This window comes from Carassius auratus, chromosome 11 (assembly GCF_003368295.1).
Source record: "Carassius auratus strain Wakin chromosome 11, ASM336829v1, whole genome shotgun sequence".
NCBI lineage: Eukaryota > Metazoa > Chordata > Actinopteri > Cypriniformes > Cyprinidae > Carassius > Carassius auratus.
This window is the reverse complement of record NC_039253.1, coordinates 12355004-12643361: the sequence shown is the minus strand read 5'-3', so window position 1 is coordinate 12643361 and position 288358 is coordinate 12355004. Positions and strand designations below refer to the sequence as shown.

The window sequence follows — 288358 nt, the reverse complement described above, 5'->3', positions numbered from 1 at the left end:
TTAATGCCTACAAAAACGGCTCATAGGGACTACAACAAGCTACTTCCTGCATATGTGACATCACAAACCCAGAAATTTACATAAACTTCACCCCTTGGAACATGTAACAAAGGGGACAAGGCCATGCTGTGCTGCTTTAGAGTAGAGGAAGAGTTATTGCCATGCCATCAAAACTAGGGGTGCACGAAAACATCTATTCATATATGAATCATGATTCTGTCTTCTAATGATTCTAATGGATTCACAAATTTCTAAATCAATGTTCTTTAATCATGTTCCTCGCATCCCTGCGCTGCAAATCTCTTTCTTTCTCTCTCTCTCTCATTCAGATCATCAGCTCATCACAGCTCCATCAAAGAACTGTGTTTCAATTATACACTGTTTATAGACAGACAGATATTTTTCACATCGCTATGAGAAGTGTTAAACATGGTTACCACGCGGTATTAAAGATTTAATCGTGATAAAACATCAAAAAACATTTTAGGAGCGGTGCTTTCACAGGTTCTGTGCGATCTTCTTCACTGATATTGTTTATAATACAGCCGGAGTGCATGTCACTGAGGTAAGGGGCGTGACGTTTAGACGCACACTAAAGGTGGTTAAGCCAATCACAGCACACTGGGCTAGCTAACCAATCTGAGCCCATCACATATTTCTAATGGAGGGGCTTCATAAAAACTGAGAAGGGACAGAGTCGTGTAGAATAAAGGTAAATTATGTGAAAAATAATGCGTATAAAAAATAATTAAAAAGATCCTCATGATGACACCTTGTTTTCTAATGTAGTTTCTCTGTTTTTGTATTACTCAGGAAAAGACCAACCCCGTGAAGAGAGAGCGGTTATCAGAAACCAGTCCTGCTCACCACATTCTCTCCAAAGAGCCAACGTAATGATCAAACACCTTATATTTAATTCACCCGATGGCTATTTGATATTAATATCCCGGTCACTCTTTTTTTTAAGGTCCAATTCTTGCTACAACTATTAATTATGGATTTTGTTTCAATAAAGCCCTAATTTGCTGCTTATTAATAGCTAGTAAGGAAGTTAAGTTTAGGTATTGGGTAGGATTGGGGATGTAGAATATGATCATACAGAATATTTGATACAAGTACAAATAAACAGCCAGTATGTTAAAAAGCAACTAGTTAAAGGTGCACCAAGCAAGTTTTGCCATTGACATCTGAAAGCACCAAAACATACACACCTATACCCTTACAGGACCTCACCCCTATTTTGTTTTCTCCAACCCCACATGTACGTACACAATCCTAGCAAGGACAGTGGCGGAATTTGCTATGCTGCCGGCCTGTAAAAAAAAAAAAAAAAAAAGTTACTCACTTATAAATAAGAAACAAAGCAATCTCAGGATCCGAGGCCTTCCCAATCCTTGAGTTCTAACTGCAGATTGGCTGCAAGTGTTGTTTTGGGATATTTATAAATATATATAAATATACTATAGCTTAGTAGTGCACTTTTTAATAGTGAGAATTGGTCCCTATACTAGTGTTACCAAAATCCCTGTTGTGTATGTTGCTGTACCTTTTTGATTAGTTTAAATGCAGTTTAATAAAAATTCAACTTTATTACCATTAACCTTCATATTCTCTCATTTAGTCTTCAAGCCTGCTTTGAAATCAGAGAAGATGCGAACCCTCAATCACGAAAACGGCACCTCACACGTTTCCAGGAGAACCCACAGGCCAACTGGGGACCCAAAGCACGTGCCAAAGCTGGGTGGGTCACACTTCTAATGTTTTTTTGTTAAATCATAAGCAGAGTCTTCAAACAGATTTTAAAAGATTTAAATCATCGTTTCTTGTATTTAGTGGAAGAATCTCCTCTGAGCTGGAGGACAAAAGGAAACAGTTTCAGGGTAAAAGAAAGAAACCGATCACAGACTCTTCTCAACTCAAGACCTTCCCCTGTAAGAAGTTTCGGAAAGTAAGTCCACTTGACTACAATATTAAATTAAAATTAAATTAAACTTATGCATTTAGCAGACGCTTTTATCCAAAGCGACTTGCAGTGCATTCAGGCTATCAATTTTTACATATCAGTATATAGTGATTTCAGAATCATTTGAACACTGAGAGTTGTCTTATTAGTTGTTGTTACCAAACTAGTCTGTATCTGAGAATTTAAATTTAAACAAGCAATTTCATTTTCATTAAATTTTTATTCCCATACATAAATGTTTAATGTATAAAATTAATTAATTAGGTTTAGTAGTCATAAATGTCCTTCATTTATAAATGATTCTAGCAATAACGCATACATAATAAATCACAACAGCTGGTTTACCTAAAAAAAGCTATTTTATTTTCTTTCTTTCCTAGGGAACATGTACATATGGAGATAAATGCTGTTATTCGCATGAACTTGAGAAAGAAACTGAGGAAAAGATGGACTAAGTGGTTTTCTCACCCCTGAATAATGCATGCGTCCAAATGTGTACAGATTTGCAACTAACGTTTATGTTAATTGGGGCGATGCAAGTTTAATTTTTCTGGCGATGCATTGGTGGGACACATTCTATTCTTTGCAGTCATTTTATATTTTGAATGTTTTAGTTTTGCCTGGCAAATAAATACTAAGTGAATGGTTGTGTATTTCTTATTCAGCATGAGCGGGACACATTGAAAAACAATTTATTACTGGTTATTAAATTTATTCCGCAGTTCATTCTATAAAAATTTCAATTTCATATGAAAGGCACAATAGAAAAATACAATAAAATTATTGCACAAATGAATATTAGAAGAAACACTGTCTATTTGGCCAGTAGCTAAACAAAGTGTGAGATTAATGCAGAAGAAATAAAGACTAGATCATATACAGCTTCATGAACATTTGGCACAGTGAAGTGTGAAGAAAATCCATACTCAAGTTTTACAAAATTAAAAACACTAGAACCAGTTTTAATTGAACGATGCAGTGTAGTTCAGTTCTTCCTGAATCAGTGCCAGGTTTGGATACTCCAATACTACACTCTGATTGGCTCGTACAGTGATCTGTGGGTTGTGGGTTCTACAGCTGTCATACTCCCAACAAGAAGGTGCGGATCGCCATTGGGTTTAGTGTAACTTCCCATGGTGAGGGGTCTTTGGCACTGTGTGAAACTGAAAGACAAACATGTTAAACACTTAATTTCTGGAAGCTAATTTGTTCAAAACTTAGAGAAATGAAGAATTGGCTAACTGTGTTCCATCCACTGCAGGCGGTTCATGTCCTCTTTCCAGTAATTTGCCCCCAGACCCCTAGATCTCAGACGCTCCGAGCAACTCCAGAGTAGAAAAAAAAGCTTTTGCACATGCATAAAGATGAAGTTTATCATTATTTTTTTATTATGTACTATAAGCAATAATGCACTCAAGATTGAGTTGACTACACAATAAGTGTTGCATTAATTCAAGTATCTTACTGTGTTTTATAAAAATATAAGCATTCATACATTTTTATTAAAATATAGCCAAATCCTGTATCCTTTGGACCCCAAATATATTCCTGAGCTTCCTATTTAGAAAGTTAACAGATTAGCCATCTATCTTAAAATATTCCTGAATGCATAAGAAAGATATTTTAAAACTATGTATCAGGATTCAGCAGGGCAAATCTTGGTTAACACCAGAACTATTATATTTATTAAGGAGAATTGTTTTGGGTGTTTGTTCTGAGAATTTATATACAGCTCTTAGTCCCTGTGAAACACAATCAGTGACTGCAGCAGGATTTACTTGTACTGTACTGTGTAAATATGAATGAAAATGTGTGTTACCTGTTAGTTGACTGTAACAGGCTGCGAGTGTGTTTCTCTCTCTTTGGCCTGGTACTGATGTTCCAGCCTAATCAGAACAGAGACTTTATCCCACTGAGACAATATCACAGGCGAACAGCAGGGGGCAGAGCAGCATGAAGCCCAGAGAACTATGGGAAGGAAGGAATGATCAGTCAGATATTCAGTCATCTACTAGCCCTACCCTGTTCCTGGAGATCTACCTTCCTGCAGATTTTAGTTCCAACCCTGATAAAACACACTTGATCAGGGTTGGAGCTGAACTCTGCAGGAATGAGGAGCAACCTATTCAGTTCATCCATCCATTGATGCTCTACAAACCTCCAGTTTTGAAATAAAATTTCTCTTAAATATGCATATGTGTGTATTTATATATACATAATGAATACACACACACATATTAAGTACATAAAACGTATAATTTGGATGCAATTAATTACAATTAATTGTTGTCCAGCACTAATAAAAATACATAATTTAATTTATAATCACACTCATTTTTATGTACATTTATAATCAATTAGTTTATTTTTTGTTCTCCTCTGAATTTTATTTCTTGAAAATGCTCCATACCTTCTGTATGTTATGCCAACAAAGCACTTTTAACTTATAATAACTAAACTGAGGGAGAGTTTGACAGACAAGGAAAGGTGATTATATATTACCATTATTTCCTGCGAGCCGTTATAGATGCCGCTGGCCCATTGAGAGCGATCAGTCACTACTGTCACTTCTGTCAGCTGATGCTCGTCATCCTAAATGACCACAAACATATTAGATTCCCTGACAGGATAGGCCCAAGACGGTTTATGAAAATCTAAGCGACGAGAAATCAAGGATGAAAACAACATAAAAAGAAAAAAAAATGTCAGTGTAATTCTAATAAATGGAGTCTAAAATATATAAACAAAATAATAAAAACAGATGCAGGATCAATAAAAAAAAAAGACAAGAAAACTGACATAATTGGCTGAACGACACTTGCCTTGATGTAAGCGCGAAAAATTGATTGGATAGTAGTTTTCAGCGATTGGCTCGATCTGCTTCAAATCCCATATCTTTTTATATATATTAAAATGGACATAAAAACTTCTGTAATCAATCGTTCTATTTCCTTTTATCTCCTCATCGCCATTCTAGATCTCTCTGCCATTGGAATCAGTGTAGAAATAGTCAGAGGACTCAATGTCTGTATCCAAATGAGTGATCACTTCTTTCCCTAAACCATCTCTGAAAAGAGAAAGAGAGCAGATAGTTAGAAAGGAAGAGCTATTAAGCAATACTTTCATTTTCGCAACATATCTACAATCCAGAGGAATCTGTGATTGTGTGTGTTTACTCACGCAATAGGCAAAGGTCCCCCGGTCCACTCCAGCTCCCTGTGGCCCTCATACAAACGGACAACCTGTGACACCCAGGGGCTGAACCACTGCGTCACCTCTTGAAACGTGCTGGGCACTGTAACTATCTGTATTTCAGCAGTTTTGTTGATGACGAAGGGGTCTGAGGAATTTGGTCTGAAAATGTAAGCCCCTGACGTCTGCCGGCTCTCCTTGTTATTTCCAGCACTTGCATTATACCTGCAATTGTCAAAAAGCACAAGAAACACACATTACTTTTTTATTGGGGGGTGCTATGATTCACTTTTTTTTATATCATCAAACATGAAAACTAAATACTGCATACCATTGTATTTACTTCAAGGTATATCCAATCACATAAAAAACTCAAAAAACCCAAAGATAATACTATGGTAGAAAGAAACTGGACAGCACAGACTGAATCAGCCTAAACGAACCAGTAGAAGTTCTGAGTGAGTCGAAGAGTTGAATGGTTTGATTCATTTCCAGGTTTGTCAGGGTTCTCAACAGACCGGTTATGTTGTCAAGTCACCTTCAAGAACTTCAACACATACATAAGAACAGATTTATTATTTATGCTTACTGAAACATGAAATAAGTCCAAATATGCAATTTTAGTGAAATTTTACACTAGCCAGTCCATTCAGTAATCAGAATCTTTTTTGTGATCCTGAATAATTTTGCATTTAACTGCAAAATAATCACAAAAAGTCCAGTACTACTTAGTTACTGACAAATTTGTGTGAATAAGGAAAATAAAGCACAGAACAGATTTGATATTAAAAAGAGTTATTAAACACAATGTGTTATTAAACACAATTATTACAAAATACCCATTTTGGTGAGTATTCACATAAACATAATTGATTAGGTCTTATTTTCTCATGTTATTATTTTTAATTCCAAAAATAAAAACTACCGGTACTTGTTTAAAAGTCAGAATTTAGTAAGACAAATGTATTCAGTGAATTTAATATATAACTATTATACATTTAGTGACATAATATCTTAAGTGCAGTTTCCTACCAATGAAAGATTTTGGGTTGTTTCTTGAGCTCTTGATTCTTTGATTCTTGCATCAAAAAATAGTCATGACCGTTTACATCCTCTTTTTCACCCAAAAGTTTGCTAAAGTCATGCAAAAATCATGTACTGTACCTTTAAGTTCTGTGAAAACTTGTAAATGCCATCTGTTTTCATTTAGTTAACCACTTTGCATATAAAATCCACCAGCTAAGTTCACACAAGGTCATGTGGGAGTACAAAGTTGCTAAATACAGAAGTGGGTGTCAATATACTATCACTCAAAAGTTAAGGGTCAGTAAGATTTTTTTTAAATGAATAATTTTATTAAGAAATTAAGGATGCAAATATTGATCATAATTCTTTTGCGCTACTACCAAAGATTTCCATTTCGCATAAATACTGTTCTTTTGAACTTTCTATTCATCAAAGGTGAAAATTCAGTTTTGCGATCCCAGGACTAAATAATTTTTTTTTAAATATATTTAAAAATGTAAAATGTTTTATAGCATTTTTGATCAAATAAAGCCTTGCAGCCCAAATTATTTCAAAATAACAAACAAAATCTGTTTTCTATGGATGTTTTATTTATTTTCATCTTTCCTATGGATTTTACATATTTGTCTTGAGTTGCTTAGATTAGTGAGTTTAGATTAGTGATTTTAACCAGATGCTGCTGCATGTACCTTGTTCTGAATGGAGCGAGTGGCTTTGAGCTTGGCACTGGAAGCTGGAGACTCATCCTTTAGCATAGAGATGATATACGTAGTGTAGGCAAGAGGAGGAGCTTCAACCTGGAAAAAACCAGCTCACCTTTAGCATAGCCCCTGTTCTGTCTCACTTGCTGTGTGGATTTAGATAGTGGAACCACCTGACAGACAGCAGGGAAAAGCAGAGATGATGATTTCATATCATAAATGTTACAAATACTCTTAAATGACATAAACACATAGTTTCCAACCTGACTGTCCACTATTGTTGGGTGATATGGTGATTTTTCAGATAGTTATATCGTAAGCCCTTGAGATCGATGATAGACGATATTATCGTGAGTGGGCGGAGCCAGAGAGAGACTCTTCTACTTGTAATAGCATAACTATTTGGTGTTTTAAACCATGCAGGTGCGTGAGAGAGCCTATGGAATCACCAATAATAGAAAAAAAAAATACTTTCAAACATACTGATGAACTAACGTTAAATATAAAAATACTGTATTTAAAACAGCTAGTTCATATATAGTTGGAAGCAACTGTCATATCGCGCGTCCTGTGACAAATTTGCCACATCTGCTCATGGAAGTTATCAGTCTAAATGTTCTGCAAAATCATACAACGGTGAAAATCAATAGTAAATTTAATTTAAAGTCCAACAGTTTAACACTTATATTGGACATAAATGAACACGTTAAATATAAAGTATATATATTTGGAAAAAAGTTTAATTGACTTGATGCATCAGTCGCGCCGCATGACGAGACAGACGCACCACCACAGAAACAAGTGCGTTCTAACATAACTGTGGCATTAAACTTTGTTAGTGAGGACTCATTTAAAATATTGCACATATATACAGTAGTATGGAGTGAGTTTTGGTTCTTTATTACATGCGAGAAAATAAAAGATCTGAGAGAAAAAAAAAAGTTTGAGAGAAAAAGTTATCACACTGATAGCAAAAAAACATTTCATGAGAGAAAAAAGAATATTTGAGAGAAAAAGTTTTCATGCCAATAGCAAAAAATAATAATATTTGAGACTAAAAAAAGTTTTGAGATAAAGTATTTTGTCATAGAACATAAAAAAATATATATTTGAAATTACTTCTGAGAAAAAAAATCTCTCTCAAAATACTTTGAAAAAAACTCTCAAATATATATGTTTTGCTATCAGTGTGAAAATATTTTCTCTAAAAAAAAAAAGTGTTTCTCTCGAAACGCTTTTCTTTGCTCTTGATGCAATTTCTTGCTCTCGTGTCAGGATTTTGCTTTCACTGTGAGAATTGTGTCATGGGCGGGGCCACGTTCCTATTGGCCAGTCGGGTGAGCATCGTCTTGTCTTGGGAGTCGAACTGAATCATTACACCATTGTTCGGTTCACCTGCATAGATGCCGTATCTGCCTTATGGCTAGTTAAGTTGAGCAGTGAGCACGGACACTCCAATGTTTGGGTAAGATGATGACACACAGCTGGCTGAGCAAGTTCAGTATCACTGAAGATTAAACATTAAAAAATAGCACTCATATTCATGAATGAACGTGTATTATATTATTTGCTTGCTAATCGCTAGTAAAGCTAACCAGCCATCATGCTAGGTAAACTTGCAAACTCACCTGGTTTATACTATGTTTAAATCAAATGCCAAATTAATGTTTTGATTTAGATAGTTTCACGCCTTATTTAGTGAGTAGTGAGCTAGTTTCTACCTTTGCACTTGTCTGCTAGCCTCAAAGCACCTGAAGAGTAACTGCTTGTTCTTACAACCTCCCGCACAACTTTCAACTAACGTTAGTATGCATGGAAAGTGGCAACCCTACAACTAGCTAACGTTAGACAGTGATTGACATACCGTTTGAAAGATTTAAAAGAAAAAATAATTACCATGACAGTACAGGCACAAACATATTTGTGGGTTGCTAATGTAAGAGTTAGTCCTAGACCTGCAATTTACCTTGTCAGCTCTAGACCTCAGCTAGATGGTAAAAAAAATTTAGAATAAGCCCCGTGTAGCTGAGTTTGTGAGCTATACATGCAGTGTAGCTAAACATCTGCAACAACCATACAAAGACTATTTTAAACAAAACTAGGTGGGACACTTTCAAACGGTATATCAATCACTGCTCACTACTCACTAAATAAGGCGTGAAACTATCTAAATCAAAACATTAATTTGGCATTTGATTTAAACATAGTATAAACCAGGTGAGTTTGCAAGTTTACCTAGCATGATGGCTGGTAAGCTTTACTAGCAATTAGCAAGCAAATAATATAATACACATTCATTCATGAATATGAGTGCTATTTTTTAATGTTTAATCTTCAGTGATACTGAACTTGCTCAGCCAGCTGTGTGTCATCATCTTACCCAAACATTGGAGTGTCCGTGCTCACTGCTCAACTTAACTAGCCATAAGGCAGATACGGCATCTATGCAGGTGAACCGAACAATGGTGTAATGATTCAGTTCGACTCCCAAGACAAGACGATGCTCACCCGGCTGGCCAATAGGAACGTGGCCCCGCCCATGACACAATTCTCACAGTGAAAGCAAAATCCTGACACCAGAGCAAGAAATTGCATCAAGAGCAAAGAAAAGCGTTTCGAGAGAAACACTTTTTTTTTTTTTTTTTGAGAAAATATTTTCACACTGATAGCAAAAAATATATATTTGAGAGTTTTTTTTCAAAGTATTTTGAGAGAGATTTTTTTCTCAGAAGTAATTTTTAAAATTTCAAATGTATATTTTTTATGTTCTATGAGAAAATACTTTCTCTCAAAACTTTTTTTAGTCTCAAATATTATTATTTTTTGCTATTGGCATGAAAACTTTTTCTCTCAAATATTCTTTTTTCTCTCATGAAATGTTTTTTTGCTATCAGTGTGATAACTTTTTCTCTCAAACTTTTTTTTTTCTCTCAGATCTTTTATTTTCTCGCATGTAATAAAGACACATTTCTAACTCCATACAGTAGGCCGTTCAGATTACTTGTTAAAGTGTAAAGAAATACGATGTACGTCTGTTTGTGGATGGAGACTTTGTAACGGACAAGACTATGTATTTTGCATGCATCACATTATAGTACGGTGTGCATGAAAATAATAACAGGCGCCAGAGCGAACTTATCAACCATAGTGATTCTCACATAGTCCTTCTACATCATCACCACATAGTGAGTGTTATAAGTTAAGTGATCAGTCTTTAAGAGAAGGACTACGTGAGATGTTATTATTTTGTCTTTACTTTATTTGTAACTCCATGAAAGAGTTAATCTCTCATGAATGAGAAGAGCGGTTGCAGTGTGTCCGCCATTAAATGTGTGGGACAAAAACTCCTAGTTTTCTCTCTCTTTAATTTCATGGATTTAACGAGTTATCCGAGTCAAAGCGTTACAATTTAAGCGACTAACATTACAGGCTCTAATCTTCTAGTGCGCGCGCGGTGTGTGTGAATGTGTGTGAGAGAAAGAGAAATTCAGTGCTGAAGTGAAATAGCTGGGCAGTTTGATAGCCGAATTATAATAGGCTACCTAATAAAATAAAAAATTATCATTATTATTTAATACATTAATAGGAGAAAGAGCCTGATATCGTCTTGGCTATCGACAGAGAAATCTGCTAATGTCTAATGACTATCGTCGATACATGATACTATCATCTATCGGCACAACCCTACTGTCCACTGCTTTTCAGTTGTATCAGTAACACTGAACAAGGAACCACTGACGGGCAAACGAACAGGCCAGCTTACAGTCCTGCCCAGAGGATTGTACACATTCATAGAGAACTGAGAGAGAATAAAAAAAGAGAAAGATCATAATTTAAAAGTGAATGTACCGTATTTTTCTGACTATAAGTCGCACCTAAGTATAAGTTGCATCAGTCCAAAAATACATCATGACGAGGAAAAAAAACATATATAAGTCGCACTGGACTATAAGTTGCATTTATTTAGTACCAAGAGAAAACATTACCGTCTACAGCCGCGAGAGGGCGCTCTATGTTTTCAGTGTAGACTACAGGAACACTGAGCAGCATAGAGCGCCCTCTCGCAGCTGGAGACAGGTAATGTTTTCTCTTGGTTAATTTCTCTCAGTTCATGAAAATTAATTTTGATAAATAAGTCACACCTGACTATTAGTTGCAAGACCAGCCAAACTATGAAAAAAAAGTGTGACTTATAGTCTGGAAAATACGGTACTTTTATTGTATGAATGCATTTACTGAAATCTGCGTATAGTGCCTTTTATATGAGCTGGACATCCCTACAAAAACATTACAGTTTATGTATTTGTACCTCACAATGTGCCCATCCTGTAGCCAGTCTCCTGGCATAGTCATATGCCACATGCTGTTTTTCTGTCCCAGACACAGCATCGTGATGTTGGGCTACACCCATCGCCCTCTCTGAGCGACAAAAAAAGACATCAAACAGACCAATCTATTAAAGCCAACAGAAGTGATACATTTACAACGGACATAGACTTACTCTTAATATCAATATCCCCTTCACCAAAGGGTCCAGATGTGGACTTGAGCCCACCAAGCACCTTCAACTAGTTGCATGTCTAGAAGATCAAAACCAAAAAATACAGATTACGCCCCAATAAATAAATTAATAAATAAATAAACACTGTAGATGTGATTTTGTATGTGTGTGTGTGTGTGTGCATTACCTGTAGTCAGCTATTGCTCAGTCTCTCGTATAACTTCAATGCTGGTCGGCTGGTAAAATAACCTGTCCAGAAATCATGAGCATCATCAGCATAGGGAAAAAATCATCTGTCTTCAGAGGCCTAAGATGAATGTCCAGGACAGGAAAAAAAATAAAAGAGAATCACAGGAAACACTTGAAAGAGATCCCTTTTATGCTAGTATCAAAGGATAGCTTAAAGTGCCCCTATTATGGATTTTTTAAAATGACCTTTCATGCAGTGTGTAACAAAGTGAAGGAAAACACCCTGCAAAGTTTTAAATCTGAAAGTGCACCATATATAAAGTTACTGTATCTCAAAAGAAAGAGTCAACTCTGAATCATTGAAACGAGCCGTTTTTAAAACTAATCTCAAGCCTTTTTATGTTGATGTCAACATGAAACATTAGCATACTGCCTGTCCGCTTGGTCTTTTTGCGTTGGTCTGAATGATTATGCAAATTCATTCTTTGCCATTAGGTGCCACTTTGGAGGGTAAAAATTGCGGTTTCCCAGGTAACAGCTGTAAACAAAGCAGCACTGTACTTACAAACGCTGCTTTATCAGGCATTATTTACATGCAAAATGGAATGAAAATAAGATCAATCGGACCAACCACCACAGATTAGCATCACGCAAAGGAGGGGGTTACATGTTTTTTATCGTTGAGAGAATCATTTGGGAGTCGTTAAACAAGTAAAGTAAAAAATAAATACATATTATAAGACAATGAAAGTGTTTTTGACCTTGCATGCATTCCAACCTGTTATTGTGGACACCCAAAACCAAAATATGAACCTTTCATTACCCATATAGCGGGCTATATTTAAATGTATTAGATATGTATGCACACAAACCAGGTGAGGTTGGCTAGGTTGAGTTCCTGTAGGTAGCAGGACGGTGTAGAGTAAACCACATTCACCTAGCTTCCTTTAGCTTGCAGGGCATTTACATACTTGATCAGCGTATCCATGTTCTTGTACCAGACTTTGGTAGTACTGATCCAGTCTTGAGCCAGCCAATATCATCATGTGTGTGAGGAAGCAGATGGACATTCAGCATGGAAGGATTTGTGGCTGGACATGCCTGCAGAGATACATTGTCCATTATCAGTGGAAAGATACAATAATATTGAGTTTTACTTCCTCCTTTTTACTCACTTTTAACATCTACTTTGATACATGCACATAAACAGGCTATAAAACACTATGGTAATGAAGTGACATCAAGTGCAAAAATGATAAATACCAAGGTATTTTGGTAAGTTTAGTGCATTTTTTTTTTTTTTACATTTAGTCAAACCTCGTCGTACAACAAAGAACTAAAAAAAGTAATTAAATCAAAACAAAATTCACCTTATAACCGCATACAGAGTTTCTACCCGTGGGTAAAGAAAACACAAGACAGAAGAGCAGCTGGAACAGAAAACTGATGTAGCGCTCAGCCATGGTGAAAATTAAACTCATATTAATCATATGACATATATACATTATCATATGACAGCTGGATTGTGATATGTCACGTGACTTCTCCCGTAGTTTACGAATAAACCAAACTAAAAGTCCTTAAATATCAAAATAAAACCATCGATAAAAATGCAAGACAATATATTTTATTTTATTTTATTTTATTTTATTTTATTTTATTTTATTTTATTTTATTAGATTGCTTCCATAACAAGTATCTCTACCCCTAGTAAAGTTGCTTTTTAAGTGTACCTAACAGCGTCCCTTGACAACAATGTAACTATGACTTTAATTGCCACTTGTTAACTGCTAGTGTCTAATGAACATGAAACATTTTTGATAAACTTTTTATTTTTTTCTGCTTCAATCAGTAGCCTTTCCTGCTCACAAAGACACAACGTTATGTATACTTATTAAGGGAGGAAGCTTTTACAGATGTGGTTTACTGCCTCACTGTCTGCAGCTGGGATCATGATGACCTCACCGTTTATCTACTTCATTCTCTTGCACTCCTTTTTCCTTCCCCCTCCTTTTCATGGGTTTGCAAGAGTCACGTACCCCCCATCAATCTTCTGTCTGACTCCCATAACAAATAGCGAACATTCCCCAGATCCTAAAATTAATTTACAGTGGAATTTTTTTTTTAAACATAATGTATGTCATGATGTATTTTTATTGTACTTTATTAGTACTTCATGTTAAACAGATTACTTTTTCTTTTTTAAGCTATACACCTTATTAAAGGGCTTATCATGATAAAAGTTGAAGAACTGACTCTGATCTTTAAAGCATTATGTCATATAGTTAGACCATTAGAAGTCATTCATCATCATCTCAAATGTCAGATTATTGCACAATCAAAGGATTTACCAATCAAAATATTCAATTTCATATTCCCTACAGAATGACTCCCCCTGTGGTTATCCCTCCATAATTAATCATGCAACTTTGACTTTATATTGTAAGAAGAAAACCCAAGAGAAGCATAAAAGGCAGTCCAGCATGAGCCCAAAGAAAGATGATTCTCATGGAGCCCCTGTGACTAAAGTCTTTGTTCACACTTTAGTCTCTTCATGAAAAGACAAGCTATAGGATGAGCCACATTGAAAGGAATCCAAGATCATGTTGCTGCATAGATTTTTACTCAAAGGCTTTGTGAGGAATCTCTGTTCTCTGTTCAACAATGTACAATTAGTACAGTTAATTTTAGGTATATACAAGCAGTAACATTACCTATTGGCCTGTCTGTTTGTTTGTAGTCATTGTTTTGTTGTTGTTGTTGTTGTTTTTGCCATTTTAAAATGTTGCTGTTCATTTCCCCTTTAATTTTTTTTTTTAATGAATGAATGAATTTTATTCGCAAGATAGACAATTTTTTGGGGGGGAAACTGCTCCTTTAAATTGCTTGGCAATCATAAACATTTTATATTATATCATTGTAGATTATATATTGGTCTCTTGTAGCCCATTAACTGTCACTCACATTTTTGAACATCTTTATAGTGAACGATCCAAACTTACATTTTTATAATTCATGAAAGAAAACATTTTGTCACATGATATTGATGTACCATTTACATGGTAATGCAATGTCTGATTTTAAAATGGGTTTTAAAGGATGAATTTGAGATTTTAAGTTTTCAGTTGATATATAATTTCTGATGATTTCTAAAATGTGATAGAGAAACAGGCAACTAAGAAATCTTTTTTTTTTTTTTAACATAGGTCAAAACTCCTGTTATAATGTTGATCTTTTAGGGTGCACTCTTGTCATGTACACTCTTGTTTTGTGTAAACAAAATAAAATTGGTAAAATATATATTTGGGAGTCTTAGACCTTTCCAACAATACATAGTTTGTCAAGATTAGATTAGATTTAATTGTAATATAGTGAAGTAAATGTAGGCATCCCGTATAAGGGACGGGGTGACAGTTAAAGGGGTAGCTGCCACAATAACGTGTTATGAACATATAATGAACCTTTAAGTCTGCTTAAGTAAACTTCAAACAAATAACAAAATAAATTCTTTTTTAAATTACGATCAGGATTTTGAGATAAAACCGATCCTTACAGACAAATGCTACAGTAGCTTATTCCAACACACTGCACTAAAACACCTGGTTTAAATCAGAGGAGGGCCACAGCCAGAATGTGCAATGCTTTCCCTTGTTGCTGCTCTGTAAACATTTAGATAGTATGAGGCTACCATCCTCTAAACCACTTACAGCCTCCTGCATCTACTCACCTAGTATTTATGTTTATTTTATTGCAGGAAGCATCCGAGCACATGTATTTTTAGTTCAACCAAATATTCTGTAACATAAATGGATCTGTGAATTGTATTCACACTACATGAAATCTGACAAAAATACTGCATGAGAAAAAAAAGGGGAACAGCTGAGGAAAAATATATGACATCATTGTCGAGAAGCAAGGCCTTAGAGAGGGCTCGACTTTGTGGTTCTGATTCTTATCTGCCCACAACTTCTTACTTTGGGAGGAAGCTTTTACAGCTTGGGTTTACAGCCCTCTCTCCCTCCAAATGAGTGTGATGACCTCACCCTGTTTCTGCTAACTCTCTCTCTTACTTCTCTCCTCCCTCAACCCACTCTCGCTTTCTCGTAGTCTGTGCGGGAGTGAGGCTGGAGTCACGTTCTCCACAGTTCCTGCAGTCTGCATCTCAAAAGTCTCTCTGCTGTGCCCCAGACGACTTCAGAGTGGACCATTTTAGCTTTTTTGACTGACTCGGTGGACTTCAGACTTATAAATTGATTGGATTTACCAGAAGAAGGATTCTTTTGATGTTTTATTGTGTTATGTGTATTTGTTCCTCAATCAGATGCAAGAACAGCAATGAAGAGGATCCAGCCTTTTACTATTGGGACCAAGTTATCTGTCCCCTCCGAAAACAAATGTCTGGATTATGTTGGCAACAACCTTCCTGTACCGGTTCTGGACTGCTGTGAACTAAAAAACAACTCTAACAATGACAATTCTCCTTTCCATGAAGAGATATTGTCCACATCTGCACCTGTGGAAGGACTTTCTGATGATATTAAAGAGGAAGATGACAGGGACTCTGTGTCCCCGTCAGCATCTTCCAGATCTATCAGGAAGATTGCTATGTGTGCAAATGTTGAAAGCCAGACTGTCAGTGACTTTGATGTGACAAACCATGAGACAAACAAGCCAAGTATTTCTACTGAAAAGCTGTTTCTGGTTGAGGAAAGATTGAGTGACAAGTCCGGTGCACAGCTGGAGGTGAGCAAGACTGCACTGCTTTCATGTGTTGGACATTATTTTCCTTAGCTGGAAAATATTTGCACATAGAGACCTACGGTACAAATCATTTGTTACATTATTTTACTTTTATTATATAAATCTATGATAATTATAGATTATATAGAAAACTTTAGCATGTACAATTTATATTTAGAATTTTATTCAAATGTTTAAGGAAGATTTATGATTGAATTAGATAAAGTATCAAACCAAGTGGCATTTAATTTTCAAGAAAGATTATTGCCAAGAGGTTTATTGGGTTATAAGTAATGTATATGAAACTATTTGTATTAATTTTTAATTAATTAAAATTGTTGGTAATTTTTATGATACATTAAATTAATGTTAAATTATATTAATATTACATTTTAATGATAATGTGTGTGTGTGTGAGAGAGAGAGAGTGTTTATACTATATACAATAAACTTTATAATAAATAATAAATATACTTAATTATATATATAGCAATATCGATTAAGCATTAATTTTTTATCATTTTTACATCTTATAATTTTTTTTTTATAATTAGTATTTTATTAAGTTTTTAAACATCACTATTACAAAAAAATCAACATTGTAGTCCACTTCACAATTAACATCTTGACATGTATCCCATAGTGATGATACATTTTAAATGTACACAAATAAATAAAAATAAACAAAAATAAATAATAAAAATCAAATAAGACTACAAAAAAAACACACAAAAAAATAAAATAAAATAAATAAATAAATAAATAAAACAAATATACATTTTTCAACAGGCACCACATTCTCATCTAGTTTATATCTTATAATTTATAATATACATCCCACTGTAATATTTAAATAATTGTAATTGAAAGCAATTTTAGACTCAATAAAAATAAAAACAGACAAAAGCAAACCAACAGCACACACACCAGCTCCATATTTATTATTCACTCCGTCTCTCGCTGTTTTTTTATGAGCTGTTTGTTCAATTGTTATGCCCATGCACACTCTTCACAAATGCCTGCAAAGAGTTTCCCACTGCATAACCAGAAATGCAACTTCTCATTGCACAAATGAGCACAACGAGAACACATTGTCTTATTGTGAGAGGAAGAAAAAAGAAGAAAAAACGTGTGTGGATTATTACAGTTTTGCACACTGTGCTCATTGAGATGAGGTCATAGCCAGGCCCCTCATTACACAAGCCCACATCCGAGACGGACTGGTAATTTCCACAAAAAAATGGAACGTAGTTCCAAACTGGAACATACGAGGAAGTATCTAAGTCTAAACTGATGATAATGTTGAAACCATTGGTTGTGATGCACTTTGTGGCTAAAAAAGTACCAAATTATGTTAGTTTTCCTTTTTTTGTGATAAGTGGTAAAACAACACTATAAATGCTAAAGGGCAGAAGGTGTGGTTTGCACACTCTTAAAGACTTTTAACACCATGTGCTGAAGATGCAGTCATCGCAGTGGTGCAGAAGACGGTTAAGCAATGCAAGATCAGCAACATAAAACACCAGCACCGCTAGATGAGATCATTATTTGGAATTACCACACCTTGCTGCAGGCTCATGTATTGTGGGTGGGCCAACAGACTCAGATCCTGCTATTATTGTGTTTTACGCTATAAAATACATCATAAAAATCCCCCGGGTGTCCCAAACACAGGTGCATAATCGTGAGGTGTTCGCTGTGGAGAAATCTGATACCTCTGAAGAGAATGTTTTGGCATATCATCTTGAAAGCAATCTTCTTGAATTAATTTGGTACTTAATCTGTACTTCATGTACCCAAACAAACAACATGATTTTATTGCCTAACAGCTGAGAAACTGCAAAAGAACCAGAACTTGGCGCACAAACCAAATTAGTTGCAGCAACATAGAATGATGTAAGACATTTTGGGAGATTTACAAAATGAGAAATAGTCTGTCGGTCAAGAGTCTGAAGGCACTGGCCAAGAGAGCTTAATGAAAACCATAACTGGTAGAACATTATTGCTATAAAAAGATAAATTTAGAATATTTTAAAATAAAAAATTAAAGAAATAGAAACATTTAAAATTAGTAAACCAAAAAACGTTCGTAATCCACATATACTGGGACTAGAAAATAGGTGTAGAATCTGTATCTTCAATCAAATTGCAAGCAGCACATTGAATTAAATGTCAAATTTAAATGTACAAACTAAAAACATTAATAATGGTACTTTTTGTCATTCGTACTCTATTAATCTTTACAACTTTGGCACTCATTTTCTATTCGGTATTTGTCTTAGACTGATCCATGGACTAAAGGAAGGAAGATAAGGAACCTTCATTACAACTACAGCATGCCAACTTTCCCACATGATCAACCAGAGGACGCATCTCAGAGCCAACGGAGAGACCTTAAAGACTTTGAGAACTCTCTCATCCAACTGACAACAAGTCTGGACTTGATGCAGGTTAAATGCATCATAAAGAGGTTTCTGTTTTGTTTATTAATATGTCTTCTTGTACCATTACCTCATGTACTCTTTATTCATCTCCTATGCCAGGAGGAACCAAAAAGACCTCTTCAGAAGAAGACAGATGCTGTAGATTTAGGATTGGAAATGTTTAGAAGACAAAGCCCGGGGGACAACGTTGACAAATCGTAAGATTTCCTGGCACAATAGAGCGTAGAGCATTATGACATTTTTGTTAGTGATATAAACTGTTAGGTTTCTCTGCAGGTGGCTAAAGTTGAGGTCACTCCTGAGGGACTATCATCAGGATCTCATGTTGGCTCTAGACGTCTCATCATTTTACCAACAAGCCGACAGCATTATTGGCACCATCAACAGCAAGGTTGAGAAAACAAGGGTTGATTTGTTTCGGCATTTAGAGATGACCTCAAACAGTCGTTATTAATCATTATTCCACATATAATACAAGCCCTTATTCAGTATACATTTTGTTGCAGAGAAACCGTGTACTGGCGGGCGACATCCCAAAAAGTGACAAAGAGACCAGAGAAATCGCCTGTCAGATAAGTGTAAGTCAATCAATGATCTCATTAGAGGAAATACTGTCTCCTGAATTTGAGAACATGAAAACAGTGTCGCAGTGTCACAGTCACTTTGTTTTTTTTATGTATGATTTCTCACTTGACCAAATAGTAGCCCATTGCATTGGTCTCACACTGGTCTCTGGACTGTAGCAAATGAACTCCAAATGAATGATGTCATTTCCTTCCATGACCCCACCCCTCCCTGGACAACTCTCTTTCCAGATGCTGAATGAGTCTGCGTCTCGGCTGTCAACTCTCCACCCAACGCTGGCCAGAAGAGTTACATGCAAACAGGCCGAGGTGAAGGAGAACTGGGCACTTCTCCAGGAGTTTCTCCGGTAAACGAAAGTCCACCTACTCCCATTGTCCTCCTGTGAACAAAACACTATAGTAAACAAAGGATTGGAGAGCAGTGATGCCATATTTAAGACTTGGAATAGTACATGACATCATGCTAAGATGGAATCCATAATTGTCCACATGCAGGAGTGAAGCTGACATGTGGTTTGGTGATGTAATGTTATGGTCTTTTATTTTGATATTGACCTATTGCAGAGTCTTAGATCATAAATGGTAGATGTTGTTTTGACGCAATTGCTCCGTATTTAGTTTCACACATTCATTCCGAGTTTAAGCATTTGCCGGTTTATGTAATGTTTTGTGCCCTTTTGAAGTTTGACTCCGTATCCAGGAAGATAAATATCACTTAGAGCTTACAAAAATATTATTTTGATTTTTAGATCATTTTTCTATTAAACCATGCATGTCTGGTTTAAAACATTGCCACTACCATTACAGAAAGCTGTGATTAGTGGCTTAGCTAACGTCACCCTTTTAAGTTACAAAATATTACACTGATTGTATCATAGGTCTTTATCACAGAGCAATCAACAGCTTTAAACACAGAATTCCACAGATACTCACACCATTATGGATACTCGGATTTGGAACATGACTTCTGCTAAACTGTATGACTTCTGAAAATGTCAGAGAATGAACGACAGAAACAGAGAAAGGGTGGTACAGATGTGAGGAATAGCTCATATGGTATAAAGATATAGTGATGGGAGACAGGTACTCTGAGAAAATACATCTGGAGGAATGTTCCCATGCAGTGAGGAAGGAACTGATAAAAATAACTGTCTAAATGATTGTCATAAATCACACTAAAGTAACTACTTCAGACTAATAAAGCACGATTTAACAAAAATATAGAGTAAAATAAGCCCCACTTATAACCTACAATACTTACACCTACCTACTTACAACCTATTTTGAAATCAATTAGAGTTTTGTGTTAGAGTTAGAGAGAAATCACTTTTTTCAGGTATACACATTCATTAATTAAAAAAAGAAAAAGTTTTAATAAATGTTATGTTTTGTTCTGGGAAAACAGAACAAAAACATTTATTACTCTTGTGGTGATGGCTTGCACTACACAGACTTTTGTACATATGATATCTTATACATATATATTCTGACTTGAATATGCAGCAGCCTAGATCTCTCTCTCTCTCTCTCTCTCTCTAGACAGACAGACAGACAGATAGATAACAATTGTTATTCGCTAACAAAACATGTTTATCAAGAAATTTTTCTTTTTTTATGTCCATGGCAAAATTATCGCAATATAAACATTATTTTATATCTGTCTTTTCAACAACAACAAAAAAAGCTGTTGCAGACATTACCCAATTTTTCGAAGTAAAGTCAACAAGCAATGGTTACATTCCTTTTTGGCTCTCTCATCAAATCCTCTATCACTAGCTCTGCGAACACACCTTTCCTGAAACTATGAGCTAACCCGACCAGAGGGAAAAGCCTGCCAAAAATAATATCTTCCCAACGCCAAAACAATTGCTGCAAAACCTTGTCCAGGATTACATAACCTGCAAAGATAATGATGCAAGGGTTCTGTAGATATTTTTATATGTTTAATCTGCAAGTTGTTAGCTTTAAAGATTTAAAATCTACTGACTTGTATAGTCAAAAATGATGATGAAACATGATGATATGTTTGAAATGTTTTGAAGAGTAATGCTGCCCAGCGGTGTCATTAGAGGTAACATTTTGTTCCACTTCTACAGGAACCAGAAGACAGATGTTTCTTCAAAACGCCCGTCAGCGTTACCCGCCGATCCTCTAACCACATGCCCTGACTCACAGAGCTTTGCTAGAAATGAGGGTCACAGCATAATGGGAAAAGACGTCAAAGAAGAGCAAAACCGTCTCCGAGGATTTGAGGTTAGCTGCAGTGCATCCAAAAACATCTGCAAGCATATGATTATAAATGACCAGTCATGACCACATCGAAAAATCAACTGGCCTGAAATTTCTGTTTGGTGAAACAGTCTTTTACACAGAGGCTTTAAATGTATCACACTCGCCAGATGACCTTCTCTAGACAGTGATATTACTTGACAATAGTCTCTTTCCTACGAGTACTCATTTTGTGATTTCTGTTTAGGCATGTTTCCATCTGAGAGTGAAAAAAATTGATATCAATATGGATATAGATACAAATATGAATCAAAAGATGCCATCCCATGTGTCTGCGATATTCTGGTGTAAATTATCTATGATTAAACTTCTATGCCTGAACATGTATTTCTGCAGTGCTCTCAAGGCCTGTGGACCCATAGGATGTGGAGTCCAGTTGAGGAATGTTCTATAGGGAGTCAAATCTCACTGTTGGAAAGCAGCTGTTCCAAGCTGGACAATATCTCAGAAAAGCAGGACTTAAAGAGGTGCAATTAGTGATTTATTTCACAATGAAGCTGTTGTTGACTAAAGAAGTAAATGATTCATAAATGTGAATGTGTCAATTCATACAAAGGAATTCAAGATGCAGTTGTTGAGTAAAGTTTGATTAACACTTAATATTTTCCCAGCTGTATCGACCAGATGGCTCAAACAACCCCTGCTTCCTCTCAAGAATGTCTCATAACCAATAAGCTGCTGAAAGAGTTGACGACATCCACTGGAATGGTAATGCATTTTCAAGATTTTTTTTTTCATTACAGTGCATTAAATTCGTATATAAATGATCTCACTTATCTCTTTTCATCTCCTTTTTAAAGAATGAAGAGCATGACTGCTCGAAGCAAAGACAAGACCACAAAATAGAGGAGCTCCTAAGCCAGGTGGAGGTCCTTTGGGATGCTCTGCAAAATAAATATGGAGATAACAATAAGACTAAACCAGCGGAAAAAGAACTATCTGGAGATGAAGCTGCACAGATGGTATCAGATCTCACAGGTTCAAACAATCTCCCGGAAAAAGCAGAGGAAGGCAGTTCAGGAATGCTTGAAAAGTTCCTTGAACTTCTTGACCCCAGTGCTTATCACAAAATAAGTCAGGTAAACCAACCATCATAACCTTCACCAAGCTGTAGTTGTAGGTGACTATGATGATACCAAAACATGAACATGAATATTAAACTAGCATACTCGATTTCAAACTCCTTACTTGGTGTGTTTGTGAATGATTTAAGAAAATATAAATGTTGTAAATCTGCTTTAGGATGTTCCTGGATCTCTGCATAGGCAAGAAATGGCTGAGGCTCCAGAAATGTCACTAAATCTACTGAGTCAACAAACTGAACAAGAAAGATCCCAGAAGCAGGACCAGATCACTAATGAGCTACAAAGCTCGGTAAAATATGAGCTTGGTTCACAAAGTGATGTCCAACAGATAAATGAATTAAAAAAGCCATATTTCACTCATTTATATCACACAAATGACTTTAAACTTCTCTCAAAATGTGTCACTGTGATTGAATTAGATGATGAAATATCAAGCCAAGAGACACCTAATTTGAAAGATTTATCTTTCCTCAGCTATCTACTCTAACACTGCGGATAAACCAGCACCTCTGCCGCTGTGCTGAGCTCAGTATGGACCTCCTGGACATGGAAACAGATATGACTGTGCTTTGTGACTCCGACCTCAGTGGTCTGGAGGGGCTACAGGAGCAGCAGGATGACCTAGAGGTCAGATAATGAAAATAAAAATTTGTACTAACTGAATATAAATAGATGTTAATCACTATGTATGTGAACGATTTTCGAGCAGAAATTAAGCTTTTAAAGATGGGCCCAGCTTCTTTGGTATTAAAAAGTTGCTAAGATTAAACATAAAAAAATGTATAGGTTCCTTTATAAGGGAAATGGTTTTAATGAGCTTCAGTTTGACATTTAAGGTCATGCTAATGAATAAATATTTTGTCCCACAAAGGCACATTATAATATCATTGAGGGAGAGGTGAAAGAAATGGAGAGACTAGAAAGTCAGCTGAAGGTTCCTTCCCCAGAGCAGAGAGCCCTTCTCAGGGAAGAGGTTCAGGCGATCCTGCAGGCTTGGGAGGAAGTAGGCCGCAACATGGCTGAAAACCGAGGCCGCTTGGAGAAGTTCCACCAGATCCAGGACTACTTCGAAAACTATCTTGCCATGATGTAAGAAGTCTGACTAATTTGGATAATTATACATAAGAAATATTTCATATTTAATGTCAACAACTTTAGCAAGACATACTTTCCCATGTGTGGTTTTGTTATATTATAGCCTATTAGTTTGGGACTGATGTGATATTTTGATACAGTCTTTTCTTTCTGTGTCCTGTAGTACGTGGACAGAGAACACCAGATCCTGTATCCTCGCTGGCGGCTCTGCTTGGAGAGAGAGTGAAGTTGCAGAGATTGATCACAGCATTGAAACAAAGCTGGATGAGTTTAGCAAACTGGCTGCAGCTGGTCAAATGCTTATGCAAGATGAGAGTCGGTTTAAAGACATTGTGAGTGTGTGATTGATTTACTTACAGTTGCCACATGGTCATCTAAAAGCGATCTCAGCTGTCTAAATATGCGCCATCCATCTGCAGAGTGTTCGTTATGATGTTTTCTTGATTATAATCTTCCTGTCTGTAGATCAAGGAGAGAACAGATGAGTTGCAAAGCATGCTGGGATGGATCCAGGTGAACTGGCACGTTCAAAGAGAGCAGCTTAAAAGAAACCAGAATGGGAGACCGGAGTTAACAAACGATCCTGCTCAACAGCAGGTTATTAGAATTTTTTCATCATCATTTAAAAATGTTATGATTTTAAATATGAAATGGCTTATGTAGAGTCATGTGATCATAATGGCAAAATTAACCCCATCAGGATCTTGTGTCACCCTGAAGTTTATTGTGCAATGATGGCAATCTGAATGCACATGCTCATCCTTAATATACAAATGTTTAACAAATAAACTAAAATAAGCCTTAATATTTTAGAGGAAAGAGTGATGCAAGAGATATGAAACACAATCATGCACAGCTACAGTGCCATGCAAAAATTTGGGATCCCCTTGCAGAATCTGTGAAAATGTGAATAATTTTAACAAAATAAGAGGGATCATACAAAATGCATGTTATTTCTTATTTAGTACTGTCCTGAGTAAGCTATTTTACATAAACATTGTTTACATGTAGTCCACAAGACAAAAAATAGCTAAAATAATTAAAATAACCAAATGCAATGGTTTCTTAATAATGTGTGTGGTTACCTGGATGATCTATGACAGTTTTTTTGGTTTTGTGATGGTTGTTTGTTATGAACTGTTAAACTAAGCAGAGTTCTTCAGAAAAATCCACCATGTCATCCAGATTCTTCAGTTTTCCAGCATCTTTTGCATATTTGAACTCTTTCCAGCAGTGACTGTATGATTTAGAGATTCATTTTTTCACACTGAGGAAAATTGAGGCACTCAAACACAACTATTACAAAAGGTCCAAACATTCGCTGATGCTCCAGAAGAAAAAAAAAAATGCATTAAGAGCCGGGGGGGGGGGGGGGGATGGGGGGGGTGAAAACTGTCAGATCATCCAGGTAACAACACACAGTATTAAGAGCTAAGGGTTCACAAACTTTTGAAGGGGGTTATTTTAATAAATTCAGCTATTTTATTTTTTATTTTTTATGTGTTGCCTTGTGGACTATTATTTTTGTTCTTATTTTTTAAGTTATGTTTTCCTTGTTTAGGCTATACCTTTCAAAAACCCTTCTGATGGTCTTTGCACAATAAATGGAGAGGTCAAAGGAACTGCTGAAACACAGCCCTCTCAAAACAACTTTGATCAACAGAATGGGAGGCATGATGTGTCCAGTGTTGTTAATCAGGAGTCATGCCTTTCAAAGACATCCCTAGGCTCTAGCATCTGTCTCATTTTGAGTTTTGACGACCAGTCTTCAGGCATTAACCAAGTGACAAAGCAATGGTCCCCCAACAATAATGCAATATTTGAAGAGTCAGCAAGCTGCATTCAGGCAGACAGCTGCCAATCACAGGACAAAAACTCAATGCAAATGCAACAGCCACAAGAAATGCTCCAGGAGAGATGGCCGAATGAATCAGTTAAGAGTAAAGACACCAGACCCAAATCTTCTTGTGTGAATCTAGCACTGTTGCAAATCAAAAACCAAGGAGAACCAGACCAGTCACCAAGCAAAGAAGAAATATCCAGCCAACTGTCCACATGTAACATTGAATCTTCATTTTGCAATCACCAACCAGAGAATCTGCAGGCCAACAACAACCAAACATATCTGCAACTATCACCAGAAGTCGATCAGATGCTAAATTCAGAGAATCAAGCGCAAACAACTCAGTCACAGAGCCACAGCCTGAACCGGATGCAGAAATCTGCACGCAACAATCTAGAATCAAATCAAAACAAAAATGATGACCACCTGCGGGTTGAAGTGGCAGCTGAAGTCACTCATAGAGTAAGTATGACTTCAAATAGTGTGTTAACTTCAGACACATTCCAAACTGAAATCAAAGCACACACAAAAACCAGACATGCATGTGCTTATTATTCTCTGGGCTCTGTACATCCTTGTCCCATGTGGTGAAACAATGACCTCATGATTAATTTTCCATGGCGTGGCTTTGAAATGCCTCCTGGTGGTGTGTATTGTAATAATTCGCTATGAAGCCTGCTCATGCCATATAGGATTTATTAACTTGGCATGCAATCGTATTAGTCATGCTTAGGCTATTGCCATCACAGCTGTGTATGTATGCATTCAAGAGCCATACAATTTTTTAAAGCTTACAGAGTGTGTGTGGGCCATTATCAACTGGGTGTGAGTTTAGTTTTATGATATTATAAATTATGTCTCAGCTTATCTAAAGCTTATCTGCATTCCATTCTTTTTTGCAGGTGTTCACATATTTGCACGTCTCGGATAGTTACAGATCAACAGGGCAAGTCTTGGAGGTCGTATCCCCAACACATGCAGCAGAAAACATCACACCTGAGAGGAGAACGGTTTATAATCACAACAGATTCAAGCCAAGCTCTATGTTCAAGCTGAAAGAGCCAACCACAAATAAGGAAGAAAACCAGCGAAGGAACTCTCTGCTTGGATCTGTAGGATCGGAAAGGTCTGGCAAGCCTTCAAGCATTTTCAGGCGAAGGTGTAACACTTGGCCAGAAGGAGAAGGGAGAGTGAAAGAAAGTCAATCAAACTCCAAACTTCAGGTTTTTATTAAAAAAGACATGTTGCCGGTGAATTCTGTCATCGATAACAAGTCCAACTCTTTTCCAGAAGACAATTTGCCTAATGCTGTCAAGACTTCAAGTGGACCGGTTAAAAACATCTGCTCTTATTTGTCTCTAGGATCCACTCTTAGTTTCAGTCTTCCCAAGTGTTTTCACAACAGTGTCTTGGACATGGAAAATAAAGAGGAGAATCAACCTTTCCAGATTTATGATGACTCAAACAACCAAAAAATACCCTCAGCTCGAACGCCACAGTCAGAAATGGGGTTAGAACCAGTGTTACATACTAAACAAACTGAAATAAACCTTCATACAGCAGATACGGAAGATTGGGACGATACAGAAGAACCAACCACTGAGGTCGAGACCCAACAGTTAAACCAAGTTTATGAGAGCACAGAACCTGTCTTAAGGGTTTTCACGTCGGTTGAATATGAAGAACCTGATAATGTTTCCTCCAGCCATCACAAAGCCTCTTCTCCAGTGGTCAATGACTCTGCCTTGGTCACTCACTGCAGGTCTCTGTGTCCTTCTTCATCAGGTTCTCACAGTTGCTTAAGTGTTTACACTAAAATAAAAGACCTGAACAGCCACTTATATTACACATCCAAATACATGAAGATAAACCCCTCAAAACAATCATTCCCTAATGGCCCAGGCTCTCGTAAGAGCGGCCGTGTCATAAACTGTGGTGTGAGAGACTGTGCAGTGTGTTTCAGTGATACAGTGAAAGAGACAGGTGTGAATTGGGCAGAGAAACCTGACATTAGCGTGGAGGAGCTTCTTAAGCCAGGCCACTGGTTATTCCAGCAGGAGGAAGAGGAACTGGAAGATATCTGGAGAGGAAGAGTGGGTGATCTTACTTCAAATTGTACTGTGGAAACAAATACGGATGAAGAAACAGGTAGGAAAAGACTCTCACAACTGAATTAAGAAATGAATACTTTTATCAGGGACATATTAAATTGACCAAAAGAGATTTATAATAAATAAATGCTTTTTAATGAACACTAAACATAAATATTAAGCAGCACAACTACTGTATTATTGTGGTCATTCTTTAATTCAGACTGGAAGTTTCTCCATTATAATAATAAATAATATAATTATAAATACATATGATCATTATATGCATTACAGTTCAAACATTTGAGGTCAGTAAGTTTTTTAACACATTAAATTGATAAAAAGTGACAGTAAATAATGTTGACATTTATAATGTTACAAAACATTTATATTTCAATTAAATTTTTATTTTATATCATCACAGCATCCTTAAAAACGCATCAATGTTTCTACAAATATATTAGGCAGAGCAACTGTTTTCAACACTGATTATAATAATAATAGTAATAATAATAATAATAATAATAAATGTTTCTTAAACACAAAATCGGCATATTAAAATGATTTCTTCTTATTATATATCTTATGTTATTATAATAATATTTCATAAAAATACTGTTTTACTACTTTTTGGGTCAAATAAATGCAGACTAGGTGAGCATAACAACACATGCATAAAACACATATATATTGTATAATTACTTGGCCATCACTGAATATTATTTGATAAAATATAAAACAATAGAGTAGTGCTGTTCTTAGGAGAGCTTGGTATGCCTTCGTATGATTAAGTACTGCAATATTCATATTAGTGGCCAGACTATGTGACCTGCCGAAGTGTGATGAGATTAGCAAAAAGCTCCATCTGTTGGGCATGTACAAATGAGGGGAAAATACTGTTTTTATTTCAAAAGATTTTGAGCTACAGATATGAATGAAAACATTTCTAATAAAATGTGATATTTGCAACACAGAAGTACAGGCTATGCATAAATATGGATAAAGAGCTTCTGTGCGTTTATTGGAGGGATGTCTGCATTTCTGGATGAAGAGAAAGAAAAGACGGTGTCTGTAATTGCATTAGATATTTTTATGCTCCAGTTATTAATCATGAAATGATATCGCCTTTATTACACCGACAAATACTCCAGGCTGTAATAATGAAATATCTCATGAGGATAACAATGAAATTGATTGCCATGTTTGACAGCTGTGTTGGGCCCAAAACACAGCTTTCAAAATTAGGCCAGTATTTCCCTTTAGACTTAAAATGTGCTTAAAATTGAGTATGTGAATGAGTATATGATATGACACATGCAAATTTATAATGAAAAACAAATGAACAATTATTTCTCCTTTTTAATGGCAGGTTAATTGCTTTTTTTAATTGCAGGGCTATCGATCAAAACCAAGAGGGGACAGGTAGCCCACCCACTCCATGGATGAGAAGGCGGTTTCTGGACATGTAACCGGTCACATCAATGACAAGATGGATTAATGGATCCATTTATCTGCTGTACATGCAATATGCTGTATGTGTATTATTGTATTTCAGTTGTTTTCTTCTCTATATCAACAAGGTAAATTTAACTCTTAAGGTTGATCTAAGATCATGTCATTTACAAAGTTTAAAATTTAATTGCCAAACTCCAGATGGCGCCCTTGTCACGCTAATGCGTACTTTGCAGTTTTAGGTAAGTACAGAAAAATGGTCAGCCCAAGTACAATAAAAAGACACTTCTGTGCACACCCATTTAGAGCTAACAACAAATTCAGCATGCCCAGAGACCTCATCCTGCTTGTTCACTGTGGAAATTATAACAACACTCCTATGAGAAAGGCCTTGCATATGAATTAAAGTCAGTGCAGTAAGCTGTACATCTGAGAAAACATTTTGTAAATCACTATTGTGAAGCATGTATGCAATTGAAGGGATTATTACTGTTTGTGTGTTCATGCTGTTTTGTCATTCGCACACTTATGTCATCCTATTTTGCACAAAATAAAGCTGAAACCGCATTGTAAGTGTGATTAACATGCAGATTGCTTCAACTTAAAGATAACATGCATCATAATAAATTTAGGTCAATGTAAAGGCACTTCACAGTGTTGGAAACAGGACTCTTGATAGGTTATAAGATGACACATGTCACAGGGTAGCTCCCATCAGAGCTAAAAATAACTTGACATTTTACTAGAGTGTGTAAGATTTTCATGCCAACAATATGAGGCATAAATTTGATCATTAATGACAAATTAGCTCTCTCTTGCACACATTACGAAAGCAATGTTGTTAAAAATGTTTTAGAAATTTTAAAATCACATTTTGAAAAGGTATGTTTTGGAGTTGATGTTTTATATGACAATGGTGTGTGTGTGGGGGGGGGGTATCAAAGATGACAAATATTTTGTGTAAATAAATATATGTTGTGAAGTTGAGTGATTATACAATCTGTTAGTAAAGTGACAAATGACAAAATGACAAATAATAGTAAAATGACTTTACATGATAGTACATTGCTTTTATTTAGTTTACTACTTTTTACTTTTACTTAGGTATTAAGTAAATGCTCAAAATGCAGTATTTTATAAATACTCACTAATGAATAACACAAAATGCATTCCATCCACTTTCCACTGTATTTACATCAGTTCCACCATTGCATAATTGCACATCCTCATTAAAACTGTTTATAACTTTAAACGTCACTAAAAATGTGTAGTATAGTTTTTGATGTGTGAAAATCAAAACAAAAAACAAACAAACAAAAAAAGCCCTGGGGGCAGAAATGTCTCTTCCACATAACGAAAAAGTTTTCAAATTGACCATCAGGATGTAGTGTGACCAAAAATTTTACTTGTTTATTCAACGTCTTCATTATTAATTGCTATCTAATATGCGTTACGTGCTTATAAAATGGGTTTATTGCCCTGAAGCAATTTCGTTGATCAAATGAGTGTTTACAGCTTACAAATGCATACATTAAAAATGTCATTTAAGAAGTGGTTTTTTTTTTTTACTTATTCACCCATGAAATCTGTATTATGGAATTGCCTTTCACACAGTAAATGTAACTCTATCGCCGTCAGACATAAATGAATCTCACAACATTATCCCAGACAGCCCCTTTAAAGTTAAAAGGCAAGATTGACAGGCCAGAGAGCAAATGATACGGCTCTATCACTGGAGGCGGGGCTCTGTCTACGCCACGACGAATCAGCGCGCAGAAGAGGCGGGGCTTGTGCTGGTCGTGTTGTCAGTCAGCCGCTCGCTGTGTCCTGAGGTCTGGTGAGTTGTTGCGCTTCTATTGTGGAAGGCGCGTCTCTTTGGGAAATAACGCGTGCATTGACATCAAGGAATCGTTGCGTTGTATCATCTTCACATACAATGGGATTGTCGTCTCATGCCTAGCGAGGTAAGATGACAAACGATTAAATCTGTTTCTTGTATTTGAACTTGTTCCGAAAGAAACTTTTCTTAAAGGTGAACTCCACGGAGCTTAGTGGGTTGTGTTCATACAGATCCATCCGGCTTCCACAGCGTGTCTTTTGGTTTTAACAATGGGTTCTATCAACAACAACAACAAAAACAAAAAAGTAGGGGAACATATTACAGTGATTTAGAAAAATATATTTTATTTGGTTTAAAATAAATGTGCAGTCGCTGATGCACATAGCAGTGGGCAGTTTAGTAGCGTTATTCAATTCAGTGTTTGGGAATTGGGGGAATTAACAACAAAACATTCTACAATACATTTGTTTTCACTCTAGTTGTTGTAGCCTACGATTTGTGTGATGAATATTCGCTCTGTCGTTTTCTTTTCACTTTAAAACTCGCTAGATCGAACTTGGTTCACCCAAAATTAAAATGGTCTTAATTTACTCACCCGAATTTTCAAACGCTTTTGACTTTCTTTGTTCTGTTGAAAACAAGTCGAGTCGTTACATATATTTTTTAAAGCCTTCTGATGCCATGCGATAGCTTTTTGTGAGGAAAAGGCCGAAATGTAAGTCGCTATATATTTATTCGTCTGATTCGCTTCAGTTAAAGGCTGCTACTCAATTGTTCAAGTCAGTGAATTGAACTCCAGAATCGGATCAGTCTGTTTAGTTCGGATTCGTGTCCGAATTTGCATACTTCCCTACTCTATAGTAAGCAGAAATTCCTAGTATGACGGTTTCATGAAACAGTATGTTACCGATACCTGCATGACTTACTACATACTATGTGAATTACCAGTCAATTGCGTCACGACATTAACAACATGACAAGTGTGGTTTGGATTATATTCATACTATATAGAACATACTTTTCCAATGGTCGCGAAGCAAGTTTTCAAATTAAGTAGGCTAACTTTTCAAAGAGTATGTTGTTTTGGAAACAGCCTTTGATTCAAAGTGGTAACAAGTGGTAAGTTTTTCTATCCCCAAATGCCAAGAAATTATTAGATACAATAATAATAATATTATAATTATGTAATATTATTAATATAAAATAAATAATATTATTAAAATGTAATTATACTGCACATTCGCTAATATAAAAAAGGCACTTAATCAGTTTGGGATAAAGCAAGTAAGAATTGCAATTTCAGATATCTGCAAATTAATTAATATAACAAACTAAAAAAAAAAAAGGTTTGGAATTTCTGCTTTTCCCATGAACTTGCCAAGAAGTACTGGGGCATATAACACAATCTTTAGTGAATAATGACTTACATTTTTTTCCTCATACAAAGGTATTGTATGGCTTCAGGCAACACGTCATGTGGACTATTTTTTATGTTAATTTTGTGTCACAGAATTTATCTCCACAGAAGTGCGGAAGTCATGCAGGCTTGAAATGACAGTATTGTTGATCATTTTTCGTGAGAACTATTCCTTCAAAGCCCTTCAGTCTACAACGGATCCAATACATTTTCAATATAAAAACAAGGGATTTTTTGCGAAGACTTGGTCTGTACCGTTTTAGCACAAATGATAATCTTCAGTCTTATAGCGGTAACGCTCATTCTGTCACTGGTCGTCATACTAAGAGAGATCATCTGAAAGTACTCATTACTCACTGGTGTTGAAAACCCTGCAACGGTCCGAAATGGATTAGTCTCGCTTAATTTGTAACGCTTTTAAGAGAAATAGTTTTTTTGTTGTTGTTCCTTCAGCAGTAACCTTGGCAGCCAGCTGTTGCTTCGAACATCTTGGCAGTCTACCCAGTAAATCTGCGGTTTTATTCTCTCTCCTGGGGTTGGAGTTTTTGATGCCCAAATTGGAGGGGTTTGTGTGCTTTGCAGGCTTGAAACCCTTTGTACCTCCGCTGTCTTTGTTTTAGGCACATCCATTATTCAAATTCAGGCAAATACTTTGTTCTCATCTGTTAGAAACTGAGTGGCATGTAAATGAAATGTCTTCATCAATTGGAGACTACAGATATCCGCCCAAATGCCTTGTTGCATGTCAATTGAGGTGCAGATGGCTCTGAATGCTCATCTAATGACTGTTCATATATTTTATTGTTAATTTAATTATCAAAACTCCAATCTAATTATGTTCAGCCTAGCTATATTGAGTCAGAAACACTTCTCTTGAGAGCGGGGATTGGTGCCAACCAAGAAACACATCTGTGTCCTGTTGTTTAGGGCTAGAATAATGTTGTGGTCTTTCTAAATGTTCATATTCTCACTTAAATGGTGATACACTGCTTTAAACTTCTGAATGAATAGTCATGCTGCTTTGTGTGGTCATTTGAAACCCCCTCTGGGTGGATTAGAAGTCAAATACCCCAAATGTTTGACAGCAGGGAACCCATCAAAAACACTTTCCTTGCGCTCAGAGGGTTCAAATCAATGGCCTTTGTGTCGCTAGCACTGACAGAAAACAGGCCTGAGGGCGATTTGTTTGTGTTAGCGGATTAATTTCCCCTCTCTCTGTGTCATGGAGGGCACCTGTCAGCACTGAGGGACTCTTCGCGTGAACCCTGTGGGAATTTTTCAGCTGTCCCGACATAGTGCGGTCAGGCTAATTAAGTCTCTGTTCTTTTCTTTGCGATTCCCTGATCTCATCCCTCGGGTCTTAGACCAACGGTGAGATCGTAGAGAAAGATCAGCAGATGTTTTTCAAGTGGTTTAAAGAAATGTGATTTAGGGAAATTATACTAGATGCAGCTGAGTTTGAATTAGCCCTCCACTGACCGTTGATTGAGTTATCTAATTCTTGCAAGACCCCGTTGACCCTAGTGAACAAATCAGAAGACTCCTCCCCCTTTTCATTGTTCATAGGCGACTGTGTGAGTCCGGTTAGAGTAGTTGTGAATGTTTGTATGTCTGGCTCCATGGGAGGACTCCTCGGTATGAGAGTTGTTTCCTCTGTGCATGTCTGGTTCCCTAGGGATGGAAAACAATCAGAGCATATTTAAGCGCCCAGATCCTGCACGGTGGAGCAGATTATGTACATAGTTTGCATAATTTGTAGATAATGGAAAGGAAATAAGTTCGGATATGTTTCAAGTTTACCAAATCGAGGTCAGGAGTTGAGAACACCTCAGGGAACAAGATCCAAATGGCTTAATTTGAAGACTAAACAGCCCCTGCTCTAAGTGTGACCTCTTTCTGAAAGGGTTTGTCTTTTGCTTCTCTTGGAAAGGAAGTATTTCATTATCTCGAGACTCAGAACGGATGCTTTAGTTCATAATCTGTTTGCCCCTTTCTGAACTCCTTAAATAGTCACTCAAGTCCATGCAAGACCCTGTTTGTTCATTGATTTATTTTAAGATCATGTTCTCAGAAAAAAATGGTTGAGTAGTCCGCTGGAGATCATGAAAAAGCTTTTGAAATTGCTGATGGTAGTGAAATTTGTGCTCTTTAAGTGGAGTCTCAGCAGACAATGACAAAGGATACATTTGCTGGTAGTATTGCAGTAATGCATTTTTGTTACCGATGGAAAGCATGAGGAGAATAAATGGATACAGACGGGGATTAGCTATGGCCATCTGTTGGCCGAGGAATCAATAGCCAGACCTTTCTGAGCTTCCCTGCATGGGTACAGGAAAGGATCACTGCACCACTCCATCAATGGCACTCCAGTTTGGCTGAGAGTGACCTTGGATACTCCATTTATAATGAGTGTTCGATCATGCACCTTTGTGAGCAAGAGAGTGACGTCTTGCATGGGACCACGACTTCCCACGTTTCATCCACCATCCCTGGCACTCTTCCAGCACCCTGCATGACCTCAAAACCTCTTGTTAAGATGAACGATATAATTGTTTTAAAGTAGTCAGCGGTACTGTATATTCAGCAGTGGTTGCCAACTGCTGATGTTAATTTTAAAACTTTCCAAAGGGCTTTTTCCAAAGCTACCGTATCATGAGGACACTCATTTGCTAATGTGTTCCTGAATTTTCTGTTAAGATTAGTCTTCTGACGTATCTGGATTTCATTTGGTTGTCCCAAGGGACGCTTCTATTGCAAGAAAAGATTTCTATTTAGTTGGCCATTGAGTTCCCAGCTATTTTCTTTCTTTTCCCATTCTTTTTCATGGCTCTTTTTGAAGGTGTCGACACAATGGAGTGTCTTCCTATGACACTTCCACAGCCTGGAGGCTTGAGGGTTCGGTTTTCAGGTCGATATAGAGTAGACCATTTCATCCTTATTACAGACAAGCCTAAAGAGGTGACGCCAACTCAGACCACCCTTCTCACTTATGCCTGAGAGACTTTCCTGACATTCCTGGCAGAATCACCTGGCCTTAGCACCCTGCATATCTGAATCCAAGACATTGTGTGGTCAGTAGACTAGAAAAAAAAGCTTATGAGCATTGGATTGTTTATGTTGTGTCATTCCGGGGTTTGCTTTGAAGCATGGATGTGTTATCTCAGAAAATAAAGGTCTGGCTGTAGGTGTTGTATTGCAGTTATGTGATGGCAAAACTGTTTAAGATCATTGGAGATGGAGGGAACTGCCTGCTATGAGTGCTGACAATTTGAAGGAAGACAAAGGCTTGTACTGTAAACCTGAATGGACCTCAATGGTTTCGTTAATATATTATCAAATTACTTCTCATTAGTTTCGCATATTGCTCTTCAATGTTAAAGGGGTAGTTCACCCAAAAGTTTACCCAGCCTCATGTTGTTACAAATCTGTATGACTTACTTTAAGACTTTGTATATAACTTGTTTGTATAGACCAACATTTTTTTTTTTGCTGCTTTACGTAGAGGACAATTAATCATACAGGTTTTATATGAGACAACATAAAGTAATTCATGACATAATTAAATTTTTTAGATCAATCTATCTATTTAATTGTCAATCTGTAAAAAAAAAAAAATTAAGCAAGACAATGGTGTTTTTATTATTTATTACTTCTTTTATTTATTTTTAACATCCTTGTCATGATTTATAGCCTACAGCCCCAGCTTCATAATAACTCAGAGCCATCTTGAACCATTCCCTCTTTTCTGCCTAATGCAGTAGCCCATGGGAAAGAGAGCGAGGCTGCTGGCAAACCCAATCAGATGCATGGAGCCATCTGCCTCTACACCTGACACTGTAACACTCACTTCCATCCTTCCAAATGGGTCTCAACCCCACCAAATGCCTTTTCCTGATTAACAATAGTTTCATTTCAAACCCTTTTGCTCATACGTTTCCGCTATCCTTTGAGATCTTCCCTCTTCCTTTCAACATGTTCCCTGAGCGTAACCTTGGATGACAAGCTGCTCAATATTTAAAATGGCAAACGCTACAAAAAAACTAGAGCACTGGAGTGCAGCGTCTGCATTGGTTTCTGCACGGTTTGTTTTCATGTGGGGCTTTTGTTTCGAGTTGGGGACGAGGATTGAAATATCAGCAGATAGATTTCCACATTTCCACTTTGGCTGAACCGACTCTCATTCAAGTATCTATGCTGATTGTGAGAGGGAGATATTTCAGGAGGCTGGCTCACGCACACAGGGCCGTCTCCTTCTGGCTTCACTCTCTCTCTTTGAACCAGATCTCTCTTCTCAGCGGGACTAATATGACTCTCTTGCGCTTGCTAAGTGGACTCTTTGGAGGTTTCCGCCACAAAGAGGGACTTCAGATGGGGACAGGCAGATTTACGTGAAGTGTTCAAAGACATGAGTATCCCCATCTCTCCGTTGTTAGGTGGGTGGAAAGATCAAACCTTGAGCCTTTCATTAACACCAGCAGACACATTCACAATTAGATTTTATATTTTTATTTCATAAAGTGCAGGGGAATTGTGCACAAGCCTTCAGGGTGAAAATTTGAGGAATGTCACCTCTTAACAAGTTTATAATTGGTTCTCAGCTTTCTTCGCTTCCACCTGGAGAAACATGGTATGACTAATCAGATGATTGACAGGGAGCTGAAAAAATGAATTATGTGCACAATAAGGCCTTGCATAAGGTTAACAGCTCCTGCCAAGTGTTGAGAGAACAGTGGCTGTGTTGTACCTGTGTCGGTTGTCATGGAGGCGTGTCCCAAAGCGAAGAAAGTGATAAAGACTGCTCAGTATCTGTGAAATCTTTGTTTTGCAGTGTTTACCCTTCAACAGGCATGAATCACCACATCATTAGCTTGTATTGACTGCTATGTACAGTTGCTTTCATTCGGATTCTGCTCAACGTTATCGTGCTCTTCATGATTGACAGTAAAGATGTATAGTAGAGCAATTGCGAGGTGGAAGATGGCGCAACTGTCTTGTTCACTTTCCATCATTGTTGTGGCTCATTAGCCGTTAGCTTTTTCCACTGTATTTGCGCAAAGATTAAACGCATTGTATGCTAGACAGCACCACCTTCACAATGCAAGTCAAGTGGAAACTTATTATTTTTGCCCTACATTTCCTCATTGCCAGGCCTGGATGTGTTATTCCCATAACATTAGGGTTGTTTGTTAGTCATGCGTGTTCAAGGATGATTAAATGCATGTAATCCTCAGGACTCCTCATGTTAAGAGTCTATTTTACTCGAATTGCACTTAAATACACATATTTCAGGTCTTCGTCCTTGGCTGCATTGTAGTGAATGTTACTGTTTGAGGCAGTCCTACCTATGCTATGACCAGAGTCTGTCCCTGGTATATTCCTCATATGAGTATAATATGTACCATAGAGATTTAGTATGACACTGCTGGATGTAATTTACATATGTTGGTCATAATCAGCAAGGCTATTTGTAGCAGAAACAGCTGTTGTTTGTTGCGGCGGTGGTATAGCTGCTGCTATTCTGCACACACAGCAAACCCTCACAGCCCTTTAATAAATCATAACCATTTTGTCTAAGAAGGTAATAACTCAACTTGCTCCAGTCTATTCACTTTTATACATGTTTTTTTTTCATACTTAAAGGCAAAGTCCATTTTTATGATGTGTAAATACTTTCTATCCCAGTTAAATGGAAAGAGTTAACTTCATTTTTACCGGGGTTTTTAATTAATTATTTTTTTTTTTATGAAAAAATAACCTGAAAACTGTGAGTTTAGGCCTTTTGGAAATATATTTTCAGTTCTGTTTGGTGCCTCTGTTGGTGTAGAAATTTAACCCTTAAAATATCAACTGAAGCAGCTTTTCTTGCCCCTGATGTGGTGAAGATTGTGGTGAAGATCCTTTGACCTTCTACTGGCCACTTCAGCAGGGACAGATGGACAGGTTTATTTTTGAGGTCAAGGTGCCTCTTGCCCCAGGGTTTCCTGTTGTTCTGTCTTATTGATCTCATCCCATAAATGGACGTGTCCACATTGGTTTGGAATGTGGACTGTTGCATATGCTTCAGTCAGTGAGCTAAATGTCAGCAAGGTCACCTTTAAACCCTTCTTGTTTGTATGGGTGGCACAAAGGTTTAACTGGTGAAGGTCTTGGGAGAGACCACCTAATATTATATTTAAAACAGTTTTAACAACATATTAGTATTACATCTAAGTCTAGGGGTGTCACGATTTCGTCGAAATTAAGTCACAGTCTCGAACTTCGAATTAAAAAATGGAATCGTCGATGCTGCCACGCCCCCATGTTGTATGACGGCAAATCAATGACAAAAATAACTGAGCATTCAACTGATGCTGGCGCGCGCTATATGGCTTCCGCGAGAGGAAAACTGAATCGGATGCGAAGAAACTGGAGCCCGCGAGCTCATTTCAAACTCTCGCGCGCGCGTGACATGTACTCTGCGCGCAATAAAAGCCCTCGCGCGCGTGCGCGCGCATTCCCCACATCCTCGCGCTCGATCATCTCACCTCTGCTCGCGCGAACAATTTTATTTTTGTCAGTCGTGGGGCGGGGCTTGCTGTTTTAGTTGTTATCTCAAATGTCATTGGTTATTCCCCTTTTCCTAAAGTCAGTATTCGACGCCTGTTAGAAAATGAGTAATAATTCACTTGACTTGACCCATGACTTCATCAGTGGACCAGATACATGCGAGTAATCATTTATTTTGCTTGTTTAATTTATTTTTGTCTTTAATGTAATTTAATGCATTGTTTATAGAGTAGATCTTTTGTAGATACTTGATTAACTGGAATTCTTCTGATTGCTAGTGATTGCAGTCTTGTAATAAGAGATACACATATTTTACAGACTGTAATGATGCACACACACACACACACACTGTTCATACATACAAAATATATATATATATATATATATATATATATATATATATATATATATATATATATATATATATTAGTGCTGTCAATCGATTAAAAAAAATTAACTAATTAATCGCACAATTTTTTTAAATTAATCGCGATTAATCGCGATTAATCGCAATTAAAAGACTGAAACTTTTGGGATATGTAAATGTAAAATGTAAATAATTAATGTAAACTCAAGACAAAGAAACTATTTAAATTCAAAATATGATTGTTTATTGGAATTTTTGTTTAACTTGTAACACAGATTTTCTCATGTAAACAACATACCTGCAATAAACCATCAATATCCTCCAAATTAACTGTTGGCTTGAAAGCCATATTTATTACAGAAATAAAAACACAGGCATGTAAGTACCATTTGAATTTCAAAACAATCAATGCCAATAAAAAACAAAAATGATTTCCATGTTGAATTCTAAGTGGACTGCAAAAAAATTCCATTGCCAGTGCTTTAAGTAGGCCGGTATGCACCGGTACTCAGTACCGCCACTTCCAAATATAGCTCTTGAGCGTACCGCCACCTCTCCGTGCGCCCAGAACGTGCTTGTATCGTACCGGTACGCTCATTTGGACATCTGTTTTAATAGAGGTTTTAATCTTTTACCTGCACTGCCGATTTTCAGAGCACCCTTCACAATGCAAGCTTCCTAATTCATCCCACCCAGAGCAGAAACTACATTACCCATTCACCCTTAAGTTATACAAGTGAATAGCGCATGTGTCGCTTTTCCCACTGTTAAGTGTCAACAACTCAACGTGGCCGGAGAAGGTGTGTGAAACTCGTTGTGAGTTATACTAAAGCAAAATCTTGAGTATTTATTGTCTGATAAACATTAAAAACTGTCTGCGGAGGTTGAGTCGTCCTGCAGCCCTCGCTGGCTGTTCATTGGCTGCAGCATCTTTTTTCTAAGTTCTAAAAAAATACCGTAGACGGCAAGGCACAAATTTAGATATTCATTTATCTAATTAATCTATAGCCTATGCACAAAGACAATATGATCTTTTTGTCCCCTTTTTGTTTTAAAGCTTGATGAAGAGAGAGAGCGCAAGTTGCTGCAGCTGAGGAGGACAGTGATGCACGCGTACAGGAGTGATTGACAGTTCGCGGCACTGTGTACAAAAAATACTCCGCTACACAATTATTTCGTCATTTTCGTTTAAGCTTATTAACGTTAGCGTTACAGAGAGGTCTGATTTACGCACTGTTACAGTCATTGTTTTTTTTTTTTTTTAACAATGACATTTGAGTTCATGATTTTAATGTTGCTGTTTCTTGTGGCAGACTAAATGAAGAGTAGCCTAATGTTTCTTGTGGCAGACTGAAGAGTAATCCGGCAGAGTTTTATACTGAAACTTTCCGTCTAAAAGTCCTTCCTTGGTCTTATCCATATTTCTTTGCACGTAGAACACACATAGGCCACAACTGGAAAAAAAAAAAAAAAAACTGCAACCGCGTTAATTGCGTTATTTTTTTTTAACGCGTTAAATATTTCAAATTAATCGAATGCGTTAACGCGCTAATTTTGACAGCACTAATATATATATATATATAAATAAATCTAAATGAATGACAGTGAAGTGTTTAACAAGTGTTTTATCTTTAATCTTTTAAATAGATACATTGTAATATTTGAAGGTTAGTTTAGTCATTTTTTACAGTTTTGTTATGAACTTGAATGTCATCTTTTGTGACTGCACTTACAAAAGAGAAACTGGATGGCAGTTTATTTTAAGTTTTCAATTGACTAAAGATATAAGTTATTGTTACATTATGTTGTTAATAAAAGTTTTAAATTTGACAGTGTAATGTGGTACATTGCAAACAAAGGTCAGATATTATATTACATAAAAGTCTAGTTTGAAAAATGACAATCTGTGCTTTAAAGAGAATAAATGTAAAAATCGAGAATCGAATCGAACCGTGACCTTAGAATCGAAAATGCAATCGAATCGAGGATTTGGAGAATCGGGACACCCCTACATCTAACAATGTATTTAAAATGTTCAGCAACAAAGAGTTGTTACCACCAGCTTGTGAAAGCAATAAGCCGTTTGAGACCGTGGTCTTCACTGGATTACCAAGGTTAAGGGTGTTTTCGGCACATTGCTTCTTCAAGTTTATTTTATTTGTAAAGTGCTTTTTAAAATACAAATCATAACAAAGCAACTTTACAGCAAATTATGTTTATACAATATTTAGTAGCAGCTTATAAGTGGTGACTGTCAGTTTGTGCACGTATGACAGGATTTTTAGAAAAATGAATACAAGACATTGTCAGCCAGATGATGAACATTATTAATATTATTAAGAGTTAATAATTATTATATGATGCAGTCACACTTGTAGCAATATTTGTTAGTTCTGTTTGTTGATTCATGGTTGGCATCATCTCTTCTCAGGTGTTCTGGATCCAGACTGGAGCTTGTGTAAATCCCAGTTCCGTGGCAAATCATAGAAAACAAATAGAGACATCTTGCATGCCTCGTGGCTTATTACTTTATTGTGCATGCGCCATTATGTGCACCATTGACCCATTTAACATAAGGCAAAGCCAGATTATTCTTGTGAATCTAATCTATATGTCGTGACATTTAGGGACAAATATGGAGAACCAAAGGGATTAACTCAAGAAGGCATAGTGGTTCACAATCTGATGACCTGTGTTTGCTTTTGGTTAAGTCCCCCAGATCCATAAGCCAGACCCCAGACAATGTTTTTTTTTTTGTGGGGTTAGATGGATGACCTGTTATCCCCCAGAGCCGAAGGCCAGATAAGAGGAGCGGATTAGTATCTCTCCCAGCATTCCTTCTTCCCACTGTAGCGAAAGTGATGTCTCAATAGGAAGCCTAGAGGAATTTCAAGTGGTGACACTATAGACAATTTCTTTTCCAATGTTTATCTGGATTCTTTTTTTTTTTTTCTTTATCTCATCCTTCCTTTCCCACCTTTACCACTGAAATAAGATGTTAGGCTTGATCATTTTCTGGAAGCCCCTATGACCTGGAAGATTAGAGACATTTGTGCAGGAAATTATAGGTGTGATTATGGTGGCAGGAAATGGCTGTTGGCAATTAAAAAAGATGAGGAGAAAACACGTCTTGCCTTGAGACGCAGGTGGAGCTTCCGTCAGCTCTCCTCGCATGAAAATCAACATAAGAAACTCTGTGTTTTTTCGGAAAGGCTTGTGGGTGATCAAAGACCAGATCCATTTTCGGACACCTAAATGTCATCTAATGCACCAGATTAGCCGTTTCAGTTGTGGATTAAAATGTGTAAGTAATGACAGATGTTCAATAAGTGTTGATTTGCCATGCTTTGTCTGCTTACAAACAAAATATAAGATTTTTATAAGCTGTCGATGAGAATTTCTGTTGTTAGGTTTTATTTTCTCGTTCTAGGGAATAATTCAATTCAGATTTTGTCATGTTCTTCTGTAATTGTGGGATTAAGTTCATGGAATTTGAGGCCTTTTCTCTGTTAAGCCCCTTTCACACTGCACGTCGGACCCGCAATATTCCCGTAACATTGCCTGGTCGCCTTCTGTGTGAAAGCAACCACGTCCCGGAATTGATTACCGAATCGAACCCGGGTCGGGGACATAGTAACATTGCGGTAATCGATCCGGAACGAGCGCTGTGTGAACAAAAGCCAGATCTAATTCCGTATCGAAGTGATGACGCGCGTTATCGCGCGACTCTTTTACCGGCTGTTTTGAAGGAAGATCAACATTCGCGACGAAAACATATGTGCAAACTGTAATGAAGCAGAGATCAGTTAGTTCCTCACTTTCCGCGCTGACTCAGAGATCGTTTGCTTGCTTCAGTTAAAGTATAATGGGCCAAGCCTTGTCGGCTCGTACATTACACGTCACGCGCTTATGTCACATGTCGTTACGGGATCTTCAAGGGTTGTGTGTGAAAGCACGCACATATACCGGGTCATCACTGGCAGTGTGAAAGTGCCAAATCGAGCGACCAGGGAACAATTACAGGAACACTTTACCCCTGTATTTGCATCTCTCTAGTTTTAAAAGAACATGGACACATGGCCACCTTAGGTGAACCTGGCTGTATTTTTAGAAATCCCTCTGTACATGTTGTGATTTTTAATGATGAACTTGGTTCAGCGTCGTTTCCAGGTGTCTTTGTTTATGTCCTATCACGGTACCAATCACACATCTGCATGAAAGGGCAGCTGTTATCCTCGACCTTTTGCTTGTTCTACAATCTTCACGCTCTTATTGACTCCCATCAGTTCAGTTGACTATGTTTCAATAACGTAATTATCGCTATAAAATCTTTAGTCATGGGCATGATGAGATTTTTACGAGCCAGACGTGTCACATGTGTACAGATGAGTGTGTATTTGGCTGCCTGTGTCCTATCTTTGGGATTGATTAGCTGGTAAGTGACCTGCTTGGTTCAAGGTTAATTGGTTTATTGTAGCAGAACATGTTGTGAGATGGAGATTGAGCGGAGACGAGTTCGACACGGCTATAATGTGCATGAATGTGCAGCTTTTAGGCTCTAATGAGCTGCTGAGCTTGCAGCCAATCAGGCGTTGCGGTTCAGCCAGTTCAGCCTGTTTTATGTATTTAATGAGCTTTTTAGGGATATTTTAGAGAATCGTGTATTGTTTCTTGTGCTCAAAAGGAGGATGAGGTTATTGTTAGATTAATAACACGGTTAGACGTTTTGCTTCAGGGTGCTGATGCCTTGTGTGTTTTGGTGTGAATATGTGTTTGCTTGAATCTAATGCCTTTTCCTTACTCAGCAAGCAGAGTGCTGCTTCAGCTCACTGGAGCCTATAGATGCTCAAACACACACACACACACACACACACTCACACACACACACACTCACACAGCCTTAGCATTCACCCCAGCCTGACTTCATACATCCTATTCAAGCACCAGACATTCCTTTATCAGTGATTCACAGCTGGGTTCATTTAAGCTTGCTTTAAGCCTATTTCTTAGAATTCATTTTATTTTGCATTTTACACATATATAATATTTTTGTAATAATCATAAATTTTTATGATTTTGTTCTATATTATATATTTTTTTTAAATATTGGACATTTTATTTATTTTCCATTTCCATTTTTATTACTATGTAGTTCAGTTATAAAAAATTTAAGTTGCATCTGACATTTGGAGTTTTTGTCTTCCCTTGAAGACAAAAATAACACCACCTGTATGACAATGCAGTAGTAATATTTTTTATTGTGTTATATAATTCTTTTTTTTTTGTGCTATAGGTTTATGTATTTATTTTTATTTTTTTAATAATTCATTACTGTTGTATGGCACTTTTTAGGTATGTCTGGTATGTTACTAATGCAAGTGTCTGACCATATATGAAGCCACATTTAGTACATTTGAAATTGTCCAAAATTGGATTCAGAAAAATCCTATCTTTTATTGTTTTTTTTTTTATTGTTTACATGGAAAAACATCCTGAACAAAATTGGCAGGCAAAATGCAGGCACTCAATAAGATTCAGTCTCTGCCTCTCCTCCTGTTCAGCCTTTCACATGCACCGAGGCTCATGAGATCGTTAGCCGAACTCCGTCGCAGTGGATTTCAACAGTCAGAGGTCAGTTGCCTTCAGAGACGTCGCTCACTGGGCCTGGAGTTTTTGTTCCCATGTGTAAGGAAAGACCTTATCCATGCAGTTTTATTTCCCTGAATGCCAAGGAGAAGCAGGAGTGAGGAACGGATGGAGAGAGAGAAAGGGACAGGCAAGCACAGCTGGGCAGCCAAGGCAGGACAGTTTTATTTCAGAGAGTCAGTTTGCTTTGTAATGTGAAGAAAAGAGCCAGGGGAATACTTCACAACACCCAACAGACCATTCCTCTGTCTGGCTCTCTTTTTCATCCTCTCTCTCTCTCTCTCTCTCTCTCATTTCGGTTCCTTACTTATCATTTTAAAAGGGATAATTCACTCAAAAAAGAACATTTTGTCATAATTTACTCACCTTCATGTCACTTCAAACCTGTATGACTGACTTTCTTATGTAAAACATAACAGAAGGTTAAATTTGCTTGGACCCTGACGTTCCTCAAAACTTTTTGTTGTTGTTGGTCTCCAAAATGACCAAAAAGTACCATAAAACTGGTCCATGTGTTTTTTACTTTGGGTCTTCTAAAGCCAAACAATATCTCTGTGAGGAGATAAGGTTTTCAATGACTAATGATCATATGGAGCACTTTTTATGGTGCTTTTTTGTCATTTTTTGACTCTTCATTCACTTTCTTACATTTTTCAAAAATTCACTTTGTGTTTCATGGAAGAAAGACTGGTTTAGATTGAAATAAAGGTAAATAAATATTAGCAGTTTTAATATTTTTCAAGTTTCAAGTAATCCATTTTTTTTCCATTTCCATTTGGTAGTGCAAAAATTACACTTAAAGGGTTAGTTCACCCCAAAATGATAATTCTGTCATTAATTACTCACCTTCATGTTGTTCCAAATGCATTAGACTTTCGTTCATCTTTGGAACACAAATTAAGGTATTTTGGTGAAATTGGACAGCTGATTAGTTTCAGGAAATAGTGCGTGCATGCGTCCTGGTACTTGCCAAAATGGCGGAAGATGGAAACTCCAGAAGAAAAATGGGTGAAATTCTTATTTATTTTTTTTCATTTTGTTTTCTTTGTGTTCAAAAAAAAAATAACTTTGCAAAATTTAAGTTAAGCCTCTGATGTCGCATGGGCAGTTTAACCGATGTCCTTGCTACATTTCTGGGTCTGGGAACATTTCAGTTGTGTTGTTGTCTAGGCAGGGTCAGAGAGCTCTCAGATTTCAACAAAAATATCTTTATTTGTGTTCTGAAGATGAACAGAGGTCTTACAGGTTTGGAACGACATGAGGGTAAGTAATTAATGACAGAATTTTAGAACCTATATTCAGTCTTTTTGTCTTTCTCAAATACATAATTTCTTCGCCGGCAATGCAGCGGAATAAAAAAAGTGAATTTGTTTGAGTCTGACTGACATGAGATTGTGAATGAGAAACAGCTGTTTCCATCCCCCTCTGTGTCTCTGAGTGCTCGTCCCACAGCAGGAGTGAGTCGAGTGGAAAGCAGCACCCAACAGCTGCACACAGACACAGCAAGGAGCTAAAACGGACAGGTTTTTTATGTCTTCGTTTTGGAGGAACAACAGGAAGGGAACCGTGTATCTGAAGGTTTCTAGCCTATAGCTGAGCAGCGTAAACATGGCCAGGCGATAGAGTCATAAACGACGAGTGGGTCTACGTCAATACAAACAACACAAGTGTTTCAGATCTGTTGACTTGACCCAAAGTGCTTGGGCAAAGGGGCGGTCTGTTGTTAAGAATTCACACCTCTACCTCAGGAGCAGCTGTTGCCCATCTCTCTCCTCCTCAATGAGGGGGGAGGGAGGAATGCTGAAGGTATTTTCCGGGTTTATTGCGACCTGACGTCTATGTGCCGCATTTGCGGAGTGCCGACGATTCTCAGACAATAAATGTGTACTTAGTGTAAACGCGTGTTTAGTGTGTTTATAAACGGAGAGGGGCGTGTTGAAATTATTGCCTAAGGTGGCTGAGAGCATGCTAATAGTGATAGATAAACTCGGAATATTCCTTTTAAGGTGAACTGTCATTTTTTTATGATAAAATACTTTCTTTTGCCAGTTCAATGCAGAGAGACATAAATAAGCAAGCCATCGGTAGGTTGATTTCCTGAAACGTTTTTAGAACATAAGCTGCATTCCAAAGGATCGGTTATGATATACAATGCATTATGTATTCTGCTATCTAGATCCTTAATTTTTTAAGAGTAGTGTCATCTCAAATGTATATGGGGTTTAGTGTTTTTTAAATTTAGTAATCTTGTTCTTTCTTCATTCAATGAGGATCTAAAACAGTATACAGATGTCAATGTGAAAATGTTCATTAAAAGTATAAAGAGAGTGTTGAGGCTTGTATTTGAAGCCCTTTGTGGAAATGGTTATTATTTTTCAGACTGGTGCTACAAGTGGCACAGAAATTTCATTTTTCATCTGCTTTGTTTATTCGTAGTCTGTGTGGAGGAGGGGCGATTTCATACCCTACAAAGACTTTAAACCTGTTACCTGATACAGAATGGTACAATTCCAAACTAAATTTAAACAGTGCTTTCTAATAAACTTGACAGCAAAGATAAAGACACAAAGGCCCATTAGAGTGAGAGAGAGAGAGAAGGAATGAGAATAATTCACAGCCTCTCCCTCCTGCGCTTCATCACTGGGGCTTTATGAGGCCACAGGCAGCTATAAACTTCTCCTTTTTAATAAAAGCAGCTATTCACACATTTCTCATTCTCATTGTTTGTATACAAGAGAGAAAAGGAGAATTGCCTTCCTACGCGGTTTTCATTTTAAACACGTATATGGATGTATGCAGTTCACACTATTTAAACAGACATAAACACACAAGCACCTCAGCTGTGTTTCTCCTCAGGGTGAATGAGTTTTATCCTGTCTGCTGCTGATCCAGAAGGCATCTGGGCTCCTATCAACACATTTAATACCTCCCAATAAATGAAAACATACACAAACACACCTCAGAGAGTTATAGAGAGGGTCAAAGTGTTTGTGTTGAAACTCTGATCAAGTGCAGGTCAAGTGAAGGTCCATTCGATGAATGTCAAGGATCAGAAGTCTGTGAGTCAGGAAAACTGTTGATTTTAAAATCAACATGAAAAAACTGGCATTATTTATTTTTATTAATTCAGTTTGCTGGTCTTATTGTGCACAGTTGATCTGTGCAAGTTTGCCCCACTAAGAATTTTTGTTGTTGTTTGATCGATTGTAAAATTTCATTTAAAGGGTTAGTTTACCAATGAAAATTAGGCGATAAATTATACACCCTCAAGTTGTATTTGAGTTTCTTATTTCAGACGAATCCAGTTGGAGTAAAAAAAAAAAATGTCTTTGATCTTTCTGTTTTAATGGTACTCAGCGGGTGTTGCAGTGCATCAGTCCAAAAGAAGTAAAATAAAAAGGCCATCCTTAATAAAAGAGTGTCACACTGCTCCAGGGGTGAACCAAGTCCTCCTGTAGTGAATCAATGCATTTTTGTAAAAAAAGAAAAAAAGACAATAATCTATTTAATCTAGCTTGTGCTTACTGTTGTACATGGAAGCAGCTCTGGGCCGATGATGTTTGAGGTCAGCTTTTGATATGGAACACGTATCATAAGAACCCAGTTCTTACAGTCCTTATATAGTCTATTCTGTAAAACTTTGCAATATGGTTAAATTTGTTAACAAGTTAATGCATTAGATCACATGAACTAACACTTAATTCATAAATACACTGTTGTCCATTGGGAATTTATGGTTGCATTTGTTTGATCAAAAATGCAGTAAAAATGATATTGTAAAATATTCTTAAAATTTACAATGATTTTTTCTTTAAAAAAAAAAATTCAAATGTAGTTTATGGAAGAAACTATGGAACTTAATTAGAATAATAAAATTATCAATCCAAGATTCAGTCTATTCCTGCTAAATAAATGTATCAAATTATGTTTAAGAAAATCTTGTTGGCTGTGTATAATGGGTTTAAAATTAGCCTAGATTAATAAATGTTATAAAAGCATTGTGCATTAATTAATATTAATATATAGAACCTTATTATAAAGTGTTACCATCTTCCTTATGGAGTTTTTTTTTTTCCCGTTAAATATCCTGTTTTGCACTGAAATACTTTAGATTGTGGAAATAAAAAAGGATTTTGCATACCTTTTTGCAGGTTAAATGTAATATCTATACACATACTGTGGCCGTATGTTTTATGGTTGTGCCACATCCTGGTATGCTCCATCAGAAAGTGATAGGCCAGAAAAACCGAACCAGAGAAAGTGATAGTAGGAAGTAGTCCATAAATATGTGATGCTGTCTTTACATGCTCTCTCCCATCTCTAGCCATCTCTGTCTTTTATCTTTTCTCTTTGGTTTGACATATTGCAAACCTGCTTTCTCCACCATAGTAACCCAGCCGAGGGGGAAATGTGCTGTCAATCAAAAAGTCATGAGATCAGAGGTTGCTAGGTAACAAGGTAAAACAGCCTCCAAACCCCTAACTAACAACAACAAACTGTGCAAGGGCACATTTTAGAAAACAGCTAATAACATGTTCAGGAAGCCGATGCGTCTGGCATCTCGCTGGCATGTGGCCACTGTATCCCACAGCAGCTGTGAGGAGTTTTCACACTAAACTACACTGCTACTTCCAAGACTTAACTCGTACTGACTGACCTTTTCCCTTGTGTGTGTGTGTGAGTGTGTGTGTGCGTTGGGGGGGGGGGTTATCTCTTCAACTCCCTACCATTTTTCACCACTGCATAACCATCGCATCCAAAATAAAAGTTTTTGTTTACATCATATATTTGTGTGTACTGTGTATATTTGTTAAGTATATAACAATACACAAACATGCATGTATTTAAGAATTTTTATAATTCTATATTAAATAAATTTATATATGATATAAATTATATAAATATATACATGTAAATATTTTGAAAATATATTCTGTGTGTGTGTGTATTTGTATATACATGATAAATTTACACAGTACACACAAATATATTGCATAAACACAAACTTTTATTTTGGATGCAATTAATCGTGACAGCACTATTTAAAAGAGTAGTTCACCCAAAAACGATACCTTCTTTTAAGTTGTTAGTCACTTTCATTATGTGTAAAAAATCACTTTTTGTGTTCAATACAAGAAAGTAAGTCATTCAAGCTTCTAAGCTTTGGCTTGGAACAAGATGAAGGCAAGTGTGAAGACAGGATATCCAGTACAAGAGCTTGATTGTATCTCTAAAAACAAGAATTCTTTCTTTTAATGACGATTATTGACTTGCCAAATTAGAAGTAAAACCAGACCAGTTTCCGGGACTTCAGGAGTCTTAAAATTGCTCTTGTCCAATCTAATTATAGCAGTGGAATGAAGTGTAAAGTTTTGAAATGCACTCACATAGTAGCTCCAGTTCACTTAGTCTAACTTGCTCTGGGCTGTCTGTTAGAAACTTTGCAGTGGAGCATGTACACAGGCGGTTGCAGTGATCCATGAGCACATTAGCCAGGCTGTGGGGAGAATGAAGATGGGTGAGTTAGGGAGAAAGAAAGAAAGAGCCTTGACAGAACAGTGCAGCCTGAAAGAGAAAGACATGGACCCTAACAAGCAGCAAGGCCCTGGAGACCTAGAGACCACCTCAGTGCACAGAAGCAGCTTCAAATGTGCCACTGATTCGGCTGACATGGTAGAGAGAGAGAGAGAGAGAGAGAGAGAGGGAGAAGGAAGTTTGGACTGTGTGTCCTTTCCTTACATTTAGACTTGTATAAACAGACTGGGTTAGCCTGACAGAGCGATGTGTAAATATTCCCCTGGAGACTTGGCGCAGCTGTAGGCAGAGCGAGGCAAGGCATCTTGGGTATTTGTTGCCGTGGTACGATCACACTGCATTACCGTCCAGCACTGTGTTCAACTTCTCAGGGTTTCAGTCCAACTGCCCCAGAGGTTCGTTCCCATCATTAATGTCTGTTTAGATGCATTTTAATGACAAGCAGCCCATACTGACAGGAAGTTTGAGCTTTTCAGTGTTTTAATGTGTTTTGGTGTGTATGTGTGTACAGAGCTGACACTGCAATATGTGTGTATGGGTCCATCGATCAAACTTTGTATAGTACATTTCCTGTAAACAGAGGAAAACAGATGCAGCATAGTAAATATTATCACTTAGAAGTTTGGCTTCTGGACAACAGATCCAAAGCTGGGACAGTAATAAGATATGAGAATGTGATTGTTTTTATATTATTTGTATTTATAGTTTATATAATTCATTATAAAGGGATTGCAAATTTGTTCCGAATGTCATGTTGTTCTGAACCTGTAAGACTTTTGTACGGAAACTTTTAATGATTATTATTATTATTGTTTTTAGATCTATGTTTCTCCATTGACATGTCTATGCAACTACTACTTTGACGCTTCAAAAATGTAAGTAGAAAAGTTCAAACTGAATTGAGCCGTATAGTCCACATTTTTGCTTTATATGATGAACAGATTTCATTTAAGCTTTTATTTACATTGATCAGCGAACATAAACAGAAGATCAACCATTCTTGCTTGACGGACGAGAACAACCCTCATTTTGCAACACTACTTGCATAATATGTACTATTGGTTAATGTAACCTATAACCCATCCCCAAACTTGCACCATTGGTTGAGCCAGTGTTGCTGTGCTGGGCAGGATTCTCAAACAAACAGTAGTGTTTTATCACCACAAAGCCCTAGTTTTGCTAAATTCAACCTAGTAAGCTTACTCAAGCCTTTCACACTGCGATTCTGAAAAATACATGTGTAATGTGTCCCGGCAGTTATTGCAGGGTCGCTAGATTTTGCCCCTTTCACACTGCCAGTGATTATCTGGAATATGTGCGTACGTTCACACAGAACCCGTAAAGGTCCCGTAAAGACACGTGACACCAGGATGTTACGTGTAATGTATGAGTCTAAAACGCAATGCATGTTATCTTTCACTTAAGCTGCCGATAGGTCTGGGCGATATATCTAACGATATGATCGTGCACATTTAGTCAGTAAATCTGGTTCCGTGATTAGCGCTAAATTGCCATCACCTTCTTTTAAATGAAGCTAGCAATATCACGTTCCTTATTGCAGATGAATCACGTTTGATAATGAACGTGATATTGCGTAGCTTGTCAGTGATCTACGGCTCTGTCTATTAAGTGCCGCTTCATTTAAAAGCAGGTGATGGCAATTTAGAGCTGATCACAGAACCAGATTTACTGACTAAATGGGCATAATCATATCGTTAGATATATCGCCCAGTCCTAGCTGGCAAATGTTCTCAGCGCAAGCGTGGAAAGTGAGGAACTAACTGATCTCTGCTTCATTACAGTTTGCACAATTTTTATTCGTCGCGATCACTGATCTGCCTTCAAAAAACCTGGTAAAAGAGTCACACGATAACGTGCGTCATCACTACAACACACCCTTTATGACATAAGCTCTGGCTTTTGTTCACACAGAGCTCAGAATCAATCCCGGGACGTGTTTGCGTTCACACAGAAGGCGACCTGGCAATGTTCCGGATCCAACATGCAGTGTGAAAGGGGCTTTATAGTTGTCTTTGAATATTAGACTTTAGATTTTTAAATAAAAAAATTACACAGTTCACCTATAAAGTGTGAGTATTTCTGTGAGGGCTTGTCTCACTGACGCTGTCCTCCACTCGCCCTCGCCTCCGCAGGAAGTCTAAGTTTACAGCGCCACAGCATATGGCTCGTACATGGGATTATTCCACCTCTGTCCTCTCTGTCACTCTCAAAACTTCTCTCTATTTCACCCCTCTATAACCTTAAAAACTGAATTGAGGACTAAAACAATCATGTAGAAATCCCTGAGCTGTGTTCTCTATGCCTCTTTGAGGGTCTGTGCATCAATGCAGGTGGACTGAATAGGTTTGGGGGGAGGGTTGAGCTCAGGAGAAGTGGGTGGAAAGGGCTTTATCTGCCGGTCCGACAACTGGAGTTTCATGGTACCACCTCCTTTTTTTATTTTTATAGAAATGCTAATCTGAGCCAGCGGCACCAGTCGTTAGGGGCTTTTGTTCAGGGGGCAAAGGGGTCTGGAGAGATGTTGGGGGTTGAGGAAATGAGGTTTGGCTTTCTTTTTATTGTTCTCTCAGTTTATATACGAGTACTTTTATCTTATCTTAACCATGTTTTCACCGCACACATTTGTTTTAATCCCTAACCAGCATCAGTCCTCCATATCAGTGAGGCTTGCGGCCTCACAGGGAATGTATTGATTGGTTGAGGTAAAGCAAATGCTGTTTGCGAGAAATGACACTTCACCAGGTACATCTTTGGGTGTGGTTTCCAGGTGTTGGCGGGGTCCTGAATGTCGGTTTAAGCCAAGGCCTTGAGGACTTTTCTGCCAACACAGATGGATTTACAGCTGTTTTTCTGTGGTAAGGATGTGGCGGAGGGCAACTGATCCAAACCAGCTGATTGAGCTGATCGGTCCTGACTTGACTGCCAATGTGTGCTTGATTCGTATCTATGACGGTTGTGAAAAAGAATGCATATTTGTTTGGTGAGTTGTTGTTGTGTGTTTGACATTTGTAATGTTCTGAATCGCTCTCCGCAGGCTTTTCTGAGGTTAGATGAAGAGCTTTGTAAAGCTGGGAATTGTTGCAGTATAATTAAATTTAACTGTCAGTAGGATAGATGTCCTTCAGCAGTAAAAGAGGTGTTTACAAACTATTTTTCTTTCTTTCTCTGCATTTGCATTGTGTGTTTAGTTTTACTGAAAGCATTGAGTGATGGTGTAGACATAGTGGGCAGTAGTGCTTGTGTTGCACAATGGCAGACAAATCGTCCATCAACCAACTAGTCCATTATGATTCCGTTTTATGATAATTTATGTAAAACGCATTAAAAATACTGTTCATGAAGTAAGTAAAATTTCACTGTCTCAATACCATAAAAATATTGTTTTTGTAGTTTTGATATGATCATGTTATTTACTTATTTTATTTAAATTTAATGACTTCTTAAATGCTTATTCATTCAAATGTTATTACATATCAACATTAAATTAATGCATTGAAGATAAATTACATGCACGTTCATTTATTATGGATGCTGTTGTATGTCACTGACATTAATCTTTATCGTTGTATGTTTAATTTTGGCGCCAGTGTTTTAGTTGGCATGCTTTTTGTGCGTTAGCTGTTAGCCATGTTTGAATGTAAATTTCTTTCAGAAAAGTGTCTTTAAATTAGTTTCTGTGTTTTCTTATGGTCTGGTGGTTCATGAGCGGGTTGCAGATTTGTTCTTATGATGTTATGGGGGAAAACCTCTAAGCTCAAAAAAGAAAAAGAAAACAAGTAAAAACGGCTAGTAACTGCATAATCATTATGATAGCTAAAATACAAAGACATAGGCCTATGTTCATTTAAAACTGAGTAAAAAACTGTTCACATATCCTTTCTGTTTAAATCAGGGGTCTAGCATCCAATTAACCTTCACTTAATAGAAGTTAGCCAGTTAGGAAGGTTTGTATTTGTAATTACTGTAAAATATTATAATGAATAAATTACATTTCAGTGGGTGTTTTTAAGGCCTTTTTTTTGTCACATGATTTGCAGTGTAAAATCTAGCTCTGTAAAACCAGTTGAGAAGCACAGTTCTAAGGGATGCTGGTTAAAGGTCATATTTTTACCAAGTCTGAGGAGTCCAGGTCTTTTATTCAGCAGTGAGTGTGTGTGTGTGTGTGTGTGTGTGTGTGTGTGCTGGTTAAGGTATTTGGCAGTGATGGTGCAGCGGGGTGTTGGGGTGTGTGTGTGTGTGTGTCTTTTCGGCTGCTGTGAGGAGCTCAGAATGCCAGATGGTGCTTGTTATACTCAAAAAGCTCTCCCACTCTCGACTGGAGCTCCGCGGTGTGGACCACATGCTGTCTGGAATGACCAGCTTCAATTCAGACAGGCAGAATTCTCTAACACCCAAAGCTACCTGCTGCTTCGGTTTTCTCACAGGCCCTTTCAGCCTCTCTTTCAAGTGCAGCATATCGTCAGAAACTCCCTATGAATGAAGGTTACTGCTCGAGCGCGAGAAGAAATTAGTTCAGCTCGGCGGGACAATGCAGTGCTGCTTCCACAAAGATGCCCGCTGCTGTCCAAACCCATAGAGGACCGATTTGAATGAGAGAAACAAGGAGGCAGTGTGTTTCAACTAGGGCTTCACAATTAATCGAATTTCTCATCGCGATACAATTATGGATGCCACAATTACGGAATTGTTAAAACTTCAATTAATCATTCAAAGTCCACTTATGTTATTCTGCGTGCTTAGTTTTTTTTATTTTTTTTTTTTAGTATAACATTATAATACCATTCACTTCTTTTTATAATTGAAAATAAAAACAGGCAGATGTATATTTGACATTTGAGGCTTAATACTATACGTTTTTCAGTTAGATTGTTTTCAGCTTGTTTATTTTCATGTAAAACTATGGCATGCAGTTGCATCAAACAATTATATAAACATCATTGTGTAAGTTGTGATAATTGTAATTAATTACCGCAATTACAGTTTTAAGGGAATAATGAACAATTATGATTTTTGTCATAATCATGCAGCCCTAGTTTCAAGCATGAAATCAGGTTTATGAAAGAGCCTTGGCCTGTTTGCTCCCACTGACCTTAAAGAAGCCGAGACAGATGTAGAGTTGTGCCATCGATTGCTGTCGAAACATGCCGTGCATGTGCGAAACAACCAGTCCCTGCATGTTTGTTTGTGTCTGGTCCTGTCCTTTGAATGTGTTTTTACCCGTTAGTGTTGTCAGCAGGTGAACCGCAGAAATCGAAACTTGTGTCAAACTTTCAGCATGTTTGTCATTCGCCCCGCAGCTGTACACGATCTGAACGAGCTTTTGCTTTATTCAGATTTTAATTAAACGAGGCACTAGGCCGAATCGCCCTTTATGTCGTTCCTAAACCCTCATTGATGTGTGTGAAAAGAAGGATTTGTGTCCTAACAAAAGGCTTACATAAACTCTTAACTCCTACTTTTTTTTAGCTGCTAGCTGATGAACATTGTTCAAATAAACCCTTTTGGGCCTAGACCAAGACTTCTGGTGTTTAAAAGACTGAAGGTTTGGAGGTTAATTTACCTCATGGCCTTGTTTAAGATGCCCCCGTACAAGGTTCCATTACGCATAAGATTGGTGTTGTTTGTGGTCGATGTGTCATATGGAAGACATTAAATGGGTTAAAATTAGGATAACTTATCCCTAACAAAGCTCATTAGCCAAAATAGTTGGGTTCCTTGTAAAACAGTGGATGTGTGTGCCAGAAGCATACTTACTACGCAAATGTGTAAATGCTTGGGCAGTGCATTGTATGTGGGCAGCCCTGTGTACATAATGTTAAAGGTCATTATTTAGCTATTTTTTTTTTTATTATTGGCATTGTTAATCGTGTCCACATGGCTGATTAACATAACTGTTAGCTTATCTTTTTGTCAGTTTCCGAAAATACAAGCAAGATTTAGATGGTATTTAAAAACTTTTCATTGGGATTTGATTAAATATAGCATACAATTAGTGTTTGTATAATTCCAGTAATATTAGGTGTTAATTTACTAATTTGTGTCTAATATCCTGTAATTAAAGATGGCGTATGTATTTTCATCACCAGTACTGGTTCCAAACAGGTCGCAGTTCCACTTGCTGTCACTAGTGCTCAACACATTTTAATTTATTAGGTATAGTTGACCACCACTTCAAGTCAGCTTAAAGTGGAAATTTTGCATCTTTTCTTCCCTACTCTGACACGCATCCAAGTGAAGCTTTTTGGACAAGAAATTGTAGGGTGGGATTTATCAGTCGAGAACTGATTGAATCGCTGGCTTGTTGTTGAGAATTGCTGCGGTCTCATGTGAGATGATGTTGTGCTGGGATATGGGAGTAAATATAGTTCTATTAAAAACTACCAAGGGGCACATGAACAAAAAAAAAGAAAAAGATATGCACTCACGGTAGGGATGCTTCGATCAACCTTTTTCGGCTCCGATACTGATACCTGGGGTTCAGTTTCGGTTTAAACAAATACCAATCTGATACCAGTGCAGTTAAAAAAAAAAAAAAGACAAAAAAAAAAAAACATTTCTTTATCTGTGTGTGTGGAACTGATAATCACTCTTCTGCAATATTGCACTCTTCTGCAAAGATGCAAATTTAACATATGCGCAAAACTTGAATATTGCATGAAACATTTACGAATAAAGCACCTTTTCCATCCAACGAGTCAAAGAAAACAAAGAAATATCACTTACTGGTATACTGGCACTAAAAATATCTTAGAAAACTAGGAGAAGCCACTGAATATAATCATTTTCATATGTAATAATAAATTATGTGCGCTTCAGAGAGAGCAGATGTAACACAATAAATGTGGTCATTGCTTTTAGAGTTGGATGCTTGCTGTTTGGGAATGCAGTCATGTAAGACCATAATTATACTAAATACTTTGATGACAGACTTTCATCAGGCATTTCTGAACAACCAAAACAAAATATAGAGGCTGTGAACGAGATCGGTCCACTGGTTAGTCAGTTTATTCCATCTCATAGCACAAAGTCACATTACTTTTTCAATGCGCATTGTGGAATTTATTCGGTAAATGTGTTTAAAGAGTAAAATTTCAGTTACTGTACATGTTAAAATTTTTTGTTTTTTCCTACTCCCATGTTTTGTTCTAACAGACATCTGGTAACATGATGCAACAATAAACTCAAGAGACGGTTATTTTATGAAAAATCTGACATTTATTAACAAATAAAGTATAATAATAATAATGGGAACACTGGATGAGATCCCACTCATATGGTATTTAGTTTATTTGTGCAGATCTTAAAAAGGGTCAAAGAAATAATGCCGAAATTCTTTGACCGATACCCGATCCTGCAAAGAATGGCAGTATCGGAGCCAATAACTGAAATGAGTTTTGGATCAGTGCATCCTTACTGCACGGATAAATATATACAAAAAATTGTAATAGAAATTTTGATTTCATGATTTTAATGCCCTTTGGCGGTAACAAACCTCAGAAGTCAAGGGGGTGATATATTTGCCCAAAAATATAGCTGCAATGCATGTTGTTATTATTAGGGTAGCTAACTTTAAATATGCCAACAGTTAAATGAACTTTAACTTGCTCGGCAAGGTTGTCTTCAAGTTAAAACTGTTGCTGTAAGAAAACCATTTACGTTAAAACGCCACTGTGGCACCGCTGAGAAAGCTTTCTGGTTTGCGTTAGGAATTGCTCACACATTTAGCTAAAAGCTAGAGTATGTTTCAGGCCTAGAGTGACTGAGGAAAAATGGGATTTGGAGGAGGAGGTGGGTGTCCCTCATGTTTCAATCCAACTGGCTGTGAGGTAAAATATCTCAATGATAATGCATGCCTGTCTCCTCCACTTCAGTCGCAGCTGAGAATGATGGAAAATCTGTCTAAACGAGGGCTATTCCAGATGTTATTGATAAGATCGACAATGAGTACATGAAATACTGTGTTCGCAGCTTGTGTCATTAACAGGACTTTATCTCTTATTGGGCTGGATGCCATAAACTCTATCACAGACAGACGTGTCTAGTGTAGCAGATGCTGAATGGCTGTCTGCGTTTGCGCCTGTCTGACTCATTTTAACAGCTGATACACGTTATTCAGGTCAGTCAAAGCCAAAAGCTGAGTCTGAATCATGAAAGTGAATGGAAAAAAATGTTTTCACCCACTTTGACTTACCGAGGGCCTTTTGTCCCGTATTAGGAGGGGTAGAAGCAGTCAAGCTGTAAGCTTTTAGCATGAAACTATGGCTCTTCCTTCTTGTTAAAGTACTGGTAATGAAAATCACAAGATCTTGACATGTTCTGGCACACGAGCCTGCATTCCGGTGTAAAACTTGCCAACTAGAAGTCATATCGCTTTGCAGAATACTTAGGAAGTAGCCATATCTGGGCTGTATCATATTGCAAATCATGGAAATGTGGATTATTGCATTTTAACCAGAACACTTGCTTAGTTCTAAAACACGGCCTTTTCTCCCAGGCTGTTCCCTTTCTGTTTGCTCACTGTTGGAAGACCGTGTTTGTTTGGTAAACACCTGGAAATTATATTAACCCAAATGGTAAAGGTCAGTTGCTGTATTCCCTTCAGAAAGCCCCCTCAGTGCACCCCCTGGGGTCCAACCTTTTAACTCCCTGGGAGGATGTGAGGCCTGCCTTTTGTTTGTTTATTGTTCCTAGCCTATTTCTCATTGGATATGTTCCTCTTCCTCTCTTTCTCAGCATTCACTTCCTCACATTTTTTTTTCAGTGGAGTTAAGGCTGATTTATACTTCTGCATCGGACCTATGCCGTAGCCTTCACGCCACAGGCTATGCCTCAGTTTTTATTTATACTTCTGTGTCATTGTCCGCATCGACGTGCAGTACACATCCAAACCACTAGGCTTTTCAGTGTCCATGAACAAGTTGCTTGTGTAACCCCCAGACCACTGCAAAAGCCGAAGTGGCTCATTGGAGGAGCATTATAGCCGTGACGGCGGCAAATAAATATCAAATCATTATTTGAAACTACAAAAGGAGACCACAATGGAACAGGAGAAGATGGCATTCTTTCAATCCCCATAAGGATTGGACCACGGCAGATCAACATTGTTTGTCGCGGACAACTACTGATTTATAATGCTATGTAGTATAATAAATGATAAGACACTTTTTCTTTGCTTTATTTCATGTAAGGTGGTGTAACATTTAAAATATTAAAGTGCACATAAACTCACACAAAACTCAAGTACTTATGCAGGGAAGGATTCTAGCAGACCAATCACAGCGCTTACGTTCCGCGTAGAATTGATGCCCTGTGAGATTTTTGGAGAGGTGCACGTCAGGCTGCACCGTAAAGGAGTGAATCTACGTGTAGGCCATGGCGTAGATCCAACGCAGAAGTATAAATCAGCCTTTAACCTTCAGTTTTTCATTGTACTCAAGAGGTGACATTTTGATCTGAAGTTTATAAATCAACCAAGTGCTGACCAACTTGAGATGTTTGTTATTTATTATAGCTTTTATTTATAATAAAAATAAACAATTTATTTTATTTGTAGATACAGATAGATTTTTAGATGTTCTAGATAGATATTGTTCATCTAGATGTCTTTGTTTGCTTTGTCTGACCCTACCGCAAAAGAATGAGTCATTTTAATTTTTTGCATTTATTTTTTATTTTTATTTTACAGTGACATGATTAAAGTTTGATTATTTCTTTTTAGATTTTTAGTTATGTGTTTGTGTTCTTCGGTTGTAAGTCAAATACTTTTGTTCAGATATCCATGAAAGTATTATGGATTTTAGACTGTGATAATGAACAGAAATTTCCATGTGAAACATTAATGTAGGTTTCCTACATGCCAATGTTTAGAATAAATCCAGAAGTGTTTGTGGCATGTGAGGCATTAGGGCACATCAGCTCCTGGCTCTTGTTATAGTGCCTCTAGCACTGGAATGCATAAGCGCCAAAGAGACTCCGGCCTTACTCCTAACAAGGAAAGGGAAATGAGAACACAAGACCTCCCAGCAGTGTCTCAGGAATGAGAAATGTAGGTGAGCTCAGGCCTGGAAAGCTTTGACAGCATCTGACAAGGTGTGCCCATGTAGGGTGTTCACTGAGGCTGATGTCAAAACCTTCTGGTTCTACTAGGTGTCTGCTCGCCCCAGTTACCCTGCCAAAACTGCAGGGCTCAATTTACTCAGTACTTCTGTCAAAATCATACTTGTTTACTTGTTGGCAAACAAATGTGGCCAGGAAACAATAATCCATTAGGTGTAACCTTGTAGCATTGATTTGGGCTTAGGAAAGTCTCAGTTTGCTGCAGTTTTTCAGTGTTTCCATCTGTGAAATGTTGTATTGTGTGGTCAACAATGGGGACCAAAAAGATTTAAAGTAGTTTGTTCGTTTATTTTTTTTTTCTTTCTACAAAAATAGAAATATCAACATAATATGATTTTGCTAGGATTGCAAGATAAAATGTTTTTTTTGTTCCTCCTAAAAACCAAGAAGAAAAAGACAGAATTGTGAGATGTAAATACAGTTTACATAAATAACAGTAACATTTCTGTAAAAAGTTCATTTGATTTTTTTGTATTATTATTATTAATTTTACTGATTATTTTTTATCATTTGCCTAATTTGCTTTAATGACCGCAGTGCACAGTCTCCCAAAATTTGTGCAAAACTTAATGTTATTTAGCATTATTTGAGATCCAAATAGCTTCATGTTACAGATTTTTTTTCACAGAATCTCAAACATTTCTTTGTATTTTTCCTTCTAAAATCCTCAAACTTTGTTTATTTGGAGATCTAAAGTAGATTTAGATTTTCAGGTTTTTTTAGTGTGGAACTTTGGACCATTCTGTATGTGGGTTGGACAGATGGGGACACTCTGTAAGTGCGTTGACCTCCTTTCCAGCATTGTTTTGATCTGTGATGATTTCATACCACATTTCAGAGCCCATGTCTCAAAAAGGACCAATGTTCCCGTCAGTCATCCAGTAAAGTGTGACGTCGCTTAAATTTAAGTAACAGCAGACTAACCAAATCTCTTTTCCGAGAAAACAATCAGAATGTTGTGGATTTATTACCTAACATCACACAAGAGTGTCCACGTAAGCTGCTTATTCTATTTGTGGCAAACCCTCCTTTGAGTCATGCCTGTCAGGAAGTGGAGATTTCTAACAAGAGAAACCACGCTTTAGTTCAAATATTCCCTCATATCTCTTGCCCCATCAAACCCTGGGCAGACAGGGACTCTTTTTAACCTCTGTGGCTGTTGGAAATGATAGACGGCCCAGTGTGGTCACAGTCCCCACTATAGATCCAGCTGTCTAAATAGATTGGGTCAGTGTGTCTTTGCAGTGGGCGATGATAGCGATGATGAGCTCTGTTGTTTGGGTGGCACGGTGCATGTGAGCAAGCGTTTGAAAGCAGGGGACCGGCTCATAATGGTAATCAATGACCTGTACAGGAACTGCAGCTGGACGGAGGGCGTTGGAGGAGACAGGATTGGCCATTTGCCGGGCTCTGAAGCCCAGCGGGAGATGGTGGGAGGGAGCCTTTCAGATGTGCAATTTGTTGTCCTCTCAAGCCTTTGCAAGTGCTTGATGCTCTGTTTCTCTTTCTTCTCTTGTTTTGGATAAGGCTGATTTATTGAGAAACTAATGCGCTAATGCCTCTAAAGACAGTGTACACATTATTCTAACACATTTTTTTCCATTTATTTTGAAGTAAACGAGTCCCAAAACAGATATTTGTTGTATCATAGGGATCAGAGTAATTTTGTATGTCTTAGAGGACAACGGACCTCCTTCTGACATATGTATTTTTAAAACCTCAGACGATTCGCAGGAAGAGCCAATATAATAATTAATGTGAGTTGCATTCAATGTTCTTTCAAAGATTAAGGCGTACGTTTAGACTGAATTATTTCTCAATCCTGTGATGTTGAAAAAAACATGATTATGTTTTTCTAAGTTGTATTTTACTTTATAACAAAATGTGTTTTACACTGCACTAATGATAATGGCTATTTTCTGAGCTATGATAATGAGAATTGATGGTATGTGCATTATTGTCTCAATAATGTCATGTTTAATAATAATAATAATAATGTGTAAAAAAAATCATACATCTCCTAAATATTACCAAAATATTTTTATGCGTTTAGAATAGTTGCAATATATATGTTTCTTTATAATTTATTCGCCTTCTGTTTGAAATAGAATTCTAGACCATTTTTGCTGGGGTTTTTTTTTCTGAGATTTCCTGAGACTCACCCTTTCACTTGTGAGGATATCAAAGCTCTTCAAATCAAAGATTTCATCTTTCATGAAAGAGAGCCTCCTTACATGTTGCTCTTTCCTCCTTTAAAATTTAACAGCATTCTTTAAAAATGAAACAGCTTGTCATTTGTGCACATATTATTTATCTTTTTCTGATGCCTGATGCTAAGTTTAGCCTGAGAGGCCCTTTCTGTTCACGCCATGTTCAGATTAATCCAATGTTCAGTGCTTCTGGGAATGTTTACGATCATGGAACGTCTGCATTTTAAATTTTTGATACATCCAAGCAATAATACCTCTGCATCTCCTCTGGGGATGAATGTGTCCCTTTATCCAAGTGTCAGTGCCATGTCTTTTGATAAATATTTAATTTCCTCTCTATCTAGACGTCAGCTGAAATCGAATTTCTTTTAGAGGAGATTTTATGTTATGATTAAAGATTACAAACAATTGTTTTCTTGGAATGATATGCTCCCGTTAATTGTTTTCAATAAGACAAATGTGTAAAGTAAGTAAATTTTGTTTCCATGTTGACATTAAATCACAGCTCTGAATCCAGTGAATTTCCAGAGTCTAGATAGATATTGCAGTTTGAAAGGTAAAACTTTGTGGTATACAGCTGGTGTTGGATGTGTTTTTTTTGGAGGGAGGGTTAAAGGTTTTGGGGTCAGTGTGTTTGTAACAGACAGACAGAACTGCACGTCCAAAACACATTATTAATAAATGCCAGTTTAATCGGCTTTCCTTTGAAGGATTATTTTTAGTTTGCTGAATTTCACAGTGTGTACCCATAGTGGCATCTGTCAGTACTGTAATTTTATACTCTCTTCCGTTCTCACTAGTACGTTATTTTTGGATATGATATTGAAAAGCGCTTTCACTGAAAGGCAGTCTCTGGGTTCATTGCACTAAACCAGTCTTTTTTTTTTTTTTTTTTTTTGGTGCAGGACCCAGATTTTACATTGAGTATCAAGTGGGGACCCAAATCAATGCTAAAATCAAAACAAATGTTCTTAAATTAAATATCAACACCCTACATGGACACATACTGTCAGATGCTGTCAAATATTGAAATTACTGTAAACTTGTTTAGCCAAGTGTAATTGGAACAGATTTAAGTAACAAAGTTTAATTAATTATTTAATGTGCGACCTTTAAAGTAAAAAAAAGAAAAGAAGATTTTTGAAGATTCATATGCCTGTTTATTCTGCATTTTTAATAATGAATAATTTTATAGTTAATTGCATTTTATTTATTTTATTTAGCTTTTTTCCCCCACACTGAACTCAGTGGAAGAATATTGATTTTAAAATTGATGAATTCGGAAAACAAATTATGGTAGAGAGGTTAATATTTTTGAACATTTGTCATTTTCATTAAGAATTCTGATTCTTATTAAATACTTCAGCTTTGCATTTTGTGAAACAAAAATATTTTTTTCAAAGTTTTGTTGGCTTTTTTCTTGAAATAACCACATTGAATATCTTTTCTGCTTAACACTGTGGGGAGAGTGGTCTGGATCTGTTATGCTGTTTATCAGAAGTATTACAGTGCCTAGCCCATCAATGCTTTTTGATTTAGATTTTTACCTCTAATTATTCTTTGCACAAAGGTCAAAAAAGTGTTACATTTGTTATATAGATGTTCCAGAAATGGCATGCATTCAGGTGAAAAAGAAAAGTTCTGTCTGAATAGACATTCAAATCCTTATTAAATTAATTGGTCTTTTTGCAGGTGCTTTGTTCAGATTTTGAGTGCTTTACGTTCTTTCAAGGTCACATTGGTATCTCTCCCTCCCAAATGGATTCTCCAATGATATCTCTCTCTTTCTCGTTTCCTTTCAGAGCATCAGAGAGATCCCACCTGGCTTTAAGCCTACATGCCTGTGAAATGACCGCATCTCCTGCTTGCCCTCCTGTGGAGTGAGCAGTTGTCCTTGACAGTGAAACAGATATAAAGAGAGCCATTCTCCTCCTATGGATTACAGACCCATAGGTCTGAACGCCCTGACGCGGGTCAGTCATCTTTCACAGACTTCTCCCAGCACCGTCAAGCTCCTTCACCATTCTGTAAAATGCTGGAGTTGGAATTCCTGGTCTGGACAATTTAACGTCAGTTATGAATGTCCCTGTCTTTAGGACCAGAGGCACAGCAGACGAGGTCGTTTAAGCTTGAGAAGCGCCTCACTTCAGAAATGCAGACCGATGATCTATTTGCCAAAAAACTTCAAGCATTGAATGATAATATGGGACCTCCTGGTGCAAACACACAGGGAACACCAGCAGTGCCCAAGATGGGCGTACGTGCAAGAGTGTCCGATTGGCCACAGAAGAAGGATGGCCAAGGTCCACTACCCAGATATGAAAGCCTAATGACGAACTTCCAGAATGGACAACCCAGTCAGTCGCCGGAAGATATGGTCAAACAAAGCCCAGGTTCTCCTCCCAACCCCAGCTTTATGGATCCAAAATATGGACTTGGTGAACTTCTAAACCACTCTCCTGGTAAAGTTCACCATGTTCTCCAGAAAAGGAGCAACAGTGATGTCACCATCAGTGATATAGGGGCAGAGGACGTGGATCAGACAGCAATTAACCCCAATACAGGTGCCACTTTGCACCGAGAGTATGGAAGCACATCCTCCATCAATCGCCAGGGTTTGCCCGATGAAGGATTTTTTGGCAATTTGAAGGTTTTCCAGCCAGAACTCTTGGAGCAACCAAGTGCACCACCTCCACATGGCTTTCCAGAATTTCGTCGGTATGAAGCTGCCATTTCTCCAAGTCTTCAGACTGCTGCGCAGATTGCACGGGGGGACATTCTCTGCATTCCAAACTACTCGGACTATGTGGACAGTTCCCTCTTCTATAGCAGAGAAAGAGAGAAGTCTTTCCTACAGCGACAGAAATCTGAAAAGGGTGAGACATCCATTTTCCGCAGGCTGAAAACCTTGAAAAGCGAGCAGAGGCAACTAAGCGACCATGACGATTGTAGTAGACATGGTCGTCCATTGAGTTTCCAAAGATGTTTTGCCCACTATGACGTACAGAGTGTGCTTTTCAATATTAGCGAGGCTGTTACCAATCGTGCTAACTTGGCACGACGGAAGAATATTTCCACGGGGGCTTCTGCAGCATCCCAACACCAAATTGGTGGGGGAATGGACAGTCTTGACCCGCTGTCTGTTTGTGAATCCCCTTTGGACAGCTGTGAGGAGCTAGGTCAAAAAGCTTGTACAGATCCTGATGAAGGGGATGGGAAGAGCAACGGTTTGGTGCTGAGCTGCCCATATTTTCGTAACGAGATAGGTGGTGAAGGTGAAAGAAAACTGAGCGTCACCAAACCAAACAGTGGACCCCCCAACAATGTAGGTGACAACTATACCATTGAGTCTACTTTAAGCTCACACTGCACCAATGCGGGGGTTTCCGTCTTGGAAATGTCACGTGAGAATTACGCCTCTCGTGAAAACTACGCTGTTCCACGGGATTGCATCAAACGCTACATCATTGAGCACATTGACATGGGTGCATACTACTATCAAAAATTCTTTTTCAATAAAGGTATGTTGTACAGTCTAGAAGTCCATTTGATTGGTCTGCACAAAAGTGAACTATAGTGATAGATATGTATCTCTGAGTGAATCTCTCCCTGTATGTTTATCCCTTCTTATTCTCTTTTCTTTAAAGAACATCAGAACTACTTTGGTGTCGATGAGAACTTGGGCCCAGTGGCAGTAAGCATTCGGAGGGAGAAACTGGAGGAGGGGAAGGAGGGACCACAGTATAATTATAGAGTCATCTTCAGGACCAGCGAGGTAGAACTGTTTCTTTAAAACACACGGTTTAACGCACATTGTTTAACAATTTGTTTTTACATCCATTGGTCTTTGAGCTAGTCAAGTTTAGGGGAATAGCTTTTAATTACATTACTCATTGCCTTTGTTTGCCATATCATGCAATGAGTGGACTTCTCATTCATTTGTAATTGATTTCCATCTTTCCATTAAGTGCATTTCCCAAAACTTTTATATCATTCCTTCTGAATACAAATCAGAGCTGCCTCAATAATAGCATTGATTGTTTTGAAAATCAGCTCAAGATGGATGATGTCTGTGGCGTACTATTGATTTTTCCATGTATGGTTATATAAATTACCTTACTGTACTACATGATTCTCACCACTGACTCTATAAAAGTTCCAACCACTGCGGCTTTCAAAATGGCAAGAGATCTTTCATATTTGGCCTGCCAGGGGTTTTCCTTAGGGTGACTGGATAGTTTTCTGAACTGGCTGTTGAGCGTACAATGGACCTCTTGCTAAAAGCCAAAGCGTTACTTCAGCATTCGCCACAGTTAGTTGAACTCAATTATTCATCAGAAAGATTGGCAGAGCATGTCGCCGGATTCAGCATCATTGAAGGGACACTCTTAGAGAGTGCTTTGCCATTTGAGAGACAACTGCAATGGTTTATCCATCTGTTCACTATTTGAGAATGCTGTGTATTCGTTTAAGAGATACATGTGCTCATTTCAACAAACATTGTGAATTCCGTTTTTCTTTTTTTGCTAAACTTCTCTCTTTCCACTCTGTCTATCATCAGCTCACCACTTTGAGAGGTTCAATCATGGAGGATGCCGTCCCCTCCACGGCTAAGCATGGGACTTCCCGTGGACTCCCTCTTAAAGAGGTGATGGAGTACGTAGTTCCTGAGGTCAACATTCAGTGCCTCAGACTGGCCACCAGCTCACCTAAAGTCCCAGAACAACTGCTGAAGCTGGATCAGCAGGGGGTAAGTACTGTACTAAAAGCTGTACAGCCAGTTTTACACATAGAAATGGTAGACATATTACTTGATTCAAATTAAATACTATAAACCATATAGGCCCTATTATTTCCGCAATGCGGAAAACGTGGATGGAAGCATGGAATCCAGTCATAAAAGTGAAATTTGCTTTATAACGCGGAGCATCACATAATTTTACAATTTTGGATGGATACATCAAAAGTAGGTAAACTACACTTAAATCAAAACTCGATATGGACTAGTGTCTGTGAATATCACGCTGCAAAAATACCATTTAATTAGGAATTCTGCATGTTCTGTGTGAATGAATGGCATAGACATGATTTCGTTTACTACGTGATGCTTGCAGTCTCTCCTGCAATATATGTGTATATGAACTAGGGATAGGCCAGAATGTTCAATTATTCATGTAATCATTTGGTGGGTTGGCATTCGATTTAAAATTTTGAGATTCGAATATTCTTTTTCTTTTTTTTCTTTTTTCAAACACCTGGCAGCCCCACGAAACAATTCTCATTCGCTCTTGAAAATGAATCGCCCATGAGTGAACATCAAGAATTTTATGATTCAGTTAATCTGGAAAAGAAGACAAAAATGCAGACGACTTCAGCTCTGTGGGAACACTTTAAATTGAGTGAGGACAAGACAAAGGCAGTGTTCCAAATATGCGGTTTGAAACTGGCCTACCACAACAGCACATTAAGTTTGAAAGTTCTGTAAGCAGTACACCTTTGTTGGTGTAGGAAAAAAAGCTGCTTTTATCTGCCATGTTAATCAGTAATTTTACACATTATAAAAATGTGTAAAATTTGTGAATATGGAAGTCATAAAAAAAAAAAAATACAGTAGCCAAACCTAATAATAATTTGTCTACAATAGGCGGCCAACCAGAGTGTGCGTTCTGCCGCCATGTTTGCTGCCGCCGCCATGTCTGAAAAGTGCATTTGCAGCTTTTGACCGCTGAGTGGCACATTTTAACCATAAGTTATCAAAAGCCTCGTTTCCACCGCAGGAACTTTACCCAGGAACTAGGGACTTTGGGCTGGTACTCGGTGTGTTTCCACCCCAGGAACCAGGATCTAAATAAAGTTCTGGGTAAATAAATGCCCCTCAGAAAGTCCCTGCTAGCGAGGTAGTACTTTTGTGGGGGCAGGACTTGGGCACTTAGCATGCTGATTGGTTGAGTTCACACAGCACTGTGCTTTCAACCACCATTTATTCTGACCATTTTCAAAATAATACTGTTATTGTGTCATGAAATGTAATTTTAAAAGTATTTCAGTTGAGAATGTAGTTGTTTAAAACTCATATCTGTGGTTTATTTATAAAGACAGCGCCTATTTAAAAATGTGTTTTGCTGATTTCGTAGACGTTCAGCTCCACGCGAAATTTTTTTGTATTTTTGTGCTGAAACAGTTCCACCTTATATAAATGTCTAAAATATTAGATGTGTATGTGACCATTTTAATCAGCGCCCTGTAGTGTGACATGCAGTAATTAATCTAAATTTGTTTTAAAAATTATTTATTCTTATTTTATAATTGTATAATTTGCCATTTTATGCCCTCTTATTAACTAAGAGATTGTATTGAATATAGTTGTTTATGCCGTATGACCATTTAAAATGAATTAATCCGTTCATAAATTGGAACTGAATTGCAGTCTTGTAAAAGAAGTGTTGTAGTACTGTTTCCCTTATACAGAAATGTTAATTTATTTAAAAAAATTGGATGATAAATACATGTCCATTAACGTTTATACATTAACTATCCAATCTACCCTTTGCTAGTGCTTGAATTGGTAAAATATACAACAAGCGTTTCTCCACAATACAGCCAGACTGTAAAATGATCGTACCACCATTTGGACAGTAAGAGACAGTTTGGCTAACACAAACTGACAGGTGGGAAGAAACTCCATTCTCTGGGATGATTCATAGCATACAGAGCACAATGTTGTGAACTTTACATGTCCGCAAGGCTTGTAATTACTAAGTGGGGGTTTGAGAAACTATCAGTTATATCCTTCATACATCCCATTTGCTTAGTTTTAATACGTACTGATAAAACCAGAAACAGATGTTTTAAACTTCTGCTGATGATGTGATGTCCTTAATGCTGTTGTTCATTTGGCAGCTTAAGCAGGATTGAGCTTGTAAAGTGGTTCCTTTGGGCAAGGCGCCTATCAGGTGCCACCGATGGCCTTATAATATTTCCGTTTGAGGGTTCAAATTGCAGGTGTGTCAGGATGAGACGGTGTTTTACTAAAGAAGCCTTTTATAAAAACAAAGATCCAGTTACTTATTGACAGACCCAGACTTGCACATCTCAGGGCTAGAGTGGAACAGAGAGATTAGCAGTTTTGTCAGTACATTGACTGAATGGAATCTGAGAAGCAGTTAAAGTCTTGATCGATATTGCAGCCACACGATGGGGAGAACATCTGAAGAGTAACCCTCTAGAACAATGAATACATTGAAAGAGGCTAGTTGTAAAATTAAGGTTCGTAATTATTTCAAGTGGTATTTTGTCGTCTCCAATCAATCAGTTTCAATGAATACCTTATTGAGGACCTAACTGTAAAATGATAATTCAGCTATTGTCTGCATTTCCAGTGCTCAGACAAAAGATAACTAGTTTTCAAGGCAAATTATTTGGCAAAAACCTCTGAAAACATCACCATGGCAACCACCTAGCCACACATAACAGCCACTTGACCCATCTGAGCCGCTGCCAACTGTGACCAGCAGCACTTGAAATGAAAGAAAAGAAAACCATTGCTCGTCTTATGCTTTCTTGAGTCCCCCGTCTTTGTCCATTTCTTCATCTCACCCTCCATATTCTCTCCCAGTTCTTCCCTCTCTGATAATGGTGGGGTTTTTTCTCCTCTAAAGACTATTGGTGACATTTTATGGCACAAAAGCCAAAGCAATTGTAAGAATAGCACTAAAATTGCTTTTACCATTTCTGAATTACAAGACATTTTGGACAATTACCTTAGACCTGGTAATTTGTAAACCAGCATTTTTCAGTTTGTCATCCGATCATAAATTCCTATTATTATGAATGTTAAGTATCATATTTTTGACGTACGGTTCATTATCTTTTAATGATTTTCGAAATAATTGTCTGGCTCTGCACTTTTTTTGCCTATTTGATGCTGTGTCTGGTTCCAAAGGTTCTTTCTTTAGTTTATGGCTGGTATGTGTGTCTCATACAAAAGTGGCATCTGAGGCCAGTCCACATGTCATTACGTGTCAGGCTTTTGTGTAGATTGATAGCACTTAACATGACTGAATCACCACTTGTGGTAGACGATGTATATCACCGTTCCATAATATGCGTTAAGAGTGCTTTTAAAGGTTTCCTGTACAATGTGCATTAAAGACTGGATAAATATATCACTTTTGACTGTGTTCTTTTAGAATTGATTCTGTTTCGTAATCCTGCCATGTAATATGCAAGGGACAGGACTAAAATATTGTTTTATATTGTTTATATATGGGAAAATATTTATAATATTTCATTTAAATTATGTGAAAAGGGAAGACCAAAACTGATACAATATATGAAATGAATATATGAAAAGTTGATAGGTACCAGTCAAATATACCGTACATTTAATGGTCATAAAAAATAAAAGACCACAGAGTGCAGTGAATCCAGTATTCTGCAGAGATGTATAATAGGTGTAATTGGGGTTTTGCAATACTCTGTGAAGGATGTAATGACTGGTTCACACTGAAGGTTTGTACACAAAAAAACTTGTCAAATATCATTATAATGATTGAAACTGATTATGTTTTTATTCTTTGTAAATTGTAGTTGAGTTACCAGCACAAAGTGGGAATCCTGTACTGCCAGGCTGGGCAGAGCACAGAGGAGGAGATGTACAATAATGAGAGTGGTAGTCCTGCACTGGAAGAGTTTCTAGATCTACTAGGTCAGAAAGTACGACTGAAAGGGTTCAACAAGTACAGGGCACAGCTGGACAACAAAAGTAAGTGCTGCTCTCAAGATCATATTTTTAAAATGTTTGAAAATTTGAAGCCAAAAAGCTAACTGGCAGCTTCAGGTTCATTTCTGAAATGGGTTTTGTTTATACCACATTTGTTCTCGGTCAGTGCATTGGACAGTTTCTCTTAATCTCTAAATCTGTACAGATGAGCCATTTGCAAATTAATATTGGACTGCAAGAGACTAATTTCATATTTCATCATCAGTGTCTTTTTAATTTACTGCCTTTTATTACTGATATGTGTGATATAATCACATTGTTTCTGCAGCGGATTCCACTGGCACTCACTCTCTCTACACCACCTATAAAGACTTTGAACTGATGTTTCACGTCTCTACAATGCTGCCCTACACACCCAACAACAGACAACAAGTGAGTCGGACACATTTCATACTTAATACCTACTTTTCATCTACTCATCTTTATGATCCAAGGCCATATGACCTTTTTAGATGGAACTTAAAGAGAGATATTTAGAGTTCTATATATTTGAGTTCTTAGTGTGCTTTAAGCTATTTCTGTTCAACAAAGAATCCAGAAAAAAAACATGCATCAATGTTTCCACAAGAATAAATCAAACCGTACAATCATTTTCAACATTGCTAATAGTAATAAACATTTCTTGAGCACCAAATCAGCATATTAAAGTGATTTATGAAGTATCACGTGACACTGAAGAATGGAGTTATGATGCGGAACATTCAGCTATACCCTCACAGGAATAAATTACATTATATATATTATATTTATATTATATATATATTATATATATATATATATATATATATATATATATATATATATATATATATATATATATATAAACAGTTGCAATTAAAAATTGTCATAGTATTTAATAATATTACTGTCTTTGCTGTTAAAATGTTAAATACAAAAAAATAATTTTGGTATGGTTTAATAAGAAGCTGATGACAACACTTTGATTTGATGGTAGAAATTTCACGTGTAGATAGGTGCGATTTATAATTTCTTTTTTTGCGAACAAAAAAGCAGATAATCCAAGATAGATTGGTCTTTCTGCTGATTTATGCACACTTGAACAAGCACCTGCGCAAATGAGATTCAGGTCTGATCACTTACTCATGCCTGTCTACACAAAACTCTTTCAGCCCTCGTCAGTTCTCTATTCAAGTGGCTGGTCTTGATCTGTGCATCTTTCAGACCTCACAGAACCTAGACCAATTGTCCTGCATCCTGCTAATTGTAAACACTTCAGCGGGCAGGCCACGTTGTCATAGCAACTGTCTGAATGCTCCATCTTTTTTTTTTTTTTTTTTTTTTTTATAAAAAGCTCCCTTTCCAGTTGCCAGGACAAGGCACAGATTTTATGTTTTAAGTTGAGAGCAGGACGTATCATGGCTAATTAATTAGAAATGCATCATTTTCTGATGGTGAAAGCCTGTTCTTATTTATTTGGTGGAACAAATGTAAAAATATTTATTTCCCTTATCCGCTGTACTTCTCAATGGGCGGAACAATCCTAATAGAGTCTGCCGCAGATTCATTTACCACCGTAACAGCTTTCCATCAATGACTTCCTGAAATCCCCATGGCTAGACTGAGTTCAGTCGAATGATAAAATTGAGATTCGTGCTTTTAATAGAAAGCTTTTTTTAATGGAATGAGTAAAAAGAGAAGCATAGGAGCCCTTTCTTGGGTCTTTATTTGGCCGATATAGGGATTTGTTGTTTTCTGTCCATTGGATCATGGTCCGATAGGGATAATCTTGGAAAATAAGCTGAAGATCTCCACAGCTTTGAGCTTTAAATTCAGTACACCTCTGATCCTCTTTCTTTCCTTTGCTGACAGAGAGATGAGCCCAAAGGATATACAGTAGACTACAGCTAAACCATTTACACATTACTTAAGCTTTCTTATAGAAACAGTTGTTAATCCAGTATGCAGTAAATTATATGTGGATGTTTCTGTTGTTTTCTTTTTTTCATTTGTATGAAAATATTTATTTATTATTTAACTTTCTTAAATTTAATTTTCTATCCTGTTATGCATGTTTTTCCACTTTTGTTTGAAGTTTGTTTTTGCTTTGGATGACATCAACTGTAACTAGTTTCTTGTTAAAATGTGCACTATGATGACTTTCTTCTTATGATGTGTTTCCCCATCCAGCTGCTGAGGAAAAGGCACATTGGAAATGACATCGTTACCATCATTTTCCAGGAACCAGGAGCTTTTCCATTCACACCCCAAAACATACGCTCTCATTTTCAACACGTCTTCATCATCATCAAAGTCCACAATCCTTGCACAGAGCATGTGTGTTACAGGTAAAATGTAAAATGTCAGTTACTCACCATTTTTAGCCTAGCCTGGAAAATAAAAGCTTATGTTTTACAATTAGAATGGTGATTAAGCTTATACATGTGGCTTTGCTAAGCACAATACTGTGTTTTGCAAAGTCATACCCAGTCCGTCCTAAATAAATCCAATTTTGTAAATGAAAGAACTCATTCTGTTGGGACGGTGGGCGGAGGTAGACGAAGATGCTTTCCAAACAGCTCGGTGACTGTCAGTTTTGACCTCTCAGAACGATAGGGAGGATTAAAGGATAAGATCGAAGGGTATTCAATTTCCAGTCTTATTTACTCAGTGTTTACCTCTTAAGCTTGTTCAGTGTAACATTTCAGAGAGCTGAGGGAGGCTGGAACCTGGCTCAAAGTAAAATCGCCCATCTCTGAGACTGCTGCGGAAAGACTTATGAAGTGATTTTAATGTTGAAGTCAAATGGAAACGCTTTCTATTTATTCTTCTTACAGGGGACATGTTCTTCAGCCTTTTGCACGTATTACAGATATTTAAAGTTAAGCTTAATATGTGGAGACCGATGTAAGCCCTTCAGAGGTTGATTATATTAATGTCACAGTAAAAGGATATATAAAATAAATATATTAAAAATATATATATTTATATAAAAATATATATAATTTTTAGTGCTGTCAAACGATTAATCATGATTAATCACATCCAAAATAAAAGTTTTGTATTGAAGTATCCTAACATCTTTTGGAAATCTTGATTGATTGATTTTTTGTGGGATTCTTTAATGAATGAAACTTTGAAAAGAGCATCATATATTTGAATTGACTAAACTAAATTCATTGTCTGTCTTTACTTAATAGTGTTGCGGTTGCCAGATCCAAAGACATGCCTGCGTTTGGACCTCCCATACCAAATGGGGTAATGTTCCCAAAGTCTGCTGTATTCCGGGACTTCCTGCTGGCCAAGGTGATCAACGGTGAAAACGCGGCCCACAAGTCTGAAAAGTTCCGTGCCATGGCAACGCGTACCCGCCAGGAATACCTTAAAGACCTTGTGGACAACTTTACCAGTGCAACGCCTGTGGACGCCTCAGGTCCAAAATTCAGCTTTATCACCCTAGGCGCCAAAAGGAAGGAGCGCAGTCGGCCAAGGAACAATGCTCATCTATACAGTACGGGAGCCATCACGTGGCCAGTGGTTGCTCGGGACAGTTGCCAGTCCATCGATATTGGTTGTTTGCTGGCCATCTCCCGAGAGTTTGTGGCGCTCATTGAGGAAGCGTCCCGAGAAGTGGTTTTCAACTGCTACTGCAAGGACGTGATTGGTTGGAGTTCGTCCTCAATAGTGGGCAGGGTTAAGCTCTTTTACGAGCGTGGCGACTGTGTGGTGTTTTCCGTGCAGGACGGATGCCCAGAGGAAGTTCGAGAGGTCGTACAACGGTTAGAGGTATGAGTAGCCAATCCAGAATGAAAGATCAAGTTTTATCTTAGCTGAAGCTAAAACCAAGCTTACCTTTTACTGTGAATAAGTGAGCAGTGTTGGTATACAGGATCAAGGTTCTCTTGGAATCAGGGACCAAGGGTCAATGAATTAGCACATTAAAAAGGGTATAAAGACCATGTTAGAGCAGATCACTTTACCTTAGCTTACCTTAAGCTTGCCAAAACTTTATTCACTCTGGGATAACTACATGCATCAAGACACACCTTAATAAATCAATCGTAGTTCTGCTTCTTGCTTTATTGCCATCCCATTCATGCTCAGTTGGTCTAGACCTGCAGACATAAACTACATTTTTACAGTGCAGTGGAGGTTTAAATAGGTGTACATGCCTTTTAGGTTGATGGACCCAGTCAGCATGTGTGGTCCATTCTCTTTGTGGGATTTGACAGCTTGTAAAATACTGTCCTTTGACTCTTAAACATGCTCTTAAATGTGTTTATTGCATTGGGTGGTTTGCTGTCATCATCATAGCATTTGTGCAGCAGACCATCAGCAGGTTTTTCTTGGAATAAGCGAAATTTAAATTCAGTCATCGTTTACTCAACACATTTTATTAAGTTTGGTGGCAAAAAAATAATAATTAATATGGTTTAGTATGGCAAAAGCCAAGTTATGTCTGAATTGTTGAGCAACAGATATTTTCAAATTTTAAAAATGAAGCTTATATTTCATTATAACCACCTGAGTGTCTTCAAAGTGCTTTTGTTGTTTTTGTGGGTGCTTAGAAAATGTGCCTTTGGCCTCTTAGCAACTTTACAGAGTCGGAGTAGTATCAGCTTACCTGAGGTTTGCTTAAAACCGTTTGTTTTTTCAATCAAGTAGTTGCATGCAGAAGGTTTAAACTGTTTTATCCAAAACACATTAGTTTTAGGTGTCAGGGGCAGATTAATGAAAAGTCCTCTAAAGAAAGAAATTAAGTCATTTCTTAAGAAATTCCTAACAGGTCAACTCAGTTCACCTTTTTTTTTTTTTTTGTTGAGAAAATGGTTTTGCCATTATTTGGTTTGTATGGCAGTTCTATGGCTCGCTGATCAGCTCTAAGGCTGTGTTTCTGAATTATGTTGTAATTATAGACTTACATTAAAAGTGGGTGGTGTTAGCGCAGTGGATAAGACACATGCCTTTGGTGTTCGAGACCTGGGTTCGAATCTACTGTGAGACACCAATGTGTCCCTGAGCAAGACACTTGACCCCTAGTTGCTCCAGAGGTGTGCGACCTCTGACATATATGTAAGTCGCTTTGGATAAAAGCGTCAGCTAAGTGAATAAATGTACAATGTAAAAGCCCCAATTGACTTGTTTTTTGGAGAGTTTAGAGTTACTAAATTTGAATTCTACAAAAATAATTTCACACAATCATTGTTTACATTATCAATCCTTGGTGTGAACTTGTGCACATCCCTAGTAGTAGTATGATGCATTATTTGTAGCTAGTGTTATATTTTAATGCTTAATTACAACAATTTGAAAGATAATAATAAAAAAATTAATCTAGGTTATCGTAAGTTTAAGAAATGATTGATGTTTTTCATAAAGTTGATTTTCAAGAAGTTTTAAGAATTTGTTTTTGGGAATACAACATAATCTAAACGAGAAAATAAGAAGAAAATATGAATCTGGCCCCAGGTTTTCAGTTCCGGTTATAGGAATGTGTTATTCATGAGACAGCCAGTCTGTTGTGTTCTCCCATGTTGCTTTGACATCAGTTAATTTCATCCTTGAGAGACCTGGCTTCCGCCATCATCTATATCTCTGCGTACCTGCGTACCCATCTGCATGCTTACCTGTGCAGGACCCTCTGCCCATTATCACAGCACATATTTTATCTTCAAAAGTCGCTGAGGTGACAAAATGCCCAGTTTCAGTTGGTTAAAGTTTGTTTGTGTGTTCTAACTTCCCTGCAGATGGTCACCAGGGGTTGTGAGGCGCTAGAGATGACCCTGCGCAGAAATGCCCTGGGCCAGCTGGGATTCCATGTCAACTTTGAGGGTGTGGTAGCCGATGTGGAGCCATTCGGGTTTGCCTGGCAGGCAGGACTTCGCCCCGGCTGCCGTTTGTTGGAGATCTGCAAGGTCGCTGTTGGGACTCTAACTCACGAGCAGATGATTGAATATCTGCGGACCTCCACACCTGTTACGGTGGTGGTCATACAGCCACATGAGGATGGCACCCCCAGAAGGTAGAGTTGAATCCTTCATCTTACATTGGCAGATAAATGTATCGCTCTCTCTCTCGCACACACATTTTCGCGCACACACATACACGACTAACAAAACTGCATTTGAACAGTCAATAGCAAATACTTAAATTAATATAAAAAAATATTTAAAGCAGCTGATTCAGAAGCACCAGATTGTCATAGCTAAGTCAGAAAGACCTCCTCTCCTAGGCTCAAGAAACGGTTGTCCATAAAATGCGTTGCTGTTCTGTTGTAAGTAATCTTAAAGATTCCTAAATGCATTTACTTTCGGAAGGCCAAATAAAGTGCTTGTGCTTTCGCCTAGATACACACAACATCTCCCTGACATGGCTGCTTCAACACTAACTGCGGTTACTGAAACCACGCTGTCTTTCTTTGCTGAACATTTGGGTAGCATTACGCAAATATTTCCACATAGTGACATAGACGTGGGGGCGTGTTTGAATGAGCCATTTTAGGGGTGTGTGGCAGAGTCTTAACTTTGATAAAGAATATCTCTTTGAATTTGAGACACTAGTTTTTGCAACTTTACAGATCTTTTTCATGCACCAAGAGCTTGTAACACTCTAAAGAGAAAGGAAAAAATTTAATTGCATCATATGACCCCTTTAAGATACTCTGTGAATTATATGATCATAGTCTGCTCATATTTTTTTTTTTTTTTTTTTTTTTTTCAATCCTGGAATAGAAAATGACATGGAACCCTGTTGAACCTTGTTGAACATGTGCCTCATGTAATGTTTGCTTATTTCAGAAGAGCTGAGGGCTTTACTGAAAACTTCTAAAGGCAGAGATTAAAGTGACCCTCTAGACTGTCAATAACTGGATTGACATTTATCGCCTCCCTGTGAGGCATAAAAGCCAGTCATATCAAGCACTCCGTGCTTTTTGTAAACAAAAATGTATAGAGTATTGCTTGCACATTTTTGGTTGACCTTAACTGCTCTTTATTTCTCTATCTTGGGCAAGCGTTTCTAGAGAACTATAGTTAACTGAAGCATGCCATGACAAGTCAGGGTTGTATTTGGTTACATATCAGAGCAGTGAGTTTAGAAGTATATAGTAAGAATATTTGTTCTAAACTTGTAACACCCTACTGAGTGAAAAGCAATGCACTAAAACTAATTGTAGCACTTTAGCAACCACATAGAAACACTAAAACTACTTGTATCACCTATACAGACACTGTATAGCAATGCATTAAAACCACTCAGAGCAATAAAATTCCTCCTATTTCTGTAAAAATCTAGTCTTATGGCCCTTTTCCACTGCATGATACGGCACATTACAGCTCAGTATAGTTAACTTTTGGAGGGGTTTCCACTGGGTAGTGCAGTACCTGGTACCTGGTACTTTTTTTAGTACCATCTCGGTTGACATGTAAATTTCCCACCCATTCAAAAGCGATACTGCAGTGAAAACACAAGCCGTGCCGAGCCGAGTCGTACCATGCAGTAGAAACGCGCCAGTAAAGTCTGCAGTCTTTAGAGAAGTCTTGAACTTGAAATGAATAGTGTTTCTTTCATTCACAACACTTTCTAAGACATTTCTCAATTCCAGGAATTTGTGTGTGAGAGTCCAAGAGTGTGGTGTTCTTCACTGAAGTACTTTTTTGAAGAACTGTATCTTATTGTAGAGGCTGTGAGAATCTGTCTTAAGAGCTCTCGGCGATTCAAGAAGATCACCAGAGAGTCTTGTTTTGGGAGCAGTTCTGTGTGTGTGGTCGGAACAGAGTGGATTAGAAAGCGGAAACGCAAGATTAACCATCAATGAATCCCTCTGGCGTAGAATGAACTTGTGTTAATTTTCTGTTTGTTCTTTTGGTTTCTCCCTCTCTAATAACACACGCCACAGATAATCACAGCAGAATACAGTGCATCATTTATCTGATACCATTTGTCATGTAATTTGCGGATGTCTTTTCTCTTGCCAAACGTTCCTGTGGTGATTATCATTTAATATATTCAGCCAATTTCACTTACATGTTCTTCCCTTGACACTAAATTTGGTATTTTACTAGCTGACTAGGCTGACTAGAAAAGTAATCCATATTAATAAATTGGAATGGATTCATAGAAATAGCCTGGCTCTAAATAAAGCTCACAATTATGTACAGTGGGATCCAAAAGCCTGAGACAACTGGAGAAAATGCTTCTATTTTGTATTTTTCTCATTTGATACAAACTATGTTAGTAGTGAAAATTTGAATTAGAAAAACTTTCAGAAATTCAGAATGTGTTAGTAATTGGTTACATCTGACCATCTGGAGAACGGGATCACAGAATTAATGTAACAAACTAAATGAATCCATGCTTTTCACTGTGGTCTTAGACATTTACACCCCTCTGTGTGTTTCTATAAGCATCAACAGCCGGGAATTATCCAGTCAGCTCAGAAGTGTGAAGGAAGCGGTCCCACTGTTGGGGGTGTTCTGACCTGTTAACTCAGCTGCTATGATAATCCTTATTCTTTTGTAAGGAGCAGTCTGCCCCCACAATGCTTAGTTCAACCTCTAGCCATTTCAAGGCTAATTAACTTGAGGTAAAGAACAGCAATCCACCCAAAAATCAGGCCAATACATGGTATATATGTGATTAATGCCTGCAGGCTTTTCTATAATTAGATGTTGTGCTGTTGATATAATGCAAGTTTACAGGTGCCATAAAATGCATTGATACAATATTTTAAATTGTTCTCTGATGTCCCCAGAGTGTGTATGTGAAGTTTTTTTTTTCTCTGAATACTTCAAAGAAAATTTTTTATAGCTTCTTGAAATAGCCACTTTTAGGGTATGAGCCAGAACGCTCTGTTTATGTTTATGTCCCCTTTAAATGAAAATGAGCCGGTGCTCCCGTCTCCCTTCCAGTGTTGCCAAATCTGCGGTTTTCCTGTGGAATTGGGCTACTTTATAACACTGTTGCCATGGGTTGCTTTTCATGTCCGTGGGAGTTTTTTTTTTTTTTTTTTGCAAAAACTTTGCAAACCTGCACGAAGCGTTGATATCGATCCCTCTTTCAGAAGCAAGTTTGGTTTCAGAAGCAGTGCTGAACTGACCCTCGTTTGTGAGGCAGTCGAGTCTGGTGTAAAATGTTTGTAAAGCGTGAGCAAAACAAAGTATAGGACATTTCCTTTTTTTCTGGGACATTTCATTCGAAAATGAAATCACCCTGTCCTCAGTGGTCTATGGAGACTCCTATGTTGGTTGGAGCATCCCAAGACACAGACACTTTTAATGGCTCTTTGGCGCTGACATTGTATCTCCAGCAGCTACAACAAGAGAACAGTAATGGTGGACCGCAGCTTCTCACTCAGTGCTGTGTATTTGCTAATAGGGCAGAATGTGTAACAAATGGGTGGGACTTTCACCGATTATGTCATCATAGTCTGTAACTGCTCCTGTGGAGAGACTGTTTATGATTTTTTGGAATTATAAAACAATGAGTGAGTGAATTTTTACCATTATAGGCTGGCTGTTTTCACACAATGCGGCCACACAGCTGTGTTCAAACAACAAAAAAAGTGATTTTTGCATTCCATGGCACCTTTAAGTGAAGATAAACACTTGGTTAGCTTAGCACATGTAGGCACCGATAACAAAGTACTCATGTCCTATCTACACTATCTGAGTAATTGGGTAAAGATGACCGTAAGATTACATGCGACAATCAGCCCTGTGTATGAGGCTTAACATTGAAGGCTGATGCTGAAAATTCAGCTTTGCCATCACAGGAATAAATATCATTAAAAGAAATTTAAAACAGAGTGATATTATTAGAGTAATATTATTTATTTAATATTACATTCATTTGATTTACTTATTAATAATATTACTGTATTTTTGATCAAATAAATGCAGCCTTCTTTCAGAGGCTTCTTTTAAAAGCTTTTAAGTAGTAGAGTATTTCTAAACACAATTCTGTTACTTTAATACATGTCCAAAAAACATGGTAGCAAGTCTAAAAACCCAAGGTAATTTTCCTCTCTCTGTGTTTCAGAGGTGCCTCAGAGCTGTATCGTGTCCCCGTCATGGAGTACAAGACTCTTGGTACTGGGCCTGGTTGGCACAGGATGACTCACGTTCCCCAGGGGCTGCCGCTGTCTCGTGTTTCACCCACTCAGGGTCCAGATCGACCCTCCCCGAGCCAGCAGATGTTCCAGTACGCCCAAGCTGCCATCTCACGTAGCACTTCTTTTGATAAGAAGTACCAGGATGGTTCCAGGTAGGAGATATGTGATTGTCATTCCAAACACATATGCAGCTTTTTCATACTTATACAGTGTATACCTGTAATTTCACTTGTGTATCATGCTGTTATCCAACTCTCATGATTATGTAAGGGGAAACTATAGGAAAGTTTTTCTCATGGAGGCACAAAGTGGATTGGTTTGGTTTTTGTAATTGATCCCATCTTTCCTTTTACAGCATGTGGGTCTGTATTTGGGCATGTGCAATGCATTTTTTTTTTTTTTTTTTAAAGATGTCAATATCATCCCTAGGACTTTTCTGTTCTAGTCTGTGTCTGTGATGATGTTCAGGATATATAATACCCAGATTTTCTATAATGCTGATTAATCTGAAAATCTTTTTTATATGGACAGCTAAAGCAAAAATGCCGGAGGTCAGATACAAGGATAAAACATTTTTTGGCTCATATTATTAAATTAAATTATGTCATTATCTCTGTAAATAGAGGACTGCCTTTGGAAATGTTCAGGTTACATTTCACTTCAAAATGAAATTAAATGTGGTTTATTCTTTGTTTAATTTATAATGTTCACTTGGGTACAATTATATTAGGACTATTTTAGTTTTTACATTTAGTATTATTTTAATGACAGTTAAGGACATTCCCCTTTCCCATTCTCCTTAATGCAGAAAAATATAATTATGATTGCTATAGTAATAAATTAATCCATTTTTAAAAAAATCTGATTTACAATTCTGCTTCACAGATGTTAATTTATATGAAATGTATATGCAATTTAAATAATATAGTACAGTATACAGTAGGCTGCTGTTTTTTTTTTTTTATTAAATTTTAAATTTTTATTTTTGTATCCGTGTTGATTTTTTTTGTTGTGGTGTGAAATTTTTGGCACATTCACCCCAAAACGTTTGCCCTAAATAAGTTTGAGTCCAAATTTTCAGCCTAAGAGAGATGAAAATACAGTATTTTTATATTTTAATCTCAGTATTAAGTTATTCTGTATTTGGTCACCACTGTGAATGTGTCAGGACAGGTAATAAAAAGCAACACCTGGTTTTTATCGGGCTCAGCAACAGGAACTTTAAAAAACTCTGATTCATAACGGTAATGTTTGATTATCCAGACACATCTCCGCTGACATATCCGCTGGGAAAGCCCAAAAGGGAGCACATAGAGGCTATTAGGGATGATACATGCCACCCTGTGGATAAGAGGAAGGAAAAAAGTACAGAATGATTATGTCCTAGTCTGGTGTGGCATTGATTCCTGCTTTAGTATTTCTCAGGAGACGCCTTTCAGGGTGAGCTAATTGGGAACTTGATTTTCTGGCGCTGTAGAGTTGGGATCCCTTCATAATGTGCATCTTCTTGTGCAGTTGAGCGACTGTGTGTTGCATGCATGTGTCTTCACCTTGTCTGAAATGCACACACCTTTGTGGCCTCTTCACCCAGGCTGTCATCTCGTCCTCTGCTGGGATCCGTGTTGCACATGGACTGTCATTCCTTCCTGGAGTACGTTTCTCTTTTTTTTTCCCCTGGAATGTGCAGACGTTCCCAGCCCTGGAGACACAGGGTCCTGCTATGAATAGAGTCTGCTCCACCACTTTTTTTGACAGTGTTTCCTCCCTCCGGCCCAGAATATGAATGAGTCTTGCTGTAGCGCTCTCATTGCTTTTTTCCACCAGAGTTTTGATTAATGAGCTTCTGCCCTGTGTTTGCTCATTGCAGGGTGTTGCAGGACTTCGAGATGGTTCAGAGTCCGTCTGGAAATCCCGGCCAGCACTACTGCAGTTCTCCCAGTAACCAATCAACCTCCAGTGACCCCGGTCCCTGTGGCACCTGGGCCCAGAAAGCCAGTTATGATGGGTAATGAGATTCTGTTTGAAGCAGCCTCATAACTCAGAAATCAAAGAGCACAGAGCCCAAAGCCAAAGAGCCCAGCAGGTTTAGAGGTTATCGCAGGAGTCTAATCATATGAGATTTGGTGCAAATCTTTGGTGCAAACAGAATTAGGTAGAAGATGAAGCCAAGTCAAGTGATATTGGAGTGTAATTCTATGTCCTCTTTTCTGTAATGTCCACTATGAGCTAATATTTAATGACCAGCTATGTGAACATCGCTGTCCATTCACAGACCAACACGCAAACAATGGTCTTGAATCCTCCCCACCCAACCAATGCTAGGATCAGTTATCATTATCAATGCCTTTTCAGTCATTGAGCCACATTTTCAGTCCATTTGAAATGCAGTTATCTGGCTTATACAATATGCTTGAATAATAAAACTGAGAATCCATTAATAAATAATGCCTGTGGACATTTGCGCTCTGTTTGTCCAATAGATCGCAATCACCTGCCCTTCACGACCAACAAGAAGACAAAGAAGGAGATGGGCACAGAGATAGAGAGCACAAGCTAGAGAGGACACGATCTGCCGGTACGGAAGCCTTGTATTTTTCTCAAACTCCAATGCAGATTCAACTAGATTAGTTTCAAACGAATTATAGCATTGATTTACCAATTGAATTGACTTTATTTACTAAGCTTCATTAAATGACTTGAGAATTTTTTTTTTATAAATCATTTGGTTTATAAACCAGATTCAAATGTACAGCGCTCCTATCAACATGTGTCATGTTACATCACATTCATGATTTCCAGGTTCGCCTTGTGTTCCTGAAGCTAAATGGCACATCCCATCCACCAAGATCCTGAACCGAGGTTTGCAGAGACAGGGAGCAAAAGAATCACCTGGTAAATTCCCTCGGGTAAGTGGTCAATCAAATGAACTATAAAACTGTTAATTCTTCTGAATTAATTTGACTAAGAATTTTTTTTATAGCAATGGAAGTTGAATTACTCTGCTTGTCTACATTCCTTCCAGACAGCGATATCCTAGTTTGCATATTAACGTTTGGTTAATGGAGCATGGATATCTTTAAGATACAGTAAATGTCTTGCACTGTACAGCAACAGGAACATATGCTAAGTAAATGCATGTGTTGGTGCAAGTGTTTGTGTGTTTATATGTGGCTGATGGGTGCAGTGACCTCATTAGTCAGGAATGTGTAGTTGGCAGCACTGCAAATGCACCACATTTCTCCATGTGGTTGTGGAGGGGAGGTCACTGGTTTGGAGAAAGGGGGGGGGGGGGTTGACGTCTATGGCATATGGCTCATAGTGTCCAATCCAGTAATGCAATCCCTGTGGGAATTGACGTAAGAAACTGAACGCCAGTTACAGGACACTGCACTGTACATTCTCTCTTGTGCATCAGGTTAAGTACAAATCCTTCTGATTTATCAAGCGCAAATAGGTCATCCTACCCTTTCCGCACGCTGCCGATGAAGATGCTAAAGGCAAGAAGTAAATTCTTGGGTCATGTTTATCTCATATTACTTATGCAAAGCCCAACATTCCTCCATTACATGATTTCACAGAACTGACAGCGTTTTGCTGTAGTGTGTTGACCACATTGGCTTAGCCAGTTGCCAGTGGGGATATTTGCAAATAGTGCACCATACTAGATCTTCCAAAGTAAACCGTGCATTAAAGTTTAAAAATCATCCACTTTCAAATCATTTGAAAGGGCTTAAATTTAAATCATGCAATTTAACACAGTAATCAATTATTCATTTTCCTTGAGATTGGTTACATTAGGTGGTAATGGTGCAGCGCTAGTTCTTCTATCTGTAGCTGTTATTGCTCTGCTAAATGCACTTCACCGCTCCAGGGGTCTTCCTTCATCTATTTTTGTTGAGCTGTATTTTCACCGAGCAGTAAACAAATGTCAAATTTCGATAAATTGTTTGCCTGCCTCGTATTCAGTGCTTATGTAATTCAGGACATAAAAACAGAAGAAAAAAAATCTGAAGAAAAAACAAAATAGTTTTTTTTTTAAATTTAATTAATTTCATTTTTTTGTAGGAGTTGCTTTAAAACAATCTTCAGTCGCTAGTAAATCAAATTAATTAAAAAGTATTAAATACTGTAGTATATTTTTTGTAAACGTATATGTATAAAATCTTTTTTACTTTTTTTTGGTATTGGTACCGGTAATTGGTATTTTTGATAAAAGCAGCCTTTGTTAATAAATGCAGGTTAATAAATTAATAATTGCAGCATTAGTGAGCATAAGAGACCTTTTATAAAGAAACATTAAAGGTCTTACCAGCCCCAGATTTTTGAACTACTATAACACTTGGTCATCTTCCATAATCTTCCAGACTGGTGAGAAGAGCTGCCACAGTCATTGCTCCAGCCACTCCAGTAACAACACCCTCTCCAGCAATGCTTCTAGCGGCAGTGACGAAAAACATTTTGGTTCTGGAGACCCAATGGATCCAGAGTCCCTGGGTCTCACCTACATTAAGGGGGCGTCCACTGACAGTGGCATTGATACAGCACCGTGCATGCCCCCTCCACCTCCTGCCCTGCCCCTGACTGGGGTGGGACCCTCACGGATGGTCATGAGGGATGGGAGGGTTGAGACGGGACTCCCGTGGCCTCTGGAATACCATGAGGATGGAGAGACCGATGAAGGAAGGGCAAAAATGTTCCTGTCTCAAGGATATGTTGCTGCTACACCCACCGGTCACACCACAGATGGCAGCACTGGAGACCTGAGTGAGATTTCTTCGCTTTCGAGGTGAGATGAGAAGGAGAGTGGAAAACTATTATAGATTTTGGACAATTTTTTTAAGGTTTGGATCATGCTTGATTACTTATCAACAACTGCTTCGTTCTTCAATTTTTAGCTTTCATTTTCTGCAGCTGCGCACATTTACTAGGATGTCCATAATTATGCCAGCCTTCTGTAAGAATGTTAACTTGACAGTAACATTAAGAGCCACATATTAAACAAATACCAACAAAATTTAGTTGACTGAATTAAAAACAATGAAAGCACAAGATCTTCTTTTCAATCTTTTCTGGAATTTAATGCTTTCAAAGCAAACAGCATGTCTTGTTCTTGTGGATCAACTTGACAAAGTTAGGTCAGTTATGCAATAAAAAGGTGCTTCTGTATTCAGCTTTGCTTTTATGGCTCTGAACACAGACAGGCACAGATGGAGAGTTTGCTAACAATCTGAATCTGCAGAGATGAGGTGATTTGACACAAACAGCCAAACATCATCCCATCAGCCCTGCAGCGGTTTCCACCGCAGTCCTTTTTTTATCTTCTCAAGTTGGACTCTTGGACTGTTCTTTGGAGTTGGTTTAATAAAAAAAAGAAGCATGTTGTTGTGCAGTGCTGTTATTGTTAACTATTCAAAGTCATTTTCTTTAACTGAAATAAATCTAGGAGTGTTAGATAAAAAAGTGCAGGAGGCAGTATGGGAACAGCTGTACGGTTTATTGCTGTCTCAGCAGTTAATTAGATTTTTCCCATGTTCATGCCTTGACAAGAATACTCTTAAAACCTGATAATTAATGGTTCTTACTAAGACAGGGAGCATTATTACATGATAAATCAGTTATTTAATGAGTTGTTGGTTTAATTTAGTTCCCTTTTTTCCCCCCAGTGGTTCTCGTCATTCTGGAAGCCCCTCTGAACGCTGTTCGAAGAACTCCAACTCCATTGACCCCTCTAAAATCTACATTATCTCTCCTACGGACACCACTCCAATGGGAGGACGGGAGAAGCACTCGCTTAGCTGCCAGCCACATGGCGAGAAATATTTGACTGGCTGGAAGAAAGGAGAAAATGACCACTTACTGGAGGAGCAAGGGCAAGCAAGAGACTTCAGGTGAGTAGCACTTGATGTTTTATGTATCTTATGTAACGTTGGAGCTAGTCAAGTATTCGTAAGTGATTAAATCACTTTAATTACGTTGCATTTTTTGGTTAATGAATGCATTGACCGGTAACACTGAATAGTGACATTCGGATAACCTTTTAGGTCTGTAACACATCTGTTGCTAGCAGCATCTAAGAGATGATCGATGTCAACAGACATATTATATAACCTCTATCGAACAGAATCCAGACAGAATCTACTTGACACCTGCCACTTCACATTATCAGACGGAAGGCCTGGTAAATGTTCGTCTGATGATTAAAGCAGAGACTTGATTTGATTGACAAGCTCACCAGGGGATGCTGACGGTTTCCTGACGCAGATCATATTTGATGGAAATTCATATTTCTCTTGTGTCAGGTTTAAAAACAAAAGGGACACTGAATTGATTCAAAGCTCTTTGTAATCATTTTTTCCCCTCTTTGTTGCCGCCTCAGTCACTCAGAGGCTTTGTTGTCTTTACTCCTGAAGACACTGTTGGGGAAATCAAGGTATTTGGATCATTACCTGGCCCTGAATTGTTCACTGTGTCGTTTCTTCCCTCTTGTCCTTTAAAAATGGCACTTTCTACTCCCCTAAAGGGACAGTTCACGCACAAATAATTCTAATGTAATTTACTCATCCTTATGTCATCGAAAAAAAAGTAGCCTATGCAATTTTATTTCAGTTACGTGCTAGTTTCGTGTGAAGAACAGGCAATTTAAGACATTATTCACTGATTATCTTCCCCTTTAGTGAGCTGCAACTGGAGATTTAGTCAGTAAGTTGAACAAATAATTCAGACCTGTTTGGTGAACTACAAGTAATTCTCTGAAAAGATCTGACTCAGTTATTCATGAATCAGACATTGTTCCTCTGCTGAGGAGAGTTGTCAGTATATTAAAATATTACATTTTGTTATGTTTTTCACTAGTGTTCATTTTGTCAGCAGTTTTTTATTTAATCTTTTTACTTTAGTCTTAGTGCTGTGTCAGATGTAATTTTTACTTCTCATGTTTAATCAACCCTGTCTTGTTTTTGTTTAGCCAACATTTAGTCGACTAAATGTCTAAGCAAAACTTGGTCAAATTTTTGTCTTGCTGTATAATGAACTAAACTGATTTTAAAAATTGCTCAAAATTACAATCGCATTAATTGTTGTCATTTGAGAAATGTATTTTTACATTTCAGGTATTGCACTTTCACTGTTGGGCACGAACCAACAGAATGTGAACTCGTACACATGGTTTATTTGACCATCTAATGTTTATTACTATTTTAGTATATAAATGAATATCGAAGACTTAGATATGCAATCTCTCTGTCTACATAATGAGAAATTGTAAAAACTAAAAAACTAAAATATTATAACCATAAAAATTCCTAATAGTAATTCCTTAATGGCATGGTTAAAAATGAAGCTAATCAGTTAGCAGAAAATGTATCCCGTTAACAGAAAAGCTCTGATTTGGGGATTTAAACTCTTGATATCTGGCAACCACACATGAAAGCTTGTGTAGTAGAGGCACTTTTTATATTTTTTTTAATCCTTTTTTCAACAAAATAATTTTTGTGTAGCTTTTATTTGTTTAAGATGCATCTTAGTCTCATCTTTCATCATCAACAATATTGCATGTTGATCTAGTCACAGTTATCGTTTATTGACCTTATTGTCATCTTATCTCATTTTAGTCATAGGAATAAAGCTAGTCAACAATATCATACTTTATCATAGTTTTCATTAACATTTTAACACCATTAATCACATAAAGCTCCTATATGTCATCAAATGTTATAAAGAGACAAGAAATTGTCTGTGAGGACATTTTTATGATCCCGTCTTAGTGCCTTCTGTCATTTTGAAACTTGACAGTCCTAGTCCTCATTCACTTGTGTTATATTAAAAAGGCCTGGCCGGTATATTGTTTAAAAATTCACTAAGAATTCATCATATGGTTTTGAAACGACAAACGCGTGATTAAACTATGACAAATGTTCATTTTTGGGTGAACTGTTCCTTTTAGCTCCCATGAGTCAGTGATTTGTTTTGATTTGTTCCCCGATGAGTCAAGTCACGACTGTGTGAAGGTTGTTCTTTACTCAATGGCCCCTAAACCTGTTTCGTCACAACTGTAGCTGTGTCCTTGTAGTCCTTTTTAATGTTTTGTCTTTAAAAAGACATCTACAGGAAGCACAATTCGCTTTAGATTGATACTACAGCAAAACCTGCTGCTAATGTCTCTCTTTTTATCTAATTTGTTTGATTTTCTTTCACCGTTCCTCTCCCTCTTTATCTCCATGTGTCTTTCTCAGGGGGCTCTATTTGAGAGACCCGTCCCAGGTGGTTAACAGTGCTGGTGAGAAGCTCCAGACGCTCTCTAAGGAGGCCTTCCTCAGGATGCTTCTACCCGACAGTCCCCCGGGGCAGGCAGGTCCTGGCAAGGTGAGTGTAGAGCTGAGCCGTGGAGGATGAGTAATGCAGTGAGCAAGCGCTGCTGTAGTTAGGACATGTTATAAAGCAACACTGAGAAACCAAGGAATTATACATTTAAAACATGTTTTGCGCTAAACACATTATTCATTGATGTGTTACAATGCCAAGCAAATCAACCAACCAGTCAGCAGCCTGGGTAACAGCCATTTGTTTGACTAATGGAAGTGTCTGGAGGAAATGAGGTCACAACAATCAGTCATTTTCCTCACCTGATCTGCTCACAGCTGCGTGGATTATAAAGCTGCATATGCCCACACACTCTGCTTGTGTGTTAGTCTCACTGTAAGATTTAATTTGCTTCATTTGCATAGCACTTTTCACAATGCATATTGTTCCAATGTAGCTTTGTGAGAAAGCCAAAGGCATAATGCATACATTCACGAGTGTTAATTTGAAACAAAACCGGATTATGAAATTCTTAGTCAACACTATACTGTAATTAACATTGGTTAATGCATTGGTTATCATGGACTAACAACTATTTTATACATAATGTATGCATAATGTAAATGTTTAACTTTATTTAATACATTTTGTTAATTATTATGAATAATAATTTCCAAATGTTGGAAAAAAATATTGTTATTAACAACAACATTGTTTCTGTTAACTTATAATAATAATAATAAAAATGTTTTTTTTTAATTATAGTAATAATTAAATAATAATCTAAACTAAAATAACTGAATTTACTTAATATAATTATACTAATAATGTTGATAATAATAATAATAATAATAATAATAATAATGTTAATATAAATATTTATAAGTGATAATATAAGGATATTGTTTTAAATCATTATTATTATTATTGTTGTGACATTTAATAAAATAGGAATTCATATTTCATTGTTGCATACAGTCTCGCTCGCACAAACATTAATTCTACAGTGTTTTATTCATTTTTGTTCCTGTAAGTGTAATAGCGAACAGTGTTCCTGTAGGCTATTCTAAGCAGCTCATCTCTGAGGCTTGCTGGTCCTCTGTCACGTTCATGTCTCTAATTGTCTGTTTGAGCCCCTCCCCCCACCCGTAGACCCCCCGTGAGGACCGTGTCCATCGCGCCTGCATTATTGATGAGAGCGCCATGACTCTAATAGGTCTGACTCACAGCCCCACAGTCACTCACTCTGATTGCTGATTGGTCCCCAGCTGAGTCTCATGTTCCCTTAGCTCACCCTCCTCCAGCTCTCCACCCCCCGCCTCTCTCCCACAATTCAATTAAGTGATATGTGCTTTATTGCCACGGCTGTTTTATTAACAATATTGCAGAGCCTTTCATATAATCATATTGTGATGAATAATATCTTCTCTTCCCCCCCCCTCTCGCATTCAATCTCTCTCTTTCTGCTTTCTCTTTGTCTTCCTGTTACTCATCCTCTGCTTTTTGTGTTATTTCAGATACCACTTGTGGGTCAGTCTCCACGCCGCTCCCTGTACCGGACGCTCTCAGACGAGAGCTTGTGCAGCAGCCACCGAAGGGCGCTGTCTTTAGCGAGCTCTCGGAGCTCCATGCTGGACCAGGCCGTGCCCAACGACATCCTGTTCAGCAGTGCCCTGCCCTACCACAGCACCCTACCACCTCGCATGGGTCTTAACCACACTGCCAGTCAGCTCAAAAGTGAGTGTTTGCAGATGTTGTTACCATCACAGTGATGCTAACATTGTTTTAAAGATCGCGAGGTTCCGTTTATATAGAGTCACTATGCTCACTTCATCCCAGAATGCATCACAGTACCAGCTGTACATATAATATAAACGCTTGGATTGCCTGCATTAAGACATGCATCATGATAATGAAATAAATGAGCTTTTTTTGGCTCATAACAGATTTTTCCATCTCCTCTGTAAGCTCACCACATTCTTTCCTGTTTCTGTAATTTTAGCCTCCGCAGATTTTAATGTTGTACTTGGTAATGAAGCAAGTAATGATACTATAAATCTGCTGCTAATGCCTGAGAGACTTAGTTGTAATCATACTATTATACGTCTACTGAAATATGCTAGTAGGATGAAGAGTGTAATGTAACAGGAAAACCATTATAATAGAATGACTGTGCTGGACTGGTCACTGAAAGCAGAACGTGTTCATGCGTTAAACAGCTGGAGCGTGACGTAGTTGAACAGAAGAAATGTTCAAGGGAAGTTTAACTCGTGCAGAGTTGGGGATAATGCGTTACACGCAGTAACGCAGTAGAGACTGGTTTCGCGTAGATGATTATCTTATAATGCGTGATGTGCGCAGACACATTATAGGTGAGCTCAGATGGGAAAGACTGTACCTCGTGTTGGTTTCATTCAGAGAATTTGTTTGTTTTCGACTTGACTTCATTTAATAATAGACACTTCAAGCTTTCTTTAGACATACGGTATTTATCAGGTCATTTTCATTCATTTTAGTGACTCGTTTCAGGAAGATATTTACAGAGACTGAATGCAGAAAGTGCACCCTATTTGTTATATTTATTTTCCAAAACACATTTTTTTTTTTTTTTTTTTAGATATTGGCAGTGTAGGCTATAAAAATAATAGGCTACTTGTGTATTTTTTCAGTCATCATCGTTATTATTAAACTGATTACTTTTTAAATGCAGTAATCAGTAATGTAGTCAAATTACAATTTTAAAGAAGTAATCAGTAATTTGTAGTGGATTACTTTTTTTGGAGTAACTAACCGAGCTCTGCTCGTGTACACAATTGCTAATGTAAGATGTGTTTCCATCGAAGCAAAAAAAAAATTAAATATTGCAAAGACGATTGTGAATAAAACAGTGTTTCCCATGCGTTTAAGGTAAATCATAATTTATAGCTGAAAAATATACTTTATGTCAGTGTTTGTTGAGACAATGTCTCTAAATTTTTTTAACTACTTTTTTTCTCGAAATGTATTTGGAAAATGCTTCCATTGATCTTATTAAAGATTTTTTTTCTGTGTATGTGCATTTATATAAATATATATACTGTGTGTGTGTGTGTGTGTGTATATATATATATATATATATATATATATATATATATATATATATATTCGATGTTGTCAAATTTAGTTACAGTTTATTTATTTTTAATTTTTTTTACATATTATTCTAAACAAAACAGGGAACTGTTTTCTGTTAAATTAAATTAAATTGAAAAAAAGAAAAGTTTTATGCACATTTTGAAAATTCTAGATGTAATAGTGGTACTATTTTCTGTACTAGTTTTAGAAGCATCGCACTTGTGGGATAGGATGCTGCAAAAATGATCAAGGCACTCTATAACAGACAACAACGGCCATATAATGCATGGTTATGTAGAACTACGAGCAAAATTGTGGCAATAAATAGCACATATGGAACACAAGAACACGTCCTGTGTGAACGGCCCTAATGCCTCTTGGCGTGTTTCGCATACAGACACTTGAGCTGTTCTCCAGCTGTCTGAAACGTGTAGTTCCTCTCTCATTATAGCAGAACTCTAAGCCAGCCAACTTCATTCATTATTCAAATCACTCTCACCTCTCTGCTCTCAGGCGAGGACTGTCTGTCTGCCTGCATGAGCAGACCGTGTGTGAATTAGCAAGCGTGTGCTCTCTAGGTCACCTAGAGCTAATTTTCCTCTGCTTCTGTGACTTGCAGCGTTTGATTCTTTCGCCATAAGTAGACCCAATTGTGGGTAAAGTTGCCCTTTGGCCCTGACTGTAGAGCAGCAGCAACTGTTTTCCTGTCAAGTTGAAATCTCTGCCACTGGATGAATTTTTAATGTAGTTTATGCAGCGGTCAGGGCCCTTCAGTTGTGTCCTCAGTGACTGTCTCAGTTTCATCTCAATCGAACTGATCATTAGATCCGTGATGAATGGTTCAAGTGTAATTGTAGTCTCTCATGAGTTAAATTATTTAGTAAAGGCACATTTAGGTCAGAGAATGTTCTGTTCAGATAGCACTCTAAAGTCAATACGGGATCAGATTTGACCCTTTTGTACTTTTCTAATGCGTGTTCCTGCTCTAATTGTGATTGATTCAGTGTCTTTATAATCTTTCATCAAAATAAAATTATGTTCTCTTTCACAAAAATGACTTTTCCATGGACGCCACGTAGGCCATGTGGCCTGTCAAATGTAAATCAATACACACAATAGTTTTTTTAAACAATAGAAGTAATAATAAACATTAATGTGGGTTGTTGGATGTAAACCATTAATTATATAACACTTCAATCATTATTTTAGCAATCCAGCATTAAAATGCATGTCCTTTCTAGTATAACTTTTCATAAACCAATCAATTGATGGATGAAGTTTCTCACTGAATATCCCGTTTCTCTTGGAAATACATCAATTTTTCAGAAGTTATATGATTTTCTAAAAGAACTTGCAGCTCGACAACTGTTTGCAAGAGAAAAGAACCGATGCATGCTGAAATAAAGAGACAAAATAAATGAAAAAGTCTGCTGTAAAGTTTGTTTCATGCACTCTACTGTCCTTTAATGAACTATGTGTGCTGTCTCTGCAGATGAGCTCTGGTTCTCTGATGGCTCGCTGGCAGACAAGGCCAGGCTGGCGGACACTGGTATGATGCCCTTGCCGGACCCCTCTTCTGGTCTCGACTGGTCACATCTTGTGGATGCGGCGCGGGCTTTTGAAGGTACAAGCTTCCATCGTGTACACTAAATGATTTGGAGTACGGTCTTGACCCATTTAGCATGCTTTGCGATCATAAACTCACTGCTCACTGTTATGGAATGAACAACTACCGGGTATTTTTTCCACAAGGACAGCACTGACCCTTTGACTCTATGGATATTTTTGTACCAGACAAATGTAGTCAAATGCCTTCATGTCTGTCAAACAGCATTCGACAGCTTGTGGTATTTCAGCACACAAATCTTTCTTACCAACTAGTTCAGCATTACCAGGCACTAGCTTAAATAACACTAAATTTACTCTCTGGCATTCTTTTGAGCTCAAGCATGCCTTTTTAATGCAAATGAGGCTCATTATAAAATTCACCTTATTCACAAAGGTCAGCATTGTTAGCTCAGCACAATTAATGTTGCAGTATATATGTATAAAACAAGTATCTTGTTCTCAATAAGGCTAAATTCAAAAATACAGTAATAACAGCAATATTGAATATATTTTTAAATGTAATGTATTCCTGTGATGGCAAAGCTGAATTTTCAACATCATTACTCCCGTCCTCAGATTCTCATGATCCTTCAGAAAGCATTCTATTATAAAGTAATTTATTTGAAAAAGAAATTGTAACATTATAAAAGTCTTTACTTTCACTTTTGGTGCATCTTTGCTAAATACAAGTATGTTAATGTTAATTAACACTTGTGAATGGTAGTGTATTTACACATTTTCTGTCCCAGTAAAAGTAAAAAAACAGGTTGGTGCGTGTGTTTGTGCCTTTACCTGATTTGCATAATTCCTTTAGTGGATTGGTAGCTAAGACAATGCAGACAGCAAATCTTTTCATTCATTCTTTAAAAAAAAAAAATTCAGCTCACTTGTATTCACAAAAAACCTTAAAATGCCTTTTTGTCCTGTTTTTTTGAAGTGTGTTTTGACCAAGGTTTCCCCTCGCCACAAAGCTTGAGCCGCTCTCACACGCCATTAACAAAGTTAACTAAAGGTTGCACAAAACAGCACCCGTCTCTAACACTGCTCCTGACCATGTTGAAATCACCACATCTCTATTTTCCTCCCATTCATTTCCTGTGACTGCCTAAAGGCACATTGTTCCGCAAGGTGCTAATTAGGAGCGGAGAACGTATTTTGAGCATGGAGAAATTAAGCCATTATCACAATGTGAGCCCAGCAAGACACCACTTAGGGAAATGACTCAAGCCATCGCTCGCTGTAATTACACATTTTGGGTTTTGGACGCTTTTACTCGTTTACAATTACATCTGTTCCCTCACCTTCAACCATCGCTGTGGAGACCATGGTGAATGTTGGCGAGGGCATGGCACGGCTCTTCTTGAACTGAGAATTTCCTTTTGATCTGCATGTGGAATGGGGAAAAATACAAGGTAGATGGCTTTAATTGGTTGGGGGGGCGTCTGGCGAAGCAGCCGGTGTGCAGCTTCACCTTCCAGCGTTGGTAAGAGTCCTTAGAGATGCGCTTTTGGGACCTGACGGATATGAAAAATGGAATGAGTGTGCAGCTCCGCCCCGAAATAGTGACAAATATGAGACCATCGTTTCATGGTGGGAGAAATGATTAAGTTAGCTTTTGCCTCAGGGTCTGGGTGCTAACTAGAAGGGGGTGGGGAGGAGGTGAGCTTACATTGTTGATTTCCATGTGCTGCTGCTTTGTGCGTGTTTTCGTTCGGAGCGCTAATAATTATCCGTCCATTCAACTCTAGCTCCACTAACACCCCTTACTGTGAGACTGTTAATGAAATGAAATGGGGGGCGGGGAGGAGGAAGCGCTGAAAGGTGTTAGAAGAGCTGAGAGCTCTTAAAGGAACCTCATGAACACTTTTGGCTCGGAGTTTGATGAAATAATGGCAGGTCAGCATCTTGTGAGATCATGGAATGGTATGCATTCTTGTTGACAAAGAGCTTGTAGGTCTTTATAAAGAAGCAAAATAATTTATTTGTATCTGAGGCCACACCTACATGTTTCTACAGCTTTTCCAAGTGCAAAACACATGTGGTGTGAATCCAAATTAAACCTCTATAAAAACATATTTATTAACTTTTGGTCTATATTTTGCTATAAATGGGTAAAAATTGATATTTAATATTTTAAAATCTGATCCTAGATACAGCTGTGCCGCTACGGCTTCTGGGCTCCCTGGACAGCATATTTACTCGGCATATAAATACGCATATATTTATTTTTATTTAAAATGGATGTAGATACTGTAGTTTTGTTTTATGCAAGTGTCAAAATGCATTTATATAAGTGATATGGGGTAAATAAAAATAAAAGTCCATAAATGGGAAAAAAGAAAAATCTGGTCCATCTTTTGCTGCCAATGAATAATAATGGTATCTAAAAACGCTGATACTGTAGATTTATTCAAATGTAAAACATTTATGCCAGTGATATATAGGATAAATTCAAATTGTAACTCTATTAATAAATGAAAATTTGTCCATCTTTTGCTATCAGTGAATAGAAAAACAGATCTAGACAGTTACTTATGTCAGTGATGCAGGGTAAATTCTAAAAACATTTATTGGCTTTTGGTCCATCTTTTTCTGTCTGTGAGCAGACACTGACATTTAAAATTGTATCTAAATAGTTTCACTGTATGTGCAACAGAAAAAGCAGCACATTTGACAGTTGCACCCCCGGTTTGCCCTCTCAGCGGAGGTAAAGGCACTATATCGGTGTGTTCTTGTTCTTGAATGCTTAATGATATGCCCGACTGACAGTGTAATGCTAAACTCACCTGAAAGCCTGTGAACCCCTCCCCCCCATCTCGCTATTAACCCTCCTGCCGCATGAGCTCCGTTCCCCACTTAATTAACACCTTGCTCTGCTGAAGCTGCTTAACAGTTAGCTCTAACACCTCAGAAAGAGCTGAAAAGAAGGATCACATTTAATAAGCTTCGCTCTGGGAGTTGCTCAAAGCTCCTACCTGGAACATCCGCCTGTATCACCTCAGCTGAAGCAGTATGATCTACCGTGTTTCCTGTGTGCCTTTGGGGATTTCCTATAAACAGTGTAGACACAAAACACTCTACACGGTCTTAGGCCGTTACTGCCTGCATATATCTGGTAATGGATGTTTCGGCTTGAATTTCTAACAGAATAATCGCTTGCTCACTTCTAGATCAGACGGCGACCTCTCTGAGCTCTCTGACTGAAGAAGAGCAGGCCAAGCAGGTTCTGGAGATCTCCGAGGAGCTGAACCGAAGAGTGGCGTGTGTGAATGCCTCAACCCTACCAGCAGGGTAAGAATGCAGATGTAGAATAAATCCATCCATCCGTATATACATCCATCCACATTGGTATATCCTTTCTACTGTTCTGCCCTTTCTATCTCTCTCTCTTTGTATTTGTCTGTGTCTGTATGTCTATGCACATCTGTCTGTTCATGTGTGCACCTCTGTGTCTAATTGTTCCTTTGTCTTATTATCTACACAGGGAAGGTTCTCCTGCTCTGCTCACTGGGAAGGTTAACCAGCTGGAGCTCATTCTCCGACAGCTGCAGTATGACCTAAGGAAGGTAAGAGTCCCAAACATAATAACAGGCCTTTAATGGGCAAACATAATGCTTCAACAAATCCTTAACATGCACTGTTAACAGCATTCACCTCAAGGTAGTTATTTGTAACCGCATGCTTTGTTATTATCCTCCAAAGGAGCAAGAAGACAAGGCTATGCTCCAAGAACAAGTTCAACACCTCCGACAAGACAACCTTCGACTGCATGAAGAGAGCCAGACAGCAGCCGCGCAGCTGAGGAGATTCACCGAATTGTTTCTGAACACAATTGACAAGAAACCTTGAGCTGAACTAGTCCACGACTTCCCCTTGTTGTGCTTCGCAAACTACATAACCCACGGATAAGTAGTCCAGCGTACTGTAAAAAAGATGTTAGGGGAGAAATTTCAGCAGTTGAATGTGAACGTGTGCAGAGCTAATATGCTAACACACTAAAAAAAAAAAAAAAACTAAGTCGTAGTTGGCAGGACATGAGAATGTGAAAGAGAAAAGGGAGAGTAAGAAATTAAATAAGGTATGTGATATGGGCTGGAAGGGAAAGATTTAATCGTTAATGACCAATCGAAGGGTACGAACATGTGGTGATCGTGTAAGTGAATGTAATGCAAAAAGCCGTGATTTCGTTCTAAAATCTTTGGTTGCGTGGGCTTAACATCTACAAGCTACCGATGTTACTCAAGTTCACTCCTGGCTTAGTGGCTGTCCACCCCATCATTTGTCAAAATGTAGACCAGCCATATGCAACGTTCCTTAGTATCCGAAGCTCCCCAAGACTAGGTGTACTGTATACCTGTTTTTGTACAGTAGGTAACACATTGAAACAAATGTTGTAGCAATAATTTAGCTGATGCTGTAATCACAGAGTTGTTCAATACGATTAGCACTGAGTGTGATTTTTGGTTGTGTTTTAAAGCTTTTATGTAGGGAAACAAAAACAAAAAAAAAGATGTTTGTGTGCCTGATGTTATTGGTGGTAAAAGGATCGTCCCTCAGTTGTTTTCGTTAAATCATATGACTGTCTGAGTGCTTACAAAATCCATGCCCACTGCTCTTATCCATTAGGAGGCCGACTGGCTTTGTTTTACCCAAACAGACATTAAACAGTTGAACTTGTGTGGGTGGGCCAGTACATGCAGACTAGCACCTGTAAACCACTTAATATAAAAGCCAAATTCTGCTTGTTGGTGTAAAGTACCTCAGAAAAGTGTCTTGTACCTTCGCCCTCTTATTTAAGCTTATTTAACCTAAGATTGTTATTTTAATGAGAGTATTTTCCTTTTCTGCACTAAAAAAAAAAAATGAGAGAGAGTAATGGCTCCATGTGGCAGTACTTTGTATACTTGTGTACCTTGTCAGCAGTACTGTGTATAGCTTGGCTGAGAGATGACTGTAAACATAAAATGGTTTATTTCTGGGAAGTTCAGATGTTCGGATGCTGCTAGAGGACAGGATGTTGTTTTTTATGGCCTTTTAAAGATGTTTTTATTTCTTTGTAAATCTGTTTCGTTGAGGTTGGGATGAAAAGCTTACCTTTGTAAAATAAAGTTTAGGATGTCAATAAAGTAAGACTTGTGTCATTTTAATATGGAGCTTGTGTTGGGTTTCTTTAACTGTAGGAAAACGATTCATTAGGTATGCAAAGTTAAGATGGCATTATTAATTTGGATCATCATAGCTTGCATTGGTTTTTTAAAAATCCGTTCTTAGTGTAAATCATTCAAATTAATACATTTCGATGTATAATTTCACGAGTTCACATCTACGTATATTAATACAGTAAGTTTATGCGTATTTGGCGTGCTGTCCGGGTGGAGGGCTCCAAACTCGGGATGTGGCCCGAACCCAGAGTACTCCCCCCGGTTGTGGTAAGAGTACATGGATCTATAAGTGAAGAGAAATGGGGTGGAGGAGGGATGCTGAAAACTGTCAATGAACAGAGGTAGGTTCTGCTCTTATTTATACCTTGTCATGAGTTGATTACTTATTGGTCTCCACTTGTGTTAATCAGGTTAATGAACTGCGACTGTTCCTCCCGAACTTTGTTATAAAACAGCATTTAATTTTGAAAACGTTGCCAATTTTGGTATAGTGGTTGGTCGTTGTCCAGTGTAAAATCTGCCAATCAAATTGCAGTTCATGATAATGTTAATTATTTAAATACTTATTAACTTACTACCTGTTATGTCCTTGGCATGTAGGGCAGCAAATAATTATTTAATTATTATATGAATATTAATTACAATGAGCACAGTTCGATGTTTAATTTTAGGAACACTTTTATTTATTTTAGTACCGTGTTGGGTTTATGTCCAGTGCACTTTCTTTTCTTTTTTTTCATTGTAATGTTAATTGTTCAAAATATTATAAGATTAGCAATTTGTTAAAATGTATATATTTTGATGTTTAATTTAAGAAACACTTTTCAAAGTGTTAGGTCAATGCCCCATGAAAAATCTGGGTAATGAACCAGTTGAGAATCCATTAATCTTAAGGAAGGGATTTTAAACTTGTGAACTCTGTATGCGTCTCAGATTGCTTTTTGAAGCTGTTTTTAAAAGCCAGTGATTGATCGATACTGGCTTGTGTTATTGATCAGACACTTTGGAAGCAGGGTGCATGAGGAGCCCCTCTGCATGACAAAGTGTGACCATCCATGAGCTTCTCCACAATGTTACTAGTAAGAAATATGACCAAGAACCAACCTGTTCGACCCACTTCAGAGATGTTTGTGACATGTTTTAGATCTATGGCTGTGGTGTTGTTTTTGATGGATTAAGATAGATTTAAAACTGAGAAGATGGAGGAACTTAAACACAGGGAGCTGAATTGTGACATCGTCAATGACCTATTTTAGGAGTGTGTATGTTATTCGTGAAAACGCAGAGAAAAATCAATACATTTCTCCTTTTGCTGGTTGTGATTGAGAACAGAAATGGCAGCACTGCCCTACATCTGTGAGGAACCAGTGGAAAAATGTCAACCTTCTTAGGTGACCTGTGATGGATGACATGGAGCAAGGTGCCTCTGCTCCTGTGGGAACTGACAAGGTGAAACAGTGGTGTACGTTTGAGGGTCATTCCAAGATCCTCAGACCAAGATTGGGCACTGCATCTTTGCGTGAACAATGGATAATAAATAAGGGTTAAACTGGGATTTCAGAAGTGAAATCTGAATGTGATTCTGATGCCCTAGACTAGATATGACCTTCGCCCAGGGTTGACAAAAAAATTATTATTAGTAGTATTATTATTATTATTATTATTGTTACTAAACAAAGGTAACTGGCGACCAAATTTAACACCTGTGAAAATCTAACATTGCAAAAATTCTTAATTATAACAAAAATTTTCATTATGACATAGTAAGTCATAATATGAGATAAAATGTTGAAATTATTACAAAAAAGAGTTATGACAAATTTAAATTATGTAATGAAAAGTTATTTAAAAACAACTTTTATGACATAATTTTGACTTTCTATCATAATTTTGTTCATAATTGATTTATGTCATCATAGTTGACTTATGACACTTATGTTAATTTTGACCTGTATCATTGTTTACATTTTATTACCTGACTTTTTGTGGTAGTTTCTATATTTTTATGTAATGGCGTTCAATCATAATTATAATGTTTTACATCATAACTGTGACTTTTTATCTCATAGCGTTTAAAGTATATCCTAAATTTGACCTCATAAATATGACTTGGCATGCCATAATTTTGTCTTTTATGCCATAATTATGATTTTCCAAAGCAAGAACTTTTCTTATGTGCCAGAAATGCACTTCCAATATTAAGGAGCCATCAAGAGATCAAGAACGTTATATTTTCCTTTTTAGATTTTTCTGTCTGAATCATTGCAGCTCCCAAAAGATGTATAAGTGTTTATTGGAGTTTGATTGAAAATTCAAGTCAGAATCAGTTTTATTGCTTTTGCCTGGCATACATCTGTATTATTTCCCTATGCGTCTAAAGTCCTATTTTAACCATATGCATGCATGTTATATTATTAACATCATTAAATAAAAACGGTTCATGTCTTGCCATAGAGTTCAAGCAGAGGTCAGTGAATGTCAGCTGATGCATTCAACTCGTGTAATATTTTGTATTTATCAGCGATGGCAGGCAAGCCATGATGTTCCTGTTTTGAAGATCTGGGAAACATTTGGGAAGCAAGATAAAAGATAAAAGCACAATAATCACAAATTATTCACAGACCACAAACATGTGGTTTGATTCATAATCAGTTTGTTTTAACTGACTGTTTTGTACTGTGAAGCTTTATAGTCCAGAACCTATGCTGTATTCCACAAAGAAGGCTCAGCAAAAATGTTCAGGTCCAACCACAGCTTTGAGGAAAAACTGCTGAGTGAGGCAATCTCACCGCCTCTGGGAAAGAAATCAAACGCTCCTGTGATTAGAAAGCTTCAATGCTTGGCATCAAGATAAATGATGGATACGAATTCACAGATTGCTGTTATCCACACGTTGCATAAGAAATCTATGCTTTCTTAGCTATAAATCTGTGCAAATAGCAAAGTTATACCTAGTGTTACATGTCATAGAATGACCACAACACTGATTAGAGACTGAAAAACCACATTAAGCTGCAGAATCAGTGACAAGCCTAATCATGCACTGAATTGAATCCTTTGAATGTTTGGTTCTGTAACCAAAACTGAATTGCCATAAATGGGTGGATTTGTTTCGTCAGCCCCTTGATGCTTGTTTTTCTCCTTTAGATCTAGCATGATGTACATAGACTGTCAAATGTAACAAGTATAGCTACACAGCCACACTTAACCTGAATCTGGAGTGCCTCTGGGCTCTGTTTTAGGTCTGTCCTGCATTTGTTGCTAACAAGTAACAATAATGAACTAGGGCATCAAAACATACTTATGCATACTTTTGTTCTTTCTCTATTTGCTGTTCAATAATGAATATATGCTTTTTAAGGTCTTCATAGATGGTTTTAGGGTGAGCCAAATAACTTGTTAAGTGTGAACACCTTATCCTACTTAACAGGTTTGGCTATTGCTACCACACTGCTAATGAGTGCATAAAATATTCTCAGAAAAAATGTTAAGTAAATGCCAGTCTAGTGACAGAACCCGACCTCACTGATGCCCTTTTGTCTAAATGGCTACATTTATGTTACAGGGATCATTCAAACAAAAATAAAAAATACAGTTTACAATTTACTCACCCTCACATCATTCCAAACATGAGTGACTTTCTTCTATGCGCTTATAAATAAAGGCTCTTTATTGGCATTGATGGTTCCATGATGCAACTTTAACATCCATTGAACGTTCCATTGCACAACATTCTTTAATTTAAAAAAAAGGTTCTTTAGAACACAAAATGGTTCTCCTATTGCATCACTATGAAAACCCTTTTGGAACCCTTATTTTTAAGAGTGTATGGAACATACAGATATTTTTTAAGAATGGTGGTAAATAAATAGTTTTGTTGACCTCTGTTTTATGGATTTTTAGAATGGAGTTTTAAGAATGAAATAAATCTGAAATTTGACCCAATTAGGTTAATAATAATATTATCTAAAATAAAACATATAAAAAAATAGATAAATTCTAAATATAAAATTGGGTTCGGATTATTTATCTTCTGTAGTGGATATGTTATAAGTACATAATAAGACTAAATCAGAACTAAAACTTTAGACATCTGGCTCTCACTCTAATAGCAAATCGCTTTGTGAATTGCCGCCTGAAGGGGCACAGGATCACGTAGGGAGAATTCAAATCTTGCCCAAGGCAGCTGAAGGTAACTTTGTTTGTCGTCTCCCGAGGGTGACCTGGTTGCCTTGCCAACAAAGCATGTAATTGGAAATGAAGCGGCCACACTGCCAAGCCGTCTCTGCTGATCAACCATTGTGTGATGCCTCACACGCGCACACACTTCTTTCAAAGCACGCTGACTGCTGTGCAAAAGCTGGCTGTTTGTAACGGGCTAATGCCCCTCCTGCTTCCTCCATCTTAGCATCATGAATGTTTAAACTCTTCCCAAAGCACTTTATTTTGTATGTGGCTTAAGTGCAGACCTATCTGTTGAGTAGAGGATAAAACATGTCCGACAGGGAGTACAACAAAAGTGAAAGAAGCTGATTCAGTCATTTTTTCCCCATGAGGCAGTGCATGAGAAGCACTGATGCTCTCAAACTTGGTACTTCTAGAACTCGGAAATGGCACTAAAAAACCAGACCCATCAGTTCCAAGAACTTTTCTTTTCCTTCATAGCTCAAGTTATAAATCATGAAAATCCATTTGCTACATGAAAATCCTTTTTATTATTTTCGTTCTGCTTGGTCAATGCTTCTCAAACTCAAAGTCAAAATAATGTAGTTTGGTTTAATCCAGCATCATGATACCGTCCTCATCCTTAAAGAGTTTGTTCTGTAGCATTGTTGACTCTGAACTTTATATGTCAGTTCGAATATATCTGCAAATCAGAGCACACAGTAGCAAGGGTCATTGATGAACAAGATGAATCTTACTCAAGCTGTCTTGCCTTACGGAATCAGTTTATGGCATGCCTTCCCAGCTGAAAAAATACATGCTGAATTTTTTTTTTTAAACAGACTTTAGTCTTATTGAAGTAAAAGTCCTCGATCGCATATTACTGTCTTCTATCCATGCCAAAAGGCCCAAAAAGAATGAAGGAATAGAAGATGTAAAAAAATTTTTTTTTCGTCTAAAGTGCTGCTTTCTTTTTTGCCTCTAAGGTTCTGAATGAGTGAGTCTTTGTTTGAAGCAAGGTGATCTTCAGTATAGTGAAAAAGATTTGAATGAAAGATACATGAGCGCTATTTTAACCAAGGTTGCTCAAGGAAAACAGCATGTCCTACCTGGGGATATTGGATGTTCTGTGTGTGTGTGTGTGTGTGTGAGGGGGTTTCAGAAAATATAACTGCAGTTATTATTTGAGTTTGCATAACATTTTATTATATTACGTCATTTTAGCTATTTCAATATCTCCATATTGGGAAGAACAGTGGTGAACAAGCTCCTACCTGAGTTGAAGAAAGCTTGATAAAATGACTGAATCATACTTTGAATGCAAGTATCTATACTGACTACCATTTATTTATTTATTTTATTGCTGTTTGCTATTTGCCATTCTCCTGCCACCTATCATTATTATTAGTCAGCGTGCAAACAAGCATCATATGTTCGGTTCAGTGATTTTTTAGAGAGGCACTCCAAGCGGATCAATGAATTAGTAAGTTCTTAAATACTACATAGCATCATTGTAATAATTTATCCATCATTGATCCATTGATTTATAATTATTAGAATGATTTGGTTAAATATTCGAATAATTTGGGTCACTGAAAAGAATCAGCTTAAATAAATGATCCATTCATTAATTGGATATTGCCATCCAGACTCAAAGAGCAGGTGCATCCAAAATCAAACACTTCCAAAAAACAGTACACCAAATGAGTAGTTTGTCCAAAATAGCAAGTGAAAAGTACCAAGCTAAAGCTGGATCTCTGAATCAGTGAGTTGCTTTTTTTCTGCAACTGAATCAGTGGAATTGAAAATGAATCATTTGCAAATTGCCAACATGTTCAATGAAAAGAATGACTCATTCAGATCAGACAGCTATTTCTTGTTCTTGTTCCTGTATAAATCTGGAAAATACAGAGGAGCAAAAAGTCTTATATTATAATTAAAGAGCCACACAGATGGGAAATCAAAAATTACCTGTATTACAGTGTATGATGTAGCTGCACATCAGTGTAAACAATGTGCAAATAATTAAACCAAAAAGTACACCATTTATAAAGTTATTGGCTAAAGTAAGCAGTCGACTCTGAATCGTTAAAACGAATCGTTATAGATTTCAAATCTTTTGCCCATCTCTATGTACGTCACTAGGAACACTTTGCATAATAATCTCTGCCTACCGTGTTGGGAGAAACTGAACTCTGACCTGCCCCCCCACACACAGACGCTCTGTTTGGTGTGAGAGCATCATGTCGAGGAGACCGTTTGTTTTATTTTCACTGCCAAAGAATGAAGATCAGAAGAACCAATGGCTAAAATTCATTTTCACCACAATACCAGAGCAGTAGAACAAATCCCTTTTGTTGTGTTCACAACATTTCACTGATGCCTGCTTTTCTAATCTCAGTGAGTACAAGGCGGGATTTTCAAAGCGTTTGGCCATAAAAGAGGGTTCATTACCAACTTTATTTAGAACAACGAGCATCTCCGAATCACAATGCGAAGTATGATTATGAAGTTATGTGTCTGTTTTCTCCCGAGCGTCTTATCAGTATGTGTGCTGTCTGCAGCCTTTGTTTGTGCTGATCGTCATGTACAAACACGTCATTAAAATGAAGTGTAACTCCGTGAATACTCAACAAAGAGACATGAGAGAGATATCTATAGAAAGCTTGACACATCTACTTTAAAATTAAACAAGTGCTGCTAACAGATATTCTGTGATAAAGTAATCCATATGAAAACAACGCGATGTCTGTTTTTCATGTCTCCCTTCGTTATATCTAATGTGACCTCGCCCTCGCACTGAACGCGCTTTTCAGATTCAAACTGAAGCGCGCGGCTTGAATACACCCACACAGAAGAAAAAGCAGCAAGACTGTTCAACTTTTTTATTTTACTGTTTGCTTCGCGATGAGAGGAATAGACATAATTCCCCCCAAACAGATGCTAACGCATAGTTTATCGTGGAGGTGTGTGCGGAACAACCAATCCAAACTGGTTATGTTAGTTGACCAATCAGAACACAGTGCTACGGAAAGGTGGGGTTTAAGGAAACTGAATCTTTTGAACAGCTTCGCGCGAACCGTTTGGGGATCTCTGAGAATTGAGGTAATTTTAAAAGGATATTTTGACAAAATGACAAAGTTTCTTAACATTGGATGGATTTAAACCTAATGTACAGGACTTATAAACAGTGATAGGAAGCTTAGAATTTTCATCTTACTGGCTCTATAAGAAAGTACATGTTTTCCCAAATATAAATATTTTGGTAAAGTACAATGCATGCAAGTACAGTGATGGAGTAAATAAACTATACTTTTGTCAGTATGGCTAGAATAGAACATTCATTCAAATGTAATATTTACAGATCTCATGCTGCCTGTCTCGGAATGCCATCCATCCAGTTTGGAAAACATTGTGTTGAGGCTGCTTGAGGTTGCCATGGCATTTACATTTAGTGGTATCTTCCCTCTTCATTCCTTGTCTTTTTATTCCAAGGGCGACCTTCCATCCGCCCAGCAGGACACAGGATTTAATTGCTTCCTTCTTGGATGCTCCCATCCTGTATTGAGTTTTGTGTGGTTGTCACAGGCCGGTTTCGCCAGTGGTGAGAACATTTATCAAGAGCATTTATATATATTGTTTACACAAGGCGGCCCACTGTGCACATTCTGAGGCACATTTGGACTCTCCAGCTGAGACCCATGAAAAATTTGCATTTGTGTTTTGTTAATGCCTTGCAGAGAGTTTTGTGAAAAGCTTTGGGCATGTCCTCCCCTTCAATAGGGGGCTCTCCCTTGGCCAGCTTTGTGATAAGGCAAACGGCAGAATTTGCATAAAGGGGAATTTACATAGAATTTACAAACTCACTGTACTGTCTGACTCTGAGAACCTTAACCAACGGTGGCACAATATTACTCTTCTTCGTGTGAATAGACGAGCGCACTGTAGTCTGTTCTCGTCTCACAACAGCAGGAAAAAACAAAAGGGATGCGCCACAAAAGGAAAGCCTTTAGCAACGCGAGGGGAGCCAATGTAGCTGTGGGGTATCTGAGCATGAATATCTCAGATAAGAGGCAAATACAACCGCGTTAAGGTAGACAGAGACATATGGAGCCAGCCTGCAGACGTTCCCGTTTCTGATGTCATGTCAGCACACAACGGCAGGGACTGGCTTCCCACTGATTTACAGGTTCAGGCACAAACAGAAGCCACAGCTTTACATGAGAGCGATGAGACTGACAGCCACTAGCACAGACACAGCGTGGTGTTGCCGGAGGGTGAAATAAAAGTCACTTATTGTGTCTCAATATGGGAACAAAATGCAGCAGAGGAGCATTACAGATTGAGATGTTGACAGGCTCAAAGACACGTCTGTGAGGAACCATATCTGTATCCCATATAGCTTTCATTCAGCATTGCTTTCACTATGCAGAATATCAATATGGTGGATAAAATAGAATCACAGCATTTAAAGATGAAAAAAAAATCTCCTTTATAGCAACATTACAATTAGTAAACAATTTTAAATGATTTTACTATTCTAAACAATTTGCACTACAAACCTAAGTGTTTCATTTATGATTATCATGATAAATGAAAATAACATGTGACCCTGGACCACAAAACCAGTCATAAGTTATAGCCAACAATACATTGTATGGGTCAAAATTATTGATTTTTCAATATAGATCATGTTCCGTGAAGATATTTTGTACGTTTCCTACAGTAAATATCTCAAAACTTAATTTTCGATTAGTAATATTGGTTGCTAAAAACTTAATTTGGACAACTTTAAATGCAATTAAATATATATATATATATATATATATATATATATATATATATATATATTCTGCCCCCTCAGATTCCAAATAGTTGTATCTCAGCCAAATACTGAATGGAAAGCTTATTTATTCAACTTTCACCTGATGAATGAATCTCAGTTTCTGAAAATTGACCCGTTTGACTGGTTTTGTGGTCAAGAGTCACATAGGATAAGAAACAGGCTACCAGTTTTCAATATCAAACAGCATAACAGACTGTTTTTGTAAAGCTTATATAACTGGTTGAATAATAACGGAAGTCTTGCATATGTAAGTTACACATGGTTGTGACAACTTTTCTTTTGTGCTCGCTCTTATGTTAAAAATGAGGTGGATAGATTGTCCCTCAATGACACCATACTTAAGGAAGTGGCATTATATTTGGTGAGGAAAACAACAACACAAACACCAATAAGCAGTTCATTTAATAAATTCTGCAATTATTTGTTATTGTTTATAATTGGTTTGCCTGTACTCTAACATTCTATCATATTTGATACATTTACTAAATAAGAACATTTCAATAAGTGGTCAAAAACCTTCAAGTGTCACTCTTAATACTACACTGAGGAATGACTTTTGTTAATTTTCTCGTCACTGAGTAAATGACAAGACAAATGATTGAGAAAGTCCTTTGTGGAAATGCTGAAATCAAAACACAGGCATATTAATAAAAAATAAAAACCTAACTAATGCAGAACAGGAATGAGCTATTTTTCAATATCTGTATGTAACAAAATAATGCAAAAGTTGATATATTCTCTTGGGTCATCAGTTGGTTCACACAGCATATTGCATACTCTGATTTTGAAGGGAAATATTTAATAAACAGGGATGTGTAGAACTTTATAGATGATATAGTCTGCATTCTGTTTGAAATCTGCTGAGCTTTTTATGGGCTCTGATTTCATGCAGACCTTCTCATCTGTTCATAGTGTCCCAGCACACAAAAACCAGGTCATGAAGTACATCTCAAAATGCCACAATGCCTTTTCTCTCCTAAATGCAGGGACTTGCATATATAGGCATGCTGAATTGGATGCAATGAAACACTCCCCTAATGAAGTAAGTCAGGAGAGGAGAGGCAGGTGGTGAATCTACATACTGACATTAATGTTTCATGAACAGGGCCCGGGGAAAGGGCAAAGATATATTACCATAAGCTTTCCAGAACTATCATCTCAGCGTGTTGTTCCTCTGAGACTGTTTTCTTTTTTTAGAAGTTGCTATCACTCATCTGCTGAGACAAACTCTCTTGAAATTCAGTTCATTTCATTTACGTTTCATTCAGTTCCATCAAATCCATCTGTGGTATCGCCTGCATGCCATCTTATTACAGAAGAGGAACTGTTTTTTTTTTTTTTTTAAGATACCGGTGAACATTTGGTTACCTGAAGCGAAGTATCAAGTATTCAAAATGCTAATTTCTGTCCAGTAGGTTCCACAGGCACTAGCTGCCTTAAACAGCAGATTCAGGATAAAGAGAGAGAGAGATGGAGTAATAATTCAGCTAGTAAAGACATCTTGGAACAGGTTATTGATAGTGTCAGAGTGACCCCTTCTGGCTTGGAGGCTATTACCTGAACATGAGGTCCCTAGGGTAAACTTTCACCTTGGGAGCTGAGCTCAGCATCAGGCCGGACATACACAGACTTGCATTATATGTGCTTTTACTGATCTAATCCATTTTACTGTATGTTACAGAAGGATGGGAATCAAAAGTTGCTGATCATTAGCAGATGCTAATTCTGCTCTCTCGGGCATTGGGTAACACTTCTGGGTGTTCTTGCAAAGCAGGCTTTTTCCGTAAGGTATGTTTAATATCCTGAACAGCTTTTTATTCCACTTTTTAAACGGGATACATGGGGTAACAAAAACAGATAGATGTAAACTTGTTTCTAATTATATTGTTGTAATTATATTATATTATATTTTCCTTATATTATTTATTTTGTTATATATAAAATATTTGAATGCATAGTATATAAAATAAGCTTTCCAGAATCATGTCAGCTTAATAACATTTTAATGAAGAAAAAAAAACATGAATATAAAAACTTTGCACATGTATAAAACATATTTAGGCAAGATACTATTTGGATGCTTGTTTTTAATTAATCAAAGTCATGCATGCATTTCATGTCAAATGAATTAAGAACATCTTTTTTTCTAAATAAATAAATGAATTTTCCTAGTTCTTCTTTATAATAATTTTCCACATCAGTGATGTTGACCACAGATTCTCATGTAACAGTAGAAAGGAAAGAGCACCCATCTCTTCCATCCTTCTCTGTAAGTAGGTCAGGAGCGTTTCTACAGTTCTCAGACAGCCTCTGACACACTTTTCTTGGGCATTTAGTTCATATCTTTTCTTAAGTGCTTTTGTGTGAAGATGGTCCCCGGAGATTTGTTCTCTCTGTTTCCTGCCCAGCCACAGACTGCTATAGGTTGCCCTCAGTCTACTTGTTTAACGCCCACATCTGTGTCCATTAAGGCATGTTTCATTGCCTCAATGACCCTATATCCTTTGACTTTTCTTAGCAGACAGCCACTATATTTTCAGTCAGAGATAATGTTATATTACCTGTAATTTGAGGTCAAAATCAATGCTTTGTAGAACTATGAAACTATTGGTAAGTGGCTGATCATTATTGTGACAAGTTTTGTTTGTTAAGCTTTTTTATTACAGCTATAATCATAGGTCTATATGACTCATCTAAATCATCAACTAAATAAATACAGTATGTGTATTTATTCATTATTCCAAAAATCTAAATTCTAAAAATCTAAGATATACAAGGATTTGTCACAACTTCTTTAACGTTCACAAGTTTATAAAAGTCCCAAATATTCCATGCAGTCTTTCAATTAATGTGCATAAAAATCAATTTGTTTGATGAAAGTGCTCTCCAAAATAGTTTTACATGGAGTATAGCATGTCATTCAGTAGGACATGTCAACTTCCCAAGAGTATTTCATGTCCCATAAACACCATATGGCAAGACAAAATGTCATTGGATTCAGTGCATTTACACTGTGTGTCTTTGCAGGTCCTTTGGGGTTTGTATTACTCCATATTAAAAAATCAATCTATTTGAAATAAGATACACAGAAATCAATACTCAGTTTTGCTGACTCCCAGAGCTATTACATAATGCAGTCAGGTTGGAGAAACACGGTTTATATTTCCTACAGAAGAGTGTGAGTAGAGCACATGATTACAAAATTTATAAAGAGGCTCTGAACATCTACAGAAATTATGATTATTTTCAGTATCGTCTGATAAGAAATCCAGATCTCTAAACTGCCTTGTATATCAGCCTGCCAGCAAAAATCATCTGGTCAAACAGAAGCTTCTACACCTGATCTGTGGCTGTAATGACTGCACAATCACGAGAGCGGCACGAGCCACTGTTGCCCTTGTTGATATTCACGAAGCCTGCCATGCGTGTGACTCACTTCTATTTCTGAAAAGTGCTTTCTGAAGTGTTGGAAAACTACTCATCTTAAATTCCTCATCCCGGCGGGCCTCGTAACCATCTGTGTTTTCAGCCTCCTCTCTCTCTCCCTCTCATTTTCTCTGTCCGTATCTCTGTCCCTTCGAGAGCACAAGACATCTGGAGTTGTGCTCCTGTCGTGTTGTGCTCTAATAGAACAGGCTGTTTAGGACTTTGTTCTCCTTCCCGAATTTTATTCTCATGAATGCGATTAATAGATCTCGCTGAAGAGCCATGTCTCCAGGTAACCTCTTTAGATGTGCTCATGATTACCCAAACAGCTATTTACATGGGGGGTTTGGGTCCTTCTGTTTCAGCTTTCTTCGTAATAACACCTGTGCATTTTGAACAATGTTTGTAAACATATGTGGCTGCCAAATGATGTTTTAATGAAAAATTCAATTAGAGATGCACTGATATTCAAGTTATGAACAATACTGATAAGCAAATAATTATTTTAATGTTATTAATCTGTGTTGTGTGAACATGTTACTGTAGTTATAGCCTAAATATGAACATGTATTTACTCATTTCACTTGCACAAAAACAGATTCAGTGTTCCTCACAATGAATAAAAAGATTCAAATGCAAACTCAGAGTATTATACAAATCTGGAATAACTAAATATGTTAATTAACAATGACTTGATATAATTTATGTATTTAATCCCATTTTGTTTTACCAGTGTCTTTGCTACTGACCTTCAGTGATCCAATTCAACCATGCTTATAAGCAAAAATGACTCATTTGTTTCATTTTTGTTATTGCTGAATAGCGTTGAACTTTCTTCTCCTGCATCATATTTCTCATGCAATTTGTTTGAGCTGTGCCCTCTACTTTTCAGACATGAACGACTTATTATTTGAACGACATGAACGACAATTATTATTACTCAGTACTTATATGTATAATTATACTGTAACAAGGGCACCTTAAACAAAGTTTAGCCAAGAACACTTATATACCCCTTTCATAAAGATACATATTTTTGTGGCAGACAACAGCACTGAATGAGCATAACTTAAGAAGTCAGTATCTTGTTTGATTTATTGTTTATTGTCCATGTGATTTCATTTTATAGAGCATTATCAAGATCGTCCCCTTGGAATTATAAGGTTCTATCTGACATTTCTGTCAAAATTTAGTTATTCCCATACCTATTGTTATTCTGTGACAACATATTTACATTATGTGATAGATTTTTTTAAATGTTGTATACATTATGGGATTTTTATTTAAAAAAACAATAAGGATCCATCCGCACAGTCGAGTGGAATACAAAAACTTTGAAGCTCAATATCTCAAAACTACTCGGAATGCAGATAGAACTTTATAATTCCAAGGGGACGAGATGCATCTATCTTCCATCCTATTCTTTATCTCATTACACAAGTGTTGTTAGTTTGACATAAATGGCCTTCAGCATTTACCTGGGGACTTTTAACTATATTCTTAGATCCCTAAGACCCTCGGTCCCAGCCATGTGCATAAACTGACATATAATCTGTTTTGGATTATATTTAATCTTTGTGTTTCTCTGTATTGGCAGACTCTAATATGAGAGTGTATTTTTATTTTTTTAACCCAACATTAAAATATTTGAAGTGTCATTAACCATCGTCTGTTAGTTTGAGCCGGGAGTAAAGGACATCTGGTAATTTCCCTCTTGGTTCAAAGATTGTCTTTATTCGTTTCCTCTGAATATTCTGTGATCTTAGTGAACTCTCTTTCTCGTTTTTCTCCACCACTACTGTTTTCTTTGGGTTCAATAATTTTGCTGTGCAGAGAGTCAGTGAAATGCACTGTGGTAATGATCTTCATTTGAAAATCACATCTGCATGTGTACGTGTGTGTGTGTGTGTGTGTGTGTGTGTGTGTGTGTGTGTGTGTGTGTGTGTGTGCACTCGAGCCGGACTGTTCCAGAAATTCATTTATCCCCATCACCATGTGAGTGCGGATAAGGTGATGGTGGCTCGTTTGAAGAAGACTCCTTTGAAAATCTTTAAGCCCCTTTTCAATGGATTACCCACGGTGGCATCGAACACTCAACAATGCATGTGGAGGTACTGAGGGACTAGCCGTAAGTTTAATTAGAAACATGGAGGGAGGTCGCTGGGCTATCTGCTAAAAAAATGAACACATTTTAGTCCCGGTCCCCTCACAGACACTCTGCTGTCAGGATGCAGGGACTTCAAAGCGAAGAGTTGTACGGGGATCAGGATTGCAGCTCTGTTTGGTTTGCTTGGAGAGCTGTTTACAGACAGAACATGCTGGGAGCTCGGGCCGACCTTTCTGTGGGTCCTGTTTCAAACTCCTCAACTGTGCACCGAATATAAATCAATGTCAGAGTGAACATGTGCACACTGCAAAGTTTCATATATAACAACCATAGTTAAATGATGGACTGGATCCCTCAAATTAAGGTTTCCTTTATGGGGGTCCATGAAGGAACTGCAGGACATTTGTGATGAAAAGCTAATCATTAATGGAATAAGTTATATGTAGTATATAAATTTGTAATTACAAATTCAAAAACAAAACACTCACTAAAAATATGATTTGTTAACCTGCATATCATGTGATCGCACGAACTGACACAGAGGACCCATTAACATGTGGATGTGTTGTTAAATTATATAAATATTCATTTAAATCACAGGAGGTAAGTTGATATTTTAGGTCTGACAAAAAAAAAAAAAGTTTGGAAATCCCTGGCCGTAATTGTTATTGTGTGTTAATTGGTACATAAACTGCTGCTTTTAAACAAAGCACAGTCTCTCTGCGGGTTGCCATGTCTGTTTATTATAAGCGTCTTTGGACTTGTTTTTCAATAAAGTCACGTATGAGTAGGTTACAGTTTTTTTATGTAATTATTTACAGAGTACAGTCATGTATTTGGGTCATTTGGGATTACTTTTGTAAGGCAAGGTTTATTTTGGACTAATTTTGTCAAATCTATTTATGTAATATTAGGGACCAAAAGCGCATTATGTCTGTTAATTTTAAATAAACCACGGGTGACAGAGGTGTTGTTTTGTTTATGTTTGCAAAGCTGCTTTTAAACAAAGTTTGCTCTGTTTTGCCATATCTGATTCTTATAAACATCTTAAGGGGCGTTTTTATGATGCTGGTTACAAATAGTGTGCAATTTTTGTAGTTTTTTACTGAGTACAGTCACACATTTAGTTGTTAAGCTTAGGCGTTATCTTCAGCTTATTTAAGATAAGTTTTATTTCAGGCGTGTTTTGTCAAATCCAGGTTTTAATGGCAAGATCTGGCAACACTGTCTGTAATATATAGGCCACCAGGCAATTAAAGGGTGAAGTGACAAATACATTTAGATGTAGTGTATACATGACCAATGATTCTTGGCATTAGTCTCATTAATCTAATTAGTAGATCATGCACAGTAAGGTACAAGGAGCACTTTGGTCTTTTCAAATCATTTTGCTTGTGACAAACCCTTGAAATTGAAGTCCTTTGGTATTTGGAATCAAATGAGCAAGCTCTGAGGTAATAACATTTGATCATGTTCCACAAATTTCTCCTTAAGGGGCTTATTCAAATTTTCTAGTCACTGCAATCTTGCTTCTTTTAGAACACTAGAAGCTTGGCTTTGGAAATGGCATCGTTTACAGTGCGTTGATCTCCTGAGGTGCCAAGCAGAATGTTTAATAATTACCTATGAAATCTTGTCCCTGCTGCTCAAGGAGAAATAGACTGATTGTTTTTGGGAGAAAAAAAAAGGGGAAACCCGGGGCATCAACATCAACAGGAAGCAGAAATTGGTTATTATGTTCTGAGCTCTCATAATTTGAATGTCAGGCAGTCGTGTGTAAACAAACACAAACTACATCAGCAACAACTTTTCTATAAACTTGTCACTATCAATTCGTCTCCTATGAAACCGTTAATGTCAGAGAGAAAATAGACCTCGCACACCCACATCTATTCATCTCAGTGATTACCAATGTGAATACTAGCTTATATTTGGATTGCTTGGAAATTGACATTTATTATTCTTGATGACAAAATGCACAGGAGGCAGACTCCATCCCTGTCATCTCTTCCCGCTGAGAGTAACGGGCAATTCAGACTCGGAGGAATCTCGGCTTCACTCATCAAGGTTTATTATTGAGCGCGTTTCTGTGAAATGCAGTCCACCGTCTCTCAGGATAGATGTGCTGAAGTAAAACGCTGGAGCAATTTGTGGATGTGCTGAATTCAAGGTCATGTGTTTGGTTCCAGGAATGCTGATAGGTTTTTTTTTTTTTTTTTTTTTGGTTTACTCACTATTCTTAAGTTCCTAACAACTTACACCTTTCAGAAACGCACTCAACTAATACAAATGATTTTTTTGAATTATATATTATTCAAGCATTATGATGAGGAGTGGTGCTTGTGCTGAGGATGGCTAATTTACATAAATAATATATATATTTTCACTTAAAATGCAAAAACATTACAAATCTCGGTGAAGTGACAGGCCTCTGCTTCCTCGTTACATAATTAACCATATATATGCATCATAAAAACAAGTTATGTTTAGCATGCAAGCGTTTTAACTAGTGTTAACTACAAGTGATTTGGTTGGCTTGCTGCATTTACTTAATTAAGTTTAGCTTTGCTACACTTACACTGAATTAAGTGAAGAATGTGAGTGAAGTTATCCATTTTTAGTACAAATAGGTCTAGATTGTAAAAATGTGTAGTTTGTGTTTCATGTATCTGTGACATATATCGAGTGTGTAATGGTATTTCATGAGCGATTTTAGTGTTTGTGTCTGTACAGTTATGAACAAATAATGATGATGGTTTGAGATATCAAATTAATTGCTACAAAGTGAACTACAAATTAACAATAATAGTTTTTTAAATCAGTGAATTGAAAGCATGTTCTAGAAATGATGTAATCGGAACAGTATGTGTAATCTAAGTCTTAACATGTTGATTTGTAGTCCTCCAGGTTAATACAGTTGTGTGATTGCAACAATTACCACCACCATAAAATCTAAATTGACACATTTTTATTAATTACGGCTGTGCTTATTATAAATAATTTATCAGTGCACATCATTATTTTTTTTAAATCCCTTGCATGTCGTTTCTTCTCTTATAGGTTAATCAGTCTGACTCATGTTGCAGCCATTAGCAATCAACAACAATCTGATCAATTCCTGATGGACAATATCAAGTCCTGTCCTATATTTTTTCTCATTCAGAAAGTCATTTCACTTGAATGAAATGTATGTCAGAACTGAAAAGAAAAGATGATCACAATTTCCATTGCATGTCACCTTTACATACCCACCCCTTCCGAAACTTTTCATCTCCAACCAGCTAAAAATACCTGACCTCTTTATCAAGAAATGCTGAAGTGTACTTTGTAAAAGGCTCTCCACTGGACATCATAAATGATGCAGGTAGTGGATTTATAGCTTGTAATCGCTAGCTGTTAGTTCATGGGAAATATTGTAGAAATCCAAAACACAGTCATTTAAGTACTGGGTTATAAGATGACGGGAAAGGTTTTTTAGTTGTTGTTGTTGTTGTAAGCAATCTGCCAAAAATACACTTACAAGAAGTTCCAGGGAGCTTGACACAATTTTCTAACATTACAAGATTAAAGCAACCACTCAGAACACCACAGCAGTGAGTTTTTAACAGACAAGCACTTATATTCAGACGATGGAAAAATCTAGTTCTGGTAATTGCAATTAATTTACCCTGATCTCATTTAAGAAAAGATGTGACTATGCATAAGTTTTCCTCAAATGTGAACCTGCAGGTACAAAATTATCTTGCGATCAGACAGAATTAATTATACCAATCCATGTTGTTGCAGACCATTTTAGACATAAAAACAGATTTACAGCAAGTGCTTGTCAACATTTGAACCTGAAATGCAATGGCACCTTAGACTTAGCTCACAAATAGTATGTGTAAACGGATAATGTTGCATCTTTGGAATATATAGTTGACATGCAGCATATTACAAAAGCAAACACTCCTACCATAAACCTCCTAACTGACCCCAGTCTAGTCACGCACTGCAGACATCAGCCACTGTTAAGCAAAGTAAACAAATTCATGAGTAAATATGATTCATGCAGCCCAACTGTCAGACAGAGAAGGACACAATTCCCAGTGGGAGCTTAACTAACCTTAGCTGTTTGCCAGGTCATTCCTGCAGGGCTTGGGAGGCCAAAATAAAGTCAGCCCAAAATACAGGGTTTTCCACAGCACTTTCCCATGCAGCTTAATCTAGATGTGACAGAATTAGACCTTTCGTCTCCAACACTTCAGAACAAGACCAGCCTGCACTGGAAAATTAGCCATATACAGAGGACCTAGACTGAAAGGGTGTGTGGTTAACTTTGGGAGTTGTCACGGTTGGGAGTGCAATAGCAGCTCTGAGCGAATATGTTCGGATGTCTTTGAGACATTGTTGATGATTCAGATTTTCATCTGCTGAAAATATTCAATCCTCCCCGGCAGTGTCATCGTCCTGGCAGCAAACCAAGAAAAGCAATTCACAGCAATTCAAGTGCGTGAACCGGCCACGCATGTATTGATGCATTAAATCTGTCCGTCTGGTAAAGAAATATTGAAATGAAAGATGTTAGCGGCTAAAACATATATAGGCTATTTGAGTAAAACAAAATAATCAAATGGCACAGTAAGTAAAAGATAAACACTGTCACATACAACAGAAGCAGCACTGTAGTGTTTGTGAACTGCATGTCAGATGATTAGAGATGATTCCCAGCACTGCATAACACTGACTAATAGATCTGTCTGCATTAGAGGTCTAAATCATCTAGATGAAACAGACACTGCAGAGAAAGCAGGTTACAGAGAGGTCAATTGTGAGCAAATATTATTCATTTCAAGATAAATGTTGTTTCGATAAGTTCATATTTAGGAATATTTTAGTAATATTTCTAGTTACAGTGCAGTTTTGCTATGGCAACGAAAAGAGTTCCAAACAAAGCTATGGCAAAATGAACCATTGAGGTGCTGTCATATTTACAGTTTTCAGCACATTTTCCCTTGTGAAATCAACCCATTTTGATAGATATCGCAAATTTCACCCTTGCACTTATTATTGTTTCATAACCTTCAGCTGTGTGTAATTCAGGTTCTTTGCCACCTGAGTATACTGTATGTTGTGTTGTTTGTTTCTTTGGTTGTTAAAATCTTGTTGTTTTTCAGAGTATTCCATGACACATAATGTTTTTCACCTACTTGACAGTAAGGAAGTCTTTGATTTTGCTTGTTTAATTCCTCAACTAATCATTGTTTTGAACAAATCAACTGACTGAATGAATCAGTAAACGATTCCATAAGTCTCTTTTTAGTTCAGTACTGAATCAATGTTTTGAATCAGTGACTCACTAAAAAGATATACACTTGTCATCACCTGCTGGTGTATGTTTTTTCTTACCACAGTATGTTATATTAGATATCTGCTATTGGTCATTGTTTAAAAGTTATAGACATAATCTTTGAACACATATTAGATTTGTCTGTTTTAGAAAATAAAAAACCTTTGTTTTATGTACAGAGCATCCTGCTGACATTTTACAGTGGATCAGATATCTGACAACCATCAACATATTAATGGATTTTTTAATCATATCTTTTTTATGAACTATAATATATGTATGATAATTAATTGACAAGCTAACCCACATTTCATTTCCACTGAGTCATTAACAATGACTACAGCTTGTTTAGTGAGGCTGGAACACAAAATTCAAATTTCAAATCTGAGAACGGCATGAATTATTAAACTAATAAAAGTGTTCCTATAAAAGCTCATCCTTGTTGGAACATTGTGAGCAGTTGCAGTTTCCTACAAAGCTGACATAGAAAGTAAAGGTAAATCTAGTGAGATATGAATTGATTTGTATGCGTGCACATACGTATGTTTTAATATTTTAGTGCATAAAATATACGGATTTAATGGGTTTGCACTTAAATGTCTCAGATTGGCCAAATGAAAAATTTATCTTTCAGATGCTAATACACAAACTTTGAATAAAACAAGATTGAATAAAAGCTACTTTTTACCACGAAATGTAAATTAAGTTAACTTTCTCAGTGCCAGCAGAGCAAAAATGCCATTTTCTCAGGCAATATTACTGTCTCAGGATCACAGGAGGATTTCTCTGTATTTAGAGAAGAAAAAGACATAAAGCCACAGTATGAGGTGTGATTGTTAGCATTCTTTAATTTAATGCAAAACACTCTCTGTCTCTGTCTCTGATCATCTTTTTTTATAAGCAGACTGTGCTAATTAAGTGAAAAATTTGTGCAGTGCTTGCAACATCACACCCATGAAGTCATATTTCATCTCGGACAGACTTTAAAGTAAGTTATTTCATGTCTGAATGGATATGTACTCAAGGATATATCTATCCATCTAATACCATATGAAATGTAAATCTCCCAGGAGTGGATGAAAAGATAATTAGTACTTCTTTCGCTCCCTACTGCCGTCTTTCCGTCCGCAGATGATGCTCTGTGTGTCTCTCTCTCTTTTTTCATCACTACACTTATTGAGAAGTGAAATCTTATATCTGATTCGGTTTCCATGGCAGCTCCTGGTGGGGTGGCAATACAGCCAGAGAGTGATATGAGCGAACATCATGTTTATGTGTGAACGGAGTGTGTGAGTGTGTTTGTGAGTGAGAGAGACAGCGTGCTTGTGGGGTTAGATGGATAGGTGCGAGCATGATCAAATTAGCACACAGTCCTCTGGAGAAAGAAGAGAACAGGTGTAGCTAAAAATCAAGCTTTCCCTCTTTTTACTTTGCAGTAACAGAAGAAAGGGGGTTAATAAATGCAGGTCTGATCATTTAGACGTGTTTCTACTGCTTAATGCTTTTTTTAAGCGTAGATATGAGAAGCTGTGCTATATTGTGAATAGATCTAATTAAAAGTGCCTGGGTGATATTTCATTGCAAAATCAAAAGAAAATAATGTATGTCCTTATTATTTAATAATTTAATTTAATAATATTTATATTGAACATTTACCTGGGTAAAATCTCCTTATTCTTCCTCTAATGCAAAATAATAATAATAATATTACATTTAAATAATACAATTATTCCTATGGTAGTCTAAATTTATGCTCACTTTAAAGAAAAATGGACAACATGATCTAGTAATTAGTAATTAGAATAAAATACTGAGAGAAAGGTACAAAAATATGTACAGAAAAAAAAGGTCACCTTGAAAAAAAGGTACTCTTTTGTACTTTATTTACCCCTAAATGGTGCATATTAATGCTTATTAATAATACATACTGTATTATTACCTAAAATCTATGTATTAGTATCTAAAGTGTACTTGAGCTTGTTTATGTATTCTGTGCGTGTTGGGAAAGATTGGCTGCCACTCCTCATATAGTCAAACTGCATTTCAGTTGTTCAGAAAAGTAGAGAATCTGCAGCAGTTATCTAAGAAGAATGTGGAGGAATAGAGTTGGCATGAAAAGATTGTTTTTGTATGTGAATATGTCCGCTGGTACGCGTGCAGTGAATGGGCAATTGGGTCAAAGACCAACTCGTGGCGTTTCAATTAATTTAAAAGACTAAAGCATGAAATCTACATTACTTTTGACTCATACATGTTTCTGTTCATTTTACGTTAACTCAACAACCATCTACATTAGATTTTACAGGACTGGACTACCCACAGATGTCTTCATCTTAAATGATGCATGAACATATAGGATTCTAAATGCAAGTATTATTATACAAAACATTCACTGTACATGCACGAACGTAAGGTATATGGCTTGTGCTCAGACCATCTTGTATTGGACAAAATTGCACAAGAAAATGCATAAAATGAGAGGTAGAAATACGCAGAGAGAAAATGTCACTGAATGTTATGTTCAGCATCCAGTTCACTGTTTGGGCATGCTGATGGTACTGACTTGCAGTGCAGCTGTGAATCACGTCAGCATTTAAGCCTCCGTAAAAGAGATATCGCATGACATTCCAAGAAAACACTAAAACTTTTCTCACGCCACCCTGTAGGCGATCCCTGACCCACGCTAAACAGGATGGCCATCAGTCAGGCTTTAAAGTGTAAAGTTCTGAATATATTATGCTGAGGTTTATTCAATCCCATTATGCATGTGATAACTGAATCTGTATCTCCAGTAGATGGCACCATCCCAAGAGTAATGGTGGAATCTTGATTGTCTGAGTATAAGCAGTTGGTAAGAGAAGATTTCCATGATATAAAACAAAGGTGCACCAAGTCACTTTTGTTTATGTATATGATATAGAACAACAGCTTTGGACTTTATACTGATGGCTGTCAGTATCACAAAAAGTTAATTTACACCTGATAAATTCATAATAAATTAATTAATTACCTATATATATATATAATTGTCTTTGCTTAATTCATGTCCCAACAATCCCACTTCATTAAAAGTTAATGCAACCTCAAGTGTATTATAGTCATGAATATAAAACATCAGGGATTGAGGATTTAATTTAAAACCCATTATTACAGTAGAAAGGGAGTCAGAGTGACTCTGTTCTCTTGACACCAGATAATGAAGAGTTTTTGTTTAGTGACTGCCAGGTGCTTTCATTCAGCAGAAGCAAAAAAATGTTTTTGATACAATCTACAATACAGATGTACTCTAATCAAGAAACCGGTCTGATTGACTTTTAGAGAGACTGGAAGAATTAAAGATTTGGGCCTGTGTATGTTTTTATGATGCCATCAACCAATCAGAGTTGTCACAAATTAGCAAAGATGGCAGATTCAAACTATGTACTTCCAACCACCCAAACAAGTGATGTTGAGATGAACAGGATTGTTAACATTCTCTTCCAGGTATTATAGAAAATCTTGTCTCATGTATGTATCATGTCACTGTATTGTCATTTTATTTTATTCATTGTGAAAAATGTCTCCCTTTTCTCTTACACCTTCTCTGTTACTTTGTAATGCAGAAAGCCCAAATTACAGCTGAAATCACATGAAATCTAATAACTAGCCTGAACAGAGCAGCACATGGTGGGGGAGGTGTCAATCAAAATGTGCCACCAGCCGTATGCGGCAACAATTAACGCCTACAAGATAAGGTAAACATGTCTTAGACTTCTCCTTCTGGCTCATTTAATAGACAATGTCTGTGTTTATTACATCTGGATGGACAAAGTGATGCGAAACCAGGAAATGTAGAAAAGGATTAAGAGTTTACTGCATACTCTGTAGAAAGTGCTTGAATTACAGCCTGGCGTTTGAGACAAGGTAAAGCAGAGCCTGGTCCAAACTCTGTTTAAAGAGAAATGACAGTGTTATTTATACTGACAGAAATCTTGTATTCAAGGCAGAAGACAAGCTGAAGAATGTCACTTGGGATGTTTAACCGCTTCATTTTGAGGTCACGCTTGCTTTGCTCCACCAGTGATATGAAAAGCCATGAGAAGGAACAGGAGGGAGGCACAATTTTAGCATGCTGTTTATTTTCACTGTTTACTTTTAAGGGTGGCCGTAGGTGCTGAGTTGCCTCTTGGGTAATCCGAATATGTGTGTTTGTGTGGATGCATTCAACAAAGCAGAAAATGGCTATTTCAGACCCAAATGTTGTTCAAAGCTGCCCTGCTCATAATTTAGCATTCTAGGTCATTCTAGTCCATTGCATCCCTATGTAGTCCATAGCATCTCTGTGTTATTATTTATTTATTTTGCTCAATTATGCCAACCAAACAAAATATTAATGTTAAAGAGGAAAGCAACAAACAGAAATAGACATAAATGTATCTATCCATCTATCTATGTATCTATCTATCTATCTATCTATCTATCTATCCGTCCGTCCGTCCATCCGTCGGTCTGTCTGTCTGTCTGTCTGTCTGTCTATCTATCTATCTATCCATTATTCTTTTTTTCCCCAATATTCTTCAATCAATATAAGTCTTTCAATCTGCTTTGAATGATAATTCCTCTAATTAGATTCCATTTGCCAACCAACCCTACAGCCAATGTGCCAAGGATCTCAACTCACACTCTTTTCTCAAACAATATTATCCGAGCGACATGATTTATTTTAGGCTTCTAGTAGATTATTCCACTGTCTCTGCCAATTCACAGCACCTCCGTCATACAGTACACATATATTATGCTGTCATGCAAGCAGGAGTGAGGCCTTGCGTGAGAAGGACACATGTAATATGCATTTGACCGCCTGTCTGCTGAGTTACTGCAGAAACGAGGATGTGTAAGCCATGCAAGGGATAGTATGACTGACAAACACACACATACACACACACACTCACGAAATAATAAACATATGTTGTTTAACAAACTACCTGATGATTAGGGAACTTCTCATTGTTTCCGCAGAAGTTGGCCAACAAGCTCCATGCTGACAAGCGATTCACACATGCAAGTTTGCCAAGCCAAGTTCTGACAGGTGTTAAAATGCAGACGTGAATGCTCACATAGATCCGACCAGGCCGCTGGCAGAGAAGAAAAGACTGGTTGCTTATGTGAGTATGCTTTGCACTTCTCTGCCGGCAAGAGAATGTAGCGCCAGTGCTGTCTTTCGCCCAATAAAGTGCTGTCACTTCTCTAAAGTCATCTGGCTGTGAGTCTTCCTGTTAAAAGGATTCACGTTCACACGCTCAGCTGTCACATCAGCATCAGAAATGTCAAGTGGAAAGAGAGAAGTCTTGTGACAGGCCGCGCAAAAACGTCTGGCTTGAAATCTACAATCACAGATGAAAAATCCCTGCAAGGAAGTTACAACCAAGTAAACATTGCATTTCTCGCAGTTCAGGACGTTCAAAGGTCATGGATGTGTTAAAGGATCCGTGTATCTCAGAGAAAAAGAAGAATAAAGACTGCATGAGAGATACAAACTGGCCCAGTGTTCGGTACTTGATGAAACAAAAAGGCTGCTACTATATATTTTTTATAATATTTCTTATCTGTCTGCTTTGACTTAGAGCGACTTTGAGGTTTCGTGCAAATCACTTATCACTTTTGTGAGACTGTCAGTTTCCATATGTGATAATGATTTAATCTTAAGAGGCGCAAACCTGAAAACTGTCATAAACCTTTAAATATCTCTCTGCTTTAATGAGTAAATAAATGAATAATTAATCTAGCTTGAAGATCAACTTAACCCATAACCCTTATCCCACAGATGCCCTATAGGCAGTGGAAGTGCCGGAAATGTGTCATGTTGTAAATCCTGATGTACAAAGTGCTTCTTTAATAGGAATAGGCATGAATATTCACGACTGTCACCGAGAATCTGTACCCGGGTTTTAGGCATTCACAAAACAACATGTTATACTTATATATTTAACTCTTGAGAGTAGACAGTCCTAGAAAAAATTTTTTTATACAAATGATTAAAATATAAGACCTTGTTTATGTGCAGTAGATAAAAATAATGCTGTAGAGGTGGTGAATAAATATAAAAGATATTGCCAGAGATCTGGGCATTCAGGGCAGAGCCATCAGTGTGAGTGAAATTAAAATAAAATCCTGGCTATTTATTTGTTATGCAACGACAGTTCAAATCCCAGATGACGTGAAAAAATCTCATCTAACATTAAAACAAACTGCCAAGGCCAAGCGTACAAGTGCAACCAGGCAAAAGGCGATACATCATGAGTCAGTTGATGGGTGATAATTTGCACGAATATTACAGGAGAGGAAAACATCCACAAGCTATTAAGAAGGGAGGGGTGGTTCTTACAGGGGCCTCGTGGCCTGGGGAGGTACAATATGTCTGGGATGGAGGGGACTTCTGATGATGACATGTTGTTCTGTATGCTGTGGAGTGACAGATGTAAGCTATGCTACTGTGCCTCAGGATGAGTGTTGGCACGGTCAACAAGCAAGAGGTGAAGAGGTTGTGTTATTAACGGCCTATCCAGCAGGGGGCAGTACAAGTACATCCTGTCACCATTTACTCAAAGTCCATTTTCTTTCTTCTGTGGAACAAACACATAAAGAGATTTTTCTGTTCTATTATATATTGTTTTGGAAGCAATCATTCTTTTTGTAATTCCATTCTGAGCTTTCTAATAACTAAATGCATAATATTTAAGCGAAATGTGATGAAAATACCGTATATGACAATGCAGTGTCAGGAATAGTAGCAAGAAAGAAAAAGAAACATTGATATGCACATATTCATCTCTAATGGGACTTGAACCTGCAACATTTACATTGCTAACCCGGCTCCTTAACTCCACCATCAACCCCCTACCCTCTACTAAATGTAAAAATGGAGCTCTTCTGCTGTTGGGAGCCGAGGTGTTAATGAAATCCACAATCACAGGTCTATACTTGTCAAGTGCAGCGGCCCCTGTAATACCATATGAATAGTCAGTGTGAATAAACTGCAAATTTAGGCATGAATTTAATTTACTGATTCCATATCAAACGGTCAGAGTGTTAGGCTTCTGTCTGTGAGCTGTGAATTGAACCATTAACTGTTTAGACCCCTGCAGATTAAAGGAGATGTTTTTGCTTTTCCATCCTGGTGTCTGGTCTTAGATAAGTGAGGAAGGATAAAGTGTTACAAGGATTTTCTAACAAACATGCAGCATTTCAATGCACTATATGTTAATTGATGGATTGGGGTTGTGCAATGTTTTTTTATTAGCTGTTTGGACTCAATCTGACGGCAGCCATTCACTGAAGCCTAAATTTCTCCAAATCTGTTCAGATGAAGAAAAAAAAAAGTCATGTATCTTGAATGAGTAGACTCTGTATTTGAATTTTTTTGTGCATCCATTCCTCACAGCCTTGATTTCATTCATGTAAAATAGAAAATTGGTTCTAACATGACTAAAATCAGTTGCTTTAACAATGTTTAGTGTTTTTATTGTACTGAAGGAACATGCCACTCATGCTGTATAGAGACACAGGCACAAAAGTGTGCCCTTTCAATGATGATGCACAACATAATGGACGGCAGATTGTTGCAGAGGTTTTCTGATAGTTTGGTGTGCAGTGACCTCTAGTGGAGAAAGACACAAGTCAAGTGTATTCTGAGAGGTTCATTCATTCTCAACAAAGGATCAGTTTCTTTCCTTAAGTGTGTATGGATTTGAAGTAGTTAAGTCAGAGTACAATTTTTTTTACTTTGGTATGAAAAATACTTTTTTATGTATTAAACAGGCCTAGCTGTCATCAAACATAATGCATCAAACTCAGGACTAACAAATAAAAATAAACATTAAAGTTAAATCAAATAATCTTTAATTACTCTATAATTAGATATTAATTAGATCAGTGGTTCAACTGTAACATTATGAAGCATCTAAATTATTTTTTGTATGCAAATAAAACAAAATAATAATAATAATAATAATAATAATAATAATAATAATAATATGGTTGAACATCTGATGGCAGATGGACTATTCTGACAATGTCTTTCATACTTTTCTGGACCTCGACAGTGGGACAGTCACAAGCCTCCTGGTTTTCATCCAAAATATCTTAAATTGTGTTCCCAAGACGAACAAAGCTTTAACAGGTTTGGAACGAACAAACCCATAGATTTTTTTGTTGTTGTTTGTTTTTACAGTTTTTTTGTACAAAAAGTACAAAAAAAAAATATCATTTTGGGGTGGAGTATCCCTTTAATGCGTTGTTTTGTACAACAGCCAATAATATCAAAACTTATTTTTGGGGAAGAAAGACTTTGACCCTGTTTTTGACCATCTATTGATCTTTGACTAATGGAACTGGGAAGGTGGTCTAAACTTCAAAAAACAAGTCACTCAGAAGCAGAAGAAAAATATCTCACATTGCAGTTGAGTCAAAGCTCATAAAAGAGACAATGTGACTATAGGGGCTGGAATTTATGTGGTATGTTGCTTGAGGAGGAAAGAAACAGCCTGTGTGTGTGTGTGTGTGTGTGTGTGTGTGTGTGTGTGTGTGTGTGTGTGTGTGTGTGTGTGTGTGTGTGTGTGTGTGTGTGTGTGTGTGTGTGTGTTTATCAAACTCAGGTCAACACCACTATTGTTTTCAAGACAATAGATCAAGGGCGCTGGTGCTGCTTATATGGGTCAAGGTGTGCAGAGGTTAACCTGTTTACTGAAGACTAAACTCCAGCACTCCACCTCACTGAGGTGTTTGGCAGGAAAAAAGCTTACACAGTGACACTCAGTTAGATTGTCAATCTGATAACCTACTGTATACTTTCCTTTACATAAACAACAAAAAAAAAAACAGTGTTTCCACAAGAGGTGCTTATTTCACGTAATAAAATAAACATAGCTACTACCATTCAGTAATTTAGAAACACTTTGGTAGGTTAATACATGTATTTACCAAGGTTTTATTCAATTAACCCAAACATTACGACATGTTCTATATTATACACACATTGCTCATCAAATAATGTCCAATCTGTATTTAGCAGACCCTTGGCATTTAAGTCAGGTTATTAAATATTCAGGTGAAGTTTCATTTCATGATTTCTGTAGAATTTCTCATAAATGTTATTGGCTTGTAGTGGCTCAACATTATTATTATTTTTTTTTTTTTTTGCCCATTCTTCTGTTGTTAGATGTACCTATGCATTTGAAACTCTTGCATCTTGTAATTGGTGTTTGCTGTGACATGTTCAGTGAATCTGCCAGCTGGAAAGTCCAGTTTGCTTTCATTATATATTATAAATATAAGTAGCACAACCATTTGTAACTGTGTTGAGATAAAAAAATAAACGTTTTCTGCAGCAAATTAGCAGCTCAGTAGAATGAATGCTTTTGCATTACTTTAGAGAAAATAAAATAATGGCTGCTGAAAATATAAGATTGATCTATGAAACAAATAATAAAAAGTGATAATAATTTGCAGCATTAATGCAATGATGTACTGGAATTATAATACTTTTAAATGCTATCTTGGTGAAGTTTCAATTCCAAAACTCACAAATATATACTGCCATTTAAAAGTTACCATTTTAATATGCTGATTCAGTGTTAAGTAAACATTATATTTAATAATATCAGTGTTAAAAGCTGCTTAATATGTTTGTGAAATCATGATCTATTTTTGCATGATTTATTGATGGAATAAAGTTATTTTTCATTTATAATATATATATATATATATATATATATATATATATATATATATATATATATATACAGGTTTGTTTGTTTTGTTTTGTCTTACTGACCCCATTTTTTTAACAGTAGAAAATAGTAATCATTTGATTTGTAAGGATGAGAATAAAATAAATGAATTAAAGCATAAATCATCTGTTTTATAATATGTTGTCATGCATCATGTATACAGCTGTAAACAGGCGCAAGTGATTGTACACTTATGTTTTGGTACAGGTATACTGTATGTAATTATGATAGCAAACAATACTGTTTTTTTTGTTGTTGTGGCAAGATAGCAGATAAACACATAGTCAGTGTTCTGCTCTCTCTTACCCCTTCCTCCTGAGTTAGAGCAAGAGAGAGGGAGGAGGAGGCAATGGCCTCAGGCTTGGGATAGCCTTCCATAGGGACAGCGACGAGGACCAGTCCTGGATGTTGGCCCACCCTGAGCTCTGTATTACTGAAATATGCAGGGTCTGAGATGCAGTCTGTGTAACTACCCAGACACAGAGAGAGATAAACACAAACACGCACACTGAGACTGTAAATAAACACGTCCTGTGAGCGTATCAGAGCTCTGAAGGCCAGTTAGGCCAACAAAGCCCTCTTTGATAAATTGTACTCCAAACACCAGCCATGCCAAAACTAGACAGACAAAGTCATGGCCATCACTTCACCCCCAAACCCAGCGAGGACAAGAGATTCTCAAACACAGACTTGATTATCATCCAAATGCTCCACATAAAAGTGTTACGACACTACAAAGTTTTCTGCCTGTAATTGAGGTAAGGGAATGATCGTCATCTCATTCACAAGTTTCCCATCACACAAGCAGCATATTTTGGCATATACTTTATGTTTATTGACTTTATCAGCTTCATTACAGGTACCCAAAGACGTTTGTCGTAGGGGAACACTGAATTATTTTGCTGTTACAGTGAATTGTCAAAGCATATTTACTCAAGTTAAAATACAAGATTAAAAAAAAAAGAAGAATTTATGTAACTGTGTAAGTGCTACATAAAATAAAAATAAAAACCTTTGTGCACTAAATCAAATGGTCTAAACCGATCCAAGATCTGAAGGATGAAAAGATTTTATAATAATAATTAACATGGCGCCGAGGAAGCCGAGTATCATTTCAGCTTTATCTTTTACAGTGCAAAGCTAATCTGTATTGATCCCATAAGAACAAGATCAATTGGGAAATGGAAATAGCCTCTGCATTCTTATACGCTACATGACTGGGGTACAAATCAAGATTTTGTTTGGTCCTTGCTTTATGATATGATATCAGTGAGTAAAGAAGCACAGAGTGATATGATATTTTGAGATGCACAGTAGACTTTTTATTTGATTCAAACCAAATGCACAACAGTTTCAGAAACACTGAAAAGTGTAGTAGTCCATGCAGTTTTCTTTTCTTTTTTCTATTAATTTTCGTTTTTACATGAAACTGAAATTATTTTTTTCTATTTTTATGTTATTATATTAAAGACAATTTTACATAATATATAACACTCTGAACTGCCTTTATGTATGAAATTTGCTACAGCAAAAATAAAACATAGTTATTTTTTTATTATTATTGTTATTTATTAATTTGTGTGTTTTTTATGCAGTATTTCTGCCCATTAAGGTTTTTTTGGGGCAATCTTTATTATTATTTGTATTCATTTTCACTCCGCCCACACAAAGTTGTGAGAAGCACATGTGAATCATGCCCTCTCGGTCTAGCCTGCATCTAGTGCGCATGCGCACATGGTTGACGTGCGCTGTTCGCTGAAGAAAAGGATCGGCCGGCGCCATGCGCTTCCATCACATTCACAGCTCGCGCTGAGACTTCACAAGTGTCAAAACATAGATGTCTCGGGAATGTGAGAGCGTTACGTTGCTCGCCGTCAACTGGAATGAAAACCTCGGCGGAGGCCCAGCGGCAGCGTTTCTTTCAATTTCGCTAGTGGATACTTGTGGCGAAGTTGCAGGCTGATACTGTAACACAGCGCTGAAACATGGAGGGAAACTCAAGGGAAAGCGAGCGTCTGGAGCGAGAGCGCCAGTACTGCGAGCTGTGCGGGAAAATGGAGAACCTCATGAAGTGCGGACGGTGTCGCAGCTCGTTCTACTGCAGCAAAGAGCACCAGAAACAGGACTGGAAGAAGCACAAGCGGGTCTGCAAGGAGGCCGACAAGCAGCAGCAGCAGACGCCGCCAGTCGAAGAGCACAGCCCCGTACAGTACAACACTTCAGAACCGTCCAACACTTCTCAGAGTAACTCCACCGTGACGTCACCCGGCGAAAGAACGCCAGATTTTATCAAGTCCGCCACGCACTCTGAAACCAAACCGAGCTCTGACTGTGTGAAACCCAACGTACAGACCCGCTCGCCTCCCCAGAAGCTGGCCACGGACTACATCGTGCCCTGCATGAACAAGTACGGCATATGTGTCATTGACAACTTCTTAGGCGAGGAGTTTGGACTGAGTATTCTGGAGGACGTGAGGGCGCTTTACATGACCGGCGACTTCACCGACGGACAGCTGGTCAGTCAGAGGAGCGACTCGTCTAAGGACATTCGGGGGGATAAGATCACCTGGGTTGAGGGGAAGGAGCCCGGCTGTGAGAGGATAGCGTTTCTCATGAGCCGCATGGATGATGTGATCCGACACTGTAACGGAAACCTGGGCAGCTACAGGATCAATGGAAGAACGAAAGTAAGTAGCCTACAGCTGGCATTAGAGGACAGTTATGATGCCTGGTGCACTCCGTGGTTTTTGTGCCAATTAAAAAAGTTGTATGCATAAACAAAAGAGCGATTTTGAGAAACATCACTGACCAATCAGGCAGAGCTTTCATGATCATTATTAATATGCTACTGTTATCATCCCACGTTGAAAAGTTTCATGCGGGTCGCCCCCTCATGGGCAGCGCCATGTTGATGTCACATGACCACCCACGCATGCGCTGCAGTTAACCAGCTACATAAAATGCAAAACTTCACATCTTACAAATTTGTGTAGGATGAGATGAAAAGCAACAATAGAAAAATTATGCTTTTTGTGGCAAATCAGCAGTAGTTAGTGAACAAACCTAACGATGTGCGTCAGAGTAGAGTACACAACTACTTGTACTTTTGTAATGAGTAATAGGTAGCATAACCATATTAAGTGCATCTTTTATTTATAAAAACATCATCTAGGAAAGGGAAGCCTGGATATGTTTGAATTTTAAAGGCCTAGAAAGTCATGGAGATTTTATAGGAAAAACTACTTGATTGGGGCAGTTGAGGCCTAATGGATAGAGAGTTGGACTTGTAACCCAAAGGTAGTGTGTAAGTAGCACTCTCTTCAACCCTCAGTACCCAGACTACCCACTGTGTGTTCACTGCTGTGTGTGTGCACTTGAAAGAGTTAAATGCATAGCACAAATTCCAATTATTGGACACCATACGTCACATCTTCCTTACTGATCTCTGAAATATTTAATCTGATAGTAACTGAGTGCATTGGCTATTAAAAACAAAATTATTATTTTCTTATCCCATAATCTTGTGGAAAAGGAATGGAAAAATCATTGGTCAACTGGCATGGGAACATATGGTTGGGGGAACAAGTGAAAGGACGAATTAAGACATTAACACATTTGGGTTTAAACTCATATCTGTGCCAGTTTAGATGGGAAGAGGGCAAGAGGCTTCACCTTTGATGCAGAGACATGTTCGCACCTGTCTTTCAATAGAAAGTGAATTTTAGGAAATATTATTAAGACATTATATTAAAAATGAAAGTATGCATGTTCACTCTTCTCTGATACAGATACGGTTTAAGTTGGTCACTGTGTTTTTGTCATTGATGGCTTTAATGAACAGCCTCGGCCTAGAATATTTCCTGAACATGCCAATGTGAGTTCATCTGAAATCACAAGTTTCTCACACGTCCTTCTATACTGCATTTGTAGCAACTCTAAAAACCCTCTAACAATGAAAGTTCTGGACTAAACTAAACTAGATTAAATACCTTAGATAGATGCACCCATCAGGTCTCTCCCCCAGTTTTAGTTGTTCTTGAACATTTTATCTGCACTCACAAATAATGTCAATCTGACCGTTTTTTTTTTTTTTTTTTAAACAAGATCTTCCTGTGGAGCCACTGACTATTTCACTGATAGTGCCTTTGTGAGTTATCCTCAAGCAGCATGGCTCTCATATTTCCCCAGGTCAGGGAAACGCCTGCGACCACCAGCTGCTATCAGGCGTACCCAACACTCTTTGGACAAACATCTAACTGCTCAGGGTTTAGGGAAACAATCACCTTTTCCCTCATACTGTAAACACGCACACAAGAAATTTGCAACGTTTATCCAAGAGTTACTTAAGATTATGTATAAGTTTTATGTCTCATTTTAGATCAGGCACTATGGCAGATCATTTGGATTTTAAGGTCTTTAGGACTTCTGACTCATTAGAGTTTAAAGTGTTTCTTATTCAACAACGAAGACCCCAGTACTTCATTGACTGACACCAAAAAAGAGAAACATTAATGCTTAAAACATTTATTTTTCCATGGCTAAAGATAATATATCATTAGGTAAAATGGTATATAGTGTAGGGCTAAAAGCATTTGTTGTTCACAGGATGTTGTAGTGTGAATAGCAGAAGGCTTGATGGGAGGTGGTAGCATGTCCTGTAACTGCATATTTTTTAATGTCATTGTGATGGTCCGCAGATGTACAGCAACACAATTCAGGATGCTCAGCAGGCATGTGACACTGAATCGGGAAAGGGAAAGAGTCTGTTACATAAAACACAATGAACGGATAATATGTTTATGTCTTGTATTAATATTAAACTATAAACGAGCTTTGTGGTTGTTAAATGTTGGAGGATCAGAGGCTGAGTATATATTTCAGTGAGGCCGGAGATGGCGGAAGAGACGGAGATGAGTGGAGATACAGGAACAAAACAGGACGTGGCTTCTTTGAGTAGTTTTCATTGATTTTGATGGATATTTTTGGTACATTATAATATTTAAATTCCATGCAATTTTAATCTTAAAAGGATAGCTCACCCCAGAATGAACATTGCCACCTTTTACTTACACTCATGTTAGTAGTTTACAGCTAGTGTCACACTTTATCTAAGGTTCTCGACTAACAACCATCAATTACGACTTCTTCCTCAAACTCCTAATTTGCTGCTTATTAATAGTAATTTAGGTTTTGGGTAAGATTAGGGATGTAGAATATGGTTATGCAGAATATGTGCTTTATAAAGTACTAATAAACAGTTAATATGATAATAATAGCCATGCTAATAAGCAACTAGTTAATAGTGAGAATTGGTCCCTATGTTATTGTTTAAGTTTGATACATATCAACCTGTATTTTTTAAATTAATGTAGATCAATAAATAAATGAAAACTGATATAGTTGCAAATTTTGCACCAGTAATACCCCCACCTTGCGCAGCTGTACCTGAGTGTCCCTGGGACATCAGTGCGCTCGGAGCGTGTCTTCTCAACAGCTGGACATATAGTGAATAAAAAAACGCTCTGCTCTGGACTCTGAAAATGTTGATCGACTTGTTTTCCTGTCCAATGAATTTGTAATGGCCTTATTTTGCGCCTTTTTACACATTACAATATGCATACCTAGTGTCGGTTACGTTCAATAAAACGTTTCCAGCGCTCTATTTACCTTCGTCCGTTATTTGACGTTGAAAAAGGAAACCCTTTTTTTTTTTTTTTTTAGACATGGAAAATCAATCAATTTTTTCACAAAAGTGACAGCACTAGCTCTGAGCGCGCCTGTCTCTGGCCGCCCCCCAGCCCCTCCTGTTCCAACGTCTATGCACACTGTACAGAGACAGCGGATAAATTAGAAAGAAAGAAATGAGTGAGGGAGATAATGCGGCCGGTGGCAGTGCAGAATCTGACTTGGTGCCAAAACATAAATCATCTTCTATAATTTGGAAGTATTTTGGATTCAGTAAAGACGATGTAAACCAGAGTGACGTGTTGTGCAGGTCGTTCTTAGCAAAAGAACACGTAGTCATATCGTATCGATATCGAGATATCTGGCATGAAAATCGAGATATGAAATTTTGTCCATATCGTTCAGCCCTAATGCACGAGGGAGAGAGAGAGAGAGCGAGAGAGCAAGACAGCGCTCGCGTAGTTTGAAGACTGTGAGTGTGCGAGCGTGCGTGAAACTTTGGGGTTTCGCCCTTTTTCTATCGTGTTTAATGATTTTGATTAATATACACAAGGGAGAGAGAGAGCAAGAAGCGCTCGTGTCGTTTGAAGACTGTGCACAGCCGGCGCTCTCTCTCGTACGCGCCCTGTCAGGCGCAGCAGTCATTCTATTCTACATCACTCACCGATCAAATAAGGCTTTGACAGCCGCCAAAAAAATAGATCAATGCAGAAAAACCCCTGGATTTGTTATATAACGTTGGACAGAATGTTGATCCGGCCATCGCGTATATTCAGCGGGCATAAGAGTTTTGCAAATGTTTATTAGAGAAATAAAAACAGGTCGACAAATCGATGTGCATGTTTTGCGTCAACGTATTTTTGCGTCGACGTCATCGATGACCTCGACGCGTTGTCCCAGTCCTAATATTGGCCCATATATATATATATATATATATATATATATATATATATATATATATATATATATATATATATATATAATTTTTTTTTTTTCTCACTTTCACATATCGAGTTTCCTTCTATTTTGTCCTTAGATTTTCTGTAATGTCTTAAATTGACCTTTGTAAAACTTGCAGAAACCCCAGTATAATTTCCAGCATTAGCTGAGAGAGAATTCTTTCCGTATGTAACAAATGGCCCATTTATGAATTAAATCAGAAAAAAGTTTTCGTCTGCCGTTGACCCAGGGGCTCCACTACCACCTGCTCGGCCCCTTCTGGGTGTCAGGGTGAAGAATGTGTGGAACAATACAACACAATGAATTGCCAAGCGGTCATGTTTACATTACGTGACCCAGAGAAATGCTCAGAATGGGCTGTTTTTGAGTGTATTCATTAGAGCAGTTCATTCCCTTTGGAAAGTCCCACCTCAGTGGGAAGGATGTATAGTATTTCTTTGCGACTGCACTGAAATGTAGTTACGTGCTTTTTTGTTTTTTTTTCCCTTACATCAGGAAACCTTGCGTGCCACAAACAGGGATCTTATGAGATTGTTACTTGAAGGTGGAAAGCTAATGTGTAAAACACCTGTAGACTTCATAATGAACTATAACGAAGCCTGTTTAAAAAAAAAATGGTGCATATGAGGGTTGGTTTATACTGTTAGGTGTATGTGTGGTTTTGAGTATTAGTTGCTAGTTAGGCCTATTTTTATCAGCAAAACTGAATCTTATGTGTTTGATTTATCTTAGGACATGTGTCTTGTCACTGCTTTCTCCTCGACGTGTTTGATAATGGTGCAGTGTGGTGTCAGTCTGCCAGAGAACAGCAGTGCAGCTGCACGCTCTGCACGTAGCAGGACTACAAGAATTGTCTGCCTGGCTAAAGTCCAGCGGCTGAGTTTTATATCAGCTCTGCATTGCTCACTGGAAGAGACGGCAGCAAGTCAAGACCATATGCAGTTCACTTAAAGGAAAAAGAACATTATAAACCCACTAGTTATGGATATGTGTTAGAGTAAATGACACAAGAGAATGTTTTCAACAGTATATCATGTCATCGTTAGTTATTTATATATATATATATATATATATATATATATATATATATATATGTATGTGTGTGTATGTATGCATGTATGTATGTTTTTATAGCAATATATTTTTGTTGAATAATAGATTAGAAAATAATGTTTAAACACAGTGCCTTAAATGCGAATGTGGAAAAAAAAAGGAAATGAGCGTGACTTGAGGCTTTAAAACAGAAACATCCCCCAGGGAGATGAGAATGAAAAGAGCTGATAAAGAAAATGTTGTAAACTAGTTCGTTAACACAGCATCGTTTCCAATGGATGCTGATCATGCAGTGATTAATTTTTTTAAGCTGATGTAAGGCATTTTTTTATGCACTTTCTAGTTCTGATAGTTTGTATTAATTGCCCTTTTGTCTACTAGAGTGTATGTATAGTTCACCCAAAAAATTTAAATGTACTCACCCTCATTTTGATGACTTTCTATCCTCCGTGAAATTAGTTTTTTGAAAATGAAGTGGAAATGTGATTTTAAAGCTAAGGTAACGAGTCAGTGGCCTAATGGTTAGAGTGTTGAACTTGCAATCCAAGGGTTGTGAGTTCGAGTCTCAGGCTGGCGGGAATTGTAGGTGGGGGAAAGAGAATGTACAGCGCTCTCTCTCCACCTTCAATGCAATGACTGAGGTGCCCTTGAGCAAAGCACCGAACCCCCAACTGCTCCCCGGGCGCCGCAGCATAAATGGCTGCCCACTGCTGTGTGTGTGCCCTTTGGATGGGTTAAATTCAGAGCACGAGTTCAAGTGAGTATGGGTCACCATACTTAAGCATGAAATGTATATCACTTAAGCATGAAATCTCTTATGATCACCAAGGGTGCATTTATTTGCTGAAAAAAGAATATGAACATAATATCTAAAACTGTTCTGAGAGTCACTTTATGAGGATTTAGCAATTTCTTTCAACAAAAATATCATCATATACAGTAGAAAACTTAAGTCTTTACAACAACCTGGGTAAAAGTTTGGTAACTAGAAGAAACTGTGACAAATATATATTACTTAATTTAATGATATATTACTACTACTAATAATAATATAAAAAAAAATTAAGGAATATTTACCAGGAATTTTTTTTATCATAATTTATTTAGCAGAAAAACATAGTATTTCTGAATAAAATGAAATAAATAAAATAATAACTTTGTAATAAAATAAATTAATTAAGAGATTCTTTTGATTATTAACATTTAATGAAACCATTCAAATGGAATCCGGAAAAATTATGTAAAATAGTAATTGATAAAAAACAAAAAACAAATAGGGCCTTAATATAATTTTTGTTAATCGTTTAATAAATTGCTGTTAAAATGTGTAAGTTTCATGATTTTTATATATATATATATATGTGTGTATATATATATATATATATATATATATATATATATATATATATATATATATATATATATATATATATGTATATGTTTTATATATATATATATGTGTGTGTGTGTGTGTGTGTGTGTGTGTAATATGTGAGTAAACGATGACAGAATATTTGGGTGTTTGTCATTTGATGTTTAATGTTTTGTGCTGCACTGATCTTGCTAGACAGAAGACATTGAACCAGAATCTTTCTAGTAGTGTTTAACAAACTGCATTAATGCAAATTACTGCACAAACAAACTGCTTTCTGATTTTGCCATGAATATTGAGAACCTAATAAAAAGGTAGATGGCGGGCGCAGCTGTTCATCCAGGTGTATCAGAGACAGGACTACACGCACACTGAAGGTCTGCTTGAAATGCTCCATCCATCCCCTCCATCTCCTCTACCCTCCTTCCTGGTCACGTATCATTGCAGGCGATGATGGGAGACTGGCGGCATGGCATCCAGATGCAAAACCCACTGCGTATGTTGATGTGTGCCATCCACACCCACCCCTCCTCGCCCGCTTGTTTTGTCAGCCCAGCATGTTTCGCGTGCCGCTTACTCTCTGACGCAGTTGGCTCTCACACTCACCCCCACCTGAACGATTGAAGCGCCGTTGAGCGATTTCACCCTTATCAGCTCCGGCCCATTCAGGTGGGGGGCTCGCGAATTGCGTCAATGCCCTCATCTTGCTTTTTATCCTGGCTTGTCTTTTTTTCCTTCTCCCCTTATATCTCCTTCTCGTGCTGGCTAAAGTGCACGCACACTCACGCTCTCTCCTTTCGTCTTTGTTTACGTTGCCCGTCGCTTTTACACCTGCCGCCAGGAAAAACAGTTCAGCCGAAATGTCGTCACATGTATTGTGATCCGTCGTGCATTGCGTGCCGTTGCAGGCTGCAGGATTTGGCTGGAATCATGTTCATCATAAATGCTCCTTTTAAAGAAAGCAAGGTGTAAACGGGACGGTGAATTCCTGATGAATTAAACAGCAAAGTAATAAAAATAGTCAACCCCTCGCTAACCAATCTAAGTCTGGCCTTTCTGTGACTTCTGCATTCCTCGTCTCCCACTTGAGATGAGTGATTTACAGTCGGCCACACCTCAGCACAGCTAACGGTTATGCCGCTAGGAAAAAAGGCCTCATGTAAAGTCACTTTCAGATTTGTTCCTAGCCTTTGTTTGCTTTCCTCAGCTGTCGTATGTTCCCCTGGAAAGATGATGCGGTTTCACTGGAAATCTAATATCAAATTATAGGCCTCAGGAAGCTGGGGGGGTGTGTGTGCTGGTGTTAGCTCTGTGTGTTTGTGTTCTTGTGAGTGAAAGGGTGTGTATGTTATAAAGCTGCATCGGTTCACATTTCTAACAGTTCGATTTGTATCATAGTTCTTTGGTCATCGTTTCAGTCAAATTTGGCGTGCTGCTATTGAGGAGGAATGAATTGGGGTAATTATAATTTGCCAAAAACATTTGCTGCAGAATAAAGACCTGTAAATTACTGTCAAAAATTTTATTTTATTATTGGCTGATATATTTGCGATATTCAATTCTTAAATAATTTTAACCATTTTTTTTTTTTACATTAGTTCATTGAGACTCATTTTGCCAGGAAAAGCCATGTTACAGTTTTTTGGTTTTTTTCAAAGCACTTAATATTTATAAAATATTTGATATCTCTAGTATGTATTGCAAAGAATGTTGGAATGTTTGTTTTTCAGGCATAAATATAACCTCCCTCCGTTCCCCAGGCAGCCTAACACACACATACACTGAGAGTCCGTTGAAAACATGCTGATGTCGTGTCCCTCGGGAAGAGGTCACTGGGACATTATACTGCAGGGTTCGAGGGTTAAGTTAAAGGGGTCATCGGATGCTACATGCACTTTTACAAGTTGTTTGAACTGAAACGTGTGTTTTGTAGTGTTGGCAGTGTGTGTACACAACTACTCTATAATGATAAAAATCCACCTAGTGTTTTTTTTTTTATATATCTACTAAAATCATTTCCCCTTTCTCAAATCGAGCTGATCTCAGAGACCTGTCTTTGTGATATCACACAGGCAGGCCCCTCCCATTATAGTTTGATTGACACTAGTGTTTCAGCACAGACTGGACTGGTGTTTTACCTTAGACCTGTCCTGAGTGAGCTGTCATCAGTCCACCATTATTTCACCATTTTTTTTTTATTAATATTTACAAATCGCCTTTCTAAATAATGTGCTAATTAGCAAGTTTCATGATGAATGTGGCTAAGGTAAACAGTCTGTCAGAGAGCAGCTGGAAGAGAGGGGCGGGGTCACCAGGGCTCTTTAACATTTAAAGGAAAATTTTACAAAACGCCTCTCTCTGAAAAGAGCTGTTTTTGCAAGGTTAAAAAAGTGTTTTTTACTCTACCAATAAGAAATTTGAAATGAACTACGTTACAGACTTTTTATTAAGACCCTAAATAATCATATCAACTTGTAGAAAATGGGCATGCGATGACCCATTTAAGGCCTAAAAATTCCCTGCTTGGGTCAGTGCTGCTTATAAAAACAGTGTCAGGTCATGAACTGCAGTGAACTGATCAGATTTAGGAGCCTACGTGCAGAAGTGGGTGAAAAAGAAGGCAAAAGGCGAGTTCCCGGAGGGGATCAATATCAGAGAGTCAATCTGACTTTGCCTTTTTTCAGTTCACAGAAACTCTGTTCACAGTACCGACCCAAAGGTTTCTGATAATTAAGTGTTTGTTGGGTGGTGATGCTTGTTTAAAATATTTTGTTAATGATTTAAAGGTGAATGTTGGCATCAGTTCACGATCTTGTTTAAAGTTTGACATGTTTTCATACTTGGAGAGGAATATTCTCCAACCATTTAAGTTATTTTAAAACTTCTAATTATAAGGAAGTACATGTTGTTTGCTTCAGAAATGTAGTTCAACCTTGTCACATGCACGTCACATGCCGTGGACTGATGTACTATCCCATAATTTTTTTATGAGCCTTTGACTCTTTCTCTCCTTTGTAACATTGACCTGATAACGGATGTGTCCATGCGCGCAAACACATTTACACCGCTGTTTTTTCCTTTGTGATTTATTAACACTTTCCATTTAAACCCGGAGACCAAAATAAAAAGGGTAAAGGAAGAGCACGAAAAGGAAAAACCTCAGCAAAGGAAAGACTTCAGCAATGGCTTTATTGTTCCCTCAGCCTCATAACCCAGATTCAACAAGATTAAAATATATAATCATCACAGGGCTGAGAATGTCACAGTAATCACCTTTTTTTGTCCACTTCATGTAGGTTTATGTAGTTGAATGCTGTGGTATCGTACTGTATCTGAGTGGAATTCATTGATGAACTGTGTTTCACAAATACAGAGTAAATTCATTCATTGTAAATGAAAACAACCTTTTTGAGCATGAAGATTTGTCTTTATTACCGCTATTATTAATATTTCGTATTTAAATATTATATGCATGAAAAAAATTATATTATTGTTAATATATTAATTTTCTTATGAAGGTAAAGAATGGAAAACTGCAACAAAACCACTGTTAATTCTATGTATGTTCTTTTGTTTGGTTATTTCACCCATTACAACCCCTTTTTTCCATTCCAGGCAATGGTGGCATGTTACCCTGGCAATGGCACAGGATATGTACGGCATGTGGATAACCCAAACGGTGATGGGAGATGCGTCACGTGCATATATTACCTAAATAAAGACTGGGATGCCAAGGTAGGAGTTTTTTTTTCCCAGCCTGTGAACTTGTATACGTTCTGTAGCGTGTAAAGCTGCATGAGATTTGTTTAAGCTCTTGTCAGTTTGTTTAGGTTACTTATCTGATGTAGACTGCTCAAACATGCATCAGAGCTTACATTCAATACAATGGAAGTTCAAAACCAACCTTGTGCAGGGAGTTTGCTGTTGGTACTTTATATCAATGGGCCACACGAGAGACTGTTTATGTGTTGTTGTTAGAGGTCTGCTAGAACAGAGAAATTGTGGTTGGCATTGGATTTGTAACTTGTAAAAGTATTACATTTTTATTACATTTTTACATATTTATTACAGTTTAATAAACATTGTACTGCAAAATAATGTCACTACACAAAAAACTAACAGAGCGCAACTGTAGTCTGTAGTAAACTGTTCTTTTTGATCAAAAACGGGATGACCAGTTTGTTTATCAGGCTACAGACGTGCTGTATGGTTTTTATTTACCAAAAAGAACCAACTACATAAAGTTGTTTGTTTGTGAACTGACTGACACAATTATGGGCTGGTTCTTTTTGTTAAATAATGAAATATAAAATGTAGAAAATAAAAATGGCGTGACCCACATAGTCTGATTCACAAACAAGTGACTCCTCTGAGTTGGTTCTTTTTCATGATTCAGAAACATACAGGATGACATAAATCAGTGTAACCAGATTCCTTAAACAAATTATTCTTATGAGCTTGTTATTAATATTAATATTTAAAAAAAAGCTTAATGGACTCATTTGAATCAGTCTGAAACAATTTGAGTTTAATTGTAAGTGAAATATACTGGAATCTGAATTGAATTGGGAAATCTGTATCAAAAACTTGTGAAATCTCTGCCTCCATTCTTATTTTCTTTTGTTTACTATACTGTGGAAGTCACTGGTTGTGACTAGAGTAAGTGATGACCCAATTTAAAGTTTCTGGGTGAACTATCCATTGAAATGTTTACGGAGTGCTCTCGCAAGAAACGGTACAGCAGACATGACGGTTTCCACCACTTTACCACCTCCGTCATGACCTGCTAGGTCTGCGTCAGAGACTCGGTTCTGCTCCAGAACATTCCAACTGGCCATGGAAACAATCCTGTGTTGATCAGATGTTCCTGTATGAAGTAGAAAATAGAGTAGGCCAGTAACACAGGGTAGAAATAGGAATGGTAGAAGAGAAAGAAGGATTGAAGACTCTATCTAGATCATTGGTCTCATGGGCTGTTTACACGGCAACATTTTCAGCCAAAAATGGGAAACTTTTAATACGTTTTGACTGGGTTTCCATGGGTTTCAAAGTGCAATTTTTTTTTAAAACACCACCGTTATCGTTTCCATGTAAACACCTAGTACGGTAATCTTTGAAAATGGTGACGTTAGGTTTGTAGACATGCGCATGATGATGTGTCCATTTTAAAGGCAAGTTCGAACAAACATCCACAACAATGGCGGAGTTCATGGTACTGTCATTGCTGATCAAGAGTTTGCTAATGTGTGGATTTACTTGACAAATATTACATCCAACAGCGGAGACACATCATATAATCGTCACTTCTCTACAGGTACTGTTTACTAACAAGGGGACAGCAACAACTACTGGCTTGGAATATGTAATACAGCGTTTTTGGCCATTTTTGCGGATGTGTGTAAACGCAGAACGTTTTGTCATTAAAAACATACGGGCAGAAACTTTTCAGTTTTTGACTACACTGTTCAATGTCAAATCCTGGAGCGCCACAGCTCTGCACAGTTTAGCTTCAACCCTAATCAAACACATCTGATCCAGCTTATCATGGTCTTCAGGATTTCTAGAAACTTCCAAGCAGATGTGTTTTGAAGCTGGTTGGAGCTGTGGTCACTGCTCTGGATGCTGTTTGTAGGTTGAACACACTCTTTGCTTGAGGCTCTTTAAATGCGGTTTCTTTTAGTCATATGTTTATGAGAGTATCAAAGCTGTGATGTAAGGAGGATCTGATATTTTCTATCTCTCTCGAGCTTAACAGGATGCCAGTAATACATGGTATAAGCTCTAGTACTCTCAGACTCTTATCGCACCCCCTTCACTGAATGGAGAGGAAAACAGCTGTCTCATGCAGACTTGCTTGTTCCCTGCTGTCTTGCTTATGTAAAAGTCACAGTGTGTCAGATTTTTTTTTCTTTAAGCTAATTTTAGCATCGGGTTGTCCTGGGGCAGGAAAAAATACATTCCCTCCCAGAGTTTTCCCATCCATAACATTCTGTTTTGTGAATGAAACAGTAATTTTTTTAATTTATACTTGTATACATTTATACTGTTTTAAAAAGACATCTTATTCTCACTATACTGCATATATTAGCTGCATATTATTAAAATGAATTATTACATTTTAAAGTAACTTTTCTACTGTAATGTATTTTTTTTTACTGAGTTTTCAGCAGTCATTACTATAGTCTTCAGTGTCACATGGTGCTTCATAAATCATAATAATTCATGCTCAGGAACAATTTCTTATTATTAAAAAGTTTCAAATGTCGAAATTAGGGCTGGGATATACGATTATTTTTAAACGATTAATCTAGCGATTATTTTTCAGATGCATCGCTTAATCTACCGATTTATTTTTTTCAGACCGATTCGATTTCGATTATCTCCCCATTAACTGACTACTAACAATTTATACATGTTGATTTACATATCTGAATGAAAAAAACATGAGTTCCTTAACATTGCAATATATGTTTATTGCTCTTAAAATTACAAAATAAAAGACTGACTAAGAATGCATTACTTTGCACTTGTATAGAGATAGCATTCAATAAAACCTTGAAGCCTTGAAAACACATAGCTTACTGAAACAAGCTTAATGAACACATAGGGCCTAGCTTACTGAAAAAACAACTTGATGTCTAGCATTCAATAAAAAAGATCACCCAAAATACTTGTTTAGAGCAATTGAAAGAATACAGTAACCAGTGTAAACTTGAGGGCTAATACAGAGAGTGCTTTTCCAAAAAAAAAAAAAAAATTAACAGTGGGAGCCAGCAGCCTGTCATGGAGAAAAAAAAAATCTCTGAATGCTCCACGTGAAACTTTGGCGTTCCGCCCTTTTCTATCATGTCTAATGATTTTGGTTAATATGCACGAGGGGGGGGGGGGGGGAGAGCAAGACAGCGCTCGTGTAGTTTGAAGAATGTGAGTGCGCGCGCAGCCGGGGCTCTCTCTCGTACGCGCCCTGTCAGGCGCAGAAGTCATTCTATTCTACATCACTCACCGATCAAATAAAAAAAAAGATCAATGCAGAAAAACCCCTGGATTGGTTATATAACGTTGGACAGAATGTTGATCCGGCCATCGCGTATATTTCAGCGCACATAAGGTAAACGTTTCGCAAATGTATTTTAGAGGAATAAATACAGGTCGACGAATCCATGCGCATATTTTGCATCGACGTATTTTTTGCGTCAATGTCATCAATGACCTTGACGCGTTGTCCCAGCCCTAGTCGAAATATGAAGGTACTCATCAAACCATATAGCCTAATTCATAATTCTAATTCTCATCTGCTCACTCTGTAGGAACATGGTGGCATTTTGCGGATCTTTCCAGAGGGAACCGCGCAGTTTGCAGACATTGAGCCCAAGTTTGACAGACTTTTGCTCTTCTGGTCAGACAGACGGAACCCACATGAGGTCCAGCCAGCTTATGCCACAAGGTCAGTGCAAGTGACGTTTCATTTATTTATTTATTTATTTTTTAAATGGTCCTGTAAGCTCCTTGGATACAATTATGTGTGTATTTATGTACAGGTATGCTATAACGGTGTGGTATTTTGACGCTGATGAGCGAGCTCGTGCTAAAGAGAAATATTTAACAGGTGAGATCTGCTCAAACATGACCAGGCATGACCTTCCTAACTGACAGTTGTGTAGTGTCTATATACACTGAACAAAATTATAAACGCAACACTTCTATTTTTACCCCCAAAGATCTAAGTCTTTTTCTGTGTACACAAAAGGCTTATTTCTCTTAAATAGTTCACAAACCTGTCTAAATCTGTGTTAGTGAGCACTTCTTCTTTGACGAGATAATCCATCCACCTCACATATGTGGCATATCAAGATGCTGATTAGACAGCATGATTATTGCACATGTGCCTTAGGCTGGCCACAATAAAAGGCCACTCTAAAATGTGCAGTTTTATCACACAGCACAATGCCACAGATGTTGCAAGTTTTGAGGGAGCATGCAATTGTCATGCTGACTGCAGGAATGTCCACCAGAGCTGTTGCCCATGAATTGAATGTTCATTTCTCTACCATAAGCCATCTGCAAAAGCGTTTCAGAGAATTTGGCAGTACATCCAACCGGTCTCACAACGACAAACCACGTGTAACCACACCAGCCCAGGACTGGTTTGCTGCAATTCGGTTTGAATAACTAAAGAATTTCTGCACAAACTGTCAGAAACCATCTCAGGGAAGCTCTTCTGCATGCTCGTCATCCTCATCAGGGTCTCGACCTGACTGCAGTTCGTCATCATAACCGACTTGAGTAGGCAAATGCTCACATTCGATGGCGTCTGCCACTTTGGAGAGGTGTTCTCTTCCCATTTTTCACTGTACAGAGCAGATGGCAGACAGCGTGGATGGTGTTGTGTGGATGAGTGGTTTGCTGATGTCAACGTGGATCGAGTGTCCCATGGTGGCGGTGGGGTTATGGTATGGGCAGGCATATGTTATGGACAACGAACACAAGTGCATTTTACTGATGGCATTTTGAATGCACAAAGATACCGTGACGAGATCCTGAGGCCCACTGTTGTGCCATTTATCCACTACCATCACCTCATGTTGCAGCATGATAATACACGGCCCCATGCTGCAAGGATCTGTACACAATTCCTGGAAGCTGAAAACATCCCAGTTCTTGCGTGGCCAGCATACTCACCGGACATGTCACCCATTGAACATGTTTGGGATGATCTGGATCAGCGTATACGACAGTTCCTGCCAATGTCCAGCAACTTCACACAGCCTTTGAAGAGTGGACCAGCATTCCACAGGCCACAATCAACAACCTGATCAACTCTATGCAAAGGAGCCTGTGAGGTGGATGGATTATCTCGGCAAAGGAGAAGTGCTCACTAACACAGAATTAGACATGTTTGTGAACTATATTTGAGAGAAATAGGCCTTTTGTGTACATAGAAAAAGTCTTAGATCTTTGAGTTCAGCTCATGATGAATAGGGAAAGAACTAAATTGTTGCGTTTATAGTTTTGTTCAGTGTATTTCTGTTCTGTGTCTATGGGAATACGAACAGATTGCTTTACTGAAATACTATTTAAAGGAACGGCACAGGCCGAAATGAGCTTTTTGTCATTATTTACTCACCCTCATGCTGTTCCAAAACTGTCTGACTTTCTTTTTTTTGGTGGAACACAACATAAGACATTTAGCAAGTTGTTTATGCTGCTCTTTTCTATTTGGTAGAAGTGAAACAAATACTTTTGATAAATAGAATGTGTCTTTGCTAAATAAACGATAATAAATAATAATTTTGTTAAAAAAATCTTTCTGACTCCTCTTGTTTAAATGGCAGTGTAGTAACCAGTAACTCTTCTCTTTCGTTGTATGAACAGTGTGTGTGACATGAGGGTGAGCAAAAGAAGACAGTGTTTTTAAACAGCAGGTTTATATCATTGTCTTTTAGGAACAGGTGAAAGAGGTGTAAAAGTGGAGCTTAACAAGCCGTCTGAGCCCAGCTAATGAACGAGAGATGGATGAAGAGGAGCGGGGGGTCGGTCGGACCTCCAGAGAGCTACTGCCTGCTGCTGAGAGATGATGAGCAGAGAGGAAGTGACTACGTCTCTCACTAACCTCTACATCTGTCATCTATAAGGGCTCATAGGGACTCTGAATGTGATAGAGCTGTGAAGACAGATGTGCATTAACATGCTTTGTGATTTCTTTATGAAGAATGCTGGCTTGAACATAGGACGGACATAATGCTAAACATAAGCGTGTGTGTGTGTGTGCACTTGTGATCAATACAAGTTTATTTTGAGCTATTTCTCTTCCGTCAGCTTTGCACATGTGTTAATAAAGGTACAGTTTTGTTTGGCAATGTGCATACACCGAAAAAATATTTTCAAGGTTGTAAGCTCTGTGCAAAGTCCTTTATGTGCTATTTTGCTTGTAAGCCACTGTAATTATTGGATGTGTTTTTATATGGCTGTAATACCATTTTCCAGGCTCTCCTAATTGGAGCTACACGGAACATGCTTCTTTATTATGGCTTGCACCTGTTACATAGTAACTGGGTGCTTTGCTGGATTTTCCTTGCCAGTTATCAGCGATATGTCTGTTGTTGCAGACGTTTATGTCTCCGTCTTAAGCCAAACTTGACACCTCATGTCTGTCTAGCAGCTCTGAGTTTAGAATAAAAAAGCAGTTTTCCTAAATACAGATTTTTTGCCGTGTGTGCATGTTATTGGCCCAATCTTGGGCCTTCTGATGGCATTACCCTTGTTGTCACTAAAGTCATGTGATCACTTGAAGTCTTGCAGCCCCCCCTAGTGATTTGTAGCTGCAAATAACTTGTAGCTGTAAGTTTAGCAGAAGATATATCATCTAGTTATGAAGAATTCTACTAGACGGAGAATGAAGACATTTCTTTAAAAACAGAACGGTTTCAAATAATGCACAATTGTCAACGTATCACTTAGAGTGAATTTTAAGACATTGATTTTGCAGAACAGCACTGGGTCAATAACACATTGTGTGCATACTTTAAAAAAATGAGATTTCATGACTGGAAAAGTCATACAAATCACAATTTCCACTAACTGTATTAAGAAACACAATGTTTTCAACACTGTTAAAAATAAATGTTTCTTTAATACAAAATAAGCATACAAAAATGATTTCTGAAGGACCCGTGTGACACTGAAGACTAGACATTCAGCTTTGCCATGACGGAAATAAAAAATATTTTTTTTTTTAAGTCTTATCTCATTTTTTTCTGTGTTTTTGCTTTTATTATCAAAAGAGTGTTGAACTGACAGAAAGCATATTGGAAAAAGTCCACAAGATGGGATTCGAACTCTGGACACCCGTAGCACTACCCACAAGACTATTATCACTAAAGTAAATTACATTTTAAAATATAAAGAAACATTTAAAAAAATATATTTCACAATGTTATTATTAACTATATTCTTGATAAAATAAATGCAGCCATAAGTGACACATAAAAAACACTTACACTATAGTACTGTACAATATGTGACTGGAATTTAAAATCATATCACTGTAGTATTACCCCCAACAACCAGAATTGTCTGAAAAGCCTGGAGCTCTCTTGAAAGACATCAAGCTAAAAAGTGAAAACATGCCTTAAGATCTTTCTGATACTCTCACATGGCTTTGGTAATTGAGGATGTTATCCAAGTGGGAGAAAAGGGATTAGCGTTAAAGACTACATTAGCTACTTGATTAACTGACTTTGAAATAATCCACTTTAATGAGTAACAAAAAGTTAATCGTGGGGCCTTAGATTAGACATTCTGATGCTCACTGACTACACATTCAGCCAAACCAGTGCTAAGATGCTGGAGATCTGTAACCTGCATCATCCTGTCATGAAGGTTTTGTTGACAAAGAGTGTTGACAAAGATATATTTAACCTTCCATCTTTAGCATTCTCAAGCTCATGGTATTTACATCTTTCCAAAATTCGAACTGGAATGTGACAAGAACACGTGTAAAACATGTGAGCAGATTCTAGTTAACATTGCTTCAGTGCATTTGAGATTCAAGATAAAGACAAGACTGAATACTTTTGTTAATTTAGCAATTTGTCTCTTTCATATAATACAAATCAAATATACAAAAAAATCTAATCCGAATTATCACTTGATTCCCCTTTTCTGTTAAATATCAAAGATAACTTATAACAAATAATTACAAAATTTGCCTGAAATCACATATTACATATAGCCTATATATTTCAAGGAAATAACTTGTGCAACCCAGAAAATACAAAGAATTATAAACACAGTTAATAAAATTACTAAATATTTATTGCTCGTACACTGATACAAAATATTAGAGATAAAATAATATTTTTAGTGATAGATTATCAGTGTAAAATTTAAGTGTGGGTCTTAACTGTAAATCAAACACAAAAAACTAGACCCATATATTAAGACCACTTGAAAAATAGTTAAAAAATAAGTAAATAAATGAAGAATAACAAAAATGTCTATGAGAAACAAATATCGACTACGTCTTTATTAATAATAATAATTCCCCGTCGTTGAAAAAACACTTTTCCTTAAATCTCGTGAGGAGCTTTAAGTTTGAAAAGCCGCAGTTCGTCTCGTCTTGTGTCGCGGGGTTGATTCTGGCTTCACTCTCTCGCTCTCATTGGAGAGAGTCAGAGCTAATTTTTAAGGACTTTGGGAGAATTGTATCTGCTGCTTTATGGTGAGTGAAAGAAAAACTGCGATTAGTCTAGTCTCAGTTTATCATTACTATTTACTATCGTTACTTTGACCATAAATCATGCTCATGTTTACTAAATTATTTGTAAATATATTTACAACTGACATTAATTGCTTAGGTTATATGATTTTAAAGTTAACTTTGCATTTATTATCTAGCTTACACAGTCTGCAACTTTTTACAGCTCTGCAGGTTTGCAGGTTTCCATTTCGCTTAAATGCGTTATTATATTGTATTTCTTTTAGTTTTTGGATAATGGCTGCTGTTGAATTCATCAAAGACCTTTGTACTCCAGCGCTGATCATTGACCTGGATCAGATGAAGAGAAACGCTGAAGGCATGCTCGAGCGCTTCCACACACTGGGAGTCCAGCTCCGACCTCACATGAAAACACACAAAACACTGTGAGACTCCTCTCAACAACACCAGCCTCTCGAACATTGTGTTTGCAAGATACTTTTATTAATACCCTAATCACGTTAGGTTTCTTCACTACTCATTTTGCCTGTTTTATATGGTTTCTGTCAAGTTCTGTATAAGTATTTGTAATAAGTATTTGGACCTTTAAGCTTCCTGTGCAAGGTTGTGGGTTTGATTCCCCGGGAACACATGTTAGGTAAAAACTGTTAGCCTGAATGCACTGTAAGTCACTTTGGATAAAAGCGTAATAATTGTGTCATGTAATTACCATTGTTTCTTTCTTCACTAATGTCCTCTGTCTTCAGGGAGTGTGCGGACATCATGACAGGAGGCTCTCGTCGTTGTATTGTTGTGTCTACTCTAGCCGAGGCGGCATTCTATGCTGATAACGGCTATGACGATATACTTTATGCATACCCTCTGCCATTTGATAAAGTGGAGCGCTGTGCAGAGCTGTCCGAGAGACTTTCTCTATTCCAGGTCATGGTGGACAACCACCTCGCCCTGCAGGAACTGAAGAAGAGGCCTCTGAAACAGGGACAGGTCTGGAAAGTGTGGATGAAACTGGATTGTGACAATGGGAGAGGTAAAACTGGAGTTCGGCAAATGTACTTCCAAATATTTGAAGCATTGTTTTAGTTGTAATGTAGTTGGATAAATTGTTTTGTTTTGAAAGCGGGCGTTCCTCATTGTGACCCAGCTGCTCTACAGCTCGCCCTGGAGATCTGGGACACTTCAGGGGTGGAGCTGATGGGAATTTACGCCCACTGTGGGAACACTTATGCCTGTCAGGGGGAGCAGCAAATCAAAGCTGTTGCTCAGGATACCACTAAGATTGTGCTACAGTTCATGGAGAAGTATGCTGCTGTCATCTAACACTCAAAGTTAAAAACTTTTTAAGTATTTGACAACAATAACAAATGTAATCTCTTAATTAAATAAATACTATACATTATAGTATTGACATATCTACATTTACAGTTACATTTAAAATAATATATTTTTTTGAGTTTTGTATTTTTAAATTCTGTGGACAGCTAAACATAATTTTAATCACTAATGAATGCAACCTTTAGAAAAAAAAAAAAAAAAAAAAAAAAAAAAAAAAAATATATATATATATATATATATATATATATATATATATATATATATAATGTTGTGATGTCTATATTCACATTTATTTAAAATAATTTATTTTAGTGTTGTTTTCATTTAGTAAACAAAACATTTTATAGTTCAACAACAATATTTTTTATTATTGTACATTCATATTGTCTAAATTGCATTTCAAATAACTGAATCACTTTTTAGTATTTAACTTTTAATATAGATTAAAAACAAATATAATTTTAAACACTATATTTTTACATTGCATATTATAATATGGTGTCTAAATTCACTTTTAAATTTAAAATAAATTATTTTAATTTATTATGACAAAAAAAAAACATAACTTTAATGTAGGCACTAGGTACATAATATGAACATTATCATTATCTTATTGTAATTTTCAACATTTTTATATCAATGCATTCCTACTTAAATGCTGTGATGGTATTATTCATACTATCCATAGGTTGGAGGCTGCTGGAATAAAAGGTGTCAAATCCAGCATTGGCTCCACCCCTTCCTGTAGCCAACCAGTGCCAGACATGGCCCTGTTGAGTGAGGTGCATCCTGGGAACTACATATTTTATGGTCTGTGTTGCCATGTTCTCCTGTTTCCTGTAAGCAGTGATGTTATCAGCTTGTTTCGAATCATAATATTATCCGTTGCATGTCCAGATGTGCAGCAGTCCCTCATCGGCTCCTGTAGCCTTGAGGATGTGGCAGTACGGGTGCTGACACGGGTCATAGGTCACTACCCACACAGGAACCAGTTACTTGTAGATTGTGGGTGGACAGCACTGAGTCATGACGGCGGGGGGCGCTTACCTACAGGATACGCCATCATCGAAGGACACCCAGAACTCAAGTAAGAGATCATGTGGATGGATATGAAGGTGTTTTTCTCCAGGGCTTTTTAAAGAAAAAAAATATTTACTGGCGGATTGATTTTTTGAGTGATTTAAAATGGGGAAATTAATTATTATTAACTTAACTCTTAACTCTTTTTTTTAAATTTATACTTTTTCATTTACATTGTTCAAAGGTTTGTGGTCAGTAAGAGTATTATTTTTATTTAAATGATTACTTTAGGTAATATTTTTGTTGGCAAAATTAAACAAGAACACACAATATTGTGTTTAAATATAGCACAATATTAACTTATTATTTACTGAACTGTTGTTCAAAATCACATTTGCACTTGAGTTCTTCATGACATAAACAGCACTCCTGTGATATTGCTCTCGTTGCTGGTGTGATATCGCTTATCATATGATATAAATATGAGACAAAAACTCATACGGGACATTTTTTGCCCCTATATCTAGAATTTTTTGGGCATAGCTGCATTTATGGAGTTTTTGTCCTGCATCATATTTGTCAACTGTATGAAATGTAAGGGGCATAGAGGTTTGGGGGCGAAGGTCAGTGCATTAACTGTGGTAAAATATTTTAATCTCCTTATTTTTTCATAACTAATTAAGTTAACGCCTTAAACTGACAGCCCTAATTAAAACACTAACATTTTTAGCAAATGTGTGCTTAAGTTTATTTTTAGCATATGAAGTGACTGATAGTAGTTTTTGGTGTTTTATTTTTTTAATATCAGCCATTTATCAGTTATTACCCTTAACATATATATAACTATCAACTTACTGGTCTACATTTTCATATTGCATCCATATGTTTTCATTAAGTCAGCTGTCTGCATAGCATTTAAGTGATTTGAACTGACAATCAAAATGTGATTTATATGAAGATAAATATTTCAATTGTCAAATATTAAAAACTGAGATGGGATAATCCTTCTCTGTACATGTTTAGATGTTTATTTTACATCACAACAGGTTTTGTGATATAAATAGCATGAAGGGTGTCGTCTGTTCTGCAGACTCCTGTCTATGACTCAGGAACACGGCAGGGTGGAGCCCATCTCTGGAAAACTGGACTTCAAGCAGTTCCCACTGGGGTCCCTCCTCACACTCATGCCTTACCATGTGAGTTACTAACTGTCTCCCTCAAACAAAGCACACAGAAACAGACTGGATTCATCTGTATGAAAGGACTAACACGGTACTAAAACTGTTTATCAAACAAGAGTAAACAACAATATTAAAGTGCATCATTTCAGTACTACACAAAATTATTATCTTGGGCTGAATTGAAAAAAATATCCTACAATTCTCTGCACACAAAAAAATTTATTCAGCACAAACTTTGTTCATCCTCAATGCAATGAGCCTGTATTTAACATACAGTAGCCTAGAGAGGAGAGCTTTTCATATCAACTGCTTAACGTGACACATTTTAATACAATGAAATGCATTGATTTAAAATTAAGAGCAGGTTTGTATGTTTTGTTGACAGGCTTGTGCTACTGCTATGATGCATCCAGTTTATTTTGTCCATTCTAAAGGGAAGATTATAGACACCTGGAAACCCACCCGAGGCTGGTAACAATCTTTAGCAGACGGACTCCGCTGGAACAGCTGGGGACTGTGGATGAAAATGTTTAGTATTTGTCACAAACTGAGGATTTTCTGTTCTGATAGGCAGGTGACTCTTAGAAACATACCTAAAGAGCATTTTTATCTGGATCCAAGGAGGTTGGAGAAATTGCAGTTATTTTCTTGAGAAGCATTGTTGAAAATGTAATATTTTAGTAATACAGCCTTTATGTAAACTGGAAGACTTATAAATTGTAATCTTCTTTAAAAAAAAAAATTTTTCTTCTTCTTTCATCAGTTAAAACACTTCAAAAGGACTATGAAAAAGAATGTGATTTCTTCTTTGTATCTGACTAAACTTGCATGCAGTGCTTAAACAGTTTTGGAAAGATCTGATATTAACAATGTGTACCTCCGTCTGTAATAAAACCATTTACCACAGTGACATTGTTTAAAAACCGGAAGCTCTTTTTATTTATTTTATTTATTTAATGGATGTTTCAGCTATGGTCACTTTTTGCTATTTACAACTGATCACATCATTTTTGCAACATGGCAACCCTACCTAGTGTGTTTTGCTTCTTGTTTGTAATATCTGCACATAGGGGACATTGATCAGTTGCTCAAAGATCTTGCCTTTGGAGAAGATGGTTGATTTTACACTCGAAAAATGTAAGTGTTACTACTTAGAAATTAAGATAACCCCAGAAAACATTCCTAGCCCACCCCAACACTTATGAACAACAATAATGATAAATACTAACCAATAATTTATTATATTTTGTAAAACAAACAATTTTGTAAATTTTAATTAGTTTTTTCATATGCCATAGCTATGCATGACTACACACTAAACAAATGCAGCCATGCTGAATGCATCTAAATTTTCAGTCAAGTAATCAATGCATATGTTAATGAAACAATTAGGCTATATTTTATTCCCTGACAACAACAAGCTGCTTATTTCTTCAAGTATATTCATAATATAATATCTGATACTAATGCTTACATGTGTTTCATGCAATTTATATTTGGGGCTTTAAAGGTTAGTTCATCTAAACATAAATTCAGTCATTATTTACTCACCTCCATGCTGTTCAATCCTTGTAAAACCTGTTTTTACAGGAGTCAAAAAAACCAAATATACTGTAACGTTATTGTCTAGCGGCTTACACCTTTAGCAAATCAACATCCTATATTAATTAGTAATTTTAGTAATTACATTTTAATTATTTAGTTAATTGTTAATTAAATAGTCATTTTCGATACTATTTAGGGCAGACAGGGTAAATAGTAAACACATTGGGATGCAGGGATAGTCTCTTTGATAGGAACTCGAATGACGAGATCGATGACGCGTGTCACCTGTCTTAACTCAAGCACGGGTCACCTTTTCACCTGACCAATCGAGTCTTTGAGATCGAGCCCACGACTCGACTGGCCAATAGCAGCGCAGCGCGGTGATCACCGGTCAGCTCACCACTCACCGCACTGCGCAGCTATTGGCCAGCCGCGGCGAGGGCTCGATAAGAGAGACTCAATTGGTCAGGTAAATAGCTGCAAGTTGGCAGGAAGAGCTAGAGAGCGGAGATACATGATGATATCAACGCGGCTGTGATCCTTTTCGTCTGGCAAACGGAAGGCCTTTTTAACTAATCGATTCCTTGATATTAATAGAAATGGTCTGGTGGGATTGTACAAGTATTGTTCTGCCTGATTTTAAAAGGGGTCGTTGTGTCGGGTCTGTCCTTTAAGGCGCATTGCAGCTTTGCTCAAGGACTCTAGTGATCATCTGCAGCATCCGGAGGAGTCCATATCCTGCTGGTATGTGATTCAGAACCATAGCACTGATACAATCTGTATGTATGAGCATAGATGAGCATGTTTGGAGCATCTGAACCACATGCGGTGGAAGATGACGCTGATTCGCTTATATTTAGGCCGAATGATTATTAAATATATTTATTCAATTACGTTTATGGTTACTAAAAAGTTAACAACATGTCATATATATTGCAGAGGTTATTTGAATAACACGTTTAGACTTGTGTTATGATAGAAGGTAACAAACATATAACCATGCTTCTTGATTTCTCTTTTAAATAATAATTATAAACTAAACAAAATATTTATTTCTGTATATATTAAAATAAACATTAGGACATTAAACATTAGGTCCGAGAAACATCCAGATAGTCGTGGGCTTGATATAGGTTATTTCTCGAAAACTTAAAATATATCAAATTATTAGTAGAGGTTTGTACCTTATCGATGATTGGGTTGTCATTATGTGCTCTTTTGTAATGTTAAAATACAATTTTATAATCTTTTATAAAATATTTTATAATATTTGTTAAATATTGTATACAACAATTTTTATAATATTTATAGTATTTATTCTGAATGGTTAACTAAAATAAACACATGATTATAAATAATAATAAGCATCTCCAGCTATGCATTTACACTTAATGTACACTTACTCCCGTTTATTGACTTTTAGTGCTGTATCTTTAACCTATAAGAGTAAAAAATATGTAATATTTTTCAGTCTTGGGTCACGGGCTGCCATGTTTTTTGTTTCAAAGGATTACTATTATTGTGTGTATGTGTGTGTGTGTTGTTGATAAAACTAATAAATTGATTTAGCTGAATCAATTCTAATAGTCTTGTGATTTTGGAAGGCTCTAAATAAAAAACAGTAACAAAAAGTAAAAACAGAAAGTGATGCACACTAGGTCTGAATGCCTAATATTTTTTATAAATCTAGATAAATATATTATTTTAGCAGTTTTTATAAATGTTACAATTTTAAAGAAACAAGCGCTGTTTAGTTTTAGCATAACGGTTTGGCCTAGCTCATCTAACTTTTTAAGGTATTTTTCAATATGCATTATCTATTTTCTGGAAACCTTTACGCCACACACACATTGGCATTATTCCAACTTCTGGCATAACACCAGTTTTAAATCTCATGCACAAAGTGAAGTGATTTGATTTCAGAAAGGCACACCTATAAACCAGCTGTATGAAGTTTGCAACCCCCCCCCCCCACACACACACACACACAAACACAGAAGCACCAGTGTTGAGAGCAGGAAGTGGTGTTCACTGAAAAACCACAGTCAAATGACACAGGAAGGATGGCAGAAATCACTGGGGCATGATTCGCCACTGATTTAACCCTAGAGTAATTCTTTAATCAACCAAATTGGTCTTTTTGTCTTCGACACAGAGTTGTTTTTATCTCAGAGGAGCTGAATCGTGACCCTTGCCGAGGACTTGTTTTCTGTGCAGCCCAGAGATTTGTCTGGACGAGATTAGACACCATCTGGCTAATTTGACAGGATTGAGATGTATTTTACACTGTCAGAACAAAATAACTATTGGTGTGTTAGAATGCATGCGTTTAGGAATGCATATGTTTTGTTAATGAGTCCATATGTTTCACTTGAGTGTTTGTCCCTTACTAGGGTAACAGCGTCAGCTGTGGGTGTCTGATGAGATTTTGAGCGTCAGCTCAGGTGAATTGTGTGTCTGTGGCAGTTTGGAGTGCGTTTGGGAGTATGTTGCACAACCCATTTAACAATGACCTTTCTGTTGCGTCCCGCTGCAGCCGATCATAGTAACCTCTGCTTGTTGAATGCTTACTACTTTGATCTCCGTTCAGTGAAATCACCTCTCATTTTCCCTCTTCTTGTCTCTTTACACTAAGCTCTTTTCACAATGGCTATTTTAGGTCTCGGGGGACTGTTTACACTTAATTATCTGGCACTGAATCTTGTAAGCTTCTTACCCGTTGGCAAGGGTTGGAGAGCAGGCGTGCTAACCGTGTAGCATTCACACAGCAGAGGAATGTTTTGGTGTTGAGGCTTCTGTGTAAAGAGGGGAGTGTCTCTTGTGAGGGGAGCGTTGACTGCTATTTTGTTGCAGACATGCTGCATTTTTCAAATATTTTAGACCAAGTTTTTTACAGCCTCAGGATAAACTTTCATTTTTGACTTGGGAGGCTCTAAACTGAATGAGTGGTTCCAGCATCACGTTTTAAGGTTCAAATTAATTTTTTGAGGGAAACATGCATTTTGTGTATTTTAGAGTATATTTCCAGCTCTTGCATATTTACCTAATAAATAAAATGAACAAACGCAATCTGTTTGTCTACACATTTTGTTAAGCATTAAAGCATGAGAAGTCTTTTGATTTAATATATACTGTGTATTTAAAATGACACAGCATGTCTGCTGTAAGTGGTCACTGTCAAAATTACAAAATTACAATTACTAAATGTAATTTAGTAACAAGTGTAGCACAAGTGTTTTCAACATTGATATTAAAGAAATGTTTCTTGAGCTGCAAATCAGCATATTAGAATGATGTAATAAATGCTGAAAGTTCAGGTTTGCTATCACAGGAATAAATTACAATTTAAAATATATTAAAATAAACCTGTTACTTTAAATTGTAATAATGTCATAGTATTACTGTTTTACTGATACATTTTGATGAATCAAATAAATGCAGCCTTGGTGAGCATAAAAGATTTCATTCAAACATTTTTTTACTTACAATAAATGTTTGAACACGTACAAATAATTTAGCTACACAACATCTGCAATACTGGTCATATTCTTAATGAATCTTAATGGAATGGATTAAAACAACTTTTTAAAAAAAGTAAACAAGTCGTAGTTTAAGTTTTAACTGTTAAATGTTAATGTGCAATTAATATGAAATCATAAAAACAGTATTTGTATAATTACTGTAATAATGAATAAATAATACATTTTCTTGTTAGAGATTTGTTTAAAGTGGGTGTGTGTTACTTGTACAAGAATATAACCTTAAAGGTTACAATTAACAGCAGAGCAGGCTTTCTAATTCTAATTATATTATTTTTCTTCTTCAATTCATTGCTAAAATAGGCCTACAATAATTTACACAGTGGCTGTTTTCATGACATATTTATTAAATAATTAAGAGTTAACTACAGGTTAAGTAAACTCTGAATATATATACACAAATATATATTTAGTGAAATGCCCATTCATTTGTTTTTCTAGTGAGCTGTGCATCCTGATTGATTTGGTCAATGACTTTGTGACATTTTTTACGAGCTGTTTATTGACATCTTCCAACAGTTGATGAAACACTGAGATATTAAATGTTGCGTGAGATGTTAATTAAGTGTTATAACAAGTAGTAAAGAGTAAGCGATGATCACGTTCACTCACGCTCCATGCTGCTGTTTGAACCGTCTGTCATGCCGTATCAAAGTTTGTCAAAATGGTAGTTATTGTTTGAATTTCATGATAAAATGGACAGAATTTGACACTGTTTCTTAAAAGTAACAATTATTGGAAGGGAGGCAAGCTTTATGTGTGTGTATATGTACAGTATGTATACATGCAAAGTTTAAAGATTCTGTATGTAAGTTTTTGACTCTACTAAAGCATAGAAATTCCATAACATGTTTGCATATATTTAAGAAACATACTTAACATATTTATCTGAAAAACAATGCCACAGTCACTTATTCTCCTTTGAAAATGTGTGTTCCGGGCCAGAATATCACTCTCTGTTTTGGATTGTGAAACCCGCCCACTGCCAGTTTACCCAATTGTATTTCAGCATCCCGGATTGTCAGTTGGCAGAAAACACAGCATATTTAATTTCATTAATTGTCAAGTGCGCTCTTTCCTGTTGGTGTTGTCACTCTGGCAACCTACGTGTACATCAAGTCTGTGGAGGAGGGGCCGGATGAAAAAAAACCCTCTTCATTATTTTGAATTTGGACTGCAATACCTAGTTCAACCACTCGGTGTCAATCTCACATACAGGACCTTTAAATGACAGCATATAACATTAGCTGTAAGTGCAGTTACCTCTGCTTCCTCTGGACTGTATTAAAAAATGTCTCCACAGCACAAGCAGGATTGTGGATGTTGCCAGATTTTGTTTAGCGTGTAAAGCATCTGTTCTGTTCACCTCAGATTCACTCCCAAACTCCCAACGCAGCACTGCTGTCTAATCAGAGCACAGCACTCTCTCTCACAACACACCGCCAAACACAGAGCCTGCCATTTTAAGAGGTGCACACAAACATGCATAAACACAGATGTCCTGTATTAGGATTGAATGGGGTAACACCTGTGTGTGTGTTTGCAATATTAAACATGAGCCAACAGTTGCTGTAGTAACCGTGATGCTTGTGTGTCAGGCAGGTGTGAGAGCTTTCTTATGAGCGGGATGTGTGTCGTCTTTTTATCTGCAGGCTGTTTGACCAGAGATCAAGAGACATGGAGAATCTGAGCCACATCTCTCCTTATCTACACTTCTGAGCTGGGTTTGAGGCAGGTGAGCCAAAATGAACACTAAAATGGTCTGGCCAATTTGCACATATTAAAACAATCTGGTCTTAGATGGTTTATGCTTATTCATCAAGAAATCCTGTGGAAAAACGGTATCACGGTTTCCACAAAAATATCGTGCAGCATAACTGTTAAATTGATAATAAAAGAAAATTACATTTACAACCATTACTCCAGTCGTCAGTGTCACATGATCCTAATAAATCATTTCTTTTTATTGTCAGTGTGCTGCTTGATGTTTTTGTGGAAGCCATGATACTGTTTTTTTCAGGATGTTTGATGAATAGAAAATTCAAAAGAACGGCAATTATCTGGAATAGAAATCTTTTGTAACATTATAAACAATCCCTTCTGATCAAATTTAATGAATAAAAGCATTAATTTCTTTAAAAATCTTACTAACCTCAAACATTCAAGATCAAACGTTTTTTTAAAGATCAAATTAATTATTAATAAATTAAGTCCAAGACAAGTGTGTCTAAACCATAGACTCATAATAGTGTCAGAGAAAATAACATTAAAACTAGCCATAAAACTGATTTGCATCACTTAATGGAATAATGCAAAATACTGTATATTTTCATGGTTGATGAGAAAAGAAATTTGCCGGGCAAATGTTTTAAATTCAATGATATTGACATTGTGGTAAAAAGTTAATTTTGGGTCATGCTTTTGATGCAAGAGTGGTAATAATCTTCATTTATGACATATTTCTTTTCTTTTCTCTCAGGAGGACCATGCTCTGCTCAGAGCGTGGCGTGGTGGAGGAATGGCTCTCAGAGTTCAAGGTGAGAGATTTGACATCCTTACAGGGTTTAATTTGACATTTTTTATATAGCTCACTCAAATTAAGCCCCCCCTTCCCAAGTGATCTGAGCGCAGTGTCCCATTAACCACATTTGGTTTTGGAATCTCAGAACTTAATGGAGGAATATTTTCAGCCTCCAAGTTAATTCAATTCCAGGCCGATTCAGGTTAAGGCTGCTTAGTCATGACAACCACGGTTTCTCCTCTTTAGACGTTACCTGAGGATCAAATCCGCAGCTATTCTGGCAGCCTGCGTCTGAAGAAAGCTCTTGTACCTGCTCTCTATGCTGTTATTCAGGAGCAGCCCATCAGTGAGGTATGATCAAGTGCTTCAGACACTGCACAGAAGGTTTGAAAAGGCATGATTGAGATAGGACTAGATTGATTTATTCTGACTTTTCAGCGTTGTTATCATTACCTGAAAAATTAAAACGATCAAAAATCTTTTTCATTAATGCTGAATTTAAACTACAAATATTATATGAAGCACTTAAGCTTAAAAAAACGTAAAATTTGAAATGCTAATTGGAATTAAATACCATATTTTCCGGACTATAAGTCGCACTTTTTTTTCATAGTTTGGCTGGTCCTGCGACTTATAGTCAGGTGCGACTTATTTATCAAAATTAATTTGACATGAACCAAGAGAAATGAACCAAGAGAAAACATTACCGTCTACAGCCACAAGATGGCGCTCTATGCTGCTCTGTGCTCCTGTAGTCTACACTGAAGACATAGAGCGCCCTCTCGTGGCTGGAGATGGTAATGTTTTCTCTTGTTGCTTGGTTCTAAATAAATGCAATTTATAATCCAGTGCGACTTATATATGTTTTTTTCCTCATCATGACGTATTTTTGGACTGATGCGACTTATAGTCCGAAAAATACGGTAAGTGCTAAAATGACTGAAACTGAATTTAAAAAAGAAAGCTAAAAAGAAATATAAAAATGAAAAATGCATATAAAACTGAAAATCCGAAAAATGTTAGAATAAAAGCAAATTCAAAATTTACAACATAACATAACATTACAACGTAACATAATTTCCCATTTCCAATTTTAATTGTATTTGATCATGATTTTGATCATTTCATATTTAGTATTATTTAATATAATTTCATATCATATTATAATATATCAGTTTAATTTTTATAGTTTGACTTAAATATGCTACTTCCTAAGCTTGTGTTTTTTTTTGTATTATTCATGTTGCAAGGAAGTGTTGCTCTCGGTTCCTGTGTCCCACACTGTCTCTTTTACTTTGTCACTGTGTTCTTTGTGTCTCTTCCTCTCTAGCTGTTGGCTCCGGTGTGTCATCAGTTGTTTGAGTTGTACCGGAGCTCAGAGGAGGGTTTGCGTCGGTTTACTCTGCAGTTCCTGCCTGAGCTCATCTGGGTGTACTTGCGGCTTTCTGCCAGCAGAGAGCGCTACCGGAACGGCTGCGTGGAAGCCCTGCTACTGGGGATCTATAACCTGGTGAGAGATTGCTGATTGGCATTACCTGCATTTTCCTGAAATTCAGCATCTAAAGTAGACATACACTATCTGTACGTCTTGTGTTACAGGAAATTGTGGACAGTAAAGGAAATGGAAAGCTGCTGTCATTCACCATACCATCTCTCTCCAAGCCTTCAATATACCATGAGGTAAGAAGTGGAGTAAAATACAAACACTTTTAAATCGGATCTGTATAGAATGTCTGAGCTACAGGGGGTATCAGTGTCAAATCAATGAAGATGATGTTTTCTGTTATTATGCACACAAAACACTGATCTTCTCTCATTTCACAGGATACAGGAAAGTTAAAAATTACCGTATTTTCCGGACTATAAGTCGCACTTTTTTTCATAGTTTGGCTGGTCCTGTGACTTATAGTCAGGTGCGACTTATTTATCAAAATTAATTTGACATGAAACGAGAGAAATGAACCAAGAGAAAACATTACCGTCTCCAGCCGTGAGAGGGCGCTCTATGCTGCCAGAGATTCTGCACACTCGTGGCTGTAGACGGTAATGTTTTCTCTTGGTTCTTGGGTCTAAATAAATGCGACTTATAGTCTGGTGCAACTTATATATGTTTTTTTCCTGGTCATGACGTATTTTTGGACTGATGCGACTTATACTCAGGTACGACTTATAGTCCGAAAAATACGGTAATGCGTCAAACCTCCAAAAGGCTAGAAAGCCTGGTGTTTTACAAAAGGGCTTCTTTGATGATTTCTAGGGTGTTCTGGGAGCAGCTAAATCGGAGTAAACCATTGGGTTTGCTGGTTTAACTTTGTATTAGGTTAAAATAGTACAGTTGCTATGGTCCGGTCAAATGAACCTTAATTGAACTCTCAGTAATTAACAAAAAACTAAAACTATTGTTTTTATTGACATTATATATTTATTACTTTTGCTTTTGTATGTATATACATATACAGAATTTCAATCAACACATCACTGGTTAACCTGTATTTCTCATTTCCTAAGGCTGTAAAAGCATTTAACATGAACATATACAATACATTTTCTTTGTGAGCATTACATGAATAACTAGCCGAATTGCTAAGTGATTTCTTCCATTTACCGCAGCCATCCAGTCTGGGGTCCATGGCGTTAACCGAGGGAGCCCTGAACCAGCACGACCTCATCCGGGTGGTGTACAGCGGTCTGCTGTCCCAGAGAGAGACATTTACCTCACAAAACAGGTGATTTGATGATGGATGAAGTAGATTTGATGTGTGGAATATTTCTAGGCATCTGATTAATCGGCCGCTGGGCCGTTTTATCGCCGTGACTCAGCGGTTTATTTTTTTCCTGCAGGTTGAAATGGGTTGTAATGATTTCTCAGCATTTTGATTTCATTAAACCGCTGCTGGAGCTTCTTGACAGCGATATCCGTGCAGATGTAGTGTGATTTGTTATTACCGTTCCACCGGCTAGATGCACGGCGACAGTCGCTGACTCATAATGTACCGCCGTCTGATTCGTCGTTGTAAAATTATGCAGATGTCAAGAGTGGGGGTGTGCAACAGCAGCATGTGTTTGTCTCCTGCAGGTTTGAGGTGCTGTCTTTTCTGATGCTCTGCTACAACTCAGCTGTGGTCTTTATGCCTGCGTCCTCCCACCAATCGGTTTGCAGAATGAGCACACGGTAAGGGGCGCCAGAGTTGGGAACGTCTCGCCCTGTTTTCCTCACTCCCCTTCTCTCTCTCTGAAATTTCTTGCTGGAGCAGGCAGAGATTGAATGATTAAATGGATTAAATGGAATACTGATTTAGAGCGAGAGAGCAAGGGAGTTCTGTGGCGGGTCACAGCATTAGCATAAAGACCTCCAAATAAACATGTCATTAACGATTCTCTCTGAATGGCTCTCGTTATGCAGACTGTGTGTGAGCGGTTACCCGCGGCAGCAGCAGAAGTCGTGGAAGGAGCCGTGTAACCGTGTACGACTGGAGCCAGAGTTTATGGTGCAGATGCTGACTGCTGTTTACCACGCCATGTAAGTTGCCATGCTTATTAGCATGCCTGTTGTTGGCATATTTGCTTTTTATTAGCATTTATAAAGCACATATTCTGCATGACCATACGTATTCTACATCCATAATCCTACCAAATGCCTAAACTTAACAACCACCTTACTAACTATTAATAAGCTAAACTATTTTAAATAAATGCTTTCTATTTATCAAATAATTCTGAAAACAATATCATGTTTTCCACAGAAATCAGAAATGTGTATTTCTGTGCAACATTAAAGTTTTCTTTTTACATTAGTAGGAGAAGGAAATGTCTTGTATATTTAATTCCTGTTAATTCTCAATTAAGGATTTGATTGGTGTGCTAATGATCTCATCTGCATGATGATCAACAGTTATAATGGGCAGTGGGATCTGGGGAGGGAAGCTTTGGATGACATCCTCTACCGAGCACAGCTAGACCTCCATGCCCAGCCATTACTGGTAAAAGTCATTTATTACAGTACACTTGGGGAAAATACAGTGGGCTCTGAATGGCTTTTTAAGATTTAATTTAAACGTGGAAAAAACAGTGTCTTTGAAAGTTAAAGCGATTAAATACTACAACATACTTGTAAATAGCAGAAGAAATATTAAAGATTCTGCATTATTTCTAAATAAACGATCAAATAAGTACATTTCAGTTTCACATCAAACAAGCAAAGACTGACTGATATGAAATTCTTCGTAAAGATGGTCCAATGTTTTTGTCTTGAAACGTTTTCACTGGTTGTCTTTTAGACTCTTAATGTACTGAACTAGTGAAGTCAGATTTGTGTTTTTTTGTACATGAACCTGCCTCCATGATTTATGAAGCAACTTTTAAATAACAATTCTTAATGGAAATTGACCGTTGTTGTTTGTCATTGTCGGAAATTGTCGTTGACCCCTCATCCTCAGGTGGCGAATGCAATTAGGCGCTCACTTCCGTCCCGTCCTCCGGAGGGTTCGCGGAACCTTTTGGAGGTGGAAGTAACGCCTGCCGGGAGATGCATCTCACAGGCAGCTGTCACTGCCGCCTCCATTCGTCGCCTCCGCTGGAAACGAGAGGGTATGCAACATATTCACACACGTTTGTTTTTGTGATAAGTGGGGACACCCCATTGGCATAATGGTTTTTATACGGTACAAACTGTATATTCTGTCGCCCTTCACCAACCCTACACCTAACCCTAACCCTCACAGGAAACTTTGTGCATTTTTACTTTCTCAAACAAACTCATCCTGTATGATTTATAAGCGTTCTCATATGTCCTCATAAGTCACCATCTCCTTGTAATACCTGTGTCATACCCATGTCATTATACAGAGTTGTGTCCTGATATGTCACAAAAACAAGAGCACACACACACAGTTACACAAAAAACTTTGGTAGTGCTTTAGGGACAATTCTCACTGTTACCTAGTTGTTTATTAGCATACATATTACTGAGATATTGGCTGTTTATTAGTACGTCTAAATCACATATTAATGGCTGATTCTGCTAACCTTATACCTAAACCTAGTAGTTACCATACTAATAAATACAAAAACACTAATACAAACAAGGAGTTGTTAATGGTGAGAATTGTTTCCCAAATTAAACTCAAATGACAGTCATCTTTTCATTTTGCTTATTTTCTTTCATGATCACAAAAATTATAATGAGAACTTGAACATCCTCATCAGTCCCGCCATTCAAGCATCGGGAAAAAGTGGCCATTTTTGTGTGTGAAATTTTCCGTCTGTCAGCATCATGTTCAGTACGCTCACTGTCTTCACCTCAGATTGTTTTGATTTCTCAACCACGACTGAATTCTACGCCTCCATGACCCCCAGCCGATACACCCCCCTGGAGAGACCAGACAGTCCTGTGGCACGTGGGCGGATAAAGTGCACCATTCACCTAACCTTGCAAGGGGGTAGGCGGGGCTCAGGAACATCTCATTATTAGACAGTCTGTGCACAAGCCCTGTCCTTCTTGGCCATAGAAAGTGTTGATTGGCCCTACAGATTAAACTAACCCCATTGCATGGAAAACTTCCTTCTGCTTGTTTTTAGTGTCTCCACATACCTTTGTGTTGTTTTGTGATCATTTGTGTTTAACCTTTTTTATTTACATTGAGTTTACAGTGCTTGCAAGGCAAGATAGAATGACATCCCTCTTTTTTTTCCTTCTTTACAAATTTCTGCAAACCACTCAGTGTATAGGTTATTTCAAATATTATTTAATATTTGCATACAAAATTGTGATTGATCTTGCATTGGTGTGTTCAGGTTAAGTTGGTATGATCAAATGTATTTGCAAATTGACTGCACATGAATACCACCATCATATCATAATTACCAATAACAACAAGTTAAAGCTTTATTATTTTTTTCTGATAATAGGATCAAAATTTTATTTTGTCTAATATGAATGAAAAATTACTGAACATGTGCATCAATTACACTGTACATCTCATGTGCATCCTTTGCTCTTCATTAAGTTGCGTTAATGCTTGAAAGCTTTCTGTCTTTGTTGGGAAGTGAAAAAGAGAGGGAAAATTATATGTCCAGCACATCCATTTTATTCCAACCAAACTCACTTATGTTTCCAAACTTGGAAGTATGAACTTCTGACTTGAACGCAGCATTATATCGTACACTACTGTGCAAAAGTAATGTATTGTAATGTATTTTAAAGAAGTCTCTTATGCTCACCAAGGATGCATTTTTTTTTAAATACAGGAAAGGCAGTCATATTAAATATTTGTACATTTTAAAATGTTTACATTATTACTATTATTGTTATTAAGAAATGCATGTTATTTACGTGATACTATAGCGATCATTCTAATATGCTAATTTGCTTAAGATACATTTTTTTAGTTTTTTTTTTATTATTATCAGTGTTGAAAAAAGCCGTACTGCTTAATATTTTTGTGGAAATCATGATAACATTTCTTTTCCCCATGATTTTTTAATGAATAGAATGTTCAAAAGATTAGCTTTTTTGTGAGTATTTTATTGTGATCAACTTAAAGGGTTAGTTCACTGAAAAATTAAAATTATGTCATTTAATAACTCACCCTCATGTCTTTCAGAACCGGTAAGACCTCATTTCATCTTTGGAACACAGTTTTAAGATATTTTAGATTTAGTCCGAGAGCTCTCAGTCCCTCCATTGAAGCTGTGTGTACGTTATACTGTCCATGTCCAGAAAGGTAAGAAAAACATCATCAAAGTAGTCCATGTGACATCAGAGGGTCAGATAGAATTTTTTGAAGCATCGAAAACACATTTTGGTCCAAGAATAGCAAAAACTATGACTTTATTCAGCCATGTCTTCTCTTCCGTGTGTGTTGTGAGAGAATTCAAAACACAGCAGTTTGTCATATCCGGTTCGTGAACGAATCATTCAATGTAACCGGATCTTCTTTTAACAGTTCACCAAATCGAACTGAATCATTCGATGTAACCAGATCTTTTTGAACCAGTTCACCAAATCGAACTAAATCGTCTGAAACGGTTCACGTCTCCAATATGCATTAATCCACAAATGACTTAAGCTGTTAACTTTTTTAACATGGCTGACACTCCCTCTGAGTTAAAATAAACAGTACACTGACTGAACTGCTGTGAAGAGAGAACTGAAATGAACACCGAGCCAAGCCAGATAATGAACAAAAGATTGACTCGTTCTAGAGTCAAGAACCGTTTAGGTCAGACGCGTCCGATTCGAGAACCGTGGAGCTGATGATACTGCGCATGTGTGATTCAGCATGAAGCAGACCAACACAGCGCATCTGAACCGAACTGATTCTTTTGGTGATTGATTCTGAAGTGATTCTGTGCTAATGTTATGAGCCCAGGTAAAACGAAGGCTTGAATCAAGGGCAATCATCACCAATGACGTCATTACTTCGAGCGCAAAAGAACCAGTGAACTGTTTTCTTCAACTGGTTTATTGAATCAAACTGTCCGGAAGAACCAGTTCGCGGAAAAGAACCGAACTTCCCATGACTACTGGTGATCCGAAAACAGATGCAACCGGTTCTTGACTTAGCAGTTTGTTTTAACTCCGATGGAGTGTCAGCCACATTAAAAAAGTTAACAGCTTCAGTCATTTGTGGATTAATGCGTATTGGAGACGTGAACCGTTTCAAACGATTCAGTTCGATTTGGTGAACTGGTTCAAGAAGATCCGGTTACATCGAATGATTCGTTCGGGAACCGGATATCACAAACTGCTTTGTTTTGAACTCTCTCTCACAACAGACACGGAAGAGAAGACACTGCTGACTAAAGTCATAGTTTTTGCTATTTTTGGACCAAAATGTATTTTCGATGCTTCAAAAAATGTTTTAACTGACCCTCTGATGTCACATGGACTACTTTGATGATGTTTTTCTTACCTTTCTGAACATGGACAGTATAACGTACACACAGCTTACACACATAGGTCTTACAGGTTTGGAACGACATGAAGGTGAGTTATTAATGACATACTTTTTATTTTTGGGTGAACTATCCCTTTAATTTAATGCAAGCTTACTGAGTATAAGTATGCAGAAAAAAAAAAACTCACCTAAAACTGTTGAACTGTAGTGCATTTACATTGGTGAATCATCTCATTAGAGTTCGCCAACAAAATTGTGCCCCTGAGCTTGAGTTTCTCCCTTGTTCTCATGTGTATGAGTAGAAGTGAAAGGAGTGAATGGAGTCTAGTGTATCCGCAGCTTTACACTTCAAAGACAGTGTCATGTTGTTTTCTATCAGCTGCGCAGGAAAATCAATACAAGACGCGTGCTGAGTGTCAAAGCAGCTGCGATGCAGCATTTCACTGAGACACATCCAAAAGCCTGAGCTTACTTCTAAGCTCACCTAACACTGTTCTTTTGCTGCCTTGCAAGCGCTGGTATTTCCTCTAGGAAATGCAAATCTAGGTAATCCAGCTTTCTGTTTTCTCTGTCTCATTGTTCCCTCACTGTGTTTTAGATGCCGATGGTGTGAGCTGTGGAGAGGACTCTTTTGACCCAGATGAAGGGTTTTCCTCTGGGGCTTCCAGCAGCAGCCAGCCCAGCAGCGTGAAACGAGACTGGGTCATAACGGGCGTTCGACCTTTCCGAGATCCTGGGGCCAGACAGAGGGAGAGCACTTCGGCCGACACCAGAGCTGCTCTGCGAAGCCTCCACCAACGGCATCAGTCCCCTCCTCCTGCCATCAGTCTCCGTACTGCAGAAAGCAGTCGCAGCCCGAGTCCCAGTGCTCCCAGACGCTTTCTGGACCCACATTACATCCCTCCCTTCACTGATGCGCCGCCTAAAACAAGCAGCACATCTTCTAGCAAGTCTCTTGACTGTACCGGCCTAAACGGCTCATCCGGACCTACAGATAGTCTTTCGCTGGGAAGCCTCAGTGCAGACAGAGCACATTATCTGTCAGCCATCAGCTTGCAGGATGAACGACTAGGGCGAGCGACGCGGAGCCAGGATCTCCTGTCCCCCGGGAGTCCGTTCTCCTCTGGAAGCCCACTGTCCAAACAGTCTCGATCACCCAGTTTTAATATGCAGATTATATCACAGGTGTAGAGTGATTTTGCTGGGCTGTTTGTGTGTGTGTGTGTGTGTGTGTATGTGTGTGTGTGCATGAGGATATGGAAGTTTATTTCTGCCGTGGGATCAAATAAATAAATAAAGGTAATAAAGACTTTTTATCGCATAATTCTGACCTCGTTTCAAAATTCTGATGCAATATCTGACAATTCATATTTTTATCACATAGTTTTGTTTTTATATCTCAATTCCAAATGTTTTTCTGTATATAAACTCAAATATAAGAGATATAATTCACAGCGAAATTTGTGTGGATAACTAGCAAGATATCTTGTGAGATATAAACTTGTAAATGAGGTCAGAATTGAGAGATAAAGTCATAATGAACTTTTATTTTTATGTCACGATGTAAAAAACTAAATTGCAAGAGATAAATTCAGAATTCGGACAAAAAAAGTCATAATTATGAATTGTGAACTCTATTTACTAGATTTTCAAGATTCTGCGCCAAAAAAAAAAGATTTGCGAGAAATTCAGAAATGAGAGATATAAGCTTGCAATTCCAAGGAAGTCTCCATTATCATTTTTTTTTATTTTGTGTAAGAAGAAAAAAAGAATTGCAAGATGTAAACTCATAATTACAAGAAAAATAAAACCAGAATTGTGTGATATATAAATTTGCAAATGCAAAAAAAAAAAAGATTTTTTAATTAAAAAGTCAAAATTTCTATATTTATTTACTTTTGTGATGGAGAAGCTTCCATTTGAGTGAGTGAGTGAGAGAGAGAGAGAGAGAGAGAGAGAGAGAGAAGCAGAAATGTTAACATGCATGCATACAAGCATGTTGTCTTACGGTGCGGTGCGCGTGTGTGAATGTGTTCGAATGAGGGTGCACTTGTACACTTTTATTTGATCACTACATTATGCACTTGGGTTCAGTTTGGAGGAAATATTTGTTTTGCACAAGGGACACATTCAAGTGCACATGATTTGAGACTGTTTTAAATGTGCCATACAAACATACAATAACAACACGGTGTAACTTAAGAGGAACAAACATTACCGTATCAGAGCAATGAACTTCAACAACCGACAATCACGGTCAATGCATAGAGAAAGGCCTGATGGTGCATGATCCAAAGAGTTTTATCCAACCCAGCTGTATTGTAGGTCATCCTCAAGGAATCCTCTTCCACGTCTCTGTTTCAGTTTGTGCTGATTGAGTCTGCTTAACAGTTGCCTGTGCTCTTCACCCACCATAGAAAATAAATTGTGTGGACTGCCTCAATAAAACGCTATGTCGTGAATAAATAAAAAAAGTTTATGTTGTACTTTGGAACGAGTTTATATTTTAAATTGTGTATATTTGTGTAAATGATTATTGTACTATAGAAAGAGTATATGCAAACAGAATCTATACTGCTTGGACAGAGATAGAAAGCTATCTGCTGAATGGTGAATAAATGTGCTGTTCATGGGAGTGCTCTCTTGTATTTTTTTTTCTCATTAGGTATCTTGAGTTACCTAAAGGATATTTTATATTGGGATCAGTGCAATAGACTGCATATTACATTTATTATGTATAATATGGTGGCTATACAGTTGAGGTCAGAATTATTAGTCCCCATGGTAAATATGAGTAAAGAAGGCTGTGGAAATAAATTTGCATTGTTTATCATTTTGATGAAGTCCAAACTTAAATTTAAGTAAAACAACTGAAAGTTGGAGAAAATCGCATTACAATATATATATATATTTTTCTCCTATGTTAATCATTAAGCAAAACCAGAGAATTGAGTTCTGATGTGCAGAGATTCAAAAAAAAAGAAATAAATATTAGTTGAGACATGGTGAGAAAAAAGTATTTCGTAATGAGATGCATATATTGTAATAAGCACCATCAGGGCTGGGGTCAAAATAGAACTTAATAATTAAATATAAAAGTAAACCGAAATATATATATATATTTTTTTTCAAATGACAAATACAGTTACCAATGGCTATGATTTTAATAATACATTTGTCTGATTGATTTTATAGTCTCAAGCATTCGGACATCATGCAAAAGAAAATTGAGCAGTTTTACTACAATAAAAACACTGTTAATTTTTGTAAGGCTTGTGATGTCCACGTCTTTCGTTGAAGAAATTATAGTGGCTGTGTCATCTATATTTAGTTAAAAGGTGGCCAAAAACTAAACTTTAAGTGGATATTTGAATTATATGTTTGGTCAATAGCCTACAAGGATTTGATTGTCCTGGTGTAGCTGCAACTACATGGCCTTTGGCTCCCTTTGCAGGCATTTGTAAGAACATGTGATGTACATAAATTGTTTATTTTGTATTACATTATGCAGTTTAACAGTGTTATTGAATGAAAGCATATAATTATTAAACAATCAGTCATTATTGCCTCATTGTTTTTTATGTAATTCATTTTAGGTAACTTGAAAGGCTATCGTTGGCTAAGGTCTGTTTTTATGTCCACAAAAAAATATAACCTAATATTTCTTTGTAAATTATTATTTCAAGTAACAAAACCATGGTTAATTTGCAGTTTCCACGGCTACAAGAACAATGATTTTTGGTTTTATTTGTGTTGAAACCATGGCTAATTTTGGTAATGGAACATGGAAACTCAGAGACAATATTAGATTTGTTGATGGTGGTGAAATTATTAACCTCAACAGCCAAAAAAAGTTACCCAGGATTATGAATGTACCTGAAAGCATGCGTCCTAGTTAGGAGAGAATAATTTTATCAGTTGTTTATTATAATGCATGTTTACTGTTATAGTTTTTATTAATAACCATTGATAAATAGCTGATAACATTGTCTAGTGCTCTTGTGAATGTTTAAAGCATGATTAGTGAAAAATGAAACTACTATACTGAATGAAATAGCAATGACTTCTTCATGGCTAGTGTTTGCCAGTCTCATCTCATTCTGTAACCTACTTGTTCTACAGATCTGTGCACTGTGTTAAATGCTACTATTTTTGACATTGTTGATGACATTTCTGACTGATAATAATATTGTTTGTCTATACCGTTTGTATACATGGGCCTTTTTGATAATGTCAGCTTAGATTCAGGCGAAACCTGCAGTGTTGCCAGATATTGCTATTAAACAAACAAGAACCAAATTTTTTTTTACATGACATCCATACATTCATATGAGGAGTTTAACGGTAAATGAGTAATTCAGAGGACAAATTCTATTTTTGAACATTTAACGAGGTCTGGACTTTGGTGACATCACAGATGGCTACGGGCCTGCTGAAAGTGATGCACGGGATTCATTCTCACTTTTCTTTTAGGTGATGTAAAAGGGCAAAGCAGGCATTTAGACCAAAGCACTGTGAGGCGGGGGGGGGGGGGGGGGGCTTTCTAAACACATTTGTGCCCTGATTGTGTTGTTTTACTACTTTTAAAGTATAAAACATTGCTATTTACATATACATAATACACAGTGTGTTTATTTTATCATAATTTTAGGGGGAACAACCCATAAGACAATGTAGTCCTCAAGATGACTTATGAATTACAATACAAAACAAGATTTCAATGAAACGAAAACTAAAACATCTAAAAATCGACTACCCCACTTGAAATATACTTGGACAAAACAGCCCTATACAAGGGCACACAGGTTCGTTGGCCAAAGGCAGGGTGAGCATGGAGACATAAGACAAAGTATAAAAATTAGGTAATTTATTTATACACAAAAATGTTTTTGGATAGAATATGAATCAAGCCAGATACACAAATCTACAAGTTACAGAATTACCAGGAGGAGAGAAGTGACCAGCGGGGGCCTTTTGGATTTACACCTCACACCATACCCACACCACACAGTTGTGAAAGCAATACAATCAGCTAAACACAGCACTCCCGGTGGACACACTAAAAGACAACAACCTCCACTTTAAAAGTTTATACTCCTAAATGACAACATGGTTAACTGATACAAACGTCAAGACACATTTAAAATAATAATAATAATAATACTAATTCTCACTTTCATACCACAACAGAAAAATCTACTCCAAAAGGAGTTCACATACACAAAGTCGACAACTACTTGTACAATCAAAGAAAAACTAAATAAAAGAGCAGTCATATGCACCAACCGGAGGGAAAAAATGGCTGAACAAGGCCTCCCAGCTAACCCAGACAAGTTAATGAATGAATGCTCACGGCTGAATAAAAGAAAACAAGATAAAGCCCATACAAACAAAAGTTAACCAAAATAAAACCAAGACGTTTAAGAAGTTGAAGTTAAAGCAGCCATCCAACAAACACTAAAAAAAGCAGTGGTGTAGTTAGACTATTGTTGAACAATAGTCTCCAACCAAGTTACTGGAAACCCCTGGATGTGCAGTTACACCATGTAGCAAATGCATGGTCGCTCACCACGCAAGACCACAGCCACTAGCATGCTGAAAAAGGCCTAACTTATAAAACGCAACAGGAAGATGCAGCAGGCCCTATCCTTTGTTTATAATGATGTACTTCCACAAAGGTCTTGTACCAAGGATTATGCATCCCGAGTAATCAAACCCTTCCCTTCTTATAGTATCAATGCCAACACTGATAGATTCATATGATTTAAACCATGTTAACCAAATAACAAAGGAGTAGGGACACTGATAGGTTTACAGGCTGGCATGACACCAGCAAATCATTCCTGGGCTATACCTTACCCGGCTACAATAGGAATGAATGGGAAGTGCCATAAACCCACCTGTCACAAAAGGTCAGTGACTTCTCTTATAAAGCAGCATTTTTTTTTCTGTGGTAAACCCTTAAAATAAGTGATGGGACGATTGATACCGAGGATCCGATTCTTGTATCTAAATGACAATACCACCTGAGCGGTGACGTTTGAAGCTTCAAATGTCATTGGAAGGTCGAGACAGCTGGTTTAAAAAAATTGGTGCTTCGCATGACTCTTGTGTTTGACTTTACAATGATTTGGTTGTGTGTGTGTGTGTGTGTTTACACTTATTTGGGATTCGGTAGAACAGTTTAGAATAACCTCAACACCAGACAGAAACTGAATGCCTGTCACACCTCTATTGCATTTTTTCATGTTCTATAGCTGGGGTCTCAGAGACCCCAAACAGTTCACCCAAAATATTTTTGTTACTAGTCAACTTCAATTATTAATTTAATAATCACACACTTGTATATTTTATATTATTGATCGGTATGTGAATCCGCTGAACGGACTACGGCATGACACATATTGGCACCGATTAAAAACCCATTCAAACATCCTCTGCTCCACAATGTTTTGTTAGATTTGGTCAATAGTATCAGAAACCAAGTCTGGCCACCAGATGTCACTAATTCGCACTGTATTAAAAGCTTCGAGTAATGAACCGCAGTCCCAGCCACAATTTCATGAAAGTCTCAAACGGTTCAGAAAGCCTTGATTTCCAATCACTACTAAAAATAGTTTAATCCTCTGGTCCTTTCCCTCGTACTGCCAGACCGGAAGCGTTAGCTTTAGCCGTTTCAGGCTCATGGGCATAGATGTCTGTGGTCATCATAGGGTGCTCACATAGAGGGTGCTCATAGGCATATGTGCCTACTATGTGTAGGCTTGCTTTCTAGTGGCTTTGTCGAACATCACGTGTTACTCAATCCGCTGCATTTCATTGGCTGTTTCCGAGGCGGGAGTTTTAGATTCCTAACATTCCTGATAACATTTCTTCGTATTCCATGTCACCACTCTCCTTTTATTAAACTGGACAACTTATAAACATCAAAAAAATTGTCAATTTTGTCCCACCGGTGATTATTTTTAACACTTACGTCAGTCTAGTGGTTTGAAAGGGGGTGTTAGTGGGATCTAAAGAGCTGGCAATTGGATTACCGACGTATTAGACAACAACTACGTTACTGTCAACTCTCAACCAGTGCGTCTCGTGCACACGTTACCTCGAGAACGTCAACTTAATCCGAGCTCGTGCTCGTCTCTTTCAACGGTCAATTTTGGGATATCATGAGCTCTTAGTTCCGCACAAAACTTGGTAGAAATAGAAATATATCTTCAGCTGGACATGGATAACTACCGTCAGCAGCGACATGAAGGCTCGAGTCAAGGGAGGGGGAAAAAAATCCATCGAAAAAAAGGATTTGGAGTCGGAGTGTCATCTCAGGGCAGTTCAAGTGGGGATGACGGAGAGAAGAAACCTAAATTTGTAAGTTACACTTTTTGAAACGGTTATAAGTGTTCTCATAAATGGTTATTATTCTAGTAAATTATCACATGTCCCCACTGCTGTCAGGCCTCTGGTACTGAAGCACTGATGTTTGAGTTATTAGCTAAATATTTACGTATTCATCTGTTTTTGTCCAATGTCTTGCTTTTATGTTCTTACGTTAATATGTTCTTGTCTGTCACTCTATATGGGCCAGCACGGCTGGATATTAAAATAACGTGTCAAATATTTGTAATGAGTATTGACATATCTAACACTGAATGAATGACTTAAAAAAAGTTTCAACAAAACAATCAACAACCACAACACGTATTAAATTAAAATATAATCATCCCAAACAGCAGCCTAGCTTTGATGAACTCAAATATAGTGAAATGTGGAAGTAAGATTTTGAGGGGATTTTAAAAATGTTTTCATAGCCCAACAATGTTGACAAATTGTATAGAGTGTAGAGACACAGCTTTAAATTATAATTTAGATATATAGTCAAGGTCTAATAATTATGGTTCCTTATGTTTTATAGTTGTGTGTGTGTGTGTGTTTGTGTATAGAGTGATTATATAATGATATATACTGAGTTGCTATATAATTTAGATACATTAAGAAAATGAAATGGATAAATGTCAGAATAGAAATGTTGCTGTTGTAAAAAGTAACGTTAGGTAAAGTTGTTGCACATTTTATGTCTGATGTTTTTAAGAGTCACTGGAATGCAGGGGATTGTTTGGTGAGGCTGAATGATGTCATTTTATTCTTTTAGAAGGACAAAACTGGTTCATTATTCTACAGTGTAAAATGTCAGTGAATTTCAAGGTATATCCACACAAAGAATTTATGTGCATTATAAGAACTTTGTCAAGTTAGTATGTATCTGCTCTGTCAGTGCTCTTTGTTTCTTCAGAAATCAGATGTCTTATTTTATGCAAATTGTAGACATTTCTTAAAATTGACAGCATGATGATTGTTTTTAGATGGATTTAAGCAACAGCAACAATTAGATTTTATGTTAAAACAGACAGCAGAGAGACAGATGGATAAAACACACCCACACACATTGAAGCCCTCTTTCAATGCCATTAACTTAGTTGTTGACTGCCAGTGCTAAATCAAAGGATAAAATTAGCTCAGGGATAAGACAGAATTATCCAGTCTTGCTTTAGTGCTGGTGGAGGTACAGTATTGTTTTTGAATGGCCAACCAACATGATGAGTGACACTGTGCCAATATCAGATTTTTGGATAAATATCACCATGTGGGTTAGGAGAGGGGTTTAAAAACATTTGACGCCAAATATCCAAAAATATCAGTTGTATACACTTTTTCAAACAAAAAATATTTATGATGTTTTAAACTGTTTTAGAAAGAAGACTGCAATTATTTGAAAAACAAAACAAAAAACTAAACAAAACAAAAAACAGTGATTGTGTATAATAACAATAATATTTTCTTTTCAGTATATTTAAAATTTAATTTATTTTTGTGATGGCAAATGCTCATGAAACATTTCTTATATTAAATGTTGAAAAGATTTGAATTTTTTAAATATCTTTATGGAAGCTGTGATAACTTTTCTTGATTCTTTGATGAAATGAATTTTCAACAGATATAATAGTTTTCTTTAAAACGCAACGCCTTTATTGTATCACAGTGGGCCTTATTTATCAATCTAAAGTAGAAATGAGCTCAGATCCATGCGCACAAATCAATTTCAGAGTTCACGTTTGATTCATTAAACATTTGTATGCCGCCAAGCTCATCGTAGGAATGATAAATGTGGCAGCAGAAAACAATTGTCAATATAACACCCCCTGAAAGCAACCTGAAAGAAATAAAATGCATTAAGACTGTCAGAAAAACTAGTGTAGCCTATACTTGTTGCACATTTTTTTTAAATCTGTTAATTATATTATAGCTTATTATATATTTAGTTTAATCCTATTTATTTTATTACTTTTATAGACTTCATTTCAGTTTTTCTCCTTTCACAGAAGTGCTGCAGGTGCATGATGTGATGATTGAATCCTCATGGTCTTTTTGTTTACGCTGCTATTTGCGCATATAAAGCTAAAGCCATGTATAAAAAAAGACATTCTAATCTTACTGGTTACTTTGTTTGACGGTCAGGAAAAAAAAAAAAAGTTGCCTACGTGAGCTGAGATCAGGTGTGAGATTTGATCGTAGCCACCGCTCACGTCCATATTAAAAAATTCATAGTTTTGGGTTAAAACGACCGAATGCCCAGTTTTATTTTGTACCATCGTTTTTTAAATGAAGCCCACTGTGTTTACACTTTACCACAAGTCTTTTTGGGTATGACGCAACAATATTTGCACATCAGCATTTGACAATTATCTGTCATTCTTCTCTTCACCTGATCACCTCTTCACATCTCTGCAGCTTGGATGGGGGCAGATGCACATGCTCAGGTTTCTCCAGAAATATTTGATTTTGTTCAAGCCAGTGCTCTAGACTGGGTTTTCATTAAGCTAATCTCAATATTTTGGTGCATGTTGAGCTTTTCTTCTACTCTGAAAAGTTCTTCAGTCCCTGCCACTGAAAAACAGCTCCACAGCTTGAAGCTGCTACCAGCACACTTTACTTTTGGGATGGTACTCTGCAGCTGATGAGCAGTGCTGGTTTCCTTCAAATATTATGCGTGGAATTGAGGTTTTTCAGACCAGATAATCTTGTTTCTCAAAGTCTGCAAGTTCTTTAGGTGTTTTTTTTTGGCAAATTAACTTAACATAAGGCAGCAACATAGCAAAACATGAAATAAAAGGAATATGTATTCTTTTGCAAGGTACTGTATATATGTTTTAACAAGGGCTTTTATTGCCCCCCCCCCCAAAAAAAAATAAAATAAAAAAAAAATCAAGAAAACAGATAAAACACAGCTACTATTTTAGGTGCTTTCCAAATAAACTGTTCAAAAATAGGGGATTTGTTTTACTCTAAACAGATGAGAGGTAGGCTATTTGTTTAAGAGTCTCGAGATGTTTTCATCAACACACCCTTTCTGAGTCACAGAGTGTAAGACATTAGCGCACTTCTTTTATAAGAATGATGTCTCCTTTCAGAATGTGTGGAATGTAGTGACTGTTAAGAGGCCATTCTTTCCCCTACTGTGGGTTGTTACAGCTGAACTTGTAGTGAACAGTTCAGACCACAGGTGGTCCACAGGCAGTGTTTTAGCTCAGTAGTGGGCTGCATCCGAAAAGCCTAAAATGCTGCCTTTGAAGGTTTTGCCATCAGAAAGTTGTGTTTGGTGCTCAGTTTGTGTATAAATGTATATTTCTGATAAACCTTTTGCACGTTTGATGTTAGTTCTAGCGAGAAATCAGTATTATAGAAATTAAATATTCATTTAGTTATCACAAAAATTCTATTTTGTTGTAGATCATTAAACCATTACGCTGCCTCAGAAATCTGTCCAAAATCTGTTTCATGAAGTTCCTTCGAGCAAAAAACGCTGCCTGCAAAAGTGCAAAGTCATTACCTCATGAGGCAGCAAGTCAGCTGCCTAAGTTTTCGGATGCAGCCATGGATTATCTTGAAACTCATTTAGTCTTTAATGATGTTTACTGCATTCCTGGAAGAGACTAAACTGTTCCCTCCTCTGGTTTCTGACCCTTTTAATGTAAAACTCCAGTTTTAGTGACCATTGACACAACTGACCATTGTGCTGACCACTCTTACATTGTTTTTGTAAGAGCATCAGCTGGAGATTTATACAGAATCACTGTTCCTTTTTCTCCTCACAAGTTACTTGGCAGGTAATTTGTATTTGGGAAAAAAGAGATGACTTCCAAATAACCTAGTAATTTGCTTTGATTCAACATTTATCTTGTATGACAAATGACTGTGTACAGTGAAGTACCTGTATTAACCAGTAGGTGTCACAATAACACCACGAAAAGAAGGCATTGAGACGAGAACCATTTTCAAGAACCTTTAAACGCATGCTTTCATAACCAGTTCATTTTTGTCCCATCTTTAATTTTAAGATGAGCTGCATATAGCTGATAAAGAAACTGATGTGATAAGAAGAAAGGAAATGTTAAGTTTTACTTTTAAATCCAACTATGACTTTACCTTCTTGATTTTTTTTTTCTTTTTGCTTTAATTTCTTGCCTATGTTTTCCAGTTTCCCTATAATTAAACATAAACTTTTACATTGCTTTGGGTATTTTATTAACAGATGGAAAGTAAGTAATGCTTGTTTTAGTCTTACTTTTTCGGAAAGTGTATTTTTCTAAATAACCTATTATTAAAAATTGTTTTTATTTGTCAAGATGATGGTGATTAAAAACAAATTTTTTTTCAAGACTTACAAATGTTTAACCTTTACCATGCCTTATGGCAAAGTGTATGTGAAGAAAGTGGAGATGTAAAACCTCACTTTACCGTTGCCGTCCCTCCAGATGTTATTAATATAAAGGTTAATGTGACAAATTAAAAAGTGGTCATTTAATGTTACTGGGTATGTGGCTTGCTATTAGAATAGTTGAGTTCATGAAAGAAGCCTTCAACTCCAATGAGGAATAAATGTTGTGTTTCTAAATAAAAGAACCTTTCATTGAGTAATCATTGGGAAGAACATTTTGATAATCTAGAGAATCTTCTTCCTCCACAAAGAAAAGTTTCCATGGATGTTGAAGGATCTTTATGGGACAGTCAATGCAAATAAATAAATAACATTTATTATTGGGAGTTTTCTTATTTCTTTCGGGTGCCATAAATATGAATTACAAATTTAGTGTCACATTCTTTAAAGTTGCTCTGCAGTTTTCCTTTGTACAGATTATTTTGTCAGAAGTTTAGTAGGTGTGACAAATGAATCAATGCATGTTTAGTGACCTATATATAAGTGCATGTCAAGACCAAAATCTAAAAATATTACTGATTTTATTTATGTATTTATTTATTTTAAATGCAGCTTATGCAAGTTGTTCTGGTTGAGACATAGACCTCAGTTTAGCAGAGTAGGTGCAGTTGCCAGTGCTGGGGTACAAATTAGTTGGATGACGTTCCAGGCTACCCTTCAGAAGACATTGTCCTGGGCTAAACATTTAGCTTTCCCATCTGTCTCCAGTAAGGAAGGGGGACAGAGCAATAGAGTATGCGAGTGGGAGAATAAAGGACTTTAGTGCAGCTCATAATGTGACAATGACTCTCATTACTGCTAATTATGACGCCAGATTGATTTCTCTGATGCGGACTTGCAAGAATGCATTTGAGGATGAAAAATTTAGAAGATTTGAGCTGGAAAGAGGGAGTATAAGCCCAAACAAGCACAAACAAATGCAGCTTTTGCAGTTACCTTTATACATCCAGAGCCAAAACAACTAGATGGATTTTAGAGGGAGCTTTCATTCTCATGCTGTTCTGACAGCCCCCTGCCTTCTCTTTACCTTCTTACATTTGGACTAGGGGAGTCTGAGCAGCTTAATGTGAAATGTTCCCACAGTGATGGGTAGACAGTACCGCTGTGGTACTGCAGGAATTGTTGATTGAGATTTGGAAATTTAGTTGGAATCCTGTCTGAATGTCACAGGATGACTTCTTCTGTTGGCAAGACATCCTCGCACACAGTAAGTGTCTCTAAAATTAGCGATGTAGGAAAAGGAACAAGGACAAAAGTCCAAGAGTATGAGGTTGTATGGCCGAAATTGAGGCTGCTCTTGCCTCACTGAAAGGCCAAATGGCAGCATTGGGCTGCTGAATAGAACAATGTGGTAGAAGCAATTACAGAAGCTGCCATTGATGCTTTTCTTTATCGCAACATGTTCTGCTGCCTTAATGGTGCATTTAACTTAAGACTGACCTAAATGAAAAGGATGTGACTTTTCAAATGCAGGAAACAACAATGCCAGGTAAAGTAGGTGCAACTATCAAGGCCGGAGCAATTATAAACAATTTTCCTCATCCTATTGCCTCTGTTGTCACTGATTTTTGTTGTATTCATTTGTAATGAAAGGTAATTTTCTTATTCAGCTTCTGGCAGTCAGGTCTCAAATATACTACACCTAGAGTTTTCCAGGTAAGCCACGATAACTTGATCCCCTTGGTGGTTGCACTTATCACCTGGTGTGATGAAAAGCTCACTGGAAACTAAGCTGTCGTCAAGGCCAGCAGAATGTTGTCTCTTTCAACTGTAGCCTGAATTGTAGGCTGTATGCTTTTCCTTGTATTATACAAAAGATATTCTGAAATGATTTTTAACTATTTGTTCTAACGGATACTGTGACTTTAAAGAGAGACGATATTAGTCAAACATGATCTCTCACCTATTTTTGAAGACATTGGAAAACCTTAAAAACATGATTGATAATTTCAAATTCTCTACAGGTGTGATTTTGACTGAGAAAGACATTTAAAAAACATTTAAGCCTACATTGTAAAATTTAAAGGTGATTTGATTCAAAATGATTTTGCTGGTTTATAGCCTCTTCACATCCTGATAGCAGTCACTGTTCAATCAAGTTAAGTGGTGTACTGTAAATGTATTTACAGTATATATTTATATCTTCTGTGGAAGGCATAGGACCATATAAATGCTCATTCAATAATATTCCTCAGTGTGAGGGCTATGATAGGCTACAATTTTTTTGTATAAATCGATGAATCAGAATTTTAAATAGAAATATTACCAAATGTTAGAAGTAGACACTTTGGCAATATGTCAGTTATAACAAGAAAAGTTAAAATAATTAACTAACCGCATGTTGGTGCATTGTTGGTGATTAACCTCTCATGTGTGAGTGTGAGGCGCTCTGTGAAGGACCAATTATAATATATTGCTTGGTGCCATGCAAACAGAATGCACTTTTGTGTTGACTAAGATGCAACATGGAAATGCAAAAAGATGGGAGTTGAACTTTTTTTTTTAACTTGAGTGCAGTGTTTTTAGAATGTCGTTTCATGCACGAAATGCTGCAAAAGATGCAAACGCAACTGTCAAAAAATGGAAAAGCAGCACAGTCTAATAAAAAAAATAAAAATAGTAAAGAACTACTACTGTTTGTCTGATATTCATGTTTGCATCATGATGACCGGTTGAAAGCTGCAGTTTATTGGTCTTTATAGAACATTTATAGTTAATAAAAGTCTAACAGTGTTATACATTCAGTCATTTTGAATTTGAATTACCTTGACTTTTGAGAATTTTTAAAAGTAGTTTCCTTGTTTTTATTTCTAAACATAGTATAAGACAAGTTTGTACAAGATGTAGTTGTGGTTCATTCATTTTTCTGCAAACAGGTGATTTGTTTAACATTTACATCATGTTGACAACTTCATGTATGTGTACTTGGAATATAATTTTCTTTACCTTCATGGTTAAAAAAGAAAAAGTTTTCAAGGTGACTAGTTAAAAACGAGAATCAGTTTGAGACAATTTATTTGGTTTTTGTTTTGCCATATCACCCAGCCCTACTTTAGTTTAACCGTAAAAAACAAACAAAAAAAAAACTGTCAGTTGTAGTTCACTGTAAAAATAGTGTTATTGGTGAATATATTGTATAACTTGTTATGTGTATTTCATTATGTCATTGTGTAATGTTACCATAAAAGCTACTCAGAGTTCTTCATAAGTGACCTGTCCATAAAACATGGGCAGTGCTCGTATTAAGATGCACAGGGTCACAGACATACAACCCAAAAATTATGCAAAAATATGAATAAAGTACAGCGCTTTCTTTACTCAAAAAGAAAAGGAAAAATTAGAGATTTAACATTAGTCAATAACCCACTGCGGTTAGTCAAAGTCGAAGCATCATCTTTTCAAGATTTTGGCCCAAAGTAGGCTACAAAAAAAAAAAAAAACTATCAACACTTGAATGACATCAAGTCTTTAGTACAGACAAGACAAGTATTTTTAAGATATTTAAAAATGTTTGCTGCATTGTAAAAAAACACACAAAAAAACACTTGTATAGCCTAACATTTGCATTTTGAGTGAAAAAAAAAAACCTTCACGGCTCAAGTAGCATTTTATATGCTTTATTACTTTCCGAAATAATGCAAGCTAAAATGCCTGTAGTCTAAAACAAAATTTTAACAAACATTATATAAACAGTTATTAGTTTCTCTCCAAAACACGCTGAATGGAGCAGTGTAACTATTTATTTGTTTCTATTATTATTTTGTTTTGATGATGAACAGACTTCAATATAGTAAAATGATGTTGTGTCGGCGCGATGGTCATACCAAAGCTAGTTGGTTATACAGAAGCAAGACATTATTCAAAGCTGTCAAGCTTTTGTAAAATTAAAACCGTAAAGCTTTTGCAAAATAAAGAAAACTACTCTCCTGTTTCGTCATCTTTTATGAAATTTTTGCAATGTCACAATGAACTGTAATTTAGCACATTTTTTCTTTCATTTCGTTAATCTGTCAATATGATTTGTGAAATATATTTGGTGTATATGCCTATATTCCTCTTTATGTATGCCTATAGGAGTTCGTTTTTCTGTTTTCTCCATTCACAGAAGCGCTGCAGGTGCATGTGATCTGTTGAATTCATCTCACACTATCCTCAGATAAACTCTTAAGGGCGGTGCATTGCCATTGAGACTTACCTATGATGAGTTCACAGCTGAGCAGACATTTTCCAGTTATTAACTGGTTAATGGACATTTCAAATTTTCGATTCTGTTCGGAACTATAAAATTTGATTTCGTTTTATGGTTCTGTTCCTGTCACAAATTCGTTCGTTTTCGGTTTTTGTTTTCGTTCCTTGAACCGGTTCAGAGCCCTGACTAGAACTACTTGTGGAAATACCCACTTTTGGGCTTTTTTCACACAGCCGGAACTGTGCGTGATTTTAATACCGGACTCCCTTTTGAAAACGCCCTCACCCACCTTGATTTAAAACACTTTGTAACATACTGTAAACATTATTTCAACTTATTCCGCAAGGATGATGAACGCTGAAGTGAAGGCACTTGTAGCAAATGTAGCACTACCAGTTGTCATTGGAGAATCTTAGTCCTTCTTTCCATTCTTTCAGTCGTTTTAAGTATACGTCGACATTCCACGTCCATTATTGTTAAAACCACGAGACACAACAAAAACACAGCTTCAATCACAGCGTCCTCCATCCTCCTGTTGTTAACGTTGTTCTTCTTTGTTAACATTGTTGAATGGCATGCACAAATGACATCGCTGTCAACCTATTCGTGGTCACTCTTCAAAGTCATACGGGTTCGGGCACCATAATACATCTAAAAAAAATTTTTAAAACAGCTCTACACAGCTTTAACTTGGCACTAAGTTCTGGAAAAACTGTGCCCAGATCATTTCCCGTCCCTTCTCCTGTCTAGTCTAAAACTGTGACCGTGTCGACTGTCACTTTATGTTAGAAAATCTATTGCACGAATCAACCAACACAAGTTTCGAAAACGAAAATAGAAAATAGATTTTAACGACCTTCTCTTGGAGCGTCTCCTGTTTTTTTTTTTTTTTTTTTTGAGCACACGTCACACAGCAACTGCAGCTTCGGACACACACGTATAACATCAAATAATACTTCTGCACAATGTTTCTCTTTTTACAACAGAAATGTGAATTCTGCCGGTAGTCAGACAGTCTCATCCATACAGATTTGGGCTAGAATCGCCTAGGGCTGTCAAAATAGCTGAAAAACTAAATTCACATTTTTTACTTAAATATGATCAAAATTCGAATTCTATTCGAATTTAAAATGCATAATTTCAGTTAGGGTGAAGAAAAGGTTTTTGCTTCTCTACTGAGACCTCAAGATAACGCATGGAGCAAAATATTACTGCATGTTTATTCAAAGCATTAGAATACATGACTGTGAAAAAACAACATAATATTTAAAATGATGTTTATGAACCAATTATTATTAAGTTGTTTAAAGAAATATAAACAAAACAGCGTCATGTATGCATGCATTTTTAAATAAATAAAAAGGGTGGAAAACCAGTCACACAGGATACATTTTTTTCATTTAAAAATATGAGATGCAGTGGGATGGGGAACAAAAACCCAACATAAAGTCTCAAGATATTTTTAGAAAATTTAATTAAATACATTAATTTTACATGTCTTTCTAAACATGTGGCTCTCTTGTGCGAGACACGAATCCAACGGTGTCCCTCTAGAAAATGCGCTAAATATTTGTTCTGTGTGAACAGCTTGCTTTCAGTTTTGATGTAAACAAAATCTTCTCCAGATTTATGTTTTTTTTTTAAGTGGCTTCAACTGGATATGCTAACATAACCTTATAATGCAATGACACATACATCGTCATCGCATCTCATGCGCCACTGATAAAGATCAAGTATACTTCGGCCGTCCGCACACTGTCTGCATTATGTCCTTTTCATCATCCGCTTGCGGGCATTTTTTGAGACCAAAACGTTTTTGCATTCGAATGTGGATTTTTATTTTAAATTCGATGAATATTCAAAATTCGTTTTTATTTTGACAGCCATAGAATTGCCTATTCAATTTTTTTGTTGTTGTTAAAATTTCTAATTGTAAACACAGCCATGTTGAAGCCTGCAGTAAATGTTTTGCATTGTTATGCCAGTCCACTCTGCTTATTGTTTTTCGAAAATATTGCAATCCTGTTTGTCATTGTGCACATAACTTCACGCCAATAAATCATCAGAAATATTGGTCTTTACCAATATATTGAATCTTTACATTCGTCCTGTCTGTTGTCCGTGGATTTACCTATATTTGTTATTTGTCTTATAAAACCTATTTAGACATGCAAAATCGATTTTACAATCGATTCAATGAACACTTGTCACTCAAATTAAACAGGATTTTTTTCACAAAAGTGACAACCCAAGAAAGCAAAGTAAACAGTCAATGATATGCTAATTTGTTTAAATTCATAACTATGTCATCACCATCACCAAAATGTCCTTTTTTTGTTTTACATTGAAACTTGAAAAAAAATATATAGACCGACCTACCGACCCTTTTTTTGCTGCAAACCAAAATAATTTTAAGGATGGCCTTGTGTGTAGGACATAAAGTCCATAAATACTGGAAGACAAAAATGGCCCCTGTAGATCTAGACAGTGATATTCTGTAGGTTGACAGTCCGCAGTGTCTGTCTGAGAACACTCTAAGCCACTGCAGTAGGAGTGTCTGTATTGAACAGTAGGAGAGAGCATAGACTCCAGCAGCTACCACATGAGTGTTCATGACTGGCATGATGAAAACCACTCTCTCACACACACACACTCAGACTGTTTCTTGTATCCATGGCAACAGTGTGTGCCATAGAAGCAGGACCAGAGTAGTGCAGTTGAACCTGAACCTGCTGAGATATTTGTGGTCATCATGGTAGTGGGACACTGACGCTTGTGATGTTCTTTGGTGAGGCCTTCAATTTCGGTTAGCTGACAGCACTTCTGTTATGCGCCGCATCCCGAAGTGAATGTTGCATCCAAATGCCGTGACTGCAAGATTATCATCCTGATGTCTTTGAAGCTGTTTGGGGACGAGGCCTGAAGAAAGTGTGATATGGTTTCGGCCAGGATGATGTCTTTCTCCCTCGTTCCTAACCTCTTGGCCCTGTCTGTCACTCCCCTGATGCACTGATTGCTATGCAGCTCTGAACTTGCCTTTGGCTCTTTATCCTGACCCCAGCTGTATCCGTGGAGACCAGCTGTCAGCCCAGTCAATTCCCCTCTTCCTCCTGACAGACCGCATCGCCCTTCGGACGCAAACCTGGAGATTGGAGGAAGGCCAGAGATCTGCAAACAGACTGAGGCAGAGATGGATACAAATGAAGACAGACGGATAAACAGACATGCACATGCAGATGGATGTGTCCTGGCGCTGGCGGAGGGGATATGTTTCCCAAACAGAACTGACGTAAACTCACTTTGGCTCAGTCATCTTATTTGTGCCTGATTTTGATATCTCTGTCACTTTTTGTACAGTCTTTAGGGCGAACTTTAAACTTCTCAAATTCAAAAAGCTCTATACAACTATAGCTATATATTAGGGCCGGGACTTTAACGCGTTAATTGAGATTAATTAATTACACAAAAAATAACGCGTTAACTAAGATTAATTAATTACAGAAAAAAAAAAATCCCGCGTTTTTAATAACTTATTTTTGCAGCGCGGAACGTTTCTCACTGGATGAGTTTCGGCGGGACCGATTATACTGAAGCACCAACTAGCGTTCGCACATCACCGCAGCAGCACATTGAGCCTCAAGTATCACCTCAACGCAAAACATATAGCAGCTAGCGTGGACTTTACACTTTATGTTGAACTATGTATTATTTTGTTGGTGCAACAGTTTATGTTGAACTCTTTATTGTTTTGGCCAAGGTTATGGAGAGTTGGACTTAGTATGTTATGGCCTCTGAATCAACAGAGAGATGTTTTCTAATAGTCAGTGTTTCCAATGTTCTGAATGTAATTGACAGTATTGTGTATTACTTAAAAAACACTTTACAGAAGGTTCCAGCACCTATAAGCTTCCTGAATTTCTGAAATGTAATATTTCTAAATTGTTTCTAAATATGCTATTGATACACTTCATGGCAAAAAATTGCACTGCTCTGCTAGACTTGGTTGAACAAAAATAAACAATATTTTGTTGCTTAAGCTTATGTATTCAGTCATTATTCAATGGTATACTATAAATCCATGTGAAAAAAATTACTTCTCACTGTTCTCAGGTCAAATATTTATATGCGATTAAAATGCGATTAATTTCGATTAATTAATTACAAAGCCTCTAATTAATTAGATTAATTTTTTTAATCGAGTCCCGGCCCTACTATATATATATATATATATATATATATATATATATATATATATATATATATATATACATTTTTTTTTTTTTTACAAACAGTTTTATACATTTGTTCCATGGCAAATTTATTTAACAATCGGAGAGTCCTTTGAAGTTTTTTTTGTTTTACTCAGTAAAATTCTAACACTTCAAGCCTAGGCTCAAACCTTGTTGGTTATTACAATGTATGAATTGTGATGTACACAACTAATATTGTTACCCTTGGTAAATATGAGTATATAGTAAACATATAATACTTTTTATCTCGGTTTGCTCCCAGAAAGCTCTTTTTTTTGCTGTCAGTTCCATTTTAAAGTTTCATTTGTGTCTGACACACAAATATGCTGAAGTTTGTTTTTTTTTAGTTTTTTTCCTTGAAACCCATTTGAATATTATGTGGTGATGTAGGGGCTATTTGATATCTATCTATATCTCTATCTATATATACATATACGCATGTATAAATATACATAGTCACTGTCACTGGGGTATATTTTTTTCAACTGCTAAAAAAACATGGTATGAGTCAAAATTATAGATTTTTCTTTTATGGAATTTTAATCCTACCATAAATATATCAAAACTTAATTTTTTATTAGTAATATGCATTGCTAAGTACTTCATTTGGACAACTTTAAAGGCGATTTTCTCAATATCTTGTTCTCAAAATTCACCCTCATATTATAGATTTTTTAATTTCATCCAAATAATATTCCAATCATAACAAACCATACATCAATGGAAAGCTTATTTATTCAGCTTTCATGTGATGTGTAAATCTCAATTTCAGAAAATTTACCCTTATGACTGGTTTTGTAATCACACAAAATACATACATAACATAACACATACATACATACATACATACATACATATTTAGGCTTTCTGACCCCAAGGCTCAACTGATCCTTGGAGAGTCTTTGGCCTCTCTAACTCTCCTCATGGTGCATTAGGATGATATAGACATATGTCCTCTTCCAGGCAGATTTGTAACCTCTTTAGTTGATTAGAACCTTTTAATCATTCCCTTGATGGTGGAAATGAGGATTTTCAATGCTTTAGCAATGCTTTATTTTGTGAAGCTCAACAGTCTGTATATCAGAACTATATTCTTTGATTTTACTCCTTGTGATAGATGATTAAGGGAATTTGGCTTTTGTGTTCCTCATATTTTTAATCCTATGAAACAGGAAGCTAGGCAATTTCAGTCACCCTGGTGTGCTATAAAATGTAAATATGAATGAATATACTTCAGAGATATTGTACTCCTAAGAATTTCTAGGAATGCCAGTAATTGTGGCCAACATGCATCGGAGAAAAACCTTTATTTCATAATGTGAGTTTCCCCCCACTTTCAATTGGTTTACTTCTTGCATTTAGCCCTTTTAATGTTTGTAACCAGAACGTCTATTAATTTACCATGACAAAAAACTTTAGCTTAAACTTTAAATTGGAATTGCACACAAGATTTAATTTTAATAATGTAATTTTATTTTTCTCTCTATTTTTTTTTGTATTGATCACAGCTCCCTTGTAATCAAACATGATTTTACAGCTTGTTTTAGCAAGAAAACACATTTTAACTTTTACCAGAATGATGTAATTGGCTTTGATGTCTTTCAGGGGATGAGTTAAGTCAGATGGATGCAACATGTTGGGTTATTTTTCATTTATTAATTTTTATTATTTTCTAGTTTTGACTGCTTGAAAACCCCATGAAAAATTAAACCTCAAAATATTGATCTATTAAAATGTTGTGCAATGGTAATATTTTCAATTCCTTCCTTATTTTCCTGTTACACAACAGCTCCTGTCAAAGTCTCTCAGTAGACCCCATCCCTTTCCTCCTTACATTACAGCATGTATCAGCATTCATCTTAAATATCCGGTTCAGTCTATCACATGCACATGCGATGTGTATTCCTGTCACGCCACTCCTGTGACGTGTCGAGACCAGGGTAGTGATCTGACTGATATGGATTGTATCAGCACACTATGCACGATTGCTGCACTGCCTCTCCGGTCTTTACGTCCAAAGTTAAGGCAATCACTGGCAGGTGGATGTGATTGAGCCTAATGGACTGCAGTTGACATGATAAGTGTCTCTCACCTCTACCGAGGTGCTACTGGATTTTAATATCCTCTCCTGGCAAAGTGTCGATTAAGAAATCTGTCTGGAATTAATGCACGTTTTGTTAAAGCTTCAGCTTGACATTTGTGCTGTTAGACCCCCTGCCAACTATTCACCCATTACTCTTTTCTTTGATGTCCAGAAATGTATTTGGCATGTGCATTTGTTTTTTTATGTACTGTTTCATTTGTTGAAATCTCACCTGTGTCAGTTCCATCCACTTTTTTACCTCTTCACTCCAATTTCAACCACATAAAGCATTTAAAGAGAGGTTCACTTGCTGTTTGAACTGAGGCCCTAAAGGAGTCATGCCTGCCGCATTAATGAGCATTAAATATTTATTTCAGAATGAATTTGGCATCATTTTAAAGCTGATATTTTTTATTAAAAAGTAAAAAAGGTTTTTATGATTACTGGACGGCAAGTGCGCTTAAAATATTATGAAGTTTATGCATTAACAGAACAAATCATATAGACCAAGATCTTGATAAGATGCCATATTAGTCATGTTTATAAACAAGAATTGTTAATGATATTGCCAATATCCACACAGCTGACAGCTTAACCTGTTGCAGTTTGTTCAAGTTGCGCCCAAAATAGACACTGCTTTTGTGCATTTTTACTTGCATGTCTCCATCATTTCAATCTCTCTCATGCTGCACAACTGAGCTGCCTTTAGCAAATGTGCCGTCAACGCTGCTGTGCTGCAGAGATGAGGACATTCACTAAAACTTTGATGCACATCGTCTTGGCTTAATACATGAATATAATAAAAGATGTGACTGAAAATCAAGAAAAATTTTGTATTTCATGTTTTTTTTTTTAATGGTTATGATTGTCTTTGCATGTGGTTCTTAAATTGTGTAGGACTTTTTAATAAATAAATAAATACATTCTTCTAGTAAAACTACTATGTGTTTTACTCTCCTTAACTTATTAAATGGAAGGAGATGGCGGTTTCCTAGCAACTGTTACTGAGTGAAACTAGGGATGTAACGGTATGAAAATTTCTTATCACGATTATAGATCAAAATTATCACTGTTATCATATGTATTGATATAATGTGCTGGAGATTTGGGCTGTGCGATATTGACAAAAAAAACAAAAAAAAACCCAGCAAGTTTTGATAAATTTTGCGATTTCGATTTTAATCACGATTTTAAAACACAGATATGCTTTACTGTCATAAATGCATTTCCAAAAGAAAACCAATTAGAGCTTTATCAAAAAGTTGTAATGCATCTAGAACAGACATACGTCAAAATAATCTCTTAGTAAAGGTGTGACAAAATGTCTAGACATATGGCAGAATATAAATAAATAGGCCCAGGGTTTAGGTATTTTTTTTTCTTTTTCTTTTTTGCCATGCATTGGTCATAGAGCTCATTGTAGCAGTGACTCAGGTGTTGAAGTAGATTTGTTATACATTATACAGGTTCACACGTACTCTGTTTGCAGTGCGTATACAGTATGTTTATGCTGTGCAGAAGCAGCAGCGAGAGCGTTATATTGTAACATGAAAGCACATTAAAATAATGCATGAGCGCGAATCTCTCCGCCCGCACACAGATTTCCTTTGTCACAAAACTAGACACGCATGCTCAGATACACGCTGCTCTCCCGCGGAGAGAGTGTGCACTTAAAATGTGTCTCCTTTCGCTGCGTCCTGTGCACTCGCAACTCTCTATGCTCATGTGCTAGATATTCATTATTTTCACATGTTTCTATTTCTAGCCTCTTTGCGCTTGCACTGTGAATGCTCTGATCCGCTAATATGGGCTTGGAAAAAAGACAGTCATAAAGACATATTGCTCATTATGATTTTTTTTCCATCGATACTGAAACACGAACTACAAAGCCTATTTTACCTTATGAATAATCGTTAAGCTTCAAATGGGCAACATCAGGAATATGGGAACGTTTGGATTTCTCCCAAGTGAGAGAATGAGAGAACCCAACCTTACCTTATGTTTCACTTTTAAATTATTATTATCCATTAGATTTATATATTTTTAATTCTTGTTTTGTTCTGATAAATTTGTTAAATTTAAAGGATTTGTAAAGTGAACTAAAAATATCCTGTTGATGCATTATAACATTATTAGGCAAGGCGTTATTATTTCTAAATATAATAAAATGCAACTTATACATGACTTATATATTTTTTTCCTCTCACAAACTTAATTTATTTTTTAGCGTGTTAAAATGCAGCAAACGAAAAAAGGCGATTGATCCATTATGTGTGTGTTAACAGTAATTATAATTATTATATACTTAGTCTGGGCCTAATATAGGCTAGCCAGGTTTTTTTTTTCTTTTCTCCATTGCATCTGAAAATTACTTAGTGAAAATTACTTAGAAAATTACTAGTGCATCACATTCACTTCCCGTGCTCTGGCACAGATCCGCTTCTCGCGTTGCTCAGCTGTGGACGATTTAAAAATATTTGATATAAAGGTTGCTGCCCCATTTTATACAGGAATTGTTCATTAAAAAAAAAAAATCAAATTATATTGTTCTAATTTTATTGTTAACACAAGTTCATTCACTGTGACATTTTACCCTTTTTAACTTAAAAACTCCTTGAGATTTTAAAGTCAGTTTAATAGTATTTAAATTCAAGTTTAAAAAAAGTTTTAATTGCTTAAATTATTTCTATGAATTAATAATTTGTTATCGTTTATTCTTGTAGAAAGAATAAGGGAACAATCCAAATATTTGTTTTGCTTCACCTTTTTATGTAGGCAACAATGATAAAAAAAAAAATAAAATACATAAAAAAAATTATGTCATTAAGAAATGCCATTGGTCTGAGTAATTTTGACCATTATAGAATTGTGACTTTAAAGGTTAGTGATTTAGGAGGTGAAAATACTGTAAAATTACAAATTTCATGGGATTTTAGAGCATAACAACTGAAGGTCTATGAAACGTTAGCGTTTTGAACTAAAATATTATTTCAACCATATAGCCTATGAATAAATAAAATGTATTCAATGAAAGAACACTGAGAATGTAGGTTGCTTCTGGTGTTTGGATTTGTACTTCAATATAATTAGCTCCACGTTTAAGATTAGCCCTAGACTAGGTTTCTCTCTCTCTCTCTCTCAATCCATCCATTCTTTAGTGTTTGAAAGATTTAGCTAAATCGTGCAGGTTTAATTTATTTGTTTCTTGTTTTAGGCTAATTAGGCATGAATAATGGGAATGAAATTATATAGTGCCTCACCTTTTACTAAACATGCAACAATTTCTTAATCAGTGTACAGACAAATGTATTTTTCCCAAGAAGTTATCTGTTTAAATAAAGGACAGGTAAAGAATAACAAAAATGCATGTTGTTTTATTAAAAGTATTTTAAAATATAAATTAAAATATAGGCATATATATATATATTTGCATATTAATCCATGTAGCCTAAATCACTAAAATAGGCTACCACTTTTAATGCTCTGATGCAAAGTAAACCACAATTTCTTTCGAATAATATAACATGTTCATATAATATAAATAATACTGCACACCTTTTAAATCTGTCAAATCTAAAATATGGTTTAATACCATAAAGCTTAGAGAAAATATAAGCACAGACTCAGGCACAGGCTTGACATTTATCCTGCTTGAATTTGTTCTAGGAAATGCACATAACTTCATAAATACCAAACTTTCATCTGTGAATATGAAATATATTAAATATTTTAACTATAGTTTTTTTCTTTCATTTTCCCTGACTGAAGCCGTCAAATGTAACATATCAGAGAGGCAAAACTGATGTCTACTGGCAAAAAAAAGTGCTTTAATGCGCTTGTTTGATAGCAGACGCCACGGCGGCGGTACGTGCGGGGACAGAACCGGCATTTTGGATCGCCACCTACTGTACGTAGGCATATGCCCAGTCTGTTCTTTTCTCAGGCTAGGCATGTTGCAGTCTGATTGGATCGGATAGGATACTATGGGAGGTCAGGGCCGTGGAAAATCATTCTATAAAGCGATTTAGAAATCATGCACGCTCAAATTGTGTTTTTTTTTTTGACGAATTCAATTAATCGCACAGCCTTACTGGAGATGTTAAAAAAAGTACTTACACACAAATCACTTAACCAAGTTTTTTATTTAACAAACAACAAATAAAATGACTTTTTGTTTGCATAATCACTAAAACAATAGCATTACCAATGATGTCTGGATCTTAAATGACAACTTGACTGACAACACTTTAATAGCATTCAAGATTTCAAGATTGAGATATGTAATGTAAATGTTCAAATAAAGTTTTGAAAAAGTAAAAAATAAATAAAAATAAACCTCACATTTCTGCCTTTTAATGAAAGAAAATATGTAAGTCAAAATTATAATTGCTTAATAAACCTCCGTGATCACATCATCATTTCTATTAAGAACACTTCCTTTATGTCAGAAGTTCTCAATTCCAGTCCTTGTGCCCCCCAGCTCTGCATATTTCACACGTCTCTCTTTGTTAACACACCGGATCCAGATAATCAGATCGTTAGAAGTAAGCTCTGTGCATGAACTGTTCACATTGACATGGTCCCTATACAGTAATGTTAGGCGATATGGTCATTTTTCAAATCGTCATATCGTCAGCTCGTGAGATCGACGATACATGATATTATCGTGCATGGGTGGAGCAAGAGAGAGACTCTTTGTTCTTGTCATAACATAACTGTTTGGTATTTTAAACCACACTGGTGTGCGGGAGAGAGACTATGGAATCACCAATAATTTAAAAAATATCCCTTTAAACATACTGAAAAACTATAGTTAAATATAAAAATACTGTATTTAACCCCTTTTTTGGCATGGAGACAGAAATGACATTCCCAAAATAAAAATGTTTCTGCTCATGATTCTTTCTGACTAGATACATAATCAACATTTGTTCACAAAGCTAACACTTCAAAGTTTACTGTTCAGGAATCAGAATCACTCAGACTGTTATGATAATAGAGATATGTAAGCTCAAACATAAAAACAAAAATAAAAATATTAAAAACATATTTTTTGTAGAAACACAGTGAAGCTAAAGCCACAAGTCTACCAAAGCTTCTTATGAATATTTTATAATCTAATCTGTAAAACTGTGAATTTTATGAAATATTTTCTAAGGCCATGTGTGTTTTTAGAGAAGGCAAATCTGATTGATTTATTGAACTTGTCATCTCTGTAAGATCTCACATGTAAACACTCCTGTGTGCTTTGTCTGTGTTTTTGTCTCTGAAAACTCCCCATAAACATAAAACTGACATAAATTACTAAATAACTGACACTGCAACAATGTTTTATCAAAACATTGGTCAAATATCGAAGCTAGAGTCTTTAAACTTTCAAGTTTGTCCAGATCAAGTAAGAGAGTGATGGTTAAGGAAAATCACTAATTATATCAAACACCATAATTTAATTTCTCCATAATTGTTTTTTTTTTTTTTTTTTTTTTTAATGATTTGTCTTCTATAAGGTAGGGGTGTAAGAAAATATCGATACATGTATCTCGATATTTTGTTTGGCAATACTGTATTTCTCAAAAACGGAATATCGAAATTTCTTAAAATTCTTATTTCCCGACCGCTAGATGGAAGTGTTCATATCTTTAACAATCCTCGGTTCCCCCATTTGCTGTGACCCGTGTGAAGAGGCTCGTGTAGGGCACAACAGGCAGAAGGCTTGCCCCGTGGCTGCAGTTTTCTCTCATGTTGTGCAGTTGATGGGGTGCTCGCGTCACATTGCGGTTTCTGCGATTTCATGCGGAACATAAATACAAACTGAAAAACCTGTGAAATCCAAGTGGAAAGGTTCAACAACTGTATTTATTTTATTGTTTGACAATTGTTTTGTTTTCTTTAGGAATGCTGTAAGAACTTTATTTTTCATTTATAGTAAGCAGATGTAATTCTTTTGTTAAGGTCAAAATGACATCTTTTTTATAAAATACATTTTATACTTCTTATACATTTAACTAAAGGATCCTGCAAGCACTTTAATTTATCCCCCTTTACTCATACTGCACAAAAAGTGGTTCAGTAACGTTGATTGTTAAAGGGACTGATTATTATATATTTTTTTACAGAAACACTGAATGATCAAAAAGCACCACCACCAGTCCAGTTAAAATGTTAAGTTAAAATTACTAATATGCATTCAAACATGGTTATCAAGTTTATTTCTAATTGCTAAGTTATATTATTAAATAATACTTTTATAATGCTTGACTGACTGATGTTAAGAGTGTACTTTCAGATATTTAAAAAAACTGCCATTTTTACAAACATTTATTGTATATATCAGTATGGCGAGTAAACAAAAAAAATTTACTAGCCAATGGCAATTTCATTGCCAAGGTGTCTGTAGAGAGCTGATGAATGGGACTTTTTTAAGGTTTTTAAGGTTTTTGAAGGTAATTCGGAGGCTACCTCGAATGACAATCCAGTCTTCTCAAGGCTCTTGTTTTCTCTGCCAGTTGTTGCTCTAGCCTTGTATGGAATTGTAACTGTGGACTTTTAAATAACTTTGATGCTCATGCAAATGATGGCATTTATTCCAAGGGGAGCATGATTAATAATGCGTAAAGAATAGGATTAGTCATGTCAAACAATGGTTGCACAAGAGCTATATATTGCTTTTCATTTTTATACTGATTCTCTAGACACATACCCGCACACTGTTTCTCTGCTTTGTGATAGCTATTATCTTAAATGTCTTACCCATATGAGAATGCACACAGGGCATGTATTCACTTACTGCTATGCATGAATAAATTAATCCCAATTAACCTAGTTGACATTGTAGCCACATTTATTCATCTGACTCAGAATTTTGTTAGGGGGATGTGTGTGTTTGCTTGCACTTGGCTCAAAAACTTAATCCCCTGCCAGTTCTTGAATCTGTGACATCTCTCATGCTGTTTGGCTTCATGTAGTGTGCAATGTCTGAGGCCAAACACCTTGGTTTTTTATTTATCATTAGGAATAAGGTGGATAGATTATCTGTGTTTCATAGAGAATCTTAGAATATTTGACTTTACTCATTACAAGAAGCAGCATACAACAGAAATAAGAAATTGAAGAAGAGTTACATTGGCTACAGCAAATAATAAGTTTACATTATTTACAGTGTTGCTTGAAAGTTTGTGGACTCTCCAGACATGATCAGGTTTTGTGTAACCCCCCCCCCCATCAAATGTACACACAAAACCCAATTTGAAGGAGATATATACAGTATTGTTCAAAATAATAGCAGTACAATGTGACTAACCAGAATAATCAAGGTTTTTCGTATATTTTTGTATTGCTACTTGGCAAACAAGTTACCAGTAGGTTCAGTAGATTCTCAGAAAACAAATGAGACCCAGCATTCATGATATGCATGCTCTTAAGGCTGTGCAATTGGGCAATTAGTTGAATTAGTTGAAAGGGGTGTGTTCAAAAAAATAGCAGTGTGGCATTCAATCACTGAGGTCATCAATTTTGTGAAGAAACAGGTGTGAATCAGGTGGCCCCTATTTAAGGATGAAGCCAACTAGGGATGCACCGAATGTTCGGCAACCGAAATTATTCGGCCGAAAATAGCCAAAAAAGCACTTTCGGTATTCGGCCGAATAAGTAAAAAGGCCGAATAAATTTTGCCGAACAATGACGTTTTTAATGACGCAATCAAATAACCCGCGTAGAGTGATAGGCGCGCGCTTTATGCAGCAAACATGTCAGCAGTGTGGAAACACTTTAAAAAGTGTCAGATAAAGATGCAAAAACGGCCGTTTGCAGACATTGTTCTGGATTTGGGAAAGCCGCTAGGTGATGGAGACTGTCAGGTGATGCACAGCGCAGGAGATGAAAACAGAGAGTAAACTGGCTCGTACTACAGATGAGCCGCGCACAGTCTGGCTGTCTGACATGTTCGATGAGATCCTCCAAGAGAATAACCCATTTGCAAGACAGAGGACAAGCTCGACTGCTCAACAGTTAGATGGGCAGTGTTGTGCCTGAACGCGTTCATTGAACGATAGTTCATGAACTCGTTCATATTTTGGGCGAACGTGAACTGAACGTGCTGTATTACTACCTGATGAACGTTACTGTCAACTCGTTCATTCTGGTGTCTGTGAACGGCACGCTCTCTCAGGTTAACTTCGTTCAATAGGGTGCCAGATTTCTATAGAGCCTTCCTGTCGAAAGCCCGGCTAAAACACACCGTAAACGGGTCTTAATATGTAGCGAAAAAACACCCAATCTGGCAACACCAGCCACCAGTGGCGCACAGTCGTCCGCCGCATGCGCGACGCGTCATCAAAAAAAAAAAAAAAAAAAGGCGACAGCAGCATGTAGCAAGAAGGTGTATGATCATTTAAAAGAATTTTTTATGATGTTTATGACAATGTCGGTGAGAATGGGAGACAAAGCATTAAAGCAACAATGGGGAAATGCTGTCCCCTCAATCCTAATTTTAAACCCTGGTTGGATAAGGATTCAAAATTGGATATTATATGAAGATGAAATCTGACGCATAGCTTCATTGTTAAAACTGATAAAATAATTGCTGTCTGTGATTCTATATGGGCTGTGGCAATGATCAAGGCCGCTTTCCTGACCTGGCGCAGATGGCACGCAGGTAGGCTCCTTGTATGGGAAATTAATTTAAGATTTTATTTATATTTTGGATTATGGTAACACTTTATAAGTAGTTTCTATTTTTAATTTTGACTAACAATGAAAAACCCTTATTAAAAGCATTTATTAATCTTAATGTTAACATTTACTAATACAGTATTAAAATTAAGTATCACATTTGTAATTTCTGAATTAAAAAGTATCAAAAGTGGTAGGCCTATTTGTTAAAATTGTTAATGCACTTATACTAACATGAACTAAATATTTTTTATTATCTTACATTAACGAAGATTAATAAATACCATAACAAATGTATTGCTCATTGTTAGTTAATGCAATAACGTTAACAAACATTATAAAGTGTTACTACCTATATTTTATATGTATTTTGTGAAAATTCTGAACTATTTTCAGTGTAGTAAAATAGTAGGCCTACACTGGGTTTCAACCATTTCATTATCTTGAAGACATTGTTCGTTTTGAAATGAGCAACTGTCAGAAAACTGCAATAAAATGTTCAACTATTCTGCAGGTACTTGTCTGCTCCATGCACAAGCACCAACAGTGAGAGACTGTTTAGTGCTGCATCTCATGTCCATACCTGCAAACTCAGAAGGCCTGAAAAAGGTGACAGATTGGCAAAATAAATGGAAAAAATGCGAAACACCGCGTTCGGTATTCGGCCTTCGGCCTTCGGCCAAGCATTTCATTATTATTCGGCTTCGGCTTCGGCCAAGAATTTCATTTCGGTGCATCCCTAAAGCCAACACTTGTTGAACATGCATTTGAAAGCTGAGGAAAATGGGTCGTTCAAGACATTGTTCAGAAGAACTGCGTACTTTGATTAAAAAGTTGATTAGAGAGGGGAAAACCTATAAAGAGGTGCAAAAAATGATAGGCTGTTCAGCTAAAATGATCTCCAATGCCTTAAAATGGAGAGCAAAACCAGAGAGACGTGGAAGAAAACGGAAGACAACCATCAAAATGGATAGAATAATAACCAGAATGGCAAAGGCTCAGCCAATGATAACCTCCAGGATGATCAAAGACAGTCTGGAGTTACCTGTAAGTACTGTGACAGTTAGAAGACGTCTGTGTGAAGCTAATCTATTTTCAAGAATCCCCCGCAAAGTCCCTCTGTTAAAAAAAAGGCATGTGCAGAAGAGGTTACAATTTGCCAAAGAACACATCAACTGGCCTAAAGAGAAATGGAGGAACATTTTGTGGACTGATGAGAGTAAAATTGTTCTTTTTGGGTCCAAGGGCCACAGGCAGTTTGTGAGACGACCCCCAAACTCTGAATTCAAGCCACAGTACACAGTGAAGACAGTGAAGCATGGAGGTGCAAGCATCATGATATGGGCATGTTTCTCCTACTATGGTGTTGGGCCTATTTATCGCATACCAGGGATCATGGATCAGTTTGCATATGTTAAAATACTTGAAGAGGTCATGTTGCCCTATGCTGAAGAGGACATGCCCTTGAAATGGTTGTTTCAACAAGACAATGACCCAAAACACACTAGTAAACGGGCAAAGTCTTGGTTCCAAACCAACAAAATTAATGTTATGGAGTGGCCAGCCCAATCTCCAGACCTTAATCCAATTGAGAACTTGTGGGGTGATATCAAAAATGCTGTTTCTGAAGCAAAACCAAGAAATGTGAATGAATTGTGGAATGTTGTTAAAGAATCATGGAGTGGAATAACAGCTGAGAGGTGCCACAAGTTGGTTGACTCCATGCCACACAGATGTCAAGCAGTTTTAAAAAACTGTGGTCATACAACTAAATATTAGTTTAGTGATTCACAGGATTGCTAAATCCCAGAAAAAAAAAATGTTTGTACAAAATAGTTTTGAGTTTGTACAGTCAAAGGTAGACACTGCTATTTTTTTGAACACACCCCTTTCAACTAATTGCCCAATTGCACAGCCTTAAGAGCGTGCATATCATGAATGCTGGGTCTTGTTTGTTTTCTGACAATCTACTGAACCTACTGGTAACTTGTTTGCCACGTAGCAATAAAAAATATACTAAAAACCTTGATTATTCTGGTTAGTCACATTGTACTGCTATTATTTTGAACAAAACTGTATATATATGTGCTGAGGTGGCACGGTTCGCTGAAAAAAATAAAAATAACCGTTGGTTCACCACACACGGTTCAGCACGCTCGGACCGCACTTCAACTTAAATCTGACAAAAAATAAATAAAATAAAACCTGGACAAATCATTCACTCTTGTTCAATGTGAATGACTTATGCTGGAATATGAGCAGTCATTTATTCTGTCATCATCTGGGTGCTGACAGCGAGCGTGCACAGATGAGACCTAAACAGCACACGTTAATATGCGTTTAAACTAAACTCATTTAAGCTTTGTCAGTTTAAACATTTAAGAGCCAAAGCATGTGAGCTCGCATGCGCAGTAAAAAGATTTGTGCGTGCGCTCATCCGAAGCAGGCAAACCCGCATTTTAGAACGCGCTCAAATATTATGCTTTTTCTGAAGTATTGGGTTTAAATGGACAAATTCACACACAAATTATGTCAAAATGGCCGTCTTGGTAAGTATCCTACAGCAGACATAGCCGGCTGAACGTAAGCCTACTGTATCAGTGCATTCTCTTAAAGTTTTTAAGGAAAATGCACACACAGATTAGTAATAATGCTGAAATGTGTATTTGTAAAACTAGAAATGGTTTCAAAATAAATAATTTTTAGAAAATGAAATAACATTCTTATTAATGTAAACTTATTTTCTCAAATATATAGCTAAATTAAATAAAACAATAAATAAAAACATACACATTTTCACAAAAATAAGATATTTTAAACATTTTGTCCATACAAACAGGGACATTTACGCAGGAGGTAACATACTGAAAATAAAAAAAACAACAACTGCATATACAATTGTTGTTCAAAGTCAAACCACTAAATCTTTTTTTTTTTTTTTTAAATGACCAACTGGTACTTTTAAATCCTCTTTCTAAACAGTTAAACTGATCACATTAGAGGTTCTTTGCCAAAAAGACAAGCATGTCTACTTTCTCTGGTTTCAGACAGGAGCGATGATTCGACACAACATTACCACTAGTGCTAAAAGCTCTCTCTGATGCAGAGCTTGTTGCTTGTATGCCCAGATATTTCTGTGCTAGTTTGCATAGCCTAGGGAAGTTTACTTTGTGAAACTTCCACCATTTCAGTGGATCTTCTCCATGGTCTACACATGGCATGTAAATGTAAGCATTGAGTTCAGCGGTCACTGCTTCTCTAAACTGTGCCATGGAATCAAATGTGGATGACAATGATGTTCTTGGTGCTGTGCATGTGGTTTCCTTGAAGAAACTGGCCAGAGTTTTCTTCTTGGCTTTAGCAGCAGGTGGACTTTCCACATCCAGGCTATCATTCTCCATCACTGCAGTGCTTTGGGCAACAGACTGCTGCTGGTGAATTTCCTGAAACAAATATTAAAAAAAATGCATGTTTTAGAAATTTGTTAGATTGAATTCTTACCAGTTAGGTAAACTCTGGTTTTACTCACTATCAATTCAGAGATGGCTCGTTCCTTCAAGGTCTGGGTCTCCTCTTCACAGATGTATTGAGTTCTGAACCTTGGGTCTAGGAAAGTGGTGAAGTTTAGCAAGTCCTGTGTGCCTTCATATTTGTTGTTGAGGTAGCTAAGGATTTTTGTTTTCAGTGATTTGGTCAGTTCAGTGTCTGCTTCGTCTTCAGCCAGCACTGAGGTGTTCAGAAGATGCAGAGCAGGTTTCACACAAGATATGCTCACATAACTCTCACCAGATAAGGCATCTGTAAAGTCCTGGAGTGGGCTTAGTGCCTTGTTTACACATTCCAAGACCTCCAGGTCCTGCCATGAAGGGAGTAGGTGTCGCACTTTGCGGTCTGTAGAGAGAACCTTGGACAACGCACTTTGCTGCTCCAGGACTCTTGCTATCATTTTCTGAGTGGAACCCCATCGTGTTGAGCAGTCTGTCACCATGGCATGCTCTGGGAGGTTCAGCTCTTGTTGTGCTTCCTTCAAGGCCACTCTTTTCTTCCAACTATGGGAGAAGTGGCCCACAATCTTCCTGCATATCCCAGTAGCTCTGTTAATGCATTGTGCATTATCTTTCAGAGCATTTTCTGTGAATGATAAGATGAAAAAAAAATGTAATACAAAATACAAAAATGACAACACACACGCACACGCACACACACACACACACACACACACACACACACACACACACACACACACACACAGTGTTTTCATCAAATCATGTCACCACTCTAGGCCTAATAGTAGTAGGCAAATAGCTATGGCAGATTTGTTCTTTACACTCTTACAGAGTTATGTTTAATGCTAATTATTAGCACTTAATGAAATAGGCTACTCCTAGTATCTTTTGTGATACACATAATTTTACACTGTATTTAAAATGATTTCATTAATAAATCGAGGGTACAACTGCCCCTAACCCCATAGTTGGCCGGTCCTGTAATGAGTAGTAAATCTCCATCACGTGTGTGCTTTCAGCAGCGCTTACTACACAGAGCTGCTCTATCTGAAACACATATGTGATGGAGATTTACTACTGATTACAGGACCGGCTTTACTGAAAAGACGTGCATTTGCATGCGATTTGTCGTACTGCCCGTCTAATAACAAAATATGAAATCAATTTAACTTACCAATGGCCAAATGAAGTCTATGCCCAAAACACTGGATTCTAGTCCATTGATTAAGCTCCACTGCTTTGACAATGTTGGTGCCGTTGTCTGTAGTGATGGCGACCTGACGCTCCTCACAGAGGTCCCACGCAGCCAGTGCCTCTCTCAAGCCCAAGGCTATGTTCTCTCCTGTGTGGTCGGCGGGGAAATACGATGTTTGAAGGCAGCGGCTTTTCAATTCAAACTCCTCGTTGACAAAGTGCACAGTCAAGCTAATATACGGTTCACTTGTCCTGCTTGACCACAGGTCCGTAGTGGTTGAAAAGAACGTCACCGAAGCCATTTCCTTTTGAACTTCGTCACGGCGCGAGTTATAAAGTTTAGGTATCGCTACTTGAGAGAAATAGTTTCGAGAGGGCAGCTGGTACCTCTTGTCCAGTGTGCGGATCATTTTCTGAAATCCCACTTTACTTACGGTGTGTATGGGCGTCATGTCTTTTGCCAAGTAGTGGGTTATGGAGTCGGTGATTTCTTTATGTCTATGCGAAGACTTATCATATGGCGTGAGACTTGCAAACACATCTGTAATTGCGCATTGTTTTGTTCGAGGAACAGCTTGTGCCTTGTTTCCTTCACCTGTCTCTTTACTAATCTGGGTTTTCATCGTCATGCATTCATCATATTTTTCTCTGTGCTGTTTCAGGTGCTGATATAAATTTGTTGTATTGCCAATTGATGTAGCGACTTTAATTTTGCAAATCTTGCACAGTACATATCTCTGCTCAGTGTCAGTAATCTCAAATCCGAAATATCGCCATATAACAGAGGCAGAGTTTTTTTTGGCTACCAGATCAGTCTCCTCGGCATCCATCTTCGTTCTGGTCTCTCAGCGCTGCTCACAAAAGTGCACTTGCTTATACTGATAGACTGTCAGATCTTTTTTTTTTTTTCATCTTTTTTTGTTTGTTTTGTTAGCGGCACGAAAAATCGGCAAACTGTTCTCAGAAAATGTGTGTTTAAGTCCACACACTTATTTATTTAATATAATTGCAACATTTCCCGTCATATAATCACACAGGCTGACATTGCGATTGCGATTATGATACGATTAATCGTGCAGCACTAAAAAATAACAATCTTTAATTTATACAGTCCAATATGCAAAGCTGTTTTACATTTGATTACTCTATCCAATTTCTGTACCTAAAAACTTATGCTAGACCTACCTAAAAAAAAAAAAAAAACAACAACAAAAAAAAAAACAACTGAAAATCACTCTTTATTTTTTGTATCTTTACTCTATTGTATTTATTTGTGCTGTTTCTTGTAGTTGGAGAGAATATTCTTCTAGTTTTTTTATTAGAAAGTATAGTTTCCATAAACATAGTATATACTGAACTGTACCGAAACCGTGACTCTAAAACCGAACCGTAAAAAAGCCGAACCGTGCCACCCCTAATATATATACTTGTGCAGAAGTATGTGAAGCCTTTTGTTTAGTAGCTTGTGGCACCTCCTTTTGCAGCCATTACTTAAACCAAATGTCTTCTATAACCACTGACCAGTCTTTTGCATCTGTCTTTGGGGATTTTTGCCCACTCCTCCTTGGAGAACTGAGAGAGGTTGGAAAAACATCTATCATGTTCTGCCCGCTTCAGGTCTAGCCACAACATTTCAATTGGATTGAGGTCCGGAATTTGATGAATCGCCTTCGAAAAATGAACGCGATATGGCGTGGCTTGTCAGCGATCTACGGCTCTGTCTATTAAATGCCAATCCAATTATAAGCAGGTGATGGAGATTTTAGCGATCACGGAAGCAGCTTTTCTGATTAGATGCGCATGATCATATCGTTCGATATATCGCCCAGCCCTACCTGGTACCGTGACATTTTCATTTTTTAGCACTGACTTTGTACCGAAGAACCGGGTCTTTTGACAACACTAATTAAGAGTGTGAACCTTCTTTCTTTTAAGCCATTCCTTGGTGGTAGGCCTGGGCGAAAAATCGATTGAATGAATTAATTCACATTTTTTGTTTCAGGCGATTTAAAAAATAAGTAAATCGAGTTTTTGTGTAATGGCACATTTTTGGATCCCCGGAGCTTCCGTAGCGTTAGTTTCACATGGCAGTATGGCAAGCGACAACAACAACATCATAGCACACACAAAACAGCAAGCAACAACATGGCTACCGGTGAGAGTTGGAAGTTTGTTCCCAAGAAAGGAATAAAATCATCTGTTGTTTGGAACTGGTATGGGTTTGCTGTGACAGACGTGGAGCGAGAGACCACATGCTGCCTAATGCCCATCGCAGTCAAAAGCAGCAGCATCAGCCGAATATAAAAATGGGGATAAAATTTTTCTTGCTTTTGATTAGGGCTGCTCCGATCACGATCGGCCGCTCGTTATGCGCATCTCGTCAGTAAAGCCGGTTTTCTAATCAGCGGTAAATTCCCTCAGGTGCGTGATTTCACATCGAGCAGCTGTTACTACAAGGAGCCATTGTTAACTGAGAAGACGCGCAAATCCATTTCATTTTCAGCATTTATTTGCACATCTTCTCAATTAACAAATGGCTCTATGTGAACGGTAACAGCTGCTCTATGTAAAATCATGCACCTGATGGAATTAACCGCTGATTAGAGAACTGGCCTTACTGATGAGATGTGCATTAACGATCGGCCGATCGTGATCGGAGCAGCCCTACTTTTGATTAAATAAAAGCAAAATTTGCTTTAATTTGTCTGCTGTTTGTACTTATTGCTTTCCTTAAGTAGAGGAGAAAATCGAAAAAAAAAAATCGGAAATCGAATTTAAAAAAATAAAATCTGAGATTTTATTTTGAGGCCATATCGCCCAGCCCTACTTAGTGGATTTTCTTGAATGCTTTGGGTCATTGTCTTGTTGCAGCATCACCCATTTTTGCTTCAGCTCTCTGACTGATGGCAGGAGCTTCTCTTCAATAATTTGTTAATAGGTCTGATATTCTAAGTTTCCCTGAATAATACAGAGTCACCCTGGCCCAGTGGCATGAAAGCATCCCCAGCCCTACAAATTTCCACCACCATGCTTCAGTGTTGGGAGGAGGTTCTTTTCCTGGAATTCAGTGTTGGCTTTTCTCCAAACATGGTGGCTTTGATTATGACCAAATAAATATTTTTTAGACTCATCTGTCCAAGGAATGGACTTCCAAAAGGCCTCTGGTTTGTCCAAATGCTCTTTAAATTTAAATGGTCAGCTTTGTTCTTTTTTGAGAGCAGAGGCTTCTTTCTAGCAACCCTCCCTTAAATGTCATGCCTGTTCAATGTTTGTCTGATTGTAGAGGCATGTACATTTACCCCAGATGCTGCCAGAAAGGTCTGCAAATCTTTAGAGGTGATGTGTGGGTTGGCCTTTAACTCATTTATTATTTTTCTGGTGCTTCTTGATAATAGTTTTTATCGGCATTCACTTCTAGGCAAAGTCGTGGTCTTATTGAATGCCCTCCATTTATAGATTTGTTTTACAGTGGATGGATGGAATTGGAATCTCTTGGACAAAGTCTTATAGCCTTCCCCAGACTGATGGGCTGTAACCACCTTCTTCCTGATGTCCTATGATATGTCCTTTCCTCTTGGCATTGTTTTACTCTTTGGATTTACTCTTTACTCTACAATTTTCATAGTCATGAAAATAAAGAAAACAATTTGAATGAGAAGGTGTGTCCAAACTTTTGTTCTGTACTGTATTTTAAAATGCAATTTATTGCTTTGGAAGAGTTTAATGTTAAGCAGCTAATGCTCCAGTTGTCAGTGTCACTCAGATTCCTCAGAAATCATTCTAATATGCTGATATTGTGTGAAGAAATATTTATCATAATCAGTGCTGAAAACTGTTGTGCAGCTTAATATTTTTGTTGAGGCCGTGAAACTATTTTATTTCTAGAATTTTTTTTAATGCAAAATTTTGAAATGGATATATTTTGTAACTTTTCTTATTATCTTTGCTCTCACTTTTCTATCTATTTTATGGATCCTTGTTGAATAAAAGTATTAATATGTTTCTTTTTTTTAAATTGGGTTTCATATTTTTAAGTGGTTCATTTATAATGAGATGTCTGCTGATTAAAAGTTCTTTTAATAGGTTCTAATTTATTCGGGGGCCATTGCATTGATGCACTGATGCTACATCAGACGCTGTTCCTGTGGTTGTTTAATGAGCCCAGTCATTTGTGTTAGTTTGAGAGTTTGAAAGAAACCTCACTGCTGATTTCTCTCTGCCAGTGTACCCAAAGTATTATGTACATGGGAAGGCATATTAAAAGTATTGCTCTTAACGGACCTGTGTGTTTTGTATTACTAGTACAGTGTCAATTCTCGAAGCATATAAGCCCTGCCCGCATAAGGCATGCCGCTTCTGGCTCACCCTGTTCTCTAGTTTATTATTTATGCATTTTAAGCAGATGCTTTTACTTTGTCTTATTAGAAGTTTATTCATTCTGTACTTGTTGTGTGTCCATATTGCACCAAAATGCAACACTGCACTCCCTTGGGTCCGCAGCAACACACCCACCACGAGTGAAGTCGATGCCCTGTCGTGTCACGCTAACAGTTGAGTCTGTCTACACTGGACGCAACAAGGCAAACGTTAAAAAAATAATTTTACATTTGTGTCAGTATGGAATTTACTGTGTAGAGCTGCAACTAACGATTATATTTTCTGTCGACTAATCTAACGATTATTTTTATTACAATAAATAATTTAATGTTCTTTTTTTTAATTAGCTAATGAATCCTTTGGATAACTTTACAAAAAAAATATAAGTACAACTTCAAATATAATATTTCAACCTTTATTCATTTTCAACCTATGCGGTTGAAGGTTTTACAGTATAAAATAATCAAGAGGCAAAGAAAATTATTTTACTATGGTAAATATGAACTTATGATAGCGTTTATAATTAAACCACAGTAGCCATAAATTTACAGTTGTCTGAGACGTCATGATATGTTCTTAAGCATCACAAACCATAAAATGTAGTCAGGGTTCTGCTATGGTTTAGTATGGTTTCCAGAGATCTGGAGCTTATTCGGGGTAGCTCGGTGGTTTGTGACTGTTGTCTCGCGGCGCACTGTCTTTTAAGGGGCCGTTCACATATCACGTCTTTTGCGTGCTCAAGTTCGTTATTTCCAATGTAGGCGCGCTATAAGCGCGCTCATAAACGCAGTGCGACACGCTCGTTTTTTCCAGGCGCGTCCGCACCGCATCGAGTTAAAAACATCTCAACTTTTCAGAATGCCGCAAGCGCAAGAATATCAGACCTGAACCAAGAAGGGTGTCACCAGATCACACGGTAACCAGTTAAACCACCGGAGAGCGCCAAGATGTTTTCCTCTGAGGTGCTCGCGCATCGCAGTTGTGCTGCCGTGGTACACCATATCGGTTTTGCATTTGTCTTCTGTTTAAAGTATTCCCATACTTTTGATAACAGTGGTCTCTGTTTTTCTGATAGAATGCAACTTTCTCCATTCCCAGTATGCCATTACGCGAGATGTAAACAAACAGTGTGACGCAGATCGATGACGTCGACGCGTGGTTGCAGCACTATTACTGTGTGATGCGAAATGTCACGGGATTTGTCAGTTTTAATTAATTAATCAAAAGTATTATTATATATATTATATTTATTATTATATATAGTATTATTATATAATATATTATCTGAATTTGATTCCGTGACTTAGGGCTGGACGATTAATCGAAAAATAATCAAAACCGAAATTCATAACCTCTAACCGTCGTAATTTTCCCATGTCGGTTATTTTGTTTTTTTAATCCTGTTAACACTTCCCCATTAAAAGCATACTAGCGTGTGTGTAGCCACATGACTCTGCCCTGTCCATTCAGTGGCATAAAAGCAAAACACAGACGTGAACGCCTTGCGTCTTCACTAAACTATGTCAGTTGTATTTGTTTGGACATTCAAGCGATTAGAGGAACGGATGTGTATTCTTATATCGAGATATCATGTTGGCGCAGCTGCATTGTGGCATGAACACTCATATAAACAGTAGATCGCGCACACAGAGGAACACAGAAACAAACTAGTTTTCAGTGCTGTCCTGTGATTTATCACTAAAGTAGCTTAGAATCTCAAAACTTACTATAGCATGTTTGTGTGCAGCGCACATGAAGCACAAGCGCATGCAGCACAAGCGCATCCCGGTTTGTGTCCGTTCTCGGACTGTTCTGTGTATTTTAACTGTAGAAAAGGTTGATCTGAGTCGAAACTACGATACAGAAAACTACATCAGTATATCATCATAAACAGCCATTTTTGTTTTACGTGAACATAAACAGATGAGAAAGAAAACACATGTGCAGTATTTTTGCTTAAAGAGACAACAGCCTAATAAACGCGCTGCCCGTCATTAATGTTAATCAAAGAACAAAAGAAAATCATTCACTGATTTTGCATGAATATATTTAATAACTTTACTTGATTAATCTTTATTTTATTCATAAAAAGAAAACTATGCAGTGTTTTTAAACTTTTAATTAGTTTCTGTACCTGAAATTTAGTTTAGGTTGAAATCGTACTTATGACAGCCGTATTCCAGAAACACAACTTTACTAGTTACCAAAATGTCAATTCCTCATATTTTGTCTGATGTGGTAGAATATTGGAAAGGTTTTTTTTTTTTTTTATAAATACAGTTATAGGGAAAAGTAGAACAAACATAAAGTCTGGGTTAACTTATGATTTCCACTGTGGTGAAAGTTAGAAAGCACTGTTTTATTTTGTGCTAATTTATGTATTTATTCTATTTTTGAGGAAAATTAGTCATACTAGCTTCTTTCTCTAGTTTCTTTCTGACAAAATAAAATTACTGGCAACTCTGGTAAGCAACTTTATTTACTTGGAAAAATAACATTTTTTTTTGCACTTTTTGTAACTTGGCTTTAGATCTTTTTTCACTTATATTATCTGGCTTTAAAGGTCCCGTTCTTCATAATCCCATGTTTTAAACTTTAGTTAGTGTGTAATGTTGTTGTTAGAGTATAAATAATATCTGAAAAATTCTAAAGCTCAAAGTTCAATGCCAAGTGAGACATTTTATTTAACAGAATTTGCCTACATCGAACGATCAGTTTGTACTACATCCCTCTACTTCCTGCAGTAATGACGTCACTAAAACCATTTTTTGACTAACCTCCGCCCACATGAATACACAAAAAAGGGGCCGTGGTCTTGTTGCGCTCAAAACAGAGGAGGAGGAAGAGTTGCGTTTGAGGAGTGCGTCTGTCGCCATGTCGTCGAAACGCTGTTATTTTCATCTCTGAGTCCAATCACCTTTGTTTGGGCTTCCCAGGGATGCTGTACTTAGAGATCAATGGTTACAATTTATGTTTAACTCGGTTCCCGAAAATTAAAATCCACATGTAAAACTATGTGCAGCACATTTTGCTGAGTTTCCTCAATCTGAATCAGTTTAATGCCGGATTGGCACAAAGATTATTCTTGAAAGATGGAGCACTTCCCTCTTTTTCTGGAGAAGGCGTTGTTTATGGACCACAACCGGTAAGTGTATTTTATTATTTAAGTTGGTGCGTTTAACAGTTTCTGTAACTTATTACACAAAGGGCAACACTGTTTAGCTTTGTTAACTAGATGGTAGGGCTGTGCAAAAAATCTAATGAGATTTTCATGCACATCTCGTCAGTAAAGGTGTTCTGTGATTATAAGCACATCTCTAGCACGTGCGTTCAGATCAGGATTGCCAGGTTTTCAAAACAAATCCTGCCCACTTCTCAAAACTAGTCCAAAACTAGCCCAATCGCGTTTCCAGGAGGGCAGCGTGCGCTCAGCTGCTGTCGAATCACAACACAGGAACCGCTGGCACAATCAGAACTCGTTACATATTTCTGAAGGAGGGAGGGACTTCATAGAACAAGGAAGTCATCAGCCCGTTTTTATGACAGTGAAAACGGCAGTATACAGATAAGTGAATTGGGTGAAAAATACTGTTTTTGTTATTCACACGTGAAACATGAACACATGTTATATTGCACACTGTAAACACAATCAAAGCTTAAAAAAAAAAAACCACGAATAACGTGAGTGACCTTTAAAGGGATATGCCACCCCAAATTGAAAATGTGTCATTAATCACTTACCCCAGTGTTGTTCCAAACATGTAAAAGCTTTGTTCGTCTTTGGAACACAATCCGTAGGGCCATTTTGGAGAATATCTGCTGGATGCAAGCAGTGTATGCTCTTCTGTGTCAGCTGCTCTACACGGATGTGCTATTTTCATTCAAATCAAAGCATAAATAAACATCGAAAACGTATCCTTTTTTTGCAGCTGACACAGGATAGCATACAAAATTTGCGTTCAGCGGATATTCTCCAAAATATCTTAAATTGTGTTCAGAAGATGAACTAAGCTTTTACGGGTTGTGATTAACGACAATTAACATTTTGAGATTTAGTAACCCTTTAAAACATTTGCTGTAACTGCATTTATACAGTACTTCACAAACATGTACAGACTGGCCTCCATAACTCATAATCATCTTTCTCCTGGTCTTCATCTTGGCTGTAGGTGGTCAGCCCACTATTGATAGAAAGAGGTGCAGCAGACCACTGGCTGGCCAGGTGGTGGTTGGGTGTGTTGATCTCATTAGTAGATCTGAACTCAATCCTTGCAGTTTGCCTCTAATGAGGGTCTCCCACTGCTTGCCCTTCTTGACACACAGACTGTTTTTGTTTGTTTTTGTCTGGACTCCAGTCAGAATGGTTTGCCCTTTCTTGAAGCTGTTTTTTCCAACCCATGAACAGTATAAAAAAAAAAAAGACACTTTTATGTGATTATACTGTTTTTTTCTAGTTAGACCAGTTCAATCATAGGTTTTGAGCTGATCTGGTTATACTAGTGTTTTCACAATGACAATACCAAAATTTTGAAATCGATAAGATACCTGACTAAAATATCACAATACTACTGAACCGATACTACAACAAAAACATAGAACAACAGGAAAAGTAATTGAATAATAGATTATCCAATTGGAGATTAGGGCTGGGTATCGATTAAGATGTTCCAGATCGATTCGATTTCGATTCACAAGCTCTCAAATCGATTCGATTTCGATTCTCGATTCTCGATTCGATTTCGATTTTCGATTCGATTTTCTATTAGAGCTGTAATCGGGCCTTAAAAGTTAAGCCCGACATGTCCCAAGCCCGACACGTACATTTTGATTGACAGCTTTTTAAAAGCCCGAACCCATTTACAACCCGACATTATTCAAATGTACGCAGCACACAGCTCTTTTGCCTTTTGTCAGGAATGAGTCATTTATACATGGTTTAACATAATTTATACATGACTAACGAAATAGGCCACTTGGAAGTTTGAACAAAGAAATCAAAAAGTCCTCTGTAACATCGCAACATCTCAGCAATCTATAAATAGCCCTAGGTATAGACTCATTTAGCATATAAATAGGCCAAGGCACCAATAAAAAAAAAAACTTTCTTAAAAAATTGAATTAAGATAAATTCTAAATTAAAATGGGTATTTGGCAATAACGAAATGAATTAAGATAAAGGCTCTGTCGGATTAATAAAATAATAATGCCAACATTAGCTTATATAGCCTACCTTGTCTACATTATGCAATTAAGAGTCAAATAATATTTAGTTATTATTTGAAAAACATTTACTCACCAAGATTAGGTAAGGCCTAAGTGTTTTTGTGGAGGAAAATTATTGAATCCACTGTAGATGGCTTCAGCGCGCTCCTGCGCTCACTGATGGTGTGTCATTATTCACTCATTATTCTCATTATAAACAAGGTCAAAACTTTTCCAAACCTCAGACTTTGCTTTAGTTGCTGGTGCTACCAAAACGTAATCGTTAGAAGCAAGCCTCCGTTTCAACTACTCAGCATACATTTTCGCATCTTTCTCGTGCTAATCGAAACACATTACATGACCGCTCATTTACCGCACAAGCCCGAGCCCGGCCCGATTGGTTCGATTGGTAATGGGCTTCTTCACACTGCCTGAACATGTGCAATTGTGCTTTTGAAGACAACTGACCACGCGCACCTGTCCGTGCGGTTGTCTGCTCAGAGCCTCGGTACACACTCTCCGATGGCGATGTTTACATCAAGCCTGCATAGCGGTCCGTAGCGGACTCGTGGACGCAAAAAGTATAAGAGGCTTTAAGATGCAGTCTGTAAGACGCGAACGGGAGCATGACCTGACGCGCAACATTGCAGAAAATGTGCATTCACAAATGTAGCCTATGTTGATCCAAATATGGAAAGCACTTTCGAATTTAATAATATGAGGTTCTCTCCAGAGATGTTTTCAATTAAGGATGATTGCTGCGTAGTATATGGTGTTTCCATTTGCTTTAACTTCTTCAAGTGAGTTGCAAAAGTTTTGTGTGTGTGTGTTCAGCATATGGTGGGCCGCATTTGAATTTGTGACGGGCCGCGGGTTGAGAACCACTGCTTTAAGCACTGAATGAATGAATGACAGGTTCGTTGGTAACATCGCACAAGGCACATAAGAGGGTGACATCTAGTGGAGAAGATTTGTAATTAGATTAACGCTAATCTTACGTTCAATGTCTGCGGAAATAAATATGGAAAAAAAATGATTCATGGCCTTTGAGAATCGATTTTGAATCGACCACATTTTAAAAAACGATTAATCTAAAAATCTATTTTTTTTTACCCAGCCCTATTGGAGATCATAGTTATTTAATTATTTAAAAAGCATTTAATCCCCCTTTAAATGTAAAAATAAATAAATAATCACATGCCACTGCCAGTGCCAGTGCCACTACAGAGGATTATGGTGAGCAACCATCGAGTAGAGATAGAGATAGGTAGAGATCTTTGTTACATTGGTAAGATAAATTATTCATATCATGATAATCATTGTTGTTTTTATTGTTAATAAGAACATAGATGCACTTAACAAACTAAATTTAACAAAAAAAAACTACACACACACAAACAGGGCCCTATGAAATGTTATTTCAATTGAGACCTGCCAACCTGTATACATTTTGTGTACCGGCTATGCATTTTGAAAAGTACGCTTGTACGATCACAGTCCATGCGCAGTATTCTAAACAAGAAACAGAAAAAGATGAAGAGGTCAACCAATCTTAGGTTTTTTTTTTTTTTTTTTTTTTGCATTTAAATAATTTCTGCATTTCATTTCTTTCCTAGTAGCCTATCGTTTATAGTTTCAAATCGGCTCACACTTGCCCTGTTAGAAGCTCTGACAGAAAGATTGTAAGGCTGACAGAGACGCGCTGTTTAATGTGTTTGACGTGCTGTTTTCCTTAATGCATAACTTACATTGCACAAGTATATTCTCCATCTGTAAATGTAAAAAAAAAAAAAAATCAATTTTTGCTGTCAGAAGTGCATGAGTTTCTGCTTTAGCTATTGTTCTAATCTCGAGTTTTTTTTTTTTTTTTTACAACGAGCGCCGCCATGTGCATGCGACAGAGCTCAATGAAATAGGAATGCAAAAATATTTGTATGATAGCACTACCTGTAAAGTGTAATGGGTTAATCAAAATAGTATTTTTACTCAATTAGTCTGTGATTTTTTTATTTTCTTTTTTAGTTTAGTAACTTTAACTTCTGCCTTAAAAATATATATTTTTTTGTTTTTAGATTGCAATGTTACAGTGTAATGTGATTTTAACCAAAGTACTTTTAGGCAAGTTGTGCCACTCGGCCATCATCTTGGCAATGCCTCCGGGCAGCGATTTCAGACTAACAAGTCCAGGCTACTATCTAAATGAATGGGCAGCGAGTCAGAACTGCACTTTCACTGGTCACTGGGACATGTATAGAAACAGCAGTAAAATATGATAAAAATTGCTGAAAAAGTTTGATAACTTTGCCCCCAAAAAAAGGTTTAAAATGCCTTATTCCCCACAGGTTATACTTTTACTATGCATGCGCAAGGGAGATATTAATTTTTGCTCATCTTACCCAGCCCTATACAGAAGTGTACTGGAGTTTTAATTAAAGTGTACTGGATAAATAGCATAAAAAATAGCAAAAGTTAACTAAACGGTTACAGTAAACTGTAAAAAACAACTACAAAAAAGTAACACCTAAAAAATAATTTGCAGACTAGTTTTTTTCTTATAGGAGCCAATGGCTCCTTAATTGATTTTGATTGTATTTTATTGTTTTATCTGGAGCCCTGTAGGAAGTTTGCTCCTGTTTGTAGTGAGAGAATTCAATGTGATTTTACATGTCTGCACATAATGAATTGAGTGCATATATGCTTGGAGAATGTGATAATTATCTCACTGCTTATTCATTTAAATGGCTCTTTATTGGGGCAGTGTTTCATCTGAATACGAGTATGCACTTGATGGGGTTGCTGAAGGCTTTAAAAACGACAGTGGGGAGTTGAATAAAGAAACGGCAGTAGTCTAGACACACCCTGGTGGCTGTGAGAGTCTTCCACCATTGTGTGAAGTTAATTAATTTCTGAAATGTGACTCTTATGTTCTCAAGTACTTCACAGAGGGACGCTTGAACCTGCAGTTTCCGCTCAGCCATTTGTGGAAGAAGATTTTGTTTTCACAGAGAGGAAGTGATTTATCATACTTTTTGAGAACTGATGTTTCGTGATTAAATGAACTTTGTTGGTTTAGATTTGAGTGGTTTAGATTCAGGGTGGGTTCAATCCCCACATGACTTATAATTGATGTGCCCTGGCATCCAGGTTGCTCCAGGGATATTTTTACTCTGGCAATGTCATGTGTGATTTGCTTAATAATTTTGAGTCGTTAAGATCTAGAAACACATTTGGAAAGTTTTTGCATTCCAGTAATATAGTTATCTTTATATTCATTATGCATTAATAATATAAAGCATTCATTTACAGTATGTTCTGCTGTATGAATTAATGCTCTATAATGACTGGTTACACCACACTTCACAGCTTCAAAAGAACATTTACTTTTAAATTAATTAATTAAAGTTGATTTTTAATGTCTTTTGGTGGAAAGTATGGTTGGGCCGATATACGATGCCATTGCAAGGCTTCAAACTGTCACATTTGCGACCAAAAATAGTAAATTGTGAGTGATGCTTTTGCTGAAGTCGCCATGTTAAAACTTAAAAATGTGCATGTAATGCCTTTTTTCCAGATTGTTTTGTGGTCGCATCATTTGCTATGTTCACTAATTAAACTGAGACGATGCACATCAAAGTTTAAGTGGAAAAAATAGTTTTAAACCGTCTTCATCTCTGCAACAGCATTGCTGACGCACACCTGATAAACACAGCTCAGTTACAGCACGAGAGAGATCGAAATGATGGAGATGTAAGAAGTGAAAGTGCAGAAAAGCAGAATCTATTTTGTGCAAAAACTACAACAGACAACTACAACTTGAACAAACTACAACAGGTAAAGCTGTCAGCTGTGTGGATATTGGCAATCGTTAACAATTATCTTTATAATTTTGTTTACTGTTTCTTAAGATCTTAGGTCAGTGCTGTGTTGTGTGTGAACTTCATTATTTGAAGCACACTTGCCATCCAGTTAGCTTTGTGCTTTATTTTTTTAAATAAACGAAGTACCAGCTTTAAAATGATTCAAAATTCATAATGAAATACAAGCAACAGATACAGTTTAGGCGCACTTTAATGCGACAGGCACGATCGCTTTATAGCACCTCAGTTCAAGCGGGAAGTAACCCATTTAATATTTCTCTTTACTACTATAGTAGATAGTGAACATGAAGATTTTGATGCTCAGAATCTGCAAATCATTTGCCATTGTCCTCAGTCATCTCTCCTAACTAGACATTGCCCAGCCCTAGTGGAAAGGTTATGAACTACACGTTTGTGGCAGGATTTAGCATAATAAATAGCATGATAATCATTCATACCCTGGACCATTTGACATACCTAAAGACAGGTTTAGCCTTAGATCTGAGGAAGGCAGAGTTGCTTTTCCCTGATCACTTTTCCTGACATCAGTTAAATTTAAGCTAATTCTGTTGGTTAAGTTGCCATATGCTAGTCCCAAGCAGAGATCAGGAGGAGGTGAGCTTTCCAATGTTCCCTGCTTCCAATGTTAAACTTCTCTAAAATTACAACAGAATACCCTGAAAGTTACAAGGGGCCATTTATAAGGGCCCTGTGACTGTTTAAAAAAAAACTAGCAATATCTTGCAAGTTGTGAAATGTGATTACATGCATTTTTGTTTTAAGCCAGTCTGAAAAACTTTGAGAGCTTTTAAAAATGTTTGTTGCAAAACAAACAGAGGGGGAGGAAGGACTACCTGGTATTTAGATAATTATAAAGCGAATATAATTACAGCCAAGTAGCACAAGATGTATTCGTTATCTGCACTAAATTAAGTATGACAGTGGCTTCTTTTTAATTGCATGTTTGGGGTATGTTTTAAATATATATTTTTTCTTTTTCTCTTGGGCAGATTGAGAAAACAAACACTGCCAGTGTGACTGACAAGTAGAGGGAAGGTTCTACAATTAGCCTCATGAATATTTGCTTTCTTTTTCATGCTTATGAATTTATCTAATCTAATTACTTTTCATTTTTATAGTGTTTGTATTTTAAATTCTTTATATCTACAGGTTCATTAAGATGTTTTATTTATTTATTCTTTTTTTTCCATTAAGGTGACATTGTGAACAGTGCATTAGGTACCTTAAGGGTATAATTAATGTCACATTTTTTTCACTAGAGTAAGTGCGTTGTGAAGCTGAAGGCCCTTCTGATGCTTTAAATGGTTTTGTTTGCATAGATGAAGTTATTTTATAAACATAGAAAAGCAAAAACAAAAGAAACGTATTGCTGTTTGATCCAAATTGACATGGTTTCTTCTTCATTTCTTGGCATAAAGGTTCTCAAAAGTTTTTCAGAAGGTCACTTGTCTTGTTCCTGGTATTTCTTGCTACTTCGGTAATTGAGAGGTTTCGTTGTGATTGAGAGGTTTTGTGTTTTTGGAGGTCTGTGTTTCATTAATGAAGGTCATTTCCCATGCACAGAGTTTCTGATTGATCACCAGCACAGCACGTTTACACTGAAGCATGCAAATTTGTTTTGACTCCATTAATAAAGTAAGACTGATGGCTGTGATGCTTGGCTGAGCCAATAACTGCACTATGTGTGTGTGTGTTGGACTGTTTTGTGTGCTGCTAGCTGAATTAATAGCGCATATAAATGTTTAGAGGGAGGTTGTGAAAATGTAGATTTGTATTTTGACCGATTATAATGCTTGCCATCTGGGATGGAGTCGAACCGTTTGTGTGAGCCGTTCTGGGTTACTGGTAAATAACCCAATTCTCTCTCCTCTAATGTATGATTGGCAAGAACCTAGACTAAGAATACAGGCAGAAATGTGCTGTTTGTTTGCTTTGTTCCTACTTATGAGATTTGACAAACCATTGCTCTAAGGAATTTCCAGAATGAAATGCCGCAACAGCATTAGCAAACATGCTTTTCCTGAGCACCGCAAAAGCCATTTATTTTCCCATAGTGCACGAGTACGATCCAGAGCAACAGATGGGTCTAATTTTGTCCTTAATCCAACATGCAGACATTCCAATTGCATTTAGCACGTTCATATGTCACTGAGGAACATTTTCTCATTTACAATCGCCTATGAAACTTTTGTCTTTTACACAGATGGCTGCATGCAGTGGTGTTCTTGTAACCAGGGAGAGTGGTTACAAAATTACACTAAATGCAGTTCAGTTCTCTGTCTTGAATTTTAACTCTCATTCTTTTGTCAGTTTTGTCAGTCATAATCTGAATTGGTCTTTAATGTGCACAGAGAACTGTTTTGTCAAGGGGTAGTGGTGTAGAATTAAATTAGAAGGCTTTCCCCTCGATAATTGCATTTCCAATTATTTCTTCATTCTTATATATGCAAGAATTTCTTCCTTACTTGGACTAATCAACAAATTTGATCTGAGAAAGAGATTTTACAGCTGAGAAATTCAGAAACTAAAAAAGCTCTCTCTCTCCTCTCTCTCTCTCTCTCTCTCTCTCTCTCTCTCTCTCTCTCTCTCACACTCACACACACACACACACACACATCTGTCTGTTTTGTTATTATATATAAATTATAAGTCCTGGAAACTCATTTGCAGGCTAAATTGACAGGTTGATGCATTTTATGCATTGTCTTGTGGATTTCATGTTAATGAAAGACTGGCATATTGATTGATGCTAGTGGTTTTTGTGTAGTGAGATTCTGGATCCTAAGCTTTCTTTGTCAATATTTTCACCATTTAAACATCAGCTTCAGTAAATTAGCTAGAACTGTATGTGCTTTATGTGTTCATATGCTTATGCTTAAGAGACTCCGAAATTGCACATTTTTGGCAAGATGCTTTTAAACTTTGTATCATAAGGCCATTTAATCTCATTTAATTTTAACTAATATTGTAGCATATGTGACAACATAGAAGACCAGTTTGAATTCTTTGGTCTTTTGACTACAAAAGACTAGGCTACTATTTGATTTGAACTACCTTTTAATCTTATTGATTATGTTAGGTTAACAATGTATTGATGATAATCTGCCCACAAATTAACATGATGTACAAGTTTTACAAATGGTTTAAATTGAATCTTACAAGCTTACAATATTTTTTTGATTGAAAGTTTGTTTTTTCACTAGAATAACATGCATAATAACATGGCAAAAAAAGGGAGACCAGATACATCTGAAAGTATCCATACTCATCTGAAGTGATGCAGTAATTCTTTAAAATGGGAGAATACAGTAAATCTCTTGAAACCACTGGTGAATTGATGGTAGTTTGTCTTTAATCCAATTAAGAAAGATACATCTTCGGGCAATAAAAATCTACTTCTGAACAAGAGTCAAGTTCCCCCAGTGCAAGTGTCAAGTCATTGTGTACCAACCCTAGGATGAACTGCCAAGGGTCTAAGCTTTATCAATTTCAAATTGATCTGGACACTGTTTCACCTAGCTAATGTGTGAATTTTTTTAATTTTCCAACTATTGGATATAGCGCATATTTATCTGGGTCCTAACATTTAAACATTGTTCTATGCTTGAACTGTTTTCTATCTATAGATTTTATTTTAGGCAAGTTGTGATGATTTGAGAAGACTAAATTGATCAAACATAGGCTCACTCTCTGCCGCTGGCAGATTGGTCATTACTTAAAAAAAATAAACAAAAAATAAATAAAATAAAACTTATATTTAACAAACAAAAAATGCTCAAAGTTTTTCTAAATTAACAGAAAAGTGATTATATTTTAAGTTAATTTAGGCTTTTCAAACATGTATGCAAGTTCTACTTTATAAAAAAAAAAAAAAGCATTTCATTTTTGTACCTTCACTGTCTCCGCTTGTGTAGGGACAGGTACAGTACACTCGCACAACTTCAGTGAGCAGGAAAGGGACTCTTATTTTGTGCAGTCAGCTGTTCGCTCCCTGCTATCTGTGCCTTAGACATGTAGCTCTGCACTTCCAGCGCTGAACGGCTGCCCGTGTCCTGTGCACAGATTTCAAAATACTTCCACACAAATTACGTTATAGCGAATGATTACAATGTAGTCTGTGCTTCCGGAAAAATCGGCTGAAAAAAAGGAAAAAAAACGGCCGATTGCTGATCGCGTATTTTAAACAAATCCATCCGTCCGGTTCTGATTTATGGCCGGTCAATACCTAGTTGCCCTATGTTTGGTTACCGTGTTATCTGGTGACCAACTTCCTGGTTCAGGTCTCTGCTGCAGATGTGATGGAATGATTGCAGCAGATTCGGCGATTCTAAAAGCACAAACTGATGAGATATTATTAAGTGTCTAATAAGCGCAGACTTGCTCATTGCATGATATTCTTGTAAGGATTACAATTTATTGGTATGATTACCCGTAGTGGCTGAAGTAAAATAAAATAAAATAAATAAAGTAAGTCTGTGTTGGCGCGGGTTTCGAAACAAACGTTAAAAGACTGTGCGCCACGAGACAACAGTCACAAACCACCGAGCTACCGATCTACACCGAATCAGCTCCAGATCTCTGGATTCAAGACAGGACGTGCCGCCGCTTCATCAAGGAAATGTGACCATGTTAACTTGTGACCTGTGTTTACCTATTTTGAAAATAAACCCTAGCAGAACCCTGACTACATTTTATGGTTTGTGATGCTAAAGAACATTTCATTACATTATCAGACAACTGTACATCTGTGGCAAATGTGGTTTAATTATAAACCGTATCGTTAACTCATTTACCATAGTAAAATAATTTTCTTTCCCTCTTTATTTTTGTATACTGTAAAAACTTAAACCACATTGAAGTATTTTTTTTTTATTTTTTTTATTTTTTATTTTTTATAAAGGTTGAAATATTATATTAGAAGTTGTACTTTTATTTTTTTGTAAATTTATCCAAAGGATTCATTAGCTAATAAAAAAAGAACATTTGATTTTTTTATTTATTTTAATAAAAATAATAGTTAGATTAGTCGACTAATCGAAAAAATAATCGTTAGATTAGTCGACAGAAAAAATAATCGTTAGTTGCAGCCCTAATGTGAAATCATGCTCCTGATGGAATTTACTGCTGATTAGAGAACTGGCTTTACTGACTAGATGCGTATTAATCATCGGCCGATATATATTGGTGCACCCCTACTATCAGATTATGGTACCAACCCTGTATTTTTAATACTGTAAGGGTAGGTTTAGGGTTGGGGTAGGTTTACACATGAATAAGGCCTCACACCACATAAATATCATGCAAAATCTGATAGGTAGCATTTTTCACTGTCAAATTATGCAATCAAAATCTGACACTGTAGCACAAATAGTCAGAACACCAGCAAGGCTTTAAAGCACATGCAGATAATGACTTTTGTGATTGGAAATAAGTGCCATTGAGTGTAATAGTGTTGTCATGGTACCAACATTTCAGTATTCAGTACTGATACCAGTGAAAATCCACGGTTCTCGGTACCAATTTCAGTACCAAAGCAAAACACAAAATATGCTAATAAAAAAAAAAAAAACATTGGCACTAAAAATAAAACCAATGCCATTCTTTATACTTATTTACAATTGTGTTTAAAGTTTTTTTACAAGTTATATAATTCTGAAAAACAGTAAACAAGTTTCACCCAAATTAAATTTGTCTTTTAATTTATGAAATTTAAACACATTTTATTTTTGATAAATAAAGGGGATTTGCTATTAAAATTAAAACATGGAAGAAATATATTTTTTTATTTCTTTAAAAAAAAAAAGTTTTATAATTTTTTTCAACAGTAGTAGCAGTACCACATACATTTTACTAAATAATAGTAATATTTCTAGCACAATGCCTTTATGTAAAAAATGTACTTTTAGGCCTAATGAATGCATGTTTGTCATTTTAACTGAACTTAAGACTGGTGGTGATGCTTAAGATATTTTTGGTCATTGAGGGTTTCTGTAAAAAAAATAGTAATAGGTCATATTAATTATTAATAAAAGATAATACTACTACTAATTCTACTATCATACTAATGTATATACAATGCACTATGAATTGATGAGCTGCTGGGTTCATGAATATTAATCACGTTGTTTGCGTTCGGTTAAACTGATTTGCTAAAATCAAAACAGGGACGGTACGAGATCAGCACCAGCCAATGAAATTGCCAGTTTGCCATTTGCGCATTAGCTCCGCCCACTACCGGAGAAACCGGTATGTCTTCAGCTTGTTCGAAAATGAACATGAATAATTCTAAATTAACTCCATTATTTTGCCAAGAGAAGACAAAAAAGACTAGTTTACATAAAAAAAAAATATATATATATAGCTTGTCGATACAGCGTGCTAAGACTCTCGCTCTCTCTCTCTGTGCATGTGTGAGAAACAGTGCAAGAAAAGAGTGCAACAAAAGAGAAATCAGTAAAGCGACGGTGAGTCGTGCGCCTTCTCAAAGAGTTTACAGAGCATCAAATACAGGTGCACTGTGCGTCCATTGAGATGAACTGAAAAGTTCAGATCGCTTGATGGAGAGAAAACTCTGAAGCTCAGATGCTGAAATTAATGCAAGTGTCATGCGCTTCAGTCTATGTAGTAAACAAACCCGCACATCTCTGCCATTCATTAATTCACACAGAGATGCGCAGAACACTGATTCATATTTCAAACAAATTTTGCGGCTTAACATTTACAGATACTGGTCCATATGGAGATATTATTTGATTAATTTATGCTAACTTGAACAAATTCCATGACTGTCCATATTAAAATGTAAGTTTCATTTTCACGACTGGATTTTGAGATTCCGTCCTCGTTTTCTGCTTCGCGGAAATCATAGCGATGAACCGGGTTTGAACGGGACCTCGGTACTACCGGTACTTAACGAAACCTGGTACTGTCACATTTACATTGTTTTAGTACCGGCTTGGTACCGAAGTACCGGGTCTTTTGACAACACTAGAGTGTAACTAACTCTACTGCAGAGTTAACATTTGATTTGAATGTATGTCACATTGTACAGTATACCGAGACGGATCCACGCTGTAGCATACTATAATATTTCTTCAAAAGCAGATTGTGGAGACATTTTAATCATCCACACTCAAAAATTCGTAAATGACACAACCCTGATTTCGATGGAAAAGCCTATAGTATTTTTTTTTTTTTTGTAAATAATCCTTAACCCCTTTACGTGCAAACATCGCTGACGGCCCCAGTTTATTATTGTTTCACTTTCACAGTACATTAAACATCACTGTCTTCATCTGGACAAACTGTGCATCAATGGAAAGTTTAAAGACTCAAGCTTCGATATTTGACCAATATTTTGATAAAACATTGTTGCAGTGACAGATATTTAGTGATTTATGTCAGGAGTGCAAAATAATAAATCCGTATTATGCCACATTTTGAATAGAAATTCACCACTCACTCGTATTCAGTCACGTCAGCAGCGGTTTATTTGTGTTCACATAGACTCACTGAACAGTGTCAATAAGGATTTTTAGACCAAAGATGCATATCTGCGGAGATATATGCATATATTTACTGATGTTTACTTCATATTTCTTCAGACAGAATCGTCATTTCTATTCATTTTCCACGGATTTACGCGATCAGATGATAAACAGCCTCTCCCAGCGATCTGTGTGTGCGTGCAGTAGTCACAGCTCGTGCGGTGTGTGACTCAGACTCTGATTGGGCCTTCCCAACGTCAATCTTAGAGTGTCATATCTGGACACCGCCCCATCGTGTCACATGCTTCCTGCACACTTCCTGGTAGTTATCTGGCCAAAACAACACTGAAACACCTCTGTACACACAAAATATCCGAATAATAAACCCGCAATTACGATAGTAAAGCTTGGTATGAGAATTTCTTGAGATCTGGGGCGTTTTTATAAAAAAAAATCGAAAATGTACATCGGAAATGCTAACTTGTGCAGCGATGAAAAAGGCTACAAATAATATATTTTTACAACAGTAAACGACCAAATTCCACCCCTGATCGCTAAAGGAAGTTATTATAAACACTCGATCGGGGTTTAAAGTGAGTTTTGAGTAAAAGTGTACTAATAATTTCATAAATTGTCAGATGTAGCTTGATGCTAACGTTAGCACCAATGCTACTAATAGCAGGCGCTTTTCTTCTTCATAATGCATTTTTGTCTCAATAATTCAGGTAAGGTCGTAAGAAAATGTTTTGTTGTATTTTTATATTAAGACTTTTGATAAATAAGGGCTAAATGCAAAGAGAGACTGAAGTGAGATCGCTGCTTTGTTGCTTTGTAAAGCCTGAAAAACCACAATCAAGGCAAATAAAGGTGGAATAAAAACAAAAGAATAATGATAAAAGAATAATGCGGATAATGTGTCATACCTGGCGGAGGTGTGAAAGACTCGTTTGGTGAGAACAATACAATAATGAATAGGGCAGCTTTCAACAGTGAAACATACACAAAGAGCACAGGAATGTTTACATGTGAGATCTCACAGAGATGACAAGTGCCATAAATCAATCTGATTAGCCTTCTCTAAAAACACACATGACATGGCCTTAGAAAATATTTCATAAAATTCACAGTTTTACAGATTCGATTATGAAATTTTTTATGAAGGTTTGGAAGACTTGTGGCCTTAGCTACACTGTGTTTTCAAACTCATTTCCTACATCAATTTTTTTTTAAATACATTTAAAACATATGTTTTTTATATTTTTATTTTTGTTTTTATGTTAGAACTTATATATCTCTATTATCATAACAGTCTGAGTGATTCTGATTCCTGAACCGTAAACTTTAAAGTGTCAGCTTTGTGAACAAAGGTTAATTATGTATCTAGTCAGAAAGAATCATGAGCAGAAACCTTTTTATTTTGGGTATGTCATTTCGGTCTCCATGCCAAAAAAGGGGGGTTACTAGTAAGGGGTTAAACATGGAAAAAAAAGAGTCAGAAAACCTGTTAACAAATACAAAATCAATCATAAACTATTTTTTTATAATAATAATAATAATAATTATTATTATTTTACTTTATGGAATTGTTTGTTTGATTTATTTAATTTGTTCGTTGTGAAACAAAGATGTTGCTGTGTGAAATTCTGCAGTGTGTTAGAATTTGATGTACTGGTCTGAATTTCATTAAACATTGTTGGTATCAAGCCTGTGCAGCTGGACATGTTTCCGCTAGCAGCAGTGTAAGGTAATTAAATATTTTGGATGAAGAACTTTAGGTCATGGAGTGGAGCAGTCAGTTAATTTAAACAGCACCTAGGCCATCTTATCGATGGAAATCAGTAGCCGTTTTTTACCCTCATGGTGAATAGCACCAACCAGCACTGCAATCACCTCCATCCTCCCTTCGATCTCATATCAACCTTCTCGCTTTCTTCACTTCCTTCACTTCTGCCCTGCTTTCTCACTATTCATCTCTTCACAAGGTTTCCTCTTTCTTCAATATATTTTAATCTTCTCTTCTTTAATTCTTTACCTCCTGGGTCCTTTACTCCATCTCTCTCTTTCTCATCTTCCTCCTTTGTTGTAGGGTCACTCTTGTGCTCTTAAAATGAATTGTTTTTTTTTGCATTATCGATTAGCATCAAAATGTGTTTTTGTTGGTTTGGTATCGATTCTCAGTCTCTAGTTGCTAGAAAGAGGGTAGACCCAGAAACAGGGTAATCAGGATTATGATGAGGTAGATGCTGCTGGGACACTAATTTTCTCTCTCTCTCTCTCTCTCTCTCTCTCTCTCTCTATCATGCACATGCACCCTGAAGGTGTGATCCTGAATGAACACGAGTTAATGGTTATAGAGGTCCAGAAGCAGATGAATGAATGCAAAGAACAACAACATAATTAAAGTAATGGTACCAAAAAAAAAAAAAAAAAAAACTTGTACAAGATGTTCTCCATTCAAGATGTAGGTTAGATGAGTATATTCCTCATTGAAACAGATTTGTACAAATCTTCTGAAGAAATCTTGTGCATATCCTTAGTGAACAGGAGCCTTCAGAATGAGAGTTCAGACAACTGATAAAAGCATCAATACTCCACACAACTCCAGTCCGTCAATTAATGTTTCGTGAAATGAAAAGCTGGATTGTGGATTTTATTTTTTTGTCCAGAAGCGACTTAAATTTCTTAAATGACTTAATGATTGTATTTCTTACAAACATGCAGCTTTTATTTCAAAAGATGTTAATTCGTCTGAATTCGTGGATTTTTTTATGTTTTATTTTGATGCTTTTATCGCTGTTTGGAGTCTGACGGCACCCATTCACTGCAGAGGATCCATTGGTGAGCAAGTCATGTAATGCTAAATTTCTCAAAATGAACAAACCAACTCATCTTCTGTAAACCTTGGGTAGCCTGATGGTGAGTTTAATAACAAATGTTGAATTAACAGATGCATTTTTGTGGGGAATTTGTTGGGTCGCAAAATGGTGTAGAACATGTTTTCGATGAGTGAATCATGTCCTTAGATAATGGAGGGCTTTTTTCCAAGTGAGGGCTGCTGTTTGGTCATGGTAGAAATGTGTTTTGCTGCTGAGAGGCTGAATTACTGAAGAGGGGTCTGTTGGAGTGATCAGAAGAGGAATGAAGGGGAATGGAGCCATTAGTAACATCAAAGTGTCTGTTGGTGAGAAAGGGAGAGAGAGATTGCATGAAAGTAAGGGGCATGCTCACTCATAAACACCTAAACAGCCCTGAAAAGCACTTCATCATCTAGATCAGCTTGCGTCGGCTGTGGTATGAAGCCTGTTGTTGTTATCGAGGTAGCGGTTGCACATATTTATTTATCTTTTCACTGGTAACGAGTGTAGAATAGCAAAGTGCTTCTTCCCTCCGCTGGGGATGAATCTCTGTGATTAAACTGATCAGTGCCATCACTCAATGTAGCGAAGAGACGCTTTAGGGCAGCGGCAAATCAAATTAGACAGATGATGGTGTCGTTTGGTATCAGACACCACGCATTTGCTCCCTGGATTGGCTCCGTGCACTGTAGTCGCTAGCTACACTCTGATCTACTGCTTGTTTAATTAATTTTACATCAGTGTCATTGCTGATTATCTCAGCATGTTGCTCTCCTTCTTACTGAGATAATGCATGATGGGTGGCATCGGCGAAAAATATTTTCTAAGATAACTGCTACTAATTCACCTGCCCCTCGAAAGAAAAGGGCAAGGCTCCTGAAAATAAACCACCTACCTTTTCAGCCAACGCTGACATCTCAATCGCCCATCTTCTCCTCGCTGCGCCCACAGGCAGAGGGAGAGAAAACCGCTCTCTGACAAATCTGATCCAATTAGGAATCATTATCTGTGTGATGCGGGGGCCCACCACCTCGACATAAATCGACGGCAAGTTGCTCTGTTTGTTAGGCATGCTGAATGTGAAGCTGACAGACTTCTAATGGAAGTCTTCTTGCAATAAGGAAGCTAAAGCTGATCATGAGGTTCACAATGCTAAAGTGGGTGTTTGATAAAGATCTGAAAGCTTTTAAATTTCTGTTCAGTACAGGCTGGCCTTCTGAGGCCATTACTAGGTATGTAAAAGAGCGCTAGTCCTTAGTTTTGTTGTCTTGTTGCAAAAGTTTTAACCTCATCAACAGTCTATAGAGCTATCAACACATTACATTTTGTGTGTTTGACTAGTTTGTGCCGTGTTGGCCTTTGTTTTAGTCTTTATAACTGCAGAGCTATAATAATGATGATGGAAAAACTTTTGGGGATGCTCTAGTTATAATAATAACATTAATAATAAAACTTGTTACTACTACTACTAATACTAATTTTAGTATTAACATTTACATTAACATTTACTTAACATTTTTTAAAATATATTTTTATTTTCCAGTAATTTCATATTCAATCTTCAAATGTATGTAGAAACAACAAAAAGACAGTATATATTTTTTTATATTTGTGTAAAGGCATCTTTTTTATGACTGAATACCAATACTACTGGTGTCTCTAGGAAATAGTTTTTTCCATCTAATATTTAACCATTAACTATTCAACATTACAGTATAATTGAGAGGTATCAAATGTTTATTAGACTTAAAAAAAAACCTTCTTCTAATTTAAGTGATCTTAAAACAATCTTCACATAAACCCACTGTAATAAATGTCATATCTTTGCCTTTCAGCAGTTACAGAAATTGAATGAAGTTATCAAACACTAAATTCTTAATTAGATACATATGAATCCTTAAATCTACATTAGTTATTGATTTCATCTTTTTTTTGTTCTTTGCACTTTAAGAGCTGCCGCTGCTGAACACGACCGGGATCTGATACGCATGTTCTTAGATTAATTTGCTCGTAACGCTTTAATATGACATTATACAGGCTACAGCGTGCACTGCCATAATGTGTATGTAATTGAAGAGCACTTGCTACGGCCCAGTATAAGGGCTGACAGTCAGGAAGATTTGTTTTTACTAACACATGGCCTGACAACATCTGATCTGACTGCAGTTCACTGTTCTAATGAAGCTCCTTGTCACCTGTACCATTTCTGCACTCGTTTTACTCCACTCGTTTGTGCTTAGGTAAAGTGGATCTCAAAGTCTCCCATTTGATTTGCTCGTAAATGCATTCTGTGCCTAATAAATGCAATTTTTGTCAAGAAAAAGAAAGGTCGGCTCCTGCATAAACTGTGTAAAATATTTTTAACACCGTTAAACTGGAAATATTAATCACCTGTGTTAATGTGCTAATTTTGACAACACTAATAATGTTATAATATTATTATGAAAAAAAGTGTGTTGGGAATGTGTTTTTGCCAGTATAACTTTTGTAATTTTTGTTTTGTTTTTGTTTTCTTGTTTATAATTTGGTGATTTAATAATTTTTTTGTAAAACATTTTTGTAATGCAATTTTTTTTATAATTATTTTTGTAATATTCAGTTATGCATTTTTATACATATTTACTTTTTATGCGTTTAACAAAATATATATTTAATATATACAAAATACAATTCTATTGCAATTTAAAGTAACTTTTTTTTATTTTTAAAAATATTTTAAAACGCCATATTTCAGCAGAGATTAATGCCGTCTTTAGTGTCACATGATCCTTTATTTTTAAGAAAGCTATGATACCTTTCACGATCATAATTTTTTGATAAATAGAATTATTTGGAAAAAGAATGCTTTTGTAACTTTGTCTGTTAACTATTTTTGAATTATAGTGTATATTTTGTACATTTACCTAAATGGAGAAATAATCAATAGACTAATAATTACCATTGAGTTAGTCTCACTCATACTCTCTCATATGTCTCATCTTTCTTTTAGCTGGACAGATTTCCCAGTATCCGTATCCCTGGCAGTAAGAAGGAACGGCCACCCCTCTCCCACTTGTCCAAGCATTCCTCTTCTGGTGACTGGTCCACTTCCTCTGAATTTGAGGAGCTTTCTTCAAAGATCACTTCAGAGAAGGAAATCCTTGCCCTCTTTGAGAAAATGATGGTAAGATCTAATTGTAGACAAAAAAATTACTTTGAATTAAGTTGTGAAACACATTTGTAAATAAAAATAAACATTATCTGAGAGCGAAGTATTTGTTGATCTGCATTCATGCCATTGTACACGTCTACGTACTGTGGACGTGCTTTATATATATATATATATATATATATATATATATATATATATATATAAATATATAAAACATCTAATTATCACTCCTTCTCAATGACCTTTATCAACCTTTCAACCACAATAATCACTAGAGGTTTATTTGCCATTATGTTTTAAGGAAACGCAACCTTTTCATAATGAAATGGATTGTTATGGGTCACTGACCTCAATCAGCTCGTATTCATAGTAGGACGGGGCCCTCATGCCTATAAATACATGCATACTCAAACACTTACTCACTTTCGTATTGAACTGAACCTGATTATACAATCACTGACAAATGTTTGCAAGCAGCTCAGCTTGTTGTGGTAAATAAAAGAAAATACACAAAAATAAAATAACCCCTACAATCTAGTTATGATTTGGACTTGGACAAAATGTGCACATTTATAACGAAAAATATTTTTTGTAGAATGCTTGTTCACTATAATTTCTATTTATTTGAATGTATTGTGCTAATATGTTTCAATTTCAAATGTAAAAAGTTTTCACTTTACAAACTGTTTTGACTTTTCACAATCCTGCAGGTTTATGAGGAAGAAAAACAATTCTACAGCTGTTGAAAGCTGAATTCTGTTGCGCTTTTGTTACACGGTCATCTCAAGCACATGTATTTTATCAAATTTCCCACAAGTATCGTTTTAAAACATTGCACAGTCTTCCATTGCCTTAGCGCTATGGTACGGAGGTCCCCGTCAGTGCCCTTTCTAAGAGTGGAGGTGGTGTTGTTAGCAGTTGAGCAGCATCTCCGAGTGCAGGATTGAGTGACAGGAGCAGCCACTGCTGGGTAGAGAAGGAAGAGTGTGGATAACGTGGGCAGAGACGCAGTCATTAGTCACGGCAAGTACGAGTTTGGATACATGAGCATGCCAGCAGAGGTGACAGGGCCAACGGTGGTAATGGATGCCTTTCCGCTCTGCGCCCTGTCCGCGTCTATCCCAGCATCCTCCTCTCTCTTTTTCTCTCTCTCTCTCTCTGACACACGAGTACTGCATCACGCCTGCGAACCCATCAGTGAAATCTTAAACGGCTCTGCTGATCTATCATCTCAGAAAAGGGAAGAAAGGAGAAAGGGAAATAAGACTGGAGGACACTAGGACAGTTGCGCTCAACATCGTATGCAGCCTTTATTATCTTTCCCTTTCTCTCTTCTCTCTTATTGATTTTCGTGTTCTGTCTTTTGCCTAGAGATTTCCTTGCCCTTTCTCTCTGTTGATGGTAGTTGTAAACTGTCCACGGATGCACCCTAGTTCTTTTCTTTGTCTCCGTATCTGTCAGAGATAGTGAGTTTGAGAAGTGCAGCTAGCTAGTTTGTTTTGGCACAGGACTGTTGCTTCAGTAATCTGGGAAGTAAAATTGCCAAATACATCTGCCAATGCCCGTCTTAGCAGTACAACAGGTTCAGATCTATGAACATGCTCATTTCTGTTTCACTGTTAATTTCGAATCTTTTCAGAAATTGGCCCATTAGATTTTCTGATACATAATTCATGACTTCATCAGTCAGTCTTGTATTAGGTACTAATATTCAGAAGATCTCACAAAATCGCACACAAAAAATGTGTCCACATAGACAACAGATGTTTAGAATTGCCTCTCTTATAACAACTTAGCAAAAAATGGCTCTTTATTCATTAACGGTTTTAATTTTTAAAGTGTTTAATCAAAAACACTCAGTGACTCCATAACAAGGCATATTTTTGTAATCAGCTTTGACCTTTAGCAACCAAGCATAGCAGCAGAATTACAACATTTGTTAAAAACAAAATGAAATAATACCTAACTTAAAATAAATATATACAAAATGATACAACAGTACTCTAAAAAACAAATTACAACAACAGTTCTGATGGGGAAGATAAATGCATATAGCTACCTAGTCACTCAAAAAGGGGTCCTTTAGGAACACATTTGAGACATTAACCAATTTAAGTATTAAATTAAAAAGTATAAAATATTAGATGGAGTGTGTAGTGATGTGAAAAGGCTTACATGCTCAAATTTTGAGTGTGTGTGTATATTTGTGCCAATTTTTCGAAGTGTAATAAAAACTCAATGGATTCTTTGGGTGGTTTCCATTCATTTTTTCAATATAATCCATATAATCCATTAATATTACAATATATATTGTTTATGTAGTGGTGTTAACATAAATTCAGTATATACTGTATGCTTTGATATGAATATTTAATAGATTATTTAAATGGTCAAATAGTGAAATTTCGTAACTTTTCATGTCTGTATCATTAGTGTTTGAAATATATTATTTTTCAAATACATTTGTGTGCTGAATTGTGTTGTTGTGCATTCAAAACTTCAACTTAGTGTATCAAAAATATAGGTGAAATTTGACAACACTAAATGACTAACAATTTTTCCAAATTATAAACTGATGCAAATTTTGCTCAAACAAAATGGTTTTTATTACTAATGCCATCCTAAAGACATGTTGAAGAATAACAAAAAACATAATTAATATAAATGTTTGGATCTGTAGGTGTTAAAGATATGTAAAATATCTTTTTTTTCAGTATTCTTTGTGTTTTTGTCATTCTCATCTACTTACCTTTTTTATGTCATAAAATGCAGGGAAGATGTATTTGCTTGATGGATTTACAAGCAGAGGTTGACTTCCTGCGGTTTAATTTATTCTCATTTCCAAAAAGAACAGGTGCTAGGCATGATTTGATTCATGTAAGGCTTTTGAAATGGCAAGATGTAAAGATGCTCTTTACCTTTCTCCACTGTTTACATTCAGCATCTCCAGTACTATTTTCTTTTGATTAGAACTATACTGAAATCAGTAAATTATTTGATACACCCTTTTCTTTGGGGTCGAAGGTTTTGCCATTTATAATGGAGAATCTCATAAAGCAGTTCACAATACAGTCAATCTTAAGAGGATTTTTCTTGTAAAAAGATTCCTTTTTCTTCTCTAACATACAGTATGTGGTTTGTGTTTTCAGGAGGATATGAATCTTAATGAAGAGAAGAAAGCTCCTCTCAGAGAAAAAGACTTGAGCACAAAAAGGGAGATGGTCCTTCAGTACATCATCACAGCTGCAAAACCCGTAAGTCAAAGAATGATCGCAGCCACACAGACTAACATATTAACCTGAAAGGATGAGCAGTAAATACATTTGATTCCTGTTCTGTCCCTTTGAGCTTCCTTTTGCTTCATAATGGATGCTAACCATGATACTGAATAAGAAGACGGACTCTTTTGACCTAACAGTCATCCAATCAGTTTGTGTGTCGAATATGTCAGCATTTTTGTAAGACAGAAAATAAGCAAAGGTGCAGAATCACCACAGAGACACCGTGTGCCTGTGTGTCCATGTTCATTTGTTGTTGTGTGCCTTTGCCAACTACGTGCGAGGCTGTTATTGTACCGGTGGGTTTGCCCCGATAAAAATATCTGTAACTGCAGGCCTGTTATGAGGACATTGACAGGCTAAAGACTGTATTTATCGGAGATGATTGCCCTCATTTTAGTTTGTCTCTTTTGTTCACTTGTCCTGAGGTGAGAGGGGAGGCGTTGTACCTCCTCATGTATACTTATGAACTCATAATGCTGTCGTAAAGGATGGAAGAATTATCTTCCAATGTTTAGTTTGCTTTTCCGCAAATAGCCTGGAGCTTTTTATGCTAGAATACTGGTGGGAAATACGGAAAACTGTTGAGAAATATAGATATTAATATAAAAGTGTCATTCCACGAAATCGGTGCCTTTTCTAAAAGGAAACCTAAATAAGTTTTAACAACATTTTTTAAAGGGTCAATAAATCCCCCGTTTCCAAATTGGTTAGTTCTCACCACATTTAAAAAAAAAAAAAAAAGCTAAAAAAGTGGGTGTGGTGAGCAGAAGAGGGGGAAGAGGGGAGACAGACAATACACACAGCTTTGACTTCAGACAGTTTAATTTCGCTCCCATTGAGTTAAAAACACAGATAAATGCACAGCCATTTGCACTCTTCATTGAAAACGTATGAATGCACTGTTGCACCTCTGAGAACTTTTAAGGCTTATACTGTGGTGTTTATATAAGCCTTTTGACGTGTTTTGTCACAGAGCTGTAAAAACGGTTATGCTCACTAAGTGAATGAATCGTGTTTGTGCTGTACTCTTTTTACAAAGCAAAAACAAACACTCTTCTTCGATCCATTAACCTTTATCTCAGTTAATGTGCGCGATGTCAACTTATAGTCTGAAATGACTGTCATAGCTAAGCAACACATGCTGTTGTGAATAATTAAGGGAAGCATCTTCTCATAGGATAAGAACACACAAGTCTCATGAATAATTAAATAGACACAGACATGCCATCAATGTACTATAGTCCATTGCCACGTGACAAATTGTGACGTCAACACAATGTTATATCCAGAAGATAAAAATTGCGCAAAAAAATAAATAAAATTAACCAGTTTTCTTCAACAGTTAAAATTATTGAATTCTAGCATTGTCTTCTATGATGTGCAACACAAACACTGCTAAAATCTCAGAAAAAGTAATTTGGGGTTCCATGACCCTTTGTATTGTATTGTGCCATCTCAGGCTATGTCATTTATTATTTAATGCCTATTTTTCTACCTCATGTTTTGATATTTTTGTCAAGCCTGTTATATACATAAGCATTAATATACTGCTATAGTTTAATTTTAACTATGTGATAGGTTTAGATATATGATCAGCATTTCGGTCTCTCTTTTCACTGGGATTGTTTGAAGTTTTGGATTTCAGGGCTCCCAAAATTTCTAAATCCCTGGTAGGAATCCCATCTCAGCAGCTTGGTCCACAAACTCTTCCTCTGCATACACTGTGAGTTTGTGTTGCTTAACATTCATCTAGGAAAGAGCTTCCCAAACTTCAGAGGGGTAAGGCCTCCCAAAAAGATAGCAAAAGCTCCATGACCCCTCCCCCACCTCCTTGTTTAAAAAAAAAATATATACATCATTTATATCTCATTCAAAGAGTTTTCTTTATTTTCATGACTATGAAAATTGTAGAGTCACACTGAAAATAAAGAAAACTCTTTGAATGAGCAGGTGTGTCCAAACTTTTGGTCTGTACTGTATTAATAGTCAGGGTCTCAGCAGATCCTTAAAAAATATTAAAACGTTTTAAATAAAATATATGTTTTTTTAAAGTCTTAAAATGAATGAAATAGAATGAAAGAAAGATATCGGAAAAACTAGTAAAAAGTAGTGTGTGCCTATAGCACAGGCATAATACACCATTTAGGGGGCAGTGTTTTCCCCGTAGGCCTGTCATAGAAACACACAAAGAAGTGTTTAATTTCTTGGAGTGGCAGCAGGGGGTCGGGGTTTCATATTTTTTTGATGCACCCCTGGGCGCCGCCCTATTGGTATTTTTCCAATACCAATAGCTAGCTTGGACCACACTGGCCGAAACCTATTAATTTACAGATAGTTTTTAAAATGGATGCTGAATAAAAACAAAAATAGTGGTTTATTAAAAAAAAAAAAAAAAAAAAAAAAAACTTTATTTAATCACCAAACGGACACAAGTTTACTTCAAGAATGTAGAATGAGGCATAGTTAAGTTTAAGTTCAGTGTTTAAAAAACAGAGCAAACGGAAAGAGTGATCGATATTATATCTCTATAAATGAAGCATACACTTTTTTAGAGCCACAGAAGGACAAACGTTTCAATGTAAATGCTCAATATATAATTCATTATCTACATTAATAATGATTCAGGGCAAATATCTAATTTAATGGAAAATTATTTGAATGGCGCGGCAGGATTTTCATTCAGCTACATTCAAATCCGGGTCTGACATTTCTTGCTCTGTTCAGCCTGCAGCATCACATTTCTAAACAAATAGCACATGCTGTCAATGATTTCAGCCATATGAGGCCGCTCTCGGACTGTATAATGAAAACAGACTCTTCACAGCCGCTCCAGCAACGGACCCAACCCGGAAAACTAAGTGATTAGTTTTTCAATTGTTACCGATTATTACCATAACTGATTGTTCCAGCAATCAACTATCGGTGCCGATTCATTGGCAAAACCGATACATCGGTCGATCTCTGCATGATATTCTTCAGTCGGCTTATAGGTTAATGAACTTGCTGCTTGATTTGCATTTAAATTTGCTAGTTTAGTATTAGGATAAAAAAAGGCATCAGGTACTTGATGGAGACTGGAGTCTTTGCCCCAAGCACTTTTTTACATGCTTATACATGTTGGTTGGAGCTACCTGCATTAAATTAATTGCTTAGTTTTAAGCCACACAGCTTAGAGGATTGTCTGTTTTTGCGTACACATCTTAGAATTGTTTTTTTTCACAAATCCTCCAGTTCTTCATTGCACAACATGCTCCACACAAGTGGAAACTCTATATGCAGGATTCAAGCAAGGTGGATAAAAATGCATTTTTTCCTAACAAAATTAATTCCCCAATCTAATCCTCCTGTCGGTTAGCTTTGCGTTCATTTACAGGGCCTGTGAATGATGGAAGAGGAACAAGAACAAGGGAGTTTAATTATAATGCCGTTCCTCTCTTTCCGCTGAGAATTTAATTATTTTGGAGTGCTTGGAGATTTCAGGATGATTCAATTTGGATTGTATTTGCTATCTGGAGTGGCTGGTCGGGACTTGTGGTTATTCTCCAATCAGCTCTAATCTCTTTCTGCATTTGGATTGCAGAAATTCATAGACCTTGGAAAATCATGATGATAAAACTGCCACTGTATTGGAATCTATTGTATTACTAAGAAAAATTACCTCAGAATAGATGACCCAACATCGGTCTTTCTCTAAAAAAAGAAACTAAAACTTTTTGAAGGCAAAAAATGTGTTTTACTGCAATCAAGTTTTTTTTAAAGTAATACTATTAAAACGTTATTGTAAATGCTCGTTAACCTGCATTCTTAATACTTTTAACACTTCCCCCCCCCCATTAATGCATCTTTGTGTTATCTTTTACTGCATTGAAAATTTGAATTAGTTACTCAAAAAAAAAAAAAAAATATATATATTCTTCCTTTATTTTGAACTTATTTTTATTATTACAGTTTGTGACATTTCACTTTTTTAATTGAGTCTCATTTTTTTTATCAGACTTGTGTTCCTGGGCTTTTGGTTTAGACTACCTGTTCATTCAAGCTACCCACCAACTACTCGACTTTGAAAATATGAAGTTTTTCGCATCCTTTCTTGTTAGGTTATACACAGCTTATTGCAAAGCCATTTTTAAAAATCAAATCTGTTGGACAGAACGGACGGTGATGTATTGGTGTTTTCGAAATTTCCCTTTTCATACTCAAATAAGCTTCTTCTTACACAGCTTTGACTAGTTTGATGGATGGACATTACTTTAAATGTGGAAAACGTCCTGGAGTTTCTCTCTCCCTCTCTCCTGCACTTGCCTGCTCCTGCCCTCCTTCATCTCTCACTCTCTCCATCTCTTGTCTTTTGACATTCAGGCCCAGTTGTTTACCCCCTGTCTGTGTTCTTGACGAATAATTGCCTCTCTCAGTGAAGCCTTTCCTGTTGGCTCTACTCCTTCGTCTTGCCTGGTAATTGAAGCTATAGATTCTGGCATAGGCTCCTCTCCCTCTCTCTGTTAATAACATTCACCTTTAAAAACATTCACCTTGTCATTGCCAGCATAGAGTCTGGGTATAATTACCATTTGCTGTACCTGGAATGGATGGTCGTAGTCAAAGCTTTTGGTCTTTTGGCAATTGATGTGTTGTCATTAGGTCTTGTTTAGTGCTCATTAAGTGATAATAAAAGAGCTGGAAACAACAAATCCCTGACATTGGAATACAAGTGGCACAGTTTGCCAGAATTATGTGGCATTCAGAATCGAATTGAAAATACTTTATAAATAATTTTCAGTTCCTGATTTTGAGGTAGCAAACAGGTTGCAATTTGAAGTTTTATATAAGGAAGTAAATAAAAAAATCTGATTAATCAGAGAATGATAGATGGATAGATTCAGTAGATGGAAAGATGAATGAATAGAACTGTGGATGAATCAACGGATGGGTGGATAAATGGATGGATGAACAGACAGACAAATGGATAGATGTATATATATATATATATATATATATATATATATATATATATATATATTGTTTTAATATTTAGAAAATGTCAATATAAATTAACTTCTAGAGAAGACAAAACAAATTATTTCACAGAATCCATAGCCTGTGAATTGCACTTCAGTAAATATGTCATTCTAAATGAATTTCACATGAAAACGATGCAGCTACTTCTGCAGTGAGGATGGTTGGCACTGATTATAGAAATTGTGGATGGTCAGGAAACAATATCAGTGTGAGCTAATGGAGTATGTTGACTCATCGTGTTCTGATAGCTAATGAATAAAGACATACTGCATGCATACCTGAGACACACTCAGACCAAAACTCATCCCTTAATTAGTCAGAGTATACGTCCATTAGTGACACAGAACAACCGTATTTGAGCTGTGAATAGGAATGTGGTAAGAGATAGCAGGAGGGTGAACTCTAAACATGTTCTCAGCACCATCATCATAATCCCTACCTCCATTATTTATGATCCCTGGTTCATGTGAGTGTCACTTATTTAGAAAAATGCTGCTGAATGTAATGAATTGACAGAATCAATGCTATTCTTACACCCTCGTCTGATTCATGGAATAAATAACTTGCTCTGTAATTACAAAGATTAACCTGTAACTAACCTTTCTTTTCCACTTGTGTGTCCTCTTCAAAGTATCACAAAATGTTGATCATGAAATAATTATTGGGTTTTAATACTTGGATGATAATGGGACTGATAAATTTATCCTATTCATGGTGTGGCTCTTTTGTTCAGCTCCAGATATGTGCTCTGGAATTCAACCATTTCATTGTAAAAAGGAACAATAGAGTTGGCAAATGGTACATGCATGAAATAGGCTACCATCCTGTAGTTTTGGATTAGCCTGATTAATTTAGGCCTGTCTTATTGGATCAAACATGGAGCACGAAGCATGAATTTGGACAATGGTATTTTTTTTTCTGAGGAAAATATGTTATGTTATATAACACAACTGTCTCCAGGCTCCAAAATCGTTTTTTTTTTTTTTGTATGTGAATGTGTGTGCTAGCAAATAAATCTTTAATGATTGACAATGCTAATAAACCACATAGAGCATGTATCTCACTGCACCGTTGTTTCGTGTTTTCTGAAAGTCAGAGTAATTGGGAGACATAGTTACTGAATAATAAGGCTTTAAGCAACCTAGTGTCTAGTTCACCATTTCTTTCCTCGTTAGCATGTCTAATACTGTTACTACAAGCCATGCATCCTCAACCGAACTCTACCACCATCTGACCCAGTGCACACCAAATAAACTTAGATTGAACTGAGGCCAACCTGTCTGTAGCAGTTGCCTGTTAGATGTATAGAATGTATATAAGTGTTAGTTTGGTAGTTAATGTTTTGACTTCAAAAACAAAGATTTACCACAACAGGGAATGGTGCTAAAATCAATAATATGTGGTATTAAAGACAAAGCTACCAAGGAAAATAGACATTTTCTTAAAGTACATAATTAATTAACATAGTTAACAAAAACATTACTAAAGTAATGAGTTTATTCAACAATTTCTTCTCTTTTTTGGTCAGTCTTCAACATGGATTCACAAGGGTACCATGACACATGAGTGTGGTGCTGCTGATGCAGGAGCTGGCATTCTGATGTAGAACGTCCATCTCTTAGTTCGTCATCTCTGTTTTGGTTCACATAAATAAGGCTGGGCAAAAAATTGGAAGTCATCCTCTGTCAAAATCTCCAGACATGTTTACGAAGACTGTTTTATGTGCAACGTCCAGGTTCTATATGAGAATGCTGGCTCCTGCATCAGCAGCATCACACGCATGTGCATCATGGTACTCTCGTGAATGCATGGTGGAGACTGACACACTAGAAGGTATTGTTGAATAAAGTCGTTATTCTTGTTTTCTGTGCACACAAAAAGTATTCTTGCAGCTTCATCAAATGAAGGTTGAACCACTGATCTCACATGGGCTATGGACCTTGAACATGGTAGTCCCGTTGCTGTTTATGCAGGGTCAGAAAGCTGTCAGACGTCATCAGGAATATCATAATTTTTGTTCTGAAGATGAACAAAGTTCTAACGGGTTTGGAGGGTAAGTATCAAATTTCATTGATGACAAACTCTCATTCCAGGAAAATGTGGACCATATACACAAAAAAGCGAGACAGCGTTTAGGCCTACTCAGGAAACGAAGAAAATTTAATATCGATAGGAGGGTCCTGACCATTGTTTATAGATCGATGATCTGTGAAAGTGTTTTAATAATATTGTATCGTGGTATTCCAATTTAACAATGAGACAGAAAAATAAATTAACACGAGTAATTAACGAACCATTAACCTTATGCGCAAAACCAAAGTAATTAACTGGCCAGAAACAGAGTACAATGCAAGAGCTGTATTTACACTTTGTAGAAAAATAAGTAAAAAAAAAGGCGATTGAAGTACATTCGGACCAAACTCATCCACTTCAGGGCGAAGGCTGCATATACCACTGGCTAAAAAGAACCTAAATAAAGATCATTTGTACCATTGGCGGTGACTGTTTTGAATCAAATTCTTGACTGAGGTATTATCATGAGGTATTTTTCTAGGTAGGTGTATATGTACATAATGTATTGTATTATTATTTTTATTTTTCTTGGGGGGGGGGGGGGGGGGCGTATTTTATTATGTGATATGTGAATGTATAGTATTATCTGTTTGGATTTATTTTCAATACCAGTGTCCAAGATACATTTCTGTTCAATAAATCTGTACAAGCAACAAGTAATTCTGTCATTAATTTTCATTTTCGGGTCAATTATCCCTTTAACATTATTGGTGTGTTGTTGCAGTACTACTGAAATAGTTTTTTGTGGTTATTGATGATTTGGCAACAGAGTATTTCAAAGACAACCATGGCTGAAGGTCAGATTTTCAAAGTTTTATTTTCTATCCTTTTGAAAATCTGAAGGTGAACGTATGACATTGGTCATAATTTGATTTTGAAAAAAGTGTGCCTCTGAAAAGATTGTGGTTATTGAAAAAGACCATTGTGCTTTGACCTTATCACACCATCCAGTGCATAACTGTGGGCAGATTTTATAGAGAACTCTGCACGCAAAAAAAAAAAAAAAAACAGCAATGTTGACAAATGCAGGTTTTTAGTTGATTTCTGAAAAAAAAGCACCTTTTTCACCCTGACAGTTTTGTAGCAGCTGTACAATGTTGCAGATGTTGTGAGGAGAGAAAGCCAGACTAATTACAGTCAATCACAAGCTTTGTTCATTTACAGACCTGACTCAACGGCACCTCGACAGTGGCATGACGTGTGTCAGAACAGACTTAAAATACTAAAGGAACTGTGAACTAAATCATGCGGCCTTTGTAACAGGATGACTGTGGCCTTTCTTGATTTTAATGTGATCTTACTTTAGGTGATGTTCAGAGTAGATAAAAGAGTAGAGTGAAAAAAAGGGTAAATTAAAAAGAAAAACAATTAAGGCTTCAGGTAATGAAAAGAGTTAGTTTTAAGATACACACAGATTGTGTATGTGTTTTATAGTCTGAATGTTTCCCCAGATTCATTAAAATACAGGGACAGGCACGCTGAGCTGATCTCTGTTCCAAGGACAGCGCTACCATTAGGCAGTCACAACATTCATCAGTCAAATTAGGAATGTTTTATTCAGCATAGAGAGAAAATGGAAATTCACTCCTCTAAAGGTTATGTAAATAGCCAACAGTGTGCTCTCAGCACTGACAGAAATGCCCACTCATTTATTAACTGGCTAATTAGTTATTTCTTTTTTTTTTATATTTTGCTTCTAATGGTCTGACAGCTGTGCAGCATGGGGGTATCCCTGGAAGATCTCTTAAAGAAACATGGTGTACCTTTTGCTTAAGGCTGCAGCTTTTATTTGCAGATTTTTGCCAAGGTAACAAATCAAGATGCTGCCTGTTCTGGGCCAGGCTTTTATAAAGTAAACAAGTTAAAAAGTTTTGTTAATATTAGGGCCGTAACTTTTGAGAAAAATCAAATTCGAACGGATATTGAATATCATGCAATGTATTTGAATATATTCGAATATCTACGTGCCCCCGCCCCACGCATATATAAAAAAAACACCATAGCCTAATGGAGATTCAATCACAAATTTATTAACAGTGAGTCATAAACAGGACTATCTGGATTATTCTTTTTTTTACTTGATGTTTGAAACAGCAGGTTATCAACTTATATGAAGTGCCACTATGCATATCCCAAAACATTAGGCTAAATGAAAAAAAAAAACCAACAAAAAAAAAAAAACATTCAGAACAGGCACAAACAATAACGTGACAACTTAAACAGCAGCAGGAGTAAGGCATATAGCCTAGCCTAATTCATGTCTTAATATTGTTTGCAAGAAACACCAGTCTATCAACTTGATCTGGATTAAGAAGACACGTTCGGAGCGCACAGACGTGCCTGGTTACTAGCTAGTATTCGCGTGATTTGGTCATGGGCCTACGCTACAATACGTCTAAAGTGCCCTCTACTGGATAAGATGGCAAAGAATAAAATAAAAAACAAAAGGTATAATCATAGACTGTAAAAAATGCGCTACACATGTCATTTAAAAAAATGGATATTTTATTTATAGTTCGATTACGGATATTTCACGTCATGTTCGAATGCATATTCGAAAATCGAATAAAAAGTGACAGCCCTAGTTAATATTGACATGAAACCTGACATGACTTGCTTTGATACAGCATATTTGAAAGCGTCAGTAGCTATGTTTCCATCACCTATTTTAATGTGCATTTCAAAGAATCGCATGAGAAATGAGTGATGGAAATGCCAAATTTCTTATAAAAATCCTTTAATTGGAAAAAAAAGTTTTTACGCTTGCTTGAGGTGGTTTTTGACTTGGGCGAAAAAGGGTAGCGAGTGATGTGAATAATGGGAGCTGGAAATGCATTTTGCAAATAAATTCCTCCAAACGCATCAAAAAAAGTCATGTGACTTCATATGAATAACCAGCAGACCGATCTCATTCCACAGTGTCTGAAATGTTGTTATGGTCATTTGGAAATGCACAAGCTAAGTCTGTGAAAGTATTTTTGTATAACTCCCAGAAATGTCTTACACGACTGAACTGAACTGTGTTTCGTCTGCTCGCTCTGAGGCGCAAGTAATGTATTATATGTGAAAATTATTATATTCTCCTATTTTTCGTAGTGATTTATTGTGCCAGTTTATCAAGAAGCTTTGATTTTGTTTTCTTTGACACTTTGGATGGAAACAATGCTTGTTTGCAAATGTTTTATGCGATATTCCAGTTCTGTGCACAAGTTACATTCACAATGGATGCATGGATACCCGGCTAGTGGAAGGGAAGCTTTTCAGTATATGACATTGCTGAATTAAATCATATGGTTTTAGAATGTGTAAGTGAATGACATATTTCCTTTTAGTGTACTGTTTATTTAAACTCATTGTATTACGAAATAAAAACTGGTGTATGTGTATGTAAATCTGGTCCAGCATCAGGCTCATTTGCAGAATGCGTCTTCCTATTTCTCTGCTTAGCTATGCAGATGAGATGGTATGGTGGAATGCCTGTCAATGCGCCTTCAGCATTTATGAGTTACGCCAAGGTCTATAGAAATCCACATCTATGATCATTCCATAATTGTACTCATCATAACAAACTGAAGCACATGTTCTTCTATGAAGATTTTTTTCTAAGCCTTGCTACTGTAGTCCCTGACTAAAAAATACAACAACCTAGTGATCAAGTGCTTCAGTAGGAGCTGACAGCGGTGATGAAGATGGATCCAGTAAGCTGTAGGAACACAGGTGTGAGTGATTGTCTTCCCAGATGTAGCTTAGTTTGGTAGTCTGTAGTAAACCACCACTTCCAGAGGAGACAGTCTGTCTGATGCAGGGTGACAGGACCTTGCGTTCTTCTGCTGTTTTTCTTGTAAATTGTGGATGAGTTGCTCCACAGTTTAGATACCACATAGTTGTTGAAAACATTTACTGTAGGTATGTGTTAATAATAAATGAATAAAAACAATAAATAAACAAAAACAGTTAATATTAGAATGGTATAGCCCAGGGCCAATGTGTTGAATATTTACAGTGGTACTTGCTGGAGATTTATAAAATTATGCAGCATCTCAATAACACATTAATTTTAATGGGCTTTTTAAAATAGTATTTATAATATTATTTTATTTATAAAGTATTTATAGTAATTTTTGCAAACATTTTATTTATATCATTATTCAAAGACTAACACATTTAAAAGTATTAAGGCAAGATGTTTTCATAGTGTCAGAGCAATTATATAAATACTGAGATGCATAAATGTTGTCAAAAAGCAGAAAAGAGAGCATTCTGTCTCAATCCAGTTGACACTTATTTTGTCTTTTTGTTTCTATTTGTTTTCACCAGTTTTCATCCTGCTGCTTTCAAGCCGTGTTTTAAAAGTATTGTTTGTAACATTTGTACTTTTGACACATAATGGACTGCATGCAAATGTACATTGAAAAATTCTGCAGGTATTATGCAGATAGTTTTAAGTTAAAATGTTTATTTAGAAAAGGCAATCTGTTGAAGTGTTTGTAAACAAATAGAAGGGGAGTATTCATGTGGATTTTTTAGGTTAATCTACATTTTTTATGTCCTTTCCTTACTATATCCCTTGCACCTCTGTTCCATTTCTTCCTCTTGAAAACACCTAATTAGCTTCCTGACTGTAAAAATTCTACATTGGTGTTCAGTTCTCTAACTGTGACAGAAATTAATTGGTAGTGATTTTGATGTGCTAGCTAACAAAGCACATTGCCTGCTCATCAACTCAGTTGACCCCTTCTTTATTTTACAGTGACTCTCTTTGCTTCATACTTAACATTTTTTTTTAGAAGTGTGATTGTACAAATCTGAGGCTATAGGTGCTAGGGGTGGGAATCTATGGGTATCTCACAATTTCATCCCAATTAAGAAGCCCACGATTCGAATCGATTACGATTAATGATGAGTGGTCAACCGATATATTGCCAAAGCCAATATATCGGCCGATATTTTGAGTTTTTCTGCTTGACCAATGTGTTCGAGGTTGGATTTTGACGGCGCACCAGACTTTTATTTTGATGGAGCTGAGAGGGCCAGCGCCTGATCACACACAGTGCTCACACTCTCTCTCTTGTTCATCGTCGTCATTAACAGTTCTGTCTATTATGGATAGAAGTCTGTCTTATAATCAGATAGAATTCTATTATTAGAAATAGAAAACATTATAATACTTTCTCGTTTGCTGTCAACATTAAGCAAATATGCATTTATATAATTTAAACAAATCTTTGAATGACTAATGAATATTTAATTTCACAAACCTTCCAAACTTAGTCATATCCAGCTGTGAGATCTTGTAAAGTGTGCATTTTTATCCAGCATGATCACGTGCTCTCTGTGTGACATTCGGTCCGTGTTAATTGAAACTCTAAACTCGTGAATTTTAAATTATGCTGCACTTTATGCATTTGCCCACTGTCATTTTTAATGTCATTTTCACTGTGTGCTGTACGTAAAATGAGGGTTACCCTGGCTTTATTTGAAAAATATGATTCGCAGTGCGAATAAACGTCCCTGAATACTGAGTGCCCTGTGGGTTACTGTGTTTACTTTCTTTTTAGTTATATTTTGTATTAAATATTTATTTATTTGTGAATAACACTTTTTTCATCTAAAGTATGTTTATTTTACAACTTTCTATTCTATTATTTTTCCTCAACCGTAACAAGTTCTTATTACCATGCAACTTTCGCCTCATTGTAGACCCAACACCATCCTCTCTTCTGGAGTAAATGTCAGTGGAGTCTTGGGGTCTTAAGCAGTGGTCACAGCAAGTGTTTCTCATCGTTGAGGCTAGAGAAATGAAAAGCTCAGCGGTTGCCAGATTGGCAAGCTTTATTAGTCTAGTCTTGGGTCTTTTTCTGTGGGTTTGGTAGGAAAATGGTGGCATTCTGTTCGCCACTTAATTCTCTTGACCAGCGGGACATTGAGAGGTCACTGCTGGACATCACCAAGCAATCAAAACCACATTTACTTGTCTAAACCCTGAAACACATCAACAACGGAGGGTGCCCCTAAAACTAATTTGCTTCGGGAGGGAAAGGGTAAGCTCAGGCGACTGGTGATGTGAAGTGACCAGTGAAGAACATTTTAGAGTTCAGCAGGGCTTTTCGGCTGTGTTATTGAGACTTTGTGAGCTGATCCATCTCTGACTTCTTGTCTGTAACTTAGTAGATGTGTTGTTCGTTTGCACACTTGATGTGGAAATTTGTGTCCTTCTGCTGGAATCTTTCCTTTCAGTCTCTGAGCATGTGTTTTCTGGGTGTGCATTGTTGTAATGATAATATTTGCCAGCTGCCACCAACCACAATTTAATAAGGTTTTAAATAAAACAAATAATCATGTTTATAATATTGGTCTATTTAATTATGCTTTCTTCAACTGTGTTTAGATATTCATCTCAAAATGTATATTAATTTTTCATACTGTACACTGTATATCTTCATTTTTCAATTTTAGCTTTATAACTGACAAATGATGAAATGGTTTAATCATTAGAAAAGCCTTTATTTTTAACTTGGCTGAAGCAGCCATTTGTAATTTAAATGTGCGAGGCTTCCGGTCTCGTAGTCAGTTATCCTGCTTGATATTGCATATTATTTTCATTCATTTTCATAATCATAAACTCACTGTTTTATAGTGGACATTTCATAATTATAGTTAATATTTAGTAATTATAGTTTTATAATTAGATTAAGAAGACTGGCTAACACTTTTGATTGTTTTGAGTCGCTCATGAAACAAACTCCTTTTTTTTTAATTCTCTCTGTAGTGTCTCTTGACCAGACTCTTCTAAGCTAAAGTTTTTGAGTCTGAACTTTGTTTATTTTTATTTAATAAATTAAATTAAATGGGCAGGCCTACATCTGAATTTATATTTTATTTGAATTACATTTGTTTCTTGTCAACTATGAGGTCCATACAAGTTTATTATTTTTGTATTTATTTTGTATTTTTTTGTGAACAGTGGCTTTATGTATTCATATGCACTGCTTGTATGCCAGCAATCACATACTGGTGAGAAGTGAATAATATTTTACAACCAAAAAAAAGCAGACTCCTTTTTTTTTTTTTTTTGCAAAAAAAAAAACTGCTATAGAGGTAAACATTCATTATTGTGGAAAACTGCTTTGCATTTTTTTCTTTTTTTTATTTAATTTTTCTACCACAGTTGCTATCTACAGTTTGTTTTTCTGTTATGCACCTCCTGACAATGTAGAAACATGTGCAGAGAAGAATGAAAGTAATGGATGCCTGAATGGTGCTTTTATTTTTTCACCCACACAGCCTTGTTATCTGCATGTTGCAACTTGCAACATACAGCATACTGTACATACATTTTCTGTCATTATGATTCCTTTTTTCTTCAATACAATCTTTGACTTGATTAAAAACTCAATATTACTGACATAGCTGAATTTTTTTCTTTTTTAAAATGCTTTGTCTTGTTTGTACATCCAAATGATGCACAGAACTATTTTTAATGTCTGTTACTGTAATATCCTAAAAGCTGGGTCAAATCCCTATTACAGTGGCCTGTGTCTTTTCTCATGCTTAGAATCCACCTTCTTCATCACCTTGAGTCTTTCAAGTGTATGTCTGTGCTGAAACACCTTTTCTTGCCCCCAGGATAGTCCATTTTATGCAGCTAATCATACATTACTGCTCTAATTATCTCTTGCCATTGACCTGCCTTTGAAAGGGTTGCATGTGGGACACGTGCAGCACTCGAAGGAGCCTAAGGAGAGGTTGAAGGGGAGCTATCCACTCCAAAATTCTTTCTGCTCTAAGTTAATTCCCGTCCTTGACTGACTCTTACTTATGAACTCCTGGTTTATCATATAAGGTGTTCGGGACATCTTTCCTTTTTGTGTTTCACAGAGAAATGGTCATTTTTTTTTTGTATCAGGGAGAGGATGATGGTAAATGTCAGCCCTATTAAAGATCCTCTGCCAATAACCCACAAATTCCACTTCTCCATTTGTCGACGGTTGACCCCAGCAGATTGCAGACAGGAATTAGGCACTATCTGCTGTGAGCCTGCCGTAAAAGTGATGGTGAGATTTTGCTATAATCTCTTAATTCCCTCAGATAGACACGTCTGTGCCACGGCTGAATGTGACACAAGATTCATATTCTTTATTTTATCTCTTTTATTTATGGCTGTATTAAAGCACTTGACATTTACACACCTTTTAAGTGTAGCTCACACCTTGCCTCTTAAGTTATGGCTTAATCTACATTTCTTGAAGTTCAGAGAGCTTGCATAAAGCTTTTCTTAGAAAGGAGAGGAACCTGAGAGGGTGTATTGAATTAAACAGATAGGATTTTATGTTTTGGATTAAATCACAGGCATAAGAACATTTGTAAGAGAATCGTGCCCTGTTAATTTTCCCCTTGTGTGTTATAAAAAGTACTTTGAGAACCTCAATTACTCAACCTGAAACAGATACAATGGATACTACTAATGGTAAAAGTTAAAGAAAATTTAATGTTTTTACATTTATACACATTTTCATTTAATATGGTGATATATTTTAGGCTACTTCTTATGGAAAACTTTGAAGCATTAAATCTGAAGGTTTAAAGTTTATGAAAGATGTGTGAACTCATTTTAGATTAGCACTGATTTAAATGCAGATATTTTTTGCAGAAACCTAGGTAGTATGTTTTGGATTATAATGAATCAGGAAAAAGTGTATTTGAGCTAAGCATTTATTTCTATTATTGATGTTTTTTATCAAATTGTTAATAAAACCTTTGACTCATTGGGTCTCACTGAGCGAGTTTTCATTGTTTAAAAACACAGAAACATCAGCACACCTGTTTTTAATGCTGCTATTAATGTGTTAATGAGAACTCTGCATATTATGCAGCCTTCTTTTCTTTCTACCTATCCTCTTCAAGGTCTCTTAGTTATTTTAATACTTCAATAAGTACTGTTGAACTGTCTGTGAACAACAGGAAAAAAGATAAAGCGATGCATTAATAATTATGTCTCTCTAGTTTTTAATCTTGAAAGGCTGCACCTGATTGATTTACAAATGAGTGTTTTTCAGTTTCTTTAGTAAATAATGCAAGTCCCTGAATCAATTCAATTCAATTCAGTGCTGAAGGTGCCAATTTCAGCTTTGAACACTTCCAGTTATTTTTTTTTCTGAAAGACAGTTTAACCAGTTTTTGGTTGTGCACCTGTTTACCACATCATGCTGCTGAAAAATAATTTCCGTTCTTACTGACTAATTGCGCATCTTGTGGTTGTCTGCCTTTTTTAGGAATAATTTCTAAAGAAAAGTATTATAATAGCTCAAATGTTCCTTTATGGAAAATGGATGCTTTACTGTGATAACAGTAAAGCATCCCGTGGAGTTCAGAAGATAATTGCCAGATAAATGTGAATTCTATTGTCGACAAAAGCTTTTTTGAAAATTGCAGGTGCTCAGTGAAATAAGACAGGCATGATATTAAATCAGATCAGACCCTTTCCCCCATCTTCACCTTAACTCTTCTGATATCTAGTGTGCTGCTCTTCAACTCCAACCGAAGAGAAAAAAGTTTTTTTTTTTTTTTAGTTGGCTTACTTCCTCTCCATCCCCTGACGCTTTAACTTCCATAAGCACAGTTCTGTAATTCCCTCCAAGGTTTCACAAGGCCATGATAGCCTTTCCACAATCTACTCTCAATTTAGTTTTTGTCATTGCTGAAAGGCTGTGTTTGCAAACCAATTATTTTAATGGAGAAAGAAAGAACACCTTTTTTGATTTGCATTTCAGTGCATGTGATAAATTCTTTATCTCATAATTACACTGTAGGTTTGGTAATGGAGTGTATTTTAATGAACCAGGCTTTTGCATGACAATGAGCTGTGATGGTGACAATGGAGGTATGGCTGTCAAATAGAGAAAGAGGGCATAAGCAATTAAAGGCGCAATCGTGAGGCCCATTTTAACTGACCAAACTCGTCTGTAGCTCTGTGGCCTGATCATCTTTTTAGTTTTAATTAATTAATTATTTGAATTGTGTCAGGGCTCAACACTTAAGTTTTTATTTATTTATTTATTTATTCATTTATTTATTTTTTTACTGTTCCAGCCGTGCCACTGGTTCAGATTTTTACTTGCCCTGCCAACATTTTCACTGGCCCTGCCACAAAAAAATGTAATTGTTGCTGTTCTTGTGTTACAACAAATAAGCTTATATCACACCAATATTTTAGATACCAGTTAAATTTTACAATTCTCGATTTCAATTTCAATACCCCGGCAAAAACCACTAGCCTGACAAATATAAAGTTCCTACATTTATAAAAGACAAGTGTACAGTCAGTAAATAAGAACAAATAAAGTAATAGCACAATTAAAAATATAGCACAAAGATAGAATTTAAATGATTATTTAGGTTTTTGTATTTGTAGATCTTCAGGACAGTACAGAACAAAAACACATGTGCAATGTTTGATTTATATTACACTGTATCATTTCAAAATCTGAAGCAAAAACAGAATAGTTTTTTCGAAACTTTTGGCTGAAAACCGAAGCTGGAGCCAAAAATGCTTTTTAAAGATTATTTATTATTTTACTAAATAATACAAATAAATTTTGTAAGACTTTTTAATTTAACTCAATTTTAATCATACTGAATAATAATAATAATAATAATAATAATAATAATAATAATAAAAAATGAACATGTTTTACTGAAAGTAGCAATAAAATTGATTGGACAGCATTTATATTAATATTAGTAACACATTACAATAAGGTTCATTAGTTAACATTAGTTAACTTTTAGTTAACATGAATTCTTAAAGGGTTAGTTCACCGAAAAATGAAAATTATGTCATAAAGGACTCGCCCTCATGTCGTTCCAAACCCGTGAGACCTCCGTTTATCTTCAGAACACCGTTTAAGATATTTTAGATTTAGTCCGAGAGCTCTCAGTCCCTCCATTGAAGCTGTGTGTACGGTATACTGTCCATGTCCAGAAAGGTAAGAAAAACATCATCAAAGTAGTCCATGTGACATCAGAGGGTCAGTTAGAATTTTCTGAAGCATTGAAAATACATTTAGGTCCAAAAAATAGCAAAAACTACAACTATTCAGCATTGTCTTTTCTTCCGTGTCTGTTATGAGAGAGATCAAAACAAAGCAGCTTGTGATATCCGGTTCCCGAACGAATCATTCGATGTAACCGGATCTCCTTGAATGAACCAGTTCACCAAATCAAACTGAATCATTTGAAACGAAAGTTAATTTCTCGTTCTCGAGTCTAGAACCGTTTCTGTCGGATGCATCATATTCGAGAACCGAGGAACTAATGATACTGTACATGTGTGATTCAGCGTGAAGCAGACTGACACACAGAGCGCCTGAACCAAACTGGTGATTTTGGTGATTTGGTGATTGATTCTGAACTGTTTCTATGCTAATTTTATGAGCCCAGGTAAACCAAAGGCTTGAATGAAGGGCAATCATCGCCAATGACGTCATTAATTAGAGCGCAAAAGAACCGGTGAAGCATTTTCTTCAACCGGTTTATTGAATCGAAATGTTCGGAAGAATCGGTTTGCAGAAAAGAACCGAACTTCCCATCACTACTGGTGATCCAAAAACCAATGCAACCGGTTCTCGACTCAAGAACGAGTCAATCTTTTGTTCATTATCTGGCTCGGCTCGGTGTTCATCTTCAGTTTCTCTTCGCAGCAGTTCAGTCAGTGTACTGTTTGAGTACATGAATTACTCCGGGATATTGGTTTGTTTTAACTCAGATGGAGTGTCAGCCACATTAAACAAGTTAACAGCTCCAGTCATTTGTGGATCAATGCTTATTGAAGACGCGAACCGTTTCAAACAATTCAGATCAATTTGGTGAACTGTTTCAAGAAGATCCGGTTATATCGAGTGATTAGTTTGTGAACCAGATATCATTTAACTGTTGTGTTTTGAACTCGCTCACAACAGACACGGAAGAGAAGACACTGCTGAATAAAGTCATAGTTTTTGCTATTTTTGGACCTAAATGTATTTTCGATGCTTCAGAAAATTCTAACTGACCCTCTGATGTCACATGGACTACTTTGATGATGTTTTTCTCACCTTTCTGGACATGGACAGTATACCGTACACACAGCTTCAATGGAGGGACTGAGAGCTCTCGGACTAAATCTAAAATATCTTAAACTGTGTTCCAAAGATAAACGGAGGTCTTATGGGTTTGGAATGACATGAGGGTGAGTTATTAATGACATAATCTTTTCAGTGAACTAACCCTTTAAGCATTTATTAATCTTAGTTCATTTTAATTTCAACATTTACTATGAAAATCAACAGTTGTGCTTATACATAACTTTTATTCTGTTCCATGCAACAGAATTAGATATAACTTTAAAAAAAAAAAAAAACTAATGATCCAAATAATATATAATCCTACAAAGCTATTATTATCAGAGCATGAGACCAGAGCAGAGCATCACGAGAGAGTATTCATTTTACCAACATTGCCATGTTATAGCAAAGTAGCCCTATTGCAGAGATGCAGTGTCACACACTGACAGTAGGTGGTGCATATGGAACAGTAAAACAGCATTTCCTTTGTTACTGCTGTAAAACCAGAGGCTGCAGTGTATTAATACTTATTTAAATCCATTATACAGCAAGACAAAAAGAAAACGCTATGTAAACTTTTCTGAAAACAGCCAGTTCGCCTCAAAAAACATTCATATAAAATAACATTTTTTAATTTTCTTCAGCTCAAACTCGGCGAGATGGTCCTTACTGAAGAACACATGATCCAGGGGTAAGGATCTTGCCTCGCACCCTGGATCTTGTGCTCTGCAGTGAGGGGGTACTGAACCCAGCAGAGGCCTTTCACAATATAGACTTTTACCCATCGCCTTTGTCTGCGGCATTGCTTTTGCTTTTTTTTATTTTTTATTTGCTCACATGCAGAAATGCAAATTGCTGTAGATTTAGTCTCTTAGTCTAAAGATTTGCTCATTCTATTAAATAACATATGCATCTGCATTCTATCTCCATTATCACGAAACTCAGTATACACATCAAAAACACAACTCCGATCACAGAGTCCTGCATTTTTCTGTTCTTTACATTGTTGAATGCTGCACTGAAATGACATTGCTGTTGGCCGGCTTATGTCACTTCATAGTTCCTGTTGGCGTTTTATCCAAAGAGGAAAATGACTCTGGGTGAAAATGTAGTTCTCATAAACCGTCATGATTAGTAGTTTCTATAGCATAGGCCCTAGAACTACATGTTGCAAAAGCCCCTAATACACAGAGGGTCAGGTTTAGTTGACTTGGAGGTCATGTTCCCATGTTGTTTCCTCCTCGTGCTTTAGATTAAGATGCAGATTTATCTCTCAGTGTGTTTTAGAGATGCTCCCTATTCTTGCTCAATTGCTCGCTATAATGAGAAGTAATAGGTTAAAAAAAAGGGCTAGGGCTTTCAGTATACATGTCTGAGAATATCTCAGCCTTTTGAGAAGCTTACATCTGTGCATTTACTGGCAAACTGTCAGACTTTTTTGAGGGGTGGGAGAGTTTTTGTTTGTTAGTTTTGATGCCCCTGTATGGATGTACTGCAGACTCTGAGAAGCATCCAGACTGACTTTCCTATGCTCACTTTCTAAATTGGATTTTGAAAGATGTAGGCGTCTATTGGAAAGGGATGCGTTTGTCTGGTGTGCTTGTTTTGGATATTCAAATGCATGTACTGCTTTTTTGAGAGCTGTGTAATTATCAGCATCTGTATAAGACCAAATCCACATCTATTTTTAGTAACGGAAATAACATTTTTGTATTTTGTTTTATATTTCGCCCTCACTTTTAGGTCATCAGTTTGGTGGTGGGGTTGGGTGTCGTGTGTTCGAAAACCTCCACCGCTTTTTCCGGTGGCACCTCAACAGTTTCCCAGGTTGTAGGCACTGCTGAAACCACAATTAAAATGATTGATTGATTGTTAAACAGATCGATTATTGGCAAAGTAAAACAAATGGCTGCCTGTCAACAATTGTACACAGCAAACAAAGAATGCTAAACGCCTCCTAATTGCTCTGGACTGCAGACTGTTATCTGTTTACAATAAAGGCTATAAAACACGCTGGTCTCAGCATCACGTCGGTAAATAGATGCAGCTGAAATGGCCCCCTTTTGTTAAAGCACCCTAAAATGAAAAATGCTATGGTTTATTCCCACTCATGGCGTTTCAGAATGACTTCTGTGAAAGACAAAAAGAGATTTTGAAGAATTGTATTATGCACTCTTTTCCATGTAATTACAATAAATGTGAACTGAGGCACAGTAAGCATCATAAGTAGCCTTTCCAAGTATATGACTTTCCTAGTAGTCTGAAATTGTTAAGAGTATTCTATGTATAATATATGATTTTCAGGTAAGTTTAGAGTTTTAGTGAGATGTTTTCTTTATTATTATTATTATTATTATTTCTTTGATAAAATTTTTATCTTTGTGATTAACCCATTAATTATTATTATTTTTTTTAAATTCTATTCTTTTCTGTGATATTATTTGCTGTAACAAATTGCTTTTATATTGATTGATCTGGTTTTGTTTGGATGACCACTGAGGGGCAGTGCAGTTTATCATTTAGATCATAATTTATTTGCAAAGCCTCTGAATGGAAACTTTAAAAGGAACATTATTTTCAGAAATTTTTCAGACAACTGTCTTAAGGTACAGATTCCATTCATTTGAAAATGAGTCATGCTAAATGGGCACTTGATTGACAGAAATCAACTTGACCCGTCTTGTGATGATCTTAGGAAGCTGTTTCCATGACAGCCAGATATTTCTCTCAGATTGGGCTGCATGAAAGCCTTGAGAGCTGAAAATGACAGCACTCTTCCTACATAGCATAATTTCCCAATCCATTTTCAGACTTAAGTGCTCTTAAATCCACTTTTAAACCAATCTGTGGACTATTTTATGATTAGATGAATGTGTCTGATTTAGTCATAACTTCTTGCTACAGTCTACTAACCATCTCCTTTCAGTTTTAATATCCAACTCATCAACAGTGTAACCTATAGATGGCACTGGAGAGCTGCAAAACAAGCCCAGCCTGAGTGTGTTTGTTTTCTGTGTGAATTCGCAGTTCGTTCAGTCAGAAAACGGATGCACAGTCTCCACCTTTCACTTTACAGGCTTTCTGCTGCTGTCACTGTTTAACTCTGTTTTACCAACTTTGGATGGAGGCAAGCTTCTCTTCCATAGTGTGAGTCAGGGCTGATGCGAGGCCCCCCACACCCACAAACAGACCTCAGGCCATGTCATGCTTCTCCATGCATCTCCCCTCACATTCTGCATGCCGTGTCAGCTGTCTGTGTGGAGGAAAATCATGTTTTGGATGAGAATCTAGTAGATGTTAGAGTTCTTATACTTTGCTTTTTTTGTTGAATCTGCAGACTCATTTTCTACATTTATTTTATTACATTTTATTGAATCAATTGTAGTTATTAAAATAATTAAATTGAAGTTATGAAATTGTACTTTTATTTGTAACTGATAGCTTGATTAAATCAAACTTTCTATTAAATAAACACTCAAGGGGCAGTAACAGACAGAACAAATGGACAAACGAATAAAGGCTGCTAAATGAGCAACTGTTATATCATATGTGGCCATTTTTGTGGCCTGTACATTTCATATATAGCGAGGCAAGTGAAGTAAACTGCTGTACTCTTTGTGTTTTGAAAAATTGTCTTTTGATAGAGTTGCTTGAGGACATAATAGGAGACAAGTTTTATGGGCTGTATCTTGTCAAAACGTCTCTGTTTTTGGCACCATGCAATTGCAGACTTTGACTGAAGTCTCCACTGGGCTCAGACTCTTTCTCATAATAAAACATGCTCCCTCTGGTCCGTCACCTCAGCTAGATGACAGCGCCGTATTGTTTTTAAGTCAAAGGAGCTGATGCACAATTATATTTAATGTTCTCTTTGAAACTTGAAAGGTTGATGTTAAAGTGATTCTTTCATTTCATGTAGTGTATTTTGTTTCTGTGTTTTTTTTCTATTTTTTTGTCATTGCCTTGATCTGTTTATTCTGGCAATGACATTAGAATTGCCATCAGTTTATCTCATAAAAAGCAAAGGACTCTCAAATGTTGTTACAGATACTCATCTGTGTTCTTGTTTAGTGTCTCTTTTCTTTCTACTTCCACCTGTGCAGATGAAGGTCAGCGGTGTCTGATACTATTTTGGAATTGAAATTGGGAGACTAATGGGAGTGTTGTTCCGTTCACGAAGAGTCAGCGTGTCTAATTGAATATAGATCACAGAATAATTCTCCGATTTGACACGATAAAAGCTACTCTGACTCTGTTGGGGCAGCCATAAGTACCTTTTCACAACGCTGATCCAATACACACGTTCAGGATTTAGAAAGTGGGATGGAGAAAGAGAAGGAAAGAGAACAAGAAGGGAGGAAAAAAGTCCTCTCTCGGGCCCAAATAGACAGGCCCCAGAGCTCTTAATTATATCAGAGCGCTGAAAGGAGAGCCGAGCCAATGCTGCCATGCTCATTTGCATTATGCATTAAGGTTAGCCTTTGTGTTGATGAAGAGGGCTGTATCAGTGCTCCTCTCCTTCCGCTCTTTTGCTTAATGCCATCTCTGAAGGCACTAAATGGAGAAGTTCCTGTGTGGTTTGTATCTCAATAATGTCAGATGCTGTTTAGACGGTACAGACCTCCCACTCGCACCGGGAAATATGATGAATAATTAGGATGGAGGGAAGGAGGAAGATTGAATGGAACCTGGGAACAGACAGTGGGCCTGACTGAGTACATTGTGTCTCAGTTCAACAGCATGCTAAAATCCTTAGTCATTAAAGGCCCTATGCACACATTCTCTTCCAAGCTTTTAGATCTTGTTTTCTCTCCAACCAAAGTGGCCCTCTGCGTTTGATATCAGGATGTGGACAACCATTCCCTCTGTGGGGTCTGTAATTGGGAGTCACTGTTGAAGTGCTCCCCGGTGGCTAGTCCACTAGCAGGCCATCTGATGCCCAGGGCAAACATTTTCCTTAGCAATTCATCTGGGAGACTAATACCGTGCAGAATAACCCAAGGAAGTTGAAGTTTATTTTGAAAGAGACATATATATTAAACTCCACAGATGAAAGGTGTGTGTGTGTGTGTGTGTGTGTGTTGGGGGGTATATTTTTCTGAGTTTGTGCTGAGGTGAGATTTAAAGAGAGAAACCCACATTATATGCTAGTACCTTCTAGAAACGCCTGGGGCTAAGCACTTTATTTTAAAATTGGAGAGTCTTGTGTATTGCCAGGCTTTGCAGCCAGTTTGCCAAGTGGAATCGTAAAGTCAGTTTGAAATTAGTCCAAAATAAATGTCATCAAAATCCAGATTGCAGCTCTAAAACCCTTAAAGGTCTCAAAGATGTGCAATCCCATCGAGTCAGTAAACTACTTTGACATTTTTCTTTGTAATGATTTGTAATCACATGGCAGTAGAGAGAAATACAGCATCTACACCTTTAGATTAAATGTAGCCTAGACTTCTTCCCTAAAGGGATAGTTACTCACAAATGAATATTCTGTCGTCATTTACTCAACCTCATGTTGTATTTGCTTGTTGCATTTTTTTTCTTCTGTAGAGCACATGAACAGAAAATGTATTTATGAAAGTGCAATACAAGTCAATAGGTATGATATAGTTTTGGATTTAATTTTTCATAGCTTTTTTTATACAAATGTTGCTTTCACACTATGCAAAAAAATATTGATTGCCTAATTCACTCCTGCACACTAGGTGGTGCTGACCAGCAATGCATTTTTCCTCATATATGTATCTCATATATGGATTTAAAATCGTTCACTGCTCAATATACAGAATGAAATATAGCTAAATAAAGTGCAGTTATATACCAGAAACACAAACAATCTATAATGCTTACAAGAAAACATCTTAAAATATAAATATAAGTACAATTAGCATCAAGGCACATTTGAAAATGTATGCGATTTATTAATATTTTTGCTTAAAACCAACTATAAACTATCATTGAGTGCTTGTAATAACTTCTTCCAATTGTGATCTAAAGTTGTTTTGATTCTATAATAGGCAGACATGCACTCTTGCATGCACTTACAGCACTTTGGGCAGTTTTGCGCCTTGTGTAAATGTGCTTTATAAATTAAAATTAATTACTTACTTTGTAGGCTGTTTAAAGGAAAAATGTCAACGTTTTTCCATATTTCACCTCTCCCTCTCCATGCACACCTATTGGTAGTAGTTTGGGGGAGTTCTCAGGAGTGATGATATTACTGCGCTGAGGTCGAAGTGCTGCAAAGTGCTCTTCCACCATTCATTATAGTTATAATTTTTTATCCACTTAGAAAATCGGCATGTTTTATTTTGTGCCGCCATACTTACTTAATACTTACCGCCATACATACTTAATCTGAAGTTTGGCAAAATTTCACTGCTTTAACCAATCAGGAGCTTGCTCTAGTAGTGATGTGATTATTAAGTAGCGAGTGGAGGGAAAATACGAAACAATGGAGGTCAAAGTCATCATCGCTGTATGTGGATACATGAAGCTGTATGATACTTCTTCATACTTTTACAGAAACAGGAATAAACAGGATCTTGCTGGAAAGAAATTGATTAATTGAATGAAGACCAAAGATCACCTGTTAGAATTATATAGTATATATACAAATTATATTTTATGTTTAACCACTTAATAGACATCAGAGCAAGCGGCAAATGTCAGAAGAACTAGCCAAGTTTAGTCTGCTCTAGGCGGATAATTGCTGATCGCGTGGAGTTCAGAAATCTGCTAAACACATTTTTAAATAGGTGCTGTCTTTATAAATAAACAGCAGATTAGAGTTTTAAACAACTACATTCTAGCCTGAAATACTTTTAAAACTACATTTCATGACACAATAACAGTAATATTTAAAAAAATATCAGAATAAAAATGGTGGTTGAAATCACAATGCTGCGTGAACTCAACTGGCAGAAGCCCCTCCCATGATGCAAATTTCTGTCTGTTGTGAAGTTAATTTCATGCGCGAATGAAGCGAATAAACTCTGTGAAAAACTGCAAAAAAACTAAACGATGTTCAAGCGCCCCATTACGCGTGAAAAGTGTGATTTATTTGCGCAAGTCACGTCTGGTGTGAATGCACAGAAAGGAATGAATGGTGCTAAGCTAAATGCTAACATAGTGGCGCCGCACGCTACAGAGATTAATTGCATGCACTGAGATGGGAGAGGTACATTTAAACTTTTCTAATCTGTGGGAAGAACGTAGTTAAAGAATGAATATGAATGTTTCTCTTGTTTTTGGAATATGTAGAGGTCTGACTAATAACATTCGCACACGTGGAACAAAACAAAACGGACACTCCAGATCACATAATTCAATGGAGATTTTAGAAATTGTCTGTATATATATATATATATATATATATATATATATATATATATATAAAACATATGAGAATGAGTCTGTTCTCGGATACCACCTACCGCGAATGATCGCGTGTGAATAGCCTCATAGGGATTGATTGTTTCGATTCAAAAATGTCATTGCGCCAAATTTTGCTTTCAGTGTGAAAAGACTGCTTTATGGCCAAAGTCTGCACTCCTCTGGTGTAAGATTAGTACATAATCATTAATGTTCTTTGCTGGACCACTTTCAGTGAGTGTGGGTGTGTGCATTATGCATCTCAGGCTTCAATGGGTAATGATGATTTGGCTCATTATGAATCATAACGTGGACCAGGGGAAAAACTTGTCCAGAAATGACATGCAGGAGAAGACCTGGGCAAACGGCCATGTTTCCCTGACCGCCTTGGCACTTGCGTGCCACACACATACACTAGATTTTGTTTTATTTTCTGCTCTGAGGAGTATAGAGAGATACTGAACTCTTAATTTTTTTGGTAATTTATTGGCAATCTTGTCACTAACAGGCACAATTTATTTCATTTATTTATTTTATTGGGACGTTCAGTTAAAGAATATGGCAGTGGCATAAGGAAGGTGGGAGCATGTCCCAGATATTTGCTCCACAAAAAGCTCAACACCTGATTCATTAAATGAGCTCCCATAGGACTCAAGCAGTGAAATCAGATGTGCAGCACGCAGTAAGAACTCATGCACACACTGACGTCCTTGAGGACTAGCCCTTTTCTCCACATTCTAGGGAACTGTACATTCTCTTGTTGAGGAAAAACTCACTACTCACATGTTGGGATTGCTGGTAGACGTACAGTACAGAGGTCAGAGTTGTGTTTTTTGACTTAAAAAAGTAAAAATTGTTGGTTGATAAAACAAAAGCTTTGAAAATCTTTTGTGGTTGTCTTTTTTATTATGTCTTTTTGGAAATAAATTCAGTAAATCAGTTTCATGCTTTGTATAAAAAAATATTTTAAATTGTGTCAGCAAGTGCTGATTAAGATGTCTAAGTGTAAGTTCAAGTTCAGTGCACATGCAAAATAGTTTTTATTTATTAGTTTTTTTATAATAATATTTTGTAGTTTTTTCAATAATATATGAAACCAATATAACAATTTTTTTTTTTTGTGTGTGGCCACTATTTATTTATTTATATTATTTATCAATAGCGCGTTCAGCACCTAGACATGGTCGCATTAGATGTTAATTAAGGCAGTTGGAAGATGGACATCGCGTTGTTTTCAGATGGATTACTTTATCACAGAATATCTGTTTTCGGCAGCACTTGTTTAGTATAAAAGTAGACATGTCAGCCTTTTTTATAGATATCACTCTCAAGTCTCTTCATTGAGTATTCACGGAGTTACAGTTCATTTTAATGATGCATGTCTAAATGAAGAGCAGTGCAGACAATGCTGCAAACAGCACACCTTGTTTGTTATCTTTATTTTATAAATGCACAAAATTTTGTTGTTATTATGTCTGTATACAAAAAAGTAGACCCTTTACAGATTCCATTGATGTATTGCTCTTATCTGTACGATTAATACTGAAAGTGTAGTTTAAGTTCTTTTTGGGCTTATCAGGAGAAGATGCCTCATAACACGTATACGCATTTATCAACTTCAGAGGGTAAAAAAAAAAAGAAAAGAAATGTATCATCATCTTCATCATCATAATATCTCTGCATCAATGGCAGATAAGGCACCATCATTTCAAAGACATTTCTTGGCTCTGAAGCTCCAACATGTTGTGACATTCGGCCATAACACAGTGTTAATTATCACAACCACAGGAAGCTGAACAGGTTGATGGGACATTTTGATGATTTTTTTGTTTTTTTTTTCTTATGCCCTCGGTTGCTCTCGAGCCCTGATTGAATAGGAGAGGCTCTGGCATTTTAGAGGCATGTGTGACCTGTCCTTTAAATGGATGATCAATTCCCTAAGCATGTCTGACATTTGCTTATGCACTGCTGTTTTCTGCTGGCATGTAATTATAGACAATATTGCAGAGGACAGAGAAGACAGGAAAAGCAGAGCATGGGCTGAGCTTGCCAAAATCATCATTATTAGAACAAACAAATCATCTAACAAAGTTTTCAAGTTCATTTTGTTGATGCTCAAAAGGCTTTAATATACATTTAAATATCTTCTATTTAACTGTTCTGGATAATGATATCACATGCAAACAAAGTTAGTGCATACAGGGATGGAGAATAGACCCAGGGTTTTCAACCATATTTCTTTTAGTTCTTATTTTTTGATCTTTCATTTGTTTGTTATTTTTTTCCAGTCATTTATTTGGTTTTGTTTCTTTATTTCATTCTTACATTAGTTCTTTCATGCTTTCTGTAATTCTTTCATTCTTTGGCTCTTTAATTTATTCATTTGTTCATTTTTTCTGTCTTTATTTAGTTGTTTTGCTCTTTTAGTTTTTAGTTTTCTGATTAGTTTGTTACTTAATGTATGCATTATTTTATTTTAAATATGTATGTGTTAATTATTTTTTCTTAACTGTTTATTTAATTATATTAAATACTTATTTGATTTTATCTATTTGAAAAACTGTAGGTTCCTGGGTTGACTGTGATTCTGGGTGGGGTGTAGTGTTGTCAGAAGACCCAGTACTTAGGTACCAAGTCGTTACTAAAAAATTCAAACATGAGCACTGCACGTGTCAAAGTCGAAACCCAGTGCGGGTGTTTTGATATCACTGCATTTCTAAAGAAAACCAAATGTCTTCAGAAAATGATGGATGTTTTTTTAATTTCATCTTGCCTGTAATGCATGAAGAGCATCTGTGATTGCAGGCTTAGCGTTTATTTGATTACAGCCATTACCGGGGAAACCTCTCTCTCTCCTGCTGTACAAGCTCCTCCTGCTGGCAGAGAATGAATTTGCATATATATGCCACCAAAAATAGAATGAAGGCTGTGGGAAACACCACTTCTATTATGAATACAATTAAAGATTTTAATTTGAATGTGAGTTTAATTTAACACTGTTTTAGAGTAGTCAATAGTTAGCATAAGAGTGGCTAATGCTAATAAATTGAGAATTAGAATTAAGTTACTTTATTAACTATTTAATGCTCCTATAACTTATAATAGGGTTAAAAATAAATAAATAAATAACCAAAGGACATGATGATATTTACTGTTTTTAAACACCTGAGGCTTTTTAAATGAATTGTGAATGTAAAATATGAGTGTTAGAGAATGTACAAATGGTTAAAATTGTTAAAAAATACAAAAGCCCTTTAAAATTACATTTACACATGTTGGATTAAATGAAATTCTAGATGTATTTTTTTTTAATTAGCATTTTTTTGTGTTTTGTTTTGGTACCAAAATTGGTAGAGAGAACCGTGGATTTTCACTGGTATTGGTACAGAATACTGAAATGTTGGTACCGTGACAACACTAGTGAGGCGAGTCCCTAGTTCTGTAATGGTTGAAAATCCCTGGTCTAGACTAAACTTCATTCGGGTTATGGTAGCGCTATAACTTAATAGTTACAGATCCAAGCTTGTTAGCGCACACGTTTCTGGTTTGAAGACCTAAAAGATGCTGATGTTACGTCCATTACTGTTTTGCCCTTGAGCATAGCGCTAAATCCTGGATGTTTCAATGGGACTATCTTATCAATTAGTGTACTGTAAATCACTTTGTATGAGACTGTCTGCTAAATTACACCACTAACTAGTGAGAATCAGGTTTGCAGCACCTTGACGGGAGTTATAGCTATAATTACCCAAGGAAACTTAGCTTCATGATTTATTAATGTCATAACCTGCACCGAGTTGATCTAATTGGCCTGTTGTCAGGCTAGGTGGGCTCAACACTAAGCAGACAGGTCGATCTGTGACCCAGGGCATGCTCCAGGATGTTTACCTCCGCTCCTGTGATTCCTGATGGAAGACGCCACCAGGTGATTGGAGCTTCTGCTGTGAGATCATGACTTGGCTGCTTAATGTGAAATTCTTGTTGTTTGATGTTGTCGCTGCAAGCCATATTCGTGTAAAGATTTCTTTGGATAATGCGGGTTTCAAAGAGCAGACTTTATCCCGAGTGAGCGCCCCTCTTATCCAGGACTTTTTATGTTGTCTACTGGATTTTATTTATTTTTTTATTAATGTGTAATGGGATAAACTGCCCAGAACACAAACCAAAATCCTGGTTTTAAAGAAACACTCATTATGTGTAAGTAGCCCAAACATGGTTCTGTAGCGATAAACGAAAACTCGAAAAATAAGGATTTTCTTCCTTTGGCTCTCATTATTTTTTAAAACAGATCTAAACAGCCAGAATCTCTTTCGAAAACCCAAATATAATGGTGTGTGGGGTTGATTTTTTGCCTCGGATTTCGGCTATTGAGTGGAAGGGATGCTAAAAGCCAGTCACCATGGTGATAAAGGAAGGACAGGATAGTAAAGAAAGGGAACAAGAGATGGGCGGAGGGACTTTCAGTGGAAGCAGCTGTATCTCTTGTATGCGATGATTAAGACCTCAGTCTCCTGCGGTGGGGACAGTCAGGGCAGCAGCGCACAGGCCCAGTGCACCATGGATAGGATAAGGAGGGCCGATCCTGTGGTGTAATGACTTGCTGCTGCTGACCATGTCGGTCTCCTGCTGGTTATGTTTGTGTCCTGTCTGCAAGAATTAACAACAAAATAAAAATGAATATGTAGGGAGTGTAGAAGAGATTGAACACTAGAAAAATTGAATAATTTACTCAGAAAGAGAGAAAGACTTCTAACGGATGCATGTAATGCCTGCTGAATGCACATAGATCAGAGTGAGTTGTTTAGAGTTGGCCAGAATCAGAGTGCTGCAGGTCTCATCATTTTGCTCAGCTCTTCCTCTCTTTTTTTGAGTTTCCTCATCCTCTTTGTTTGTATGTCCTGTTGGTTGCACATTTAAAGAGGCCAACACTTTCCATTAGGTCCCTGTGTGGAAAACACCACAGAAGCTGCAGTTTGTTTATGGGAAATTATTTAGGAAAGTTTCCGGAAATTTACCAGAAATTTTCCACCTGTTTGGAACCTTAACCACACCACTACTAACCATGACCTTGCACACATATATTCAGTACCTGCATATCAGCCAGCCCAAATTTGCAAGATAACTCGGAAATGTAAAAATGTGTGGAAGCAAGCAAAAGCAATTTTCCCCCTCCGCATCTTCAGAAAGAGGAAATCAGAAAGATAAATCGCACATAATCAATTTGCTCATTAACACGCCATGCCTTCGAGAACCTCAAACAATGAGAAATGAGAAGGGTGTTAATGTTTTCTTATCACGATTGGTATCTGAAGAAAAAAAAAAATACTAACACTCTCATCATAAACAGCCTACTGGCTTAAAAATAGAAGAAACAAAAATCATTCTCTGTTAGATATTTATGTCTAAGCATATTCAATGTCATTGGGAGGTATGGAGGTTTCCTGATTCTTGTTCTTGTTTTTTCTTCTTCTGTGATTATGTTCTTCTAGCATTAGGCTGTAAGAGGTAGATTGAATCAAACAGAATAAAGATGCTGACTAACTTTGTTCGTTTTGTAATGTGCAATATTTATTTGCATTTAATTTTTTTTTCTTATTTATTGTTTTAGTATGAGTTTTGCCAACTAATTTCTAGTAATTGGATTTTTGTTAAGTCAGTAATTAAACAGGCAGGACTCTTTGTAGAGTTTGTTTGTCAATTCTAGGAGCTCTTAATCTCAAATTTGGCAGGCAGCAGACACTGATTTTTGCATGTTTCTTTGCAGGCTTCTCCAAAAGTGAAAGCCTTTCAGCCTAATAAAAGAAGTTTGAAGATGATGATCAATATTCAATAGTCTGAAAATGAGGGAAATCTTTATTTGTAAGTCACAGAAATCTTTTCTTTTCAAAGAATACTAATTAGTAACGCATTTGTTGTTCATTCATTGTGAATTTTTACACAGGACATATTCTCAAACAACACAGATTCTCTTTCAAAGCAAGTCATTCTCTTTAACCCTAAAAATGGCAAGACCATAAATGCAGTATACATTTTTTTTATTGTATAAAATAAATACTTTATAACATAATTTGCACTTCAAATTGCTATAAAATCTACGCCATATGTCTAACCAAGTTATGTTCCAAATTTGAAGTTGATATCACCAAAATTGTGGTTCCTGTGAGATTTTGTTTGGTCTCTATACCAAAAATAACCATTGGGTGAAACCCAAACTTTATTTAATTCTTTTGATGCAGTTTTCTATCACAAATCAATATGCGCATTTACATACACATTCTTAAAATGATTATGCATGACCTGTTTTGATTTATCGGACTATGGTCATAAACGGCATAAGCATAAACCTGTCTCAACGGGTAGTTTTTTGCCCCTTACTCCAATTTCGTATGGCATGTAAAAACAATAGCCCACTTTGACAGGAACATCGTTAGTGCAGATTTAAGCGCGTTTAGACTGAGCAAACGTCTTGCAGTAAACGTCATGAGTCAGAAAATGATAAAATGTGTTCTCATCTTGTGCAGCAGTAGAAGAAGTGTGGGAGCCACTATCAGTATGTGGTGTATTTAAAACCTTTGCGTTCAGGGATCGTCAACGGCCCCAGATTATTCTTGTTTCACTTTCAGGATGTTAAACATCACAAAACTGTAAAACTGTACAATCAGTAGAAAAATTAAAGACTCTAGTTTCGATATTTGACCACTTAATAAAACATTGTTGATTAAACATTGTTGCAGTAACAGTAATTTAGTAATTTATGTCAGGAGTGAAAAATAATAAATCCGTATTATGTCAAATTTTAAATAGAAATTCACCACTCATTCATATTTAGTCATGTCAGCAGCGGTTTATTTGTGTTCACATAGATTCACTGAACGGCGTCAATAAGGGATTATAGTCCAAAGATGCATGAACACGGAGATCTATAGATATATTTACTCATGTTTACTTCACATTTTTTCATGCAGAATCATGATTTTCCTCTGATTTACGCAATCTGATGATAAATAGCCTCTCCCAGCACTGTCTCTGTGTGTGTACTGCTGCGTGCTCGTGCTGTGACTCTGATTGTTGCGGGGGTGGAAGGTAAGAGGTTAAATCACTTTGGAAGCAGCTCGTGTTAGATTCAGGGTTGCCAAATTTAAACTTTTTGCACGGAATTGGGATGATTTTTAAAACTGTTGCGACAGGTTGATTTCCATATAAATTGTATAAATTACATTTGACTGAATTTCTTGTATTGAAACACTTTGCATTCATGTTCATCAGCTCCCGCTCCTCACACACACAAGCATGACTTCAACGCTAGATTTAGCAACTTTCAGACACTTTTAGTGACTTTTCCATAAAATATATATTCTGACAAACCTAGCGACTTTTTTGCATAAACCTTAGCTATGATTCAGTTGGAAGATTTTGCCAGTGCTGCGCCGGATGGTCCACAAGGTCTGACTCTCCCAGCACAGTGTTGTCTCTCTCTGTGTCTGTTATATGCAGTGAGCGGCAGAGAAGCATCACTTTCAGCTGGCCGTACCACAGCTGACTCATCAAGAAAAGAGTAAAAAAAAAGTGTTTCCAAGCACCTATAAAGATGTGCATCGTTTTTATTTTTATTTAGTTTGTTTGTTACTTAAACACAGGCAGTGCGCTGCATGAGACAAAAAAGCAATATAGCCAAAACCACCACATAGCCACTCAACATGCTCCTACTGTACATGCATGTTGATTTTAACAAACGATGTTGCGATTATAAATGAGGTTAACATGTATTAATGGGCCATGCTTCATCACTTTTTAGAGTGGAATTTTTTTAAAATAGGGCATTTTAAGTCGATCTACTGCATTAGACTAATTCCTCTCTCAATCAGTAGAAAATGTGGTTTACACCCCGTCATGAATGAAAAAAAAAAAAATACTATGAAACTGGTATAATTTTGAAAAAAACTATTTTTTTTGGGCCATACCGCCCACCACTAATAAAACTGTGATAGATGTTAAGTTTTGTGAAGGACAACCACTGGTAGGAAGCCTTTTAGCTGGGTTTATGATCAATCCAGGGTTTCCCATACATTGATTTATTTGTGATGGCCACCACAATATCAAAACAATTTACCACCACAAATAAATTTTCCAAAAGACTTTGACTTAATTGAATAAACATGAGCACTGCACGTCTCAAAATCAAAAACCGGTGCGAGTGTTATGAAGTGTTTGTGAGTTCAGCGCTGCTTTACAGTGGTAACCGGAGAAACTGCTCTCTCCCCTGCTCTTAAAACGCCTCCTGTTGACAGAAAATGAACTTGCATATACATATACATATACATATACATAAACATATACTGTGTATGGGGGCGGGGGAGTGTAAGGCTTTGGGAAAAACTGCAATCTGCATAAGGGTGACTTATAAAAGTTATTTTAGGTATGGAAATTACATAATTTGAGTTTTGATATTTAGGATATGGTCATTGCGCTACTAAGGGGGCCAATTTAACCACCTCAAACCCAACAATAACTCAACCATCAACCATCCATCCACCCCCCTGTATCCTGTCCCCTCTGTCCTCTTTTTTGGAAACTAAAATATGGTCAGCCTGGAGCCATCTTGGTACAGTCCCTTGGTAGATTTTTCCAATCATGCAATTAAAGCACCAATCTGCTTGAATGGGTGAAAAATGAAAAAGGGTTTGATAATGTTAGTGACATTTCTCTCTGTTTTTCTCTGACAGGGTAGTTTGAGGTGCAGCAGTCAGGTCTCTCCTCAGGAGTTTCTGAGTGAGCTGAAAGGAGGTGCCACCGATGAGAGACTATTTGCTTGTTTGGACTCCCTCAGAGTGTCACTCACCAGCAACCCAGTCAGGTACTCACTTGAAATATATATCTTTTTTAACTGTTTAGAACATTAAATTTCATATATGATGTTAGTCATATTTTTTGGCTTCAACATTTTCCTGTTTCTGTCTAATTCTGTGTAATTTAGCAGGATATTTTAGCTGTTTTTTTTCCTTCTCTAGAAACCTGCCCTGCTTACACAAACACACTTTTACTTTGGAAGGCATCTGCAAACTCTTACTCACATCTAAAACTTGACAAGCCAGCTTGATATTGCATCTCGCTGAATACTTGGAACATACACTGAACTATCCAGCCTAGCCACCCATCACATCTGACCTCCGACACTTGCCCATCGGTGTATAACTCAGCGGCGTGCTCCATGATTTCAGACTAGAGCAGCATTACACACTGGCATTCATTAATATGTATTACCGGTTGTCACGTTGACCCAGGTTTTCCGTCCTACCTTTTAATTGTTTGATGCCGTTTGCGATGAGCTCCCCTGCTGTGGGCCTGCATTTGTACTGCAAACATGACAGAGTGGCCTCTCCAGTAGGTTGAAGATGATAAACAATTTTTGAATATATATGTATATATATATTTGAATAGGCTTTGCTTTTTTCTTTTTTTACGACTCTAACAGCATAGTTTTAAGTGCAGTTCAAGAGAGATGCATGCTGTGGAAGTTTATAATGACAGAAGAAAAAGGTTGATGAGAGAGGAAATGCATATTTCATTCTCATGGTGGTCTGACTGTTGATGTCATTATTTTTTTTTTTACATTTTGTTTTTTTGTCGCTTTTATCATTTTTGCAGACTGAGCTTTGTATTGATCTTTAAAAAAAATCAGAATATATTGAAGCCTGCACATTTCAAGTGACTAAACAAAGTCTTTTAACTGCAGTGCTAGGTGCTTCAAAATCATTTGCTTGTAATAACATGACTTAGAAACATCATGAGTGCGTTGGTTTAGGACACACATTTGGTCCAGTACCCTTTTCATATGAAACATTTTCCTCATTCCAATCACAAAAAATCCAATAGATAAGTGGGTTAGAGAGCCGAGTGTGTGCGTGCAGATAAAGTTATTACAGGTGGTTAAATTTAATTTGACAGACCGTACTAAGCACTGTGTCTAATTTCAAGTCTATGGATGGAAAAATAAACCTCATCTGTGATGATGAAGGAGGAGAGAAAGGGAAAGTCGAGAGCATGTTCGAGCAGAGAGTCGGTGTTAAACTGTTTTCATCAGCGCTGCATTCTTTATTGGCATAATTCATGAAATGTCATGATTTCTATTAGCATCCAGACATTGTTCTGGCACATGCAGCTGTTCGTTATGGCCGTGAACGTCGCGGGCAGAATGATCCACAATCAGAGAGCAATGGCTGACCTTGTGTGGAGAGTGTAGCCTGAACATTACTCACACATGGTGCCTTATCATTTTTATGTGCAAGGTTAAAACTTCTCCAAACAATTCAGTCTTTTTTTTAATTTTTGTTTTTGGCATTGTCTGGCTACAGTATGACACAAAGTTGCTTTATTTGGCTACACTGATGAAAGCCTGCAGCATTGTATTTTTATAGGTCACTGGTGTAGGATGTATAAAGTCAAGATAAGGATAGGAAAAACAAAGACTAGAGTAAACGTTGATTCGTTGCTAAAAAGGTAATATTGAGTGCAAATGCTCAGTCAACTGGAAATGCACATGTTCATTAAGACTAAATTAGCCTGTGTTTTAGGTCGTGAGGACCTTGATAAGTATTTCACAGTGGGGGCGTGAATATAGAGACTGACCTTCTAATAGATGACATGAATGATCCATGTAGCCACATTACTCTGAACTTCTCTTGAATCCACATGCTTTGCAATAAGAAGCAAGATGGAAGGCCGTGACAATTCCCTAATTTAAATGGACATATGGTGTTTTATCATAACTAGGATCCCCACAGGTCCCTCTTAGCGATTCCCAGTTGGAACGTCTGGATGTTTATGTTCACATGCAGTCAAGGCTGGTATTGGCCCACATTGGAAGTCATTTTATCATTATGATAGTTTCTTCTTTTCTTCGTTTCCTTAGAGGCTGAGAAAATGACCTCATTGTAAGACAGGTTGTTGCTTCTTATTGTTAATTTTGGCCAAGCGGTGCACAGTAAATTGGCAACCTTATTGCCATTAGTCGCTATTTATAGTGTTAAAATTGTTGGCATCAGTCTGCCTGGTGATTTCAATTTTATTTATTTTTTTATGCCAAATTTACTAGTGTTTTTTTAATGCGTTTTTAATGAGTTTTTTGAACCACCAAGCATCAGAGCATATTCTAGTGCACCCCCAAAACAAAATCAAGGCTTTGTAAAAGAGCATAATAGGATCCCTTTAAGATCCTATCAACTGCCTTACATTTTATAAACCAAAAATTGGACTGATGTATTTGAGGGAAGGTATCGTTTCATCCCATCAGAGTCAAACTGAGCGTTTAACCTGCACCTGCAAAGGTGACATTTGTACCTGCCAGTGTTTGATTCTGTTAGCTGACGTACGAGGTCCTTCATGTCAACAGAATGAGATGTTGTACTCTGGGGAATCCAGTCAAACTTCACCAAGGATCAGAAACATCACAATGGTGTTTTTAATAAATAAATTCTACTATTGTTTTCTTCCGAGTTCAGCTTGATAACTGGGATTCTTTGTAGCGATGGATTTAACACATCAATCATGGGAATTTAAGCTGAATGCTGATGACATTTTGATAAATGCTCTTTGTTTTATGTGTCATCCTGTTTGCTGTTTTACTAGTCAAGTGGAGACAGTTCTAAGTTTAGTTTTAATTTCATATAGATATTCTGTTGTCAGTAGGATGATATGAGCACAGTTTTGCTGCAGTAGATATGTGTGTGTGTGTTCTGTGTGTGTGCGTGTATGTGTGTGGTAGGTAATGATGAACTTGATGAGTTTTGTGATCATGTTGGTGAGGCTGGCCATCCTTTGCTTGGCTGGTGGTTGATTTGTACCGTCATTCTCTCTCCTTCTCACATGGGGCATGAACACCAAGGATATGTAGGGGGCATAATTTATACCCATACTTCCTCTTCTACTCAGGCAAGGTGTCTGATTGGATGAGTGAGTGATGTTTCCATTAGCTATGTGCACCATTGTGAGTGACATTTATTTTCACTCACATTTATTTATTTTTTGTGCCAGTTCAGGAGTTCATCCTCTCATCCCAGCAGAATGCTAAATGATTTTGAAAAGACACCTGTTCTGATTTAGCAGGCCTTTTCCTACTGACTGTGGCTGGTTAAATATTGAACGGGATGACATAAATGAAGACAGGGCAGCGGAAAGATAGTAATCTTTTCCTGTCTTATGGCTACTCCTACAATAGGATTATCATCTTTAGCATATCTGTCATTCTTAAGTAAAATAAAAAGAAAAAAAACTGCAATCTCACTTATTGTGAACTATAGATACATTTCTGATGTCATTTGTATTGTTGCCCATCACATCACTTTTGCTTTATTATAAAGCCTGGTAAGGTTACTAAGGCATCATTCTAACTGTTATGAACCATTAAAGTTACTTGTTTGAAATAGGGATGTCAATTTTCGATAATTTCCATGATCAATCGTCGTTTAAATAAATGATCAACTAATCGATTAATCGTAATTAATCTTTGGATAAAAGCATCTGCTAAATGCATACATTTAATTTAATTTTAATTTTAAATGTGTGTGAGTATATATATATATATATATATATATATATATATATATATATATATATATATATATATATATATATATATATATATTTATTTATTTATTCAAACCTGATTCCCCAAAAAGTTGTCACTCTGTACAAATTGTGAGTAAAAAAGGAATGGAATAATTTACAAATCTCATAAACTTATATTTTATTCACAATAGAATATAGATAACATATCAAATGTTGAAAATGACACATTTTGAATGGTCATTTCAAATATTGGCTCATTTTGGATTTCTGAAAGCTACACATTTCCAAAAAGTTGGGACAGTTAAATGTACATATAAGGAACAGCTGGAGGACCAATTTGCAACTTATTAGGTCAATTGGGAACATTATTGGGTATAAAAAGAGCCTCTCAGAGTGGCAGTGTCTCTCAGAAGTCAAGATGGGCAGAGGATCACCAATTCCCCAACACTGCGGCAAAAAATAGAGGAGCAATATCAGAAAGTAGTTTCTCAGAAAAAAAATTGCAAAGAATTTGAAGTCATCATCATCTACAGTGCATAATATCATCCAAAGATTCAGAGAATCTGGAACAATGTCTGTGAGTAAGGGTCAAGGCCGGAAAACCATACTGGATGCCCGTGATCTTTGGGCCCTTAGATGGCACTGCATCACATACAGGAATGCTACTGTAATTGAAGTCACAACTTGGGCTCAGGAATACTTCCAAAAAACATTGTCGGTGAACACTATCCACCGTGCCATTCACCGTTGCTGATTAAAGCTCTATAGGTCAAAAAAGAAGCCACATCTAAACATGTTATAAAAAGAAGAGGGAATGCCACACAGTGATAAACATGGCCTTGTCCCAACTTTTTTGAGATGTGTTGATGCCATGAAATTTAAAATCAACTTATTTTTCCTTAAAATATAAATTTTCTCAGTTTAAACATTTGATATGTCATCTATTTTGTATTCTGAATAAAATATTGAAATTTGAAACTTCGAACATCATTGCATTCTGTTTTTATTCACAATTTGTACATTGTCCCAACTTTTCTGGAATCAGGTTTGTATGTATATATATTTAAGAAATACTTATGTGCTCCAAAGATCATAGTTTAATTATTTCTCCCAGTTTTTTATTATTTAAATGCAAACATATCGAGAGATATATCAAATATTGTAAAAAAATGGACAATATCGAGATGATATTTCTTTTCATATATTGACCAACCCTAATTCCAAGTGCAGTACACATGAAGTTGCTGGCATGATGCAAATGTTAAACAAATCACTTGTTAAATATCTTTGCAGAAAAGATGCAAAAACTACAACTACATATTGTAAAAACTTATCTTATACATATTATGTGTAGACTTATATTAACTGTAAATGTTCTTTATACACAAAAAACAAAAGCATCTTTCAGCCTGTTTCAGTCAGACTTACAATAGTAGTTCTTTACAGCTTTTTTGTCGGATTGTGTTGCTTTTCCATTGTTTTTTTTTCTGTGTAAACATGGATGTGTTTGACTGTTGCGCTTTACTGTTATCATCGGCATATTGTCAAAGTGTCTGATTCTAACATTTGGTAATACTCCTATTCAATGTCGCGTTTCCTTGATTTAAAAAAAAAACAAAAAAACAAAAAACAAATGTGGCATAACAATAAATTTGAATCAGTTGATAAAATCTGGAAAATCGCCCAGCTCAAGAAACAGCTATTGATATTACATAAAAATCAAAGTCCTTCCATGTGCAGCCATCAGCACTTTTCATCCTCTCTCTCTCTTTCTTGCTCTCTCTCTCCCTCTAGCTCTCTTTCTCTCTCTCTGTCTCTCACCCCTTTTGCTCTTTTTTTTCTCACTCCTATTTATCCCAGTGTCAACTCTGGACAGATGTGCTCTTGTCCCGACATGTGTGGGGAGATGGAATATAAAGCATGTAATTTCCCTTGGGTCCAATAAAATGGGCTGCCAGTTCTCTCCAGGAACCGGGATGAAAAAAAAAAAGTTTCTGCACAAGTTATTTCAGAAAGAGAGAGAAAGTGTGTCTTTAGTGACTGGCCCACTCTGTCGCTTCTTTTTCTGTTTCCTTTCTCTCTGTCATGTTTCTGAAAGAACCGTTCGTTTTCCTCTCTTGATGGCTGAAAATGTGCAAGACACTTTGATGTAAGGGAAGGATAGGGGAGAGAAACAGACTTGAGAGGAGTGACAGCGAGGGAAAAACAGCAAGTCGAAAATCAGGGAAGTTGTCTACAAATATATTTTGAATATCAACAAGTGCAAATATTTAGAGCTGAAAAAATGTAGGTAAACTTGCATATCCTTGCAGGTCTTCTGATGAGAAAAAGCAGTTGATTCAGCTTGATAATCAGTTTTTTTTTTTTTTTTTTTAAACATTGGTTTTGCTGTGCAACTAATGGCCCTTCAAACTGTTTTAAGCTCATTATATATTAGGAACCCTTATGGTCATTAATGTGCATCCACGTTATAAATCTAGTGAAAGATAATTTTACTTATACATATTAACCAATGGTTTAGGCTACGTGTTTTACGTCTTAAGGTGTCATAGTTTAAATATCGATTGAAGCAGAGCCAGTCCCTTAGGGTCAAATTTAATAGAATTTACAGGCTTCCCACAGCCCTAGAAAACCAGGGAATTTCAAAAGTGTTATTTCCAGGTTTGGTCATTACAGTTATAGAAATATATAAATTATTAAAAGGTCATGGAAAAGTCACAGAAACTTACAGTCAAAATTAACTTTTCTACCTACACTAATGTTCAAAGGTTTGGAGTTTTTGTTTTGTTATGATCAAAACTGATGTCATTTCATCAAAATACAGAAAAAACAGTGATACTGTGAAATATTACAATTTAAAATAACTTTTATATTTTAATATATTGTAAAATCGAATTAATTTCTCTAATGCAAATCTGAATTTCAGCAGCCATTACTTCAGTCTTCAGTGGCACATGGTCCTTCAGGAATCATTCTAATATACTAAATTGTGTGCTGAATTTTAATTATTATTCTCAAGGTTGACAATAGTTGTGCTGCTTAATATTTTTGTAAGAAGTATGACAGGTTTGATTCAGAATTCACCAATTCATTAAATAGAATGTTTAAAATAACAGCATAAAGATTGAGTAATGTAACAAACATATAAATTCATTGATCAACCCCGAATTCAACTGTTCAGTGATTCATGTTTTTCACTAATAGCTCACATGCTCTATGTTACATTTTTGTTGATGTGCACCAGGCAATCAATGTTTGAATGCTTGTTTTGAGTTGCCATCAGATTTCTGCACTTTTGCCCTTCTCCCTTGTCAAAACTGGTTTGATTACAAAACAGTGCAGAGTAAAAATGAGAGTGATACAACATGGCCTCATCACACAGGCTTTTCCTCAATCAAACTGTCACTAACAATTTGTCTAATAGCACGTTACAGAGTCTCACTTGGTTGTGTGCAGATTGCCCTCCTTTAATTTCGTTCCAGTGCCTTCTTTCTCTGCATACTGTGTCTCGTTCTGGATGTAGACTGTACTGGTCAGAGCACTTGCTGGAAACATCAGTTCTGTCTCCAGTGAGTGTGTTTAGCTCTGCTGTTGCAGCTGAAGGCAGTGTGTTGGCTCAGTGACTGTCACTCTCCACAGAGCTCACGGTGCCTGTGGTTTCCCCCCGGAGACACACTGCCCGTGCTTTTCCCTCCAGCATCGGCCTGTGGGTTAGCTGGTCATGCCCCATCAAACTGTCCTCCATAGAGGAGACTGAGCACACTGTGTAGTAGAACGTTTACCTATAAATCATCACTGAAGCCACTGGTTTTTTTGTTATTTGAAATGTTTCTTAATGTAGCCTATGCTCTCAATCTAAAGATTTGTATTTCATTAAAAGGAACAGTAAAGACTTCTAAAATGCTAAATAGGATTTGTGTTTGTTGTTTTGGATATTCAAAGTCAAGAATCCTGAAAAAAATGTATGTGTATTGTTTTCCTCAAATATTAAGCACCACAACCTTTTTCAACATTGATATTAAATGTCTTTTTTAAACAGCAGATCAGCATATTATAATTATTTCTGAAGAATCATGTGACAAGCTCGGGTAGTGGTTTCATAGAAATAAAACAAAATGTAAAATACATTAACATAGAAAACAGTTAATTTCATCTTTAATAATATTTCGCAATATTACAGTTTTACTATATATTTTTTAAATACATTCATCCATGGTGAACACTAGAACTGTGTATCACCAGCAAAGTCACGTTACGATACATATCACGATACAGTGACACTGAATTTCACCTCAGCAGAATTTAATAAAACAATGGTTTATGAAACATTGCATACTATAGGGCCAGTGAGAACTATAGGCAGAGCAGGCAGTTGACCTCTGCATTATGAAGTCCTCCATGTACCACAGTACAATATAGGTAATGGCACATGTTTCATGTTTACATTAGGCACTCCCCACCAGGTACAATATTCTTATTGTTTGCATCTTTTTTTTAAGCTCATAAATAATAATGGACTCTTTTTAATAAATATATATTGTAATGTACTCATTTAATTTTAGTTTTAGTATAGTCTTTGTTCGAAGCTGTCATTTTAGTTTTTATTAGTTTGTCATGTTCATACTCTTTTTAGTCTAGTCTAGTTTTAGTCAATGAAATCTGATGACATTTTAGTCTAGTTTTAGTTGACTGAAATGTATTCATTTATTCAATGAAAATGGTATTTTAGTCTCCTTTCGGTAATGCCATTCTATTTAACCCAGTCAATATAGAACAAGTACCCAGTAGTATAGAAGAAACCAAAATTTTCTTTTAGCCAAACCCATTTCAAACAAGGTTATATTATTATATTATTGTTACCTTATAGACTCAAAAATACATCCCTTCCAGACACAGAAAACTCTCTGATTTGAATTTACAACATTTATTTTACAAACCAAACATGTTAGAAGTACTCACCCATAATTTGAAATAAAATAAATGAAAACAATAAAGAAAAAAAAAATTCAGCAAACTTTTATCCCAAAGATGAACCCCGGCTGGCCGGCCATTGGTCCCTTTCTCTATGTCAAGGCTGATTTATACTCTACGCCTCTGCAAGTTCGCTTGGGTGAGCGTGGAAAATAATGAAGTTTGCTTTGAGTGAGAGCAAACTAATTTGGCGTGGCAGAGTGCATGGCATTTATTTGTAACTTTTCACATACAGACATGCACGTCTGTGCTGGCGTTTGTGTGAAACAGAAGCAGTTTATTGTGAAGTTCAAACTCCATTAGGTGCTTTGGGGGGGGGGGGTGTTTTCATAGTTTGTCCAAGGCTTCTTATTTGAAGTACGTTTTATTTGTATTGTATAAAATAAAATCTGAATTAATTTAGATATTAATTATACACTATTTGCTTAGGTTTTCTTGTTTATAATGCAAAATATAGCCAATAGTTTAAGATTGTTTTAAGTTTATACATAAATTATTAATTCATCAACTCATTCATCACAAGACTTGTACTGGCCATATTGGCAAATGACTTCTTCTCACTGGTAATTCCCAATGGTTTTAGAGGACAGTTATTCCTCGTCCTGTCGTTTTAAAGAATAGTATAAAGTATAAAGTATAAAAAGCCTCCGTTTGGGAAGGTGGACTCGCAGTCAGCAAAGGCTCCCGAAGCGAGGGCCAGTCAAATCGTTTTTTTGTCACATGATAAAGGTTCGTTGACTAAGATATTCAGTCACAATTTTTGCTGACGAAAGCAAAACTATTAACATTGCTGGTAGGTTATCATTACACAAATCAACACACTCTCTGTATTTAAAAAAAAAAAAAAAAAAAAAAAAAAACTAGAAGAGTTCTAACTAATGCACTGTTGCCACTGTACTGTATCTCACGCACACACGTCAGTCACACACAGATGACACTGCACACGCACAGACAGTAGGGACTTTAAGCAACAACAGCTGATGGAACGGCAGTGGTAAAGAAAGTGCAATTGTTCATGCGCGACTTTAAGTGCTATTTTGTGACGTATACATTGTAACTCTACTACGGGAGTACAGCTAATTTGCCATAGTCGCTACTACGTGACAGATTAAAAGGCGAGTATATTTTGAATAGTTAATCTAGGTACTAAGACTTATTAGCATCATACAAGACTAAAAACTCTTCTTCTGACAATAAATTGTCATTTAATGCCAAAAGCACACTTTGTCTTGATTCCATGTTTCACCGTCCTCTTGGTTGTTGCTGTTACTTAGTGTTACTTTGTGCTCTTTGGCTAGGGCAGTTGACAGTTTACGTCAGCCGTTACTGTTCCATCAGCTGTTGTTGCTTAAAGTTCCTTTTCTTTTTAGCACGCAGTTTTATTAATAAGATAGCTTAATCGCTAAACAGCTACATTATCTTTCTCAACAAGGGGGGAAAAATAAAAAGTCTGTAGGGTCCTATTGTTCAAAATGTTGAAATTGAAACTTTTAGATTTATACATTTTTTTACTGAATTGTTTTTTAATTGCACAGAATAAAATACTGAAAAATTACACCGAAATTCAGGTACCAATAACAATAGCATACTGGTTAATATGTGAATGGTACCCAACCTTAATGCAGACAGAGCATGTGCACATGGTTGCCAGGTTGACAAAAACAAGCAGCACACTTATGTTGTGTTATATACTGATATTGCCGTATTGCACAAATGGGAAGCTCTGTTTCAGGGATTATGTCTCTTTATATCAGGCAACCCTGGTTGTGTTCTTCTGTGGCCACAATATTGATACAGGGCCAGCTGTATCGATACTCGTATTGGCAAATTTTGGTGACGATACTTTGTTGTATCGATGTATTTAACACAGCACTAGTGAACATGATACTTCTTCCAAAAAAAAAAAGAAGAAAAAAAAAACCTTACTCACTCCAATCTTTGAATGTTGGTTTCTTAATTAGGGCCCGAGCACCGAGGTGCGAGGACCCTCTTGTATCTGCTTTGTTTTTTATTATTAGGGCCCGAGCACCGATGGTGTGAGGACCCTATTGTATCTGCTCTGTTTATTATTATTAGGGCCCGAGCACCGATGGTGTGAGGACCCTCTTGTTTCTGTGTTGTTTATTATTATTATTATTATTATTATTTTTCTGAAACTTTCTCGAAAAGTCATGAAACTTGGCACACACGTCAGAGCTGGAAAAATATTAGGTATGCAATGGTTTGCTAAGGTGGGTGTGGCAAAATGGCTCGACAGCGCCACCTATAAATTTTCAACGAAGTGCATCTTGAGCTACGTTTCACGTACTTGTATGAAAATCGGTACACACATGTAACACACCAATATCTACAAAAAAGTCTCTTGGTACGAAATCCAAATTCCAACAGGAAGTCAGTTATTATATTTTTTCTCATCCAAAATTTTGTCATTTTTGCCATTTCCGGAGGTTGTACTTTAACGAACTCCTCCTAGAGATTTATTCAGATCAACACCAAAGTTTGTCAGTGTAATCTAAAGGCCTTTGCGATGTTAAATTGCGAAGATCTAGAGTTTTCGTTTGAGGGCGTGTCTGTGGCGGCTTGGCGAATTTCGATGTTTCGCCATGAAAAATGAAGTTGCTATAACTTAGACATAAAATGTCCAATCTGCACCAAACTTCACATGTTTGATAAGACTCCTGACCTGAACAGATCAACATTCCCAAATTTAGTTATAGTCATAGCGCCACCTGCTGGCAACAGGAAGTGAATGCCTTACGCTGCAATGAACTACTCCTAGAAATCTAATAAAATCTAAATTGTGTTATGGTCAGTTTAATCTAAAGGCCTTTGCGATAGTGAATTGTGATTATCTTGAGTTTTCGATAAAGGGTGTGTCCTTGGCGACGTGACAAAGTTTGATGTCTCGCCATGAGAATAAAATTTGTAACTCAGGCATAAAATGTCTGATCTTCCCCAAACTTCACATGTTTGATAAGAGTCCTGGCCTGAACACAACTGAAGGCCAATATTCCATTGGGTGTGGCGAAATGGCTCCATAGCGCCACCTATACATTTTCAACGGAGTGCTCCTCGAGCTATGTTTCACGTGCATTTACAAAAATCAGTACACACATGTAACACACCAATACCTACAAAAAAGTCTCTTGGTACGAAATCCGAATCCCAACAGGAAGTCGGTTATTTAGAATTTTCTCTGCAAAATTGGCGTTTTTTTTGCCATTTTCAGGGGTTGTACTTTAACGAACTCCTCCTAGAAATTTATTCCGATCAACACCAAACTTGGTCAGTTAAATCTAAAGACCTTTGCAATGTTAAATTGCGAAGATCTTGAGGTTTCGATAAAGGGCGTGTCCATGGCGGCCTGACAAATTACGATGTTTCACCATGAAAAAGGAAGTTGCTGTAACTCAGACATACAATGTCCAATCTGCCCCAAACTTCACATGTTAGATAAGACTTCTGCCCTTAACAGATCTACATGCCCATATTCAGTTATAGTCATAGCGCCACCTGCTGGCAACAGGAAGTGACATGTTTTATGCTGCCACAAGCTACTCCTAGAAATCTTTTGACAGAAATGTAATTTTTTTGTGGTCAGTCTAATCTAAAGGCCTGTGCAATGTTAAATTATGGAGATCTTGAGTTTTTGTTAAAGGGCGTGTCCATAACGCCTTGGCACAATTTGATGTCTCGCCACAGCAAGAGAAGTTGTTGTAACTCAGGCATAAAATCTTCGATCTTCCCGATACTTCACATATTCGATAAGAGTCCTTCCCTAAACACATCTGAAGTCCAATATTCCATTAAAATGATAGCACCACCTGCTGGCAACAGGAAGATTGGAACATATATGGAATATAATTTGATATATTCCAATTATATTTATGACTTTAAATGCATATTTCTCGCCGTTCACCTTTTTACTAATGCCACTCGCTGGCGGGGAGCCCGGGTGCGAGGGTCCGTTCATCGCTGCTTGCAGCTTTAATTAGGGCCCGAGCACCGAGGTGCGAGGACCCTCTTGTATCTGCTTTGTTTATTAGGGCCCGAGCACCGAGGTGCGAGGACCCTCTTGTATCTGCTTTGTTTTTTATTATTATTATTCTTCTTCTTCTTCTTCTCCCGAATGAATCGCATTTTTGAGGGCTTTAACATGCTCAAAAAGTCATGAAACTTTGCACACTCGTCAAACCTGGTGAAAATTTTCGTCTGATATAGGATTCAGAAGAGGGTGTGGCAAAATGGCTCGACAGCGCCACCTATACCAAGAAAATCAACAGCCTTCCAGCTATGTTTCACGTACATGCACGAAAATTGGCACACATATGTAACACACCAATACCTACAAAAAAGACTCTTGGAGCGAAATTCTAAACCCAACAGGAAGTCGGTTATTTTTAATATTATGAGCATATTTTGTGTAATTTTGGTCATTTCCATGTGTTGTATTTTAACGAACTCCTCCTAGAGAGTTCTTCAAATCAACACCAAATTTGGTATGCCTAATCTAAAGGCCTTTGCGATGTTAAATTGCGAAGATCCTGACTTTTCGTTGAAGGGCGTGTCCGTGGCGGCCTGGCGAATTTCGATGTTTCGCCATGAAAAAGGAAGTTGCTGTAACTCAGACATACAATGTCCAATCTGCCCCAAACTTCACATGTTGGATAAGACTCTTGACCTGAACAGATCTACATGCCAATATTCAGTTATAGTCATAGCGCCACCTATTGGCAACAGGAAGTTACATATTTTACACTGCGACAAACTACTCCTTGAAATTTTATGACATCAATGTCTTTTTTGTGGTCAGTCTAATCTAAAGACCTGTGTGATGTTTAGTTGTGAAGATCTTGAGTTTTTGTTAAAAGGTGTGTCCATGGCGCCGTGATGAAGTTCAATGTCTCGCCATGGGAATAAAAGATGTTATAACTCAGGCATAAAATGTCCGATCTTGCCCAAACTTCACTTGTGTGATAAGGGTCCTGGCCTGGACAGATCTGAAGGCCAATATTCCATCGAGTGTGGCAAAATGGCTCAATAGCGCCACCTATACACTTTCAACGGAGTGCGTATACACTTTAAACGGAGTGCGCCTCGAGCTATGTTTCACGTACATGTACAAAAATTGGTACACACATGTAACACTCCAATACCTACAAAAAAGTCTCTTGGTACGAAATCCGGATCCCAACAGGAAGTCGGTTATTTTGAATTTTCCCTTCAAAATTGCTGTTGTTTTTGCCATTTTCAGGGGTTGTACTTTAACGAACTCCTCCTAGACATTTATTCAGATCAACACCAAACTTGGTCAGTGTAATCTAAAGCCTTTTGCGATCTTAAATTGCGAATATCTTGAGGTTTCGTTAAAGGGCGTGTCCATGGCGGCCTGACAAATTTCATTGTTTCGCCATGAAATAGGATGTTGTTGTAACTCAGGCATAAAATGTCCAATCCTCCCCAAACCTCACATGTTCGATAAAAGTCCTGCCCTGAACACATCTGAAGGCCAATATTCCATTATAATGATAGCGCCACCTGCTGGCAACAGGAAGATTGGCACATATATGGAATAAACATTGATATATTCTACTTATATTTATGAGTTTAAACGCATATTTCTCACCGTTCACCTATTAACTAAAGCCACTCGCTGCCGGTGAGCCCGGGTGCGAGGGCCCGTTCATCGCTGCTTGCAGCTTTAATTATTATTAGGGCCCGAGCACCGATGGTGTGAGGACCCTCTTGGAATTGCTCAGTTTATTATTATTATTATTATTATTATTATTATTCTTCTATAAGATGAATCGCATTTTTGAGGGCCTAAACATGCTCGAAAAGTCATGAAACTTTGCACACACCTCAGAACTGGCGAAAATTTACGTCTGATATGGGTTTCAGAAGTGGGTGTGGCAAAATGGCTCAACAGCGCCACCTATACACGTTCAACGGTGTGCGCCTCGAGCTACGTTTCATGTACATGTATGAAAATCGGTACACACATGTAACTCTCCAATACCTACAAAAAAGTCTCTTGGAGCAAAATCCGAAACCCAACAGGAAGTCGGTTATTTCTAATATTATGAGCAAATTTTGTGTCATTTTTGTCATTTCCATGCGTTGTATTTTAACGAACTCCTCCTAGAGATTCATTCAGATCAACACCAAATTTGGTATGCCTAATCTGAAGGCCTTTGCGATGTTAAATTGCGAAGCTTTTGAGTTTTCGTTGAAGGGCCTGTGTGTGGCGGCCTGGCGAATTTCGATGATTCGCCATGAAACAGGAAGTTGCTATAACTCAGACATACAATGACCAATCTGCCCCAAACTTCACATGTTTGATGAGACTCCTGACCTGAACAGATTGACATGCCCATATACAGTTAGAGTAATAGCGCCACCTATTGGCAACAGGAAGTGAGATATTTTACACTGCGATGAACTACTCCTAGAAATTTTATGACATCAATGTATTTTTTGTGGTCAGTGTAATCTAAAGGCCTGTGCGATGTTAAGTTGTGAAGATCTTGAGTTTTCGTTAAAAGGCGTGTCCATGGCGCTGTCACGAAGTTCGATGTCTCGCCATGGGAATAAAATATATTATAACTCAGGCATAAAATGTCCGATGTTCCCCAAACTGCACATGTGTGATAAGAGTCCTGGCCTGAACACATCTGAAGGCCAAAATTCCATCAGATGTGGCAAAATGGCTCGATAGCGCCACCTATACACATTCAACAGAGTGCGCCTCGAGCTATGTTTCACGTACATGTACAAAAATCGGTATACACATGTAACACAGCAATACCTACAAAAAAGTCTCTTGGTACGAAATCCTAATCCAAACAGGAAGTCAGTTATTTAGAATTTTCTCTGCAAAATTGGCATTGTTTTTGCCATTTTCAGGGGTTGTACTTTAACGAACTCCTCCTAGAGATTTATTCAGATCAACACCAAACCTGGTCAGTGTAATCTTAAGCCTTTTGCGATGTTAAATTGCGAAGATCTTTAGATTTCGTTAAAGGGCGTGTCCATGGCGGCCTGGCAAATTTCGATGTTTCGCCATGAAAAAGGAAGTTGCTGTAACTCAGACATACAATGTCCAATCTGCCCCAAACTTCACATGTTAGATAAAACTTCTGCCCTTAACAGATCTACATGCCCACATTCAGTTATAGTCATAGCGCCACCTATTGGCAACAGGAAGTGACATGTTTTACGCTGCGACAAACTACTCCCATAATTTTTTTGAGATTAACATATATTTTGTGGTCAGTCTAATCTAAAGGCCTGTGGAATGTTAACTTTTGGAGATCTTGAGTTTTTGTTAAAGGGCGTTTCCATGGCGCCATGACAAAATTTGATGTCTTGCCACAGCAAGAGTAGTTGTTGTAACTCAAGCATAAAATGTTCAATCTTCCCCAAACTTCACATGTTTGATAAGAGTCCTGGCCTGAACACATCTGAAGGCCAATATTCCATTATAATGATAGCGCCACCTGCTGGCAACGGTAAGATTGGCACATATATGGGATATACTTTGATATATTCCACTAATATTTAGGACATTAAATGCATATTTCTCAACGTTCACCTTTTTACTAAAGCCACACGATGGCGGTGAGCCCGGGTGCGAGGGCCCGTTCATCGCTGCTTGCAGCTTTAATTATTATTATTATTCTTCTTCTTCTTCTCCCGAATGAATCGCATTTTTGAGGGCTTTAACATGCTCAAAAAGTCATGAAACTTTGCACACGCGTCAAACCTGGTGAAAATTTTCGTCTGATATAGGATTCAGAAGAGGGTGTGGCAAAATGGCTCGACAGCGCCACCTATGCCAAGAAAATCAACAGCCTTCCAGCTATGTTTCACGTACATGCACGAAAATTGGCACACATATGTAACACACCAATACCTACAAAAAAGACTCTTGGAGCGAAATTCTAAACCCAACAGGAAGTCGGTTATTTTTAATATTATGAGCATATTTTGTGTAATTTTTGTCATTTCCATGTGTTGTTTTTTAACGAACTCCTCCTAGAGAGTTCTTCAAATCAACACCAAATTTGGTATGCCTAATCTAAAGGCCTTTGCGATGTTAAATTGCGAAGATCCTGACTTTTCGTTGAAGGGCGTGTCCGTGGCGGCCTGGCGAATTTCGATGATTCGCCATGAAAAATGAAGTTGCTATAACTCACACATACAATGACCAATCTGCCCCAAACTTCGCATGTTTGATGAGACTCCGAACCTGAACAGATTGACATGCCCATATTCAGTTATAGTCATAGCGCCACCTATTGGCAACAGGAAGTGACATATTTTACGCTGCGACGAACTACTCCTAGAAATTTTATGACATCAATGTCTTTTTTGTGGTCAGTCTAATCTAAAGGCCTGTGCGATGTTCAGTTGTGAAGATCTTGAGTTTTCGTTAAAAGGCGTGTTCATGGCGCCGCGACGAAGTTCGATGTCTCGCCATGCG

General features: G+C 36.9%; 8 protein-coding genes across 13 annotated transcripts in view; 7 read left to right on the top strand and 1 right to left on the bottom strand.

The window, feature by feature from the left end:
* The window catches only part of trmt1 (tRNA methyltransferase 1), a 7253-nt gene extending 4647 nt beyond the window's left edge, over positions 1-2606 (top strand). For both annotated transcript variants that reach the window (XM_026275422.1, XM_026275421.1), the window contains exons 13-16: positions 814-890; positions 1622-1741; positions 1834-1948; positions 2344-2606. In XM_026275422.1, coding sequence (XP_026131207.1) covers positions 814-890; positions 1622-1741; positions 1834-1948; positions 2344-2418 — 387 coding nt within the window. In that variant the 3' untranslated portion in view covers positions 2419-2606. The remainder of the gene's footprint in view (positions 1-813; positions 891-1621; positions 1742-1833; positions 1949-2343) is intronic.
* A 138-nt stretch (positions 2607-2744) lies between these two features.
* Positions 2745-15733, bottom strand: LOC113110591 (lysosomal alpha-mannosidase). The gene is given in 16 exon segments (XM_074559937.1): positions 2745-3931; positions 4466-4555; positions 4786-4803; positions 4805-5030; positions 5144-5380; positions 5599-5627; positions 5630-5687; positions 5689-5702; positions 6871-6984; positions 6987-7156; positions 11197-11301; positions 11384-11462; positions 11571-11674; positions 11677-11690; positions 12445-12595; positions 15643-15733. Coding segments are annotated over 16 exon segments (1545 nt in total). The 3' UTR covers positions 2745-3886.
* LOC113111044 (uncharacterized) lies at positions 15662-29767 on the top strand. Its single transcript, XM_026275420.1, has 18 exons — positions 15662-16315; positions 18595-18762; positions 18856-18953; positions 19033-19147; positions 19263-19334; positions 19572-19687; positions 21437-21593; positions 21966-22096; positions 22241-22337; positions 22430-22708; positions 22872-23003; positions 23189-23341; positions 23586-23803; positions 23973-24141; positions 24275-24406; positions 25371-26114; positions 26555-27800; positions 29136-29767. Exons 1-18 carry the CDS (start codon positions 15908-15910, stop codon positions 29186-29188), a joined length of 4488 nt encoding a protein of 1495 aa, XP_026131205.1. The 5' UTR covers positions 15662-15907; the 3' UTR covers positions 29189-29767.
* Positions 29768-30982: 1215 nt separating this feature from the next.
* Positions 30983-99910, top strand: sipa1l2 (signal-induced proliferation-associated 1 like 2). Of its 3 annotated transcripts, none has more exons than XM_026275417.1 (21): positions 30983-31158; positions 64695-66413; positions 66540-66667; positions 67454-67642; positions 71482-71656; positions 71943-72046; positions 73823-73980; positions 74833-75418; positions 77380-77654; positions 81671-81895; positions 83611-83748; positions 84224-84318; positions 84543-84649; positions 86108-86529; positions 87407-87631; positions 89975-90104; positions 91559-91778; positions 94648-94779; positions 97934-98054; positions 98248-98329; positions 98466-99910. In XM_026275417.1, the coding sequence occupies exons 2-21, from the start codon at positions 64973-64975 to the stop codon at positions 98610-98612; spliced, it is 5100 nt and encodes a 1699-aa protein (XP_026131202.1). In that variant the 5' UTR covers positions 30983-31158; positions 64695-64972; the 3' UTR covers positions 98613-99910. The 3 variants fall into 3 exon arrangements, with proteins under 3 accessions (XP_026131202.1, XP_026131204.1, XP_026131203.1); XM_026275419.1 differs by lacking the exon at positions 30983-31158 and adding an exon at positions 51397-51420; XM_026275418.1 differs by lacking the exon at positions 30983-31158 and adding an exon at positions 53316-53421.
* Positions 99911-131284: 31374 nt separating this feature from the next.
* On the top strand, positions 131285-148832 carry egln1b (egl-9 family hypoxia-inducible factor 1b). Its single transcript, XM_026275416.1, has 5 exons — positions 131285-132251; positions 142250-142369; positions 145942-146078; positions 146173-146240; positions 148078-148832. Exons 1-5 carry the CDS (start codon positions 131550-131552, stop codon positions 148131-148133), a joined length of 1083 nt encoding a protein of 360 aa, XP_026131201.1. The 5' UTR covers positions 131285-131549; the 3' UTR covers positions 148134-148832.
* Positions 148833-150723: 1891 nt separating this feature from the next.
* Positions 150724-155313, top strand: LOC113111040 (D-threo-3-hydroxyaspartate dehydratase). 2 transcript variants are annotated; one of them, XM_026275414.1, is made up of 8 exons: positions 150724-150854; positions 151118-151276; positions 151598-151878; positions 151969-152149; positions 152872-152993; positions 153081-153270; positions 154294-154399; positions 154770-155313. In XM_026275414.1, exons 2-8 carry the CDS (start codon positions 151128-151130, stop codon positions 154857-154859), a joined length of 1119 nt encoding a protein of 372 aa, XP_026131199.1. In that variant the 5' UTR covers positions 150724-150854; positions 151118-151127; the 3' UTR covers positions 154860-155313. The 2 variants fall into 2 exon arrangements, with proteins under 2 accessions (XP_026131199.1, XP_026131200.1); XM_026275415.1 differs by lacking the exons at positions 150724-150854; positions 151118-151276 and adding an exon at positions 151302-151488.
* Positions 155314-156393: 1080 nt separating this feature from the next.
* LOC113111039 (protein FAM126B) lies at positions 156394-171550 on the top strand. 2 transcript variants are annotated; one of them, XM_026275412.1, is made up of 13 exons: positions 156394-156673; positions 161121-161203; positions 161948-162005; positions 162236-162340; positions 163320-163499; positions 163589-163669; positions 164600-164715; positions 165066-165161; positions 165393-165509; positions 165882-165969; positions 166426-166576; positions 167293-167427; positions 170486-171550. In XM_026275412.1, exons 3-13 carry the CDS (start codon positions 161955-161957, stop codon positions 171076-171078), a joined length of 1713 nt encoding a protein of 570 aa, XP_026131197.1. In that variant the 5' UTR covers positions 156394-156673; positions 161121-161203; positions 161948-161954; the 3' UTR covers positions 171079-171550. The 2 variants fall into 2 exon arrangements, with proteins under 2 accessions (XP_026131197.1, XP_026131198.1); XM_026275413.1 differs by lacking the exon at positions 167293-167427 and having other exon boundaries at positions 156396-156673.
* A 5197-nt stretch (positions 171551-176747) lies between these two features.
* On the top strand, positions 176748-273254 carry diaph3 (diaphanous-related formin 3). The gene is made up of 5 exons (XM_026274714.1): positions 176748-177252; positions 232338-232511; positions 235649-235753; positions 271062-271192; positions 273248-273254. The coding sequence occupies exons 1-5, from the start codon at positions 177112-177114 to the stop codon at positions 273252-273254; spliced, it is 558 nt and encodes a 185-aa protein (XP_026130499.1). The 5' UTR covers positions 176748-177111.
* The last annotated feature ends 15104 nt before the right edge of the window (positions 273255-288358 follow it).

What these genes read in the sequence shown, in the direction of transcription:
- egln1b (XM_026275416.1), top strand. Translation starts at nt 131,550, where the DNA reads ATGGAGGGAAACTCAAGGGAAAGCGAGCGTCTGGAGCGAGAGCGCCAG. An exon ending in GGATCAATGGAAGAACGAAA is followed by an intron (nt 132,252 to 142,249) that starts GTAAGTAGCCTA and finishes TTTCCATTCCAG; the next exon opens with GCAATGGTGGCATGTTACCC. An exon ending in ATAAAGACTGGGATGCCAAG is followed by an intron (nt 142,370 to 145,941) that starts GTAGGAGTTTTT and finishes CTCACTCTGTAG; the next exon opens with GAACATGGTGGCATTTTGCG.
- LOC113111044 (XM_026275420.1), top strand. Translation starts at nt 15,908, where the DNA reads ATGAAGAGGATCCAGCCTTTTACTATTGGGACCAAGTTATCTGTCCCC. An exon ending in ACCGTCTCCGAGGATTTGAG is followed by an intron (nt 21,594 to 21,965) that starts GTTAGCTGCAGT and finishes GTATTTCTGCAG; the next exon opens with TGCTCTCAAGGCCTGTGGAC. An exon ending in GAAAACTATCTTGCCATGAT is followed by an intron (nt 23,804 to 23,972) that starts GTAAGAAGTCTG and finishes TGTGTCCTGTAG; the next exon opens with TACGTGGACAGAGAACACCA.
- diaph3 (XM_026274714.1), top strand. Translation starts at nt 177,112, where the DNA reads ATGGATAACTACCGTCAGCAGCGACATGAAGGCTCGAGTCAAGGGAGG. An exon ending in CCCTCTTTGAGAAAATGATG is followed by an intron (nt 232,512 to 235,648) that starts GTAAGATCTAAT and finishes TTGTGTTTTCAG; the next exon opens with GAGGATATGAATCTTAATGA. An exon ending in TCATCACAGCTGCAAAACCC is followed by an intron (nt 235,754 to 271,061) that starts GTAAGTCAAAGA and finishes TTTCTCTGACAG; the next exon opens with GGTAGTTTGAGGTGCAGCAG.
- LOC113111040 (XM_026275414.1), top strand. Translation starts at nt 151,128, where the DNA reads ATGGCTGCTGTTGAATTCATCAAAGACCTTTGTACTCCAGCGCTGATC. An exon ending in GGATTGTGACAATGGGAGAG is followed by an intron (nt 151,879 to 151,968) that starts GTAAAACTGGAG and finishes TTGTTTTGAAAG; the next exon opens with CGGGCGTTCCTCATTGTGAC. An exon ending in TGGGAACTACATATTTTATG is followed by an intron (nt 152,994 to 153,080) that starts GTCTGTGTTGCC and finishes TTGCATGTCCAG; the next exon opens with ATGTGCAGCAGTCCCTCATC.
- LOC113111039 (XM_026275412.1), top strand. Translation starts at nt 161,955, where the DNA reads ATGCTCTGCTCAGAGCGTGGCGTGGTGGAGGAATGGCTCTCAGAGTTC. An exon ending in AATGGCTCTCAGAGTTCAAG is followed by an intron (nt 162,006 to 162,235) that starts GTGAGAGATTTG and finishes TCTCCTCTTTAG; the next exon opens with ACGTTACCTGAGGATCAAAT. An exon ending in TCCATGCCCAGCCATTACTG is followed by an intron (nt 165,970 to 166,425) that starts GTAAAAGTCATT and finishes CCTCATCCTCAG; the next exon opens with GTGGCGAATGCAATTAGGCG.
- sipa1l2 (XM_026275417.1), top strand. Translation starts at nt 64,973, where the DNA reads ATGTCCCTGTCTTTAGGACCAGAGGCACAGCAGACGAGGTCGTTTAAG. An exon ending in AGGTCGTACAACGGTTAGAG is followed by an intron (nt 75,419 to 77,379) that starts GTATGAGTAGCC and finishes ACTTCCCTGCAG; the next exon opens with ATGGTCACCAGGGGTTGTGA. An exon ending in AAGTACCAGGATGGTTCCAG is followed by an intron (nt 81,896 to 83,610) that starts GTAGGAGATATG and finishes TGCTCATTGCAG; the next exon opens with GGTGTTGCAGGACTTCGAGA.